We start from the raw sequence: 288,358 nt of genomic DNA on the forward strand, positions 1-288,358 counted from the left end.
TTATATCACTCCTTGAATTTCCTTCTATTTGAGGAATATTTATTTATTTTTAAATGTTTATTTGTTTTTGAGAGAGAGAGAGAGAGGGAGAACAGGGGAGGGGCAGAGAGAGAGGGAGACAGAGGGACCCAAACGGGCTCTGTGCTGGCAGCAATGAGCCCAGTGCAGGGCTCAAACTCATGAACTGTAAGATCATGACCTGAGCCAAGTCAGATGCTTAACTGGCTGAGCCACCTAGGTGCCCCAGGAGTCTTTATTTTTGAGCGCACACATCCCAGGGTCACTAGCAGCTTGTTCTAAACCTTAAATTTGTATGCCTTTTCTTATTCTTACTCCCTTAGCAGAGTATAGAGGGTCACCTTCCTTCCTCCTCTGCCTCAGTTTTCCTGTCTTTCTACCCATTGAAAAGGAAGAAAAGAGAACTCTTGAAAGTAGAACTATCCTTCCCTAGCAGTGAGGCCAATGTTTTCCCTGTCCTTAATTAGAAAAGTTATTTTCCAAATTACCCTTTTCATTTAATTTGGAGAATGTTTCATTTCAAATTCCTCATATTACATGTTGCTTCTTGGTCAACCAGCCCCAACACCTGGATTTGGCCCTTAACAACCTCCTAAGCTATATGCTGTTAAAGGCAACAAATCTCTATCCATGAGACTAATATTTAGGAGATTTAAAATAAACAAGTTAAAATAATTCGACTGGTTTTAAAACTAAAATGTTTGGTGGTTTTTATTAGTTTATTTTTTGTTTTTGTTTAATTCTACTGGGGATAATTATATTGGGATCACATACCTCCTCTATATAGGCCATTCTGTTTTCTGGATCCCCACATTCAGAAATATTTTGATTATTATTGAATAGTCAGATTTTCTAGCCTCTAAGCTTAGATTTCAATGAAAATTACAGGATTTTTTTTAAGAAACAACAAAGAATAACTAAGAGACTCTAAATAGTTTAAAATTAGGCTCTGAGCATATTGGTCAGTTTATTTTCATGGTTATGAGATCCTTGTCTTATTCAATGCAGTGAAAATTCAATACCTTAGGCAGTTGGCCCAAGTTTGATTTTTAGGCATTTTGATTTATAAATTGAATTCTATGTAACCTTTACAGGATTCCCAACTCCATTATCATGTTATTACTTTTGTAATGTGTTTTGAGCACTGCCAATGTGTTCAGAATTGAAAAGCATATTAAAGTGAGCCTATTCCCACAATGGTCTAAACATTTTAGCTGAACTTTTTATTTTTCCACCTCTGCACATTTTGAAAATGCTGCTGTATATTATTTTGCCCCAAATAGACAGAAGTTCCTTTCAAAGTAAGTGTTATTTGAGAGTTCTCATTTGCTAGTGTTGCTAGACTCCAGAGGACATTCTTTGGAGGTCCTTAATGGTAGCCTAAGGTGACAGCCATCATCCCATCATCCCTCACATCTTTCAGGATGTTTGGGCCTGTTATAAGAAATGAGCTTTGAAGTGTCCTTATTTTCTCCAGTATCTATGTATGGAAAATGGCCATTTTTACTTTCAAATCTCTAAATTTTCTTGTTGATCTAGGTCCATATTTTACTAATGAATGTGTCTACCTGAATATATCACAAATTTCTTAAGAGGCCAGGAACTCGAATAAATGTCTTTGTCTTTCAAGTGTTACTGTCTTTTAACTTTTCTAATCATTGTAGATGATGCTCCAGTTGTTCATTTCCCAGAGAAGCATCCAAAAGTCACTTTAAGGTGATTATCTTTTTATCTTCAGGCTCACTGAATCACTGAATCCTTGCTCTATTTCCAGGCCCACAAGACTATTATGCCTGAGATTTTGACTATATAATAATAGATTCAGGATATCCAGGGTTTAGTTATAATTTGCATGCCATTCACTTAACTAAAAGGCACGGAATTTTATACTGACTTTCAGTTTTCATTTTGTCATATTAGGCTTGTCAAATTTGGGAAAACTATTACTTAGGTTTCACCCAGAACCATTTAGGCTGATTTGAAAAATTGGTGTATTCAAACCGATTATGGCACATATTCATTCCTTATTTTTCACTCCAATGGCTCAGCCCTACATCCAGGTGCCAATAAATTTGGAAGCTGTTTATTAGTTTATTAAATTGCATAAGTGAGGATAAGATAAAAAAAAATTTTTTTTTGAGAGAAAGAGCACGAGCAGGGCAGAGGGGCAGAGGGAGAGAAAGAGAGAGAATCTTAAGCAGACTCCACACTCGGTGCAGAGCTGGACACGGGGCTCCATCCCACGACCCTGGGATCATGACTTGAAACAAAATCAAGAGTTGGATGCTCAATCAACTGAGCCACCCAGGTGCCCCAATAAAAACATAATGTTTCTAATCACTATTTGGTAACGTAAAAACTTGGTTGACAGTGATGTTTAGTTTACTTATTCAAAGATCAAACAGCAAGAATCGCTCTATCATTGTTTTTACATTGAAATAATCAACCACTGAGCCATGCTTGACCTTTGTAAAGCCATTAGTTGAACTAAGCGGAAAGCACATTCCAATTCTGAATTGGATGTTTAGAATGAGTGTTAGAGTAATGCCTGTGATTAATGAGGATGATCTTGACAATTATGGCTCACTATTTGTTCACATTCCAATTTTAAAATAAAACTTAAAAGCTTAATACTGCCTTCACTGGTACTCTTTAACCATTTCTTCATCCTTGTGGTATATTTTTAAACTGAAGAAAGCTTTATGGTAGCTGCTGAAATTTAAAGGAGATGTATTTAGCCTGGCTAAATAGTTGAAGAAATGATTTGCTGAAAAATAAATCATAGTACGTAACATTGCTAAAAACTGATAAATTTGGGGAGGAGGGAAATTAGCTTAGTATTCAAAAATACTATTTATTTAGTTATTAGAAGTATTCATTTGTGACCAATTAGTTTCTGAATGTTTCATTTAATAACAAAAGCAAATTATTTAAATTCTTTTTTAAAATAATTTTTTTAATGTTTATTTATTGTTGAGAGCAAGAGAGAGTGACCGAATAGGGGAGGGGCAGAGAGAGAGGGAGCCACAGAATCTGAAGCAGTCTCCAGTCTCTGAGCTATCAGTACAGAGCCCCATGTGGGGCTCAAACCCACGAACTGCAAGATCATGACCTGAGCCAAAGTCAGACACTTAGCCACTGAGCCACCCAGAAACAAAAATTTAACATTATTAAAATGTTGTCAAATAATTTGAAATGGCATAAATGACAAAAAATTAGTCTAAAAATTGAAAGCCCAAATATAATTAACAAAAATTTTAAAAATCCATAAAGGCTATAAAACTATTCCCAGATTTTGCTGAAATTATCCAGTCTCCTCAGCCCATTTATACTATTAGTATGTTTTGATAAATTGACAAAAATGCTCAAAGGCATATAAAATTTTTCCCTTCATCATCCCCATCATGCACCAACATTATCCTCTTTTTCACTCCTCCTGAAACACACCCAAAGATCATAGGTAACTATAAACACTGAACTTAGGCTTCAAAGCATAAATGTCTAGGAATTTCTAAGAATTCTGAAATACCAGACTTTGGAGTTGGGTGGAAGTAGGTAAGGATGACAGGATCTTGTTCATAAGAGATTTAAACAAACTGGCTTTCCCATATACTGAATAATAAAGGGGATGGGAGTCACCTAGTAGGTATAGACCCTACTACAGAGTAGGGAAGAGTTGTCCTGTAGGGTGGTGAAAGTATAGCATGGCTGGGGTGGAATTTTAGTCTCTTTATGTATTCCTCTGCTAGGGCCACTGTGATAAAGTACTACAAACTGGGTAGTTCAGACAACAGATTTATTTTCTCACAGTTCTGGAGGCTAGAAGATGAAGATCAGGCTGTCGGCAAGGATGGTTCCTTCTGAAGGCTTCCAGGAAGCCTCTGTTCTATGCCTCAATCCTCTGGTGGTTTGCTAGCAATCGTGGGCATTCCCCGGCTTCTAGAAGCATTACTCTGGCGATGTGCATGGGTAGCACAGCTCACAGCTGTGGACATGATATTCTACCGTATGGGTCTCTGTCAATATTGCTTCTGAAATTTGGATGTGTCTCCATGACACTCTACTATCCTTACAAGGACTGATTCTAGAATGCCCTTTTCTTCATTTCTCTCTCCTCTGAATCATAGTCTTATGCATGTGCAGCTCATTATACCAGGGCCTAGGTCATACAGTTGAATCCAGCTGAAAAGGATGCTGAGAAAAATTTCTAACTTCTTACTTGGAAAGATGAGACTCAGATGGTGACAAATTCCTTCAAACATAAGAAGAATAAATTAAATGAGCTAAGATATTAGAAACCTTGTGAAAATGTTCATGTCATATTCCATCATAGGCAACTACCATAACTTTCTGATTTATTTCCTTTAATAATGATCTTTTTGGTTGACTCCAACTCCCTTTTCCAGTAAATAACTTGGACAACCCAGTTCTTTAAGATATATTTGGGTTATAAGGTACTTATCATACATATCCCATTTTATGTGATACCGCTAAGCTTCTGAGAAGGTCGGCACCAGCAGTCAGGATACCAGTTTCTTCAAATGCTTGCCAAATATTTTTCATTATCTTATATAAAGTATTTTATGATTGCTTTGTTAATTGTATATCTAATTTTTAGTGAGGTTGAGCATCTCGTTATATACATTTTAGATATTCCCATTTCTCCTACATGTTTTATCTTCCGTCTTTTCTATCTTTCTTTTGTTAATTTACAGGAGTTCCTTGTAAATTTTAGATATCAATCTTTTGTTTTTCTAGGAATTTAAAAACATTTTCAGTCAGTATATCACAGTTTGTAACTTTGTGATCTTTTGCTAAAGAAAAATCTTTAATTTTGATGTTGTAAAATCATTTGATTTTTTTTACCTTATGCTTTGTAATTTGGGGGTCTTAGAAAAGAAGGTCACTGAACAAGTGTTCTACCTCTTTGCCTCTAGAAGTTTTACCTTTATTCCCTCTTCGAGTTTTACCTTTCACCTTTATTTATTTATTTAATCCATCAAGTGTTCCATTAGATATGGAGAAAGGAGTCCAGCCTAGTTTTTCTCCATATTGAGTCCGTTTTTTTCACTGCTATCTACTAAATCACCTCCCTCTGATTTGTAGTGCTACCTTTTAGTTTCTGTACTTGTGTGGATCTGTTTTCAAACTTTCTAGTATGAAAGTTTATGAGAACTTGCTTTTGGTGTGAACATTGTTATTATTTTTAAAAGTATCCTAGGATTCTGTATAATTTCTTGACTAGCTATTCCTGGATCTTTATTTTTCCATATAAATTTTAATAATTTGTTGATTTTATTAGACATTCCCTATGCAATTTAATTAGTATTGTACTATAGGTTAATGGAATTTTCATTTCATTCATGAATGTAATATCTCTATTTTTCTTTGCATCTTTTAAGTTTTATAAGTTTCATTCTAAAAGTCATGGGCATTTTCATTAGGATAATGCCTAGATATTTAATAATTTTGTTTATATTGTGAATAAAGTCTTATTTTTCTATTTGGTTATTGTTGAGGAATAATAGTTGAATTTTACTGAATTTTATCTGGCAACTACTACTTCTATAGCATTCTTCTAAGTAGATGAGCAGATTACCTGAAAATAATAATTTTGTCTCTTTAACCACACTTGAGAATTGAAAAAATTGCTATTTAAAATATTTATCTTGCTTTAATGTAAAGGGAGAAATTAAAATTTCTCTATTTTATATGCTGTTTGCTGTAAATTTTGGTAGGTAGTTTTCTTTCAAGTTAAATAAGTTCTTTTCTAGTGTACTATATTATAAATTCCTAGGATAACTATGTTTTGATATAGTTTGATACTTATTCTTAATTCTGTGACATCATCATGTAATTTTTTTCATCTTTTAGTTAATTTATGTGAGAAATTGTATTTTTATATTTGTTGATCTCAAACCATCCTTGAATTCTTAGAATAAGCCATACCTGCTCATGAGGTATAATTTCAATACATATTTTTAAGTTAGTATTCAATTCAGAGTTTTTCTAAGTTCGTAAGATAAATAAGACTATTACTTTATTTTATTTTATTATTTACACAATCTTGAAATTAAGCTTATATTAATCTTTTTAAAGTTTTCTAACTGTTTTCTATCTGGAACAAATGGTATAACACAGAGATTATTAATAGTATGGAAGAACTGTCTTCTAAGGCCATCTGAGCTGGGAGATTTTGAAGGTTTTTGATTAGCATTTTAATTATTTTGGAGGGGGAGGCATTATTCTTATTGAAATAATAAGAAAATGTGCTATGTTATATACTCATCCTTACCTCATATGTCTCTTGCATTTATTTTATTTTTGGACCAAGTATTTCTATCAAAATTTTCAAGGACATGTTAAGGGCAAATGTTCAGAGACCTTATATGGCGAAAATATCTTTAATTTTCAATTTTAAATAAAAGCTTAGCAAAACATTACATTTTAGGTTTCAAGTTCATTTCCTTTATTTATTTATTTATTTATTTATTTATTTATTTATTTTCAAATGTTTATTTACTTTGGGGGGGGGAGGAGGGAGAGCACAGTGGGGTAGGAGCAGAGAGAGAGAGAGAGAGAGAGAGAGAGAGAGAGAGAGAGAATCTGAAGGAGGCTCCAGCCTCTGAGCTGTCAGCACTGAGCCCAACACAGGGCTGGAACCCATGAACTGTGAGATATGACCTGAGCTTAAGTTGGATGCTTAAGGGACTGAGCCACCCAGGTGCCCCCAAACTGCTCTTCCTTTAATTTTGAAAACATTACTTGAATGTTTTTTGTGTTCAGTATTTCTGAAAGAAGCAAAAAAATTTTTTGATTCTTTTTCTTTCAAGGTCTTCTGCTCTTTCAGGAAGCTTTTTGTAATTTTTTCCTGTCTTTGAAATTATTAAATTTTACTGGACTGTGGTCAGAATATTTATTTACTTTTTCTATCTAGTTTTATTGCCACCCTGAGTCATTTCACTTGAGATCTTTCATTTTTCTTTAATTATGGAGATTTGCTAGTTATTTCTTCAAACACTTCCTTTCCATCACATATTTCTTTTCTTTAAAACACTGCTGTTGTATGTGTGTTGATACTTTCTCCTCTGCCTTTTATACTTCTCAAAACGTTTTTTTTTAATTTATTTTTCATTTTGGCTTCATTTCTGATGGCTTCTGAGAATGTTCTTTCACCTGTCTTATAGCTAACAAACATTTCATTCTTTGCATGTGACTTTTCTGCTTTTCAACCTACTTAGTAAGTTCTATCAGTTCTAGTGTTTCATATTGGTGTTTCTTTATAATTGCTTTTCATTCTTCATGTAACTACTATTATCCCTTATAGTTTTGAAAACATCTCATTAATTTGACATTCCTTTTTACTTTAGATTATTAATTCAGCTTCATCTAATGCAGTTTGTCAGTTAAATGTGTGTGTGTGTGTGTGTGTGTGTGTGTGTGTGTGTGTGTGTTTGATAGTGATTGGGCTTTCTCAGTGATTTTTATTGTCTGCAAAAGTTCTTTGTCTCTAGATGTGAGTAGTAACTTTGTCTGACTATATGTATTTTCTTTTGCAGATAGGGGTGAGGAATGCTAAAGACCAAACCTTTGCATGCTCTTCTACTTGTGAGTTTAGGAACAGAGGGGTAGGTGGGACCTGCCTTAAACAAAGAGCCTCTGCCTTCACAGCAGGGCTAGATCACTCTCCGTTTACCACACACCAGTAGACCTCTCTGGGCCTCAGGGAATTTCCTTGAACCTTCCTATTGATACTGTTATTTACTTGAACGACCTAGAAGTCAGAATATGAAGTGGGTGGGGCGCCTGGTGGCTCAGTCGGTTAAGCATCCGACTTCAGCTCAGGTCATGATCTCACAGTCCGTGAGTTCGAGCCCCGCCTTGGGCTCTGTGCTGACAGCTCAGAGCCTGGAACCTGCTTCAGTCTGTGTTTCCCCCTCTCTCTGCCCCTCCCCTGCTCATGCTCTGTCTCTGTCTCAAAAATAAATAAATAAATTTTAAAAAAACTAAAAAAAAAGAATATGAAGTGGGTGGAGAATGAGTGTCTGCTTGTAAATGTTATCTATCTCCTACCTTAGCCAGCTAGAGTCCCCACTGATATTGCCCTACGAGCTAGCCTGGGCGAGCCAGCTGACATTGCTGTGCACTTACTTTGCATGGGGAATGGGTAGACACTGATCCACCCTACTAATCTGAAAAGAAAAAAGAATTCAACTAAAAAGCTGCCCCTCATACCCACTTCCCAAAGCCCTCTTATGCTCTTGTACTTCAAAATCTTGTCTTCCTAGAGTTTTCCTGCCATTTAAAAATGTTATATTCTCAGAACTACCAATATCCCCCTTGATTTGGTTTGGGTACAAGGGAGGATGCCAGCTGCTTACCTTTGTTCATTATCTTGTCAAGGACCCTTGATTTCATTTTCTTCATTCAATTTTGGAGGGATGGTGATGATTCTCACTGGATATTGACTATTCTATTTCTTTCAACCTGCTTGTCTATCCCTCAGTTTTTCTTTTGGCAATACCATTACTATTTATAACCATTTTTCTTACTACATATTTGTATTCTTGTGTTGTTTGTTACATATTCCCCCAAACTCCCCAAAGAAAATCCTTTCTCAGATTTTAGATTGATTTTGTATTTCATGACAATGATTTCAGGGTTCATAGACTGAATCATAATTTCAGCTATTTCAAACTCATAAATCAGTATTACTAAGGTGTATCTGAAGAACTAAAACACTTTTATTGCAAATCTGAGTGATAATATGGGCCTCAGGATTGCCCTGGAATATGGATGAGAACCGACCATTTAGGAACAAATATTCTGGCTGATAACAGACAGCCAGCCAAACGCAGCCCCTGATAAAGATAAATAACCTGTACTCAGGGAAATTTTTTGCATCATTAAACATGGTGAGCATATTAGCTAGCAGGGGGTGGAGCCGAGTCCCCAAAGAGATAAATCTAAATTATGTGCGCTGCAGTGATCATAACAGTAATGCACCATCTTGGCTAACTAGCTGACATCAATGGGGAAGGGAATTTCAGATTTAAATGAACCAAACTAAAAGCATTTCAGTGCACATACAGATTAATTGGAGCATATTCATGAACTTTTCAGCCCTATTATGCCTCTTTTCAGTTTTCTTTTTCTTTTTTTCTTTCTTTCTTTTTTTTTTTTTGACTGGTGCCAAATACAAAGAGCTTAGAATTTTCCTGTCAAACCTTGCATCTTTGTTTCTTCTTTTCACTTTCTTATGCAGCTTGATTAATTACTCTCCAATTTGCTCTGCATTAATCTCCCTCCTACACAGTTGTATCAGTACTTGCCAAAATCTCTTTGTGTGTGTGTGTGTGTGTGCAACTAAGATGGATAATATAACTTCAGTGACATTTCTCTTAGATGAGTCAATAGTCATTTGTTAATACTGTACTTTTGAAACACAGAATATCCCAAATTCAAGGTGAAAAAGCACTGCTAATTGCTTCCGAAGACACATCTTGTTGATAATGCAACCAATTTGAAAAATCTGAGAAAGCTTTCTTATAACAAAATTTGATTTTGTTATTCATTGTTATTTGTGTTAGACAATCTCTTACTGGTAAGGTACCTACCTATACTGAAACATCACAATATCCGATTTTCTTTCACTCATCTCCCTTTGTACCTCTAGGAAGTTATAGTACTATACTGGTAAATGGAGAAGAAAAACATTACTGGGTTGTGGGAATAAGTTAGCCAATACTTAAAGATATGGTTTTTTTTCCATACTTCAGATAAAAATAATTAAGTGAGCTCCTGCTAGACTGTAAGATATACATGACCATGCCTGTCTTAATTCACAGTTGTCATGCCAGTGCACAGCACACTTATGTAATAGGTGCCAGGTAAAGATTTGTGGAATGAATGATTAATTTTCAAAACTGTTTCTATGATAGGAAACAATTGATGTAAAGTTGGGGCTGGTGAGAGGAGTAGCAGTGAAAGTTGACTTACAGTTTTAACCAGAGAGGAAACTACTTGGAATAGATACCACTAGGCCATTTTTCTATTTATTGATTTTTCACATGTTTGTGGATATGCCAGTCATTTTCCTTATGAAAGTTTATCTGTTAAAAGTGAACTCCCAAAATCGTCTATCATGGAAAGATACCTGGAGATACTGTGGGTTTCAATTACACTTCAACCACTTCGTGTGGAATAATCTGAGTCAATCCCTCAACCTCTTGCTTTCAACTTCTTCAGATGAGTGACAGGATACTTCTCACCAGGGGTCGTTGTGATGGTTAAATGAATAAAGCATGGCGTGTGATGGTACCTAGCACAATATGCAGAAGGTGAGTGCGACACATTGTCTACTTTCTTGCTGCTTCCCTGCTCTTCCTGGTGCAAGGACAACGTTTTCTAAATCACAGTCCTTTTATTTACAACAGTCAGAGTTCTCATAGATAATAAATATGCTTTTATATTTAATTGTTCTTAATTTGAAAAGATGCCAGAAACATGACTTATATAGATACTAAAGCATAATCCAGAAGCCTGTCATATTGAAAATAAATAAGATTTAAAACCTAACTTTTCTATCTAATCTTTTTTTCTGGAAATGACAACCTAATCTTATTTTCCCCTCATTACTGAGTAGACTGCTTCTTTCCAGTTCTCCTGGATTCTGTTACAAATCAATTCCTGATCCCACAGGCTTGGCCTCTGGCAGTTTCTCTTTTGCGTTTCTAGTCCTAGTAATTTTTGTATCTTCCAACAACAGTGAGCGCATTTACTTTGCTGGCCTGTATTGTAAGGTGGAGTTTTGCTCTCCTGCCCCCTTGTGTATGTCTACAAAATGCGGAATACTGACAACGCTGATGCCTTTTTTTCTTGACTTTCTTTTAATAAAGAAAATCCTATTTACTGCCCCCCTGCCCTTGACTCTGCTTTTTTTAATGCAAACACACACTTATAATGAAGGAAATGTACCAAGTTGCCTGCTTTCATAGCAAGACTTCTACTCTTTCTAACCTGCCATTCCTCTACTAGATTTCCCTCTAGGGTAATCAAATGGAATATTTTTCAATGCATTTATGTCTGTTTAGGGTGTTGAATAGAAAGTTAAAAGATATGCAAAAGGAAGGTTTTAGTTTGAGGAAAAAGGAATGAAAAGTTAGCAAATGGAATTATTGTGACTCAAATATTTTGCTTAGTTACTTTGCTTTATTCAGATATAATCTGGATAAAACATCTAGTCTGGCTATTTATCCAAAAAACGTTTGTAAAGTAGTTAGATTTATTAGAATAATTTTTTTTTGTTCCTTTAACTTTGGTATCAAGAGACTTAGCACAAGTGTAATAAGGCTTTAGGGATTCAGCGCAGGAAATGATTACTAGGGAGGCAAACTTCACAGGGGATGGGAATGGCATTTAGGTCATTCCCCTTAGTCTATCTTGGGGCAACCTACCTAATATCTAGCACAAAAGTCACATGAGCGAGATACCATCTTTCTTGGTTCAGAACCAAGTTCTTAGATTTGTTCATTGCATCTAATTATTACCACGTTGGAACATCTTTATTCCATACAGCTGTTCTTATCCTAGTCCCACCTTGAATGAAAGACTCCCCTTCAATGTCAATTGATGGCGATCTAGGTTCTTCTCCACTCCCTTGCCCACCCCTTAAGATCCCTGGGCATAAATATCTTCCTAGGGCTCAATTTGGGATTTATTTTAATTCTCTTGATTCAAGAATGAAAAGAATGTAGTGCCTGGATGACTCAGTCGGTTAAGTATCCTACTCTTAATTTTGGCTCAGGTTCACAGTTTGTACGTTAGAGCCCCACATCAGGCTCTGTGCTGACACACAGAACCTGTTTGTGATTCTCTGTCTCCCTCTCTCTTTGCCCCTCCACACACACACTCTCTCTCTCTCAAAAAATAAAAATAAAAGTAAAATAAAATAAAATAAAATAAACATTAAAAAAAGTGAATGAAAAGTAGACAGGTGATTCAGAAAGAGATTTGCTCTATCTCTATAGCAAGACTATGAGAAAGGCATGTAAAAATATCTTCTTTAGACAGAATGTCATTTATAGATTAGGAATTAGTGTGGTGTACTGGTGAGGTAGGGAGACATTTGGTCTCCTTATGCGTATTGTTTAATATCCTAGTTTTAAGTGATAACTTTCAAAATACATTTCCTGTAACTTTGTATGAAATCCTCTAATAGAACCAAAAAGTGCATTACATTCTATGAGGTAACACCTTACATATTAGAAATGATCTACTATTTTTGCTGTCATTACTTTGAATGTTCTTTGACAATTTTTTTGGTAATAATAGCAAGATTTATCAAGCTACTTTCATGTAGACAGAAATCTCTTTAATATAAAAATAATAATTATGAATGCAGCATTAGCAATTACTTTTTTATTTATTTTTTTAAAAATTTATATACAAGTTGGTTAACATACAGTGCAACAATGATTTCAGGAGTAGATTCCTTAATGCCCTTTACCCATTTAGCCCATTCCCCATCCCACAACCCCTCCAGTAACCCTCTGTTTGTTCTCCATCTTTAAAAGTCTCTTATATTTTGTCCCCCTCCCTGTTTTTATATTATTTTTGCTTCCCTTCTCTTATATTCATCTGTTTTGTATCTTAAAGTCCTCATATGAGTGAAGTCATATGGTATTTGTCTTCCTCTGACTAATTTCACATAGCATAATACACTCTAGTTCCATCCATGTAGTTGCAAATGGCAAAATTCCACTCTTTTTGATTGCCAAGTAATGCGCCATTGTATGTATGTATATATACATACACACACACACACACACACACACACACACACACCACATCTTCTTTATCCATTTGTCCATCAGTGGACATCTGGTCTCTTTCCTTACTTTGGCTATTGCTGATAGTATGGCTATAAACATTGGGGTGCATGTGTTCCTTTAGAACAGCATACCTGCATCCCTTGGATAAATACCTGGTAGTGCAATTGCTGTGTTGTAGGGTAGTTCTATTTTTAGATTTTTTTTAGGAACCTCCATACTATTTTCCAGAGTGGCTGCACCAATTTGCATTCCCACCAGCAGTACAAAAGAGATCCTCTTTCTCCGCATCCTCAGCAACATTTGTTGTTTCCTGAGTTGTTAATGTTAGCCATTCTGACAGGTGTGAGGTGATATCTCATTGTGGTTTTGAGTTGTATTTCCCTGATGATGAGTGATGTTGAGCATTTTTTCATGTGTCAGTTGGCCATCTAGATGTCTTCTTTGGAGAAGTATCTACTCATGTCTTTTGCCCATTTCTTCACCGGATTATTGTTTTTTGGGTGTTGAGTTTGATAAATTCTTGATTTTGGATACTAACCCTTTATCTTATATGTCGTTTGCAAATATCTTCTCCCATTCCATCAGTTGCCTTTTAGTTTTGCTGATTGTTTCCTTTGATGTGCAGCAGATTTTTATTTTGATGAGGTCCCAATACTTCATTTTTGCTTTTGTTTCCCTTGCCTCTGGAGACTTGTTGAGTAAGTAGTTGCAGAGGCCAAGGTCAAAGCGATTTTTTCTCCTCAAGAATTTTGATGGCTTCCTGTCTTACATTTAGGTCTTTCATCCATTTTGAGTTTATTTTTGTGTATGGTGTAAGAAAATGGTTCAGGTTCATTTTTCTGCATGTTGCTATCCAGTTTTCCCAGGACCACTTGCTGAAGAGACTGTCTTTATTCCATTGGATATTATTTCCTGATTTGTCAAAGATTAGTAGGCCATACGTTTGTGGGCCCATTTCTGGGTTTTCTATTCTGTTCCATTGATCTGAGTGTCTGTTTTTGTGCCAGTACCAGACTTGTCTTGATGATTACAGCTTTGTAATACAGCTTGAAGTCTGGGATTGTGATGCCTCCTGCTTTAGTTTTCTTTTTCAAGATTGCTTTGGCTATTTGGGGTCTTTTCTAGTTCCCTACAAATTTTAGGATTGTTTGTTCTAGCTCTGTGAAGAATGCTGGTGTTATTTTGATAGGGATTGCATTGAATATGTAGATTGCTTTGGGTAGTATTGACATTTTAACAATATTTGTTCTTCCTATCCAGGAGCATGGAATCTTTTTCCATTTTTTTGTGTCTTCTTAAATTTCTTTCATAAGCTTTCTATAGTTTTCAGTGTATAGATTTTTCACCTCTTTGGTTAGATTTATTCTTGGGTATTTTATGGTTTTTGGTGAAATTTTAAATGGCATCAATTCTTTGATTTCTCATTCTGTTGCTTCATTATTGATGTATAGGGATGCAACCAATTTCTGTGCATTGATTTTATATCCTGCAACTTTGCTGAATTCATGGATGAATTCTAGAAGTTTTTTTTGTGAAATCTTTAGGGTTTTCCATATAGAGTATCATGTCATCTGTGAAGAGTGAGAGTTTGACCTCCTCCTGGCCAATTTGGATGTGTTGTTTGATTGCTGAGGCTAAGATTTCCAATACTGTGTTGAATAACAGTGATGAGAGTGGACATCCCTGCTTATTCCTGACCTTAGGGGGAAAGCTCTCAGTTTTTCCCCATTGAGGATCATATTAGCATTGGGTCGTTCATATATGGCTTTTATGATCTTGACATATGATCCTTCTATCCCTGCTTTCTTGAGGGTTTTTAAGCAAGAAATGATGCTGTATTCTGTCGAATACTTTCTCTGCATCTATTGAGAAGATCATGTGGTTCTTGTCCTTTCTTTTCTTGATGTAATGAATCACACTGATTGTTTTGCAGATATTGAACCAGCCCTGCATCCCAGGTATAAATCCCACTTGGTCGTGGTGAACAATTTTTTTTTAATGTATTGTTGGATCCGGTTGGCTAGTATCTTGTTGAGGATTTTTGCATCCATGTTTGTCAGGGAAATTGGTCTATAGTTCTCCTTTTTAGTGGGTCTCTGTCTGGTTTTGGAATCAAGGTAATGCTGACTTCATAGAAAGGGTTTGGAAGTTTTCCTTCCGTTTCTATTTTTTGGAACAGCTTCAGGAGAATAGGTGATAATTCTTCCTTAAATGTTTGGTAGAATTCCCCTGGAAAGCCATCTGGCCCTGGACTCTTGTTTTTTGGGAGATATTTGATTACTAATTTGATTTCCTTACTGTTTATGGGTCTGTTCAAATTTTCTATTTCTTCCTGTTTCAGTTTTGGTAGTGTATATGTTTCTAGGAATTTTTCCATTTCTTCCAGATTACCGATTTTATTGGCATATAATTGCTCATAATATTCTCTTATTATTGTTTTTATTTCTGTTGTGTTGGTTGTGATCTCTCCTCTTTCATTCTTGATTTTATTTATTTGGGTCCTTTCCTTTTTCTTTTTGATCAAACTGGCTAGAGGTTTATCAATTTTGTTAATTCTTTCAAAGAACTAGCTTCTGGTTTCATTGATTTGTTCTACTGTTTGTTGTTGTTGTTGTTGTTGTTGGTGGTGGTGGTTTTGATAGCATTAATATCTGCTCTAATCTTTATTATTTCCTGTCTTCTGCTGGTTTTGGGTTTTAGTTGCTGTTCTTTTTCCAGCTCCTTAAGGCGTATGGTTAGGTTGTGTATCTGAGATCTTTCTTCCTTCTCTAGGAAGGCCTGGATTGCTATGTACTTTCCTCTTATAACCACCTTTGCTGCATCCCAGAAGTTTGGGGTTGTGGTGTTATCATTTTCATTGACTTCCATATACTTTTCAATTTCCTCTTTAACTTCTTGGTTAGCCCATTCATTCTTTAGTAGGATATTCTTCAGGCTCCAAGTATTTGTTACCTTCCCAATTTTTTTCTTGTGGTTGATTTCGAGTTTTATAACGTTGTGGTCTGAAAATATGCACGGTATGATCTTGATCTTTTTGTACTTACTTAGGGCTGATTTGTGTCCCAGTATGTGGTCTATTCTGGAGAACATTCCATGTGCACTGGAGAAGAATGCATATCTGTTAAGTCCATGTGGTCCAGTGTGTCATTCAAAGCCATGGTTTCCTTGTTGATTTTTTGATTAGATGATCTGTCCATTGTTGTAAGTGGGGTGTTGAAGTTCCCTATTATTATGGTATTATTATCAATGAGTTTCTTTTTGTTTATGATTAATTGTTTTATATATTTGGGTGCTTTCACATCTGGAAAATAAATGTTTACAATTGTTAGGTCCTCTTGGTGGATATACCCCCTTAATTATGATTTAGTGCCCTTCTTCATCTCTTGTTATAGTCTTTATTTTAAACTCTAGATTGTCTGTTATAAGTATGGCTACTCTGGCTTTCTTTTGTTGACCATTAGCATGATAGATGGCTCTCTGTCCCCTTACTTTCAGTCTGAAGGAGTATATGTCCAAAGTGTGTCTCTTGCAAACAGCATATAGATGGCTCTTGTTTTCTCATCCATTCTGTTACCCTATGTCTTTTGATTGGAGCATTTGGTCCATTGACATTTAGAATAAGTACGGAATGATATAAGTTTATTGCCATTATGTTGCTTGTAGAGTTGGAGTTTCTATTGGTGTTCTCTGGGCCTTTCAAGTCTTTGTTGCTTTTGGTCCTTTTTTTCCCCCCCTGTCTTTTCTCCCCTCAGAGAGTCCCCTTTAAAATTTCTTGCAGGGCTGGTTTAGTGGTCACAAACTCCTTTAATTTTTGTTTGTCTGGGAAACTTTTTATCTGTCCTTCTATTTTGAATGACAGCCTTGATAGATAAAGAATTCTTAGGTGCATATTTTTCTGATTCAGCCCATTGAATATATCCCGCCACTCCTTTCTGGCCTACCAAGTTTCTGTGGATAAGTCTGCTGCAAACATGATCTGTCTTCCCTTGTATGTTAAGGACATTTTTTTCCTTGCTGCTTTCATGATTCTTTCCTTTCCTCAGTATTTTGTGGATTTGACTATGATATGCCTTGTTGAAGGTTGGTTTTTGTTGAATCTAATGATAGTCTTCTGTGCTTTATGGATATTGATGCCTGTGTCTTTCCCAGGTTAGGAATGTTTCCCGCTATGATTTGCTCACATAACCCTTCTATCCCTTTTTCTCTCTCTTCCTCTTCTGGGACCCCTATAATTCTGATGTTATTTTTTAATGAGTCACTGATCTCTAATTCTTAAATTGTGCTCTTTTGCCTTAGTTTTCCTCTTTTTTTTTCTGCTTCATTATTCTCCATAAGTTTGTCCTCTGTATCACTGATTGGTTGCTCTGCCTCATCTAACTTTGCCACTGTGGCAGCCATTTGAGATTGCAGCTCAGTTATAGCATTTTTTAGTTCATCCTGACTAGCTTTTACTTCTTTTATCTCCACAGAAGGGATTCTAATCTATTTTTGACCCCAGCTAGTATTCTTACTATTGTGATTCTAAATTCTGGTTCAGACATCTTGCTTGCACCTGTGTTAAGTCCCTGGCTGTCATTTCTTCTTGCTCTTTCTTTTGGGGTGAATTCCTTTGTTTTGTCATTTTGACGGAAGAAAAGGAATTAATTAAGTAAAAAAAGTTAAAATTAAAAACAACACACACACACAAAATCAAATAAATGATGCTAGATCCTAGGATCTCCCTTTTTTGTTCTGGTTGTTGAAAGGAACTTGATAGATTAGAAGAAAGTGGGGGGAGGAAAACATTTGAAAATTTGAAAAAATGAATACAATCAAATAGAATAAAATGAAATGATGGAAAATAGAATTTGAAAAATTTACAAAAAAAGTAAAAAATATAGTAGAAAAAAATTAAAGAAAAATATTTTTAGTAAAAATTGAAAATAAAAACAAATTTTTTGTCTGTATTCAAGGAAAAAAAATGAAAAATAAAGAAAAAAAGAAAATTGAATAGCTGAACCAGTGAACAGACTGAAATACAATTGAAATTACACCTTTTTCCTGTAGAAATAAAACTATGAAGCACTTTATAGTCCGTAAACTAAGCAGGCAGAGAGACTGTGGTGTTCCTGAAGAGCGAGGTTGGCCCAGTTGAGTGGGGCTTATTGTTCGGCTCCATTCTTCACTAGATGGAGCTGCTTATCTTACTGAGGTGGATTGTTGTGGTACTTATAGGTGTGTATGTGCATGTGCCAGAGGGGTGAAAATGGTGTCACCCAGCTTCCTAGTCTCTAGTATCGGAACTCTACTCTCCCTGATCAGCAATCGTGCACCTGTCCTTTTTCTGCAGCTTCTGTCCACTTCCCCCTTATACACTGTGACCAAACCATCAGGCTGCCAAGTTTCACCTCCCTCCTGAGTTATATCTATGATATGGCTGTTTCCTGATCCCTCACTTCTGAGGGACTGTGGCTTTGACCCTCTCTGACCCTCTGTGGGAGGGTCTCACAGAGCAATGGCTGGGTTCTGGCCGCACCCAGGAACGTTTGAGGAATCGTGCTGCTGCCAATGCCCAGAGACTTCAGGTGAGTGCAAGCCTGCCCCAGAAAAAGTTCACGCGATCTTGTAGCAGCAGAGTTTCAGGGATTATGGAAAATCACAACACACATCTGGTGCCAGGATTCCCCTTTAACGTCCTTGTAACGGCACCAGTGAATGTGGTTTTTCTCTGGAGTCCACTGGGACTTTTGCCTGTGGGGAGGCCACACAGCCTCTACCAAATGTCCTGTCAGCAGGGCAACTGCCTCTCCCTGTGTGGCCCAAGGTCCTCCCCAGACCCTAGTCTGCTCCTGGGGATTCACCCTTCCCACCAGATCCCTACCAGGTATAGAGCTGCGGAGTTGCAGACTCTGCACTCTCCCTGTTTATAGAGTCTTAATGGAATTTAAACCCTCTCCTTTCTCCCTTTTTTGTTCAGTCCCTGCGGCTGTTTCCACTTTTCCACTTTCTGTCCAGCTGCTTTTGGGGAGGGTATGCTTTTCCCATACTCTTCCCCCCGTTTCTGTCATCTCTCTGCAAGCAAAAACAGCTCCCTGTCCTCCATGGCTTCTCTCTCCCCCAGTTCACCTGTCTGCGCTGTGTACCTGCTGATTTGTGTGGTTCAGGTTGTGCAGATTGTTGTGTTAATCCTCAAATCAGTTTTCTAGGTGTGCAGGATGGTTTAGTGTTGGTCTGGCTTTATTTCATGGACATGAGACACAAAAAACACTTCCGTATTCTTCTACCATCTTGTCTCCTTTGACAATTTTTTATAATACTTTTTTTTTAATTTGTTTTGTTTTGTTTACATCATCCTTAATTGGGCTCTTTGTTACATTATACTTTTTCCTCTTCTTTTCCAGTAAGAGCTACAAAAGAACTTTTTTTTTTATGTAATAGTTGACACGCAATGTTATATTAGTTTCAGGTGTACAACATAGTGATTTGACAGCTCTATACCTTATCCTATGCTCACCATCATTGTAGCTACCATCTGTCACCATACAACACCATATATTTCCTATGCTTTATCCCCCTGACTTACTCATTCTGTAACTGGAAGCCTGTATCTCTCAGTTCCCTTCACCCATTTTACCCATCCTCCCACCTTCTTCCTTCTGGTAACCATCACTTTGTTGTCTGTACTTATGGGTCTGTTTCTGCTTTTTTGTTTGTTCATTTGTTTTTTAGATTTCACATGTAGGTAAAATCATATGGTATTTGTCTTTCTGTCTTATTTCATTTATTATAATACACTCTAGGTCCATCCATGTTGTCACAAATGGCAAAATCTCATTCTTTTTATGGCTGAATAATATTCCATTGCTTGTGTGTGTGTGTGTGTGTGTGTGTGTGTGTGTGTGTGTGTATCTAGATGGACACTGTTTGTTTCCATACCTTTGCTATTGTAAATAATGCTGCAATAAACATAGGGGTACATATATCTTTTTGAATTAATGTTTGTGAAGAACATTTTTAAATGTTTATTTGTTTTTGAAAGAGAGAGAGTGTGAGCAGGAGAGGGTCAGATAGAGAGGGAGACACAGAATCTGAAGCAGGTTCCAGGCTCTGAGCTGTTAGCCCAGAGCCCGACACAGGGCTCAAACCCAAAAACCATGAGATCATGGCCTGAGTCAAAGTTGGACACTCAACTCACTGAGCCACCCAGGTGCTCTGTGAAGAACATTTTAAAAATCATATTACTTTAGGGGTGCCTGGGTGGCTCAGTCAGTTTAGCATATGAGTCTTGATCTCAGCTCAGGTCATGGTCTCATGGTTTTTGAGATCGAGCCCTGTGTTGGGCTCTGTGCTGACAGCACAGAACCTGCCTGGGATTCGCTCTTGCCCTCTCTCTCTGCCACTCCCCAGCTTTCTCCCTCTCTCAAAATAAATAAATAAAATTCAAAAATCAAATTACATAAAGAAAGTACAGAAAAATAGCAAACTTTTAGATGTTTACATGGTTTAAATATTGCATACCTCTGGTGCAAAATATGTATAGTTAATTTGGTTTCAGTTTAAATCTTGCCACATAAAGAGATTAAATAATATGATAATGATAGTTGATTTGCTTGAATTAGGTACCAAACATTATCCACGCATTGCATTTGATTTTAGTTTTCTCCTAAGATTTTTTCAATTTATAGTCTTTATAATCTGTAAGGGAATATAATCTATAAGGCAGTTCTGCCTTCCTCTTTTTAAAAAGTTATTTATAAAGGTAATCCATTAAGTATGATTAGTATAATATCTATTACAGAGTTAAGTATTCAATATGGTGCCTATTATTATGATTGTTACTGTTATTATGACATCTCATGATATCAACTCTCCTTGTAATTTGTTATTGTTCATAAATCTGTGTCTTTTTGCTCATTATGGAAAAATTCCAGCCATTATCTCTTCAAATATTACTTTGCCTTCATTCTTTCTATTGTTTTCTTCTAAAATTTTGATGGATGTATGTTAGACATTCTCATTTTATTTTTGATGAGTTTTAAGCCCTGTTTCATGTTTGCCAACTCAATCTTTTTGTGCTGCATCAAGTATACTTTCATCTGGTCTAGCTTCCAATGCACTGTTTATTTCTGTGTAATCTTCTACCATCCTATCTAGTAAGTGTATAATTTCAATAAAATTTCTAATTTTTAGAAGTTTTGTTTGTTCTTCAATTATTCTTTCTGGTAATTTTTGATAATATTTTATAATTATATTTTCAATTCTCTCTTAGTTTTTAAAATGCATTGATATACTTATTATATGGTTTATATTTGTTACTGCTATATTTATATATCTTTTGTACTTGGTTTAATGGATTGTTGTTTCTACTACTGTCTTGTGTAATCATATATTTGGTTGTTTATTTTCTGAGAGCTTCTGTTTACTGGAACTTTATCTGTGGAAATTATTTGAAAGCTATTTTTTATTACTTTTTGAGTGTGTTTTTACTTGTCAGTTGCTACTACCAAATTATGTCTGCTTTTAAGTAAAACATTAACTTGAATTTTATTTCTTTGGGAACTTATAAACAGAATAAATATGGATAAAGGTTGTTAATTTTCCTTGCTGTCTTTCTCTGCTGGTTAGAGTTTATGTTTCTTCCTCTTCTCCATGGCTTCCACGCTGATTGTGGGGAGATTTTCTTACCTTGCTCTTGCATGGCCCTCAGTACTGATACTCTAGATCAGTAGTTCTCAGCCAGGGGTGATTTTTCACCCACAGGGGACATTTGGCAGTCTTGAGATGTTTTTGGTTATTAGAACTGGGGGAAGGTACCACTGGCATCTAGTGGGTAGAGGCCAGGGATGCTTCTAAAAATCCTACAGTGCACAGGACACTTCCAACAAAGAATTATCTTGCTCAAAATGTCACTAGTTCCTAATTGGAAGCTGAGAAACTATGTTCTAGGTCATACAAGACCGGTAGGTGCCACAGGGCAGCCAGACTCTTCTGTCTTGTTCCAACCTTGGAGATTACTCTCTGGAAAGTTCATCCATGTACTTAAAATGACTTCAAAACTATTTTAATAACTTTAAAAATATTTAGCATTTAGTTTTTCTTGTCTTTTACTTTGCTTGATCTGGTTCTCTCCTTCAATGGCTGCAGAATGTTTTGTTGTCTGCCTTGATGATGCTTTGATTAGTCTTTAGTTACAGACCTTAAGGCAGTTTTTAATCATTTGCTATTACAAACAATGCTCTAATTGGTATTTGTATATATGAGACTATATCTATAAAATACACACCTAAGAGTGTAAATGCTGTGTATGTGCATTTTAAACTGTAATAAGTTTAAACCTAGGATTTTTGAGTTTACCCTCTGTCTATATTTTATTGGAATGATTTTTTCTTACGTAGGTTGAAATTCAAACTGCTAGATTAAAAAATGGATCTCATGATACACAGATATAGAAGGAATTCGGGTGACTGGGTGACTCAGTTAGTTAGTTAAGTGTCCGACTCTTGGTTTTGGCTCAGGTTATGATCTGACAGTACATGAGTTCGAGCCCCGCATCAGGTTCTGTGCTGACAGTGCAGAGCCTCCTTGTGATTCTCTGTCTCCCCCTCTCTCTCCCCCTCCAGTTTGTTCTCTCTCTCTCTCTCAAGATAAATAAAATAAAATTAAAAAAAAAGAAAGAATGAATATTCATGTGACAATCAGTCAAATTCTATAATTATCAGGATTTTGTCACATTTGTTTCAGTGATCTTCCGGCTATTTTTTTGCTTTTTCTTTTTTATTTCAGGTCTTTCTTTAAAAAAGATCCAGACATCATTTTCTTCCATCCTTATACTTTAACAGGCATCTCTAAAACATGTGGACATTTTATTGTATAACTACAATGCCATAATCATAATGACAATGTATTGCTTCATATCATCTATAAAAAGTAATAAGGAAATTTCTCCAAATGTGAGAAAAGATTGTCCTTTTATTATTGGTCTGCTTGGATCAAGATCTACATAAGGTCCACTCATTTGTTTTTTATACCTGCTAACCTTCCTTCAAATGTGAACAGTATCCTTTCCTTTTGACCCACTGACATTGGTGTATTGATACCAGATCAGTTATGCTTTGCAGAGTCCTACATTTGCATTTGTGTGCTTGTTTCCTTGTCCTGTGATTTAGCTTTCTCATCTATTCCCTGTAGAGAAAAATGGACGTCTGACACTTGATTAGATTTGGACTCAACATGTTGGAAATACTACATATGTATTACAGTTTCATATTGCATCAAAACAGGTGGCATTCAGGGGCGCCTCAGTGACTCAGTCGGTTAAGTGTCAGACTTCAGCTCAGGTCATAATCTCATGGTTCATGAGTTCAAGCCCCGTGACAGGTTCTGTGCTAACAGCTCAGAGCCTGGAACCTGCCTCAGATTCTGTGTCTCCCTCTCTTTTTGCCCCTCCTCTGCTCTCTCTCTCTCAAAAATAAATAAACATTAAAAAAACCCAGGAGATGCGGTGCCTGGGTGGCTCAGTCGGTTAAGTGGCTGACTTCAGCTCAGGTGGTGATCTCACAGTTCGTGAGTTTGAGCCCTGCATTGGGCTCTGTGCTAACAGCTCAGAGGCTTTCTGGAGCCTGCTTCAGATTCTGTGTCTCCCTCTCTCTCTTCCCCTTTCCTGCTCACGCTCTGTCTCTTTCTCACAAATAAATAAACATTAAATTTTTTTTTTAAAAATACAAAAAAAACCCCACAAAAAACCAGGAGGCATTCAATACCAGATTTTGCTACTGCTTTGCCATCAGATTGATGATCAGTAGATTCAGGTGGTCACAACCTGACCCCTCCATTTCAAAATCCCACATTTACATTTTATCAAATGTCTTCATCAATGTGATCATTGCTTGCATCATTAATTTTATGAGGGATTGCAGAAAGATGATTTTAAAAAATTCTACCTCTTCTCTCACAAGTTTTAGTTGGAATTCTTCAATAAAGAAGAACTTTTCCCCACCAATTAGGGCTTATTAATTTCCCTCAAGTATACTTCATAGAAGACAGGCAGAATCAATTATTTCCTTTTTAACTGCCTATTTTCGGAGTAAGAATTTAGGACTCTAGTTGTTTCCAGTGGTGTTCTATTAGTTTTGTTTAAATTTTAGGTTCTCTTTCTCCCCTTCTTTAATTGAGGGGCTGTCAATAAGCTCTTGAATTTATATATTTTATGTGCTTCATTTATTTGCATTCATTACACTCTTTCAAGTTCAAATTGTTACATGATAGTCAAAGGTAGTCCCTTCATATTTGCTTCTATGTCCCACTGACATGGCCCATTTAATCCTTGATGGTTATATTTCTTTTTGGCACAACCGGATATCCCAAGTACATCTTGTATATTTTCTGCCTTAGACTTAAAATCAGCTATTATTCATTGCAGTTTTTATTTCATTTTTCTTCATGAGAAGGATAGCACATTTTTAAAGATTTAAGAGTCGTTTGTATTTTTTTTCCTAAAGTGAATATTTGTCTATGTTTTCCCTTAAAGCGTTATTGGTCTTTTTAAAATTGATTAATAGGAGAAGATCCTGGGTGGCTCAGTCAGTTAAGCATCTGACTAGGGCTCAGGTCATGGTCTCACAATTCATGGGTTCCAGCCCCCTGTCAGGCTCTGTCCTGATAGTCCCAGCCTGGAGCCTGCTTCAGATTCTGTGTCTCCCTCTCTCTGCCCCTCCCCCACTTGCACTCTGTTTCTCTCTCTCAAAAATAAACATTAAAAAAAATTTTTAAAAATTATTTATAGGAATTATTTTTTTAGTAGAAAATTAGTCTTTGTCTATGATATGGATTACAAGTATCAGCCATATTTGCTGTTTGTCATTTGGACAATTTTGGTGTTTTTATACCTTGTATTTTTTAAATACGGTGAATTTTACCAATTTTTTGTTTTATGACGTCTGTTTTTCAGTCTTACTTAAAAAATCCTTTCTCAGGGCATCTGGGTGGTTCAGATGGTTGAGTGACCCAGTCTTGATTTCAGCTCAGGTGGTGATCTCGAGGTTTGTGAGATGGTGCCTCACGTCGGGCTGACAGCACAGAGCCTGCTTGAGATTCTCTCTCCCTCTCCCTCTGCCCCTCTTCTACATGCTTGCTGTCTCTCTCTGCCCCTCTTCTGCTCGCTCTCTCTCTCCCTGAAAATAAATAAATAAAAAATAAACATAAAAAATACTTTCCCGATTCTGGGTTATTAAAAAAAAAGTTTTCTGTAAATATTTTTGAGGCTATTAATATTTTAATAATCTTTGATCATCTGAACTTTATCTTTGTTTAAAACTAAAATATAGATAAAATTTAATTAATTTTTTTCATATGGCTAAAAGTTACATCTACACCATTTATATTCAATTTATTTTTGCCTCAATGATTTGAAATATCAAATTTATTAATGAAATTTGTTGTGGAATTTCTTTTTTTTTTTTTTTTATAAATGCTGACAAGCCAACGAACGCAAATTCCTCAAGTGGCATCTTTTTTTTTTTTTCAACGTTTATTTATTTTTGGGACAGAGAGAGACAGAGCATGAACAGGGGAGGGGCAGAGAGAGAGGGAGACACAGAATCGGAAACAGGCTCCAGGCTCCGAGCCATCAGCCCAGAGCCTGACGCGGGGCTCGAACTCACGGACCACGAGATCGTGACCTGGCTGAAGTCGGAGGCTTAACTGACTGCGCCACCCAGGCGACCCTGTTGTGGAATTTCTATTCCGACCCATTTACTTGTCCTATTCATGTAGCAGTAGTAGATTACTTTATGTTTTATTATCTAATAGGTCTACATTCCTTTCTATATCATTTTGTAGAATTTTCATGGATGATTTTATGTATTAAGTTTTCAATTGCATTATTCATATTTCTAAAGGAAATGTGTTGACAATTGTTGAGATTGTGTTAAATTTATAGATTAATTAGAGAAGAATTGATGTTTTTATGGTATTATGTTCTTATCTAAAACATCCTGTGACATTCCACTCCTTGGTTATTGAAGATTTCTGTCACTTAATAGTACAGTAGATCCTTGAATAAGGAATGCTTCAACCCCCATGCAGTCAAAAATACCTGTATAGCCTTTGACTCCCCAAAACTTAATAGCCTGTTAACTAGAAGCCTTACTGATAGCAAAAACAGCCAATGCCTATTTTGTATGTTATGTGTTTTATATAATATACATAAATATATGTCTTCTTAAAATAAACTAAGCCAAAAAATAAAATTTTATTAAGAAAAACATAAGAGAAAATATATTTACAGTACTATATTGTATTGAAAAAAAAATCTATGTATGGTTTGACCCACACAGTCCAAGCTCATGTTGTTCAAGGATATTTTAAAAGTTTCTCCATATGGAGCATGTAGAACTTTCACCTTTTTGGGGGATGTTAGTTTTGCTATGGACTCAGCTGCTCAAATGAATAAACAAACAAACAAAACAACTAGTGGCCATAATAAGATAGATTTATTTTTATGTAACATTTCAGAGGTCAGTTGTTCTGGGCTCAATCAATCATTCAGAGATCCAGATTGCTTCTCTCTTTCTTGCTCCACTATCCTATAGGGTGTTACTTTTATTCTAGTGGCAAATGTCACTTTACTGGCATTACATTCACCTTCCAGACCATTGGAAGAGGAAAGAAAGAGTATTTTTAAGGGGATGATCAGGAAGTTGCCCATATTATTTTGTTTACTTTTATTGGCCCCCCAAATAAGCATGTGGCACACCTAGCTGCAAAAAAGGTTTGAGCGTAGACTGCCCAAGTGGGCAAACATATATATACAACTAAAATTCAGGAAGTTCTATTATCAAAGTAGAGGGGAGAATAAATACTGGAGACTGCAAATAGTAGCCTTTGTAAATTTCAGCTTTTTAGTTGCTATTGAAAACAGGTTCTTTTATTACATCTTCTAAATAATTATTGTTTTATTTTATTTATTTATTTAAAAATTTTTTTAACATTTATTTATTTTTGAGAGAGTGTGCAAGTGGGGGAGGGGCAGAGAGAGAGGGAGAGATAGAATCTAAAACAGGCTCCAGGCTCTGAGCTGTCACCACAGAACCCGACATTGGGCTTGGACTCACAGACTGTGAGATCATGACCTGAGCTGAAGTTGGTCGCTTAACCAACTGAGCCACCCAGGCACCCCAATAATTGTTGTTTCAAATATTAAGGTAATATTCTGTCAATTATTTCTGTAATCATGCCACCCCATCATTGAATAATTTTATATTTTACAGAGTTGGTTTTATTGAATTATTCAAATTAAAAATATCTTTAATTATAATAAATAAATTTTAATAATTATTAATATAATTGTACTTTTTATAATTATAATTTAATATATCCTTTTATAATTCTTATCCTTCTTCTATGTTTGTATTATCTTTATATGATTACATTATATTGCTTTGGCTAATAACTGCATACCAATATTAAATAATAGTGGAAAATAGAAAGATATTGTGTTTCTGACTTCAGTGGAAAACTTTCAATATTTCCCTGTAAAACATGATATTTGTTTTTAGGCCACATCTGATATATAGATATATATATATAGATATATATATATATATACACACACACACACACACACACACACACACACATACACACACACAATCATAGTAAGATATAGTAAGATATATTATGGTATTAGGAAAAATATAAAAATAAAATATATTTATTAAGACTTTTGGTCTTATCAAGATGAAATGTTGAATTTTACTGGATGACACTGAGGCTTCTATAAAGATGAAATTTAACACTGAACTTCTTTGTGTTTCTAAAATAAACTGTATCTTGTCATAGAAAATTATTATATTTTTAATCTCGTGTTGTTTTACTTGTTCACCTTTTCTTTAGCATTTTTGCAACTACACTTAGAAGTGAGATTGATTTGAAATATTCTTTAAATATTTTCTTCTAAAAAGGTTTTAGAAGTTTCCATTGTTTTTCTATGCCCTGGATCATTTTAAATCACATTAGAATTATATGTTTTCCTGATCTTTTTTGTGAATCTGTCTGAACCCAGTACATTGAGGATGTTTTGAGCTTTAGTAATGTTTTCTATCTCTAGCAGATACTTTCTGCTTTGTGATGTTTTCCTAATTTATATTTTCCAGTGAATGATCCACTTTACCCCAGTCTTTAAATTTATTTACAACAACTAAGCACCTAGATATCATTAGATTCTTTTAATTTCTTAGTTCTGAGGTTATTTTTTGTATATTTTTCCCCTATTTTTTTTTAAATTTTTTTTTCAACGTTTATTTATTTTTGGGACAGAGAGAGACAGAGCATGAACGGGCGAGGGGCAGAGAGAGAGGGAGACACAGAATCGGAAACAGGCTCCAGGCTCTGAGCCATCAGCCCAGAGCCCGACGCGGGGCTCGAACTCACGGACCGCGAGATCGTGACCTGGCTGAAGTCAGACGCTTAACCGACTGCGCCACCCAGGCGCCCCTCCCCCTATTTTTTATGTTTGTGTTTTCTCACTTATTTTCTTGACCAGATATGTAGTGATGTATTAATTTACTGTGTGTGTGTGTGTGTGTGTGTGTTTATAGTTCTAGAATTTATTTATTAGTTTTATCATTTTTTTGAGTCACTTTCTTTGGGACATTTCTCTCAAAAACAGCATGTAATTGGTATTTGCTTTCTAGTCTGATTTGAGAGTCTATTTTAATAAGTAAATTTATCTCATTTGTATTTTTTAAATATTTATTTTTTGAGAGAGAAAGAGTGTGTGTGCATGCACAAGTGGGGGAGAGGCAGAGAGAGCAAGAGTGAGAGAGAGAGAGAGAGAGAGAGAGAGAGAGAGAGAGAATCCTAAAAGGGCTCTGCACTGCCAGCACAAGCCCTGATACAGGGCTCAATTCCGTGAACTGTGAGATCATGACCTGAGCTGAAATCAAGAGTCAGACGCTTACCAACTGAGCTACCCAGACACCCCTTATTTGCATTATTATATGAAGTATATACATTCTGCCTTAGGTTTGTTGCCATATTTTATGCCATGCTTTCTGTATAACGACAGGCTCATTTCTGTTCATTTCTTTCTTCTTCAACATTTACCTTCCTAAGTTCAAATAAACTTAAAGCTCTATTATTTGTCAGCTAAAACATCTTGACTTCCCCCTGTGCTAAAAGTCCTGCTTTCAACTTTCCCTTCCCATTCTGCTCTGCCAGCATATTTTATTTTCATTCTCTTCTTTCACCATAATCCTCTCATTTGTTTGATCTAGTCTTACTCTTAAGTGACTCAATGCTCTCTTCCAGACAATTTTGACTAAGTTGTTGCATTCATCACTTGGCTGAAATTTATTTTCTATTAATTCTGCTTTCAAAAGCATGTTTGTGAATGTGTCTTTTCATTTTATGTGAAAAAACTATCTGCCTAGAAATATAATTATAACCTAAACTTTCTTTGAATATTCTGCAGGAATTACCCACCACCATTATTACCCATCATCATTATTACACAGAAATTTATTACAACTCAGGTATTTTGTTTTTGTTTTTGTGTATTTTTGTTGTTTGTTTGTTTTGTTTATTTTTTTTGTTTTGTTTTTGTTTTTTGCTTTTTATACATGACTTTTCTGACAAAGAATTTTTGCATCTTTGAAATCTAGTAGCTTTATTAAGATGTACCTTTCATTTGATCTATATCAGTTTTTCTTTTCCTTTATAGTTTACAGATTCTGATACTTTTTATTTCTAAAAAGTTTCTTCAATTATATCTTTAAATAGTTATTCTGCTATTTTGGTTCTCTTATTTACAACATCTGTTTCTTGTATCTTAGTGGTCTTTGCTCATCTTCTAGATCTATAATTTTCTTTCCAGATCCCTTTGGACTCTTTGTTTTCACTTCACTTTGTTTGCTATCTCAGTCATGTCTTATTTTCCTTACAATGTTTCCACCAATTCTTTGTTTCCCTTGTGTTACCACTGGTCAGACACCTATTGTTACAATTGTTCACACTGCCTGCCTCCACCTTTCACTGGGCTTCATCTTCTACAGTATTGAAATTTTTTTCTCTGATTACTTATTTTCTTCTTTGTGCTCTTTTATGAAGCAACCTGTTTAATTAAGCTTTGAAAATTAAGGGAGATATGTTTTTCATTTGCTGGTTACTATATTTTTGTTTTATTTTTGTTTTTGTGGGCAGTTTTCATTTGCCATTTGTATTTTCAGTTCTCCTCTATATTTTTTTCTTTGTGGCATTGTCGCATAGGTCTTTTGCTTGTTCATTTTTAATTACTTCTTATTTAAAATTTTCTTTGACCATCTCTTGTGGAAAGTTCATGTTTGGGAGGGCCAGGGCTAGCAGGAATTCTACCTATGATTCTGTATATGTATGTGAAGGAGAAAGAGAGTGTAATAGAGAGAGAGAGAGTGAGGAGAGAAGAGAGGAGAGATTTGATATTCACTCCAGGTCTTTTCCCATTGCCAAATCTTTCCTCTTCTACCATTTTCATACTACCCCCAACTCCCTCCCAGATGTACCTCCACAGGCTGAGCTAACCCCACTCTTCACTTTCTCAAGACTTTATGCTATATGGAATCATTTGAACCACTGCCTCTAGACCCCTAAATTTGGCCCATTGCTGCAAATAAGTTATTGTTTTTTGTTTGCTTTGAATTATTTTAAACTTTAGGGTATGTCAGTCACTCCTTGAGAAGATCTGTATTTGGTTGTTTTTTGTTTTTTGTTTTTTTTGTTTGTTTGTTTGTTTTTCTGGTATCTGTAGCCACAAACATCCTTTTCCTGATTTTCTCACACTTGTTTTTGAACTTCACTGCTTTTGTTAGAGCCTCCCATTTTGTGATCCAGGGTTGCAAACATCTCAGTTTCATTGGAGACAGTGTTTCTATTTTCCTCTGTTCTTCCCCTTGCTGCTTTAAAATGAGTGCCCAAAGAAGAATAGAAGAAAACTAACTTGATGCATTTATTTTAAAATTATAATCCTATTTAAATTGTTTGCTTATTTTCTTATTGATATTTCCTTTTGTTTCCCTTAAGTGGGCATGAGAAATCCTTGACATTGTTGTTCTCTTAGCTTTTGCTTCTTTCTGCCACATAATTATAGTTCTTTTGGCCTCCTGTCATGGTGACAAATTAAGAATTCCATAGGTTTTGATTTTACTGTGGAAGCACTTATGAGAATATGGCACATAGTTTACTAATCTAAATCTCATTATAGTATCTGGTTCTTATTCCTAAAAAATAAAATAAACTAGAAGGTAAATTAAAGTTTAAAATTACTTTGTAATTACAAGCTATGTATTCTGAGATTTTGCACTGAAATCTACTGATAGAAACATGATGGATTATTTCTTTGTATTTGAAATATTATGCATTGACTGAAAGAGAGTGTGAACTACTGAAATATACCTAAAGTGAAAAATACATCTATAGTTCCCTACAGTAAATCATAAAAAAATATTATTTTTGAATTCTTTCATTTATTTAAAAAAGTATGTAGGGGCACCTGAGTGGCTCAGTCGATTAAGCAGCTGACTTTGGCTCAGGTCATGACCTCATGGTTCGTGGGTTCGAGCCTCGTGTCAGGCACAGAGCCTGGAGCCTAGTTTGGATTCTGTGTCTTCCTCTCTATCTGCCCCTCCCCTGCTGGTGCTATCTCTCTCTGTCTCTCAAAAATAAATAAAACATAAAAAAAATATGTATTGGGCCCCTACTAGCACTTGCTAAGTGTTGAAACAGAATCATGTGGCCCTATTATTTTCCTAACCACCCAAAACAGTTTAAATTGTGTAACTTTTATTTTGACTCATGCTTTAGTATGAAGCCGTAGGAAATAAAACATGCTATAGTAAAATAATGAGACTGCATTGTATGGAATAGATCAGATATATTTGATCATAACTTTATAGTCATATTTCATAGTAGTGCTATAATTGAGTTAATTAAAAAAAATCTTTTCTGCTAATTGCTACTTTTGTGTGTTCTCTACATGTCTTTCTTTTTACAAGTTTGCTCTTGAATAACTTTTTTTCTGTTTTAACCTGGGTTTGTCTTTGAGTGACATCTTAGATGTTAGATTCCCAGTAGACCAGAACCGTATTTATGTTGTACTTTGTCTGACATTGTGTTTAATATTTTGTGATGGTGATAATCTGTGCCTTCTTTTCCATTTTTTTTTCTCTTTTTAAAACTATGTGTAGTCTTTGGTAGACTTCATGCTGCCTGCTTTTGCTGTTCTATCTAGGTCTGCTGGTGGCAGTGGGATTTCTCTAAAGCAATAGTTCTATTTTCAGGGGGAAAAAAGGTTAGCAATTTCAGTTGATGCATTTTCAAACGGTATCTCTTTGGCTGCCTGGAGTAATCTTGAGAACTGTGAAAGTTTCAGCATCATTCAAATCTCTTAATTTGGAAAGTTACCATGATCATGTTATTCTGAGGGCAAATCAACTGCTTTCCTCCTAGTGTCCTTTGTGGAGGCAGGAGCCTTGGAGCTATCTGGGGCAGAGAGCTACCTCATTTATAATTTAGGTTCTGGAAAGTACTATCCACATCCATGGTACTATACAAATAAAAAATAAAGAATGCCACTAGACAGCACAAATAACCAACTGTTATCAACTGTGAAACTCTGAAGGAGTGAGGAGGAGGACGGGAAGTGAAATCTAATAAAAAATTATGTGTAAACTGTTCCATGAAAGTCATTTTTTATTACAAAAGCAGTAACAGCCTTCCATCAACTTTGTACAGCAATTTTAATAACCTTTAGTGAATGTTAGTAAATCATATTGACCCTTAAGGTCCCTGGATGGCTAGAAATAAACATGCACAGATTAACCATGTTGCTGTTCTTCAGCTCTGTTATGCAAACAGTTTTATACAAGGTCAGCCCAGGGCACCATTGATATTGTTTGCCAACCAATTTATTCCTAAGACCCTTGACCCCGTTTTAATGTGTGCATCCAGAAGCACACCCCATGTGGTGTTGCTTGTTGCGGCCACCAAAAATTGGGAAGTTGGCATTTTTTTTCCAACAGCAGGGACCTGGAAATTCTGTTAGAAACTCATTTAATGCAACTTAAAGTTCATGTATCATTTAAAAAATTCTGATTCAACCAGAATGCTTTTATTTGTCATGTAAATGTAGTATGTCAGATCTGGTATGAAACTGCATGAGAGAGCTAAAAGTGGACCTAGTAAATTGCTTCTTTCTTTCTTTCTTTCTTTCTTTCTTTCTTTCTTCTCTTTTCTCTTTCTTTCTTTCTTTCTTTCTTTCTTTCTCTTCTTTCTTTCTTTAATTTACAGTGACCTCAGCTAAACTTCCCCATTGCTTTCTACTCTGGTTGTTTAACAATGTGCCTTTTGTCAGATTTCAAATACTGTTGACGGCTTTTTCTAAGTATTACTTAATTTGAAAGTTTAATCTTTTCATTTTGAAACACAACATTTTAAATGGAAATGGGACATTTTAGAACTAGCTGGTTTAACGAAAATAAGCAAATTCATATGGTAGTTCATTTGAATTATGGATACCTTGTTCAGAAAGCAGGAAATGACCTGAAAGGTGAATACAAAGAAGGGAGAATGAATCATAGGAAAAATTTAATCTAATGTGCTTTAAAACCAATTATATTTTTAATACTGTCTATCCTCAGTGGGCCCTCAAGAGGCATACACATAGCACTAGAGCTGTCGTTAGGATTTCAAGAATGATTTTAAATCTTCCTGTAGCAAATATTTCCAATCATTTGTAAATTTAATTATCAAGTTAGCAAGCACCCTGATTTGATTAACATGTTTGCAAACATGATTGCAAGCCAGAAACAGCATTTATACTTCTTCCTTCAGATATCTCTTTAATCTCTTCATAGTGCAAGGCTTGTCTGGGCTCAAATTAAGAATCTGAATTGGAAGCCACGGATGCAATATCTGTGTATTACAGTACTAGAAAAGACGAGGTTTGTTCTCAATTCCCCTTGCTGTTATTTTCTACCTTTGTAAATTATTGAAGGCAACACATTCTTTCAACTTATATTTTATGTAAGTCTCAAATGGTATCATAAATAGTGTATGCAGAGACATATATTCCTGTATTAGCCAAAAAAATGATGCTGCTAGTAACGTTCAGTTTAATGAATTTCTGAAGCTCCCTGTTAATTCTATTTCATGGTAGCTTTGCATTTTTATGGAATTTGAAAGCACAAGTTGTAATTGCTAATATCTGAAATTAATATAAGTAAACTAGAGAGCTCAGCGGTGCTCTTTGCTTTATGATTCATTCATATAAAGACAGTATTGTCTACATTTTGTGTTTTCCTAGTATACCCTTCTTGGCACATTCGTGTTAATTAATTTGAGATACTGGGTTTCCAGTCCATTAATTTATTATTTTACAGTCGCTATTAATAATATAATCCTTAGTTCCTTTATTTGCTTACATGTTTTTCTAAACATGTATATATGCCAGATTATTGTATTCCATATCTTAGCCAATTCCATCATGTTCAATAATTTTTTCATCCTATGCCAGGCAGGGTAGATTTATTTTTCTTTCCAGATGGCTCCCTGGAGACTCCATCTGGACCTAACCTGCTACCTAGGGTGGTTTATGGGCCATCAGGGACTGTCTTAAGGGTGGAAGAGGCAAGATGCAGATACTTATCAGTGGTATGCTCTCTATTAAGAGGGTGCTTAGATCAAAAAGAAGTTCCAAGGGGACTATTAACGGGGATGTTTCCTTCTGTCACTAGTCCCTAAGCATTTTGAAAGGAACTTAAGGAAGAGATAGATACCTTAATCCCCTACCACCCCACCCCCCCACAAGCCTTAAGATCATAATGCTAAGAGCAGGGAGAAAAGGGTGATAAGAGTGAGTCTCCAAGTGTATGTGTCCGTAGGGGAGCGATTCTGAGAAGACTGACAACCATCCTTTGATGCATTACCCAGGGGTAAGTGTGTTGCTGAGGCAAAGAAAACTCACGTATACACCTGTCTTTCCAAGAGATCTGAATAAAGTAATCTAGGTCTCCTCTCTCACCTTGAAAATAAAGAAAATAGTCTGCTCCTTCACTGAATAATCTCACTCTTCAATTTTGTTCACTTAATTTTAATTTGACAAATAGTTACTAGCAGATAAAGTCTAGAAAGATACAACAAAGTAAATAGAACAAAACAAAACAAGGGGCAAAGTGCTTAGGAAAGTGACAGTGAAAGGAAGAGCCTCAAAAGTCTTGTAGAGAATTTCTACACAGGATGTTGCCACTAAGTTTCACCTTCCCTAATAAAAGCTGATTCTGGGGAAAGACAAAAGCCAGAGTTTAGAATTTCCAGCAGGAGTTTACTTAGAGAGGGGAGTAAAGGTGATTTTATACTGACATTTGTTTCACCAAGTAAAATCTTTGCCCCTTCCATTTTTAAAAAAATTGTCTATACATACCACCTCCTGGATCATCTTCCTTTATTTTATTTATCCCAGCTAGCAAGTAAGTCTTTGTCTATCTTGTTCCATTGCCACAGCTCACCTTGAGTTGAGCAGCCTAGATACTTGCTTTTCTTGAAGGGCCATTGGATATAATTCTTTGGAACTCTGGTTTTCTGGGACTTATCACTGCCAGGTATTACCAAATTACCAGGCAGATGCCTTCTGTAAGAATCCAGAGTACAAGTTATATGAAAGGATTCCACTGCTGAGAATCTCCTCAAAAGTTAGTACATCTCAGAAGCAGCTAGCCCAAGGGAGAAGATAAGCTCAAGAGGTTATTTATCAGTCTCCTCGTCTATAAAATGGGGATAATAACTCAACCCACCTCAGAGAGCTATTGTAATGTTAATACACTTGTGATGATAGAATGAGGCAAGGAATAGTGAGGCAACTGCAATTCTCACATAGGTGAGGAAACTTTCTAGATCTGTAGGTTACATACCCTCACCCTCAGCCCATCACCCACAGACTGATGCCTAGGCAGAGCACATCAGCCAGATAGATGAGAGGCACTGCTGCTGACATGATCCATCCCTCTATCTCGCTACAAGAGAATTTATATGTAAACACTCATTCTAACTCTCCAGGTAGGATATCATAGTTGGGAGCTTCTACTTCTCATACTGCCTCTGGTGCATTGATATTCTAACTTTATCAGTAATTGGGAAGTTTCAGGCCACTCCGATTGACTCAGGCCACCTGCCGGATCATCAGGAATTATGTAAGAATTGTACTCATTTGCATAAATCCTAGGGGGAGACACATGAATACAAAGTATTTTGGGCTTTCCTCTATCACCCTTTGCCCATACATACTAGAAATTTTTAAGGAATATTTCTTGGAATTCTTTCAGGCTATAGATATGTGAACCCTACAGTTTTCGGAGTCTAGCTGGCCCCCTTTATGCCTTTTCACTGATGCTTCCACTGCAGCAAGTCCGTCCAGTTCATTTCATCTCCACTCTGCTAACCTGGATTGCTCTGTGCAGGGAACAGAAATATTCATTCCTATCAACTTTTATCAACACTGTGACTAACGTCAATACTGAGTCCTCTGGTAAAATAGCATGCTTCAGAAACTACACTCTGCTTCCAAAATGAGTTACAATTATACACCAACCACACAAAGAAATCAGACTGTGAGGCCCGAATGATGGCCCTAAGAGAAGCAAAGATGCCCTGTGTATAATTATCTTTCACACCTTTGCAGATGTATTACCCAGATGGATGGTGTATAAGTCAGAATATTCTAATTTATGCTGCAGTCATAAATGATCCCAAACCTCAGAGACTTGACATCAGCAAAGGTTTATTTCCCGTTTGAACTGCGTGCCCATTGTAGGGTCTATGGCAGAGACTAAAGACGGACTATGGTAAGCTATGCCCACAGTCTTAAAGCTTCTACCTAAAAATGACACACGACACTTTTGATCACGTTTTATTTGCCAGAGTTTGTCACAAGGCCGAGTCTGACATCAAATAGGTGAAACTGCATCATCCTTCTGTAGGAGAGACAGCTAATATTTTGAAAATTAACATAATCAACTTATCACTAGCTTGTTTCTTTTTCTTTTTTTGCTTTAGGATTTTCTTTGGCAGGCTGACTATAATCGGGCACCCCATTTTCACATTCTCTGCCACAAAAGGCAGGTTTATATATATATATATATATATATATATATATATATATATATATTTTTTTTTTTTTTTTTTTTTTTTTTTTTTTTTACATTTTATGTATTTTAGATAGAGCGAGAGAGACAGAGCACAAGTGGGGAGGGGCAGAGAGAGATGGAGACACATTATCCGAAGCAGGCTCCAGACTCCGAGCTGTCAGCACAGAGCCTGACGCCGGGCTCAAACTCAACGAACTATGAGATCATGACCTGAGCCGAAGTTGGACACTTAACCGACAGCCACCCAGGTGCCCCCAAAAGCAGGTTTTAATGTATTGCAATTCTTGTTCTGGAACAAATACCCTCTACTAATCTGCTTGAGTGGCAGTAACAAAATACCATAAACTGAGTGGTTTAAACCGCATAAATTTATTTCCTCACATAGTTGGTGGGATTGGTTTCTGGTGAGGGCTCTGCCCTTGGGTTGCAGATGCTGCCTTCTCACATGACTCACATGGCTTCTTAGTGTGAACCTGGAGGGAGAGAGCAAGTGAGCAAGCTCTCTGGTGTCTCTTCTTATAAGGGCACTAACCCCATCATGAGGGCCCTACCCCCATGACGTTATCTAACCCTAATTCCCTCCTGAAGTCCCCATCTCAAAATGCTATCACTTTGGGAGTTAGGGTTTTAACATGTGGATTTGGGGGAAACACAAACATTAAGTCTGTAACATACCACTCCTACCTCCTACAGTCAACTTGGCCTCGAGGCAACAACATTTAATATTTTATTTCTTTTCTGGACATATAAACCATTGGGATATTCTAGTTCACTGCTCAGGTTCCCAATGTTTCCAGGGCATTGCTAAACATATGGACAACTATCCTTTCCCAGTCTGTGTTGGCTGTTCCTTCTTTGGGATGAACAGTACTTAGTTTATTCTTTCCCCAGAGCTGAGCCTCTCACACCAGTATACCTCAATGATAGACCTGAATGAAAATATTTTCTTATTTGTCCCTGAAAATTTCCTTTTTCTTGATCCCTGTTCATGTGCTCTGCAGTTATCAATTGCTTTCCCTGGTTCTTTCTTTTGTCTCCATATCACAAAACTGTTAATTCCACAGATGGGAATTAGTTCAATTATATTCACGGATGGCTGCCATACTTCTCTACTGTTTCCTACTGACTCTGTTATCTTCATTCATTCTTTTCCTCTTATGTCTAGACAGGAAAATCATTTACAGTTATTTATTTTCTCCAGTTCTCCTGCTGGGCCTCTGTTATTCTTTTCCTATTACACATTCCAATTATTTCATTCCTCTGCTTGAAGCTCATCAGAGCCATCCCAATACTCTTGGGATAAAATCCAAACTCCTCATCATAGACCACCGGGCTCTGCAGGATCTGGCTCTTGCCTTCCTCTCTGACTTTATCTTGTACACATTCTCACGCAACATATTCCACGTGAGCTACATGGGCCTCCTCTCTCTGTGCCTCGGACAAGCCAAGCTATTTATGCTTTGGGCCCTTTGTCGTTACTGTTCAGTCTTCCCTTAGCTCTTCACGTGGCTGGCTGATTCTATCCTTTTTTTGGTGAAAACTTCCCTGGCCTTCCTAATGAAGACAGACTTCTTTCATTACAGGTTCACACATCTCCCTGATCACATTCTTTATAACAATAGTAACTACCTATTATTTCTTCATTTGTTTATAAATGTGTTTGTTTCTCCCATCAGAATGTGCCATTAAGGCAGGAATTTTGTCTTGGGCATTGTTGTGTCCCAGCAGTTCCTATAATGCCTGACAGTGTGGTGCATCTTATAAGTGAATGATGAAATCACAACAAAACTGTTACATTAAAAAGTCAAAATGTATTTTATTATAACCTTTGCCTGGAAGATCTAGTTTAACACTCTGGGACGTTATAAAACACATCTAATCTTTTATTTGACAATTTACCAAATATTGTAGGAGTTTTTGGTCTCTGTGTACGCTCTTTCCCATAAGCTTAACATCTTCAGTTCCTTCAGTCATTGTTCAGGTAAAATGTGCTGGTGACCTTTCAGTGCCCTGTTCATTCTGTCTTGGATTTATGTTAATACGTATTTTTTTTCTTTTGACATTTGATCCATCACCAGTCTACCCATTTTACCATCCTCAGGGGGACAAAAGAGAACTGTAGATGTTAAGAAATGGCTTCAGTAAGTAGGATCTGGCGTGTCCCCAGACACACTCATGGGCTCCTTCTTGGAAATGATTAGCTATATATTTTTTAAAATCATAGACTTATTTACCATGTCAGGGAGCTAAGATAAGAGAGAAAAGTAAGAGATACTATAGGAAGAGGAATGCACTTTTCCCTCCTCTAGACCCACCTCTGATCACCCTCTTCAGGTCTTCTCTTGTTGGAGGGCGTAATTTTCATTCTTTTTGTTCATCACTAAGGCATTATTTAGTCTGTGGTTATTAATGGATACAGTCTCTGCTTTAAAAAGCACAAACCCAGATTTTACCTTCTCTTTTAAACCATTTTCTTCATCCATGTAGACTCCTCCTCTACATCTTTTCTTTCTTCTTTTTGACTGCACGTGGCTGTGTTAGTTGACTCAGATACATTCTTGGGGCCCAATGAACTCTTACTTTACGTTGGGCAGAGAGTCAGGTGGTCCCATGTGGATCCCAACTCCCCTTATCCTTCTCTTGGCCTCTGCAGTTGAGCAGAGGACACTTACATGGCCATCGGTAAGTCCCTCAAACAAAAATAGCCCATTAGCTCAATATGCTAAAATATTTTTTCTTGTTACTCCAGATTATTTTATCTAACATAGTAGCTGATATTCTGGTTATATATGTTTTTCAAATGTAATAATCAGATTATCAATATCCTTAACAAAACTTGTTCAACAGAACAGAATTGAGTACAGACCCTTTTGTTATATGCCGTTAGACTCCCCAGCATACCAATATTCCTCACACATACCTCTGTACCACATGTTTTGCTAACTCATATTTACTATATGGAGAGCATTTCTCATGTCTATTTATCTTCAGCCAACACTAAAACCTCTGTGTCGAATGAACCATTCACTGTGAACCTATTCATTTCAGTATTGATTCACCTTCTCACAAATCCATAATATATACATTGCATCAAATACATTATGCAACAATCTCTTAACTATTTGGAATCAATTTGAGAGACTTTGAGTAAATCGTCAAGCTCCTTTCTGATAATGATATCTATATCATCTTCTCTTGACTATTAGGTTAGGAAACTGTGAGATAAATTTGAGGTTAAGGCCCAATGTTTGTTCATTATTTGATGGGTAGTTTGTTTGGTTCCTCCTAATTTTGTTGTTCTATATTTTATTATTGATGAAGTGATGTTGTCAATGTCTCAAATCTATTTTGTAAAGAGAAATGGACAAATAATGTGCATATGTGAATGTGTGCATATCCAAAGAAATAACGATTAGCTTCAATTTGGCTAATTCTGGGAAATTTGGATATCAGTATGCTTCTGTTAATTCCTAATCTAAAATTAATCTGAATATACTATCTCTGTAGGGTATTCATTTCAACCAAATATTAAAACACCCTCTGAAATTACTTTGTCACTGCATTATTTGAGGACAAATGGCAATTTCATTAATAAACATAGAAGAAAATAGATATAGGTGTATACTTTGAACTGTGGTGCCAATATACTGACTATCTAATCATCAGTCTCTATAATCTTTATCTTTACCAACAGATTGTTAGTAAATCACATTTCTCACTGATACTTACTGTTATCTATTGTATAATTTCATTCCTGTAATGGGGATGTTTGGGGATATGAAGGAAAAGATTGAGCAGGAGTACCTCAAATTTTTATTGTCAGTTTATTGAGATCTGAGGAATGAAGTCATTTATGTTATCTTCTTTCTTCATTCTGTGCCAAACAACCAATTAACTTTACCAGTGCCTATCATGTGCTAGGCATGGTTTTAGGCCCTGAATATATGTAGGTGAGTAAGAGAGAATTGTAGATAGATGAAGTTAGCTTAGATTGTCCCTTATCTAAAGAAATGGATAAATCTTACATCAGCTGATGTCTCCATGCTATTTAAGAATGGCTGAGGCCCCCAGTACCACATCATGCAGCAGTTAAATAACTCTACATGTTTTCAGAAAATTCCCCAGTGAGTTTGTGTCTTCATGGTTACCACTACTGTTTCCATTGTATTTTTATGTTGCTCTTTATCTTGCATGTGAAATTCAGGCCCTCCCGCAATTTCCATATTTCCACTAACCATCCTCCTCATGCCAAACACACACACACAATATAAACAACCTCAAAGTGAACACTAAACATCTGTTCCTACTGACTACCTCAAAACTTAGTGGCTGACAAGATTTATTATTATTTCTCAGTTCTGTGAGTTGACTGGGGTCAGCTAGGAAGGTCTTGCATGTGGTTGCAAGTAGAGTCAGCTAAGGTGCAATTCTCTGAAGTCTCATGTACACTGGACATCCAAGGTGGTTCACTCACATGACAGGCAGTTAATGCTGGCTGTTGGGTGGGAGCTTAGCTGGGGCTCTCAACTGGAACATCTACAAGTAACCATCATGTAGCTTGGGCTTTCCACAGCAATGGTGACTAGGTTCTGAGAGGGAGTTTTCCAAGAGAGAAGACTCCAATAGAACCCTATAGAATCTGCTGATCCTCCTTAAAATCTAAGTCTAGATCTGTTGTCATGTCACTTTTGCCACAGTCTATCCATCAGAGAACTTCTGGTCAATCCATATTCAAAGGTGTAGAGGAATGGATATCTATATCTATATCTCAGGGGTTGAATGGATGGCACACACATTATTCTGTGGAGTATAGTCACTCTCCTAACTCGTGGAAATTTTCTCTGAACCCCCTCCTCCCCATAGTCTCCAACCATACCTGCCATTCCCTCTTCTGTTTTTCCTCTTTTTGGAGGTAAACAGATTTGCTCCTGTTCTCAAGCAGTAAGTAGTGTTCCCTCACATTGCTTGGGCCCCTGATAATATCTTTATGCTCAGTATTCATCTTCTACACCAGAGTCTTATCAAGGTCTTTTCTCTACACAGTTTCCACCTTAAGAAAAATTGAATACACTGAGGAAAGGCTATGTAGGGATCCAGCAAGAAGGAAACTTTCTGTAAACCAGCAAGAGAGATCACACCAGACCCTGACCAGGCTGACACCTTGATGTTGGACTTCAGCTTTCAAAACTGTAAGAAAATAAATTTCTGTAGTTTAAATCACCCAATTTATGGTATTTTGTCATGACACCACCCAAGCTAACACAAGCACTGATCTCTTTCCCTTGCTACACCGTTGGTTCAAATTAATTTCTTCATAATTCATATAAATTATGGTCAATCTCATTTATAAAAGTAAGATATTTTATTATCTCAGATGGATAGATCAATCACTTTATTAAGTATTGTTTAGGAATATATGCTACTTTTTCTCTCAATAGCCTAAATTGCATAGTTGGGGTTTCTCAAAATAGTCTTGTATAAAAAATGATTTACACTTAAACACAGTTATGGTGATCACAGAAGTTCACTTAAAGAGCAATTGATAAGACAGACAAAAGTGTGTCATATTGTAGAACTTCAAAATTTCAATGTTACATTTCAATGTGTCATATTGTAGAACTTAAACATTTCTATATATTTTATTATATATTAATCGTATATATGATATATATGTATTTCTAAACATGTCCCCAAATAGTGCTGCTATAATCAAAACAGGCAGAAATCATCTCATAAGATGTAATTTTAAATTATATCAAGCAGGCAGCATCTTAATGCTGTACTTTTAAGCCTTTTTTTTTTTTTTTAATAATGTAGTAAACAATTCAGAGAACTACTTGGATAGTTCTTGGATAATGATTTTGAAATTTAAAAATGAATATAGGGGCGCCTGGGTGGTGCAGTCGGTTAAGCATCCGACTTCAGCCAGGTCACGATCTCGCGGTCCGTGAGTTCAAGCCCCGCGTCGGGCTCTGGGCTGATGGCTCAGAGCCTGGAACCTGTTTCCGATTCTGTGTCTCCCTCTCTCTCTGCCCCTCCATTCATGCTCTGTCTCTCTCTGTCCCAAAAATAAATAAACGTTGAAAAAAATTTTTTTTAAATGAATATAAACTTACATCATGTTTTTGTACCAAATTAGAGCTACTTGAATCAAAATTTCTACCACACTTTGATGGTATAGGAACAAAAAGAAATTGAATGTATGAAGAATATTGGGTAGGTAAAACTGCATAGTTACTTTAAGGAAATTCCCCAAGGTTAATATTCTCTGACGGCATATTTTATGTTTTAAACTCAGACAGTTTTAGTCAACAAATAAATTTATTTAGCAATTTTGCAGGTAAAATATTTTGGTTGGCCCAGTGGCATGCTATGCTGAAAACACAGTCATAGCAAAGACTCACTGTTGTTCCTTTACTCCTTTGAAGGGAGGGGACATTTGGATTAAATGGATCTGAAACATTTTCAGGCTCAGGTTATATTGTTCTATGTTGTATAGTGTTGAATTTTGAGGTTATAATGAATCACTAGTAAGAAAGTGTGAGAGGGGCACCTGGGTGGTTCAGTTGGTGAAGCATCTGACGTCGGCCCAGGTCATGATCTCACGGTTTGTGAGTTTGAGCCCCGTGTCGGGCTCTGTGCTGACAGCTCAGAGCCTGGAGCCTGCTTTGGATTCTGTGTCTCTGTCTCCCTCTCTGCCCCTCCCCCACTTGTGCGTGCGTGCGTGTGTGTGTGTGTGTGCGCACGTGTGTGTGTGCGCGCGCGCGCGCTCTCTCTCTGTCTCTCAAAAATAAACAAATTTAAAAAAAAAATTAAAAAAAAAAGAAAGTGTGAGAAACTGTATTCTCTGCCTAAAAGCACATGTTTTCTGGTGTCAAGTGGATGGTGGTCATGGTATATTTATAATTAGGAAGAAAAGCAGATTGTAAAATGTGTGTATTACAATCTTATTTCAGTTAAAATATATAATATGTAATGAAGTAAATATATGGTAAATCATAATCTTGAGAGAGAGCTACAATTTTACTTTACATGTAGTTGACTCTGTGTGTGTGTGTGTGTGTGTGTGTGTGTGTGTGCATGTGTGTGTGTGTTTGGTTGATACGGAAATGTGTTACCAAAATAAGTTCTCTTGGAGTGGCAGGATATCAGCTGATTTGTGTGTGTACATTATTTTATTCCCAAATTTTAAATAAAGAGGTATTGCTTTTTCAGTATGAGAAAATTATTTTTAAAAAGTGTAAGCCATCTATGTGTTTAAATTAGTCTCTTAAACTTCTACAAGAGAATATTAATTTGCCTCCGTTCTTCTTTTAATCAACAAAGACCATCTTTCTCTGCATTGTTAGACTATCAAAAGCAGAGTGTCTATACTCTGTTTTATCAGACATTTACAAAAATGCCTTTTCTGAGTTGTGATAAAATGGTATGCCTTCTGTTGATGTGAGACCTGTCCTCTTGCCCACTTTATTTATGTCTTTGGTAAAAAAAATGTAATGTTTTGATATTATCCATTGTAAGACTCCCTGTACTTTATGCAAGGAAACTCTCCATAAATTCCTACATGAGAAGAGTTGCAAGAGCAGTTTTGACTCTGCAGATGAAAGTTTTAACCTTTTTTGTTGTTTAGGAAATAGAAACAATGTAATACACTGGTGTCCCACTTTACTTTATGAACCCAAAAACTTTATGAACCCAAAAATTGTAATTTCCTCAAATGTAACTACTGGAGGAATTAGCTCTGCTACTTTTGGGTGGATTCAATTTATTTGATATTCAATTGAGTTAGTTTGCACCATGCTTGAATATTTAAGTTATTTTCCATGCTTTTCAGATGCACATGAGGTAAAAACATATTACTGAAAAGAAGCACTACCTATATACTTCATTCACTCCTTTATTTATTCATGTTCCAGGCCATAGTCATTTAGAAATGTATCAGTGAGTGAAACTGAGAAGGCTCTTTGCCCTCATGGAGCTTCTAGTCTGGAGAGGGAGTTCTGACAGTAAGAATCATGAACAAATAAATTATATATACTTTAGAATATGAAATGTGTTATGAAAAGGATTAATGTAAGGTAAGAAGTATTAGACATCATTGAAAATGTTTTAAACCTTAGTAGCAATAGATAGAATATTCTTCAAGAATCTCAATTAACATCAAATAAAATCCTCATGTGAATACATGAATGTTTTAACTGGGCTTTTCTGTAAAATGACACTTTGTTATTTTGCAACATGTTTTTATTGAGCAACTATGTGTCCAACAATGTACCAGGTTCTGGAGATATAATGATAATAAGACAGATATTATCTCTGTTCTCATGGGGTTTAAATGTATAGTGAAAGAGACAGGCAGACATAGCTGTAGGATTATGTGAAAGAAGTTTCGATAGGGAAATGCAGGATGCTGTGGGAATGTGGAAGGAGGGCCCTTGATCTTGTTTGTGGGAATAGGAAAGGCTTCCTTTGAGGAAGCAATTGTAAAATGAGAGGCAGTATATGTGTTGGCCAGGAAATAGATTGGAGATACAGTTTCTGGAAGGTGGAACTTTGTATCCAAAGCCATGGGGGTGAGAGAGAGTAGGGACAAGCATTCAGGGAACTAAAAGGTGTTCTGTGTGGCTGGAGCAGAGTCTGGGGAAGAGTGGGGAAGTCTGGGGAAGACTTCCTGAGGGAGAGCCAGGAAGGTACCAGGTTCTCAAAAGGGGCTTATATCCATCCGCATTAAAGAGGTTGAGCATATGCTAACAACAAGGGAAATGACCAAAGAATTTAAAGGGTAAATTTTAAACAAGCAGAACTTGACTGGAACTCACAGAAAACTATTACATTTCTTACCACTGCCCTTTTTAATTCAGCTATGTGGACTCTTTCTCTGTCTTTGGAGAAAATCTCAGACAGTTTTTTTTTCTTTTTTAGGTTTATTTATTTACTTGTTTTTGAGAGGGAGAGAGTGCACAAGTGGGGGAAAGAGAAAGAGAGATACACACACAGAATCCGAGGCTCCAGACTCTGAGCTGTCAGCACAGCCCAACATAGGGCTTGAACCCACAAACCATGAGATCATGACCTGAGACAAAGTCGGATGCTTAACCAGTGGAGCCACCCAGGTGCCCCTGTCTCAGACAGTTTCTGTAGACTTTCCAGTCACTCTTAAATACTTAAAAAGTAGGTTTTTGAGAACTTTCTTCCACTTCTGCTTCCGCCTGTGAAAAGAGCCGCCTGTGAAAAAGTAGGTTTTTAAGTACTCAAGCCTCTATCTCAAGCCCATGCTTCCCTCCCAATAGTGCTTCTGACTCTACCTTCCTAGCCAAACTTCTTATCAGAAATTATTACACTCTTCCCCAATTTCTCACCTCCTTTTTACACTTAAACCTGATGGAATCTGGCATCCGCACCCACTTTCCCCGATTCCCACTTTTCCATGGTCATCAATGACATCTCTGTTTTTAAACCTGAAGACAAGTGTTTAGTATTTATTTGGTTAATCAGTAATGTTTGACATTTTTACCAACCCCTCCTTCTTGGAATAATCTCTTCACTTGTAACTGGCACCATATTTTCTTTGTTTTTCTCTTCCATTTTGGCCATTCCTGGTAATTTTCTTTTTCAAATCACTTCCAGACCCCCCCCCCCCCCCCCGCCTTTTGAACATGTGTCGCATTACTAGTGTTAGTTACTCAGGGTTCTTTCCTAGGCCCATTTCCTCTCATTCCTCAAATACTCTCTGGTAATTGCATCTACTCCCCTGGCTTCACTTACTGCCTATACACCAATCACCCCAACATCTATATCTCAGGCAAGTATTCTGTTCAGTTTCAGAATGTTTGAAACGGTGGAGGGCTGGAGAGAGTGCTAACCAGAGAAATATAGCGTAATAACTGGACAGTGTGCTGTGTGAGATTAGGGACTACTATTCAATGTTGGCAACGACCTGCATGGTTTGGCAGACAATGGATTTTCTAGATTTTGCCGGGTGGTACACAGAAAGGCAATAGGAAGAGGAAATGGATGATAGGGTGAACAGCATCTTGGGGGTGGTGAACTATCTTGGATAGGAAAATGAAACCTTGAGGGGATTAATAAAGACAGAGAAGGAAGGTTGGCCTGTGGTTTGGAGATCCTGAAGGACAGTTTATTTGTACTGTGCTTAAGAATGCTAGAAGGTTACATAGTTGTGGTAAGAGAGGGGGATGTCTAAAGTTATCATTCCAGAAGTGGAGAAGTCAGTGTCTATCATGGGCACAAAGTGCATGGCTGCATGCAAGTGAAAGAGAATGTCCCTGGAGATTAAGATGGCAAGGAAGCAAAAAGGCAAGTTACGGAATGAGCCCTTATATATTATATATTGCATCTTGCTTGTAGGATAATGCTGGACTTGGAGGTAGAGAATAAAATCCAGAGCTGGGGACAGAGACTTGAATGGATGATGAGTGACCTAGAGGTCCAGAGATGACAAAGATAATTTTTTTTTTGCATTTACTGATAAATAACAGCAGAAGTGTTGTGTTAGGCAATATACAGCCATCAGATTTTTCAACTTACACATGTTCCATCTTTTTGCTCTGTTTTATTGTGGTAAGAGGCTGAAGGCAGAAAACTATATTTTCTGACCATCTTAAAATAGCTGTCACATAATTAAATATTGCAATTTCAAGGGTCCTTGCACCACCCACAAGAAAGTGTGAACAGCTTACTCTGGAGCCTGTTTAGGGTCAGCCTTTAAGGGGCACCTGGGTGGCTCAGTGGGTTAAGCTTCTGACTTCAGTCTCGCTGCTGTCAGCACAGAGCCAGCTTCAGATCCTGTCTCCCTGTCTCACTGCCCTTCCCCCACTCTTGCATGCTCTCTCTCTCTTTCTTTCTTTCTTTCAAAAATAAACATTTAAAAACAATCTTAAAAAATACTAACAGCACAGTGTAGCTCACCTGTGTTTATGCTTCCCCAAACTTGTTTAGTGGCTATGGAATGATTTCTTTCTTTCTTTCTTTCTTTCTTTCTTTCTTTCTTTCTTTTTAATGTTTTTATTTTTCAGAGATCGACAGAGCATGAGCTGGGGAAGGGCACAGAGAGAGAGGGAGACACAGAATCTAAATTAGGCTCCAGGGTCTGAGCTGTCAGCATAGAGCCCGATAATGGGGTTCGAACTCATGAACTGCAAGATCATGACATGAGCTAAAGTCGGACGTTCAACCGACTGAACCACCCAGGCTCCCCAAATGATTTCTGTTTCATACTCTAACCACTGGGGTTAAAAAGTGACAATGTTGAGGAAGAGAAAAGGTTTTAGGGTATGTTGTAACAAGCCACTGAGATTTGAGTTTTTGAGAAATTTATTTAACAAGGCTGCCTCAAAAATTATATGTGTAACTTATGAGGTTCTGTGTGTATGGGGGAGGGGAGACAGGGCGTAAGGTACAGACCTCCATTTGAAAGACTGCTGAAGGAAACATCCAAGGTCGGTGTGTTTTTCCTATTGATTACATATTCCTGGGCATTCTGGCAAGGAGCCAAGCTCATTTTAAATTCCAGCCACTTGAGTCTTCTGTTTGTGGAGGAGAGAGCAGTGTGCCTGGGGAAGCAGGGCAGTATTTCCAGCAGGTGGTAATAGCAGGCATCACGTTATAATTTTAGGAAAATCCGATTCAACTGAGGCAACCACATTCACCACTGCAAGTACAGTGCTTTCAATAGACTACAGTGAGGTGTTATGATGTCTCATTCTCCTAGTAAAGGTTTTATGTGAACTGAAATGTCTTCCTGTGTATCCATTCACCTAACACTGCCAAGAGAGAGAAAAGGATTGAAACATAAATCTCATCTTATTACCAAACCTAAATTGTTCCTTCTGATTTTGTCTCGATGCCTGGCTCTTGCCTTCTTCCCCTGGCATAATGAATTTCTTAACCTAGAGTCTCGATAAAATCCTCCATAATTTATTTTTATCTTAGAAGTTGTCATAAAAATTCACTGACAAGGCACAGCCCAAGGTGGTGTGGAATAAGCTACCTTGATCTGTTTGTATAGATAGAGATACACTATTGCTCTCAGATGGAAACATAGTGACTTTCCTCTTTGTTCCCATAAAAGAACATCTATCAATTCCAGTGAAGGTCCAGAGTAGGAAAATAGGAGACAGTCCATCCACATACAGGAATTAGCTGAATGAAAACTACTTATCTCTGTTAATATAGTTGTTTATTACATTTCGTACAAGTCTGATTAACATTGAAACACCTAAGGAAATCTTGTAGAAATATGATCTTCACGTATATATTTGCTAAGATGGTGTAGCTAGCACACTATTTTTAGAATAATAAGCTTAGTGGTTAAAGTGTCATGTACTGAAGATTAAGTACTGGAAGGAAATTAATCGGGAGACAAGCATGGGGTTATGAGGAAGAAATCTCAGGCTCTCATTAGTGGAGTCAATCAAGAATTTTCAAGGCACAGATTTTATCCCTGGCATAATCTTGGGGTCCCTATCTTAAACTTCAGGGAATTCTTCTACATTTGTTATATTTATATCCTTTCTTAATTAAAGGTCTCAAGCCTTGAAGGATACAAGATTAGAAAGCATCTTTGAGGTTCTCAGCCCCCATGGGATGTTTCTATATTTCAACTGGGTCTATGTGCTTTCATTTCTGCACACCTCAACTCAACTCAGTGTCAAGAATCGTGTGAATACTATTGTTGAGTTAGATAATACCTTGAAAAGATGGCAAAAAAAAATAGAAAGAAAGAAACGAAAAACAAAGAACAAACAACAATCAAGCTAACATTTTTTTTCCTTTTATCTTGTGGATGTCAAGACAAAAAATTTAGGGAAGAACTAAGGCAGAAAGAACACTGATGAATTTAGGGGGAGAAAAGAGATTTCCATTTCTTTGTTTATAAGTCTAAATTAGTATGTTTCTCCCTGCCTCCCTCCTTTTTAAAATGAAGTACCTAGCAAGTTCTTGGGAGTTTCATTCGGGTTTCAAAGCCAATTACACTTTTTTGGCCCTGAGAAAGAAATGGGTAATTGTGAGGAAATTGCTGAATAAAACTGCTTAAGTTTCGTTGTCTGCAGTGTGGAAATGTGCAGCTCTTTTAGAACAAGTGCTTCCTTTCCAAAGTCATTGATGAAGCCCAGAGTGTGAAAACTGGGAAAGGAAGAAAAGAAATAAAGGTATGTAGCTTCACATGAGGGAGTGGGACAGGAGGAGAGCAGGACTATGGAGCAGGTGGCCAGCTCGCTGGCAGGGCCGCTGGGTACAGTACAGGGAGCTGAGGGAAGCCTGCTGCTTCCTCCTTTGGTTCCCAGGTGAGTTGGTGATGGTCCTCCTGGAGCTAAGCCATCCCATGCAGCAGAAAACTATTTCCTCTGTTGTCAAAGAGGGAAACAATGAGCAGAAAGAGAGCTAGTCAGGTGAGCATCCTCAGGAAACAATGTCTTCCCCCAACCTTTTATCACAGTCTTGGATCACTTTTCTTACTTCCGTTATCACCTCCTTGTCTTATAACCATATTAATCTCCTAACTGGTCTCCTTGTCTCTGTTCCCTTCTGCTTTAAATCCATTCTTCATCCTGCTCCCAGAGACTCAGGTAAACCATTATATTTCTCAGCTTAAAATCCTTGGCCTAGAGGGGCACCTGGGTGGCTCAGTCGGTTGAGCATCCGACTTTGACTCAGGTCATGATCTCCATGGTTTGTGAGTTCGAGCCCCACATCAGGCTCTGTGCTGGCAGCTCAGAGCCTGGAGCCTGCTTCAGATTCGGTGTCTCCCTCTCTCTCTGCCCCTCCCCCACTCATGCTCTGTCCCTCTCTCTCAAAAATAAACAAACATTAAAAAAATTAAAAAAAAAATCCTTGGCATACAAAATGAAGGAGTCTTCTCAGCAGAGCAGAGAAACCCCTAACTTCTTTGTCTCCCTCCTGATGGCTCCCTAACTTCATTTCTCATTGTCCACTTCACCCTTACTTCTTGCCCTCTGACAGAAGAGTCCAAAAACCCATGCATCTTCTCCCCACAGCACTCCCTTCCCTTCTCCATGGTCACTTTTGTGTTTCCTTCAAATCACAGCTCAAGGGCCAGTCACTTCCTCCAGGAAGCCTCTTTTAATCCCTTCATCTCTTTTCCCAAATGGAGCCCTTCACCTGTGCTTCCACAAGAGCTTGCTTCTTACAAGCAGGTTATTGCAGAAAAACTAAGCTTCCCCTCTGTCCAGGGAGCATCTGGGGGGCAGGCAAGGACTTTGTCTTTTTTTTATCTGAGCACTCCCTTTGTTCAGCACAGAGCAGGAAACCTGTGAAATAGTAAATGAAAATGGATTCATAAAGACAAACTTTTGGTTTATGGCTGTAGCTGTTATTTTCCAAGCCTAGAATTATTTGCAATTCTTCCTTTTAGGCAGACACTCTTGATTCCCTCACTGAAAATTAATAGCTACTATTCCTAATGCCTTCAGGCCATGTTTTCTCTGTACTGTAATTTCTCAACATTTCATAGCCAATTTCCCATTATTTGAAAATCCACAGCAATGTGTCTTTAAGTTTTCTTCTTTCTACACAAAGCAGCTACAATATAATGTCTTAAAAATTATCTGAAATGTAGAATGAGCAAAAGAAAATAGAGGGTGTTCTTTCAGAACAGAGCTGAGTTTGACCATTTATTTTGGGGGCTATTTGATAAATATGTTTCAGCAGAAGATAACATAGATTTCTGTAAGGTAGAGGTGTAAATGTTTTTGGTGTAACTAAAAAGATAGCCCCAAAAGTTTTGAGTTTTGGCCATGCTGGACGTTAACCGGTTTTATATCTAACTTGGAAACCTGTTAAATTGCCTTATACACCTAGCTTTTGGTGTGTGTATACACCAAAAGATGGTTTTAACATCTTACTGTTTACTTCATTAATTAATGAGTAATACTAAACCTTTGACGTGTGTTTATTTTCTATTTGCCTGAGGGTCATGATTTTACTCTTTTGAAAATCATTCTTTAACAAAACAAGGTAGAAAAGCACCTGTCTTTCTGGGAATCAAAAATTTAATCCTGAGTCTCCTATACCTGACTGTTTTATGTCAACCACACTGAAGAGCCTTAGTTTCTTTATCTGCAAAACAGGGATGCTTGCTTCTAAGGTTTGGGTAAGGATTAAATATCATGAGATAGAAATTTGTGAGCCATAAAGTGAAAAATAAATCATGCATTATTATTTGCTATCAAGCTACTATTTATATACACTGACATTGAGATTTTGGGTATTTTTAGCACAGTCAGACTGTGTCGCAGTGACAATCCCAGGAAACCAAACAAAATTAGAAGCGTCAAAATTAGAAGAATAACTGAACACAGTAATTGTCAATCACGGCTTAGTTTTCTCATTTTTACCTTTTACAGATATACGGTAACTGGTGTCTATTTTCATCATCATGGAAATATAGGAGTTATTTAAATAAACTAATTAGAGTGAATAAACTTTTCATGGTTGTTTGTTTTAGGTATAAATGTCTTTGACACTGGGTTTGATGTTTATTTACTGGAAGATTTTCTGAAAGCCTCATTTCTTATTGAGAATCAATTTGGTCTTTAGGATAACAGCTCTCAACCCCCCCACGTGCCCTAGCTGCAGCCTGGGGAAGTGGAGACATGAGGGCAATTTTTTGTTTTTAATGAACATGGTAAGATTTTGTATGAAGTAAAGGTTTTGAGGCTATATAAAATATTTGAAAAACAGTGACCTAGAGGATTTATAATCAGGTGGAGAGGGACTGGGAGCAAACTAATTTGTGACTATTTACAAGATGAGGCAGCACTATTTAATGTAATTTCATGTATAAACATTTTGTTTTTCTCTTTAAAAAAATCTAAGAGGAAGATTGTAAAACGAATGCCTAAGGAAATAGACCTGAAGCATGTTTTGATATGAGATAGAAATCCATACAAACATAGTGTGATAGTTTTCATTTTTGAAAATATATTACTAAGAACCTCCATTAGATGAAAATTCCTGATTTGTACAGTGAATCCTTTAATTTTTTTCCAGTCTATTTTCTCTCATATTTATCACTTGATTACCTTGCAATGTGATAAATTGCTTAAATGAGTTTCTTTCTTCCTCCCTCATTTCCTTCCTTCCTTCCTTCCCTCCTTCCTTCCTTTCTTTCTCTGGTCTCTGTCTCCTTGTCTCTCTCTACTGTTCTTTCTTCTTTAGCACATAGTAAGTGATCAATAAATATAGTCATTCACGTTGTTCTGACTCCCCCATAAATGTGAAAAGCCAGAATCACTGAGGCAAAGAAGAAGAGTCCCCCTAAGAATCTAGTAAAGGGGAGAAATCTATGATATTTTAGTCTATCAGAAGATCAAACTTGAAATAACTTGTCTATCACAAATAAAGACTATACAGTTGTTGTATCAATTGGTAGAAGTTCAACTTCTAACTCTCTTAGGATTCCCCTACAAAGATAAAATACAAGACAAAAACATTTATAATAAATAAATAATCAATAAATTATTTAGCATTGTTGATATGCGAGGTGTCCAGGCCATGAAGCAGTGTGTGTGCTCTGTAGGGTCTTGTAGGAAGAGGGAAAGACATAGACTAGAACCTCCATGCTTCACTGTGGTAAGTATGGTAAGTAAAAGAGAAATATATGTACACGGCTTCCTGGGAGCACAGAGGAGCAAATCATTCCATTAGGGTGGCGTGGAGGGTGATTTAAGCATCACAGTGAGAATGACATAGGCTTTAAACTAGGCTTTTATTTTTTTTTTTTTTGCAAGAGTGTTTGTTGTGTTCATTACTAGGTAAGGAACATTATGCCTTTCTGTTTTACTAGTTGTTTGTTGGCATGTAAGAGGGACCTCAATGGAGGGGAGGATTTAACAAAAATATTAGACATGCAGGTTGGGGTTTCGAACACTTACTTGGGAATATGGAACACATTTGGGGAAAATGTAATCCTTAAAGCCTGGAGAACATGGGGGTACATGGACTAAGGCCCCAAATCCCCCAGAGCCCTTATAAATGAGATTTTAAAGGTGTGCTAATTGCCCTTTTATTTAAAGAAAAAAAAAAGGCATCTATTACTTCTGTTATTGCTGTCTCAGGTCCTGAAAAATGGAGGATCTTCAGGAAAAAAAAAGAGCAGATAGATTAGATTTCCCCCCCTCTCGTTTGGCACTCTGAAGTCATGATATCAGATCATCTATTGGAATCCACTTAGTGAATATTTAGGGCTCTGATCTTCCTGCAGTAATCCTAAACACATGAATGTTCTATACAGCAAGGATTTAACATGGATTTGGAAGCTGGCAAGAGTGACAGAAATATCAGCTTATCCATGACAACAGCGGAAGCTTCCGTCTTTCCCAGCTGGGATCTGCCACAGCCGAAACTACCTGCTGTCTGTCTTTGACTTTCTAGAAGCTATATATTAGGGCCTGTGGCCAGATGATTCCAAACCAATAAGCTAATACCCCAGTCTTGTTTCTTGAGGCTTTCTGGTTGATTTATCTCAAAGATGTGACTGGAAACCTCGTACCGAAGACAGTTTTCTACTTTGGCTGCTAAGTGTTTTTAGTCTCACCGGAATGCCTGAGATATAACCAATGAACTTCTACTTCACTTGGTTAAAAAAAGTAATTAAGGAAGTCATACCATTGAAACGTTGCTTGCTTCATTTTAATTTTATAAGCAAGTCTCAAGTTTCTATAGAGTATTTACTCTCCACATATGAATAGGAAATACAAGTAATTTAGAAACCCCTTTAAACCCAAATTAGGATATTTTCAGCAGTTAAAAGGAAGTCATCCTGTGAGCGATTCAAGTTATCAGGATGACTGGCAGGGTAAGCAGGAAAATTTTAACAATAATAGAGATTGTATTTTCTTTACCCAACTATATGCTTTAAAGTTTTTCAGTTGGTTTTCTGAACTCATACAATAGTCTGGTTTTAAAATGTTGGGGTGGGGGGGCGGGGCGCCTGTGTGGCTCAGTTGGTTAAGTGTCTGACTTAAGCTTAGGTCATGATCTCATGGTTTGTGGGTTTGAGCCCCATGTTGAGCTCTGTGCTGACACCTCAGAGCCTGGAGCCTGATTCCGATTCTGTGTCTCCCTCTCTTTCTGCCCCTCCACCAGTCTCTTGCTCGCTCTCTCTCAAAAATGAATAAACGTTAAAAAAATTAAAGAAATGTTGTGGGACATTAGTAGATACTCCCAGAGATATAAAAATACAGAGGCTATGAACGTGGGAGGGAGATTGTCAAGTGAAACATGTAGAAGCCAGCCTTTTCTGTTACTTTAGAGATTCATGTCACAGGACAACAGTGGCCAGAGCTTCTGTGAAAAAAGACAAATGTATTCCACATTTCTGATACCCATCCCTTGAAGTGACACACCAACAAAATTTATCTGGCTGCTTCCATTTTTACCTTCTCTAAAAAACAGAATTCCCCACATGGGTTTGGTGATGATGTATCCTGAGGGACAAGGGCAAACCCACCAAATTTTATTTCTAGTTGTGAACTAGTAAACCAGTATTTCCAATCAATTAACACTGGAATGATTTGATTCAGACATGCAAGCTGAGTGAAAAATTGAATAAGGTAAAAGTCTCCATGGAGTTATATTTTTACTATCTCATAAAAAGTCTAAAGGGACAGAAAATTCATAACTCTGCTTTTAAGATAGGCAAAAATGCTGATAACGAGAAGTCTGAAAATAAATGAGAAACTGCTAATGTAATAAAAGGGGAAAGATACTAAGACACTCCTCTAACAAAGGAATTGGAAAATATTCCAAAGGAGATAAATGAAGAAAGTGAATAGGAAAAGATTTTTGTCTCTCTCATGTGTGGTCTCTTTTGTTTCTGAAACAGATTGCTTAAGAGAGACTGGGAATGAAGCTTTGCGTTTAACAAACCTTTTAAAATATCATGAACATTTTTTAGATCATGTAGGGCCTGGAAAGGTGGTAAGAGGAGAAAAGAAGGAGATTCTGAAAGGAGAAAAACATTTTTTGGGGGGGGTATAACTTATAGAAAATAATTAGTGTATAAATTAGAGATTTCCTGACTATAATTTCTATGGTGCCCACTCTGAAGCCTGAAGAGGCCCATCCTTTGGAAGAGGTGAGGGTGGGGGGAACGGCAGGGGGGAGAGGTGATCCAGTGGTGATGGAGATGCTCAGCACCAATGTACATGAATTTGGGTGCCTGGCAGACTGGATGTCCAATCTCCACACTGCCAGTCAACAGCTGTGGGGCCACTGCTGGTCTGATTAACCTCTTAAACCATATTGCCTATACCTTTTAGAGGGCGAAATAATACTTCTTACCTGAACATTTTGTTGAAGATTAATTAAGAAAATGTTTAAAATGCTATTAGCATAATGCCTAGTAAGCTCTCAACGAGTGGAAGGTGTTACTATTCCCACTGTACTTACTGCGATTACGACTGCAGAAAAGAAGGGACCTGCCCAAGTGAAATCCAATTCTTGTTGTTGCTTTAGCAATAACATTTAGCATTTGAGGTAAAATATTTGTAAATGTTTGATCAAAGAAATATCCCTGGACATGCAAGTTTAGATTTGGTATGTGTGGTGGCTATGGATACATGAGAGGGCAGATAAAGAGAATTTGTGGTGGATTGCAGATTTGCTCCCCTGAACTAAACTTCTTGCAAATCCTTTGCTTATCCCCACTCACTACTCTGGGCTGCTTGGTAAAATAATTACGTACCCGACAAAAGGCCCTTTCACTTCCTCCTGGCAGAGTTTATCTTCTTCCTAGCCGTCCTCAGCTTTCCACACTGGGGATATTGCCCTGTTTAGCCGCTTCATTCTAAAGACAGGTGTGGGGCCAACAGATCCAAGCTTTGCCCGAGTCAGGTTCTGCCACTCCTAGATGGATTATCTTTAGTAAGTCACATTGCCTTTGGAATACCAACTTCCCACACGTAAAATAGAAACTAACAGCAACTTGCCCAGGTTGCTTGACGATAAAATGTCATAAGGTTGGTGAAGTGTGTAGCCAGATAAAGTGCTCAGCAAGTGCTAGCTTCTGCTTTTCTTAATTCAGAAAAAAACCAAAAAAAAAAAAAAAAAAACACCCCAGAAAACAAAACAAAACAAAACAAAAAAAACCAGTAACAAAAGCTTTACAAACTCAGGCCAAGCAAATTCCTACAGAATAATATCATTTTACGAGCTGTCTGTACAAGTGGCTTAAGAGGGAGGTCATTGCTGTTTTCCCTCCAAAATTCATAACACTTGTAGGGCTTATGGGTAAATATCTTTTCTGATAATAAGACCCTGGTTCTGAGGATGAAAGATGCTTAGAACTCTGTGAAGAAATAATAGCAAACTGGGTTGGGGAATCTCTGTTTTATTATGATTGAATTGGAGTAAGAACCAGATTATTTTATTAAATGCTACTTTTAGAAGGAATGGAAAACATAAATCCTAAAAGCCATTTTATAGTTTTCATGGTGCTGACCATTTTCTTGGTTCTTTTTAGTTCACTTCATAGTGACAGTGGAAACACGGTTACTTGATTTGCAGTTGACAGGTTGGATGTTTTTAAGTGTATCTACTGCTTTGAAGGAATTCTTGACCTACTTCAAAATGCATGTTGTTTTCAGTAAATTCAACCTTTAATGATTATCTTTAGCCACGAATCTTTCTTCAGAGAACTTCTGAAAGATAAAATATATCTCAAGTATGCCTCATTTACTTTAGTTAATTGTCTGGTCTTTTCTTTTTAGAATTATATCAATTAAAGCAAACAAAAATGTAATTATTTTAAAAATGAAGGCAGCTTTTGTGTTCATGTTTTATCGTGTGTTTGTATTTTTAAGGAAGCAGATTATATTATCCCTCCATTGCTCTGTTGTTTTCTTCAGTTTAGATTTTTGTACTAAACAACCAAACTATGACAAACTGGAAAACATAAATAAATACCTTAATTTATGTATATATATGTAAGAACAAAAGTATGTCCATGACTGACAGAGACATGTTCCAGTATTTAACATTCTTTTCAAGGGCTTTGTTTATTTTGGGGGGTCTTTTTGAGGGCTTTAACATCAATACATCTCTACATTACAATCTGCCCAAGTGAGATTTGTGCTAAAAATTTTTGAACCCCAAATTTCTAGTACCTACTTTTCTATGCTATGAGTGCCAAACAACCCTATCCAAGGATAACATTCAGAAGCACAGAATCTTTCAAAGGTTATCTTGGAGAAAACTGGGTATTGACCAAATTTTCTATGGGAATACAGAATTTAATTGACAACAGAAAGGAGTGACCATTACTGACAACTTATTATGTTTTAGGTACTATAGTCTATGTTTTTTTTTCAAAGTTTAACTCAGTTAAATTCTCTTGCAAGTTTGGATTATACCCAATTTTACATTTTAAGGGTCAGCAAGATCAGTTCAGTCTCCTGAGTTCACGAAGTTATTAAGTGGTAAAACATATCAATCCAGAGCTATATGACATTATAGCTCATGGGTTTTGTTATGGTGGTGGTGGTTGTTTGTGTGCTTGTTTCATTAATATCATCTGTGGAAGATGAAGACACTGCTTTTAAGCTGTTTCTATGCTGTTGTAATCTATAAAAGAGTTTTGGTGAACTTGTGGTACCATTAACACATTTCACATGTAATTTTACATATGTACACATTCACCGATTCATTCTTTCAACAAATATTTATTGAGTGCTTACTATATTTCAAGAACTGTTTCATAACCCAGATTTAAGTGAAAAACATAGACAAAAATCCCTGACCTCATGGCACTTATGTTTTACTGTGGGTGTACATACCAATGTTATATCAAAGATTTAGTTTCTTACTCCCATATGTTTACTTTCCCTCTTAGGACCCCAAACTTTAAGATGATGCATAGCTTCCTGGAATGAAAACTACAACCCAGCATGCCTTGCAGTTGAATATGGCCCAGAGAGTAAGTGGAAGTCTAGTCTAGTGTGGCTGCTTCCAAGAAATTTCTGTCAAAGATAGCGTTGAGTTCCATTTCCACTATTCTCCCTTCCTCCTTCCTGTTTTTTGGAATATGGAAATATCAGCTAGGACTCCATTCTGAAAAATGAGGATTAATGCCACACTACAGCTATGGCAGAGCAGAAATCTAGAAATATCTCGGCTCCAAGATGATGGAGGAGGTTCCTAGACAGATCTGGATTGCCTACACCTGTATTGCTTAGAAAAGGGGAAATCAGTTTCTAGCTTATTTATATCCCTATTACTAGCAGCTGAACCTAACCCATATTAAAACATTTATGTTTGTTTATTTTAATGTTTATTTATTTTTTCTGAGAAAGAGAGAGCTAGCAGGGGAGGGGCAGAGAGAGAGGGAGACAGAGGATCCAAAGTGGGCTCTGTGCTGACAGCAGAGAGCCCTATGTGGGGCTCGAACCCATGAACCATGGGATCATGACCTGAGCCAAAAGCAGATGCTTAACTGACTGAGCCACCCAGGCACCCCAAAACATTCATGCTTAAATATTTTAACATTCATTTTATTTATGTATTTATGTATGTATGTATTTATGTCTTCCCCCTTTTCCAGCACTACCTCAATCCCACCCTAGCCCCTCTACCTATGCACAGAAATTTCTTAAGGAAACAGCATTTGAGCTTCTGTATCCAACTGTGTCTGAATTTACCCTTTAGATTTTTCAATTACAAGGGCTAATACATTCCCCTTTTTACTTAAACCAGTTCCAGTTTGCTAGGGAAAGAGTTCTGATTGAATAGTGTGCAGATATTTATTTACTAATGCATGCATGTATCACTTATATAATAACCATGTTATATGTTTATAAATATGTTACAAACATAGATCAGAGATTGCTTAGTATGTAGACATGCTGTATAGAGATTTCCCCTAGTACTCCCATTTTTTGCAGTTGAAATAGCTAAGACACAAAAAAAGCTAAATAATTTGCCTCGAGTCTCAGTAAGAACTCATGATTCCTTAAGATCCAGTCAATTGAAAAGTGTATCTATTTCTTTGATGTTTTTTACCCACTATACATTGAAAATTCCAATGCTATAATACAAGTTATATTTTTACTTTTATTAGTTATACTAGTATAGTTATTCTTGAGAGGGGGAAAAATCCTGTATATGTGAAGATAAAAAGAATTATGAATAACACCCCTCCCCATTCTTTAAAGTTTTATTGAACAGTAGAAAAGCGTAAGGATGAAATATGTCATGGAGTTCAGTTTCTTCCCCCTGCAGAACTGATTTCTTGAAAATCCTCCCTAATGTGTTCTCCAGTGTGAGTTTAAAAGTCCCAAATGCTGAGGCTTTTATCAATTCTCTTTGAAGATTGTATCTCACATAGTAGATTGGAGCATACCAAACAGTTCTAAAACCCAGTGTAAGCTCGTTTATTGCTGTCACTAGTTAGATTTCGCTGTCCAAACATAATTCTGCTCCTTTTTTCAGTAATGTCCTCAGTGACTCTTGGGTCTAACTCTTTGTCTTTGAACATTCTTTTGGTGGTATATTTGTATGGATTAAGTCCCTTCTTCCTTTGTAAGTCCATTCTATTTATACTGAATTCTGAACTCTTTCCAAATAACTGAAATATGTCATAGTGAAAATTATTTCACATTTTCGGGGTTAAAAACATTTGGCTTTCTTTGTCTAAGCTCAAATTTGACATAGATCGAATTCAACTAATAGCCGTTTATCTAACATAGGTAGGCTTAAAAATGTAGTTTTAAAATGTTGTGTTCAAACTTCAGTAAATTGAAATACAGTAAAACCTTGGTTTGCAAGCATAATTTGTTCCAGAAACATGCTTGTAATCCAAAGTACTTGTATGTCAAAGCGAATTTCCCCATAAGAAATAATGGAAACTCAGACAATTCATTCCACAACCCCAAAATATTCATGTAAAAATGATCACAATACTGTAATATAATACAAAATAAAAAATAAAATACAAAATATAAATAAAATAAAGAAATTAACCTGCATGTACCTTTGAAAACCTCCGTGGCTGGTGTGATGGAGACAAGAGAGAGGACAGCTATTATGCGGGATGACTTTCACTATCACTAACGGAATCACTGCTGTCTATTGGTTCAATGGAATAATTTTTTTTTTCATGCAACTTTAACAAGGAACCTATCCGTTGACACTTGCTTTTGCTCCTTTTGAGGATTTTGCGGAAATGTGACATTGCATTGTCGTTAAACAGGTTCATCACTCACACTGCTACAGCCTTATTTGGGTGGTTCTTTTCTACAAAATTTTGCACTGTTGCATTGTACACATCTCCCTAATCTCATTTGAAGTGAGAGATTCCTCTGCCTTTTTGTCTTCCTCCTCTGCAGACAAGATCTCCTCCATAATCTCTTGCTGTTGCTCACGATGCAGATCCATCGGTTAGTTGGTGGTCAGTGCCTGGCCATGTTCTTCCACAAGCTCTTGAGTGTTGTCCTCATTCACCTCCAGTCCCATGGTCTTCCCCAAGGACACAATTTCCTCGACAGCTGGCAGCTCCTGTTCATGAGTAAGCCCTCTAAGTCATGTCCAAGAATGCGGTCAGGCCACAGTTTTCACTTAGCAGAGTTGAGAGTTCTCTTGGTGACTCCATTCCAGGCTTTATCAATGATCTTGAGGTAGTTCACGATGTGGAAGTGATTTTCCCAAAACTCTCAGAGAGTAAGGTTTGTTCCTTTGGTCACCTCATAGCATCACTGAAATATGACTTTGGTGTAAAACTTTTTAAAGTTTAAAATGGCCTGATCTATGGGCTGTAGGATTGAAGTGGTGTTGGGAGGAAGGAACTTGACCTTCATAAACTCAAATTCCTCCAGTAAGTTATCCTCAAATCCTGGAGGATGAGCAGGAGCATTATCCATAACCAGCAAGGCTTGAGTCCATAATCAGCAGATTCTTTTCTAAAAGATATTTCTTTGCTGCAGGACTGAAGACTTTGTTGATCCAATCAACAAGATATAAGTGACCCAAGCCTTGGTGTTGGACCTCTGTGTAATGTTTAACTGGTTCTTCTGCACCTTACATTTCTTGAAGGTTTGTGGGTTCTCAGAATAATACATGAGCAGGGACTTGGGTTTGAAATTCCCACTTGCATTAGCACAAAACAAGAGGGTGAGACCTTCTTTCATGGGTTTGTGACCAGACATTGCATTCTCTTCTTCTGTAATGTAGGTCCTCTTTGGCATCTTTTCCCAAAAAAGTCCTGTCTCATTGCAGTTAATAACTTGCTCCAGCAGTTAATGCTCAGAAACCTTGAGCTTTTGGAACTCGGTAGTGAACTTCTCAACTGCCTTAGCACCTGAACTCACAGCCTCTCTGTGCCTCACTACACTATGGATGCCACTTCTCTTAAAGTTATCAAACCATCCCCTGCTTGCCTTGAAGACTTCTTCCTTTTCTGTTGATGTACCTGGCAGTTTACTCACCAGGTCGGTGTACACGGCCTTTGCCTTCTCACAGATAAAATTCTCCATCACAGTATCACCTGCTAGTGGCTTTTCATTTATCCAAACAAGAAGGAACTTTTCTACATCTTCCAGAGAACATGGCCATTGCTTTGATATTCTTGTGACTCCTTTTGGTGCATCTAGCACCCTTCTTTATTCTTTATTCTTTGATATTGTGCAAATGGTCAATGTAGACTTCTTATAAAATTTTGCAATTTTGGCCACTCGCATACCTCATTCATACTTCTTAATGATTTCCTTTGTAACTTACACCCTAATCATCTCCTTCTTCTTACTGTCTTTCTTTTCAACCTTTTTCTGCATGGGGCTATTGTATGCACTCACACAGATGCTGACTACAGTATAGTATTAATAAACTCTTGTCATATCCTGTACTTAATGTAACTGATAACAATGCCCCAGAGGAAAGGGTGTATATCGGCAGGCAGCCTGACCTAGAATGAAGCAAAGCATTCCTAAGCTTACTCTTGTACGGAAAAGCAAAGGACTACCCACAGGTGCTTTGAAGTGACAAAAAAATTCACTAGTGTCAGTAGTTGTGGGCACCTTCTAACGTTCTGAAAATCACTGATTTCTGCCAAACGCCATGGCCTGAGACTGTGCATCCGAGCATGGGAGATGATCACCCACAATCCCACAGCGAGAGAGAGAGAGAGAGAGAGAGAGAGAGAGAGAGAGAGAAGAACCATTGGCTCAGTTGTAATCATGTGATGTTCAGTATCGTGTATTACTACTCATATTGCAAGACATCACTTGTTTATGAAGTTAAAATTTATTAGAAATGTTTGCTTATCTTGTGGAACACTTGCAGAACAAAGTACTTGCAATCCAAGGTTTTACTGTATTTTCTATTCCTAGTGTTGCAGTTGAATAAAACTATTTTTATATTCTCCTTGGGAAGGCCAAAAATTAATTTTCTAGTTAGCAACCATTTATTAAAAGTCTGAAATAGGTCCCCATTTACTTCAGATAAGACTCAAACTCCTTATTATAAATTCTGAGGTCCAACTTGACCTAGCCCTGGCTGACTTTTCCAACCTCACCTTCTCTCAGTGACTCTGGCTACTCAAGGCTTAAATACACAACCACTTTCTTCTAGTCTCAGCTTATCAATTACCTCCTGCTCCAAGTCCATTTTATTCTCTTTTTATCCTCTTCATTTCCTACTTACCTCCATCTGTCACTGTTAATATTACTTTACGTTTCCCTCACTAGATTGTAAGTCACTTGGTATAGGAGCGGGGATCACATACTGCCTTCCATGTACCTTTTCTTGTTTTTGTTTGTTTTTTATTGCTTTTTTACACCACTGTATTCCTTTTCGGTCATACACTGCTTATGTCACAGTATGTGTTCTAATATTTGATAAATGAGCAAACGTATAAATAAATGTATGAGCTTGGAATAGAAGAAAATAATTATTTTGGAAAAGATCTATGTCATATATAATTAAATTCTATTATGACAGTTGATTATTCAAACAATTGATTATGGATTCAATGAATCATAAAATATTGTTGAAAAGAGATGAAGTTATCTAGTTTAATACCTTACTTTCTAGGTGAGGAAGTTGAGATTCAGAAGAATAAATAACTTGTCAAAGGTCATATAAGTAATGACTTAGCAGACTTAAGTCCAAATGTCATATTTCCTGAGTGCTTTTGAAAACAAGTATGTCTTGCTATACTTGTTTTTGAATCCTTAATATTTGTTATTGTGTTCTACTTTCACTAAAAGAATTGTTATAGAATTAACAAGAATAACTGATTCCCTCCACCACCCCCTCCCCTCTGCCACAGCTTTTCCTTATTATGCTTGGTACTCATAGAAAAATATAACAATATAGATACCATTTTCCTTCATTTTTATTAAATTTTATTTGTTGACAATATATTTTTTCTCATAATAGGGATCCGGTTGGATTTTTAAAATTGTTTTTGGTGCTGAAATAACTCTGGATTGTTATATACTACCCCTAGACCTCTCTCTATGTCTTATACTCCTATCTCCCTTAGCCTTGCTGTAGCTCCATTCATCAAACTGAAGAAGGAAATGAACCAAAAAGAGGGCCAGTGAAGCTTTGTGCATCTCTGAATGAAATGAAGCATTGCAGGGATAGCAAGTAAAAGAGGTGGCAGTCAGTACTGTGGGCTGTATAATGTCTGGAAACTGCTTGTAAGGGATATGTAACATTTAGTGTTGTAGACAACTTATGACACCATTTAGAGTTTAAAACCACTTTCAACCGGTGAGAGTAACTTGTAAAAATAAATAGTGATTGGATTTATTCTGTGAGGTGAAGAAAGGAGAGAGCTAAGGGAAAATTAGAGGGAGAGCTGGGATTGTACTCTTAAGGACACAGAACTCTATCCAATTTGTTGATTTAAAAGTTGGGTATAAGATGTATAAAATATTAAAATGTCTAGAGATGTTTAATGGCTTTTAAGGTAACTTTTAATAAGGTACATTCTAGTTTTATTTGATTACCAGTTAGGGAAGCCACTCTTGCTGAACCATTAGGACACAGACTAATAAAATAAAACACAAAGCTTCTTGGTGAATGTAGCAATATTGTAAAGCTTGATGAGAATGAAAAGAGTCTAAATTAAGCAATAACAATTGGGAAGCAGGACATTTCCTGGGGATTAATGACGGGCTGGGTGGGGTTGATGGACCATGGCTAGTCTGTGGGCCATTAACCTCAGTTGATCATTAATTCCCAAGAAATACCTGATGGTGAGGTCATTACTATAATTATCACCTTAAAGAGGGAGAAGGATGGTAGACTCCAGAGTAGTGAAGTTAAGAGAATGATGATGATTATTTCATATAAAGCACAGTGCCTCACAGGCCAAAGGACTATAAGTTTCTTTGAGCCATTTCTTGCTTGTCGCTTCTGTTTGTAAATGGGAACGAAACATAAAATTCTCCTCTTTTTAGAGAGGATTGCATGGAGGAGTAGGACAAAGATGCATGTTAAAATACCCATGGTAAATGATGTGACTTTTTCTCAAACTAGCTTCTTGAGAAATGACTGGTGGGACATTGAGAGCATTTCTGGTGATGGAAGATTTCTAACAATAATGGTGTTAGGTAGTGTTTAGGGTTTGATATTTATACTGCCTCATTTGAATTGGTTTTATTTGACTCTAAAAATGATGGGGGTGTTGAAGGGGACTAGGTGAGAAAGGAAAGACCTGGTTTCCCAGTAAATGTTATTTTGGGTACTTATATTCTCTAGATTTCAATTTCTTCATCTGTAAAAATGAAGGGGTACATCTAGGGATCTCTAAAGACCAGTCTAGCTCTCAAGATTCTCTGATGTGTATTTAAGGAGTCCAAAATCTTCCTGGAATAAGGCCTATATAACTTTGAAATAGTGAAGTAAACCACTGGGAAAGGAATCCATGAACTCCCAGAGGAATAAGAAGCTTTATGTGGGTGGGAGTGAAGTTTCCTAATTCAAATTATTGTTGGTATTTATTTGTTTTTGAGATTGACTCATTCCAGGTTTTGGGCTTCTAACAAAGCAAAAATTATTTAAATGGAAATTTCCTACTGCTTTAATTGAAAATTGAATTTGAAAAAAAATCCTACAGGCAGCTGGTTCCCTGCTCTCCTGTTGTGTGATCCAGTAGTGCCAGAGGGCAGCTTTACTGGTGGTAATATTTCAAAGCCAAAGACTTCCATACATAATGGAATTTGAATTGGGAGATTAAAGCTTAGACACAGGGGGTGGAATAAAGCTACATAGGTTGCCATTGACTCGCTGCCTTGACCTTAAAATTCCGCTCATTTCTTTTCTCGTATCCCCTAAAACTTTCTGACATGTTTATTAATCCAATCATCTGTTCTTTCAACATCTATTATGTACTTTCTATGTGCCAGGCACTGTGCTACATGTTGGGAAGCTAAAGGTAAGTAAGACCTAGCCCCTGACCTCTTAGGAATCACAATTTCATGAAAACTGATATAGTTAAAAGAAAAGAAGAAAGACATTAAGTTATAAAAGAAATAACTGCACAAAAGAGGAAGTGGTCTGTTCTTCCTAGAGATATCATGGAACTCAGGTAAGGTATTACAGAAAGTCTTTTATTTGAATCTTAAAGGATAAATGGAGATTGTACAATGACTCCAGTGGGGATGGTTTTCTCCACAAAAACACAAAAGAGGTGAGCATATGAAGAATCAGCCAGTAATCAAGATGATTGGAACAGAAGGAAGATGACTGGGTAGGGGTCTAAAGGGGTAAAGGAGTTCAGATTATGAAATGCTTTTTGTATATTTATGATAATGGGCTTGAACTTTATCCATTAAGGTAAGAGTAGAATCATTATATAAGTAACATATAGTGTGTGTGTATGTGTATATATATACACATACATACACATATACACCAGGTCTACCAGAATGTGTATGTGTGTGTGTGTGTGTGTGTGTGTGTGTGTAATGTATTTTATAGTGAAAGGAGGCATTATGCATTATTAATAATTATACCAGGACTACTGTAGCATGTAGTCAGTTAGCTATGCAGGAATAAAAGAATTTTAATCAGAAATATTGAATTTAGACTTCCATTCAAAAAAGATCACTTTGGAAGTTGAGTAGAGAATGGATAGAAGTCTTAATTACAGGAAGCACTAAACTGGTCTAAACTGGGTAGCAGTGTGCATAGCAGAAAGAAGGGAAGATGTGAAAAATATTTAACAGATGGAAAACAAAAGATGAAACAATAGCTTGAATATGTAAGGGTGAGAGAGATGGAGGTATCTAGGGCCGATCCTGGTTTGGGTAACTAGGTAGTGCTATTTGACAACATAGAAAATAGAGGAGAAGGAATTGGAAATTGGAGCGATGCTATAGATAGAATGTTTGCATTCTCCCAAAGCCATATGTTGAAACATAATCTTTAATGTGATGGTATTTGGAGATGAGGCCTTTGGAAGTGACTAGGAGTCATGAGGATGGAGCCCTTAAGAATGGGATTAGCGCCCTTACAAGAGACCCAGAAAACTTCCTCTCCTCACTTGCCATGTGAGGACACAGAAAGAAGATGACTATGAACCAGGAAGTGAAACTTGCCTGGAAACTGAATCTGTCAGAGCCTTGAACTTGGGATTCTCAGCTGCCAGAACTATGAGAAATAATGTTGTTTAAGCCACCCAACTATGATATTTTTGTTATAGCATCCTGAATAGACTAAGACAGGTGGGGAGGGGGCAAAGGAAAAAAGATAATAAATTTGGTTCTGGCCATATTGTTTCTCAGATTCAAGTCACTTAGAGGTATGCATATGGAGATATTTAATAGGAAGCTGGATATATGGGTCTGAATTTAAGGAAGGTATCTAAGCTAAAGTTAGAGATAAAGTATTTAAAGCAATGTGGTAGCTGAGATTGGAGAAATTTTACAGAATGAGAAAGAAAGAGAGTTAAGGACAGAATCCTTGGAGGTGCCAATGTTTAGAGGGTGACCAGAAGAAGAATCCCATCCTCACCCCCCCAAAAAATAAAGAGAGTTCAGAGAGGAAATGATAACAGAGCAGCAGCAAAGAGCTTGGAGCAGCAAGTGAATAAATGACAAGAGAGCAGAGTGGAAAATGTTCACTGCTTTTGGCAGTTAGGTGGTTACTGGTAACATTAGCAAGTAGATGGGTATAAAATATCAGTTGGGTCAAGGAAATTGTTAAGTACACACTGTTGGTTAATAATGGAAATATAATTCAAACCCAGTGTCTCTGACTCCAAATCCAGTGCTTTCCTGCTATACCAAAAATTTCCCCTTAGTTCATCCTTGCTGCTTGTGTTGCACATTCTGTATGCCATGGATGAGTTCTCATAACCCAATGAAGCCACTGGGTTATAGAATAAACTCTTACCTCTCCTGTTCCTGGATTTTTTGGCTCCATTTGCTGTACCAAATATTGAAGTTTCTTTTTGCCTGTATTTATACCTGCTAGATTAGACCTTTCTGCAAGTCTCAGTGTCTAGACGAACCAAGCTTGAGCTTGTCTTTATTTTGGACACCATGCACATCTCCCAGTAGAATGAACTGTATCTATCAGTCTCACTTTGTGAGTTCATTCAATAAGAATTTTTGAGCACTATTGTATGGTTGGTAATGTTCTAAGTGCCAGGTAATAGAGCAGTGAACAAAACAGGCATGGTCCTTGACTTCAGGGAACATACAATCTCATTTCTCATTTGGGAATAACTGTCTGCTCTTCTGTTGCTGTATTCCCAGAATGTCTAGACCAAATCAATTCCTGACATGGCATTTGCCTTATAATTAGAAATTAGTTAGAAATAGAAAAAACTAGGTGATAGAAGAGGATTATCTAAAATAGTCATGGATTTTCAGTTGTAAATGTAAAAGAACAGCAGTGGAGCTGGAATAAGTATGCCAGGGTAAATAATGTCTAATACATTATCTCAGATTTAAAATTTGCTTAATTTAAGTTCCTTGGAGATAGGTGATCTGGCCAGTGCTAGTTTGTTTTTAAACTCATATTAGAATAGAGTTCCCCTAATCAAAATTACTCCCCCAAACAATGCATTATTTCGGTGTTTCCAGGTATAATATATAATATATTACCTTAATGTTCATTAACAAGTTTGAAAAAGAGGCATGGTGAGTGGCTGAAATACTTAATGGGAGCCAAAGGATTTTGTTCTACCTCCTATTAGCTTTGGAAAAACCCCTGACTTTTCTATGTCTGTTTCTTCATCAATAAGATGATAGTGTTGAACTTTATAACCCTTAAAAATCTCTTCTGGCTTTAAGATGCTGTGATTCAATTGCAGGCTAATGTCCACAGTAAAGAATAGGAATCAATAAATGTATTTATTCTCCTACTGATTATATACTGTTAACCTTCATTGAAGGTAATTGTTCTTGCATGCTCCACAACACAGGTCTACCAGATCCTAAGTAAATATGTTTTTTTTTTTTTTTTTTTAATGAATGGATGGATGTGTCAAAACTGAGGAAACCATTTCAAATACGCTTTAAGAAGCAACCACATCCTGTTCCCTCTTGGCCTTTGGCTGCACTCACTGGCTAACCTTCCAATATTGGACAAAGTAACCACTTGTTTTCTTTGAATAAAGAAAATCATACCTCTTTGTTTAATGAGTCTATAGTAATTTGTGTGTTTTAAACTTGCTTGAGCCTTCAGAATTACTGTCAACATCTTACCTATCTCTTGGTGATCCTACAGCAACTATTCTAAATTTCCAGGCCTCCTCTAAAGCTCATAATATAACTTAACTAATCACCTTGACCTTCTTTTTCACTAAGAAGATAGGAACTATCATTATATAGACATGCCTCCTTAAAAATTCTTCTCCAACACATTTACCCAAGATTTCTACCCATATTTCTTATTTCTTCTTTCTCTTCTCAATGGGAAATAAGGGTTTCCTTTATACTGAAGTGTTCTGATCCACTCTTACTCTTAATTCCCAACCTGTCCACTTAGAACTTGGCTTTATCTGTTCCTTTCTTGCTTTGTTAAGGCTTCCAGTTTGCCTCTCCAGAGGCTCCTTCCCCTTCAGCCTCAAGCATACTGGAGTAGCCCCCCCCCCCCCCCCCCCGCAGAAGATACTTCCTGAGGCTCTATATCCCCCTTAATGTCCAGGAATCCCTGTTCCCTAATCTCATTCCTTCCATCCCTTATCAAAGTGTTCTGATTGCGTATGCTGGATGTATTACAGCATCCATTCCTTCAATGTTTTGAAACAACTTTCTTCTCGAGTATCTCTTTTCTTTTGGTGTCCTGGTGAAGGTCAGAAACTGACTTCTTGTCTAACCTTGGGATTAATTTCTCATCTATATTTTACCCTAACTTTTGAATTTGCGAACGCTTTTCTCTTTTTTATAACAGCTTTATTGAGGTACGACTGATATACAATAAACTACACATGCTTAAAATGTACAATTTGATAAATTTGACCATTTATAAACTTGTAAAATTATGACCACAATTAGATAATGAACATATTAATCCCCAGAAATTTCCACACCACCCCCTCCACCTTTCCCCTGCCCGTCTTCATTCTTAGACAATCACTGATCTGCTTTATGTCACTATAGGCTACATTGCATTTTCTAGAATTCTATGTAAATTCATACATACACAGTATGTACTATTTATTTTTTTGGTCTGGATCCTTTTACTCAGCTTAATTATTTTGAGTTTGTTTTATATTGTTCTGTGTATTAATAGTTCATTATCTTTTATTTTTGAGTAGTATTCCATTTTATGGATATATCACAATTTTCAAAAATACATTTACCTGTTAATAGACATTTGAATTGTTTTCAATTATTGGTTAATTACAAATAAAGCAGCTGTAAACAGTTGCATACAAGTCTTTATAGGGACATTTGCTTTTATTCCTTTTGGTAGATACTTAGAAGTGAAATGACTAGGTGTGTGATAAGTGTATGTATAACTCTTTAAAAAACTACCAAATCATTTTCCATAGTGGTTGTACAATTTTATATTCCCACTGGCAGTGTATGAGAGCTCCAGTTGCTTTACAATTTTTTAAAACACTTTTCATGTATTTTTCATCCATGTATCTTCTTTGGTGAAGTGCCTTTAAAAATTTTTTGCAGATTTTTAAAAAAAAAATTTAATTTAAATTCAAGTTAGCTAACATACAGTGTAGTATTGGTTTCTAGAGCAGAACCCAGTAACTCATCACTTACATATAACACCCAGTGCTCCTCCCAACAAGTGCTCTCTTTAGAGCCCAAATGTCCATTAACAGATGAATGGATAAAGATGTGATCAATTGATCAATCTATCTATCATCTATCTATCTATCTATCTATCTATCTATCTATCTAGATATAAAATGGAATACTACTTGGTGATCAAAAAGAATGAAGTCATGCCATTTGCAACAATGTAGATGGAACTAGAGTGTATTAGGCTAAGCGAAGTAAGTCAGGCAGAGAAACACACATATCATATGATTTCACTCATTTGCAGATATTTTTTAATGGGCTGTTTGTATGGTTGTTATTGAGTTTTGAGGGTTTGTATATTCTGAATGTAAGTCTTTTATCAGATATATGATTTGCAAATATTATCTTTCAATCTGATGTGGCTTGTATTTTCAGTCCCTTAACATTTTTTTTGAAAAGCGTAAGTTTTTTAATTTAAGTAAAGTACAATTTATCACTTTTAGTTTTTAAATGGAAGGTGCTTTTTGTATTTTATCTAAAAATCTTAATCTAATTCAAGGTCGCACAATTTTCTTCTTTGCTTTTTTTAAATTTTTTTTCAACGTTTTATTTATTTTTGGGACAGAGAGAGACAGAGCATGAACGGGGGAGGGGCAGAGAGAGAGGGAGACACAGAATCGGAAACAGGCTCCAGGCTCTGAGCCATCAGCCCAGAGCCTGACGCGGGGCTCGAACTCACGGACCGCGAGATCGTGACCTGGCTGAAGTCGGACGCTTAACCGACTGCGCCACCCAGGCGCCCCTGTGTTTTATATTTTAAACCAAAGCTTATAATGTGAAGTATGGATCAAAGTTCACCTTTTGCATATGGATATATGATTATCCTAGGATCATTTGTTGAATTGTTTGTCCTTCTCCCACTGAATTTTATTTGCCCCTTTAATGAAAATCAATTGATGATGTATATGTGGATCTATTTTTGTACTCTCTATTTCTGTTCCATTGATATATTTCTCTCTCATAATGTCAGTACTGTGCTATCTTGATTGCTATAGCTTTGTAATGCAGTCCTCCAGCTATGTTCTTTTCCAGATAGGTCTGGCTATTCTAAGTCCTTCACATTTCCATGTGAACTTTAGATTATTTTGTTTGTCATGGATGTGGTGTATCTCTCCATTTATTTAAGTCTTCTTTAATTTATCTCTGCAACATTTTATACTTTTCAGCATATATGTTTTGTTTACCTTTCTCAGGTTTATCTCTCAGTGTTTCAATTTTTTTTTTGCTATTATAAATGGCATTGTCTTTTTAATATCATCATCAGTTTGTTGTTAGTAGTATATAGAAAGACAGTAGTATATAGAAAGATTTTTGTATGTTGATCTTGTATTCTGCAAACTGTTAAAGTGACTTTTTCATTCTGTAGCTTTTTTATAGATTCCATAGGATTTTCCTGGTAAATGTCATGCCATCTGTGAATAAAGGCAGCTTTATTCTTCTTTTCCAATGTTGAAGGCTTCTATTTTCTTTTTCTGGCTTATCGGTTTGATCTTCCTTACAATGTTGAATAGAAATGGTGATAAAAGACATTGTTGTCTTATTCCTGATTTTAAAAGAAAAGCATTCAGTCTTTCACAATTAAGTATGCAATTAACTGTAGGTTTTTTACACATATCTTTAATCAGGCTAAGGAAGTTTCTTTATATTCTCAATTTTATGAGAGATTTTATTTTATTTTAAATCAGAAATAGATGTTGGATTTTGGATCTTGTCAAAACTTTTTTCTGATCTATAGAGATGACCATATTGGTTTTTCCTTTTTAGATTGTCAACATTGTGAATGACATTTATCAATTTTCAAATGAGAAACCAACCTTGCATACTGGGATAAACCCCACTTGGCCATTTTGTATTATTCTTTTTATATATTGTTGGATTTATTTGCTTAAATTTTTAAAGAATTTTTCATCTATTTATAGAAACATGCAGTTTTCTTGCAATATCTTTGTCTGGTTTTGGTATCAGATTAATGTTGGTCAGATAGAATGAGTTGGAATATTTTCTTGTCTTCAGTTTTTTGTAAGAGTTTGTATAATTGGTATTTTTTTCTTAAGTGTTTGGTATAACTCACTAGTGATACCATGTATACCTGGAGTTTCCTTTGTGGGAATATTTTTAATGAAGATGCCAATTTATTTAATAGATGTTGGGCTATTCACCTTATCTATTTCTTCTTGAGTGAGCTTTGATAGTTGCATTTTTCAAGGAGTACATTCATTTTATCTAATAGTCAAATTTATTGTCATAAAGTTGTTTATAACATTCCATTTTTATATTTTCAGTAAGAGTGGAATTCGTACTGATTTTACTTCTCTCATTTCTGATATTGGTAAATTGTGTCTCTTCTTTTTTTTATCAGTATGCCTATCAAAAATCAACCTTTTGTTTTATTCATTTTTTCTGTTGCTTTTCTGTTTTCCATTTCATTGATTTCTGCTCTTATCTTTATTATTTCTTTTATTCTCCTCACTCCGAATTTAATTTCTCTTGTTTTCTGATTTCTTAAGGTAGAACCTTAAGGTAGAGTTAAGTTCTACAAATTTGTTTCTAAGTTCTATTTTATCACAAATTTTGGTACTGCAAACTTGAAACAACTCTAAAAAATAAAGTATTAATTTTCAAAAAGGTCCTTAATTTATCTTTACTTTTGAAAAACTTTTATGTAAAATAGAGAATTGTAGGTTGATTTTTAAAAATACTTTAGAGATGTTGCTCTATTGTCTTCTTGCTTTCATTGCTTCCAATAAATCTGCTGTCATCCATATATTTGTGTTTCTGTGTGCAAGTTTTTTCTAACATTTCCTTCTTATCATTGGTTTTAAGTAATTGGCTTACATCTGTCATGGTATAGTTTTCTTTACATAGTTTTTTGTGCATAGCCTTTGTTAAGTTTCTTTGATATGTGTCTTCATAGTTTACATCAAATTTGGAAGTTTTTCAGCTACTATTAAAAAAAAAAGTGTTTTTCCCCCTTTCTATCAGGAACTCCAATTGCTCATATACTTGGTCATTTGAAATTGTCTTATATTTCATTGAGTTTCTGTTCATTTTTTGTTAGTCTTTTATCTCTGTGTGTTTCACTTTGGATAGTTGTGATTACTGTGTCTTCAAGTTTACTATCTTTTCTTCTGAAAATGTCATCTCTCATATTTCCAGCCTGTGTATTTTACAAAGCAGACATTGTAATTTTCACTTCTAGAAATTCAAATTAGGTCTTTTTTATATCTTCTATTTAAATGTTCAGTCATTCCCCTAGCCTCTTGAATACACATATTTCAGTTATAATAACTTTTTTAATGTCATCTATGTCATATCTGGGTTAGTTTTGATTGGTTGACATTTTTTCTTCTCATTATAGATTGTGTTTTCCTTCTTCTCTGCATAGTTGGTAATTTTTTATGGATGCCAGGCATTGTGACTGCTAGGTGTTGTATTTCTAAAAATATTCTTGAGCTTTATACTTGAATGTGGCTGAAGTACTTAGTAATAGTAAGTAATAGTACTTAGTAATAGTTTAATCCTTTGGGTCTTCCCTTAAGCTTTGTTATGTAGGACTAGAGCAGTGTTTATTTGCTCCTCCTCTTTTGTTATTTAACTTATGCAAATCAATTATGAGATTTCCATTTTGGTTATTGGGAATGGGCATTATTCCTTGCCCTGTGTGATCCCTGGGTATGGTCACCTTTAATACTCCTGGGTAGTTATTTTCCTGGCCTCAGGTGGTTTCCGAACATGAATACACTGCTTGCTACTTACTGAATACTCAGTAGGGATCATCTGCAGATCTCCGGAGTTCTCTTTCTGTGAATCTCTCTCCTCTTCAGTATTCTGTCCCACAAACACTGGTTATCTTGGCCTTCCTAAACTAGCCCTGTCTTCTCAACTGAGGATGTTCCCTGGGCTCAACCTGTATTTCCCCTTTGTCACCACCTAGAAATTTTCTTCAGAAAGTAAGCTGGGCAATGATAGGGATCCCCTCATTCTTGGAGAGCATTTCCTTTCATTTCCAATGTGTTGAAAATCATGGTTTTACATATTTTGTCTGGCATTTTAGTTATCTCAAACAGGGGGGTAAATTTAGTCCCTGTTACTACATTTTGTCCAGAATCTTGTTTTTATTCTTAATTTTTTGATGCCTACAACTTCTTTTTGTGTAGAGCAGTTCTCATGCAATTATAGTTATTGATACTGAAGTTTGCCTTCTTTCTTCAATCATTAACTTCTTAAGGGCAAAAAGTCTTTATTGTTTGTCTTTATATTCTCTGTACTAATATGGTGCCTAATGCATAGTAGGGATTCAATAAATTCTTGTTCAATGAATAAAACTAAAATAGGGGTAAACATGTGTTTCTGTGACAGTCTGTTACATATTTTACATGTTTCTGTGATGGTCTGTTACATATTTATATATACATATAATACATATATTATATATATGTAAGTGTGTATGTATGAATACATATCAGTGTATATGTGTATATACTTTGCATCACACTTATAGTTCTATAATTCTCTTTTTCTTATACAGCCAAGAGATGCTTAGTGAAAGCTTTTTTGCAGCAAAGAAAGGTTGATTAGGTTTTACTTCAGCAAAATGAACAACAAGATTGATGCTTAAAATGTAAAGGTGTTACCTGCCCAGCTTTTACTCACTCTGAATATTAATAAGTATGTAAGTATGATTGTTGAATATTTAAAAAGAAATACTATTTCCAAAGCCTAGAAAGGAAAAATCTATAACAAATGTTGAAGTTAAATATATCTTGTATGTCTCTTTATAATTTCATTGTAAAAATAAAATATTTTGCAATTACTTTGCAAAATAAATATGTAGAAACACATGCCTGTATCTGTTATCATCACAGTTGGAAAGAAGTCTTTAGAACAGTTACGTCTGCTCCTCCTAGCTTCATTCAGAGCTCCAAGGGAGTAAGGCCTGAGAGAGAACAGAACCTTCTCTAGTGAGCATGAAATTTGGTAACCTTAGCCCTGACCTTAAATCTGCTAAAGTGGTAAGACAGAGGCATTTCTCTGGGACACCTGAGAGGATACAAACCATTAAAGTTAACAGTGGATGAACTCATTCCATTACTTTTAATAACATTATATCTGTTTGTCTGCTTGATGTAATGATAACTTAGTGAAGGAGAATTAATTCCACATATTATCTACATAAAGGATAATGAGGGAAATCAGTTTCCTCTAAGGAAGTTGCATTAAATTTGGGTATAAGCCAATCTGTTTTAGATTGGTCCCTGGCTTTTGGATGACTTTCAAGCCTTGAGGCTCTGAGAGAACATGCAAGGCCATTTTTGAATCTCAGGGAAGCAGACGCAGAAGGTTTCAGAAGACCCTTGTCACTGAAATTCCCTTCCCTTCTGGAAAAGCAAACTGCTAGTTTGTTGACCATCAGGTGCAAAATATAATTTTTTCCTACATAACAAAATTGTGTCTGCTGAGATAGTTTCAATTCATATGATTTGTGCCTAAATTATTTGATCTGTGGATCTGATGGCTCCTTGAGGCATTTCAAGTAATGAAAAGAATAAACAAGCCAATAAATAGTGAATTTATAAATATTCAGTGTCAATAAGGAGAAATATTTTGCATTTTTTAACACAGGAAGGTTAAAACAATGTCTTCCAAGTTAGTTACCAGTTTTGAAAGTCTGTCCTCATTGAACTCACATTTAAGTATTGACATTATATGTAATGCTAATGATTCTTGCAGTGAAATATAGAATGTTTACAATAGAATATACAATATGTAGAACAGAATATTTCTATATCTATGTTTTTAGATAGGTATAGAATATTATTAATTTTATATTAACAAAATTAACTGGGCAAACAACTTGATGTCTCAAATACAACAAAGCAAATTCACTAAAATTTGCTTACTTTAGGGGCACCTGGGTGGCTCAGTCGGTTGAGCGTCCGACTTCAGCCCAGGTCATGATCTCGCGGTCCGTGGGTTCGAGCCCTGCATCGAGCTCTGTGCTGACAGCTCAGAGCCCGGAGCCTGTTTCAGATTCTGTGTCTCCCTCCCTCTCTGACCCTCCCCTGTTCATGCTCTGTCTCTCTCTGTCTCAAAAATAAATAAACATTAAAAAAAATTTTAAAAAAATGCTTACTTTAAGTTGAAAACAAAATTTCATGAAAGGTAAATTGCACCTGAATTGTCTTATACAAAAAATGTTAGTGATCCTTCAAATGTTTCCTAAATGTTTCCTGAGCTAAAACATTGCTCAGATTTGATGGGGAAGAACAAGTCTAAAATATCAAGCATGTTGAATTATGGGATTTTTTTAAATGGAAGTTCAGTTAGTTACTTTTAAACTACAGTGTAGTATGGGTTAAAGTGTTAGTGCCTAGTGAAAGTAATTATAGACTAAAATAACAAAATCAAAATAACAAAATAACAAAATCAAAGAGTTGAGGTAACCACTGAATCAGAGCTGAAAGGTTCCTGCTATTAGGTTGGATACTTTATTAAATGATACTTTATTTAATACTTTAATTCCTTTAATAAAGTATTAGAGGATACTTTATTAAATGCATAAGGCAAAAATCTTATTCTTATTTCTGAGAATTCTGCAAAATTGTTTATTCTCAAGTATTTTTTCTCTTTTATATTTGGTTACAAAATAATTAAACTAGTTAGGAAGAACATCATAATCAAAGATAACCTTCAGCTTTTACCTTCTCTGCCTTTCTTCAAATTCCAATTTGATGGAGCCCACATGAATAAAGTGATGCTATATTTACAATTCTAGAATAAATAACATAGCAATGGAATGTAAGTTTCTTTGGGGCCTTGAATTATTCACAAAATGAGTAATTGAGCTAATCCCACACATAGATTTTCAATTTACAATTACGTGCTTAATCGTTATGGTTATTTGGGATCATGAAGAATTTACTAATAGGGCTTTATGAAAATGAAGCTAACGTAGAGGATGACATAATATAGCCAGAAACTAGTTGTGGTCCAGTAAATCCTGAATAAGTAACTGTGGATAGATGGTATAATGTTTGTATTATCTCTCACATTGAGCTTGTATGGCAGAAAGCAGTCAAATAGGAGGCAGAACAGAGAGGATATTAACTGTTTTTTATATGCATGCTAAATTTTGTTAAGGATGATATAAAAAAAAATGCCATCATATTAGACAATTATATTTTAGGACCAAATATTTAGTTTCACTATTTTTAGGCCAGAGTAACTATTATAGATTATCTAAAGGAAGAAAAAAACCACATTTCTTATATATGCTGTTCAGTGTGTGATGCTGTATATATTTGCCTTAAAAATAATTATCATCATTATCATCATCATCATCATTCTCAATAACTATTAAGTGGATAGAAAGAGTTCTTCTGTTGCTAGAAAATTTACTCTGGACTGACTTCTCTATAAACCATGGGGTTATAAACCTAGGAACACATAGAAAGAGGCAGAAATTTATGTTTATCACCATGCATTCATGACATGTATACCATCAACAATGAACCACCATATACTTCTCCTGGGAAAGGCCCCAGGGTGTGGCTTTGGGAGACAGTGGTGATAATGATGGTGGCAACAATGAAAGTTATGGAGTAGTTGCTATTCATTCATTCAATAAACATTGACTGAGCATCTACTATGAACAAGGGATACTTCTAACCTCTGGGTATACAGAATCAAGGCCTCATAAAGTTTACATTTTAATGAGGAGAAACAGAAACCATAAGTATGTTAAGTATATCCTATGTCAGATAACTATAAAGGCTTTGGGGAAACGGGGATGGTGATGCAGAATGTCGAGGGGTATTTTTCATATGGGAGAATTAGCAAAGACCTCACTGGTCATGAGATAAATAAGATGGCCATTATTGATAAAGTGAGGAAGAAAACCATGAAGAAATCTGGGAGAAGACATTGTGAGGCAGAGAGAAAAGTGAGCACAAAGTTACCAAGGGAAGAATGTGCTAGGCTTTTCAGAACAGCAGGAGGGCCAGTGCAATTGAAAAGAGGTGAATAAGGTGACATGAGGTTGGAGAAACCTGGGCAATGGGTTTGTGGGGTCATATTATAGGGCCTCATGGAATATTGAAAGGATTTTGGCTTTCTGAACAGAGCCATGACAAGGTCAGATTTAGCTTTTAATAGGATCACCCTGCCTCCTGTGTAGAGAAGTGACTCTATGGAGGCCAGGGAGAAGCAGAGAAGCCATTTGGAAGGCTTTCCAACAACCTACAATAGAGTTGATGATAGGATGAGAAAGATCAAACTCAAGAGAAGCAAGATTCTGAAGTAAAAGTCACCAGGACTTGCTGATGAATTGGATATGGGGTGTGGGAGAAATAAATGTCAGGGATGATTCCAAGATCTCTTAGCCTGTGCAGCTGGAGAGATAGAGTTGCTGTGTCCTGACAGAAGGATAGGAAAGATGATGAAAAGTTTGACCTTTATGCATGCTAAATTTGAGATACTTACTAGGCATCCAAGAGAAGATGTGGAGGCAGATGGGAAAAATGAGCCTGGATTCAAGGGAGTAGTTGTGGCTGGAGATGCAAATTAGGGGGGCTTATCAGCATATCAATTTCTATTTGAGCAGAGGTGATGGGAGGGGATCACCTGGACAGGGAGTGAAAATAGGGGAGAGTTGTGAAGCCTGAACTCTGCCGCCCTATCATGTGACATGTAGGGAAATGAGGAAAAATCAGCGAAGGATCTGGAGAGAGTGGCCAGTGAGGTAGAAAGGAGGACAGTCTTAAATGCATGGTGACCCTGAAGCCAAGTGGATAGAGCATCTCAAGAAAGGACAAGTAAAAGTTGAGCCCTTAGAAGAAGAAAGTAGGATGGTGTTTACCAGGAATGGGGGCATGTGAGAAGTGGGGAAATGTTGGTTAAAGGGTTATGCAGGATGAATAAGCTTTGGAGACCTACTGCACATAATGGTGACTATTCTTACTAATACTGAATTGTGTACTAGAAATATTCTAAGAGAGTAGATCTGAATTATTCTCATCAAAAAAGGTAACTATGTGAAATGATAGATACAGTGACTAGCTTGATTTTGGTAATCATTTCACAAAGTATATGCTCATCAAAACATCACATTGTATACCTTAAATGTGAACAGTTTTTATTTGTCAATTATACTTCAGTGAAGCTAGGGGGAAAAAAAGAAATGGCAAGTGAACATCGATATAATGTGTTCTTGATATTCTATACTTCAGAATTGGATTGACAGTTAACTAGCATTGAGGACACCACTCTTGAGGAGAGCTATTTGTCAGAAGGGTAAAAAAGCCTGTTAGAATGGCCTCAAGATGAGGAGGTAAAGAGTTAGAGGCAGGAGTATAGATAACTCTGTTGCATATTTTGTTATCAATGAGAGCAGAAAAATGGAGCTTATCTGGAGTTGGATATGGAATCCAATGATTGTTTACGGTTATTATTCACTGGAATCAGAGATACAGCTTGGAAAAATTTCAGCATATTTATGACCTAGTGAGGAGGGAAGAAACTGATGATTAAGGAGGGGAGGTGGTGATTGCAGTGATGTACTTGTGTAGATGAGAGGTGATGGGTCTGGAGATCATGTGGAGGGGCTGGCACTAGATGGGAGCATAGACCCATCACTAGAGTAACAAGACTGAAGCCAGATGCTAGGTGTTCAGATGTCACTAGGGCAGTAGATGTGGTGGTTTTGTGGGCAAAAGTTGGTTTGTGCTACTCCTACTTTCTTAGTGGACAGGGAAGTGAGTCAAGAGTGAGGAGAGAGAGATACTGGAGATTGGGGGGCCAATGGGAAGGTGTAACATAGCCATCTAGGAGAAAGAGAGTGAACTCTACTGAATGAGTGCTGTTTAAACTTATTATCCACACAGTGTCTCTGAAAGGCAAGTATTTTTATCATTGTTTAAAGATAAGAAAATGCAGCAAACTGACCTAAGTCTATATGTGTATGCTGAATACTTGGATTCTTTTGGTGGATAATGGTACAAGATTAGTATGTAAAGCAGCAAAAGATCTGTCATGGATAAAGATACCGATAAGAGAGGGACATGAAGGGGCTACTTCTAAAATGTGGCCCTTTGGGTTACAATGGGAACTGACCACCCTTGGAACTATACATTTTTCAGAGCAAGTTAGCTGCCCAGGCTTTGAATTAAAACTTCATCTATTTGGCACTTAGAGTTTATCATGCTGATAACCTGGGGTGATTTAATGAAAATTACAGACATTATGATATTAAGCAGTGTCAGAGAAGTGCAAAGAAGTTTCCATGGCTATGAAGAGAGACACTGGGATTTGAATCTAGATATGGTACTTCAGAGTCCATGATTTCCATATGAGGCTATGTTGTTCCACCCATAAGATACAGCAAAGCCTACACTCAAAGCCTACACTTCAAAGCCTACACTCAAAATAGGTAGGCGAGCCAATGGACATGACTAACAATCACATGACGCATATCATGATCCATGTCTAGCCAATATTCCTGCCGTCCAAGTTTGAGGAAAAGAATATTCATTTCTGAATGGTGTGCAAAGAAGTCTTCAAGGCAGAGGAAGGGTAGTCATTGGATTCTGAGAGATGAATAAGATTTGAGAGAGAGGAGTTGCGTTTTAAAATTAGGGGAAAAAAAACCTCTTCACAGTGATATTACTCTGGGAAATGACACTGCATGAAGGCTTGAATTCTTTATTTACCATTCACCTCTGTACACTTTCCTGCAAAATTTGAATTTCTTCTGTGGGATTAGGGAGAGACTGTTAACATATCTCCTTCTTAATTAAGTATAGCATTGACCTCCCTCTATGAAGGAAGCACAGTGTCTCTTTCACTTGTTACCCCTGAGCTGTTGGGCAGAGCTCTGGGAATTGAGTTTCTTCATCTATAACACAGGGATATTAATGCATTTCTCACAGAGATACATTGAGTATTAACTAAAATAGTATGTGACAGTGTTTTGTAAAGTGTAAACACCATAAAAATATATCTTAGATGTCGTTATTCAATTTCATCAAGTACAACAAGGCTAGAGGAAAAGACAAAAACAACAATAAACAACATTTTTTTTTGATCTTTGGTTGTGGCGCTATGCCATAGTTTGGCTGAAGGATCTTTTGTATGTTAATATAATAGCTTTGAAAAGATTTGAATCCTATCATTCATGTTAGACATTTCTATCTATTTACAGAAGCAATGTGCTGTATCCAGCGTGGCCGCCAGCTGGCCTGATAGAATGGGAAATAGTGATAGGACCCTAGAGCTGTTCTTGATTGACCCAAGGACTTCAACAGTAAAATAAAATAAAATAAAATAATTCAGTTCTGTTATTTTTCATTTCCTGCAAAACATGAAAGCTAGTTCAAGACTTTCTTGCTATTATGAGGAAACGGGCTGAATAGCCCTTTTACCAATGATAGAACAATTCAGTACTTTCTGTTCCAGAAACCTGTCACTTAGTGATTAAAGACTCCTTCCTCAGCAAAGGGTTCTTCTTTTGGTGGGGAGGGCTTTCCAGAAACATCCTCTGCATGGTGCTGACCAATTTGATCTCCAGCATTCTGCACATGACACTCCACCTGGTTTTTAGGGGAAGCTGATAGGCAGCATGCTATTTACACTGGTTATTGGTCTTTTAAAATTGTCTAAAGAAGTCCCTTTGGCAGCTCAAAAATTTAATGTTCAATTCAATCAGTTAAAAGGCTCTCAAAGTCATAATTAATCTCTAAAGAGGACACACATGCTGACTGATCTTGCATTCTCTATAACCAGAAGCATTGTAAGTGCATCAGAAGTCAGAATCTAAATAACATTGTATTTCTTCTTCTTTTTTTGGTTTCTCTGTGCTTTAAATATATCATTAGCCTTTTGTATGTAATAACCTATTCTTTCAGTGTGGAAATTCTCTAAGAGAATAGAGAAGCCTTTTAGGAATGGATTGAATCATGGTAGATTAAAGTTGTGCATATCACAGGTGCACTTGAAAAGCCGATAGATTTTGAAGTAGGTAGAGTTCTGCTCTGCACACACCACACCCATTAAGCTGCTCTGGTCAATTTAAGGATTTTCGGCCTAATATTCTTTTCCCAGCTTCTCCGGATGCCTTATCTTCCTCTTTTGCATGACCCCACCGTGTGTTTACTGGATCACAAATAATTCGTGACCCACTCAAGCCGTTTCAGTTCTGGGTCTTAGACTGCTAGTCAATGCCAAAACACCATGGAAAGGATGCTAGAGGGAAGAGATGTAAAAATCCTGGTTACTTGGTGGCCAGGTCCCTTTCCCTTCTGTTGTTTCCTGGCTTCATTGTGTGACTGCAGCTTGCTCTAAGATGGAAGAGAGGAGTGCTTCTCAAGCTTTAGTGTGTATAGGGATACCTGGGGATCTGGTTAATATTCAGATTCTGCTTCAATAAATCTTTGTGGAACCTGAGATTCTGCATTTCTAACACGTTCCCTGGTGATGCTGATGCTGGGGTCAAGGGGCCACACTTTGAGTAGTAAGGAATTAGAGGATGTATTGGTCAAGGGAGGCTCTTAAACATTCCAGTTAGACTCAGGCTCCAGTAACAGTACAGAGCCTAATATGATATATAACAGAGAAATATTGTTTTTTAACAACATTTCCCTGGCCTGTCCCCTGGGATCTAGCATAAAATGATTTCATTATATTTATCAAATACTCTCTGCAAAACATATTGCTATAAAAATCAGTTAAGCCTTTGTGACCACATAAAATGACGAAAGTGCTGTAATTGTCTAAAGAGTGATATACGAGAAATTCACCAGAGCTATCTGGGTGCACAGGATCTCATAGCCTCTTTCATCCATCAAAGGTTTTCCTCCACAGATGTCAGCCAGGAGGTTATCTGTATCGTAAACACTATGCAAAGCTTTTTGGATCCTTTCTCTGGGACAGGTTGCCTCCATTGACTATGTTATCAATCAGGGCATAAACCACAGCCATAATGTTATCTGAGACTCAGAAGTTCACCCTAGCACACTAACTGCTGGGGAATTACGAGTCGTGGGATTGCTCTAACATAGAGAGTATTGTGCTGTGAAGATTATGAAATCTTATTAGAAAAAGCTCTGCCCCAGATTTGTAGCAGTTAAAATCAGTCTTTCTTTCAGATACCTTAGGGAAGAAGAAAAATGTTGGAACGTGTTTGTATTTACTCGTATGTACTCCCAAGATGCACAGCAGCAGCAGGAGCTGCTGCTGTCCTCCCTTATTAGTACGAATTTCCCCTTTGGGGGGTTATTTAAAAATATTTGTACATATTTCAAATCCCTCAATCTGGTTTGTGGCAAATGGTTGCTTAAGCAGCTTCTTAATTATTTCATTTGAGTTTTTGCAGAAAGACTGTTGCAGATATTTGGCACAAAGCTTAGGTTTTTGAGGCCTTTTACTACCTCCTGAATAGATTTCAGGAAGAGGAAAAAAAATCAAGGGGCGTTAAATTATTGCTCTCTTTGTGTTGTATGCACAAATAGGATTGATTGTGGACCTCAGGACAGGAAAGAAATACTTTCACAGCTGCATGGTAATAATTTTTATGTGTGTTAAAATTATGTTCTTGCTATTTTGTCATAATATTCCAGAGTGAAGCTTTGGAAGAATGACATGGTTATAATAATAGTAAATGGAGTCACTTTGTAGATATCAGGTAATAAATTATCTCATGAACTTGGGGATAAAATCATTTGAAATCCTTGGTAGATAAATAGAAACAAAAGCAAAGGTTATGTTGCAGGAATATCAGGTGGAATCATTCGGTGGAGGGGACAAATGAGTCAGGTGCCAAACATGGACTTAAGTAAATTTTCGTTAGCAAATCTATACGCAGTCTTTGTTCCTTCCTTTATACCACAAACAGCTAGAGAGGCATGCATTGGGTGTGGAGGCAAGCAGGCCGGTAGAATTATGGACTGAGGATGTTTGAGACCCTGGGTTATCCTGAATTGTCACGTGGCCAACTTATTCCTCTCAAGGCCATGGGGAAGATAAGATGGTGTCATTCCTTAACTGGTCCTATGACCACCAATTTGAAATAGCTGGGCTAGGTAGGTACCCAGAGACAACCTCAATTCTGCCTCCCTGCCTCTTGCTTTTCTAGTGATCTAATTATGTAGGCTGTTGCATTTCATTCTAAATATTTATGCATATCCATACGTTTTGTAAGTGTAGGCAAGACCCGTAATATGTGGTGAGAATGACATTCAGCATTGTGCAGCTGCCCTCCTATACCAGATTGTGCACAAAACAGCCAATTAGGAAATACAATAATACGAGCTTCACTCACGCTGTCTTCTTTCACTTCATGTTGTGTGTTTTGGGTAGATGTGGCTGGTCATGAAGTCACCTGAATATTAGGATTTAGGAAGAAATCCAAAGTCTGAGTGATTGCAGTGTCAGACTGGGGATCCTTCTGATTGTAATTATGTTGAGTGGTGCTCTCAACAGATCGATGGTGCTTTCTGGTAAATAAAGTTATCAGGGCAAAATAAGGTGAGATTACACATATATGTATAGGTGTGTTTGTGTGTATATATGTACATGTATATATATATGTGTGTGTGTGTGTGTGTGTGTGTGTGTCTGTGAATATATATATATATATATATATATATTATTTTTTAGTATCTACACCTATATCTATCTCACACCACATGAACACTTTGCAAAGTATCCTATTAAGAACGATGATCTGGAGCACCTGAGTGACTGAGTTAAGTGTCCAACTTTGGCTCAGGTCATGATCTCGTGGTTTGTGAGTTCGAGCCCTGCATCGGGCTCTGTGCTCACAGCTTAGAGCCTGGAGCCTGCTTCAGATTCTGTGTCTCCCTCTCTCTCTGCCCTTCCCCCACTCATGCTCTGTCTCTCTGTCTCTGTCTCTCTCTTTCTCAAAAATAAATAAAACATTAAAAAAATTAAAAAAAAAAGAATGATGATATATGATCCTGTTTCTGAGTTTGAGGAGAAAAGGAACATCAGGGAAGGCAAAGCTCCCAAATAACAACTTTTTGCAGAAACAAATCCATTATCTCCACCCTGTGAAGATCAGACTGTGGTCACTGCTTTGAAAATAAAAATAATAGTTATATGCCAAAACAGTTTCAAGGATCTCAATCCATAGATATCAGCTTTATACAGAGCATTGAATGGTCATTTAAAGCATAGTGCTTACCTACACTCATTTTAAAGGACTAAAATAAATTCCACAACTCTAAACCGTGGACAGAGAACTCTGTCCCGCCCGGCAAGAGATACAAGTTTATTCCAAGCAGACCATGTCTTCAGGTAGGTAGCCTACCATCTGGTTGAAAGTTAAACAAAAACAAAAACAAAAACAAATAGCAGAGCTTAGCGATCACAGGGTACAAATTGTTCATTTTCACAAAGAAGGGATCCGAAAAAGAGAGGTTGTGCACATTTCCCCAAATCACACAGTTGCTAAGTGGCAGAGCCGAGATGACAATCCAGGCGGTCTGTCTCCAGAGCTCGTGTTCCTGATCCTATGAAGTATCATCCTTCTGCAGAAGCTGTCACCTGAGGAAGGTTTCTTTTAAGTTTGTTTTAAGGTTCTGCTGTTTCTTCCTTCTTTCATTTCAGAATTTGACTGCCTTTATTTGCAATTATTTCTGCTTGTGTGGTGGGGGACAGTAGGCACAAATCAGCCAGTTACCCAATACATTAATTGCTTTTCCTTGTAAAAGGTACTAGAAGCAAAGGGGCTATGAAAATACATGGCAGGGGAGCAGAGTCCAATCGATGTCAGGGGTTGGAGGAGTCCTAGAGGAGGTGACGTTTGAGCTGAGCACTGATGAGTGAGTAGGCCTTCACTGGGTGAAAAGGGTCTGTGGGCAGTGGTAGAGGAGTAAGTGAATTCTAGGCAGAGGGAACAGCTGTGCAAAGACCTTGGGGCAGGAAGTAGCATGGTACCCGGGAGGGTCTGAAAGAGGATATGACACAAGGCTTGGGAGGCCAATAGGAAGTATAGGGTAATACAGGGCCCTGAAGAACACGTTAAAGAATTTGGTGTTTGTTTCTAAGAACAATGAGCTTTTGAAACTCATTGAAGGGTAGTTTATCTTTGTTCACATTATACCTATGATGATAGGAAAGAAAAAAATTGAGGTTGAAGTATCTAAATTTTCTTTTGGAATTTAGATGGGAGCTTTGTTCCCTGGGTAATTTAAGGCAGGATTCAGCATCCTTGCAAAGCAAGGTATAAAGCTGGCAATTGCTATTAACCTGATGTACAGAGGAAGGACCAAGCCTTATAAGGGGCAAGATTGTAGTTACTCAGGATGTCAGAGGTCAACTTCTGGCCTCTAATATGGGGTCTCTGCCACTTCTGGCCTGGGAACTGCAGTTTACCTCTCCTTTCCCCATCTCACGTTTGAAGTCTTCTATAACAAGGTTTCCTTTTAGGCAGTCCTTAATCTTTTATTTTCAATGGGTTTAGAGGATCATTCAATCAATGCCTAAATCACAAAAGTCTCCAACTCATAAACTTTCATTTCAAAAGTTTATCCATCAGAAGATAGAGTGACCCTTAGACTTCTCCCTTCAATCACTGAACAGGCGTACTTTCCCAGGGTGCCGGATTCCATGCTCCCGGCATTGCCATTTCTTCTAGAAGTGAGGTTATAAATGGTGGTTCTGTTCCTGGGTGAGCCCACAATTACATTAACAACCTGGTTTTCTGAGCCCAGGGGAAATGCACTATGCAGCTCAGAAGGGAGGAAAGGAAGAATAAAATTTCCTTCCTTCTCTCTTTCCTAGGTGGGACTTTGAAAGAGGCACATTTTTTTGTCAAATTAGCGTGAGAGAAGAAAATCTGTGTTGGTGGGGAGGAAAGCTGCAAAGATAAGCATAAACTCTGTTATTGAAAAGGGTCCCCAGAGCAGGCCTTGAAGATGGGCTTGGCTGCTGGCTGCTACGGGTATGGAAAGGCTGTGAGGGCACGGCCTCAGGCAGCCATCAGGAGGGCACCACAGCTGTCCTCCAAGTCTGTGCCAAGTCCCCTTGTGGAATAAGAGGACTGAGCGACAGCTCCTTAGTTTCCCCGTTTTCTGGAACTGAAGAGAAAACCAGGAGCGTGCAGGTGACTGGGGCCTCTGCCTCTTCTGTCTCTGTCTCTGGTGCCTGTTTCTGCAAAAGAGTAGAAAAGTAGAAGCAGTCTTTCCCATTAGCAAGGGGAGAGCAGCCGTGCTATCGGGATGCAAAAGAAAACACAAGCAAAAATCACCAGTGATGCTCCAGCAGTGGCCCCGGCCCAGCTCGGTGAAAAAGAAAGGGCAGAGGTGACAGTTGTGGGTGTGCTGGGAAACCATGGGAAAACCCAGGGCAGAGCTGCTGCAGGGCCCCTTGGGAGCTGCTGAGGGGGCTGAAGAACCTCACTAATGATCCACAGTCCTTAGAGTCAGACAACTAAGCCAGCAGCCGAACAGATACGAGCAATTCCAGAGATAAGAATTTAGGCTCCTCTCGAGCAGAGACTGTATGTTAGGTCTCCTTGAATTCCCAGAACCTCTGTCCACCAGACCACCAAATGGATCCTTCATTGCTGAAGGGAAGAATCAGACTTCAGGGACAGGAGGGCATCTCTAGAACTACAGAGGGGGCATAGAGCAATCCACTCAGAGATGTGTGCTAAGGAGGAGATGGAAAAAGACTGTTCTTTTTTGTCCATAAAGGCCCTAAAGGAGATCTCATTTCCCTGGACTTGTGTAACTAGCCAGTTAGAAGGAACTGCCTATAATTCTATTGGAAAATCACAATGGATATTTAGCTTTCCTCAGAGACATGTTATTTTGGGTATCTTAAATACTGGTTACTAAAGTTACCACACTGACCTGAACAGCCTGCTTGGGATTATTTTAAGATGTGAGCTAAGAGAGAAGGGTTTGTAAGAAGCACACCTCTCGCTCTAGGTTATGTTTCCTGTTGTGTGTTCTACTGATTGCCAGTCCCGCTGGGTACCATGCCAAAAAAGAGAGAAATGATCCTCGGCCAAATACCTGAGCAAATAGAGTGGACCAGACCCCTCCTTTGGAGATTTATCACCTGAGCAGCTACACAGCTCTGGATTATTCAACAGGCTTTTGGTTGTTTGTTTTGTAATCCAGTGCCTCCCAAACTTGAGGCAACATAGAACTCTATTACCATATAGCAAATATTTCCTATACTTTGGGTAGTGCTGCTGCTGTGGGTGGCTTGGAAAAGCAGATGTGAATTTTATCTGTTTGAGGCAGATCACAGAATCACAGGAAGTAGCAATTTTACCCGAAGAATCTGAACAACTTCTGGAGGGTACGCCAGAAGCAGTGGCTCCTTTTCTTGGTGGATCTGGATCTATAGCCAGATTGAACCCGGTAAAATGTGTCATTTTCATCTTCCTGACACTCAACAAACTAAGGCAAATTGCTTTCCTGCCCTGTGTTCCATTTCTCTATCTGCACTCTTATACTTCTTTTCTTAGAAGAGTGTGCCGAGAATGAAAGGTGTCTCATTCAATGAAGCCCGACTGGGGTTTGTTGTAGTTCAGCAGAATTAGCGTGTTCTATTTACAAGCATAGTCCTTCTTTACTATGTCTACAGTAAGACGCACAGAAGTCAGATGGCATTCTCTGCATTTACAGATTGGGAAAGCAGTGCACAGAGAGTTTGGGGGATAACAGGGTTCCTAGCTGGGCGTGTCCTTTCTTGTGTTCCTCCAAACGGGCTGTTGCACAGGCAGCTCACAGAATAGGGTCATGACCGAAGAGGAATACAACTGAGCTCTCTTCTTGAACCGACTCTCCGCTCCTAGCTGGGTTTGCTAGCTTTGTAGTGATTTGTCAGGAGTAGCTTCTATTTTCATTACTGTGCTCTTTGCACAACTGAAAGGCCTTTCTAAATAAGTGGGGACATTTATCCACTAGGTGGAGCTACATCCTTTTTTTCTCTGATGGATGCTTTTCCCTAAATTAAAGGGGAAAAGTGGTTTGTGTGGGAACTCAGCAAAGAGAGTACACGTCCTTCTTTTCTCTCACCTTGTTGTGGGGGCTGCAGTCCTTTTGCTGAAGAACTTATGGAGAATGGGCATGTTTTCAAACTGGGAATGAGAGCTCTGGTGCAGTAGGGTGTTTTGTGAAGTAGAAGCAGAGAGCTGAGTGGAATCTGACTGCCTCACTTTGAATTAGTTTCATGACCTGTTAGATGCATGGAAAATGGGATGTTATTTAACCTATACGTTATTTTACTCTCACCAGTTTCTTTATCTGTTAAATAGCTGCTTTAGGAGGTTGTCTTGTGGAGCAAATGGAACTGTGTAAGGTATGAAGCCAATAACTGGGGACATAGTAAGCTCTCTGTAAGTGTTAATTGTTATTTGTATTTCTTTCTTTCTTTCTTTTTTAGTTTATTCATTTTGAGAGAGAGAGAACACACACAAGCTGGGAAGGGACAGAAAAAGGGAGGGAGAGAGAGAATCCCAAATAGGCTCTGTGCTGTCAGTGCAGAGCTCCCTCCACTCAGGGGATCAAACTCACAAACCATGAGATCATGACCTTAGCTGAAATCAAGAGTTGGACCCTTAACCAACTGAGCCACCCAGGTGCCCCTTATTTGTTTTTCTATTTTTCATTGACTCGGTGCCCAGTGACAGGAGAACCTTCTGTTTTCATATGAAAGTGGGAAATGTAATAGGATTTGTGTTTCTGATTGGAGCCTTCTTTTACTCCCCTTTGGGTTCCTGTACTCCCTTAACCTTCTTAACCTCTGGCAGGAACTCTCACTTTTCTTTAAACGGCGTTCTTCAACCTGTCCTGTCAGCAGATCTCCTGCAGGGCTTGTAAAACACAGATTGCTGGGCCCCACCCGCAGAGTTTCTGATTCAGTAGGTCTGGGGTGGGACCAACACCCAGGTGATGTTAATGCTGCTGGTCCAAAGCCCACTTCCCACTGCCTTAGAAAGGATTGTTTCCCACTCCGGCTTTACCACCCCATCCCAAGACAGGTATTTTTTAGGCAGGGAAGCCTATGACTCCAAGGCTGGACTGGATGATCTTCTTTCAAGCTGTGCCTGCCCAGACTGGCCTCCCTTTCTCAGCTTGTCGTACTATCTAAAGTGCACGTTTGTTTTCTTGAAAGAACAGATAGATCTCATTATGAGGCCTGCACCTCCTCTTTGTCATTTCTTATCACCCTCCGTCCCCCCTTCAAGTCTGATCTGACTCTCGCCGGACAAACTCAGGCCTTTCCAATTGGTTGTTCTTGGGGGCCAACAGTTGCATGAAAAATAGCAAGTGATTCTTCCACATTAAACAACGACTTTCAGCACAATGCATGGTGCCTGGTAAATGTTCAAATATTGTATATTTGCTGAATGAATAAATGCTGAAGGGAAAGCATTCATGGTCTATTGAAAGGAGACTTTACCAGTCAGAAAACTTGCAATTTGCGTTGTATGACCATAGGAAAGTCACTGTATAACAAACACAACTGACACATATTAAGTAATGTGATTTACAGCTATATATTAATTAGTAGGACATCATTTGAGGCTGAACCATGTGAAATTGCCTCTATTTGACCATTTTTGGTTTATAAAAATGGTATTATTAATGGTTCAACCTAATAAAACTTCTGTATTTTAAATTAGGTGCATGCTTAATGGAACTATTTTTACAATATGCTTTTAATTCTGAGGAACCACATTCCTGCTCCTCTTTCTCTCGCTGCACATACAATTGTTGAGGGAATGTTTTAAAAATAAGCTTGATGTTGGCACTGTAAAAATTCAATTTTATTCCCAGTCCAAGATGATCCTTCATCACTATTTTCTCATTGGAAGAATGATTCTCCTTCATTTGGAAGCAACTGGCAGATGTTCCCCACTGAGCTGGCTCTTGGTTTCCGTGGAATGCTGTGGTGTTGAAATTCCAGTAGAATTGTGTTTCCTCACTCTTTCAACCTCCTGCCCCAGAAACTGCCTCTACTCCTAACCTCCCCTTCATATGGTACATTAACCTTTGTTTTAATTTTCTGCGATACTATCCATGTCCTTTTCCCATCTCTGTCTCTCTCTCTTATTACAACCAACTGAACATAGGCAAGTGTGATTAGCTTTGCAAACTGTACTACAAAGAGTAAAGTTACTTTTTCAGTTATGCAAGGACTAATGTGAAGGTTTTAAGCTCCTCTCTGCCAAGCCCTAGCACTTTTGGTGCCAGAAAGTCAGTAAGCTATTTTGGGGAGAGGAAATGCCTTACCACTATGGCCTACCATCAATAAGCACCAACTATATACGAGGAGACCATAGTCACTTCTTTCATTGGAACGTGTTTATTAAATCATTTTTACACCTGACAGCAAGTTTTGTTACAAGGGAAGGTTAAAAAAAAAAAATGAAGATTCTAGTTGCCAAGGGCTGTGGGAGGAGCTCTCTAAGGAGGGGCTGGTCTCAGAAGATTGACAGAGAAAAGTACAAAGTAGACAATTTTTACATGTTTCATAATTTTGCCTCATTTGGCCATGCAGAAGGGTAACAATTGCTGAAGGATGAATTAGCTGTATAATAACTTGATATTTTGAACCAAGATAATTATTCTGCACATCTGCACACAAGAATACTCATGCCATATTCCAGTGTGAATCTTCCCCCTGATCAGTTGCTGTGTGACTTTGGGCAACTTACTAAGCTTCTGGTGCCTCAGTTTTCTCATCTGGAAAAATGAACAAAATAATAGTAATTACTTCATAGAGTTATTGTGAGGATAATATAACTTCATATCCCTACAGTACTTAGGGCAATGACTGGCAAATTGTAAGACTGTGCAAATATCTTTAGTGTGAAAGAATATCCCAGAAGATGCTAAATTATAAAACGATGTGTATAATCAACAGCTACATTCTCCTTTAGGAGCTACTGGAGCCTTGGCCTTTTTTTAAGGGATCTGTATTTTTTTCACGAACATCTGGTTTTAAATAGTTTTTAGATGTTATGTCTTTTAAAATCATTTGGTACTCGAATCCAGTGGGTTTATTATCAGTAAGTTCTTTTCCCCCCTTGGTATTTAGGCAGAAACTTCTCTCTTCCGAATTCCAGTCTATTTTTCCTCATTAACATCCTTTTGCTATGTCGGTGACTTTTTTTCTTTCTTCGTGTTTACCTCTTCCTGGTATTTACAGAAGTACAGGAGAGAATCTGTGACCTTAGGCAAACTCTTGGAGAGATCCCCAGGGATCTTTCACAGGCATCACAGCTCTCTGGCTACACAGTCTGCAGGCAGTGCCCACAGAGTGCCATCAGTGTCTCTGGCAATTTCTCCTGACTAAAAGCAGAGAGAAAGCAAAAGTCACCCGTTTGTGAGTTTAGAAGAATGGGGCTCTAATCCTCCCTTTGAATTTCCTCAAGGGCTTAAATTATGAGGTAAACTCATGAAGCCCCATGCCAATCTTTAGCATGTATATTGTTGTGTTCAGAATCAGGGTGAAGGGTTCATTGCAGCCATGACTCACCAGGGTTTCCAGATATTCAACCCTCAGAGGATTCAAGCATGCTGGAACTGTGTTTCATGCTTTGACATTTCATGATTATTTCATTTAGTCATTGTATCACTCATATTTGTAACAAAACAAAAATACTTAAAAGGTTTATTTGTACTTTTCCTGCATTTTATACCATGATTGAATTCTGGAGTCTTTTAAACCACAAAAGGACATCCAGACCTCAGCATTGTACGATGGGACAAATAATTTTTACGTCTATGGAGTCTTTTATGTATCATATTGCTTGATTTATTTCAAGATGTCATGTCCTGAGTCTAGTTAGGTTAAGTTTCAGCATCTGTTAAGAAGTTATGTTTCAGCTAACTTTTCTTAAAAAAATAACCATTTTTTAAAATCTTTGATACCTTCAATGGGGAGAAAAAGCAGGACCATTTTTATTCTATTACACAATTGATCATTTTGGTAATAAGGATTTTTCAGAAATCCAGAATCTGAGAGATTATTCAAGAGTTGTGTAACTGGATACAAACAATACATGTTGATTTGTTCAGGCAAACAGAATAAGCAAAGGAATGGACTTCTCTGATGGTTCACAGAATTAATTCTAGATTCCCTCATTTTCTGCTCCAGCTTAGATTTAGGTGGGCATAGATAGGGACAAGGGAATTAAAACTAATGCAAAGAGGACACACAAAATGAATATCATCTTGGTCCCGGTAACACCTCTAAGCCAAGTATTACCAGCCTCTCTGCTCTTGACCTGAAGCATTGTGATCCATTAGACTCTTTATTTTTTATTATTTATTTATTTATTTAATTTTTTTGAAATTTATTGTCAAATTGGTTTCCATACAACACCCAGTGCTCATCCCAAAAGGTGCCCTCCTCAATACCCATCACCCACCCTCTCCTCCCTCCCACCCCCCATCAACCCTAAGTTTACTCTCAGTTTTTAAGATCCATTAGACTCTTTAAAGAGAGGGTCAGAATGATACTGAGTGTTGGGATTAGTGGCTGGTGGTGATAGCGGTGGGATAATGGACATAGGACCTGAGGACACAATGCCCACTGGGATTACTGATGAGGTGGTAGTTTATGGCAATGTCCTCTGTGAGAGTATGGGGCCCAGTAGACTTCAGATATTTTTCCTCAGCTATGCAAATCCACAGCTGGCACAGGTATTTGGAAAGCAGGTGGGCTGGTCACCTTTCAATTGTTCTGTCCTCCGTCGAAATCCTCCCGGTTCAAAGATGGTTCAATGAGATGCCAACTCAACTGATATATCCTGGTTGGTGGGATGTTTGGAGTATCCTAATAAATCTGAAAGCATGGAAAGAGATGTTTGGTCTTACTCAACTACCTCCAGGATCTTCTGGCCTAAAATATGGGATTGGGACATCAGGGAAATATAGGCAGATGGTTGATGAGGTTATTGTGGCCTTGGCCTAGTGATATGGTTTGTTGATTTAATTACCTTTTATAAAATACTAAACAACTTTTAATCAAGATTTAAATACTACTGAAACAAAGTAGACATGTCATTATTCCTGTACAAAGAAAAACTGACACCCAGAGAGCTTCAGCATATTGCTCAATGTCCCAAAGAGTAGAATGGACAAGATCAAACATAGAAATACATCTTGTCTTGTTTTATAATCTATTCTTTTGGGCTGCATATAGCCCTTTTAGTATACGGCCAAAAGAATAACCTGTTGTAGGAATTTACTGTAAGAGTGAAATACACTTGTCTAAACTATTTTTTCCTAGAAGATTTGCAACATTAGGACAAATGTTCAACACTTCTGAATTCTAATTGTGAGGTGCTAATGTTGTGCATTAGTGCTTAGCCTCGGGAAATTCTTACTTTGGGTGCCAAATTAAACTAATTTACACTTACTAACTAACTAAACATTTTCTTAGCATGGCACAATGCTCATATTTCTACCATAATATTATACTTTTCCTACTATTTTATAAAATTATACTTTTCCTACTATTTTACAAAATTGTGTGTGGAGTGAAATATTTTAAGCATTGAACCATGATTCTTCATGGCCTCCTGGAGGATTGTGATGCAGAGACCCTAAAGATACCAATGTTAACTGTCAGGTGGCATTATAAGCTGTCCCAATGGATGGCATAACCTGCTGTGTAGAATGTCATTACTATGAGGCATATCCTAAAACATGACAATACAATAGCAATTTTTCCTAAGCATTCTTCTATGTCGATTATTACTAATCCTCCAACCCAGCCAGATGCTCTATGCAATGCTCTTCAAACAGAAATGTCATAGAAAAATTAAGAACCTTATATATAATATGGGGAGAAGTCTTGTATAAGCTGGTTTGGGAAGACAACCCAAAGTCTATATTTAATTGCATTCTCATCTAGGTTCAGTATTCTACCCTATAACCTTATTTATTATCAGAATAAAGCACAGCCAGACTGCTTCTACTTGAATTTGAGCCCCTGAGGTTCAACTATATGCTTTAGGAGGAGGCCCAGATGGACTAGTAGATAATGACATTCATTCAATGAGCTGGTGTATGGCCATTCCCCTGGAAAGTCCAAATCTTGATGAAGATTCAGGAAAGAGTAGTCTTGATCATGAGTCAGGAAAGTGTTTTAGGATGACGATTTACCTGGCTAAGCATAAGTCATTCCATGCTGGACTTGGAACACAGGATATTTCATTAGCTGTGGGAAGTATAGCATGTTTTCTGACAAATATTTCCTAGAAATCAGATTCCAAAGTTCCCTTCATCCTTGGGTGGTTTACCACTCCACACATTCTCTGTGTTGCTTTGTTAGAGGCTGGACCCCTGCCATTCCTATGATAAAGGCAGTGGGGAATGTCTCACCTATCTTGGTAATTTGAGCCTTTGTCCCATTTTCCAGGCAAGATTTCAAACTTTTAATTACCCACTTAGTAAAACCCAGATGTCCCATTTCAAAGGCCTATTCCCATTAGGGAATTTTCATTTCCAAGCAATAGCTGGATGAAATCCTAGAGTTTTACTGCATCCCATTTCCAGTACCTTAGCTTCACTTTCTTTTTTCCCCGAGTAAATAGGACCCTAAACTTTAAATTCTGAAAACCTATTTTAGATAGAATTGGGCATATACTACAATCCACTATATTGAACCTTTCCGTCTAAGCCCTAACTTGTTCTTTTCAAAATATTTCTTAGCATGCATTTGGTTCATAAACCTTCTTGGGGTGCTAAGAGGATAAGTGACTTTCAATTTGAAAATACATTACAAAGTGTTCCATCTCTTAAAGTTTAAGGAATACCCTGGCCAAGGTCTTACAACATTTACCTGCCAGTGATTTTGATAAACGGATTCATCACTGAGTTGGAAAAGGGCCAGAGTAAGATGGCTCTTACACCAATTTACTGTGGCCATGTGTATTGGCAGAAGAGTATGGGTCTTGTGTGACCTTGTTTACACAGGATATTTCCACAGCTGTGCTAGATGAAAGTCTCAACTTCAATTGCTTATCTCCATCGACCAAATTGGCTGGTCTAATCACCTGTTGATGGTGTTCCATGAGAAATAGCCATTTTCCAATTTCAAGAGAAGATAATTGGGAATTTAAACTGGTTCTTTGTGTGTAGGTAATATAACAGTGAAAGGATTTAACTTTGATAATCACATTAAGACTTAAACTAAAGCACAGATGATTAAAACTCTACTTCAAGGTGGCCTTTATATGACCTAGGGATGAGATCCCATGCTTGATAAGGGCAATTTCAGGCTAGGATGTAAATTGTGACGCTTTCTGATTAAGAAGTGATATTTTGTTTACATTTTACACTCTTCAGAGTGCTTCTACAGTCATGTAGAATCACAGTAACTTTATTTGCAACAACTGGAAAATGCACAAATATGAAGTCCTCACAATGGCAGGCAGAATCACACATTTCTGAAGTCCGGGATCCTAATTCATATTGAATTGTGTGTGAGTGATGTCCTGAGAATTGCAAATGTGCAGAAGGCTGAAGTGATCATGTAGAGGCTTCTACAGCTTCAGAAGATTTGGTCCCTGTGCCCCCATTTCTGACTTCTTCACCTCTTTACCTGTTCCTCTCCCCTCACTTAGCTCCAGCCACGTGGATCTTCTTGCTGGTATCTGAATACACCAACATGCTCTGACCTCAGGGACTATACACTTGCTGTTTTCCTTGCCATTCTAGTTAACATCGTAACTCTTCCCACATTTTCTGCCGTTTGCCATTTAGTTTTCATTATTTGTCACCACTTCACATACTACCCAGGAAGTTCATCTTCTATATTGTCTGGTGTCTCCCTCAACTCTCCCAAAGTCAATGAGTATGGGGATTTTTCTTTTCCCCGCCATTGCTGTAGCCTCAACATCTAGACTAGTGTCTGGCACATAATAAGAACTTTGTGAATATTTCATGAATAAATGAATGAAATAGTTTTCAATATGTTATTGAAGATAGCTTAGAGTTACTAGCACGATAAGGATGTCTTGACCTTTGAATACACTACGTCTTAAAGAGTCAGAAAATGTGATGATTTTGCCCATTTCTGTGGTGAGACACGTAGTATGCTCCATGTATGGCTAGGTACATCTGTGATTTGAAATGGAAGATTCGATCTCTATAGAGCCTAAGAGACCCTTATGGGAACTTAAAAGTTCTACAGTTATTCCTCAAAGGACAAGAATTTTGATGTGGAGGCATGAAACAAAAGGAACCTCAGTTGGTAAGGCAGCCTCATAGTAAACAGCCTAATGTCATGGCTTTTATGAAAAATAAGATTTAACATTAGAGAGACAATATCAATTTCTCATTTATGTCTCAGATCTAGCCATCTTGATTCCTCTGATCCCAGGCTTTGCCTGCCTTCCTGCTACTGCACGTGGATTTATACCAACTCAATTTACAGAATTCATTTTCTCTCTCCTAGAATATTGCTTTTGTGCAAACAATGTCAGTTTTCCCATTCAGTCCATTTGATAATTTAGCATCATTTGGCCAGGTTTTAAAGGAATTCATGATTTGTAAAAACAAATGTAGTTATTCAGAAAGCATGTTTGCTTTCATGGCATTTTATTTGCAGTATGTTTTCTGTTAAGTATATTTCAAATAATTGATAACATATGTGGGAAATTATACATAACATTATATGAATCTTCTGTGCGTCTTAGTCGTGAATCCAAATGTTCCTTCTAAAGAAGTGAGTTTTTTATTGATAATTAGGCATCAGGGCCATATATGTGCTCTGAAATTGGTAAATGTATATGTATATCAAAAATTCAAGTAATGTTAACAGTCACTTTTGTTAGGATATACCAGTTTCTGGGCTTGATACCTGGCACCATTTATTTTATCTTGCTATAGAAATTGAACTATGTGTGTGATTAAGTATTATCATGATGGATGCTAATAAGGAGCATGGCATTTGATTCTGTCTGGCAGAGTCCCCCAACACACAGGCAGAGGGGATGGATCATTTTTTGGTAGCATGCGCTCTGGTCTTAATGCATATGAGTTTGTAGCATTTCTTTAATTGTCCAATTTGTTTTATATTACCAGGTGGTTTTGATTAATGAACCAAAACAAGTGAATTTGTGTACAGAAGACAGAAAGAATTATAACTCAGATGGTTGCTTTTAGGTCAGAACAAGTTACAATAGAAATACATAATCTTGTTACTGATGCAACATTAATTCCTTCCATATTGAGGGGGATGAAGTACCTAATTAAAATTCCAACATTTCCTTCCCCCATTTTAATCTTCCTGAAGACTAGCAAAAATCTACAGAACCATGAATGAAATATTTTAGCTTTCCAGACACTGTGGATATTTATCAAAAACAGCTTCCATGCTACTAAGTACTGAGAGCTACAAGGAATGGTCTTCAACTCCACTCATTCTTCTCCTGACTTTTTAGGAGTAGAAAACAACTGGCCCTGCCCTTCCCTGAAATTCAGGAATCTAAAATATGTGTTTCCCCATTTCTGTCGTTTAAGCATGAAAATAGTACATAGTATGTGACTAGAGCATTCTAAGTACTTTACAAGTATTTCCTCTTTTCTTTTCCTTCTCTTTTCTCTTATGTGTCCTTTTGTCTCTTTTTATCTCTCTGTTTCAATTACTCATGTATTACCAAATTCTGAACACAAATCTTTCTCTCATCATTAGCTAAATTCACATAGCATATGGATTTCTCTAAGGTGAATATAGGCTTCAAACAATCAAAGGGTATCTCTGTGTAAGGATGGTAGGAAGTTCTCTGGGGTATCTGGATGGCGAAAAGACACATTACTATCTGCACAAACTTTATATTTTGGTAAGATTGGGTTTTTTTCTTTTCCCAACTGCATTCTCAACTAATAGTTTCAAAAGGTTTCATAATCAAATAAAGTTGGATAACACTGCTTCTAGTAAGCTTTACTCCTGGAAAATCACAATACGTGCTTGTTTGTTAAAATATCCTACAATCAAGAAAGCTGTTTGTAGTGTAGTGGTACCTCAAAACTTTAAACATGGAATTGCCATATGATCTAGCAATCCACTTCTGGAAAAATACCAAAAAAAAAAAGGAAAATAAGGACTCAAGCAGATATTTATATACCAATTTTTATAGCAGTCTTATTTACAGTAACCAAAAGGCAGAAGCAACCTGAGTGTCCATTAGCAGATGAATGGATAAGGAAAATGTGGCATATACATACAATAGAATATTATTTAGCCTTAAAAAGGAAAGAAATCCTGATACATGCCACAAAATGAATGAAACTTGAAGATCTTAAATAAGCCAGTCACAAAAGAACAAGTAAAATACAATTTCGGTTTATACCTAGAATAGTCAAATTTATAGAGATGGAAAATAAAATGGTGGCTGCCAAGGACTGGAGAGAAGGGAGAATTGGGAATTATTGTTTTATGGGTACAGTTTGAGTTTCAGTTTGGGAAGATGAAAAACTTCTGGAGATGATTATTAGTGATAGTTGACAACAATGTGAATGTACTTAAGTGCCACTGAGCTGTAACTTAAAGTGGTTAAGATGGTACATTCTAGGTTATGTATATTTTACCACAATAAAAAAAAAAGAAGAAAGAAATATGTTTTTAACCTAGCATTTCCTAGTTTATTTGATCATAAAACACTGTTATCAAGGTACAATTACTAATATTTGGAGGAAAGATTAGAACTCAGTTATGCAAAACCTGGTTTATAAAATCCACACTGAATTCAGTGAATATGAGTGGCAGTAATTTTACTTCCATGCCTCACACTCTTCTGTGCCTCCCTTGTTCACATGATAGTTAAAACTCCTTGCTGCTATACAGCCTTCTTGATATTTGACCACTCCTGTGTAATTGAACTTGAACTTGAATGGTGGCCCAAATGAAGAGAAATGTGATAGTTAAATCTATAAAACTTGCAGATGGTGAGATAAGGGAAGGAAATAGGAAAAGATAATGTAGCAACTTTGATCTAGGTGGAACCATAAGAGAACAGGGGGTAATAACATAGGTTTCGGTGAAACTGATGAGCTCTAACTTTTTTAGTGATGCAAGAACTACAGAAGAAGGGCTATTATGGTCAGTCACAGAAGACAAGGAACTTTGGGATCAAGAGAAAAACTGAAGGAGTTTATTTTGGAAGAAGGTGGACAGGGTCTTCTTGTACAGTCTCCTTTTCTAAGGTGAATGTATACCTAATGAAATGAAGGATCTGGAAGTAGCAGAAAGAATAATACATTGAAATGATACATTGGTAAGGGTGCCTGGACTGTGTTCTCTTATTGTGATTCATTTTCTGTGTTTTGGGACCTTTTTTTTTTTTTATCACTTCTGAGAAATTCAGTTTAAAGAATACATTTTAAAGGCTTTAATTACATCTATTATAAAAGCAGTCAGAGAAATTAGGATGATGATTTAAAAAGAATTCTTCTGGCTTTCTGTTTTCCCATAATGAAGGCTTTACCTAATAATTAGTCTTTGTATGTTAGGAGTAAAGAATGCAGCCGTTTATAGTTGGGCAAGAGAACAAAAGGCATCTCTGACCTCTGGAATAAAATATTCAAAATGCCCTTGTCTCATACCACATAAATTAAAATTGTCTGGTTTTTGTTGAGATATTCAATTTGAGATATAATACTTGTTGTATGAAGACATTATCAAGTTTTAAGCAAAGGGAAAAAATTATATTCATACTGAGCCTGTTACCACGAGTGACGTGGCAGGCAACAGTAGTGGGTTTTGAATAGTGCAAATGAGGATAGATAACAGGCCTATGTCCCTTAGGTTCAGTGCTTAGCACAATGCTGAGTACACAGTAGGTGCTCAAAAAATGTTTGTTGAACAAACGGATCAATGATCCAATTGGTTTCTGAAGGTTAAGAACAGTTATCATCAAAGAGCTGAGCTGCACTGAAATGTGTATCTTGAGTCCACTTTAATATTTTCACTGACATCTAAGAGTTAGGGGAGGGATCACAGGGTGTAAAGAGTGTTAGCACTCAGGAGAAAAAGGGATGGTTTATTGTACTTCCAACAAAGGTCAGTCCTGGGGAGTATTAATTGTGAGTGGGACTAAAGAACATTTGGGCTGAATGTCAGGGGAAGTTTTTGAAGAGTAAAGTGTGTTAAACTACATAACAGAGCCAGAGGTAGAGACCCAAGGGAACGGATAGAGGTTTCAATGGCTGGACAATTTACAAAGGGTCTGGACCAAGGCTTAAAGAAATGGTAAGGGAATCTTGCACCGTGAAGGGGTATGCACTAGCAGAGTTTGAGGTTTTTATCTTGTTTCTCTGTTGTGCACAATTGCACTGGAGTCTCCTGAGACACAAAGAAAAATATGTACATGTGTGGTATGGTAGAAGGGCCTTTGCAACTTGGAGAATATCACAGTGATACAACACTAAAAGGAGTTTGTGTATTTGGAAAATGATGCTATGATTAGGTAAGATTCTGGGAGAGCAAGCAAGAAGCAAAGGATTTTAAAGTGGTATATTTATCAACTATTCATGTGTTTAAATATAAATGTCTACAACAAAGGAGTAGAGCCCAACTCAAATTAGAAAAAGTGAATTAATAAACTCCTTTTAGGTCTATGATTCTTGGTAAATTAAATTTGAGGACAGTGATGCCACATAGCTTAAATGTACTCAAAATCTCTAATGTCCCCTGGAGCTAAAAATCTTCTAAAATCAGCCAACATAATGAAGCCTTTGTTACAGTTCAAATTTGCTTATATTATATAGAGAGTGCTTTGTGCTGCATATTTTGTATGTTAATTTTAAAAGTTGAACTATTCTCATCTAGGAAGTGAAATTATAGGTCATTCATGGAACCCAATAAGAAATTTGGTTACACAATGAAAATAGTTCCAACTAAAAAAAGTTCAGTTCAACCTCAATACAAATCTGCTGCCTTCAATTTCCTAGTGCTACTATCTAAATTGACTTGTCTTTTTAAGGTCCACTTTAAAAGAAACTGTATCTGTCTTCCCAACTTAGTATTTTAACAATTTAATAAATAAGACATAAGGCACATGATTGATTTCATAGAATAATAGCACTTGTGAAAATAAATTTGGATGTTGTCAGTTATCTGTAGATAAATAGATATATGGATACATAGGTAAGAGAGAGAAAGGGAGCTAAGGAGGAGACAGAGGACTGAGATCCTCTAATGTAGATGTCTTAAAATTGTCATTGTGAATGCAATTGGACCTTTCTTCTCGTGATTAATGATTTAACTGTTTGTTTTTCCAGTGGTTGATAAATATATTACACGGAAATCTTTTTAAAAGACCAACTTTGCAATGATAAAATGTAAACAATGTTTAAGTTGAGCCATATGAAAAAAAGCAAAATGGATTTTCAGCAATTATAGGCTGTGTTTTAAGTGGTCTAACTTGAAGTATAGGGTACACGGAATGTTCAGAATTAACGTTACAGAATTTGTAACGTTTCTGGGGTAGGTCATGAGTGAAGAGCTGAAGAGAGAAGGCCTCTCAGAAGGAGAAATTATAGTGATATGAGGAGAATCAGGATGGCTTAACCTTTTGTGGTTCCAACTGCTTGCTGGGTATCACCGGATGGATGTCTCAATGGCAACCCCAAATCAATCATATCTCCTCTCTCTAATGTGCTGCTTCTCTTCTAGTCACTGTTGTAGTTAATGGTAACCCTACCCACCAGATGCCCAACTAAGAGCTTAAAAGATGTGTTCTGAGAGGTCTGTGTCCCAGACCACCGGGAGGGGCCGGCCACGTTTCTCTGTTAGATGCCAGAGAGAGGACACTGATTTCCAGTACGACCCCAGTGCGCAGTCACTTCAGTTTGTAGGTGTTGATCTGAATTTTTTTTTTTAATGTTTATTGATTTTTGAGACAGAGAGAGACAGAGCATGAACGGGGGAGGGTCAGAGAGAGGGAGACACAGAATCTGAAACAGGCTCCAGGCTCTGAGCTGTCAGCACAGAGCTCAACGCAGGGCTCGAACTCACAGACTGTGAGATCATGACTTGAGCCGAAGTCGGCCGCTTAACCGACTGAGCCACCCAGGCGCCCCAGTAGGTGTTGATTTGAACACAAACTACTTGGAGCAGTAATGAAATGGTGTTTACAAAGCTATCTACAGGATGCAAATAGCCACATTTTTACTGAACAAGTATACCTTATGTTGGGCAGTAAGGATTGTGATTATGAAAAGCCAGAAGTAAACGATATATATTTTTACTAATTTTCACTCTCCTTTTCCTTCTTTGCTATATCATGCTCAGTTAGAAAAAACATTTTATGAGTTGAGGAATGGCAATCCCTTTTGTTTTGACTGGCTTTGACTTTGTATGCCAAGCAAACTTCCTGAGAATGCAAGTGACAAGAGATTCTATGTTGAGATTCCCCCACAGGCCTGTCCGTGGCAGGGCCCTGACTCCTGTGATTTAATCATGCTCATCCTTAATTGCATCAATAGTTCTAACAATCATTCTTTAAATCATCAGATTAGAGATGATCAGCTATTTCAAACACTGCTTAGAATTGCACATTTTAAAGGATGGGTTGACCTGGTTTTCTTTTCTAGTCGTGACTCCATATTTTAGATACTTCTGTTTATGTGCTCAGAGATGGCCAAGTTCTTCTTTGAGATTGTTTGTATAGGATAAAATGGGGGCACTTATGTGTAAACAAATCTAAAAAGGTTGACTCCATTAGGAACACAAATTAGAATTGCCTAATCCCCATAATACTCCCATAATATGTAATAGTAATAATAATCAGAACACTTCATATAGGTTTTCTCATTGCATAAATGCAAAAAAGAAATAGGTCTCATGGTAGAGTTCACTTTCTAGCTTTTCTCCACAGAATAAATCAAGATGAGGCTAAAGGGGATATTCAATATCCAGTGACACTAATGATCTTTTGTGAACAAAAAGGGAAACATGTCTTTGATTTACATAAAATATTTGGACTGTAAGAATAAATAAACAAAAAGTGTAAAGATGGCTCTCAGGAGGCTTATCTTACTAAAGGTTGTGAAATGATAATGACATCCTTCCGAACTTGCTTGGCAACCTATTTCTTTACAGCAGAACCAATAGGCACGTCCTGAGGTAAGCCACCAATTCCTAACCCTACCTCCCCACCACCCGCCCACCCCCCCCTCACTGAAATTAATTTCATTGCTCAGAACAAGAGGAATAAGATAGAAAGAATGAAAATGTAACACAAATGTAAAATACAGACTGACTTTTTATTGCCTGGTTGTTGGACTGGATAAGATGTTTAGGAAGTTTATGTATAACCTGATTCTCGTCCAGAACATATGGATTTTCCACATCTACAGAACAGGAGCAAGAAGCAGCTCTCCCCTTGTGCAGGCTTGCTGTCCTATTGTGATGGGTGCCTGTACAACCTGGGAGCAGCCATCAGATCTTCCTTTAAAGCCAACACAAATCATTAGAGGAAAAACAAATTACATAATCCAGTTCAGAGACATCTGACAGTCATAAAGTCTCTGTTCCTGCTTTCATGCTCCCAGGAAGCTCTGGATTTCAGTACTGTATAGTATCCCATCTTACAGAGCTCACAAAAAGATGGTTTGGTCTTGAGAATGACAATGACAAGACCGCCCAGTGGCTGTTACTCCAGACCCGTCTTCACTCAAGGCCTCTCCTCTACTGTCCATCCACAATCAGCAGCTGGCGGCTCTATGGAATTTATCTCTCCAGATTTTCTAGGTGTAATTATAGTTTCTCATTTACAATGGAACATTACACTCTTTTTGGAGCTACTTCATATACTTGGCAGCTGACTAAGGTGATCATATGTCCTGTTTTTCTTTCTGTCTTTAAAAAAAAAAACAAAAAAAAAAAAACAGGACAGGTCTTTGTTTTTGCTGAAGTTTGCCGTTTCTCCTTGTTACTGATGTGCAGCCTCCTTTGTGCTGACGGCCAAGAAAATTCTGGACTGCTGCCCTGTTTGCCTCCAGAGACTGATGCAAAGTCTTCAAAGTAAAGTCAGTGGTTTTTTTTTTTTTTTAATAGAGTTTACCAGAAACAAGACATCTTCATGCTTATGAGGACCTTGCTGTCTACTGCAAAACATTCAAAGACCGACAGCCTGGACTTGGCCTCTCTGAGGTTTACAAATGCACTTGAAACCACTTGAAAAAAAATGGTTTTGCAAGGACAACAATGAAGTTAAGCCCCAATTTTACTTTATTTTATTTTTTTAGTTTATCATTTGGTACCAATAGAAAATGTTTAAAAATATTTTCAGTTGGATGTTCTTTGGGAAAATCCTGAAGAGGACTTTCTATCAGTTCTCAGTAAAAGTATAATCGTGAAACAATTTGTTTAACCCAAGTTCTCCTAAACCTATGTATTTTGCTACTGTCACGGAAAAGACTATCAAATTCTGTGTGATAGGCTTTAGTTAAGTGAAGCGTTACAGCCTTTATTTTATGTGCACTGCAAAGAATTTTCCTGAAGCCTACGCACCTACAACTCTCTTATTTACCTAAGACCTGATCTACCTAATTACTGAGATAGAAGCAAACATATCATCCATTCTTATCCTCCAGACCTTTTGAATACATTATCCACTTATTTGGTATTTTGCTCAGGTTTAAATGAGTCATTTAATAACCCCTGTTCACAGCAAGTTAAGTTGCAACCAGCTGGCGTCCACAACTCACAGGTTGTTAACCATTCCAACCAGCATTGGACCGCACACTCCAGAACTTCCTGAAGGGCATTATGCAGCTTTGCTCCAGCTATCATGGCAGGAGTTTCAAACAAATCTGTGCCTCAGGTAATGAAACGCCCGTGAGAACTATAAGGGTTTCAGAAAATAGATGTCAGCCTCTTTTCTAATGACTGGAAGGGCTATTGATAAAGCTGTTTGAGACTGATTGTTATCATAGACTGAGAGGCTCCATTCAACTCATGATGCCTTCAGGGGCTCAGCAAAAAGCACAACTGCCAGAATCCACAGAAAGGTCATTTTGTTTGAAAGGTCAGTGGCACTCAGGAATGGAGAATAGATGGCAGAGTGGTTGTGAAGGAGTACAGAAGACTTCCACATCAGTCCTGCACTCTCTATATTTTTAAGAATGCCTTTTATTTAATGATATCACTTCTCTACTAGTTTTTTTAAATGGAATTTACCGCTTTCTAACTTATATAAATGATTATTTACACGCTTATTTTTTATGATTTGTCTAGCACTTCACCTTCTGCCTAGAATTCCCAATCCTAATCTCTACCCTCACTAGTCTACTTGGCACATAGAAGGCACTAACACACATGGTTAAATGAATATATGTAGTGCGTGTTCATTTTGGAAAACTGAAAAATGTAGAAATATATAAAATAATATAAAGGAATGTATACGATTATAACAGTCATTCATTTATCTTAACCCACCAAACAACATCATTAACATTCTCAGAAGGCTCATACACTTACTTATGGATCTAGGCATCGATGTGAATACATCAAAGTTAGTATTTATCAAGCCTCCCTCCATTTATTTCTGAGACTCCCCGAAGGGGTACACACCCATTCCAATGTTTCAGGCTGAGTCTTAATCTACATCAATGGTTCTTAGCTGGGTTGGTTCTGTCCAAACCCACCCTCACTCACCTGGGGACACTTGATAGTGTCTGGAGACATTTTTGGCTGTCACTGTTGGGGTGGAGGGTGGCTGTGCTACTGGCATCTAACGTATAGAGGACAGGGATGTTGTTAAATTTTTGACAGTGCATGAGACAATCCCTGTAGCTCCTTTACCCCATCCAACCCCAAATATCAATGGTGCTGATGTTGGAAACCCGTATCTACATTTCTCCTTTCGTGCTCTGTCTTCTGGTAGTGTTCTCCTGGTTATGAAGTGTCCTGCATTGCTGCCTCTCCTCGATATAGAAAGAGCAGGTCTTGCCAAAGGTTCCATCTCCATTCCTGTCAGCGTTTCCAGATGGCCGGTGCTGAGAAGGCAGCTGTGCAAAGACTATGAGAAGTGCCTCCTCACCCCCTCTGTGCTATGCACACGGTCACCATGGTCCATAGGCATCTGTGTTGTGCCAGAGTCTCAAAGAGATTAACTTCTGACTGTCATTTAATGCTTGGATGTTCATGAAGTTGGTCCTGAAAAATAGTTTGGGGTCTCATTTCTCTAACTGTAAGAGTTCAAACTGAGTTCAAGGGGCCAGCTTGAAGAAACCATTATCTTCATCAACATTTTTCTTCTCCTGGCCCTGCTCAAACCTGAAACCCCTGCCCCTCCCTAGCTCCAATTTGTAACTATGAGTGTCCAGAGATACTGGGAGAGAAGGACAGAAGAAGATGGATAGTTATCTGCAAAGCAGCATTTGGCCTTGGACTCTCAAAAATGCCCTTTGTGTTTGTTTTACTTTTGCTCTCATTTCCCATTAAATTTTTCAAATATTCTTTTTCAGAAATATAGCAAAGCTATTATTTTTTAATTAACTCACATCCTCTTTCATGTTTTCAGTAGCCTTATACAATTTAATTTACTTAAGTTCCTTATGTTCTTTATTAAATATATTCCTGGGAATTCTGTGCTTTGGGTTGCTATTGTGAACTACTTTTTAAAAAATAATACATTTGAACATTTTGCTGACTATAATATAGATTTTTATATAAATGTGAATAGCTACATATCTTGTTTCCAATGACTTTTAAACTTATTTTATTAATGGCAATGCTTTTTCAATTAATTCTCTTGGATTTTCTGTGTACTCTATGTCATCTGAAACTAGTGAAAATTTGTTTTCTTATTTCCAGGACTGTTTTAGTCTATAAATAACCTTTGTGCAAAAATAGAATAAAAATGTGCCTTATATAGGCTGACATCTCTACATAGGTAGCTGGTTTAGTGTGTGGATAGAGCCTCTATGACAAGTAGTGCTTCTTCTTCAGGGCACAGGGAGCCCCACCCCAGAGGATGCAGTGCACTGAACAGAACAACAGCTATGTCTCAGCCACTCTTCACTTCTGTGTTGGAGCCCCAGATGGGGAATGACCTGTTCACGTGTAGGAGGGGGGTCCCACTCAGACCCCTTCATTTGAATTTTGCTTTCTCCCCCCATTCCATGTTTTATTGCTTTGGTCAGAACTGTAGAACAAAATTTAATAGTAATGGTGATAGTAGTTGCTAGTTGATTCTTTAATATTGTTAAGACTGCATCTAGTATTTTGCTATTAAGTGTGCTGACTTGAGATAGATATTCACTGATTTGAGATAGATACGGGTTAGTATTCATCTGCATAAATAAATCAGTGGTCTTAAAATTTTCCAATAGTGACCAATTAGAAAATGGCAAATAGAGGGGCGCCTGGGTGGCTCAGGTCATGATCTCGCAGTTCGTGAGTTCGAGCCCCATGTTGGACTCTGTGCTGACAGCTCTGAGCCTGTAGCCTGCTTCAGATTCTGTCTCTCTCTCTCTCTCTACCCCTTGCCCACTCACACTCTGTCTCTCTCTCTCCCTCAAAAATAAACATTAAAAAAATAAAAAAAAAAGAAAATGGAAAATAGATCCCATTAATGATAGCAAAGAAACATATTAACTAGAAAGAAACTTAACAAGAAATGTGCATAATATATATGAAGAGGATCAGAAAACTTTAGGGCAGGCCATTTTAAAAAGCTTAAATTAGTGGTAAGACATTCTAATTCCTAGTTGAAAGAACTCAAAAGTTGAAAAGATGATCAATTTCTCATAAATTAATATATAAATTCAATGCATCACAAAGAAAAATCCCAGGAGGACTTTTATGTAAACGGATAAGCTGATTCTGTGCGTCATTCGTCAGAGTAAATGACGTCTCCACTATATAGTTGAGACACTTTAAAGGTGGTGCTCGCCCTATGAAGGTTCAGTGTATATAAAACTATAATAATTTTGAAAGTGTAACACTGGTGCAAGAAAGGCAAATATATTAGTGTTACTGAAAAAAAGTCTAGAAATACGTGTGTGTTTATAAAAACTAATATATGTATATATGAATATATATATTAGCTCTCCAAGTCAACGACAATGTTAAAATAATTGTCTATAAATTTAACATAAAGTAGGCACCTCTATCTCATATCACACACATACTGAATACAGAATAGATTTAAGACCTCAATATAAACTAAAATATAAAAGAATTAGAATAAAACATGAGTGCTTTATATATATATAAAATGTAGGCTAGGCTAAAGTTTCTCAAGAAAGATATGAAATCCAGAAGCAATGTAGAACAAAACAAGAGCTTTATAAAAATGTTAAAATTTGTACTAGGTAAATGATATAAAATATAAAGATATATGACAAATTACAGATAGGGATTTAAAAAAGGAGCATACATAGTGGGGAAAGGGTTAACACCCTATATATATGAAGCTCTCCCACAAAGTAATTATTTAAAGCATGATGACAAGGAAATTTTAGGAATAATCTCTTAATCATTAATAATTATAACAGATGAGAAACTAGGGCACAGAGAGGTTAAGTAACTTGTTCAAGTTCACACAGCTCGGAAGTAGTGGAGACTGGATTTCAATCCAGGCAGTCTCTCTACAGCTATACCCTGAGACACCGCAATTTCCTGCTCCTAAGACTTAGGCTAACCAGTAGTGGTCAGTTTGGGGACAAAGGGATTTCTCATATACTGCCCATGGGAATCTAAATCGACACAAACATTTTATAGGGAGATTTGGTAAGAGTTCAAAACATTTACCATCTAAAACATGTTTTCCCTTCAAATCACCAGTCCTCCTTATTCTCATTAGTGCACAAGGACATATCTGTGCTGTGGCATTATTCATAATATATTTGGTGTGTGATTGGATAATTTTCTGTCTCTGTCACTCTGTACATATAAAGTTTTATTTATAAAAATGAATCATATTGCAGATATGATACACATATGTGCACATTAGCCCATTTATCTATTTCATTGGAGAGTTCTGGAAGGATGCACACCAACCTGTTGCTAGCGCTCTTCTCTTGGGAGCTGACAGATGGGAGATGCAGATTTGGTTAGGGATGGGAACTTGGACTTATTAATATATAGATTTCTGTGTTGTTAGATTTTTGGTGTGCGCCTGTGATAAATTAGAAAATAACAAAAGCTCTTCTTTTAGTCATAGATTTTTATTTTTATTTTATTTATTTATTTTTTAACGTTTATTTATTTTTGAGACAGAGAGAGACAGAGCATGAACAGGGGAGGGGCAGAGAGAGAGGGAGACACAGAATCTGAAACAGGCTCCAGGCTCTGAGCTGTCAGCCCAGAGCCTGACGCGGGGCTCGAACTCACGGACCGTGAGATCATGACCTGAGCCGAAGTCGGACGCTTAAACCGACTGAGCCACCCAGGCGCCCCAGTCATAGATTTTTAAAGAGTCTTTAAAAAAAATAGAGGAATGAATTTTGAATCTTACCTATTGTTTTATTTTTCCTTATTATGGAGATGACATGGTTTTTCTTGTTTGGCTGATTGATTTGAATGTAATATTAATAGATTGTCCTAATGCTATATAGTCCTTACATTCATAAGATAAAGTCATTTTTTTTCTTTTAAAGCTTGATGTTCCATCAATATATGCTTAAATTTTATGGCTAGTATTTATTTAGAATTTTCAGATCTATTTCCACATATAAGATAGGTCTATAATTATCTTTGTAATATTCCTGTTAGGTTGTTACAGCATTATGCTGGCTGTATAAAATGAAATTGGTACCTTTCCATTTTTTTTTCATATACTCTGCCAAATTTGTATGGTGATGAAATTAGATGTTAGTTTAAACTTTGAGGGAACTTACCGGTAAAATTAATTTTTATAATTCATTTTTCTTAAGGAAAAATAATTTTGACTTCCAGTTTTTAGTTCTGCATGTAAGGAGGTTGGAAGTTGTCACCTGTCCTAAGAACAAGTAAAAAGCTGAACAGACTAAAAAAATCCACAACTCTTTGCCTTCATATGAAGAGAGGGACATAGGGCAAACTACTGGCCCCAAGCTTGGAGACAATGACAGGGGAAATAGGGAGTTGTGGCTTACCAGAGCAAAGACATACGAGCAGACACTGTTGCAGGAATCAGTGCTGAGGAAGAAAAACCTAAGCTGTAATCGACAAATTGCTGAAAACTCAGGACAGGAAATCCTGAGTTAAAAACTCCAGGGAGATCCAGTCATAGCCCCCCACCCCCACCCCGCCTGCCCCAAGATTGTGAGTTTTATTTACCTCCAGGAACTCAGATACAGTAAATGTTGGAGAAATCCCCTCAGATTTCTGGCAGAGGGAGGAGAAAAAGAACCGTTTGAAAACTGCCAGAGTACTCTGTTCCTATTAAGGCCTGCCTTCATTGTAAACCAGTTAACCAGAGCTTAACCCACTGGAGTACTTCCAGAGCCTAACTGACCTAGGAAAGGAAAATATCCAACTCCATCCCACTCTAACCTTCTATGTTGGAGAAGGGAAAGAGCCAAATTTAGCCTACTCTGGCTATCCTGTTCCATCTGAAGGAGAAGAAAACAACAACAACAACAACAACAACAACCACCCAGGAAACACTTGTGAAGTTTACTGTCTAGAACCGTAGGCTCACTAAAAGATCGAGACCTAGTCATAGGACGATAGAATGCTTCCTCCGGTCCCATACCTCACCATCACATTACTAACAGACTATTGATGGCAGTCTTTTGCTCAGCTATTAAGAAAAAAAAATTACAAGGCATAACAAAAGGCAAACAACACAATTCAAAGAGACAGAATACGTATCAGAACCAGACAACCCAGAGATGTTGGAATATCAGACCAGAAATTTAAAATAGCAATGATTAATATGCTAAGGGCTCTAATGGTCAAAGTAGACATTATGAAGAACAGATGGGCAATGTAAGCAGAGATGTGGAAATCCTAAGAAAGAAGCAAAAATAAATACTGGAGATCAAAACACTGTAACAAGAAATGAAGAATGTTTTTGATGGGTTTATTAGTAGATTGGACACAACTGAGGAAAGAATCTCTGAGCCAGAACATATATCAGTAAAATCCTCAAAAACAGAAAAACAGAACAAATACTTAATAAAAAAAAAAAAAGAACATAGTATCTGAGGACTGTGTGGCAACCATGAAAGGTGCCTATGCTCTATAATTTCTTTCAGAGGACAGAAGCAAAAGGACTATTTCCTAATTCATTCTATGAGGCCAGCATTAGTTTAACACCAAAACCAGACAAAAACATTATAAGAAAACTACGGGCCATAAAAACCAATATCTCTCATGAACATAGCTGTAAAGATCCTCAACAAAATATTAGCAAAGCAAATTCCAAAGAGCAAAGAAAGAATTATACACCACAACCAAGTACGATTTATCCCAGGTATGTGAAACTGGTGAAACATTTGAAAACCAATTAATGTAATCCATCAGGGCAACAGGCTAAAAAAGAAGAACTGCATGATCATATCAATAGATACAGAAAAAAAAATTTGACAAAATCTAACAACATTCATGATAAAAATTAGGAATAAAAACGGGGGAAGTTTCTCACTCAACTTGATAAAGACTATTAAAAAAAAAGTCTAGAGCTAACATTATAGGTAGTGGTGAGAAACTAAAGGCTTTCCTACTAAGATCAAGTATAAAGCAAGGGTTGGCCCTTCTCAACACTTCTTTTCAACACTGTACTGGAAGTCCTTGCCAGTGTTAACAAGTCAAGAAAAGGAAATAAAAGGCATATAGATTGGGAATGAAGACATAAAGCTGTCTTTGTTCATAGATGACATATCGTTAATGTGGAAAATTTAAAGGAATCACCTGAAAACTCCTAGAACTAATAAACAATTAGAAAACTTGTAGGATACAAGGTTAATATATAAAAGTCGATTATGTTTCTGTATACCCAAAAGTAACAAGTGGAATTTGAAATTAAAAACATAATTAGCACACCAAAATAAAATACTTAGGTAAAAATCTCACAAAATATGTTCACAATCTCCATGAGAAAAACTATAAAACCCTAATAAATGAAATTAAAGAACTAAATAAAGAAAGAAATACACCATGTTCTTGGATAGGAAGATGAAATATTGTCAAGATGTCAGCTCTTCCCAAGGTGATCTGTAGATTCAATGCAATCCCAATCAAAATCTCCAGCAAGTTATTTTATGGATAATGACAAACTAATTCTAAAGTTTATATGGACAGACAGAAGACCCAGAACAACCAACACAGTATTGAATGGAAGTACAAAATCGGAGGACTGATACTACCCACCTTCAAGACTTATATAAAGCTACTTAATCAAGACAGTGTGAGATTAGTGAAAGAATAGAAAAAAGAGATCAATTGAACAGAACAGAGATACCAAAAGTAGATCCTGATAAATATAGTCAACTGATCTTTGACAAAGGAGAAAGGGCAATGAAATGAGAAAAGGTAGTCTCTTAAACAAATAGTACTGAAATAACTGGACATCTACATGAAAAAAAAATGAATCTAGGTACAAATTTTACACCCTTCACAAAAATGAACTCAAAATAGATCACAGATCTAAGTTCAAAAGTCAAAACTGTAAAAGTTCTAGAAGATAACAGAAGAAAACCTAGATCATCTTGGGTATGCTGATGCCTTTCTATGTACTATACCAAAGACATTACCCATGAAAGAAATACTTGATAGGTTGCATTTAATTAAAATTAAAAACCTCCTCTCTGTGAAATATAATATCAAGAAAATTAGAAGACAATCCACAGACTGGGAGAAAATATTTGCAAAAGACATATCTGAAAAAGGATTATTACCCAAAATATATAAAGAATTTTTAAAATTTAATTATAAGAAAACAACACGGTTAAAAATGGGTCAAAGGTCATAACAGACACCTGACTATGTATGTACACAGATGGCAAATAAGCATATCGAAGATGCTTCACATTATATGCTATCAGAGAAATGCAAATTCAAACAACAATGAGATACTACTACACACTTACTCTAATGGCCCGAAATCCACACTGACAGCATCAAATGTTGGCAGGAATTCTCATACATTGCTGGTGGAATGCACAGTGGGACAGCCGTTTTGCAAGACAGTTTGGAAGGTTCTTTAAAAAACTAAACATACTCTTACCACATGACCCAATAATCATGGTCCTTGATATTTACCCAGATGAGCTGAAAATATATGTCCACATACAAACTTATACATGGATGTATATAGCACCTTCATTCATAATTGCCAAAACTTGGAAGTAACCAAGATCTCTTCCAGTAGGAGAATGCATAAATAAACTGGTACATCAAGACAGTAAAATAGTATTCAATTCTAGAAAGAAATGAGCTATCAAGCCATGAAAAACACATGGAAGGGCATTAAATTTATATTACTAAGTAAAGGAAGCCAGTCTGAAAAACTATGATTTCAACTATATGACATTTTGGAAAAGGCAAAACTAGGGAGACAATAAAAAGATTAGTGGTTTCCAAGAGTAGTAAGGTAGAGAAATGAATAGGCAGAACAGAGGATTTTTAGGTCAGTGAAAATACTGTCTGAAAATATGATCTTATAATAATAAATTATACTTTTGTTCAAGCCCATAGAATGTAAAATACCAAGACTGAACCCTACAGTAAGCTTAGACTTTGGTGATTATAATGTGTCAGTGTAGGTTCATCATTGGTAAAAATGGTGACTGATATTGATAATGGGAGATGATTTGCATGTGTGGAGGCAGAGGGTGTATGGGTAGTCTTTGTACCTTCCTCTCAATTTTGTAAATCTAAAACTGCTCTTAAAACCAGTCTTCAGGTTTTTTGTTTTTTGTTTTTGTTTTTGTCTCTGAGTTCCTCTCTCTTCCTGAAGTATTGGTTTCATCTATTTTCCTAGACATTTCTATTTAATCCAATTTTTAAATTCTGTACATAGTAGTCTCTTATGATTTATCATTCTCTCCATATATCGTAGCCTTTAGTAATCTAATTGTTATTTCTATTGTTTTATTAATTAGATTGTTCTAGAAATTTGCCTTTGCCCTTTCTTTCTTCCTTAAGAACCAGATATTACTTTTTAGGATTCAAATGAGAATATTTGCTTTGATTTACATTTTTTGAATATTTACTTTTTGATGTTACTCATTAGTTTGTTTTCTTAAAGAAACTTTTTAAGGAAATATGCCTGTTTTATTTTCCTTCCTTAGATTTGCTGTACAGACTCAATGTTAATAATCTCATTTTGTTTATATAAAACTGGTCATCCACAAAGTTAAAATTATGCCATTAGCTACGGTCCCCATTTCATTTAGAGTGGCAATTCTAATGAATATGTAAATATGGTGATTACTTTTAGAACAAAATACATACATGTTTACAAATAAGTAGCTCACTTTTTTGTTGTTATTCTTACAGAATCATGGAGGCATTAAGTGGAACTGATTTATGGAGTTGGTTTATGAAATAAAATAGACAGTTTACTTAAGAAAAAAAAAAGCATGCCAGTATCTTAATAGAAAAGGCTAGAATGGGAGAAGGACTTTTTATCCCCAACTAACACCTATATAAGTGAGGAAGACAAAGGACGTGCATTCACACAGGGTAAAAAGGCACTTTCTGAGCTAGAAGTTGCATACTTCCTCATTTCTGAGGCACCTCCCTACTCATGGTGTTTGTTTCTCACATGGTGGCTGCCAAATCATTTCTGAGTATTCAGTTCTATTAAATAGCTGAAGTCCTCCATACGAGTCGTTCAGAACAACCATCCCAGGCTTTTAATTCGTTCATTTGTACAGTTAGGTGGAGAGATTTAAAGTATGGTTTGAAAGGTGCTGCGTTTTTGGAAACAGCCTGAATTCCAGATAAGAGAAATACCATGTGTTGCTACAAGAAAACACTGAATTGGCAAAGGGCTGTCAGAAGGTTCTCAGCTTGAGAGTCAGTCAGGATTTTGCTTTGTCTTGACTCCAGGACTCTAGGATTGTAACTATGGGATGTAGTTAATCTGAATTTCACCATCTTCAACTGATAATGAGAATGATACTACTTACCTTATAGAGTCCTTGTGAGGATTAAATGTAAACTATGTGTGTAACATTTTTAGCACTCTATATAAAACACTTTTTAAACACTGTTGAATAGTGATAAATCTATTTTTAGTATGATGATGTGACTATTATTTCAAAAAAGATCCAATATCTTTTGTGATTTTCAACTGAAGGCATCACTGACATTCCTCAGTCACATCCTTGGCACGTTTCTGTCATTCAGCACTGTAATTACTTTTACAACACAGGCAATTCTGTTCCACAAACATTTACCAAGTGTCTGTTCTGCTCAAGACTAGAGACTAGGTGGTGGAGATAAAAGAAAGAGAGAAATGAGGCTACTTTCTTAACAAAATGTAGAGTCTTATCCTTAGATCCACAACCTGATTATTTGACCCAAACAACTGTGATTAGCAAACACCCTATGTTCAACCCTGTCCTCTAAATTCAATTTGCCTGGGGCATTATTCCTCTGAGTAGTATGGAATTTTACTGCTCTCATCCATTTAACTTGTCTTACTTTTATGTGAAATCAGATGTGAGAACAGGAAGAACCTGGGAAGAACTTTTGGCCCTTCAATGGCCAAAGTGGAAACAGTGACATTTTATTAAAAATGAAGAAGTTTAGCAAAGTGTTTAAAAATAGAGTGATATGGGAGCTCAGCGGGTCATGGAAATACTTTCAGAGGAATTTGCAGGAGAACTCTCTTAGGGGGTAAAGATCAAAGATCAGCCATCCACAGCGTAAAGGGCACAGCGTTTTTCATCTTAGCCTGTTTGGTATCATAAATAAACAGGGTGTTGTGTGCATAGATCGTTGTGGCTCTCAGGATTTGAAAGGTAAGGAAACATACTATCTATATGTGAAAGGAACAGGATAAGAATGTAATAAACTTTCAGATTTCAGGGGTGTAGGAAGTGGGCTTCCATTCAATATTTACATATAATCCTCCAGGATTCAGTGAATTACTCTTTCCTTTCTGTTGTGACATGTTTGATTTAAAAGGAGTTCAAATTCATCCATTTGAAACAAAAATACCTCTGCTGTTTTTCTTTTCTTTGTCAGAAAATATGACAGTCAGCCTTTAAAATTAGTTTATAAAATCATGATTTTCACATATTCATTTAACAGCCTCTTAGAATACAACATACAGTGATAACACAAAATAAATGTGTAAAGGTCAGAATTTAGGTTAGAAAATTTCAATTTTCTTTTGTGAATGAGTAAGAAAGGACTAGATAAGGTATGTAAAATCTCTGGTACTCTTCATGAACTGTACATAGAAGATATCCTCCTGACAAATAAGGAAAATCTGGATTAGACTATTTTCAGTGATCTGTGGACCTGTGTCTGCTTGTATGATCTCAACAGAGGCAACAAATGGATGGGCACAAAGTTTTGAATATCTATTTACTCTGGTGTTTATGCAGTTAGGGAATGCCCCAGTGTTGTGCAGAGTTTTCTCTGAAACAGTATTTCTGAGATATTAATTGGTTTTAAATAACTCTAAAGGATCTAACTATTAAACAAGTTTTAATAATTTAAACGGTTTTGCTCTAAGCACTGTAATATGCAATAAATTTTATAAATTTCCAAAAATCAAATATGATATCCATTATTTCCTAAATTTTTTAATGGATTTGTGTGTGTATACGTTTTTTAGGTTGTTTCCCCCCCCCCGCCCAAGAATATGCTACTTCAACACACAATATGATAGATATAGTCCTCAAATTATTGACTTATTAGAATTTCTTCCTTTTTTTCTAAATGTTTGACCTTCTCAATTTTGTCCTTGATAAAATTACAGAGTAGAGTCACAGATAATCTGCTAGCATTACTTCATGTGACTGATTAAGTAAAATGTTAATGTGAATTCACTCTGCAATATTTGAAGTATAGTGTTTCTTAGAGGGAATATATGAGATTACTCTATGCTGGTCAGACAACTGCAGAATTGTATATGTCCTGAGGAATGGATTTTAGGAAATTTATGTCAAAAGAGTGCATTCATAGAAAACAACATGATCATGAAGGACATTCAAAGCCTTCTAATATGAAAAATATGGAAAGAATTGGAAACATTTAACTGGAATACAAGAAGATTACTTAAAAATGACTACTATTTTTGAACGTTTGAAAGGATGACATTTAGAAGAGTGATTACATATGTGTCACAACAGGTGAAACTCGATCTCATATAAAGGCATAACTAGGTTGCACATTGTTTTCACTCCACATGAAGAGTGATACTTTCTTGTAGTCAGAATTGTTCAAGAATGGCTATGAGGCAGTGGTGTTCAGACTTAAACTCAATAAGTGCCCAGCAGCACTTATTATAAAGTGCTTTATTTATAAAGCATTATAAAGGGACACAACTAGCCTTAGTTAATAAGTGCAGGATGAGATGACAAATGGAAGCTGAGGTGGTGTATGGCCAATCTAATGGGAAGCTCTTTTCTTAGTAGGTGTAAATATGAGACTCAAAGAGAAATAATCAGCAAACCCTAGAGCAACAGATGCTCAGGGACTCATAGAAGCAAAAAAGTAAGTGAAATCCTTAAGTGGACAAAAGGAGAATTGTGATAATATTGTTACACTATTAGAGAATACTACTTGTCCTTCCTTGTGTCCTCGTGTTATTTATATTTTAATACCCTGCCCATTTATCAAGTAGATTAGTTTTCTATTGCTGCTGTATTAAATTACGACAAACTTGGTGGTTCAAAACAATAAAAATTCATTATCTTATGGTTCTAAAGGTCAGAAGACTGAAATGGGTCTCACTGGGCTAAAGTCAATGTGTCAACAGGGCTGTGTTCCCATCTGGAGGCTTTGCATGAAATCCCAATCCCCCTCCCCACCTTCCACACACACACACACACACACACACACACACACACACACATTCACCCTCCCAGTTTCTAGAATTTTTCTGCATTCTTCGGCTTATAGTCCCCTTCCCTTTTCAAAGTCAGAAATGGCTAGTCAAATCTTTCTCATGATGCCATCTCACTGGCTCTGCTTCTTCTGCCTCCATTTAAGAAACCTTGTGATTACACTGGGCCTAGCAGGATAATCCAGATAATCTTTATTTTAAAGTCAGCTGATTAACAATCTTAATTCTCTCTGTCATTTAAGATAACATACTCACAGATCCTGAGGATTAGGATGCAGGCATCTTTGGCAGTCATTATTCTGTCTACCATATCAAATGTAACACAGGTGTTACTTTTTTGCAAATATTAAGTGTTGCAAATATTAAATGTTGTTCCCTTGCCACTTTTTACCACTTATAGTTAGTAATGAGGTTTAAGGCTCTATGATGGGGGTAGGCTAGTAGTTAACCTATTTAGCAAGCACAAATAGACCATAGTATTTAAATAAGGAGTTCTGAAGCAGGAAAAGAAAGTGGAACAATCCTCCACTATGGCTCCAATATGTTTCAAATTTGAGCATACTAAATGACAATGTATCTAGTACTCAAAACCATGGAGTGTCATAATAATCTCAACATAATTCATATCTAAGTGACAAATAGGGTGTTATAATCTTTTAGTAAATATTTTATATGCTGGTATTTGCAAGAAAGCAAACACAAATATGAGTATTCTAGTGCATACTCAGGAGCACATAGTTGTTTAACAGAATATCATAGTGAGAGTTTGAACTGATGACATAATTCTCTACTACAATTTCCCAAGTGAGGCACTTAAGACATGGCTAATTGAACATGTGCCTTTATCTCTGTTCCATTCCTAAAATGATAGAGACTGAAACAAACAAAAAAACAATCCACAAGGATACAAAAAATGAAGAAACAGTAGATAAGAGAGGAAACATAATTTTGGAAGATAAAAAATGAAAGGAGGAGTGGTAACTACTTAGCAGAAGAAACAGAAACATAAGTGCCTGTAGAAGGTGGTAAGGGTGAGAAATAAGGTGAAGAGCCCTACAGCACCCCAGAAAAGCACAGGACTAGATGATCTCTGGTATTATGGAAGGTGCATGAGTCTATCTCATAGTAGATAGATTGGCTGAAAGCAGTTAGACTTTCTTATGCTCATCCTGTGTTGGGTTTCTAGACTCAGTGACACCAACCATGATGGACTGTCCTGCTAATGGTCCGACCCAAAATTCTAGAGTCAACATGCTCTGGTTATGCACACAGAGCTTCTAGTCTGGTTTTTATTGTGTTATTCTTGATTATGAACAGACAGCTAAAAATTATATTTGAGGAAAGTCTCCAACATAAAACTTAGAGACCAAAATGAACAAAAGAATTGAGCACAGAAGAAAGAAAAATAATAGATCAGAAGAAAACAAAACTTAAAAAATACTGTTAATCCGGAAGAGAAAATAATGTATCCATTAAACAAGAAGGCAATCAAAGAATAGAAAAAGGCTAATGGAAATTATAAAAGAAATAAAACATTAATATTTTCCAGATGACAAGGACAGGACATGAGTCTTTGGATTGAAAGAGCTCACCAAATGCCCAGCATAGTGAATAAGAAATAAAAACACCCAAAACCCATATCTATAAACAAATAGCATTCAGAATATCAGGGCTAAAAAAGATGATCCTAGGATAAGAAAACAAGATCCATCTATATGCTGTTTACAAGAGACCCACTTTAGACCTAAAGACACCTTCAGATTGAAAATAAGGGGATGGAGAACCATCTATCATACTAATCGTCAACAAAAGAAAGCCGGAGTAGCCATACTTATATTAGACAGTCTAGACCTTAAAGTAAAGACTGTATCAAGAGATGCAGAAGGGCATTGTATCATAATCAAGGGGTCTATCCACCAAGAAGACCTAACAATTGTAAACATTTATGTGCCAAATGTGGAAGCTCCCAAATATATACATCAATTAATCACAAACATAAAGAAACTCATTGATAGTAATACCATAATAGTAGAAGACTTCAACATCCCACTCACAGCAATGGACAGATCATCTAATAAAAAAATCAACAAGGAAACAATGGCTTTGAGTGATACACTGGACCAGATGGACTTAACAGATATATTCAGAACATTTCATCCTAAAGCAGCAGAATATACATTCTTCTCCAGAGCACATGGAACGTCCTCCAGAATAGACCACATACTGGGACACAAATCAGCCCTAAGTACAAAAAGATCGAGATCATATCGTGCATATTTTCAGACCACAACGCTATGAAACTCGAAATCAACCACAGAAAAAATTTGGAAAGGTAACAAATACTTGGAGACTGAAGAACATCCTACTAAAGAATGAATGAATGGGCTAACCAAGCAGTTAAAGAGGAAATTAAAAAGTATATGGAAGCCAATGAAAATGATAACACCACAACCCCAAACCTCTGGGATGCAGCAAAGGCAATCATAAGAGTAAAGTATATAGCAATCCAGGCCTTCCTAAAGAACGAAGAAAGATCTCAGGGAGACAACCTAACCTTATGCCTTAAGGAGCTGGAAAAAGAACAGCAACTAAAACCCCAAACCAGCAGAAGACAGGAAATAATAAATATTAGAACTTAAATTAACGCTATCAAAACCAGAAAAACAGTAGAACAGATCAATGAAACCAGGAGCTGGTTCTTTGAAAGAATGAACAAAATTAATAAACCACTGGCCAATTTGATCAAAAAGAAAAAGGAAGGGACCCAAATAAATAAAATCAAGAATGAAAGAGGAGAGGTCACGACCAACACAGCAGAAATAAACACAATAATAAGAGAATATTATGAGGAATTATATGCCAATAAAATGGGCAATCTGGAAGAAATGGATAAATTCCTAGACACATATACACTACCAAAACTGAAACAGGAAGAAATACAAAATTTGAATAGACCCATAACCAGTAAGGAAATCAAATTAGTAATCAAAAATCTCCCAAAAACAAGAGCCCAGGACCAGATGGCTTTCCAGGGGAATTCTACCAAACATTTAAGGAAGAGTTAACACCTATTCTCTTGAAGCTGTTCCAAAAAATAGAAATGGAAGAAAAACTTCCAAACTCTTTCTATGAAGCCAGCATTACCTTGATTCCAAAACCAGACAGAGACCCCACTAAAAAGGAGAACTATAGACAAAGTTCCCTGATGAACATCGATGCAAAAATCCTCAACAAGATAGTAGCCAACCGGATCCAACAATACATTAAGAAAATTATTCACCACGACCAAGTGGGATTTATACCTGGGATGCAGAGCTGATTCAATATCCACCTAACAATTAACATGATTCATCACCTCAATAAAAGAAAGAACAAGAACCATCTGATCCTCTCAATAGATGCAGAGAAAGCATTCGACAAAATACAGCATCATTTTTGATAAAAACCCTCAAGAAAGTAGGGATAGAAGGAGCACACCTCAAGATCATAAAATCCATATATGAACAACCCAACACTAATATCATCCTCAATGGGGAAAAACTGAGAGCTTTCCCCCTAAGGTCAGGAACAAGACAGGAATGTCCACTCTTGCCACTGTTATTCAACATAGTATTGGAAGTCTTAGCCTCTGGAATCAGACAACACAAAGCAATAAAAGTCATCCAAAACCTCCAGGAATAGGTCAAACTTCTTCACAGATGACTTGATATTCTATGTAGAAAACCCTAAAGATTCCATCAGAAAAACTGCTAGAACTGTTTCATGAATTCAGCAAAGTTGCAGGATATAAAATCAATGCACAGAAATCGGTTGCATTCCTATACACCAACAATGAAGTGACAGAAAGAGAAATCAAGGAATTGATCTCATTTACCATGCACTGAAAACCATAAAATACCTAGGAATAAATCTTACCAAAGAGCTGAAAAATCTATATACAGAAAACTATAGAAAGCTTATGAAAGAAATTGAAGAAGACACACACACACACACACACAAATAAATGGAAAAAGATTCCATGTTTCTGGATAGGAAAAACAAATATTGTTAAAATGTCAATACTACCCAAAGTAATCTACATATTCAAGGGCATCCCTATCAAAATAACACCAGCATTCGTCACAGAGCTAGAACAAATAATCCTAAAATGTGTATGGAACCAGAAAAGACCCTGAATAGCAAAGCAATCTTGAAAAAGAAAACCAAAGCAGGAGGCATCACAATCCAGGACTTCAAACTATACTACAAACTATACTACAAACTATACTTCAAACTATACTATACTCATCAAGACAGTATGGTACTGGCACAAGAACAGACACTCAGATCAATGGAACAGAATAGAGAACCCAGAAATGGACCCACAAACATTGGCCAACTAATCTTTGACAAAGCAGGAAAGAATATTCGATGGAATAAAGACAGTCTCTTCAGCAAGTGGTGCTGGGAAAGCTGGACAGCGACATGCAAAAGAATGAGCCTGGACCACTTTCTTACACCATGCACAAAAATAAACTCAAAATGGATGAAAGACCTAAATGTAAGACAGAAAGCCATCACAATCCTCGAGCAGAAAGCAGGCAAAAGCCTCTTTGATCTTGGACACATCAACTTCTTATTCAACATGTCTCCAGAGGCAAGGGAAACAAAAGCAAAAATGAACTACTGGGACCTCATCAAAATAAAAATCTTCTACACAGTGAAGGAAACAATCAGCAAAACTAAAAGGCAACCAACAGAAAGGGAGAAGATATTTGCAAATGACATATCAGATAAAGGGTTAGCATACAAAATCTATAAAGAACTTATCAAACTCAACACCCAAAAAACAAATCCAGTGAAGAAATGGGCCAAAGACATGAATAGACACTTCTCCAAAGAAGACATCCAGATGGTCAACCAACACATGAAAAAATGCTCAACATCACTCAGCATCAGGGAAATACAAATCAAAACCACAAAGAGATATCACCTTACACCTGTCAAAATGGCTAGCATTAACAACTCAGGCAACAACAGATGTTGGCAAGGATGCAGAGAGAGAAAGAGGATCTCTTTTGCATTGTTGGTGGGAATGCAACCTGGTGCAGCCCTCTGGAAAACAGTATGGAGGTTCCTCAAAAAACTAAAAATAGAACTACCCTACGACCCAGCAATTGCACTACTAGGTATTTATCCAAGGGATACAGGTGTGCTGTTTCGAAGGGACAAATGCACCCCAATGTTTATAGCAGCACTATCAACAATAGCCAAAGTACAGAAAGAGCCCAAATGTCCACTGACAGATGAATGGATAAAGAAGATGTAGTGTATATATACATATATGTGTATACACACACACACACACACACACACACACACACACACACACTGGAGTATTACTCAGCAATCAAAAAGAATGAAATCTTGCCATTTTCAACTATGTGGATAGGACTGGAGGGTATTATACTACATGAAATTAGTCAGAGAAAGACAAATATCATATGACTTCACCCATATGAGGGCTTTAAGTGAAAAAACAGATGAACATAAGGGAACAGAAATAAAAATAAGATAAAAACAGGGAGGTGAACAATACATAAGAGACTCATAAATATGGAGAACAAACAAAGGGTTACTGGAGGGGTTGTGGGAGGGTGGATGGGCCAATGGGTAAGGGGCTCTAAGGAATCTACTCCTGAAATCATTGTTGCACTATGTGCTAACTAATTTGGATGTAAATTTAAAAAACAAACAAACAAAAAGATGATCCTAGGACCTTCCCAAGGAGGTGGGGAGGCCTGAAACAGTACAAATGCATGAAAATAGACATCAAAATTTAAGAGCAACACTGAGTATTAAGAGTGGAGTAATGTCTAAAAAGTTGTAAGTAAAAATTATTTTTAACCTAGAATTTGATACCTACTATAGGGGATAGACGGTATGACCACCATTATTCCCCTGACTCCCATCTTTGTGTGATGCTTTCCCTCAGAATGAGTAGGGCCTGGGACTTGCCTCAGCCAATAGAATATGACAAAAGATGACAGGATGCACACAATTGCCTGGTTCTGCAATACACAATTGTAAAGACCAACTTATTGGAGTCTCTTTCTCTTTTGCTAGTTTTGAGCAACCAAACAGCCATGTGGGGAAATCCAACATGACAAAGAAGTTCTTGGAGCTAAGGGTGGTCTCTGGCTATAGTGGCAAGGGAAGCTGTCAGTCTTATAACTATGAAACCCAAATCCACCAATAACCTATGTGAGCTGGGAAGCCAATCCTTCCCTAATTGGGCCTCAGATTAAACTGCAGCCCCAGTTGATACCTGGATTGCAGCTTTGGTGAGACCCAGCTAGTTTGTGCCCAGACTGGTGACCTACAGAAACTGTGTGTTGTTTTAAGCTGCTAAATTCATGGTAATATTGTTTTGCAGCAATAAATAACGAATACACCCAGCAAAATGATTTAACTGTGAAAGTAGAATGAAGATATTTTCAGACATATCAGAGTGTTCTAGACAATCTGAAACTTGACTGAACTTTAACTTCTTGGAGCTCTCTATTTGTCAAACATGGATGGATTTAAGAGAATCTAAGGTGTAAGAGAGTAGTGATTGACCAAACAGACAAAATTTTGGACTGGCAGGTGGTAATTATGGGGGGGTGGGTGGATACTTACTGTGAGAAATATCAGATATCTGAGGAGAGACTGAGAACCACGCATCTATTTCTTTGTAATATCACACTATTCAGAGTACTGTGCTATGCAAACAGTGTACGAATAAGTAGATGAGTGGGAGAATTGCTGAAATAGAACTATGAGAAACTCAAGTCAACCAAACACATACTGGGTGTGTAGTCAGATCTGTAACTGTAGTTAATGCTAGCAGGAACAGTGGTAACTTCAACTGCAAAGAAGAGTATGTGGGTATTTGTATAAATTCTATTTGCCCCACTCCCATCCTTATTCCCAAAGGATTAGTTACTGCCAGCAGCAGAGTGATGCTTCTTGGAATACATGGATTAGATCAAATCATTCCTCTGCTCTTAAACTTCCTAATGCCTTCCACATTCCTTTTAACTGGTGTGTGCCTTCCTTAGGCTTTTGCTCTTACTGTACCCTCTGCCTTGTGCAGATATGTCCACAGCTCACTCTTCCATGTCACTCAGCTTTGCTTAAGCATCACTACCTCAAAGAGCTCTCTCTTGTCCCATCTCAAGCAATAGCCACTTACTCTGATTTATTTTTCTTTTGTGCTCTAACCATTATGTATTGGTCTTATCTTCCCTGACCCTCACTGGACTGTAAGATTCTTGAGGGAGAGATGTTTTTACTTATTGTTTTATCACCAGACCCATTTTTTTTTGGTGATCAATTAATATTTAATAAATGAATGAATTAATTAAGTTTCAAAGTAAAACATTCAGGTTTCTCCAAGAATGAGCTATAATAAGACAATAATGTAAACCAGATTTCATTCTGTACTATTTAAAGTTTTTCTAAATGTGCACATTTGCTTCAAAAAATTAAATGCAAGAAAGCTGCTCATCAGTTATAGACAGATACAGTTCTGAAGAAATTCAAGATAATTACAATAGAATATATGCTTTCCATTATCTCCATAATTATGAATTTGTATTATTTTAATCATCAACATACTATGCCAAATATGTGATCTTAATTTTTTCATGTTTATTTATTTTTGAGAGAGGCAGAGACAGAGTGTGAGTGGGGGAGGGGCAGAGAGAAAGGGAGACAGCATCTGAAGCAGGCTTCAGGCTCCGAGCAAGCTGTCAGCACAGAGCCTGATGCGGGGCTCAAACTCACAAACTGCGAGATCATGACCTGAGCCGAAGTCGGATGCTTAACTGACTGAGCCACCCAGGTGCCCCCCAAATATGTGATCTTATAGTCACAAAACAAAAAGGAAAGAACAGGGATAAAGATTGCTATCATGTTATTTGTTTTTTGACATTCTGGGAATTAGTGACTCTAAAAGAGGTAATGTTCTTTTTTATCTACTGCAGTGCAGGGCAGAATGTAAGAAAGCATTTACCCCTATCCTGACCATCACAGTTAACTGAAGTGAAGGTATTACACTGTATATCAGGGGAAGTAGATGGAGTCTTGGAAATAATTCCATCCCCCTGCTAGCTAATTTTTGTTTTAAGTTAGATCTCTACTTCATTGCCTGGCCTTAATGACTTTTTAGTAATATAAAAGGCACATGAGAAATGAAGAACTAGCTTCTGAGTGAATTGAGAAGCCAGCAGGGCACTAAGAAGAGGCTAGTTTACATGCTCTTATCAATAGTTCTACTTAATAAGATGCAGCCAAGTGAGAGGAAGGCTGGCTTTTCAAGAGCCATTGTTACAGCAGTGTGGATTCTAGATGGACTCTGAGATAGGGGAGGCAGTGTTGCTGCCTCTGCTGGTAAAACTAGGTCCTTATTCATTTTTTCAACTCACCTATGTAGTTCTATAATTTATAAAATGTGAGCAATTATTTCTGACTCTCTTCAGTCTTCCAGTGGAGAAAATATTGAAGAAAGCATAATGATCAGTGTTATCATCACATTGTCACACACACACACACACACACACACACACACACACACGAGTTACCCAGACCACAGTCAAACTTTTGGAATCAGAATCTCTGAGTAGGAGGCTGTGAGTATGCATTGTTGGCATGGCTCTCTGATATTTGCGATGATTTTGATATTCACCCTACATTAACAACTGCTATTATAGCCTGGGATTCAGGTTCTTATTAAAACATAAATACCTTTGGAAAGGTAGGACTTTGAAACTTTAATATTAAGCATCTTAGTTAAATTGACTTTTGTCTATTCTTGAAGGCAGATTTTGAAGAAGATAGAAAGAAAGAACACGAAGAGCTTGGTACATGAAGGAGAATGGGGAGTGACTTAAAAAAAATAGCCATCAGAAGTAAATATTGGAGGTCCTAAAGATTGACTAACTGCCAACCTCATTATTCTGCATAGGCTAGCCCCTGGCACTGCAAGGGTGCTTTTACCAACTCCAAAAAATAATTAGGTGCTATTGGTGAGTAAAGTTTAAAAGTTAAATTGCTCACGTTTTAACAATAGCTGAATAGTCAATGCAGCAGAAAGCAGCCATTTCATTAGCACTTTTTTGCAAGACCAGTAAATGGTTCATTATCAATTATGCAGCACTTATGCAGATTTGCTTTAGACTTACACCTCCAAGGCCACACTTTCCACATTCCTTAATTTTCTCCTGGATTTAAATGGCTGGTCTTCAAATCTGTGCCTCTGATGTGTTCTCATTCCAGTAAGGTGGGTCAGTTCAGAAGGGAGAGGCGATTTCTGCCATAAAAACTATTTTTTTAATGGACTGCATTTTAACTTCTTACCTGCTATGTTCCAAAGCTAGCTCACTCTTTTGAAGTGTGAGGTGAGAAATAGGTAAGTTTTCTAATGCCTGAGGTGGAGGTCACAGGAGCTTTTCATCAGAGAATAATGGTTGCCTCAGAACTGGCCTGGTATCCCCCTTGAAGACTCCAGAAATGCTGCAGCAGCTCTCCATGTATGTCAGGGACAGAGAATCGTTTGGGCAGCTGTCATTTGTGCTGGGACTATTCTGTATTCAGAAACTTAATCCACTTTCTCCTCTTCAGTTTACCAAAGAATGGGGAGGAACATTTTTCTTACAGAGTTGTTATAAAATGGAGTCACTTCAATGTAAAAAAGACAGAGAAGGCTAATTATTCCATAGAATGTGTTCGTTCCTAAAAGGAGTTGGAGTAATGAGAATAGGAAAAGGTCAGTTGGAAAGATAGTGCATGATTAAGTAAAGAATTATTCAGTTCTATTCAAACTCTCCCCTTTCACCTTCCTGGTGTAGTGTGGGAAGTGACTTGTGTTAATGGAGGTAGTTAACAAAGGCAAGATCAGTGGAGAAAGTCAGACAATCATTAAGTAGAGCTATATCGGAGTTATTTTAAGAAGATTCAACCCTCACCTGAATAGATTTTGGTTATGCACGTATGTACCTGACCCTGAACAAAGGGGCATGTAGTCCAGGAAACCACACTTGAGCTATTCACATTGCAGGAGGCCCCTGCCTCCTGTCTTTTCTGAATAGCTAGCTGGAGTAGTCATGTCGGGGCACTCCATTGTGGTCTCTCTTTTCTGGGCTGGATCTACATACACCTACTCCACAAACACTACATAACCTGAATGTAGGCTCTAGATATGCATGTGTTGAATGAAAGAACAATTCTATTGAGACTTTTTGGGCAATCTGTGGGAGCCTAGCTCAAATAAACCACTTGTGAGAACCTAATATTTTCCTGGTGACTGACACAGTGGTCTAGAATTTTAGATCTAGAAAGGAACTTCTGTGTCTTTATGTCACTGGGATCATTTTATAGATGAGAAATCTGAGACCTGGCCTGAGACGTAAGGTTAATAATACCAACACAGAAAATTAAGGCACAACTTAAAATAGGATATACACTTGGCTGGAGAGTCACCCACATTATTTACTCACAGCTTCCTGAGTGGTGTAAGAAGATTATTGCCATTTTTGTTAATTAATAATTGGGGCTCAGAGAGGTTAAGTAATTTCTTAAAAGCAGTTAGGATGTGGCCATGCCAGAACTTGAACCTTAGTCTGTTTAGATCTGGAGTATTCTTTTCCTTATATCTAGGGGTTTCTCAAAGCTGGCTGATGTTCAAAAGCACCAAAGAGTATAAAGCTGGTTTTGGAAATACTATTCTCAACTGTACCTTCTCCCAGGATCCTGGCTGAGGTCTGGAGGCATTTAGGGAGCCAGACTGGGTTTGCATAAAGACATATCAGCTACTGGACCTACTCCATTTCACCAACACTTGGGTTTTATGCTGTGCATCTGAATTTATTTGACCTTAGACCCAAAGCCCTGAGTCTACCTTTCATTTCTAGTGCTATTTCCCATCAACATTACTGTGAACCCTAACCCTGGACAAACATTGATATGTTTCCTGTTCCTTGAGATTTGTCTTTTCTTGAAATTTCATAAAAATGGAATCACAGAATATACTGGACTCTTTCACTTAGTGTAATTTTTTGATGTTCATTCATATTGTGGCACATTTCAATGGTTGTCCCTGTTCATTGCTGCTGGTAGTTCGGTATGTCAGCGCACTTCAGGGAAGAAAGCCTAAACTCTTTAGCTCAACATAAAAACTTTTAATAACCTGGCTGCTACTTACATATCTGCCTCTTTCTATTGATGTCCTTCCCCCTGCTCCTGCCTGACATTTTACTCTGGCAATACTGAACTACTTGCAGCTTCTAAGCATAGTTTCGTCCTTTTCAATTGCCATTTGTAATATAATATGTAATTTTGTAATAATAGTAATATAAGTAGTAATGTTGTATCTTCTTTGAAAACCCTTATTGCTGCATATACCCAACCCTGATAATATCTTATGCCACATTTCTTTACTTGACTTATTTCTATTTTTTTTCCAAAAAACTCAGAAGCTGCCTGCTCTAAGAAAGCTCTCTGACACATAGCCATCACGCCCCCATCCTGGCTTAAGAAACAATTGGCAGGTGCACCAGTGGTCCACAGCTTCCTCTTCACATCACATCATATCACAAATGCCTTGTTCACTGGTTTGCTTCCCTAGGGATCAGATTATAAGGTCATTGAAGGGAGGAACCCAGGCCTTTCTATCTTTAGCATCTAGCATAATATGGCACATGGTAGGAAAGTATTATGTTTAAATATATAAAATTTGTATCCATTGCTTGTCTGTCTTGTAGTTAAACATTCTACATGCTCCTGAAGAATCTGAACACATCAGCAAGTGAAAAAGGGTAATTATTTCCAAGTACAGTTGTTTTGTGTAGTATTGGTGGGCTGGAGTTACTACAACCCATGTCACAAATTATTGGTAAGCACTTCAGGGATTAGATTTTTTTCCTGGGCTGTTTTTTTTGTTTTTGTTTTTGTTTTTAATTTTTAATGTTTAATTTTTGAGACAGAGAGTGAGAGAGCAAGAGAGAGCACATGTGATCAGAGGAGGGGCAGAAAGAGAGGGAGACACAGAATCCGAAGCAGGCTGCAGGTTCTGAGCTGTCAGCACAGAGCCTGATGCAGGGCTGGACCTCACCTCGAGATGATGACCTGAGCTGAAGTAGGGCACTTAACCAGTCGAGCCACCCAGGTGCCCCTCATGGACTGGTTCTTATTTTAGTTTTAGGGATTATGAAACAAAAAGGGATCTTAGGTATTACCTAAATCAATTGTTTTGTTTCGGTCATGGGTATTTCTGAGGTCCAGAGAATGAAATGACTTACTAAAATTCACACACTTTGTGTGGCTTAGCTGGTAATGGAAACTGGCTTCTGTGGACCCTTCGCGGCAGCGTGCTGAAACCCCTTCCAAAAGATGGAAACAATGGCCATGGCTCCAGGGATGAGGGAAGGAACTCTAGGGTCGGACTGCCTGTGGATCGTAGCGCTGCCACTATCCATGCTGTGAGAACTTTCATAAGGCACTTTACCTCAGTGTTACCTCAGCCTCCTCAGCCATCAAGTATGGAGAGTTCACCACACCTCCTGTGCTGGTGATTTCGCTATTAGCAGTTGGCCTCACACTTACCCTTCTTTATTCTGCTTTGAGATGTTGGGGCTGGGACATGTTGTCTTTGCAATCTGCCCCCATGTTAGGGTCAATTAGTAGGGGCCACTAGAAAGAATCTGAGTGACCAGAAATAAGAGAAGGGACTTTCCATTTTTATTAGCTTCACACCGACAATACTCTTCACCCTAAGTGCCAGTTCATCCTGGCCATTCATTCTCTCTATATGATTTTTTCCAGCATAAGCCCCACGGAGCCTTACCAGAAATACTAGCACTAACCACGCAGTGTCTTCCTCCTCAGAAGTCACCATTTTAGCTTCACAAGGTCCCTCCTTCAAGCTTCTAAATTTAAATAATTGTAAACTCATCCATCTGTTCCCCTAGCCTTTGTGGTGATAGCTGCTTTTGGTACTTACTACTTCCCTGTTTCCTTTCAGTCTTTTCAGGTCTTTAATCCCTAGTTAGCAATTCTTCTGATTGAATTCTCCCTGTTGAAATACATGATGTGGTTTCTGTCTCCTGATTAGACCCCGACTGATGTGACTTCCTCATAGGGTTATTGTGAACATTAAAACAGTTGTTTGTGAAAATGGCTTAAGAAAGCCTGGCATGGTTGAAAGGGCTCAAAAATGTATCATTTTACTAAGTAATCATTCCATTGCTTAAGAAGAACTGTGTATCTGTTACAAATATTTCCTTTTATTTACTTTGTTCCACAAGAACAATAAAGGGACGGCTAATGACACAGGCCTCTTGCTTTTGTTTTGGGTTTTTCTATATACATGCATTCTTTTGGAATTGTTTCAAGACCTGTGGGAGGCATAGGACTCTTAGTTCCCAGATCAGCTTTATGGGGGTTACTTAACCCTCAAAATCGAAACATTATTTACTGCAAAAAAACCCCCCAAAAAACAAAAAAACCTCTAGAGGAAGTGTTTCACCTGTGAGTCATCCACACTAATTTCCAAAATAGCCAACTGAAGAGAAAGTTTAACATATACGGAGAATTGACATATTCTCTTTGAGTTTAGCTTTTTACGAATTCATTCCCAAACAATATTATAGTTTCCATATGCTCCCTTCTTCTTGGGTTCTTTGTAGTTTCTATACCTCTCTCTTTTAAAAATGTTTATTTTACACAATTTCTGCTAAACATCCCAACATATTCCTCTGTTCATACATAGATGTTTTTTTCTCATTATTTCAGGTATTTCTCTGACTGAATGAAAACTACAGATTTTATCTCTTCATTCCGTGATCCCAGTGGATTCTCCCACAAATCTTTGCTGTGTTCAATGCTCTACTTAAACAAAACTGTAGGGAGAAAAAAAAAAGGGTAAATTTTGTTGATTACTAGTCTCCTGAAAAGTACTAGAAATTATCGTTTCTGTTATGGCACTGTGGGAAAATAGATATTGGGGGGCTTGCTTCTACTTCTAGGTGTCATTATATATGAGACTGATTTGGGTTAGTAAGATATGTAAGTTGGTTTTGCCTTATTTATTAGTTAACATATTAACATGTTAGCTAGCATCCAGGTCCAGGAGATAAAGATGCTGCACTGTGTGTGTGTGTGTGTGTGTGTGTGTGTGTGTGTCTGTGTATGTGTAAAAGAGAAAGAGAGAACATGTATATACAAGTTTGAAAGTAAAGGTGGGACTTGGGGGGAATAGCAATAATTCTCCTGTGCTTCATTCAGGTAATCGGCTTTGGTCATACTTACTAGCCCAAAGAGGCTGCTTTGGCACTGTGAGTAAACATGCCAGTGAGGCCCTTTGCAATGTTACACTTGAACAGTTTCATCATACTTTGTCTAGCCTTAAGAGGTCGACCTATAGCTATGAATGTAAGCAATTTCATTATGGAAGGAAATAGACTTTTTTTTTCTTGATCCTGTTTCAAATATGTCCCCATCATAACTGAATCTAAACTAAAAGAGTATTTAAAAAGTAGAACAACTTAAACCACCTCAAACCAACCAAAAGAAAACACTCTATCATTAAGGTTTCTATTCCATAAGGAATAGGAATATTTGAATAGAGATAGAGATAGAGAGAAAACTGTTGTGAAATGTTCTCCCTTTTCTTTTTTTGTTACAAAGTAAAATTTACCAATATTGGTTCTCACAGGGTCTTTCTTATACTCTTTATAAGAGAAAATATTTCATAGTCAGGGAAATGGGACACAGGCAAAAGATAATTCACATTCCTTAACATGTCTCCTTTTCTTTCCTGTCTTTCTTTTTTCTTTTTTTTTTTTTTTTTTTGGTTTCCTTTGGGAGAAAACCCTTCCCATGGGATTTTTCCCTTTTATTTTCTGTATGTTAAAGGGTCTTCCTTCATTGTCTAGCCATGTGCTGTTTTGGCTCTTTTTATAAGCTTGCCAATTTACTCCCACTGTCTGTTAGCATTTAATTATCCAACTATCTCATAATTAAAACTCATTCCAACTGCTGAAGAATTGCTATTTAGCACTTACTTAGCTCTTTCCATATGTATATACTACATATGATTAACCTCTAGGGCTTTCTTGATATGTATTTTTTAATTCCCTAGTTTCCCAATACTAATTGGTGACAGTGGAGAAAAAAATGTAGCTAAATCATTAGTGAATGATTTTTCAAGGGTTGAAAAAAGAATCAGGAAAGAAGGAAGATATTTAGGAAACTAAAACTTAAATAGTCCAGTAGCCATTCAGGGAGAACCCACTGTTAATTGTTAAACTTGTAAAACTTTAAGTGTCTCATTATTACATAGTGGAAGAATGAACTCTGGGGTCACAATTATTGAAAAGAGTGGGAACTTTAAGTTTTCTTGCTTTTTTTCTTGACAGTTGTGCTTGCACAGTTGAAGCCTGGTGACACTGCCCTTGAATCGGTTTACATCCTAGGTGTCTCCCAGGTATCATGGTGATAGCCACCTTCTATCCAAAAGCTTGATATTTTCTCTGGAACCCATCTGTAGACCATTGTAACATGAGCAACAAGTTAAATTAGATTTGTATAAAACATTTCATCTTCTCCACGTCAAGCTTGCCGTTTTTATTTGTTTTCATCTTATCTGTCCTGGTTTCAGCATCATTTCTATAGAATATCATTTGGTCACATCTGAGATGATGGCACTTCTTTAGATCTTCTGCTTCTGCTCCACCCAGAAAGTTGAGTGTTCCTCCCAAAGACTGTATTGTACCCTCAGAGCAGAGAGTTTTAAAGCAAAGAGTTCTCAGCCCCTCGTATCTTCCCTGGGGATAAAAAATCCCTGGTATTCCAAATATTTGATATTGAAGATCCAATCCTGGTTGACATTTAGCAGACTAGGGAGATAAAGTAGCCACCAGACAGTGTTCTCCTCCTAGGGGCTGGTGGAGAAGTCTGTTCTCCAGTCTTCACTGAGTCTCCAGATTGAGACACTTCAATGATTTTCTTCAAATTCAGATCCTTTTCCTTAGACTACTTCATGTTTCAAGAAGAGGACTGCTGTTCTCTAAGCTGAAGACAAACTGTTAAGTACTGTAAATTGTGAGGCTGAAATAAAAGCTCTGGTCTTCTTACTTATGTAAAACAGTGAGATTTAAATATTTCTCTAAATGGCATATAGATGATAGTCTAATGTATTTTTAGGATTGTCATTTGTTCTGTTGTAGTGACATTTTCTAATGATGACCACATTTTCAGTATACAGAAGTTGGAATAAATGTGCCTTTCTTTGGTCTTTTACTGTATGAAGATAATTTGTACTTTGTAGGAGATAAAATGAAGTGTCATGCAAGGGCAGTTCCACTCCTTTTTTTCTCATAGAAATTTTTTTGGTGGTGAAAAGTCAATGTTTTTAGTACCTAAAGGAGACATTGTAGACATGAGGAAGTATGAAGGATAGTTAAGTGAAATGATATTAAGTGAACTTGCAGCAGTATCCTTTGAATGTTGAGAGATCAGAGAGATAAGATACCAAGAAACACATAAGGAATTATATTTTGTCTATTATTGTAATGTATAGACACTAAAGCACTTTATAAAAAACTCAATTATTTATTTTCTTTTGCTCTTGAAGATATCATTTACTTTTTCTCCCCCGTTCCCATAGCCACAAAGCCAATGCTGATATGCATTAATTTGGTTTATTCAGTTTTATAAGACACATGCTAACACAATTTTTAAATAAAAATACCAAGTTTTCTGTCTTCTTTCTTTAACTAAATTGGCACTACTTGGTAGCTGTTCCACTGATGGTTTAGAAACCTCCTTCCCCAGCATGTGTATTTCTAATTCATCACCTCCATAATTGTTCTTCATATTTTATGTTATGGCTTTTGTGAACTAGTCATTCTTCTACTGAATACCTTTTTTTTTAAATTTTGGAGTCATTGAATAGTATTTTATGCATCCCAAGGTCACTTCTGCTTTCCTTTTGCAAGATTGTGCATAATGAGAAATCTTATTCAGATGTCAGCAATTTTTTGATTATTAATAGTAGCCACCCTTTAAATGATGATTCACCAAGTGGACGGACATTGAACCCTGGGATATAGTGTGGGGGAGAATCTGTGTGTGTGTATGTATGTGTGTGTGTGTGTGTGTGTGTGTGTACATGTAGCTGGGTGGGTTGCATATTTTGAAAAAAAAATCAATATACCTACTGTATTTTTTTCATAATATAATTTATAAAAGCAATGATAAATAAAATTTTATCAGGTAAAGATAGTCAAAGATAAGGTAGGAAACACTGGAGGGGATATAGGTAAAAAAGAAAAAGCAAATGGTTTAGGGACAAGAAATCAATTATTAGCTGAAATGGAGGTGATGGCTTAGGTGAGCTATGTATTTTTATTTTATGACAAATTGTTATGGTCATCACTGCTCTAAATAAGATGTATTTATAAGTATGTATCTGTAGGCATGTCATTGAGGAAGATGAAATATGATCCAAATGAGTTGGGCTGTCATATCTATCCTGTGACTATGGGGACAATTCATTCTCAGTATGCAGATTTTTGGTTTCTTTTGGCTGACATCATGTTTCTGGGTCATCTCAGACTAGCTACTGTGTATTCAGAGAATATAAATCAAGGTTATCAGGAAGAGTAGAGAAGTAAGATAAATCTTGAAGAAGTCAGAAAAAAGAACCATTTGGTCACTTACAAGTAAAAAAGAAAACATTATTTCAATTTATGTACTCACACTATTTTTCAAAAATATGAGAGAGAAGAATATACCATCAAATGTTAGTAGTTCTCTCTTCATCCTCTCTTTTATCTAAGAATTGACTATTCCAGCCCATCGTATCTCTTCCTTCCAAAAGCCCTCATTTAGGGTTTTTATACTTCTAAGCCTCATTAGTCAACACTGATCTGAGGTCATAGGGAGAAGTGATGAGATCTAAAGCTTAAATGGTTATTAGCAAGAAGCTATGGTAAACAAAGCAAAACAAACCCAAGAAAATGAAACAACTTTTTTGAAGGAAAAATTTGAAAGGATTTAAAAAGTTGCAATTCGTGAATGATCTTTGATTTCTGTTCACTATCCTACAATATTACCATAATGCACCAAATATTCAATTGATTTAATCTAAATGAAAGATTTTTTACAGATAATATTGTAGAGAAGTACAGTTGACCCTTGAACAACATGGGTTTGAGCTACATGGGTTCATTTGAAAGTGGATTTTTTTTGATAAATATAGTACAGTATTGTAAAGGTATTTTCTGTTCCTTAGGATTTTATTAATAACATTTTCTTTTCTTGAGCTCACTTTATTGTAAGAATATAGTATATAATACATGTCACATACAAAGTATGTGTTAGCTGTTTATGTTATTGGTCAGGCTTCCAATCAACAGAAGTTATTAGAAGTTAATGTTGGAGGAGTCAAAATTATATGTGGAATTTTGAGTGCATGAGGTGTTGGTATCCTTTTTTTTTAATGTTTATTTATTTTTAAGAGATGGAAAGACAGAGCAAGAGTGGGAAAGGGACAGAGAGAGAGGGAGACACAGAAGCAAGCTCCAGGCTCTGAGCTGTCAGCACAGAGCCCAAGAAGGGACCCAAACCCACGAACCATGAGATCATGACCTGAGTCGAAGTCAGACGCTTAATCTACTGAGCCACCCAGGCGCCCCTCTAGGTGTTGGTATCCTTAACCTTTCCACTGTTCGAGGGTCTAATGTATACTTTTATATAGAAATATATACAATACAATACATGTAAATATACTAAACATGTGTATTTAGATACATTTTATACACAATATATGTAAATATATTCTTGATATTTTGGCTTGATTTGGCATTTTCCAGAAATCTGTGTTTCTAAATTATCTGATTTAATGTTCACTTGATTGTCCCACTGGAAATTGATATAGATGTAATTTTAATATACATTTATTTAAAATCATGGTAAAAGAGTTTAGCAGGCACACATCTTTTGCAATAAGTTAATTTATTTGCTATCCTATCCTTTAGGGAGCTCTCTTAAAGAACATAAAGACTAATAAATGAGCAAATGGTGATCATTCGGTCATACCAACTTTGTTACTCAAATAGAAGTAATAGAAGGAATAATTGTTTTAAAAGATAAGATACACAGACCTCTATAATCAACACATTCTAATTTCTCACCATAGAGATTGATTAATTGCATGATCTTAAATATTTCCACAAAAGGAATTTATTAGTGTATCCTTGAATGAGAAAAAGGGAAGCAGGGAAGAAACTGACAGGCTGGCTTTTAGGTTTAGACAATGTCTCCTTTATGACCTCTCAAGGACATTTTTCTTCCACTCTAAATATTTTGAAAAATTAAAAATAAAAACGATAATTACGTACTCCTGAAACAAATCAACTCTCTCCCTTGAGAAGTGAATCAATGAGCCCAGATGTGGCTTAACTTCCCTGGAGGGGGCTGTGTTTTAGGTGATTTCAGTATTTTATGCTTCCTAAGGGCATTGAGACTGGAAGACGGACTTCTACTTCAATTTTATTTGAGAAACAAGCCAACCATTTGGGCACTGAAACCTGCAGCTTGCTCTCAGAGATGAGGCTGCCTCACAACTACATCTATGAGCTGCAGGGCTATTCTGGACATGTGAGCTCTTAGGAACCCTTGGCTTTCAGACTTTGTTCAAGGGAAGGAAGGGGTTGTAGATTAAACACCAATCTGTCTCTTCCTGAGATCTTATCTCAGTGAACACTGTTCTTTTCGAATTAAAGGAAGGGTAATCAATTAGACACATCTATGTTGGAGGCACAAAGCTAACAAGTTACTATTTTATTTATTTATTTTTTCTTAAAATTTTTTTAAAAAATGTTTTATTTATTTTTGAGAGAGAGACAGAGTACAAGAAGGGGAAGGGCAGAGAGAGACACACACACAAGGCTCCGGGCTCTAAGCTGTCAGCACAGAGCCTGACGTGGAGCTCGAACTCATGAATGATGAGATCATAACCTGAGCCAAAGTCAGATGCTTAACCAACTGAGCCACCTGGCACCCCAACAAGTTACTATTTTAAAGGAGAATTGCGTTACAGTGGAAATGCTCTGCCCTGCCTCAGCCCTTTGGACTTGCTCCATCCCCAGCTCCTGATGAAAGGGAACTAGTCAGGTTGCTATGTTTTTATATCACATGGCCTCAGCCTCTCAGCCACAGCTGAGGGATATGCATGATCATTCCACCCAAGCCCAGCCAATGCTTAGGCTGGATAGCCACTTGTGATGTTACCTTGTATACGCATGTACACAATAAACCAAATTAGTTGTAAAACAAAACGAAACAAAACAAAACGAAACAAAACAAAACAAACCTTGTGAATTTAAACCAAGGAATACCCAGGCTAAAAGCCCAGCAGCAGTAGAAACTTAGGCTAAACTATCTTTTATAAAGATGCGCAGATGAAAAACTACCCTGAGGATTAGTTCCCTATTGTTGCTGTAACAAACTGCAACACATTTAGTGGCTTAAAACAACACAAATTTATTCTCACTCACTCTGGAGGTCAGAAGTCCAAAATGAGTTTCACCGAGCTACAATCAAGTGCCCACAGGAATGTGTTGTCTTTGGAAGCTCTAGAGGAGAAGTGGTTCCCTTGCTTTTCCCAGATTCTAGAGCTCCATACCTGGCATTCCTTGGTTCATTGTCCTATCTTTGAGCCAGTGTCTTCAAATCTCTGTTTCCATTGTAAGGACATCTTCTGTCTCTCTGATCTCCTTTCTCTTATAAAGATCTCTATTATTACGTGGGGCCCACTTGAGTAATCTAAGACAATTTACCCATTGCCAAGTCTTCAACCTAATCACATCTGGAGGTCTCTTCTGCCATATAAAGTAATGTTTGTAGGTTCCTGGGATTAGGATGTAAGCATCCTGGGGGACCATTATGCAGTCTATTACCCTTGGTAATACGCACACACAAGTAATAAGGAAGGCAAAATTATGAGTTAGCCAAACATGTGAGATGTAAGACACACAGGGACTACAGAAGAAGGAGAGCAGCTGTGTCAAGGGGGAGGCAGGGCTGGCCCCTGTGGCTACGGTCCCAATAGCTATAGAAACACACTCTGGGGGCGCCTGGGTGGCACAGTCAGTTAAGCGTCCGACTTCAGCCAGGTCACGATCTTGCGGTCCGTGAGTTCGAGCCCCGCGTCAGGCTCTGGGCTGATGGCTGGGAGCCTGGAGCCTGTTTCCGATTCTGTGTCTCCCTCTCTCTCTGCCCCTCCCCCGTTCATGCTCTGTCTCTCTCCGTCTCAAAAATAAATAAAAAACGTTGAAAAAAAAATAATTTAGAAACACACTCTGGTTCTTACTTTTTCTGAGACCTGAAGTTCAGCTTTATCTCTGTGTGAATATCCTTGAAAATAGGCTGCTGCCCCTGGAGGTAACTTGAGGTTGTTTCTGGTACTTGTGAGTGAAAGGGCCTGAGTAGAGGGAGAACATATTTGTGATACTTTTCCCTAAAAGTGGTACCAGAAGAATAAATGTTTGTAAATTGTCTAGGCATATTGTTGAATAATTATTTTATCAGTTTTCCAAGAAAATTAATGATTTTGTTTTTCCTTTTGAATTGTAAATGGTAACAGCTATAACTTAATGAGGAGAGCTATGGCTCTGGTAAAGAAAGCTGGCCATCATCTGGATTTTGGCCCTTAGTGGCTGTGATACTTTGGAAAAGTCAACTGGCCCAAATCTGCTTCTTGTTTTCTTTGAAGGTATAAAGGCATAATGATATCTATCTTACTATGTTGCTGTGAGACTTACATGTTGATAAACATGAAAGTCCTTTGAAACCATAAAAAAAAACTGTTGCTCTTTATTATGATTGACAGAAACCTGACTGATGGATTTCTCATAATCTCAGAGAATGGCAAAATCTCCCAGAAGATTCCATACATTTTTGATAAATAAGAAGTAGGAGGCCCTATTGGGAAACTGCATTTTTACAAAAGTAGTAGGGTTTGTGGACAGACGAACTTCAAATCAGACAGAATAGGAGAGAAAATGAGAAACAGCATAAATGGCAAAGGTTAAAGTTTGATTTATGGTATGTGATCATTTGTTAGAAAACTGTATGTGGGACAGGTGTATGGGAAAGGCCTGTGTTCAGGTGACAGGCTTAAGGTTTTTTACTAGAGATTCACGTAATAGTTATTTCCAGTTGTCTCCTGTGAAAAAGTTGGAGGTTACTTACACTATGATTTTACATCAAATAAAATACCTAAATTTCCCATGGCTCTTATATGCCTATATTTTGAACTTGAAAAGAAAATGAGAAACATAAAGGAAATAAGATAAATGTGCCTTATCCAAACTGCAAAGGAGAGAAACACTTGGAAATGAATGGAACAATCCTGTTCTATTCTGAAAGAAATGGAAAGCATTTTGTCTTTCTCTGTTTGAGAGAATAGGCATCCAAGATTTTCTCTATGAGCATGAAGAACTATAGGCACCAGCCAAAATGAGCCTTAGCACATAAAATCTGTGATGAAAATTCCAGAATTTACATAAAAACTCCTGACATAAGCTTGGCATTGAGTAAAATGTCCAGCTGAGTGAAGGCAGAAGCAGGAGGCCTAGGAGTTCTCATGAAAGGTCTGATGAAAGCACAGCCTCCAATTCTCTTATTTTTAGAGCAGTCATGCCAGTCCAAAGTTATCTCTGAGAGAAGAATCTTCACTGTACTGATGCTAAGGTGATCTCAGGGTGGAAATCTATTTTGAAAGCAGTGGAGCTCTGGTTTATATAAATTGCTTATCTTTTGAAATATTAATAATGGAGTACTCACTGAAAAATCACTCCAATATCCTGTCTTTTTAGAAAAATTGTTGCTGTTTTCATAAAAAGGTATATGATATAAAGGATCTTAGAAAAAGATATTGCCCTCCCATTTGCACAGTGGGTGTAATGGACTGCATATGTGTCCCCCTAAATTCATATGTGGAAGTCCCAAGTTCCATGTTTATGTATTTGGAGATGGGACCAATAAGGAAGTATTTAAGGTTAAATGAGGTCATAAGGATGGGGCCCTAATCCCATAGGACTAGTGTCCTTAGAAGAAGAGACATTTTGGGGCACCTGAGAGGATCAGTTGGGTAAGTGTCTGACTCTTGATTTCAGCTCAATTCAGGATCTCATGGTTGTGCTGGGCATGGGGCCAGCTTAAGATTCTCTCTCTCCCTCTGCCCATACCCTGCTCATGCACTCTCAAGAAGAAGAAGAGGAGGAGGAGAAGGAGGAGGAAAAAGAGAAGTAGGAGGAAACAGAGGAGGAGAAGGAGGTATAGAGGAATAGAAGGAGGTAGAGGAGGAGGAGGAGGAGGCAGAGGAGGAGGAGGAGGAGGAGGAAGGGGAGAAGAGACACAAGAGAGCTCTCCCTGCACATGCACAGAGAAGAGGTTTTTTGAGCACACAGGGAGAAGGCAGCCATCTGCAACCCAAGGGGAGAGCTCTCACTGGATTCCAACCCTGATGACAACTTAATCTTGAGTTTTCAGCCTCAAGAATTTGAGAAAATACATGTCTGTTGTTTAAGCCCCGAGTCTGTGGTATTTTATTATGACACAGAGAGTGACCCAACTTGCTCTTTAGATGGTGGGACATAAAAGTATACAGTAAGTGACCTGGAAGCTAATTTTAAGTTTGAAATCTTAATCTATCCTGTTTCATTGTGGAGACTTGTGTTTATTAATAGTAGAATCTACAAAGGACTTCTTAACTTAAGATACATGAAAATACTGTGGTAAACATCAGAGACACTGAAAAATATAATTGTTATGGACTTGGATGGTTTTGTTTGCTTATGATTTATTTATGCTTAAAAAATTTACTTATTTTCTGACCCATTTTTCTCATCAAGTAAACAAAGAAGGAGGTACCTATGAAACATGTCAGACTTGCTACAGAAAATTTATGTGAAATTCTAAGAAATGAATGAGGGGTTGCTGGGAAATTCTATCTCAGGTGAGATCGTTCAGGGAACAGAGATACCATCACATGACTTCCAGTCAGCTAGGCAATGTTTGTGTATTGTACAGGAGGTAAGGAAGTGTGCAAAGGCTTGTAACAAAAAAGTCTCTTGAAGAACCGGCACGTTGTTCTGAATCCCTCAGCAACTCTCAGAGTCTGGTATTTCTGTGCCTGATATCTTCCTCTGCCTCTCACTCTCTTATGGCTCATGCATACCTCCTTCTATTTAAGAGTATTTCGGCTCTGGTCTTCTTCTTCCATGTGAATGTCTCTCTTTGCTTATATCCTAATTTCCCAAGGAAAGATCTGATTAGAAAGATTTGTCCCTTGTACACTTCTCCTTCTAGTTAGAGTGCTTGTGCTGGGTCATGTGACAGATGATTGGCCTCTCTCATGTCAAACTTTGGGAGGCTCATTCATTGTGGCCAGATTTGCATAGCTACGTGAGCCAAATCTTGGCTGTCTAATTGACATGGGTGAATATTCAAGATTTGCTATTACATGGATATGTATATATAGATAAGAAGAAAATAACAGAAGTATATACATACCAAGATTTGTCTTTTATATCTCAATAACAATCATGCCTATATCACTGTGTATCTGGCAGTTTTATACCCCGGACCATTGACTTTGGCTGTTACTATCATGAAGAAATATTTATTTCTTGTTATGTTTTCCACTTAATCCACTTCCCTCTTATCTCTGACACCATGACCAGGCATGGCCTAGTTCACTCTAGTTGGTCAAGCACATTGGAGAGGACTTGAGGCAGAAGCCAGGGTTGGGTCAAGGATAGGCATGGCAAAAGGAGAAAAAATGTGGTTGTGGGTGTGGGTGCCAAGAACAATCAGAAAATTTCTGGCAGGCTGAGCAAAGTTTCTTGGTCCCATACCAGAAAACAGTTGGTTGTTTAATATCTAAATCAAGCTCCATCTCAGATTTGCTATGCGACCTCAGGCAGTACCCAACCTCATAGAGCTAGGATGAAGAGTTTGGATTTTATTCTAAGCATACTTGGGAAGTCAAGGGAAGGTTTTAAGTAGAAGAGAAACATGAATTATGTTTAGAAAAATCTACCCAGGGTGGGAAGTGGATTGAAAGTAGAAAGGGTGGAAGCAGGGAGAATAGACAGGAGGCTAGTGTATCTGAGAGTAGGTCTGTCATGGCAACACAACACTTTGCACCCATCAGAGAGATGATGTCTTGGAACCCAGGTAGGTGACAGGTAGAGATGTGGCAATGTAGGTGGAGAGAAGAGAATAGATTTGACATAAGCTTTGGGGGTAGAAGCAAAGAGACCTTTTCATGGAATAGAGTAACAACAGCCACAAATCAGTAACAAGGGATCTGACAACTTCTTAAAATCCTAAGATGGCCCTGGGCTATTCGTGCTGTTGGAAAATTCTGTCTTTCCATTCGCTTTCCCTTTCTCTACTCCCTCTGCCGCCAGACCTCTATATAGTTCCTAGGGGCTAAGGAGCCCTCCAGCAGCACCTCGTGCTCGATTTCTTTCTGGATCCACTTCCTATAATCACTTATATCTTAAAAGTTTCCCTTGGCCCTATGAAGTGACTAAAACGTATTTTTTTGAAAAAGTGTTTTCCACTAAGTATGAATGATTTCACATACAACGTCCCCCAAGAAATAAACATCTGCATTTCATCATGGAATAATTCTTGTTGGAAGGCCAGTCCTGTGGCTAGGTCACTAGGATATTATATGAGTGCAGAAAGGACATTTTAAGGCCCCCAGAATGATACTACTTTATTTAAACTTCCAATTTTTACTCAAAGTAGTTCTAGGATGGCATTGGGTGTTTCTCTTGTGTGAATTTTGTACATCAGAATTTTTTTGTGGAGCTTTAAAAAATACACCCCCCAGAAAATCCTGCACACACACACTCATGTCTGCACCCCACTCCTGAATCAGGATCTCAGAAGGGGCCCAGGCAGTGGCATTTTCACAAGTTCCATAGGTGAGGAGTCAGAAAACTCCTTCATTAAAAGGCCACATAGTAAATATCTTAGGCTTTGTGGGTCAGCTACTCAACTCTGTGGTAATTCCTCAAAATAGGTAAACAAGTGAGTATAGCTGTGTTTCCATAAAACTTATTTTATAAACAAGGCAGTGGGCCAGATGCAGCCGTGACATGCGGAGTCCTGTTGTAGGTGATGGCTCCAGATGGTTCTCTGGCCTCACAGGTGTGACGGTGTAATGGTGGTGTAATCCTGGTTTGGGGCATTTGCATTAATCCTTGATCATTTGTTGAGGTAACAATTTATTTCTTAAGTGTTTACTATGTGCCAGACACATAGAATACAAATACTAGCTCCTGCCTTCAAGAAGTCACAGTTGTTGGAGAAGTAAGACAAAGATAGTGACAGATAAGGGTAAGGACCGATTTCTATAAGGGGAAGCAAGAGAATTCAAAGTGAATGCTGGTGGTAAAGGAGGCTTTTTCAGAGAAGGTGACTTGAATTCTTATTTGTAGGCTTGGCCCTGGCCCAAGGTCCCAAGACCAACCGTGGCCTGAAGTTAACAGGTTCCTTGGAAGTCCTGACCTCTGGCTATTGGGCTCCTGCCTCAGTGCCAGACTGTAGCCCTACTGTGTTCCCCATTCGTGGAGCTATACTCTCAGACTCCTTCCTTCTAGTATCAGTGGTTTTATATAATCCCACTTTTCCCTACCACGCTGCTCACTCTGATAATGCAACCTGCTGGGTCTGGCTCTCTATGGTTCCAGGGATTATTCTGGTACTTAGTTTCTAAAGACCAACGCCAGCCTTACTCATGCTAGCCTGCCAGGGTATGAATTGTTGCTGTCCCCTGACAGGCATCCTTCCAGATGCAGACTGTTTGGACATCACTTATTCGATATAATGTGTTTTATGTTCCTTCCAGCCTATATATGCACTGGCTTTTATTAACATTTTACCTGTCAGGGAGCCCCAGTGGCTTAGTTGGTTGAGCAACAGACTCTTGGTCTTGGCTCAGGCCATGATCTCACAGTTTCCTGAGTTTGAGCTCCACGTCAGGCCACACGGCAGAGCCTGCTTGCAATTCTCTCTCTGCCCCTCTCCCTCTGCCCCTCCCTGATGCTCTCTCGCGCTCTCTCTCTCTCTCTCTCTCTCTGTCTCTCACTCTCACACTCAAAATGAATAAACTTTAAAAAAAACACCAAAAAAATTTACCTTCCTTATTTTGTCCATTTTTCCTTTTTTCCCATCCAGCTAGTCCATTTTTAATAACTGTTCTATATTCCTGCTTTAAGCAGGGTTTTGTAGCAGTTGCTTCTTTCTAGAACTGCTCAGTGGAAAGCAGTTTACCTTCCAGAAGTAGTGGTGCCAGTATAGACCTAAATCCCAGTTCACATGCTTGGGAAATATATCCTTCAGTGATTATTTCTGCATTTTCTACTTGATTATGAATGTTTTAATACTCTTATAACTCAGTGGTGGCCAGTTGTTCTGTCCCCTGTGATGTCCCTTGGTGTCTTTAGGAAGCTTAGTAACACCACACACAGTACGGCCTCATTAGCTCTGGGTTGAAGCGCATCCAGGAGACAGGCCCCTTACTCACTCTCTTGGCCTGGGAGCCGTCATGGTGCACTGGCATAGTAAGCCTGGGGGTATTTCCTCTAAGGATATTCAGAGGTTGCCCGAGCTGAGTGAAACATGGCTTTGGTGCTGGCTAAGGCATCCTTCCTGACCAAAGTGTCAGTTAATTTCCAGAAAGATTAAACAACCCCTGCATACACAAATGTTCAAAAATCACAGGCCATCTGGGGTTCCCGTATCCTCACATGAGAGACCCCAGATGGATTGTAAATTCATCCCTGTGGGTAATATAGTGCGGTTGCTCCTCGGTCCTCCTGCTTTTCCCTGTGGCATCTGATACTGTGGCCATGATGAGGTTAATTTATGTGGCTTGATACACTTTATCATCTGTCACTTGTACAGCTCTTGCTGTGCCATCTGGTGTCTCAGAGGCGGTTTCGGGAAGCAGCATGCATAACAAGGTATCTGCATTTGTGAATTCTTTCAAGCATTTATAGGTAATAGCTAAAAGATATTTTGAGAAGCCAGTGCCCGTCTCTGCTGCAGATCAACGCTAACGTGGATAATCTGACATGAGGTTCAAACAAAGCCCTCTATATTTTGCAGGAAAACACATCTGAATTAGTCCACAATCACCAGTATTGATGGAACCTATTTATTTCAAGACCCTGAATATCTCTATCAGGCTGAGAATATCTTACGAGGCTCTTGTGCAAATCAGTAAAAGGCAGAGGCAATGGCTTACTTTCAAACATGATGGATGATGAGACAAAAAAGCACATACCAGCACAAAAAATTGTTTAAATCAAAAATCCTGCAGCAAAATGCCTAAGTGCCCCTATTATAATGATTTCATATCCATGTTTCATTTTCAGCAATGTGTTAGGACCTCAAGAGAGCACAACAAAACATTAAATAGATAAAACCATGAGAAGTAGATGGAAAAATATACTAGGGGGAAGTGGGAAAGGTAAATGATACAACATGGTCTATCCTGTCTGTCTGTCAGGCTGCAATTTGTGTGCCACTGTGAGGGGTGGGGGATTATGGATGTTAGGGATCTTGTTCTTTAGATATTATAATTTATTTTCAGAGAGTAAGATAATTATCTATCTATCTATCATCTATCTATATCTATATCATGTATATATATCTATATCTATCTATCTATATTACACACACACACACACACACACACACACACACACAGAATGAGAGAGAAAGTGGAACAATTGCAGAATACGGCAAAGTTTTTGAAAGTAGTTAGTATTAAGTTCTGTAGGAATGCACAATGGTCCTTTGGAGAGAAGCTGGAAAGTGCGTAGGACAATGCAAAGGTCAAGAGGTAGAGCTGAACCTCCTTACCCCGGGTATGGCTGGCTGTTGGCTTGAGCAAAGCACAGGAGTCCATGTGTGAGATGGAATCAGTGGAACAGGAGGGGGCCAATTAGTGCAGGTTATGATATGTCAGGCTAAGATTTTGAAATTTAATTGAATAAGCATCACAGATCCATCATATGTTTTCAGGAAGGTAGTGAATGAAAAGCAGTGAATGAACTTGAGGGGAAAATTATTCTAGTAGCAGTATGAGTTGATATTTCCCACATGGGTGAGAGAATGACAAAGATCCATTGAAGAACTTCTCTATTTGTTATAGCTGAATTGCAGTTAAAATAAAACAATAAGATAGCTCCAGTGCATGGAATATCAAAGGTAGCCTACTGTTTAAAAAGCAATTTTCAACCTAACAGTGAGTTTACCAATATCATGAAGGCTTATTCTTCCCTTCCCTCTCCATCCTCCGTCTTCCAACCTTTCATTATTTCTCTCTCTATTAAAAGGCTAAGAAAATACAAGGCAACAGATACTTCTCATAGAACCAAAGAGTGGCTAGAGAGCTGTCATATAAGGACAGGAATGAAATTAGTGAGTTCAGTTGAAAAGTCAACTGATTAAAAAAAACATCCATTTGAAACTTATTCTGTGTAGGATCATCTCTTGGCACTTACTGACTATAAATTTCCAGAAAGGAAGAGCTAGATTTCATGCTCAAGTGATACCTCTCATTGTGAAAGCCTAGTCGAGCCAAGACTATATTTCTGACAGTGGCAAGAAGAAAGTCTTGTGTCAGAATAAGGAGGGTTACACTTTGCATTAATATGTAAAAGTTTGGAGAAGTGGCCTGGCCAGGTTTATGTTCCATTTTATTTTATTTTATTTTATTTTTTTTTTATGAAATTTATTGACAAATTGGTTTCCATACAACACCCAGTGCTCATCCCAAAAGGTGCCCTCCTCAATACCCATCACCCACCCTCTCCTCCCTCCCACCCCCCATCAACCCTCAGTTTGTTCTCAGTTTTTAAGTCTCTTATGCTTTGGCTCTCTCCCATTCTAACCTCTTTTTTTTTTTTTTTTTCCTTCCCCTCCCCCATGGGTTCCTGTGAAGTTTCTCAGGATCCACATAAGAGTGAAACCATATGGTATCTGTCTTTCTCTGTATGGCTTATTTCACTTAGCATCACACTCTCCAGTTCCATCCACGTTGCTACGAAAGGCCATATTTCATTTTTTCTCATTGCCACGTAATATTCCATTGTGTATATAAACCACAATTTCTTTATCCATTCATCAGTTGATGGACATTTAGGCTCTTTCCATAATTTGGCTATTGTTGAGAGTGCTGCTATGAACATTGGGGTACAAGTGCCCCTATGCATCAGTGCTCCTGTATCCCTTGGATAAATTCCTAGCAGTGCTATTGCTGGGTCATAGGGTAGGTCTATTTTTAATTTTCTGAGGAACCTCCACACTGCTTTCCAGAGCGGCTGCACCAATTTGCATTCCCACCAACAGTGCAAGAGGGTTCCCGTTTCTCCACATCCTCTCCAGCATCTATAGTCTCCGGATTTGTTCATTTTGGCCACTCTGACTGGCGTGAGGTGATACCTGAGTGTGGTTTTGATTTGTATTTCCCTGATAAGGAGCGACGCTGAACATCTTTTCATGTGCCTGTTGGCCATCCGGATGTCTTCGTTAGAGAAGTGTCTATTCATGTTTTCTGCCCATTTCTTCACTGGGTTATTTGTTTTTCGGGTGTGGAGTTTGGTGAGCTCTTTATAGATTTTGGATACTAGCCCTTTGTCCGATATGTCATTTGCGAATATCTTTTCCCATTCCGTTGGTTGCCTTTTAGTTTTGTTGGTTGTTTCCTTGGCTGTGCAGAAGCTTTTTATCTTCATAAGGTCCCAGTAATTCACTTTTGCTTTTAATTCCCTTGCCTTTGGGGATGTGTCGAGTAAGAGATTGCTACGGCTGAGGTCAGAGAGGTCTTTTCCTGCTTTCTCCTCTAAGGTTTTGATGGTTTCCTGTCTCACATTTAGGTCCTTTATCCATTTTGAGTTTATTTTTGTGAATGGTGTGAGAAAGTGGTCTAGTTTCAACCTTCTGCATGTTGCTGTCCAGTTCTCCCAGCACCATTTGTTAAAGAGGCTGTCTTTTTTCCATTGGATGTTCTTTCCTGCTTTGTCAAAGATGAGTTGGCCATACGTTTGTGGGTCTAGTTCTGGGGTTTCTATTCTATTCCATTGGTCTATGTGTCTGTTTTGGTGCCAATACCATGCTGTCTTGATGATGACAGCTTTGTAGTAGAGGCTAAAGTCTGGGATTGTGATGCCTCCTGCTTTGGTCTTCTTCAAAATTCCTTTGGCTATTCGGGGCCTTTTGTGGTTCCATATGAATTTTAGGATTGCTTGTTCTAGTTTCGAGAAGAATGCTGGTGCAATTTTGATTGGGATTGCATTGAATGTGTAGATAGCTTTGGGTAGTATTGACATTTTGACAATATTTATTTTTCCAATCCATGAGCAGGGAATGTCTTTCCATTTCTTTAAATCTTCTTCAATTTCCTTCATAAGCTTTCTATAATTTTCAGCATACAGATCCTTTACATCTTTCGTTAGATTTATTCCTAGGTATTTTATCCCATTGTGAATGGGATCAGTTTCTTTATTTGTCTTTCTGTTGCTTCATTGTTAGTGTATAAGAATGCAACTGATTTCTGTACATTGATTTTGTATCCTGCAACTTTGCTGAATTCCTGTATCAGTTCTAGCAGACTTTTGGTGGAGTCTATCGGATTTTCCATGTATAATATCATGTAATCTGCAAAAAGCGAAAGCTTGACTTCATCTTTGCCAATTTGGATGCCTTTGATTTCCTTTTGTTGTCTGATTGCTGATGCTAGAACTTCCAGCACTATGTTAAACAGCAGCGGTGAGAGTGGGCATCCTTGTCGTGTTCCTGATCTCAGGGAAAAAGCTCTCAGTTTTTCCCCGTTGAGGATGATGTTAGCTGTGGGCTTTTCATAAATGGCTTTTATGATCTTTAAGTATGTTCCTTCTATCCCGACTTTCTCAAGGGTTTTTATTAAGAAAGGGTGCTGGATTTTGTCGAAGGCCTTTTCTGCATCGATTGACAGGATCATATGGTTCTTCTCTTTTTTTTTGTTAATGTGATGTATCACGTTGATTGATTTGCGAATGTTGAACCAGCCCTGCATCCCAGGAATGAATCCCACTTGATCATGGTGAATAATTCTTTTTATATGCCGTTGAATTCGATTTGCTAGTACCTTATTGAGAATTTTTGCATCCATATTCATCAGGGATATTGGCCTGTAGTTCTCTTTTTTTACTGGGTCTCTGTCTGGTTTAGGAATCAAAGTAATACTGGCTTCATAGAATGAGTCTGGAAGTTTTCCTTCCCTTTCTATTTCTTGGAATAGCTTGAGAAGGATAGGTATTATCTCTGCTTTAAACGTCTGGTAGAACTCCCCTGGGAAGCCATCTGGTCCTGGACTTTTATTTGTTGGGAGATTTTTGATAACCGATTCAATTTCTTCGCTGGTTATGGGTCTGTTCAAGCTTTCTATTTCCTCCTGATTGAGTTTTGGAAGAGTGTGGTTGTTCAGGAATTTGTCCATTTCTTCCAGGTTGTCCAGTTTGTTGGCATATAATTTTTCATAGTATTCCCTGATAATTGTTTGTATCTCTGAGGGATTGGTTGTAATAATTCCATTTTCATTCATGATTTTATCTATTTGGGTCATCTCCCTTTTCTTTTTGAGAAGCCTGGCTAGAGGTTTGTCAATTTTGTTTATTTTTTCAAAAAACCAACTCTTGGTTTCGTTGATCTGCTCTACAGTTTTTTTAGTTTCTATATTGTTTATTTCTGCCCTGATCTTTATTATTTCTCTTCTTCTGCTGGGCTTAGGCTGCCTTTGCTGTTCTGCTTCTAGTTCCTTTAGGTGTGCTGTTAGATTTTGTATTTGGGATTTTTCTTGTTTCTTGAGATAGGCCTGGATTGCAATGTATTTTCCTCTCAGGACTGCCTTTGCTGCGTCCCAAAGCGTTTGGATTGTTGTATTTTCATTTTCATTTGTTTACATATATTTTTTAATTTCTTCTCTAATTGCCTGGTTGACCCACTCATTCGTTAGTAGGGTGTTCTTTAACCTCCATGCTTTTGGAGGTTTTCCAGACTTTTTTCTGTGGTTGATTTCAAGCTTCATAGCATTGTGGTCTGAAAGTAAGCATGGTATAATTTCAATTCTTGTAAACTTATGAAGGGCTGTTTTGTGACCCAGTATATGATCTATCTTGGAGAATGTTCCATGTGCACTCGAGAAGAAAGTATATTCTGTTGCTTTGGGATGCAGAGTTCTAAATATATCTGTCAAGTCCATCTGATCCAATGTCTCATTCAGGGCCCTTGTTTCTTTATTGACCGTGTGTCTAGATGATCTATCCATTTCTGTAAGTGGGGTGTTAAAGTCCCCTGCAATGACCACATTCTTATCAATAAGGTTGCTTATGTTTATGAGTAATTGTTTTATATATTTGGGGGCTCCGGTATTCGGTGCATAGACATTTATAATTGTTAGCTCTTCCTGATGGATAGACCCTGTAACTATTATATAATGTCCTTCTTCATCTCTTGTTACAGCCTTTAATTTAAAGTCTAGTTTGTCTGATATAAGTATGGCTACTCCAGCTTTCTTTTGGCTTCCAGTCGCATGATAAATAGTTCTCCATCCCCTCACTCTCAATCTAAAGGTGTCCTCAGGTCTAAAATGAGTCTCTTGTAGACAGCAAATAGATGGGTCTTGTTTTTTTATCCATTCTGATACCCTATGTCTTTTGGTTGGCGCATTTAATCCATTTACATTCAGTGTTATTATAGAAAGATACGGGTTTAGAGTCATTGTGATGTCTGTGTGTTTTATGCTTATAGTGATGTCTCTGGGACTTTGTCTCACAGGGTTCCCCTTAGGATCTCTTGTAGGGCTGGTTTAGTGGTGACAAATTCCTTCAGTTTTTGTTTGTTTGGGAAGACCTTTATCTCTCCTTCTATTCTAAATGACAGACTTGCTGGATAAAGGATTCTCGGCTGCATATTTTTTCTGTCTAGCACCCTGAAAATCTCGTGCCAATTCTTTCTGGCCTGACAAGTTTCAAAAGAGAGATCAGTCACGAGTCTTATAGGTCTCCCTTTATATGTGAGGGCACGTTTACCCCTTGCTGCTTTCAGAATTTTCTCTTTATCCTTGTATTTTGCCAGTTTCACTATGATATGTCGTGCAGAAGATCGATTCAAGTTACGTCTGAAGGGAGTTCTCTGTGCCTCTTGGATTTCAATGCTTTTTTCCTTCCCCAGTTCAGGGAAGTTCTCAGTTATTATTTCTTCAAGTACCCCTTCAGCACCTTTCCCTCTCTCTTCCTCCTCTGGGATACCAATTATGCGTATATTATTTCTTTTTAGTGTATCGCTTAATTCTCTAATTTTCCCCTCATACTCCTGGATTTTTTTATCTCTCTTTTTCTCAGCTTCCTCTTTTTCCATAACTTTATCTTCTAGTTCACCTATTCTCTCCTCTGCCTCTTCAAGCCGAGCTGTGGTGGTTTCCATTTTGTTATGCATTTCGTTTAAAGCGTTTTTCAGCTCCTCGTGACTGTTCCTTAGTCCCTTGATCTCTGTAGCAAGAGATTCTCTGCTGTCCTGTATACTGTTTTCAAGCCCAGCGATTAATTTTATGACTATTATTCTAAATTCACTTTCTGTTATGTTATTTAAGTCCTTTTTGATCAGCTCATTAGCTGTTGTTATTTCCTGGAGATTCTTCTGAGGGGAATTCTTCCGCTTGGTCATTTTGGATAGTCCCTGGTGTGGTGAGGACCTGCAGGGCACTTCCCCTGTGCTGTGGTGTATAACTGGAGTTGGTGGGCGGGGCCGCAGTCAGACCTGATGTCTGCCCCCAGCCCACCGCTGGGGCCACAGTCAGACTGGTGTGTGCCTTCTCTTCCCCTCTCCTAGGGGCGGGATTCACTGTGGGGTGGTGTGGCTCGTCTGGGCTACTTGCACCGTGCCAGGCTTGTGATGCTGGGGATCTGGCGTATTAGCTGGGGTGGGTAGGCAAGGTGCACGGGGGCAGGAGGGGCAGGCTTAGATCGCTTCTCCTTAGGTGATCCACTTCAGGAGGGGCCCTGTGGCAGCGGGAGGGAGTCAGATCCGCTGCCAGAGGTTTGGCTCCGCAGAAGCGCAGAGTTGGGTGTTTGCGCGGAGCGAGCAAGTTCCCTGGCAGGAATGGGTTCTCTTTGGGATTTTGGTTGGGGGATGGGCGAGGGAGATGGCGCTGGCGAGCGCCTTTGTTCCCCACCAAACTGAGCTCTGTTGTCAGGGGGCTCAGCAGCTCTCCCTCCCTTTGTTCTCCAGCCTTCCCGCTTTCAGAGCAGAGCTGTTAACTTATGACCTCCCAGACGCTAAGTCGCGCTTGTTGTGGGAACACAGTCCGTCAGGCCCCTCCGCTTTTGCAAGCCAGATTCGGTGGCTGTGCTTGGCCGTGAGCCGCCCCTCCGCCCCGGCTCCCTCCCGCCAGTCCGTGGAGCGCGCACCGCCTCGCCGCCCTTCCTACCCTCTTCCGTGGGCCTCTCGTCTGCGTTTGGCTCCGGCGACTCCGTTCTGCTAATCCTCTGGCGGTTTTCTGGGTTCTTTAGGCAGATGTAGATGGAATCTAAGTGATCAGCAGGACGTGCGGTGAGCCCAGCGTCCTCCTAAGCCGCCATCTTGCCGCCGACCTCTATGTTCCATTTTAATCCACTCTGCAACTATTTCCCAGCTCTGTTGGATCAGAAATTTGTTATCATCATTCAGATCCCTCATGCCTACCCAGCCCAGGGCCTGGCAGGCAGTAGGGGCTCAGCAAATGTTTATGAATGAACTATATATTGTACTGTATGACTTCCTGGGAAAACCTTTTCTTTCCCATCTTGAAATGTCTTTATTCAAACTTTCGAGAGTGTAGCCTGGTAATCTTGGAGGGATTATTAGGGGAGATCTTCTTCCCTATCTAATGGTTCTAGTCTGTGTATTCTGCTTATTAGACATGGTGATTTTCTGGGGCCCCTGGGTGGCTCTGTCGGCTGAGTGTCCAACTCTGGCTCAGGTCATGATCTCATGGGTTCGTGAGTTCGAGCTCCACATTGGGTTCACTGCTGTCAGTCTGTCTGTTTCAGATTCTCTGTCCCCCTCTCTCTACCCCTCCCCCACTTGCACTCTCCCAAAAAGTAAATAAATATTGAGAAAAAAAAGTCATAGTATTTTTCCTTTTTGTCTTGTGGTTCTAGATGGAGTAACTGATTACTTTCTTTGGCAACCTTAGCCATTTATCCCTTTCAGTTCAGTCCAGGGGTCAGCACATTTTTCTGTAAGGTTACATAGCAAACATATTAGGCTTTGCAGGCTATAAGGTATCTCAGAACTATCCAGCTCTGCTGCTGTAGTGTGAATGAAGCCTTGGACAACACAGAAGCAAATGGGCATGGCTGCATTCCAGTACAACTTTATTTACAAAACAGGCAGTGGCTGCATTTGTCCTGTGGGCTGTAGTTTGTTTACCCAATTTAGTCTTTATGGCACACGGTCCATAATTCAGCGTTTGAGTATTCTGATATTTCTACTCTTCAACCTTTAGCTGGGATCTACTCTTTTCTTTCTTTTTTGTACCAGCCATCACTTTTATATCACTGTTTTGCCACCCAGCATCTTCATTGTCTCATTATCAAATAGTTGGAGTAGGTTTTTGCCAAACATTTTTGTCTACGTACTCTAGGCACTCAGTCCTTTCAGCACACCTCCTACTCTGTCCTGTGAAAGTCAGTGTTTCTACAAGAGCAGGTGATTCTGGCACATAACAATACAGAAATAGACAATGAAATTTGGCCACTTCCTCACTGAAGCTGTCACTGATCTTTTGAATTGTTTTAACAGAACATGATCTTGCATTTCTGTTACAGTCAGTAATTGAGCTTCACTTGGCTCTCCTGAGCCTCAAGGCATTTCCTTCATATTTTTGACCTTATCTCAAGAACTAAGGGTCGTAAGTGGCAATTTACCTTCTCTCAGTTGCCTTTGTCTGAGCTAGTTCCTATGTTTTATGCTTTCCAAGAGAAGAGAAAATTATGTAGAGTTAGTGGTCATTAAACCATCTTCCACGAGGTACCAAGTTTCTTTGAATCATCTGCAGGAGGGTCTTTGAATGCTAATTGCCTTATAGAAAAGCTGTTCCTGGGGTCCCTGGGAGGCTCAGTCGGTTAAGCGTCAGACTCTTGGTTTCTGCTCAGGTCATGATCTCACGGTTGGTTCCCGAGTTCGAGCCTCTGTGATTACAGCACAGAGCCCACTTGGAATTCCTGTCGCCTTTCTCTCTGCCCCTCCCTGGCTTGCTCTCTCTCTCTTTCTCTTTCTCTCTCTCTCTCTCTCTCTAAACAAACAAACAAACAAACAAACAAACATTTAAAAAAAGGAAAAGCTGTTCCTTTCATTACTATCAAGGAATGTCAGAATGAGGACCATAAATATACACTGTATAATGGAAACTTCACAGCCTAGAAGACAATTAGAGTATGGGATTCCTCCAGATTATATCAGCCCTACACATAGAATCATGACAGATGTTACCTCAGGAATCCTGTGTTTTCCAGCTTTCCTTTGGTCCTGCTTTCCTACTCTTACTTGTAAACGTAGAGTTGTTCCAGAAACCGATGTATACTTTGCCACAGGCTCCTGTTTAAATGTTATCTGTACTATTACTTTCTATTTTTCTCAGGCAGTCATGGTTGATCCACCTCCCCCAGGAATAAGAGGTCTATTTATAACACTGCCTAACCAATATGTTAAAAGAAAGCTTATTAAAATGCAAAATGCTGTTCCCAAAGTAATGGTAGTTTTATTGCTTTAGATATATAAAACAGGTTGATTAAAGAATAAAGAAATGAATTGTGAGGAGAAATTATAACCTGTCCTTCACAATGGAGAGGAAAAAAAACCCTTTTGCTTTTAATTGCTAGGATTATCAGTGAATGGTTGTTTTGGCTAAAACAAATTAACAAAAAAATTTAAAAAAAATCTTCATTGAATACAGTACTGTATATAAGTACTGTATAAGCTCTGTGGTCATTGAGCTAAACTCTGGACAAGGGATTTAGCCATGTGTATTTTGATTCCCAACTCAGTCACATGCATTTCTTGGCTCCCACCTTTTTGAACCCCTTGGCTTTCTCATTTGAAGCTTATTTATAAGCAATGGGAACCTCATACATTTGCTGTTGAAGGAATCAATAATTTGAGGTCCTAGGTCTTTCCAAATTTGGCCATGTTGTCTTGCAAAGCTGGCAAATTCTGCCAATTCTGAGAAACTAGTCTGAAATACTAGATTTAGAGATGGCTGAGGGCATTTCCCATTTCATTAACATTTAAAACACATTAAGGACTAGTAATAAATATAGCACAGTCAATGGATTTCTGTTCCAACTTGAGAGGGGAGGGGGGGTTGTGGGGGACTTCCTGCTCTTGAAGAGTGATAAGGTAAGAGAAGGATCCTACAAATCCCAGATCTCAAAATAGGAATGTTACACCCGGAAGAAAGTCGAAAAAAATCTTGTTAAAAAAATTGTCTTAGAGCTGATGTAGATGTTATTATGAAAAATTTAGAGCTGCCTTTTGGGCGTGGGAGAGTGGGGAGGGAGAAATGTAGTAATCCCCCTGCTGTTTCTCTTGGCCCTTGAGAGAATGGCAAAATAAACACACCAGGGTCTGTACACAGAGGCTGTCAGCAGTCTGGGCACTGTGCAGGCCACATGTGAAGGGAGTTTGTAGCACAGAGAAGTGAATGAGTCTTTGTTTCCATAATTCTTTCAAAGATGGAAAGAAAGGAGAAAAATTATATTCTTGCATCAGAGAACAAATATAAAAGCTAACAGTAGATACAGGAGTAGACTATGCGGAGACCATGATTAGGGTTTAAATTTAGTCTGATCTCCTTTTCTTAGCTACACTCTCCCATTTTTTTAAAACATTATGAGGCAAAGGGACAGAGCACATAAATTTAGTTGACGGAGGAAAAAAAACATTCTTGTGTTTTGTGTTAACATTAAATCCAGGGCAACAGCTCAACGAGTATCAAGTAATCTGTCTCTAAGGCAGTGTCAGGCTACGTGAACAAGGTGGCAGGGTCTGGTGGCTCAGTATTCTGAGTTGTACACAGCCTAAGGAGGAGGCTCTTCTCACAACAGCTACCATGAAGCGTGATTGGAAATGACAGGCAGCGAAATTCAGAGGACCTGAATTACATGGTCTGATCTGATTTGACTAAGCCCCTATTCCGTATACTCAGCAAGGATATGCATACTTCAGGGAAGAAATGCCTGGCTAATTAATGATAACTCACTCAACATGCATTTCCAATGACATTACTTTTGTTGAACCCTCACTATAGCGCGATGCTTCTTCCTGATCTCCTGTGATTAATAATAGCTATCAGAAATAAAACTTCAAACTTTATATATTCACGTAATGAAGTCCTTCAATGAATTTGATTCCATTTTTTTAATTGTATAGAGTAAGTTAGGTGACGTACCCAAGAGCACACACAGCTGTTAAATGCCGGAGGTGAAATTAGAGACCAAACCAACCGCTCTGCAATAGTGCCTCTCTTCTGAAATGCCACTTGCTCTTTTCTCCACCATATTTAAAATTGTGCTGAAGTTTCTACATAGTAGGCAAAAAAAAAAAAAAAGACAAGCTCTTTATATGTTCCTTGAAAAGTACCCCTCCTCGCTCAGTGTGCTTAAAAGTTGTCGATACCAGATGAGTGCAAGAATGAGCCCTGCTCTCGAATTTCCCCTTCCTCCCACAATAAGAGGTTTTTTTGTTTGTTTGTTTCTTTTTTTTCTTTCTTTTTTTTTTTTCCGACTCTGAAAACTGGAAAAGTGAGTTTGGTTAAATAGTGATTCCATTCTTGGGGGAGGGTGGTGAACAAGAATGAAAGGCAGATGCTTCCGTGCCTTAGGCAATGTCGTTACTGTAGTGATGCTGTCATTGTGGTTTCCATCAAAAACCTGAGGTTTTTGACTCCTAGTGCTCAAGAGCTTGATGTCACAGAAAATATACTGACATGTGAGAAGAGCCGTCTTTCCTTTCCCTTGCCTGCTTCTTACCCCCCTCCCCTTTTTGACAGTAAATTTGGGGAGGCTTGTGGTATATTGAAGACGTTGCTGCAGAGCTCTGGTTGCTGATAGAGAACCTTTGGCTTGTGGGCTCATTGCAGACTGTGTGAGCACAGCCTTTAGAGACCCGGGCCAACTGTAATCAAAAGGCCGTCTGAATGAGTTCCACTGATGCTTCCAACCACTTCTTGGACCAGTTGTAGAATGACTTAGACTTGGGAAGAATAAGGGAATTCCATAGCCCATGAGTGGTTGTATTGAGTTTACAACTTTCAGAAAGATAACCTGAGAGAAGAAGAAGAAGCAATAGAAAGTGATCTTTATTCCTATAGGTAGACAGTGAATAGGTCACTGGTTCAGGCAAGGCAGTAATTCTGGACAGAACTTACCCAATGTGTGATTTATCACTGTCAGAAATAAAAAATTGCCTTTGCATTTATCATTCTACCTCCTTATTCTATTACATCGGAAATTCACAACCTTTTTTTAATACTTCCCACTCCTGCTTTATAAAAACTGTAGTGGCTAAGCAATTTTCTCTATGCTAACCCCCAGTAAGTTGAGAATATACATGGCAGTTGGGATAGAAAAACACACAATTCCATAATGCTAGCAACATCTGCATATCTCAGCATCTTTGTGATGACATTGAGCTACCAAAGGACCTGTCTTTGTTCACCCAGCTGTTGATTTCTTGCCAGAAGGACATTTCACCACATTAATCCCACTGATGACCTGTCTGTGTAGATGGATTTTTAATCCATTGATTTAAAAAAAACAAAACAAAAACCAAAAACGACCAAATAGCTCTATTGATAGCCATTATATAACTCCATATTTCCTAGTTCTTAGCAACATAGTTCACATTCTTTAAGATCAACTAAAACTAGAAAACAAGTCTAATATTGTTTAGTATATTTTCCAATATATCTAGGTTCCTAATAATAATTCTATAAATTAAGAAAACTCATATATGTGTTAACAACTTTCAAGATCCAAACATATGAATTCAACAATAAAAGTGTTTGAGTTTAACAAAGTGTTCATGATAAGTATTTAGATCCATGAAACGCTCAGATTAACTGCTGAAACAAGCTTATGCCTTATCAAATAAGATTACAATTTAGCAGTACACTGTAACCGTCAGACATTATGAAACGTTTACTCCTAACTATGTCTGTTTGATGGATATTGCCTATGTCCGGTGTATGATTCTACATTACTAGACAGAAGAAACCCATGTACTCAAAGCCAAAATCTATAACGTGACTTTGACTTCTCTTAGTGAAAAGCTTTGAGGAATAAATAATAGTAATAGAAAATGCATTCTGAGTCTATGTTGTAAGTGTGAAGAACAAAGAGACTATTTTGAATGCAATCACATTTCCTTTCAGTTGTGGTAAAGAGTGTCACAGCTGGGTTGAAGTCTTGTTAGCTCTTGTGTCATACAGAAATAATGTTTCTATCAGAACATGTCTCATTTTTAAAAATATGTGTGTTAACTGTAAATGTTGGCAGACTCCTATCTTAAATTGAGCAACAAACTAGTTTTCACAACTAAAGAATTATAGGATTCTTTAGAAGCAAAATTTATTTACTTTAGTTTCTAGATCAGGTAAAATAAAGTTCCCATGAGTTCTTTTAATGGTTTGGGCTGTTTGTTTAGTTAATATTCCTATTTTTCAATTAACCGAGAAAAACAAATACTTTGACACATATCTGGCTCAAATTGATGATGGATGACCTAATAGGTGAGAAGTAAAGTATGTGACAAAAGGTGGCAAATAAGAATTATTTATTCTGCCACTAGCTCCATATGTAGCTATTAGAAATTCATTAGATTAAACTTTGATATAAAGACCAAAAATGAGAGTTATGAACTGATTTCTACTTTAAATGTTGGAAGAAGGTACATAAGGAGAAGAAAACCTGGACTTGTTAATTATTTACGAAGTACCATGAGATGTTCTGTAAGCCAAAGTCATGAGTATGATTTCTCTCTTAATAAATAAAGTATCATGTGATTGATCTATATGTTGTCATCAAACACAGACATACATGTTGGTGACAAACCAAATGCAAGCACATAACTCAATGAGTCACCATTAGCCCTCTTGCCAAACCTAAATTTTTTGTTGTATTAATTTTGTGTGAAACTGATCATTAAGTTTGGTTTTCCTTCTAGTTCTGGGTTGGTTTCCTCGATTTCTTTTTTTTTTAATGTTTATTTATTTTGAGAGAAAGAGAATCCCAAGCAGGCTCTGCACTGTCAGCATAGGGCCTGCTGGGAGTCTCAATCCCACAAACTGTGAGATCATGACCTAAGGTGAAACCAAGATGCCCAACCATCTGAGCCACTCAGGCGCCCCTGGTGTTGTTTTCTTTTTTAGTTGTGACTAACACCATGCCAATTTGAGTTTTTATAAAGGATATTCTTTTCTACTCAAAATAATAAAAATTTTCAAAATACTTTTGAACCTAAAATAACTTTTTAAACTCCGTATTTTGTGCTGTGTGGGCTGGTAATCAAGAATTCCCAGAGGACACAGGTATAGTTTTCTTCTACTGTTCCTGAGTTATCAGCAGAGAACAGCTTGGGAGTTATTTTCCTCAGCCCTTTTTCTAAGTTGAAAAAGATTTTATAGAGTGTTTAACTAGACCATGATCAGTTGATCCTGAATATAGTAGCTGTAGTGCCTTTCATTGCTTCTTCAAAATTCCTTTGCTTGGCTCTGTTGACCACAAAGCTGAGAATGCAACCCCCCTCTCCATTCCAGTAATGAGCAGGTGATGATGGCACATTGTGCTACCATGGCAATTGTTCACCATCTAGTTCATAAGGCTGTTTTCCCCTTCCTTCCTTTTTTCCCTCCTTCCTTCTTCTTCTTGTCTCTCTCATTCCTTCTCCCTTTTTCTCTCTCTCCCTTTCTTTCTTTCTCTTTCTTTCTTTTTCTTTTCTTTTCTTTTCTTTTCTTTTCTTTTCTTTTCTTGCCTTCCTGCCTTCCTGCCTTCCTGCCTTCCTTTTTCACGTTTTCTTCTCTTTTTTGGAAAATAACAAATTGTGAGAAATACAGATTTGGGTGCTCAAAGACCTAATTTCAATAGAAAGCCCAACGATTTATTATAATTTCTCTTAAAATTATATTCTAATGTTTTGAGCTGTTAACTCTGTGTCTTCTTTACCATATAAAATACCTGGTTACTTTATTTAGAAACATAAACTATGAGTTGATATTATGGAACTCGCCTTTTTTTCTTAGCTAAAAATATTTGATAGATTACTCTGAAATAAAAATGCTACCTGAGTGAAAAAGCTGAGGGTGCTGAGTTTTCATCTGACAATGAAGGTACTTTAAAAAAGTATTTAACTTTACATTTGCTTATCTGTATAAGTAGGGATAATACAGATGCCTAATGATTATAAAAAAGCTTTGATGGCTCACATGAAAGAAGATAGCTACATGCTTTAGAATTAAATACTTAAAATGGATATAATTCCATTACTCTTCATTATTTCTTTGTGAAGTAAATGTGTTTCAGGAAGTATGAGGCTGTCTTGCAGACAAATATAATAAAGCATAGAGTTGTTAATGGACTTGGGAAATTAATAAGAAGCCCAAACATAAACCCAGGTTTGCTGAGTTTTAATTCCTTTCATTAACTTCTTTCCACAATTTCTGATATTCCTTATTTTGTGCTTCACAAAGGAGAATAATGAGAATACATTTTTGCAAAAGTAAGGTGTGTTTATTGCACTGTTAGGTCAAAATCCTCTCATCATATCTGTCTACTTCTGTTTCAGAAATGCTTATGTAACTTATGAAAAATTCAAATCTCTTTGATCCTTGGTTTCCCCATCTGAGCACTTTTATGACTTACGAATAACACAGAGCTTTTATGTTATAATAATATCTACATCATAAGACATTTTATGAGTATTAGATTAAATAAGGTAATAGATGTAAAAATGCATTTCAAACTCCAAAGAGTTTTATAAATTGAAGACCTTATTTATGAAGGTACTCTGTGGCCAGAGTATAGGGGGCTTTAAACATTAGGTTTACAAGTGTTGACTTACTTTTTGGGCAGTGGGGAACCTTTAAAGTTTTTAGAAAAGGCAGTACAAAGTCCAAGGAGAGCTTGAGGAACATGGATATAGCAGTAGCCTTTGTGATGAATCAAGAGATGAAAAGACCAAATGAGGAGCGTGGGGTGGGGTGGTTAGAAGACTAGTTCAAGTGAGAGGTAAATAAGAGTCGAACCAGCATAATTACAAGAATAAGAATAAGAATAAGAAGAATAAGAATAAAAAATATAAAGAATAAAATATAAAAAATAAAAATAAAAAATAAAAAATAAAAAATATGGAATCAGCTAAAGAATGAAGAGGTGGGTTAAGAAAGAATAACATGGCGTTAAGGGTTGAATCTCAGCTTTAGGAGACAAAAATTAAGGAATTTAGGAGATGGGGCTGGGTATTTGTAAAAGATGGAATACCAATTTCAGTGTATGTTGACTTTGAGGACTTGTCAGAGCATCACGTTGGGTGCTAAGAAGCGTTAATGAAATCAGGAAAGCAGTCAGAGGATAAAGTGGTCACAAAGTAAGGAGTCATTTGCAAAGAAGTAATAATAAGAGCCCTGAGAATAAAGAACTTTGATGAGAAAGATACTATAGGTTCAGAGGGCTATATAGTCTCGTAATAAAAGGCGGTGAGAAACTGAGGCTCCAGAAAGAGGGTAGAAGGCAGGGTAAGAAAAATTAAAACAAAAACAAAAACAAAAACAAAAAACAAACAAAAAAACACTAAAAGAATATGGCAACATGGATGCCAGTGAATGGGAGAAGTTGAAATTTTCATAAAAATATGCTGTCCTATACTTTAAAATATTTTATTAGAGACCACTAAGGAAGGGACTGTGAATAATTAGGAATGGAAATTTTGAGAAGATACTTGGCAAGGCTTAGGCGGGTTGGAATTGTGTTTGTCATCTTCAGTGTATCACCCTCACCCGGTAGAGACCTCATATTTATGAAAAATTTAATAAATATTTCTGTGAATGAATGAAAGATGAAAACCAGATTTTGAGAGCTTAATAAGGGAACTGGTAACAGAGAATTTAAAAAATTAGAAAATATAGACTGCTTTTCTAAGATAATTGCAATGGTGCAAAAGGTTGTATCATGGGCACAGGTTACTACTGATAGCCAATATTTATTTGTAGCTTACTCCTTCTTAGCAATCTTTCTTAGGGAGGCATTATTTTTATCTCCATTCTAAAGTGGAGGAAACTGAGGCATCAAGAGATTAATGTTAAGCTGAAGGTCACAAAGCTGGTCGTGGAAGAAGCTAGGCTACATCTGATTATATCACTTCTCTACTTAAAATTCTTTGATAGCTTACATGTTGAATCATTAGCATCTGCCACAGTGTGTGGCACACTGAAGTATATATTACCTTTCTATTGATGGAGAGACCAAAACACAGAAATCAAGTCATTTGCCCAAGATCACACACATTAGTGTTGGAGACAGTTTAAATCCAGGCACTCTGATCCAGATCCCCTGATCCTATTCATTGTATAACACCATCTCAAATGACTATATTTGTTAATTTTTTTTTTTTTTTCAACGTTTTTTATTTATTTTTGGGACAGAGAGAGACAGAGCATGAATGGGGGAGGGGCAGAGAGAGAGGGAGACACAGAATCGGAAACAGGCTCCAGGCTCTGAGCCATCAGCCCAGAGCCCGACGCGGGGCTCGAACTCACGGACCGCGAGATCGTGACCTGGCTGAAGTCGGACGCTTAACCGACTGCGCCACCCAGGCGCCCCTCAAATGACTATATTTGACATGAGTCCTAGACATGAGACATCGAGCCTAGATGGGGTATTAACAAAAATCAGAATAAAAGCTGATAAATTGGGAGAGAATAGAACAAAGAATAAAAGCATTTCATTTTGAATAGTAAGTCTAGTAGGGATTGACAGAGGGAGAGCAGTGGTAGATTATCCACGTTCTTGGAGGAACAGTGGTTCTGAGTGATGCTGAGGTCTGGGGTGGGTTGTATTAGTGGGTGAGTGAAGATAAGTGGAAATGGAGATCACTAACATTGATTATTTGAAGACTTATGGGACTAAGGCTAAGAGGGCAAGTGAGAAGAACTTCATGAAACAAATCTAGGCGAACGAGACATCTTTTCCAGGCATGGTGTCTCAGAATTATGATATGTACATTATGTATCAATGATAGAGTATGCTCCTCTTGGAATTTATCTATGGATGTTAATCCTATGTTTACTTCTTCCAATTCTACAGCTGTGAGTTGAAAGAATTTCTAGATGGGAATTCATAGCATTTTCTTTTTAAAAAATCTACAAAACTTGGTCCCCAAACTTGCATGTGGTCAATATTCAGTATACGTATGCATAATGGAGATTGTGCCTAGAGCGAAGGCTCCCCTCTATTCTGAGAAAAACATTACATCACGTACCCTCCATTCATTCATCCTTTCTTAAGGGATGTTGAGGAATGATTTTCTTTTTTTTTTTTTTTTTTTAATTTTTTTTCAATGTTTATTTATTTTTGGGACAGAGAGAGACAGAGCATGAACGGGGGAGGGGCAGAGAGAGAGGGAGACACAGAATCGGAAACAGGCTCCAGGCTCTGAGCCATCAGCCCAGAGCCTGACGCGGGGCTCGAACTCATGGACCGCGAGATCGTGACCTGGCTGAAGTCGGATGCTTAACCGACTGCGTCACCCAGGCGCCCCGAGGAATGATTTTCTTAAGGGAAGTCATTTGAGGGACATATTTTCAGTTGAGCTGGAATGGATTTGGTTTGGAATTTTAACTGTCAAGGTTGAAGATCTCATGGGTAACAGAAGACACCATATGTTCTGGTACTCTATTCAAAATAGGACTCCGCTCGAGCTTATTATCATGCAACAGCACTACTTCAAGGCCTAAGCTAGAAAAAAGAGAAGTCCTTTCTATTGCTCTGAAGTTTCTTTCAATGTTTCCTTGATGAAACAACCCCATTTAACCTATAATTATGGCCATTGGAATTTGAACTTTGGTAAGAAATGTAGTAAGGATTAGTAGTAGCTGAAACTGAAAAGACATAGCCTCACTCTAAGGAGGGAACTGCATTTGAGATTCATTGTTCTCACAGGCTGGACGTTTCTCCTTTCAAATACACACATCTGCACACATGTACCTACATAACCTTTCCTCGATGAAATTTCTCCTTAAAAATTGACATTTTTCAAAGGCAGACTGCACATCAGGATACATATAGGACCCACTGAGAGATAAAACATAACTCCTCTCTAACAGGGGACATTTCTTTAGGTTCTGATTCATTACTGGTTCAGTAAGTTAGGGAAAGAGACAATAAAAGGCAAAAAAAAAATGAGCTATATTTTCACATAACAGTCAACTTCCATAGACGTTTGTGTCCTTCCTCAGAGATTTTTTTTTCCTCTTTGAAACTTTTGCAGATACAGTTTTTTAACTGTGCTGTATTAGCCTCAGTGATAACCCAGTGAGGGTCAGTCTACAACTGCCTCTTGGATTACAAGAGAACAGAAGTTAGAGTTGTACTAATAGCATGCAGGGAGTTCAGTGCTTTCGGCTTTGAAGCCTATCTGTCAATTTTTCTTAAAATACACACGTACATACACTGCCTTCGGTCCTTTCGCTCCCTGATTAATGTGGCTCTGTTCCTCTAAGGCTAACACATGCTGCACTTGCCTTGTTTCTAGCAGCACAGCCCCTCTGGTATTGCCCGAATTATACCTGGTTCTTTCCGACAAATTATTGTGATGATTAAGAAAGTTTGATGATATATCATTTTTTAGATTCCAGACCTCCTGTCAGATAATAGAGTCAGAAGTGTAGGGCTGCTGCAGTTATTCCATATCAATGCTCTGAGTTCAAATAAAGTGTCAGGATGACTAAGTACAAGGGATTTGTGGAATGCTTTAATGTTGCCTCATTTCAAATCACTTCATAAGCAGCCTGGTAATGAGCTCAATAAATTCTGTTGGAGGAGGAAAAAAAAAAAGCCCTGTATTCACTACAGAAAAAGTAGGTTGCTATTTTATAATTAGGCCTCTGGGCTGGTGGGAAGGAGTCTTATTTCCTGTTTGAAATCCACTTTGTTAGCTCTGTGATGTGGAGATGGCTAAATGAGTATGAAATATTATAATTAAGGACATCACAAGCTGTTTATCTTATCAGCAGTGTTTTTCCTTAAAGGCTGCCTCATTGACCACTTGTGTATTATAACCACTTTTTTTCTGTGCTTTGCCAGTTGTAACCAACAGAGGTTTATCTGGCACTAAGGGGCAAAAAAGGAGATATGAACAGCAGCCCAGCAACCAGAAGTTACGTGAGGGACCTAAATTGCTTTATTTCGCTCTGATCGGGCATTCTTTTCATTAACTGCAATAAGCTGTTTGTTTATGAAATAAACAAGTTTATGAGAACTTGGCTAAACCTGGTGACAGTGTGCTGCCCAGGGCCAGACTGTGAGGTGCTATCTTGGGCGTCCCGCTAAGCAGCATGTTTTTGTTTTGAAGCTAACACAGAAACCCAATCCCACTTTGGAAAATGAGAACTGGTTTATTATTGATTGGGTGGAAAGCAAGTGGCCACATCTGTAATCTCCACTGTGATTTGAAAGGCTCTATATTAGGATAATCTTTTGACCTGCCAACTTTCTTGTTTTCATTCAATAGTGGGAGGGTGAGTCCTGGTCCCCTATAATAGACTGAAATGACAATTCTCACCAGGTTCTGCTGCAAAGGTCTGGATAGTAGTTATTTGCCTGATAAGCCATTTGGCTGAGCTGAAAGATCAATTCATATATTCACAACACCTTGCCCTAGTGTTGATTTCTGAAAGGTCCCATTCTCAAAAAACATAGTAAAAGTCTAAGGTGTTCCTAAGGATAGACTCAGTATACCTGGACATTCAGCATTGGTTGGCCCTTGATGAAATTATGGACAAGGTTTTGGGTGACAAGTTTTCCTTCTGAATTTCATCCGCAAACCTGCCTTGACCCTAAAATCTGAAAGTCCCTTCCATATTCATGTTGTCTCTACAAATTCTCCATCAAAATCCTTTAAAGAAAGTATATAACAAAGAAGTTTACAAAGAAGTGGCAACTTAGTCACATTAGAAGTATTAAGACTGTCTGATACGATTTTATGTGATGCCCAAGGCCACTGCTTATCATTATGCTCTTTGTGAACTGCCCCAAACATCAAGCCAAGGGGTGAATGGAGAATGAAATATGGCATCACTCAATTTACCCATCCCCGCATCTTGGATAGGTTTGGATTATCCTGGAGGAATGGGTGACTTTCTATAATTCATGGCCCACAGAGGGTACCTGTGGCTAATGTGTCCAAAATTGCCTCATATATTGGACAGGGGCCCCATATTATTTCTCCAAAAGAAAAAAAGAAATGAATGTGTCATTATAGCCTTTTTGTTGTCATAGACATTATTTGAATACTAGGGGTCCTGAAATAACCTCATGTAGACAGAAGCTGGCTTTTCCTACACACAATTATTAAACAAACATTTGCATTGATTGTATGAAATGCCAACATTGAACTGCAGCCATGATCTAGAATGGGGGTTGACATTTTTGTAAAGTGTCAGACATTAAACATTTTAGGATTTGTAGGCCACAAGGTGCCTATCATGACTGCAACTCTGCTGTCATAGCAACAAAGCAACCATAGACAAACGTAAATGAATAAGTATGGCTTTGTTCCAATAAAACTTTATTTATGGATGCTGAAGTTTAAATGTCATGTAATTGTCATATGTCACCATTTAAAAATGTAAAAACCATTCTTAGGTTGAGGGCCATACAAAAATAGAATGTGTGGGCTGGATTTGGCCTGGGGCCAGTAGTTAGATGATCTCTATATCCCTATTGTAGAATAGATTTCAAGTAGGAATCTTCCTAACCTGGGGGCTGGGCTGGGGTGGGGGCAGGCTCCCTCTGCATGAGCATTTTAACCCCATCGACACACTGCTAGACACTGTTGGATGGTCAGAAAAGAGCATGACAAAAAGATGGCATTTCTAAAAGCCTTAATCTTGTAAATTTTAAACGCATTGAGTTGTTTTTAGCTAATAAAGCACATCAAATACCATTGAAAGGCAAGAGGGGGTAACCACGAATTGAGATCTACTCATTCAGAAGTCATACTAAGTGCAACAGAACTGCTGAGTTTTGTTTGGTATCAGCAGAATCCTTTCACTCGTTTATTCACAAATTGGTTCAGCTATTCAGTGCCTACTGTGTGAAGGGTCCATGAGGATCCTTAAAATGGGGGAAGGTGCCAATCAGGGGGGATGTGGATGAAATCTTGAAAATTCCCAGAAGGAAAGCATTCCAGAGTCAGAGTGGAGCAGCTGGAGAAGGTTGGCCAACGGCCGCCAGCAGATGACCTGGCTTCTGGGTTTGCCCTGTGAGCAAGTATGGCATGCACCTTAGGGGAGGAAGAGGCGGAGCCCTGAGTGACAGCAGAATGTAAACAGCAACTCAAAGCCACCCACCAACGCATAGCTTTCAAGGGTGCACATGGGGCTTTCAGCCACAGAAACAGATCTCAGCAGCTTCATCTTCTAGGAAGAAGGACAGTTACGCTTTGCATGCATATTTGGCGATGAGCATAGCAAATCTTATCCTGCTCCTCCTGAGATTTTTATATTTTTAACAAATACCTCTTTCCATCTGTAGTTGATTCATTGCTTTTTCCGCTATGCTTGATGTATTCATTATTTCCAGGACAGCTACTCTGAAGTAACACCCTATCAACACCCCCGCACCATCATTACCACCACCTCATACACAGATAAAATTCCTTGAAAGAGAAATCATAATTGCATCTTGGTTTTTCAATGGCAGCATTAATTGAACTGAAAAAGATAAGAATTAATGTGGCTTATTACAGTCATCCGGAATTCTGGCACTCCCAGCTGAAATGAAATGCTTCTGGAAGTAAAAAAAAAAAAATGATTCTGGCTCCAAAGTGCCAAAACATCTGGATGAAACCTGAAACATGAAAAATGAAGTCAGTTTCCCGATATTCTGTCTTCTAAGTGACAAGCATGTTATATTTACTGATTTAGCTGCCTTAAAACTTACATGAAAAGCTATCTAGAATTAAGGTAGTGACATAAATGTATTAACTCTAACATTGGTGGAGGTCTTCATATTTCCAAGATTTTTCACATGCCGTGTTTTACTAAAATTTCATAACTATACAGCATAGTATTAACATCAATTCCATTGTATAGGTGTGGTAGCTGAGGGTGAAGGTGTGAGGGGACCTGCTCCAGTTCAGGTGGCAGTAAGTCTCGGCAGGGACTGAGATTTCAGTGCATCTAAATCAGACATGCTTCTGGTTGTACAAAATTGCACTAAGCTCCCTACGTGAGTGTGGTTAGAGAAACTAAGCAGTATAAGTCAGAGTCTTTGATGGGTTGCTGTTATTTGCAGAGCCTTTTGTTGAGAACCTCACCTCAGTAGCCCACGATGTCTCTGTTACCCTTGCCCCCAAAATGTGAAAAACTGGACCAATATTTTGTACTTGCTGCCTTATGCTTCTCTTTCCCAAGAGCTTAAATGACGTGCATGTGGTTTAAAGTTTCTGAATATCAAAATGTTTAGCAAAGCCAATGTCTTCTATCGTATTAGGCAGACCTACCCTTTGCATTTGATGTAATAATTTATCATTATGGGCAGATGTATAATTATTATCATCCCTAATGAGACAAAGATGCAAATTTCATGTTTGATGTTAATCTGCCAAATAATTTAACGTTAGTTCAGTTTAAAAAATGGCATGGATCATACATCTGCTTAGTGGTCTGTGAGGGAAACCAAAGTGAATCTGATTGCAGCCCTGGCAGGATGGGCTACCCTATAGCCTCGTGGAAGAATGTTTATTTTTGAAAAAGGGAAAACGTGTTCATGAGAATGTGGTGCTGCTTAACTGCTTTCCAAACTTAGAATAAATATTTACATAGAGAAAAGTCTCCAAACATTAAGGCAACTGTTTCATAAGCCAGAGAAATATTGCAGAGAGAGAAGGGGACAGAGGAGCCAAAGCGGGTTCTCCACTGACAAGTTGAAAGCAGTGAGCCCAATGTGGGACTCAAACTCACAAACTGTGAGATCGTGACCTGAGCTCAAGTTGGACACTCAACCGACTGAGCCACCCAGGTGCCTCTATGCACCTTCTTGTATCTCTGCTGATACATGTTAATATCCTGCAGGCTCTCTTCTGTCCCCTTTACAGGCTTAGACAAAGAAGATAAAAATCTTAATTAAAACAAAAGTGTCAAATCATATCCAGGAAAGATGCAATGTAGGTTCCCCCCACCCCCAATCTTCTATTCCATTCCCACATCCTGAATTCCACTTTCTCCACTGAGAAGCCCAAAGACTCGTGGCTGGTAAAGATATGAAATTAGATGACCTACATGCCTGTGAAAGTGGAGATATTTTCTGAAGCAAGTTGAGGTTTTGTGTGTTAAGTCATCAATTCACTCAACAAACATCTATTAGACATAGTAGCTGTGCTAAGAGCAGGTGAGTCTATCCACCCCACGTACCACCCCTAAACTAAACAAGCAAATTGCAGCCCGGATGGCTATGTTAAACAATGGAGATATGTTAAACAACTAAGATAGAGTATGATGAGAGATGTGCTCGGCACTATTAAACAATATGGGAGGCAAATCTAACCCAGACAAAGGAGAGTAGGGAGAAGGAGGGAAAGGCATATACTATTAATGAGGACCTTCTAACTGCTTGTCTCCCGTCACTCTGGGGCTTCCCAGTGGGGGGCTCAAGTGCTGTTTCTCTTCTGCCCTGCCTTCTGCTGTCTGTGGTGCCCTCTGGTCCTATGAGCAGAGCAGCAAAGCCCCTGAACTGTCACTGCCCAAGTCGGTAGAAGGAGCTGTCACTTTGGCCGTGTCTCCTATACTAGTGCTTTTACTTCAGGGACAGACAGAAGCCACCATATCTGGTCTAGCAACTCCCTGATACTGATCCAGCACAGGCCTGGGCACTGAATAAAGACTGCTGAATTAAACCAATTGCTGTTCCTGAGTTCCTATCATTCTATTCCATGCTTAAACCTGGCTGCAACATTGACCTTGAATGAGGACTCCCACCCCTGCTCACACTGTGGTCTGTTGCCCATGCCACCATCAGAGAAGCTGCATGTTGGTACTTCTCCTCAAGGAAAACTGCCCTCCAACTTTTCCAGTTAGCTGTTTTCTCTTTGGAATCTAATGGGGTCTCTCCAGTAGGATCTCCCCCTCCTTGTAGTCAGGAGAAAAACCAAGCAAGGAAAGCCTCCCTTCTGATTGTGAAGCATTGTCTTTGGACACAATTTGTGTGGTTTGATGCTCCCTTTCCAAAGATGAATTCATTCTCAACACTGTGTCTTAGTCTTTCCTACAAATAAAACTACCAGCTTTGTGAGCTAGTCCTCCACATCTGCACAGACACATGGGAATCTTCCAGAGAACACACTTTAGAATCAAGGTGTAAGGGGGGGGAGGACAGAGAAGAAAAAGAAAAAGTGCAGGACCATGGGGTACAAAACATTGACATGGGCAACAGAGGGTCATCCCTACCTAACTTAACCCTCACACACCTAACATTCCAGCTTCCCTGACTCAGCTTCCAGACAACTCTTTGCCCAAAGGGAATGGATACTCAGGGGAATGTCTGGAGGACACCCAAAGGCTGTGGGCCTTTTTGCCCCTTGGGTCACTGTGAAAACTGATGTGAGGCTGCCCTTAACCATATGAACAACAACAAAAAAAGGGCACATGAGATCTGGCAAACTGTGCACCCTTCAGGGTGATAAGAAAGAACAAGTATGGCTGGATATGGGGATTTTTCCTCAGGAGGTTTAACTTTTTTGCTAGTGTGACATTTAGAAAATACCAATATTTATGAATAATTTTTAATTTGGTGCTGAAAGATGGCTTGTAATTAAATATCAATGATTGCCTCTTAATAGAGTATTTATTGATATATTTTTGTTCCCAATGGTTTCTGTTTCCAAATATCTAGAACCCCTGGCTTGGGTGACTCCTCTCATTTTAGAACTTATCCCTTTTAGGTTCCTCTGGAACACACAGTTTAGATGCACGATAGGTATTTGTCAAATTATATTGAATAAAATTTGGAATGATATCTGTTAACAGCTGAAACCCTTGGACATTTAAGGAACAGATCATAGTATCTCAGGGATATTTTAGCTGCCAAGTAGGAACATCCAGCTTGCACACAGTTGCTGTCTTTTTATTATTTCTCATTTTGTTGCTTTCTGTATGTTGTTGGCTACCTTATTAGTACCTCCTATTGGGAAATATTTTTCTTTAGCATAGTATCTTAATAACCATCAAGGTGGCTTACTCAGGGTTTCCTAATGCTCATCATGACCAGGAATTATAATGTGGTAAATATCATGTGGGCAAAGTGCCTGCATTTAAAAAAATCTATCACTAGCTGAATTTCTTTTACCTGTTATTTAGACACATTGATGACATATATAGTCTGTCTCCATTGAGAAATATGATTTCTGATAGATGGGAAAATCTTTTCTTATGGATTATAACTTGGCATAAGAAAATAAGACCCTTTAAAGAAATCCATACCTAAATTTGGAAGGCAGAGTTTCAAAATATTAAGACCATCAGTCAGTTTTCAGTAGTTCCTTGATGATGAAGTTCATTAGCCTGGATATATGGGTGAACATCATCATAATGAAATTAATATTGTCTAAAACAATTATTGTTTCTTAGCAGCTTCTCTTTCAATTTGTTCACCTAAGTGAATATCTCACTGTCAAGGAAGCAAATCCACAGTTCCCATCTGTTTGGGCAGTGTGCAGCATTACAGACTATATATTTTAGATTCTCTATTTTTGATTCTTTATTTACAATATGATTTTTATTTATGCAACCCTTATTTGAAAAATGTATAGTTATATTTATTTATTTTATCACCTTCATCTCACCCTTTGCACCCTTAAAAGCCTCAAAGCAGTTACAGCAATGCATACGATGTTATGTGATGCATACTTCATCACTTGGCAAAGCCATTAAGAATCTGCCAAATTAATTCAATGCTGATGAATTTTGGACAGATAGTAAATGCTTTTTATATTTGGGAACTTCTGCCGTTCATAATTTTGAGCTTTTAGGTCACTATGCCATTTTTTCCCACTAAGATAAGAAATCATCGTGGCAGGTAAGAGTTTGCAAATGGATGATTATAGTCACTTCCTGATGATACTTGGGGGAGTCATTGCTGATTATCTTCTGCAAATCTTGCTTTCAAATTCTATTGACATTCAAACAGAATAGGCTATAAAGTCATTTGTGGTTATTACTCAATACCTTTTGTCTAATTTCCCTTCCCCATGTAGCCTATCACCCAGCAGGAGATCTTTTATGCCAAAACACTTAATTACTTCCCCCAAATCAGTGAAGGTTAAAAACAAAACAAAAGAAAAACAAAACCAACAGAAGAAAACAAATATAGCATATTTATAGCCTTTCACCCTGATTCATGATTTGTTTTTATCTGTTTGACTTTAGGCTACTTGCAGAACAGAAAGGAAGCTGCAGCTGTTTTGAAGGTACAGCAAAAATTTCAGATATTACCTCCTGTTCTCTTCTTAGGGCCCCACCATATTGGGGCGGGGGTGGTTCATAAGACCATGATTTGGGGAAGAGAGATACTGTGCTTATCACATGTGCTACACAACCTTGATGTGTCTGAAAGGTGCTTCTGTGTATGTGTGTGTATGTAAGGATATAGATTGAAAGAGAGCAAGCATTTTTGTCTGTCTGTATGCGTGCATTATATGTAAATGTATATGCATATGTGAAAATAAATAGAATATAAATAAATAAAATAATTCAATTAAACCTGTGCCCTCTGTGTACAAATGATGAAGACCTCCATCCTATATTCCTATCCGCTATTGGAAGCTTGGGTTTTTGTAGGTCTAGAGCAGATAAAGCCCACGGGATAAATGTAAATCTTTATTCTCCAATATCAGAATATTTTTCCTCAAATGGATTCTGTTTTTTTCCTTGCAGCTGTGGAGCTTTTCTGGATAAAGTTCAGGGACAACCTCATGACTAAAAGGTAAGACTTTTATTTTTAAATGAATATTTGCACCACCAGGCCCACCCATTAACAAAACCAAACTGTTTTGTGTTTCTCTTCTTTGCGATATACATAAGGAATTCATATGAATATTTCTATGAAAGGGGGAAGTTCCCCCCTTCTTTGTCAAGGCTTTTGCTTATAGAATACATTGTTGGTTTGGATGCTGTTATTGCTGAGGACCTCCCCGCCCCCTGTTTTTGGAAACACCATGCAACCCTCAGAAGGCAATACTTTAAGTGTGTTTCTACTTCACCTGTTAGAAGCTCTAATGTATTTCATCATTAGACTCCTGTGGAAATATACAATGAAAGTAGGGGATCTGGTTAGTGCTGGAGGCAAAGTACTACTAACTCATCCCAAAAGATTGCTTTTTGATTAAGGGGCTCTTGCTGTAAGGTGCTCAGTCTTTCTTGCAGCTGATATGAACTGCTATTCTTGGCTATATAACCTAAGTTGAACATTTGATTTTTTTTTAAAGAAACAGCAATTATATTAAGGGGTCCTCATGTGAGATATAATTCCTTGAAAATTTCAAATAGAATTCAATAAGCAGACTCAACATCATACCATAGAGTTAGGCAGAAATTTGTAGAGAGAGAGGGTGGTGGGGAAAGATAGGGGTAATTCTGCCCAAAATATTTCATGGGTGAATGGGACCGTGTCAAATTCAATTCAGACTAGAAATCTTTCCTGCTGTAGGAAAATGAAGGGTAGTCAAATGAATAGCTGAGCTTAGAAAAACAGATAACTTTTTTCTTCCCTTTCACATAACCTGAAGAGTTAAAGGTTTTTTTTTTTTTTGGAGGAGGAGGAAGTAAAAGGGAGTAGGGGTAAACCCAGGGCAACTATATAATTTATTGTCCAAACTGGGACACTTTTAGAGTTAAAGGTACTCTATTAATAATTACACTGGATAAAAGGTAGAAATCGGGACTCTTGCAGGCAAACAGAGATGTTTGGTGACTCCTGGGAAGTACAATTAATAGGGCTTTATGTCCCTGGTCTTGTAGCCTTGCTGTGACCATGAGCTCACAGTAGAAACATTATTTCTATTGATGGCTTTTTTCCCCTAAGGTTTCTGATCATAAACTGTCTGTGGTGTAGGCAATCTCAATTACACTTTGTGGAGGGTAGGTTTTCTGTTCTTGACATTCTGTTATTAGATTAACAAGCATGTTATTGTTTCTTTTGTATATGGGCTTCTCCTATTTGGTACAATTGGAATGTGAAAAAAAGAAAAAGGATTTGATAGCATAGCTAAAGAAGAACATCAAAGTCCGCTGTTTGAATTATCTTGAACTGTTAGATATCTTTTGTTCTTCAGACCCCATCTATCTATGAATCCTGTCTCTTGTATTCCTCTAATAATACTGTTTTCTCCTTTTCCCCGAGAAAGGAAGAAAGCAGAATGAAATCTGTTGTGATTGTTTTATAAAAATCCTAGATTTCCCTCTCATAGTAGGGCTTTTTAAAGAATGAAATGCATGATGAGTACATAACCTTGGCTTAACATGATAGCCTTTGATGCTTCTCAGACAAAGTTTGAAACTGAAGGGATCAATTTTAAGCAAGAGCAATTATGTACTAACATTCCGAAAATGTACTTTGTTTCGTTCCATTCATCAGCTATCAGCTCTAAGAGCTTTGGATGGCAGCTTTCGCCTTGCATTTGTTAAAAATAAGATTGCCATGTAAATGACAAGAAAGTTTACTTGAGGAAAGGAAACTAGAAGTCAAACCAAGTTTGCTAATTTTAAAATACTGTATAGTCAGATTTCTTGCAGGCATTTTAGACATATTGTGTTTGTCACAGAACAAGCAGACCAGCCAATAAACCAAAGCAATTAGTCATGTCCACCAATTATTAAGAGCTCGTAAAATGCCAGACCTCTCGCTAAGGGTTTTATATACATTACCTCATTTAATCCTTATAGAAATCCTATTATAGGTATGATTTCTATGTAAGAGATGGAAAAGAAAAGCAAAACTCAAAGAGGGTAATTACTGGACCAAACTGACAGAGCTGAAAAGCAAGTCAAGGACTTTCAGACTCTGAGGTTGCATGAAACTAGTATAACTATTTACTGTTTATAAGTGACAGGATTTAGATAAAATTATCAAAAGGCCAAAGTATGCCTTTGGTAATTAATTGTCTACTTGTATTATTGAATACTGAATGTATATTTTCAACACCAGCATTTTACTACTTAAAAAAAAAAACTCATTATGGAAGCAAAAGCTAACAGGAGTATCAGTGTGCCCCTTCGTATTTCACTTTCCTATCCTTCCAAACTTGCTCGAACTTCTTTCTCGCCTTCCTTACGCATCATGTCTCCCTGAGGAAAAAAGAATGATCTCCCAAGGCTAGGAGTAGCAGCTCTTAACACATCTCAGTTCATTCTCTGCTCTGGCATGACAATTCACTATTCATCTTTCCAGTTATCTTTTTCCATAACGATCCTGAGAACCCCTCCTCCTTCAGAGGCCATCAGTTTGGTAACTCCCATCAATAAGTGAGTATTGAATTAAATTTACTAAACTGAATCACATCTCTCCAGACCCCAGTCTAGCAGCAGACTTCACCATGTCCTATATTTCTGGTCTGTTCTGCCCGGGAGAAAACTGGTTATCAGAAAGAAAAGAAAATGTTTGATAAATTCCTACATCCTGTTACAGAAGATAATAAAAATGTATTGATGGCCCTTGGGGCAATGGCGTTTACAAATGGTGACTTTAGTGTGGATTGCAAAAAGGTGCCTCCTGTGGTCAGGCTAATTGCAAAATGGAGCTTCCTCAGGCAGGAGGAGGCCCTGGTGTGTTTTGACCCCTCCCTTCGTCCCACAGAAGGCTCAGTACTGAGTTACAGGTGCCTTGGTGAGTGCTCTGGGGGTTGGGGGGAGGGGTGGCTTTGAAGACATTTTAATCTTTTACATATTAAGTAAGAAGACTACAGAAGTAAACATTTTCATAGGAGACCAAAGAATGTTAATTAGTGAAGCTACCTTTCACATTACTTATATTTTGGAGAAAGATAATGAATCAAATTAGTTATAGCATTGCTAATGACCATTAGCAATATAGTTTGGCATCAGTCAGACCTGTATTCGAATCCTGTCTGTGACACTATTTGCTATGTGACTTGAATATGTTACTTAACTTCTCTGGTCTCATTTTACTCACTGGGAAATGAGATAATAAAGTTCAACCCTGAGTGTTGGAGGGCAGGGTTAAATACACGAAGGTAAGCTTCTGGTATGAACAATGCATTCAGTTTTTGTTTGTTGATGTAGGATCTCAATATGCCCTGCTTTTGATTTTTAAAGATGTGTTTACATTCTTAGCATATCAATTAGTGCTATTAAAATAAATGAATAAATGAAAAAAGGAGTAGTGTATATAATAAGATGGCCAAAAAGAGTGCTAAATTGTAGTTTCAAAGTGGTAGCCTATGTCACTTCCTGATTTGTATTAATTTTTTTTATCTCATACAAACTGAAGAATATGAGCGCTAATATTTCTTTATGATGAATGTGGTTCATTGCCCTTCATCATGCTGAAGTAGAGATATTTAGGTAAAAACTGAATTTCACGTATCAGAGTTGAATCTAGCCTGTCAGTAATACTTACTCAATAAAAAGAACACTTTTAATAAATAACTTTAATGGACATCACCTTTTAAAATGCAAAGTTATTGGAATGCTTTTTATTTGTCCAATCTTTTTTTTATTTGTACAAGCTAAATTCTATCCATTTGTGATGAGCACTTTATTTGGTTTCTGTCACATCTTTCTTCCAGAAAAGCTTTACTTATGGAGCTAATGACACAACTGAATTACGCATGGACTTAAGTGATAGGAAATATTTCTAAAATACTGCCCTTATGAATCTGCTAATAAGTTGATGCCTGTTTTTCATTAATGACCTGAAAAACAAGTGAAGCTTGTGGCATTTCAGGCAAAACTGTGTTGATTACAGTGCTTCTTCTATGTTATGCAGGAAAGAGTTTTTTCCAGTTATCGCTCATCTTTATTAAAATATGTGCAGATCCATTTTGAGGCATACAAAATATCGTTAGAAATATCTGCCGGGCATTCTTTTGAAACTAAGAGATGGAATAATAATATAGTGAAATTATTTAAGGCAGATTATGAAGAATGTGTTCTATAAATGGCGAAATTCCCAGCTCTACTCCTCACTTAAACTAGCAATGCAATTTTTTTAAATTAGATAGTGGGGATACATTTTATGGTTTTGTCCTGTATGCTCGTTAACATCATTGTTTGCTTACTGCACGGTGATTCTAATATCATTTTATAAATACCATAGTATCGTTTTGCATTTGACATGAGAGAAAATGGGGTTGGGTTTTTAATATCCATGTCATTTCTCACCTTCTACACATACATTTTCCTACCTTTGTGGTTCCGATATAACTGGTGTGTGAATCTAGGAATAAAAGACAATGTCGGGTGTGCGGCGACAGAATTAGACTTGCCTGGATGACTGGCCTGGGGATGCAGCGCGGCTCTCTGGAGCTTGGCTTGCCACTCAGGGAAGCTCCATCATGGGATTATAGTGTTTTTTCAAGCTGTCTGATGAGAGACTTTTAACTCACAACATCTAGGTATTGCAATGCCTTCTTTCCGTCACGGTTGCTAGAAACACACAGCCTTTTGTCAGGCTACAGAATGTTTTAATTCCCAATGCAAATCTGGGTGACATGTTTGTTACGCTAGCGGATATACCTGACAGATCCTATTCTGAGTTTTCCAGGAAAAAACACACGGCAGCACGTTTGTGGGATATCAGTCCTTTTATGTGAGCATAGCATGCCTTTTAGTAATTGAAGAAACCATGTCAGACCGGAGCTGATTTGATATAAAAATAACTTGCAAGCTGTGTTTGTATATAATTCCTAGGGTAAGATCATTTTAACAGATCTGATTGTTAGTTTTAAGAACGGTTTTATGGTTTGCACGAAGCAGTAAATAATAGTAAGGGCAAATAAAAATAAAGCTTTCATCACACCTTTGTTAACCTTTAGAAATACATTCATTGAGTTTTTGAGTTACTTACACATATGTATACAGAATGTGTAAAGAATTATGGTGCGTGCACTCAAATAACCTATAAAACAGAACAATTACACACACATGTTTCTGAAACCATAAGTCATAGGTGTTCATAAAAGTATGCTGAAGTGTATTTAATATTCAGTGCAAACATAGATATTAAGAAAGCTTTCCTTGAGATTTAAACTCCATTCTTTATTTATAATGAGATACATTGCCTTTAGCCACCAAAACACAGGTTCAGATTCTGGTCACTTAGATGTGAGGAAAGTCCCTGAAATGAATTGTTGGTCACAGTGTTTAATAATGTTACTGGGTTGACTCTGGAAACAGAGTCTCCAGGTAATAAAGTTCCTTGGGCCCAAAAGCACATCACATTTTAGATCACATTACACTGTGTCCCAAGGTTATCCATTTCTGTTTTTAGAATTAAAGGAAGGGAAAATATGAGTAAAGCTGGTTTTGAAATTTTTTATTACTTTTGTTTAGTACCACTACAAAGATTTTAGAAACATGTTCTCTCAACTACAAGGTGTTAGTATTTCTAAGATTTCAGCAGCATCTCTCCTTCCCTTCTTCATCCATTACATCTTCAGCTTACTTTTGACTCCTTTTTATGTAAGGGTCTTTATTTTGAGTTTGTCGTCCTCAGTATGGGGTTTATTATTGGGGACTCTTCCATGTATGTCAATTTAGGAAGAACTAATAGTATAAAAGTAGGTGGGGCTGGATTAGAACTGAGCACGTGTCCTTTGAATCTTTTCATTAAATGCAAAAAGCACACTTGGATAATCGTGTTTTATTTATTATTTTTAAACTAATTTTTCCTTTTCTTTTCTTCTTTTCTATTTTTATTTTTAATTTTTTGACTTTAGAGAAAGAGAGAGAATTTAAGTGGGGGAGAGGGGCAGAGGGAGAATGAGAGAGAATCTTAAGCAGGTTCCACGCTCAGTGTGGAGCCCAATGGGGGCTTGATCCCATGACCCTAGGATTGTGACCTGAGCTGAAATCAAGAGCCAGATACTCAATCATCTGGGTCACCCAGGTGCCCCATGGAGCATTTCAATCTTATTTGAATAAACTGCTGTGTTGGTTCAATTAATATGTTCAAATTCCTTTACTCAGCAAAAGTATGATAAAGCATTTAAACTTTTAGTTGCATTTCTGAATGTGTGACATGCAAAGAAGAGCTTACCTTGTTTCAATTTGTAGGCCACCAGAATTTATTTTCCTCTTAATACAGGTTCAAGAAAGACTAAGCACCTTACCTTACTGCTATAGGAGAGAATATTCTTAGACTCTACAAACTTATTGAAAGAGGATGGTGAATTGGCTGGGGATGTACGGCTTTATTTTGAATATTTTCATTAGTTTGTAAGATATTAAGATCTATTGTATTATTCTATTGAATTATTTGCTATTGTAAAGATTTGGTGAGTCACTGAAGAAATGCCTTTTGAGTTTTTATTTTTTTTCTTTCATATTATAAAGTGCCTGCTGGAGGGCTCAGGTATATCTAGGTTAATGTGTTTCTATTTCAGTACCCAAAAAACAAATGTGAGATCTTGGAAGGGTCATATTCACATCCCGGTTGACAATAATTGCTTAGGAGTGAGCACCTGCTGAAGAGGTGTAGGCTCTGCGGTAGAGCAAGGAGAAGGGGGCAGGGGGAGGCTTTAAACAAAAACTTTAACTGTAAAAGAAACAAGTTTTCCTCTGGGAAATTACTCAGAGTGCAATACAAGCATATTTTTCTAATTAAATAGATTAGTTTATGCCTTTGGCATTTAAAGAAAGTCCTTAGATTCATAGCCTCCTGAGTTATAAGTATTTCCCAGGTTAATTCTCTGGAAATTAAATCTGGCCCTATTTCTTGCCATTTTGTTCCTTTTTTTTTTCCTATTCCCATTTCTCTTTTCACCTCCAGATCATTTCCTTCTCTCTCTTCATGATCTGTCCACCTTCTCTTTCTCTTCCTGAACTTCCACCAATGGAAATGGGACAAGCATTGACATTCTCCTTCCATCTTTGTCCTCTAAATAGAATGAATTACCACTAGCCTGTGATACCATTGGGCTCATTTCAGCCCATTTTTATGCACAGCCCTTAGCTGTCTGCCTTGAATAAGTTAGTTGCTTACATATCCATCCCTATGACTGCACTTTGTGCATCTTGAAGGCAAGGGTACCATTCGCTTTCTTCTATCCACCGATGTCATACGCTCTCGCACAGAGTAGGCACTCAAAAGAGATTGGATGGAGTGTGGTTAATCCTTATCAGTAAATAAACCCTTAAAAATCTGTGAAGAATCATCTTCCTTTTCTTTTTAAATTCACAGCCTTCCTCACTTACTTTATCTTTTTATACCAGCCTCCTCATTTCCTCTACACTCACTGAGGTACTGCAGAGAAGAGTAGAGACCCACACATTTGGAATATGTCTGCTGTGTATGTGCTGCGGACACAGAGGGATTCACTGGGCCCCAGAAGAGAGCTGAGGAGGGACCAGGACTGAGAAAGACATTGTATTGTACTAACAAGGAATCATTGGGAAATCATTTTAAGACTTTGACAATAATTTCCCAGTGGTTGGTTGTCTAGAAAAGGGAAGGGAAAAAGAGAGAAAGAAATAGTGTTTTCTACTGAATACCAAATAATTCCATACGACAATGCAAATCAAGTTTGAATGCCAGGAACGTAGAAATTAAAGCCCACTCAGCCATTAGGTTGTCTGTCTTGATCAGGAAGGCGTGGAGAGTCGTTCCCTTGGAAAAGCAAAGCAAAGGAAATGTAGAAAAGGAATTTGAAGGTGAGAGGCTTAAAATAAGAACGTTTTGCAGTTTGTTCCAAATGAAAGCCCCCGCAAGTCGGCAACACAGGGCTAATGCATCACTAAAATGGGATAAAGTAAACAGAATGTTAGATCAAGTCCTGCTCTTCAATACTGGGGAAATTATCTTATAAAAAGATTAAAAGAAAAAAGCATTAAGATCCAAAATAGCATGGCTTTACGAAATGTATCACTTAGAAGTATGGTTTGTGGCTTCATTCCGTATGACACATTGGCATACATACATAAAACAAATTGCTCTGAGTATTGTAACATGCAATTCCAAGGTCTCCTGCTTCGTGTTTGTGTTTTAGGTAAGTGGTTTCTATGTTTGTGCCTTTACTGATGGAAATTCATTTACAACCTGCTGCAGTGGACTTTTTGACTGTCTTTTTTGATGAACGGCTTTTCAGTATGTGACTGTTTTTTTTTTTTTGAGGTTTCTGTGTCATGAAACACTTCTTCAAATGCTGCATATTATAAGAAAATCGCATCAAGTAAGAAAGCTGGAGTCGAGGTTAGATGAAAAAAAAAAAACAAAACCAAAAACAAACCCAAAATCTTTCTACTTCTTCCTCCTCTGTTTCTTAAACCTTTTGGCACTGCCTTAATGGGCACTGGTTTATCTTGTAATATTGCAGAATTTGGGGCCAAAGGAAAACGTACTGCGAAGAGTAAATGGGAATTTTCAACTTCGAAAAAGTAATACCGTTTACTAAGAGATTTACATTGACTAGAGGTGAGAGATTGGCGAGGTGTCAAGGCCAGGGTCAGAGAACCACATCCAACGTTATCTGTTAGGCACTTTTTAGGAGTAATGTGGCCAAACGAAGTCACAGTTCAGTGTCACAGTCTTACCACAAGAGGTATGAGAGCTACGTGGAAAAAAGAATCAGAGCTCTTTCCTTCTCCACCACTGGGCATTAGGGGTGGAAGTTCCCAGCTTTTTGCAAATGACCCTGACATATTTTTTTTTTCTTCCATAGCTAATTTTATTTATTCTTCTGCTTCAGCTTATCTCTGAGTGAACTTTGTGGCCCTGCTCCTGCCTCTCAGTAAATCTGAGAGACTCTGCTAAAGTCAAAAATCTTTAATCATGGTAGACTTACTTTTTAATAGACCAACAAGGCAATATAACTTCTTTATAGAGATACATAGCTATTTACTTTACATAAACCTTACAAACAAGCCATTTACCATCAGTGCCGCACCAGATACCTGTGTACATCAACTGAAGTGGGGTGGGGTGATTCAAGTTTCACTTCTTTCCAGAAGCCTTCCCTGGTGGCCGGCCGATCCGTTTCATGAGGCTTTTCCCTGTACTGAAAGTCTATTGTGATGTCTTTGTTTTCCGTAACACACAATTAATTATAAATAACTATGTATTCTCCATTCAGAGGTTTGCCTCGAAGAGCTAAGGCAAATCTCCCAGCACTTTATTATGTGATTCCAGAGGAGAAATACATATTTGTGTAAAAATCCAGGCAGCATTTATTAGTGTGCAGACATTTATTGAGCACCTACTATATACCACACCATCAGTTCAGTGCTGGGCATGCAAAAATGGCTAAAAACTTCAAGGTGTTACAGTTTAGTAGAGAGAACAGATTTATAAATAAAGAAATTGCCTGCTATTCAATGTAATATAGCTAAAAATATACCCAGTGCTGGAGTTGTCCAGAAACAAGTCAGATGATTTATTACACTGGACTCAGGAAATGGTACTAAGAAGTCCCCCTAGAGATTCTTATTTCTGGGTTGGGTTCAAAGAATAACAAGGGTATTTGTTGTTGCTGTTGTTTATTTTTTTTTAAGTGGACAAGTAAAGGAAAAGGCATTGAAAGCATAACCATGGAAGTGTGAGACAGCATATATTTATGTTTAGAAACTAAACGGACTTCCATAAAGAATGGCATTAATCAGGGGAACTAGGAAATAACGCTGAATAAACAAGGCAGAGATGAAAGGCCTTGCATGTTATGCCAGCGAACAGCAAATTAGAATGAAGAAAGTCACAGTGAAAGTAGCAAGGAATGACGTCTTCCAGGGAGGAAGGATGCATGGGTAGAAAATCCTTAGAGGTCCTAAAGCCTGGGGCCACTTGGTGTCCAGGCAGATGGCTTTCTAGGACTCAGTAACTTCTGGAAGCACTGTGCTCCCACACCACAGTACAGTGATTGAAATGCAGAGTTACGATCCCAAGTCATCAAGGAATGGAAAAATTATGTGCAATAAGCTTTGTTTATGAAGTCAAAGAAGTGTGTAATAGAGTTTAGAATGCCATCAAACACTGAATATTAGAAACAAGGTTTTTGGTGCTTAAAGATGTGTTAGTTTATAAGTATATGAATCTTCTTATTCTCTGACAAGACCAACTATAATAGGCATTATTGTAGTCTATGCTACTTTTTCAGATCCGTGTTAGGGTAGTTTTACCTTTTATAATTTAAGTTCCTTGTTGTCAGATAACTCATCTCATACTTCCTTACATCTCTGAAGCCAATGCTGTAGGTCTTCAATAAATCTCTTATGATTGTTTCTAGACCATGGTCCAGCACGTCTGTCCTGCCTTCAGGTTCTTTGCTGAGTCATTTATGGGACATCTCAGGACAGTCACTGAAATTTTCTGTGGTTTGTCCTGTTAGAAATAAATACATTAACTGTATCTTATTTTGCAGAATAGTTTCCTTAAGAAGCTAACTGGTAGTTCAGAGGATGACATGATATAGGGGGGAAAAAAGAGTGTCAGTTTAGGACCCAGAGAACCTTTGGTTTGAATGCCAGCCACTATCCACTAGTGGCTCCATGAGCCTGTTTCCCTTTGTGTAAGCAGAAAACAGATACAAAGACTGCAAAACCCTTGTAAACAAGAGAAATTATTTTTGTAAAGCCCACAGCATACTGTTTAGCACAAAGCAGTCATTCAATAAATAGCTATTAGTATTTTAAAGTCATACTTAAAGACATTATTCTTTAATAACACGGCTAAAAGGTACACAATATAATTCTGAGAAAGGTGAGTAACATTGAAAGTAGTTCACCAAATATAAACCAGAGTAACCTCTATTAGTTTCCTTTTTTGCCCCTGGGATTTAATACTGATGGCACTTCACCTTGCCCTAGGTCAACAGTTCCTGCAATATTCTGAAATAAGATAATATAGAATGCATTTTACTTCTGTGGGTTTTTTTGGAATATTTAGATGTTTGAATATGATAAGACTGATATAAAGTGAAAGAAGAAAGAGAACTAACAGACTAGCAATTCAAAATATAACACTGGAAACCAAAGGAAAAGTAGATTTCCTTTTTTAAAAAATTTTTTTACATTTATTTATTTTTGAGAGACAGAGAGAGAGACACAGCACAAGTTGGGGAGGGGCAGAGAGAGAATGAGACACAGAATCCGAAGCGGGCTCCAGGTTCTGAGCTGACAGCACAGAGCCTGATGCGGGGCTCAAACTCATGAACCGTGAGATCATGACCTGAGACGAAGTGGGAAGCATAACCTACTGAGCCACGCAGGCACCCCAGAGAAGTAGATTTCTTAGAACACAGAGGCACTGAGAGGGACAAGGGAAGGTATTGACGGTAGAATCATTTCTCAGAACGCATATGCTGTAACAGCAAACTTATTCTAAACATGTTTCTTATTTATATTTTTAGGTTATTCTTATTGCAAATTCAAAATTTCACAATCACAAACCCTCTCTTTCGTTCTAACCCCTATTTTCCTATAAGATCACAGGACACTGTCAGCAAGATTTGTTCCTTTTTTCCTGGCCTCTTCAGCACAAATGCATTTTTATGTCTGCATTTCCAGAAGGTTGTTTTATTGGTTTTGTGTTTTGTTTTGTTTTGTTTTTGTTTGTCTTTGACGTTGATGATTAAGAAATGGCAATGACACCTAGGCTTCTTTTCCCTGGTTAAAAAGAGCAAAGTACATATTAGTAGTGACTACCTATTTTAAATCCCCTTTTTCTTTGTCTGTCGACCTGTCTGTAATCATCAGAGTGGAAAATAACTTTGAAAACTCAAGCTCAGGGGGAAATAAAAGGAGCTTTAGTGACTCAATATGGCAAAAGGACTGGTAGCCAGAGTTGTCTTTTTGAAATATAAGTTTTACCCAGTGTCTGCAAAGTTCTACAAAATGCACAACCACGTAGTGTAAATCCCAGATTGGTCTCCTTGACCTGTAGTTTTCCTGTGAATTTTGTCACATGGGTACCTAGGGAGAGAAGAGATGGCTAGTTGGTCATTAAGAGAGAGAAGGAAAGGAAAGGAAGAGAGGAAAGGAAGGAGAAGAGAGGAGCGGAGAGGGGAGGTGAGGGGAGGAAAAATTTACTCCAAACTGGAAAGTCTGAAATTTACTTCTGGCTATGTTGGACTCAAATTTCATTAATGACCCTTATCTGTTTGCCTCCCTCAGCAAATTCACCCTGGATATTTTGTGCGTGAGAAATGGTCCTTCATGTTTGCCCTGGTTTGTTTCTCGTCAGTTTCCCTTTCACAGTGTTCATTCTGTTGTCTGTGCCAGACTCTGTGAAAATACCTTAGCATTCTTTTCAGGCTTTGAAGACTTTTTTTTTTTTTTTTTAATGTGTTGAGCTTAATCTTTTCCAGCTTCATTTCTATTAAGGTTGTAGGAGGTTTCATTATTTTTCTTTCTATTTCTTTTCTCCTGCTGCTGCATTTGTAGACACATTGTCTCAATGGTCTCTATGATGTGATGTATTATGCATGCCCTTTCTAGTGGGATTGGCGTGGGAAGAGCAACAAAGGGATGGGGAGCTCTGAGAGGTCATATACCCTGAGGAACGCCCACTGATGACAATGCTGACCGACCGCAATGGATGGTCTGGCGGAGCTGGTGGGGGTGCGATTCCGAAAAGAACATTTGTTTTGTTTCATCCAGGAGCCTGAATGAAGAGCAATCTTTTTGTTTGTTACAGTGATGGGTAATTTGGAGCACTTCCCTTTGCATGAAGAAATTTGCTATTCTAATCAAAATCTCGTCCCTTTCTACAAACCATTATAAGATACTTATGAAAATAGGCAGATTCAGATTTCCTGTTTGAATCTTTGTCAGCTTTCACTTTTATGCTCATTTGCAGAATCACATAACTATGAAAGGCCAATTAGTTCTAAGTCCCCAGAAAGTGACAGAATAAATTGCTTTCTTCCTAGCAAATCAAGAATAATATTGCGGGTGCAGTGCAAAAGTGTCCACCCAGAGATTTCAGTTCATTTTATCAATCTAATAGAGTGCTTTCGGCCTGTCTTCTGTGACTGGTGGATGCTTCCAGTGTACATGTTCCTGTCAGAGCTCTTATATAACACTTCTCCCCTTCCTTGCCGAGATAGGATAAATCTGTAGCTTTGAGTCGTGCATTGGTCAAGACGCTTAGTATGGAATAGATCTCTCATGCCAGTCAACATTTAAGTTCAATCAAGGAATTCACAGAATTCTGTTCAGCAGTGTTGACCGTCACTCACTTCATATCCCTTAATGCAGTGTAGTGGGCAGTCGATTGTTTTTTCCCCCACAGAGGATGGCTGGGATAATGTTCCTGTTAATTGGGATTGCTATGCAAATAGGGTTGGAGACCATAACATAATTGTAATTTTCAAAATCAAGCTGTCTCAAAAGAGATTCAGCCGATTATGGCTTTTCTGAGATACTGCTCCTCCTGAACACACATATGTGAAAATTGCTTTCTGCCTCCATATTTCTCTCCGTGGCATTTCTCCATTTCTTCAACACTTTTATCTCAAGTTGACCTGAGCAACTCCACCATGCTGGGCAAGCTCATGGCACCCAAGCAAGAGAAATGCCATTTTTCAAGCTATAAGAGAACCATTGTTCTAGCTCCTCTGGAAAGAGGTCACACGCGGTCAGGAACATTTCTAGGAGTCAAGGTAAGTTTGATCACCAAAGAAGCAAGCCATCTCTCTTGTTCCACGCTCAGGATTTTCACTGAAGGAACCTTTGCTGCTTACTCATCATTGCCAGAATTATTATTCTTGGTGCCTTAGAAATGAGGGCATAATAACAAGGGACTTGACATAGAATTAGTGTTGAATTATTTTGTTCTCTTAAGTCCGTTAGCTCTTCCTGAAAAACAGTGAATTACTAATAGTTTCTTGCTCACATGTGGCATGTACTTTGATATAAATGAATTGTATTCAATCAGTGATGTTTTATAATGAGTAGCAGATTTATTCACAGTAACTGGATAACGAGGAGGCTACAGCCTATTTTTGTTGTTGTTGTTCAGGGGAATGGATACAGGATATTTGGAGGAATTTTGTTCCGGATTCCCGTGGAGTTACATACAACATTTCTATTAATACACAACGAGTTTGACATGATTAGTGTCATTACAACAAACTCCAAAGGGATTAATGAGGATTTGCTACTTGTACGGAAGTATTGCTGTGCAGAGACTGTCACTGTGTAATTCCAGGGTGGCCTCATTTCGTCAGAACTTTTGGATTAGAGATATTCAATAAAAACATCTGTAAACTGGTATAAGATTTACATTCTTCCCCCTGTTAGAGATGACATTGCTAACGCTACTGCACCACTGGGGCTCATTTAATCTAGCAGTCATTTCAGCAAGCACTTCATAAAAAACAATTATTGAATTAATTGTGATGTTTCCAGTCCAGTGTTCATTTATGATATCCTCTCCACCTGTAAACTTCTCTCCCAGTTGCCTTGTAGAAGTAAAACTGGATAATTTCACAGCCTATAAAATATGTGTTCTTTTTGTTAATATAAAATCTCTGACAAGAACTCTATTGGTAGAGAACATACAGTTCTAGTGTCATTTTGTCCTGCTCTAGGGAAATAAAACCTTGTCAATTTACCAAGAGATAAGTTCATTCAAACTCTGTGCCTACCTTTCAGCTGTCCTTCCTTGAAAGGGCTCCTTCACATACCCTCCCACAAAAATTCAAAAATTCACTGAATGTTTTCTTCCTTGAGTTATTTTTAACTATATCAGAAAAGAAAAAAAAAAAAGAAGAAGACTCTGAAGCTTGAACATATTTATAAAAAAGAAAAAAAAGTGTTTTATCTTCCCCAAATCTCACACTTTTTTTGACTGGAGGTTCTAAGTTATGTTTTTGTTTGGTTCATTTGCGTTGTTTCTCAAAACTTCGCAAGGTTGAGCTGGGCACCTTCATTTCTAAAGTTTACATTTAAGTAATTTTCTAAGATGTGTGCTACATAGGGTGATGAAAAGAGCCATGAAGATGAACCAGTCTGGTAAAGAGCAATTTGGAACCGAAACGTCTGAGACCAGAGCATAATAAGTTGGGGTGACACAAATAAGGGTCTTTGTTTGATTTCTATGCAATATGGAACCTTGAGTCACTAACACATCATCAGGCAGCTCAGTGTGTTCATATCTGAGCTTTTCTCTTGTACCTGCAGAGATCGGTGCTGTAGCTACAGTTACAGATACCTCTTACCCTACTTACCTGACAACTTAAGGTGTAGATTAAGCATCCACTCATCCTAAAGGAATGTGGTGCTTTTTTCGATAGTATGGGTTGAATCTAAATAAACTGTTCCAATGCAGAGGCTGTTTCTGAAGCCAAACAATACATACTTAGGGAGGTCTGATGGGGGAAGTTGTGTGTAAACAAACCTGGGAGTGAGAAGAATCACGCAAGATATTACACTTGAATAGAATTGCATTTGTATTTCAAATAAGTCAGTGGGGATCAATACTTGGAGTAACTTTTTGAAAAAATTCAGTTCGCGTTCAACCTTTGAAAAACTAATGGCATGGTGGACAGCAACCTTCAGAAAATGGGACCCACTACAACAAAGGAGTAGTGATCACATGCATCTTGACCAACAAGTTATTGATTCTAGTTGGAATCCACAGCCAGTTCTGTTACGCTGTGGAGGGATCGACGGAGGCAAGAAGGTAATGGATTCCTGGTGATGCTTAGCTAAAAATAATCACTGCATGGCGGAGATGGGGCGGGGGGGATGTTCTATATCTTCATTGTGGTCATGGTTGTACCAATTTCTACATGTGCTAAAACACATAGAATTGTAAACCAAAAGGAGTCAGTTCTACTCTGTGCAACTTTTAAAATAGCAGTAGAAAGAGTTACAGTGAAGTGACAGTTTAGACTAGTTCTGTGTGTCATAGAAGAATAAGGATGGGGACTTGATTGATGGATTAACACATTAATATAAAAGCTGAGAGAAAAAAAAATCATGTAATAAGATATAGTAGAAACAACAATTATATTTTCAAAAAAGACATTGAAAATGTCTAAAAATTGAACATGTGAAGTTATTTGTAAGGATGCCCCATCAGCTTCTGATGAAAGCTGACTCCCCAGCTAGGCATTCAAACCTCTTATAATATGCTCCCAACCAACTTTTCAGGCCGCATCTCCCTCTACGTACCCCCATGCACAATTTATCCACAATTCAGACATTTTAAACATTCCAAACACTGGATGTTCTTCTGTTATTCATTTGGTGGCAAACCCTGCTCTGAACTCACATGAGCCTATTTATGTCTTATGTATGTCACTTTGTGTGAATATTTGCATGTTTGATGTAGAAATACTACTTTGTTTGATTACTAGGTGTTGCCCAGAGCCTACAGGGTATGTTTTAATACATAGTATGTGAACTGCATTCCCCTTTTACAACCTGATAAAAAATCCAAATTCCAAAACATATCTGACCCCAAGGGTTTCTGATAAAGGATTACGGGCTGTGTTTTCAAAAGAAATAGTCGAAAGACTATTTCTGAACAAAACAGATGGTACCACCTACTACTTCAGACTGTTTCGTGTGTTTGTGCTTTAGCGCATTTGCTAATATTACTACCTGCATTCTGAATGCACAGTTCTCTTAACTCAGCCATATGAAAGTCAAGTTTAAATGCCACTGCCCCCAAGCGGACCACCCCAGCTGAGCTTGCCAACTCTTTATTCTCTGGTTGTAACTCCCTTACATATCCTTCTAGATTACAATTCTCATGAGGGCACAGACTACTCTCATTAGACATGGCAGTCTAGGATCTTAATAACAAGGTCTGGGATCAGAATGTCTCTGGAGAAATGGTTAAGATCATGGCCAAGGATAAGGGCCAAAGGATAGAGGCCAAAACTCCTGGTTCAAGGCTAGTATGAAATGTTGATTGAAGCTGAGGTCTTACCATGGGGCTTAGCCGGAATTGGTTGGTATAAACATGGTAGAGGCCCCTATACTAAAAAGACTAGTTACCATGCATTAACCACTGATTAAGAATCAGGACCTGTGAAGACACTTTAAAATCATTATTATTTTTTTTTAATCCTTAAATTTTTAAGTAGTTACTATTACCTCTATTTTACGGGTGAAGGACTAAAGCTTAGAAAGTGTAAGCCCTTGACTAACATCATATAATTAGTAACAAGCAAGCCATGATTTGAACTCTGTATCTCTAACACCCTAGTCCTTATTCATAACCCACTCTGTGACACTGCCTCTTCAACTGGGGCAAACAGAAGTGGTGAGAAATTAAAGTTAAGTGAGCTAGATCCTGGAGTTGGAACTTGGGACAGGATTTAGCATGATTTTCAATGCATGCCATTTTACCAATGGTATACAGTGGCTAATTTTGATCTTACATTTAGGAGCACTTGGGTTTTTCCTAATAAGCTCTGAAGTGTCACCTCTTTCTGTTCTTACAGTTCTGTTGTCTCTCAGGATGGGTTCTATACCCTAACTGAGGCAGCAAATACACCTAAGAATATTCACTGTATGAAACCACAGAAGATTAATGAGAAGACAGATTAAACCACACAATGGGAGATCAAGTGGAGATAGAATACTTTAAGGTCTTGAGATTTTCTCTGGGTATTCTTCAGGATATTACCTCTTTTTGACTTCTTGAACCTGACAAGAACCAGATCCTACTCATTCTTGCTCCTAGTATTAAACAATACAGTGCCTTGAGTATAAAAATAAATAAATAATTTTTTATGGAACAAATTCCTGCTAATAGAGACTGGAGCCCGGGGCACCTGGGTGGCTCAGTTGGTTAAGCATCTGACTTTGGCTCAGGTTATGATTCATGGTTTGTGAGTTTGAGCCCCACTTCGGGCTCTGTGCTGACAGCTCAGAGCCTGGAGCCTGCTTTGGATTCTGTGTCTCATTCTCTCTCTGCCCTTCCACTGCTTGTGCTGTGTCTCTCTCTGTCTCTCAAAAATAAATAAAATGTAATAGAGACTGGAGCTGGACAGCTTGATAAGAACATAGTGCTGTTGACAGCTATTTTGTGATATCAGGCAGTTTCCTTATGCTCTAAGTTTTGAAGATTTCAGAATAAAGTATAGATCTTTATAGACATTCAAAGAAGAACTAATAAACTTTATGTTTCTTTAGTTGGACACGATGTTGGAAACCACATTGATTTCTCCCAGCATTATTTTATGGTTTCTGTAGCCTAAAGGATTTTGAATGTATTGAATCCAATGGGAGAGCATCCCAGTAGTGTCAACAAAAAGCTGCCACTCCTTATTCTTCTCAGTTCAGCTTTTCATTCTGAATCCTATCTGTGCAATCAGCAACTTTCACTCCAGGAAAGGAGACTGTAGATGAATTAATGAGAACGGACTTAGCATAGGTCCCCCTCAACAATTTATAGCCAGTAAATTAAAATCACCTGTTGGTCCAATGCATTAGCATTGCTGGCTCTTTGCTCAAACCCTTCAGGATTAGTTTAAGCTCAGAGGGATAAATAGGCATAAATAAAAATGTATTTTTCCATCTCTCATTCCACAAAGTTGTAAAAATAGTTGAGAATTTTTTTCCTATTATATTTGGCTTTTACTGTTCTTGAGAAGCAGGGAAAAGGAAAACATAAGAGGATGTGACACTCCTACTACTTTTGCCCTGTAATATGTAGACATATACAAAAAATGGGGTTTTCCATTATTAATCAGTAAACATTGACAATGGCAATATTTTATTAAGTAACCATATATTTTTTACTCAGTGTTTAGGAGGTTGACTTTGGATGTCATCAGACTTCTACTCCAGGAGCCAGGTAGAAAAAAATTCTTAGGTTCTCCTCATTGATATACCAACAACTGAGCGAAGATTCTTTAGTGATCTCTGAAAATGGACTTGAGCAGTCAATTCTCCCAGGCTGTCTTTGGAGCACTGGAGGTTACACTAAGGACTCTCCTTGCTGCCTGCAGTGGTCTAATTTATGAACAGAGACATACATTTCAAGGATGGAAGATATTTTAAATGTACCTGTTGCCAAGTGGAACCATTAGAAATACTTTGGAACTCTTGTTAAAAGTACAAATGTTGGCACTTCAGTTCACACCTAAATTGTCAGGATCTCCATGGTTGAGGCCAGAGAACAAATTTTTAATATGTTTTATAGGTAATTCTGATGAGCAGCCAAGTTTAGGAGTCAATTGCTAGTCCAGACTATGATCCATTTATTCTGCAAATAGTGATTAAGTTTCTATGGCTAATGGTCAACCAGAGTATGGTTAGTCAAACAGTTTGCACATAACCTAGGGATCATTTGCCTGAGTCTCTAATCTACTCAAGAAACCTGGGTATTTAATATTTAAATAGAATACACTCAAACCCACAGCTTGCACATCTTTAGAAAATATTCCTCACAACATCTTTGAGGATTATGGAGGGAAATGTAGCTAGTTTGATTTGAGTTGTGCTGTGTATAAAAAATACACACCAGATCTAATGATTTTTTGAAACAAAAATGTTATATATATCATTAATAATATTTTATATCGATTATATGTCAAAGTGCATATTTTAGATTTATTGGGTTAAATATGTAATTAAAATAATTTCACCTGTTTCTTTTTTAATGTGGCCACTAGAACATTTAAAAGTACACGTGTACCTTGCCTTATATTTCTGCTGGACAGAACTGCCCTATATTTTAGAGGACTGAGCCACAGAAAATCAGATAGAGCATTCAATTTCATTTGATCACTCTTTAAAATCTTCCTTCTTCCATCTCCAAAGTATGATTTTTTTTTTACCATGTTTTTGAGAATCAACTGTTTGCCAGGGTATTTTATAAATGCTATTTCTAATTCTCATAACAAGCTTCACACAGGTATTTCACTGACTTTTCAGAGGAAAAAACTGCTGTTTCCAAAGAGTAACTATACATCATAACAACTGCTCTTTATGGCATACTTACAATCTGAGAGGCATTATACATATTATATCTAAAAATATGTATTATGCCAATTTTGCACATGAACAGAATGAGGTTTAAAGAGGGCAAGCTGTTCATCCAAGACCTGTGCTAGGTTCCAGCTGGGGCTGACTCCAGAGTCCTTGTTCGTTCCACCACCTCCACTAATAAGCAAGTCTATATTGTTTTTTGAGCATTATTATTTAATAAGCTGCAATACAAGGAGACACAGTGACTGGCTTTTATTTATCAAATATGTGTTATCTTTGGTTTGGCACTGTTGGAGGTGGAATTATATAGCCCCTTTTTCACTGCTTATCACATAGCATGTGCCGTTTGAGACCCCAAACAACTTTTTTGCCTTAGCATTCCCCTTGGCTGAAATAAATTCAGACGGAAGGCTCATTCTGGCCTCGCCCCCGTTCTTCACCGCAGGGCAGCTGTTGCAGGTGCTCAGCCGTCCTGGAACATGGTACTGCTGTGTGCTGGCAAGAGCAGCAGCCATGGGGGAAATGCACCTATTCGTAAACTAGCATGACTAACTAGCATCCTCTGGATGATGAGTAATCCAGGGCCAACCACTTGGACGACTGATGTACCCTGTGTGCCTCTGGGTAACGGCGGTGCTACGTACACCTGCACTCGTGCTTGCAGTGAGCGAAGACATCGGGAAAGTGGCCTTTCCCGCTGATCTGGATAGGCCAGTCAAGGAATCATAAAATCGATCAGTGGAAAAAATGCCTCTTTACTGTGGACCCAAGTGGATGCATCAAGACCTGTCATTCCATAATCATATACAGGATGCAAATAGAACGAGTAATAGCATATGCTACCTGAGTACCTTCCATGAGCTAGCCTTTGTGCCAGATGCTTTACAAGTTTTATCTCTAATCCTCACTGTAACCTGGAAATCTAAGTACTACTATCTCTAGGTGAAGAGAGTAGGATTTTTAGACTGAAAACACCGGAGAGCCTCAGAATGGAGTTTCCAGCCTATTTTGGCCTTATGGAACTGTTTTTGTTTTTTTATAGTGCAGTCAGTTTTACCAAAAAGGAAAATTTGGGAAGAGCAGCAATTTTAGTGTATGTTTATTGTTTTTACCTTTGCTTCTGGAAGCATAATGCCATTGTTATAATTGTCTGAAAGTCAGAGAGCAAGCTGCCTGAGATGCTTTGTAGATATGAAACAAACTTCAAAGAAAATCTAGTTTACTTCCCCTCCATATTAAAGTTTGATATTTATATTTCATGCATCTTAATGTCTACAAAGTGAAAAAGTTAAATCCCAGTGCCTCATTCCCATCCAGTTTTTTATACGCAACAATATACCCTACTTAAAGGGTGTTGGCTTTCACTAAATTTTGATTTTTTTTCCTAAATGGGAGGAAACTGGCAAGTAGAAGAGAAACTTGGTGGGCATTGCTTAGAATAAAATGTATATAAGGGGTTAAATAATAACATTCTTAAAATAGCATTGATAAGTAGCCACATGATAAATTGAAGACAGATTGTTATGTGTAAAATGGGAGGATATTCCACAGATAGCATCAAACTAAGCAACTTTAAAAGATATGAAACTCACAAATGTTGAAATACTGCAGTTAAATTACATTTGGGAATTCAAAATAAATCCTTTGGCAGATAGCTAAACCCCAAAAGTGGCAATTATAACATATGAAGAACAAATGTGGGCCTTGCTATGTTTTTAATACACCATAAATTAAATCATTTCTAATGTGAGTTGTTTAATACTATAAAATTTGCTTTTCCTAAGGGTTGGAAAATGTAGTTAGCATTGTACACATGTAAATATTATTTACTATAAAAGAGGAGACTTTAGAGCCAAGTTGCTGAGGTTTCTAGAGGGGTTATGTTATATCAGCAGAAATAAAATCTCCATTTACCCGCCACTGCAGAGACCAGTGTCACAGAGAAGGGCTTGGGAAATGGGCCTGGTTTTGGACCTTTCCCCTTCTACTTTCCAGCTATATCAGCAGTGACACATCACTTAACCTCTCTGAACCTTAATTGTTTGAAATGAAAAATGGGTATTGTGCAACGGCCTTGTTGTCAGGAGGATTAAGTTATAAAACTTAAATGACACTCCAGGCAAACAGTAGTAATCTGAAAATAAAAATATTAGTTTTTCTTTGCTTTTGATCAATTTACTTAGGAAAGTAAATTAATATGGAAGTTAAATCTTCTAAAGTGATCTTTGCATATTTCCCATTAGGAATAAATTCCTGGAATAGTGGAAGATATACAGCATGATTGGGATTATTCATTATTTAAAGACGTTCTAGAATGTTTCTCCTAAAAGTAATATTTAGGCGTGCTTGATGTTCTTGTCAACTGATTGTCACATCAGTTGTATAGTGATTTGTATCCGCTTTTTATTTTTAACACATGTTCTTTAATCAATCATGTATTTATAGCTTGTTCCATACCTAAATTATAAGCTACTTGAGGTCAGGGTTTTCTTCTACTTGTCTCTTGTAATGAGTGTCTGGTTTACGAGCAAACTCATTCATTGTTTCTGCTGGGAATATAAAGGTAAAAATATGTGTCTTGGACACATGTTTTAGACTATTTTCTAAAGAAAATCTTGAAACCTTTAGTCCTCTTTAATATCTCTCCACTGCTCATGAAACTGAGTACAAACCCAATTGAAGACCATCTGGGATATGGATCCATAGTGGTCGTTCACACATTCTTGTTCTACAGTTCTGATAAACATATCCTACACAGAAGACTGCATACTGCTCAAATACTATGCTCCACTACTACATGTCATTGAGTCTTTACTCAGACTGTTCCTTTTCAAGAAGTAGCCTATCCTATTGCTACCTGTTGAAACCCTACATCATTCTTCCAAGCATATCCCAAATTTGGATATTATCTTCTCTATTTCTCTCTCTTCTCTGAAACCTTTTCCCACGTTGGTTTTATCTCTCCTACAGAACTTGTAGATCACAGAGACCTATAACAGACCTTAGAGATAACTATTACACAACTATTATTATGGGTCATAATAGTCTATTAACCATACAAAAGGTGGGATTCTATTTTGCTTCTTGTCTCTCAAACTAGGGATAGTTCTGTTGGAACAGGATTCCTGCAATGTTGTCTAAGAACCCTTCCTTACTCCTTCAAACCTGGGTATGTGCATCCTTAGCTGTCTGCAGATACCTTTGTCATATTGCTTATCAGATGGCATTGAACCTCCTTGTTGGTTTTCCAGTGCATCTACTAGTCAAGGGGTTCCTGGATGTCTTTTATTGCTATACACACATAGCCTCACAAAGTGCCTGACAAATAGAAGACAATAAATGTCTGTGGAATGAATGAGTATATCGTCTGATTGTTGAATAACCCTCAAAATCAATTTATTGTGAATATGCCTCATTTGAATACAATTAAAAATGTAAAATGTCTCATAATCTGTGTGCTTCTTAGAACTGGAAAATATTCTCTCGTTGTTATCTGTTTTGTTTCTCTTAAAAATGTAAAGACAATTTAGCTAATTACCTCATAAACCTCCCTTTTTCCCTTAGTAATTTTTGCCCTCATGTCTATCAATGCATGCCAAAAAACCCCCCCAAAACCAAAAAGTATATTTGGGTGAATGGCTGGGATGAAGCTTACCTTTAGAAGAGCATCATCAGAATCAGTACAACCAGTCAAGCATCGTTGCTACACATGCCTGGAAAAGTAAAATAAGAAGAATAATATTTTCTTTGGGTGTTTGGACTTTTCTTGCTTTTTGTTTGTTTGTTTGTCTACAGAAACACAAAAAGTATTAATGTATATGCTCTCAATTTTCTAACAAAGGAGAGACTCTATTTTGTTGTAAGGAAATTGCAAGGCTTTTGTTTTGCTTTAAGAGGTAATTAGTAAGTAGAATTTGAAAGACTTGATGGTTGACTGGATATTAGGAGATAATGCAGCACACAGAAGAATCTAGAGTGAATCTCAGTAATTGTCAGTTGTCAGATTTATAGATTTTTATTTAATTATGTTTTCAGCTTCAGGTCAGATCTGATATTCAAATTTGGATATTTTACCTGTTTAAGAATGACTTCATTTTGAAGTTGTGTGCAATATTTTATTAATGTGAATTATATTCTTCTGGTGGTAATGATTACAACAAATTTAATGTTATACAATAGGTGTATTTCTGTGTTAAAATATTTTTACAAATAAAATCATTTTAATGTAACTGAGAACATTTTTTAATTCTGGGAAAGAAAACTTGTGGGATATTTTATAATATTAGTAATGAACACTTTTATTTATCTGTGAAGCAAATTTACGTTTTCATTGATTATAATTTATTCCAGGAGAAGACTCTATATCTGGCAAAATTAGATTCTATTTGAAATTATTTTATTTTGCTGATATTATTAATTATGAAAAAAACCATTTTGTATACAATCAACACTATTTTTAAAAGCTGAATTTTCAATATTTTGGTTAGTTTTTGATCCATTAATTCTGTCTTCTGGTCAGTTCTCTGCCTGCTACTATCTACGATTGCAATTTCTTGGTGTCTCTTCCCAATATCCACTCTTTTCAGAATTGTTGTCTAAGATGCAAAGGTATAAATTGTGAATTTCATCATAGAGCTTCCATCAAAGGTTTTTCGAATGTAGCGATTGTCATTGTCTCACATAGTTGACATGGAAACTAGAAATTAAGGAAAAAAGACAATAGCCCTTGCTTCTTGAGGGAATAAATTTAAAAAAAAGTCAGGTGGTGGAAATAAGTGCTGCAGTGAACTGGAAAGCAGGATAAAAGGTATGGAGCTTGCTGGTGAGGTTGAGGATTGATATTTATATACGGAGGTCAAAAAAGCCTCACTGATAAGGTGATGTTTGAGCAGAAACCTTAAAGAAATGAAGGAGCAAACCATGTAGGCATCTGGGGAGAAGAGTTCCATACTGAGGGATTAATAAGAGCAAATGCCTTCATGCAGAAGCATACTTGGAATGTACTTGTTCACAGATTTGGGTGTACAGCTGGAGTGCACTGAGTGGGAGAATGCGAGATGAGGTTAGCAAAGGTGAGCCACGTGGCCAGAACATGTAGGGCTTGACTGATTTATGTAATGACTGAGGTTATTTTTGTCATGGTCCCTGAGTATGAGCAGAGATGTGCCATGATCTTACTCACGTTTTAAATGGGTTGTGCTGCCTGCTTCTTTCAGAATGGATTGCTGGGGAGCAAGAATGGCAGTAGGGAAAGAAATTAAGCTATTTCAACAATACTGCTGAGTGAGAGATGATAGTGGTTCAGATCAAGGTGGGGGAAGTAGAAGTTGTAAGAAATACTCTACATACATTTTGAAGGTACGATCATACACTGATAAACAGAAGATGAGAAAACTCAGACTCCTCTTTGGCCTAAGAGATTGGAAGAATGGGCTTGCCATTGACTGAGAAGATTAGGGAAGAGGAAAGACTTGTTTGCCTGTTTGTTTGTGGGGATGATAAGAATCAGGCACTCATTTTTGGACATGTTAAGCTTGAGATTCCAATTAGATTTCCAGTTGGAAATGTCAAGCAAGCAATTAAATATATGGATTTGGAGTCTAGAGGGGAGATCTGAGCTGGAAGTATACATTTGAGAGATACCATCATGTAGATGGACTTAAAGGCACAAAACTAGAGCAGATTATTGAGGAGTGACCAGTTGATTGAAGAGAGATAAAAGAATGAAAATTTCAACATGGCTTTCTTTAATGGTTAGAAGGAAGACAAAGAGGAACAGTCAGGGGGGATGAGATTCTGGAAGTCAAGTGAAGAAAGTGTTTCAAGAAGGCAGTGGTAATCACATGTGTCAAGTATTGTTGAGTAGGATGAGAACTGAGTATTGATCATTGGGGATTAGTGGGATTAATTTTTGACTTTGACAAGAACTACTCTTGTAGAGTGGTAAGAATGATTGGAGTGAATTTCAAAGTGAATGGAAGGAATGGTGTTAGAGATGGGGAGTATAAGAACTCTTTTGAGCAAACTTCTATAGAATGAAGCAGAAAAATGAGACAGCAAATGGATATTTTTAGTGGGAGTGATTATTGTATGTTTGATTAATGATGTGAATGATCCCACAGAGAGAGGAACATCGATGAATCAGGAGTACAAAGAGAATTGTTGGAGTAATGTACTTGAGTAGGCAAGAAGTGATGATTGCACCATGAAAGAGGAACCTGAGGGTTTGCCTTAGACAGAGTGTTGGGAAATCATCCACAATAACAGGAGAGAAGACTGTGTGGGTACACAGGCTGGTCCATTGGCAGATATGACAGTAGGCGGTTATTAGATTGGAAACCAGGTTATCAGCACCAAATAAGACCTGAGAGGGAAGTCCTGGAGATTAAGGTGGGGAGAGGAACCTCTGTCATCTAGGAGGGAGTGAGGTAGAATGGGCTAGGGAAATGATTTAGGATTTCTAGGCAGCACTGAGGGCCTGCTAATTCATATCAATAATAGCTACCTGTTTACCAAAATCTATGTTCTCTCCTTCCAGGTCACACAAATGACATTTCCCAAGCTCCCTTAAAATTAAGTGTGGTTTGATGGCTAGAATGTGAGTGGAAGGGATGTGTTCTACTTCTAGGCCCAACTTCAACACATCTCCCATGAGCACTACATTCTATTTTCCCCTCTGGTTAGCAGAATGGAGATAAACCCCAGGGTGACCTTAGAAGGCTACAGATTAAAGAGAGGAAAACCTTTTTTTGTCAGCCTGGAACCTAAAAGGGGGGTAGGCTTGAACCACTGACCTGTTCACTTAACCAGTATTATTACATGAGCAAAAAAATCAACTTTTGCTGTGCTGGTGACATTATACATTTTGGGGGTGAGTGGCAGCTGGGCATAGGGAGGTTCATGTCCTAGAGCAGCTAGATAAGGAAAAGCTAATTGATCTTTATTACAGTTGATTCTTTCACTGTGCTTCCATGTTGTATTCACTGGTTTTTAATTTCTTCTTTTCTTTAGATTCCTTACTGACAAATTAATTTTTAAAACTATCTCAAACATTTATTGAAAGATGGTGGTGCAGTTGGTTAAGCGTCCAACTCTTGATTTCAGCTCAGGTCATGATCTCATGGTTTGTGGGTTCAAGCCCCATGATGGGTTCCACCATGTCAGTGCAGAGCCTACTTGGTATTCTCTCTCTCTCCCTCTCTCTCTGCCCCTCCCCCATCAAAATAAATAAATGAGCTTTAAAAAATTACTGAAATAAAAAATAATTGAAAGTGTTGTAAAAGTATTTGTAAATAAAAACACCTAGGGTGGCATCTGACTTTGGCTCAGGTCATGATATCACAGTCCGTGAGTTCCAGCCCAGCACTGGGCTCTGTGCTGATGGCTCAGAGCCTGGATCCTGTGTCTTTCTGTGTCTTTCTCCCTCTCTGCCCCTTCCCTGCTCACGCTCTGCCTCTCTCTGTCTCAAAAAATAAAAATAAAAACACCTAATGCAAAGAATATATTATATTACATTTTATTATTTTATATGTATTTATATCTTACATATTTATTTGTTTATATTCATGTATTAGTTTCCTAGGGCTGCCATAATTAAGAACTACAAACTGGGTTATTTAAGTAGCAGTTTTATCATCTTATAGTTTTAGAGGCTAGAAGTCTGAGATGAAGCTTTCAGCATGGTTGCTTCCTTCTGAGGGCCATGGAGAGAATATGTTTCATTTCTCTCTGCTTTCAGGGCTTTCCTGACAATCTTTGGCATTCCTTGGCTTACAGGTCCATCACCCCAGTCTTTGCCTTCATCTTCACATGGTGTTCTGCTTGTGTGAATTTCTCTATGTTCAAATTCCTCCATTTTATAAAGACACCAGTCATCCTGGATTAGGACCTGTGCTAACAGATTTCATCCTAACTTGATTACCTCCATAAAGACTCTGTCTTCAGACTCTAAGTTAACTAAGGGTTAGTATTCCAATGTATGTTCTTTGGGGAGATACAATTCAACCCATAACAATATTATGCTACAAGATCTGACAGCAGAAGGGAGGGAGCATGAATCTCATGGAATCAGTTTGCAATCCCAGCCCTGTCACTCACTTTCTTTGTTACTGAATCCTGGGTGTTTTGACTCTCTGAGCCACAGTTTCTTCTTTTGTAAGATCATGGTAGGGACACCAATCATATTAGATTTTTATAAGTATTTTTATGAAATGTTGGGCAATTATTAACCACTTGATAGCTATTACTCAGATAATTATTACTCAAAATAATTATGATACATCTCACAACAAATAATTGTTATGATCCAAGTGTACATTACAATATTCTTGCTATGGAAATATTAGGGTTAAGGAATGATCCTGCTATCTCATAAAAAAAAAATCCAAGTAACCTAAGCGCTCTTAATTTAATTACTATTAATGTCATCGTTTCAATGTAATCTTGACTGTGGGACTCACAATCTCAATGCATCCTTTATTAATTGACACCTGTACTTGAATGCTTGTCCTTAACTGAGTTTTATTTGATACGAAATGATATATCATGGGATTAGCTACTTACTTCAAAGTCATGTTCTTTCGTGATTTGTGTGTTGAAATGAATCAATTGTTTGCAGTTAAAAAGCTGATGAACTACTCACAGGACTGAAAAGCTCCCCAAAAGTTTAGGATTCTGAAAGTGCCTATGCATCTGAGGGGCACACAACCAGTTCCCTTTCAGGTGTCACATTGTCCTTGAAATGGAGCGCTACCAGATTTCACAGTATAAATGCACGATTCTTTGATACCCTACCATTCTCTATTCAATCTCTGCCCAGAACAGTAGCTCCAAAAGCACGTTCATTCTTTTCTTTTTGACTTCTTTATTTTATTTTTTTTAATAACTTGTAAGGTTTATTAGTTTTCCCACCAGGATGAACTGAGCAGGAGACAGCTGCTGGGCTAATAGGTGGAACAGCTGGCTGTATTATTTCTTCAGTTACTGCGTGTACCTCTATCTATTCACCTACAACCCAACAAATTTGATCCTTAGACACAAATGCTAAATCAGAAACCGAATCAATGGAAAAGCAAAAAGAAGTGAAAGGAAAAATGAAGTCTCTCCACTTGGATGTGGGTAAGAGGAAATGGTGAAGTTCAGAAAGCAATTGTAATATCAAATGAATCAGGATATGATTATCAAGAGAAGCAAAGAGAAAAATACCAGACAGTTGAAGGCAAACAGGAATGTTTTCAGACATCTTACAGTGCCTTTTGTCCAAGTGGATTAACACATTGGCATATGATAGCCCCTGGCAGCATTTTTTCCACTTACATTCTTCACCTGTCACTGTACAATTTGTTTCACACCTACCTTTTGGAACTTAAAATGGATTCTGGGGCTTCCAGTAAGGGACAAAAGAGGAAAGAAAAAAACCCAAAACAGTTGACATGAAAGTCATCACAAATCACTCACAGCTGTAACTGTACTGTCTATGTCCCATTTTCTATTTACCAACCTGAGTGCTAAGTAGGTCCATGTCTACTCTACAGATTTTCTTTATATGGACGATAAAACGCGTGTTGAGCTATTAGCACCTGCTACAACTAGGGTTTCATTAAGGAAAACAGATACAGTACCTGGAAACGTCAGTCATAAAACTCCATTCAGAGTACAAACAGTGCTTAAAAACAGCGGAAGGACAGCAAAAAGAGAAGATGCGGTATGGCCATTAGGCTGGAGTTGGAGGGGGAGAAGCAGAAAGGAACTGAAGCAGAAAATTAAATGGTCTGATGCTGACTTTGAATAATAGCTCTTGGGTGACCCTGAATCTTACAACTGGAAGTGTGCACATATTAAAATTCTCCAGTTGTGATCAGTTTTCAGTGTGCAAGATACTTCCCCCTCTAAATGTGCTGTTAGGTGAGTGGGAAGAAGCCAGTCATTTAAAAAACTCTTGGAGGCTCTGCATCCATTTTATATCCTTGTGAAAGCTGTTGATTTCCTCTCCTTTCATTAACTCCTCCAGAAACATTGGCCCTCATGTGGGTCCTTCACTCATCAGAATCTAATTATTGCCATCCATTTTGGTTCTGCTGCCCAGCCCTAGCGCTCCGAGATCACCACAAGGGATATCGGGTCTATGGAGGTATTTGTTAGCCCTGCCAGATACATCTCCACAGAGATGTTATTTCCCCCCTCCATTTTTATTAACTCTTCTTTTGTTTCAAAACTGCCCACCCTTTTCCATCCTCAGTTCTTTTCACCAATGATTTGCCACAAAGTGAACTCCATCTTAAGTGTTGAGCAGTAGTATTTAGGCTTTGATGTGTTATAATTACTCACAATTAGTTAATCCCACAGTGTCTCTGACTTTCTAATATTTTAGCTATAGGCATTATTCAGTTATTATTTTTCTATTTAGAGGGAAAATTTTCCTGTAATAATTTCTCTTTAAGATAATTTTTATTTCATTTTTTTAAATGTTTATTTGTGTGAGAGAGAGAGAGACAAAGTGTGAGTGGGAGAGGGGCAGAGAGAGAGGGCGACACAGAATCAGGGGCAGGCTCCAGGCTCTGAGCTGTCAGCACAAAGCCTAATGTGGGACTCGAACTCATGAACAGTGAGATCATGACCTGAGCCGAAATCAAACGCTCAACTGACTGAGCCACCCAGGAGCCCCTTTAAGATAATTTTTTAAAAAATAATATTCCTAAGGAGAGAATTATGGGGGAGGAAGACCTAAGGTGCATTTTCACTTTTAAGTTTTTGGGGCAATACAGTCCAGCATTGTACTCTTAACCACCAGTCCAAGTTATCTCTTTTGTTTTTTCAGTCCAAGTTATTTCTGATGAACTAAAGATGCTACATGCAAAACAACCAGCTTTAAAAATTGCTGTATCTTAGTAACTTCCAAATATCTATCTCTTCCTATTTGATTATTCAGAATGCAATGAAAGTGATATTTTCTTTATATTGATTATGATATAAATAAGAAAAGGCTAAACAAATTATTAAATTATAATCTCCAAAAGAAACAAAATATGTTTTTAACTCCCAAGAAGCCCTAATAATGTCTTTTCACTTCTATCTTCTTCCCTACATGAGGTCTAGAACCGCCACATGTATGCCATTCTCTCCTTCACAGATGAACTTCTGGGTCATGGAAAGAGTGAACAAGTCTCACAACCCCTTTACAGTGTCTGGTTCTTTTGTTCCTGAGTGGGTTTACTTAATACTCACTGTATTAGTTTTCTATTGCTGCTGTAACAAATTACCACAAACTTTTAGATTCTTAACACATACTATCTTACAGATTTAGAGTGTAAAAGTCCAGTGAGGATTTTTTTCTCCCTGAGCTAGAATCCAAGTGTCAAAAGGGCTGCATTCATTTTTGGAGTCTCTAGGGGAGAATCTGTTTCCTTGCCTTGTTTTAACTTCTAGAGACTGTTCACCTTCTTTGATTCATAAACCCCTTTCACTTTCAAAGCCAGCAATAGCCAGTCAAGTCTTTATCTTACTCTGACATTTCTGCCTCTGTTTTACCCATTTAAGGCCACTTGTGATTGTGCACACTCACATAATTCAGTATAATCTAAATATGGCCAGCTGATTAGCAAACATCCATAACCTTAACTTTTCCTTGCCAAAAACATATTTACAGGTTCTGAGAATTATGTTGTGGATGTTTGGGAAGGCCATTGTTCAGCCTACCACACCCACCCTCTTAGAAGCCTAAAGGAAAAGAGAGATGAGATTACTATGGAAATTTCCAGTTACATAAACCTGAGAACCATATTATTTGAAGTTAATTAACTGTTATTCAAAATTTATGTTCAATGCAATATAAATTTATAAGTAACTTCTGCTTTAGTTTCCTGTCTTTAATGATGTGTCATAATTTTGGACCAGAGACTCGATGTGATATAAGGGAAAGAATATGACCTTTGGGATCAAAAAGGCCAGTATTCAAATCCCAATGTCATGACTCAGTGAGCCTCTGTTTCCTTATTTTTACAATGGGGATAAAGATGTCTGTCTTGAGTGCAATGAGGAAGACACAACTGATGCACACAAAAATATGCAAAGTGTAATATTTGTATGAATAGTGATAGATGGTGTAACCCCTATGAGAAGTACCAGACACATGGTAGCTGTTTGGCAAAGGTCATCACTCTCCTTAGTGCTCATTGTATAATGAGTGACACTGAAGCATCACTACATTCTGGAGGCGAAATCTGATTGGGAAATCTCAGGATTCACACAACACAAATTTTGGATCTGAGTTCCTGCAAAAGCCTGAGGCCAATACTAGTCTTTGGTCTCAGTTGGTCTTGGTGAGATTGTCATGAAGCTCAGATTTGGCAAGTATAGTAAAGTTGTTATTTGTCCCAAATTGCATGACAGCTGGTTCAATCCCTGACAGCGATTTCAGTCAGGGAGCATTCAGCCCTTTGAAATTGATAATTTGCTGCTCCTACTTATATCTTTTTCTCTTATCCTCCTTTATATTCCACTGTTAAATATAGAATGGGGAGAAATTATTTTGGCTTGGATACATGAAATAAAGGAACATATAATGATGTATTTTTCAAATTAATATAGATTATATCATAAAGCATGGAATACATAATCCTATATGTTATATAACCCATATTTTAGATATATAAACAGTATAATAGACCTAGGATAATAATAATAAGCTATCACATCCTTCTAAAAATAATTATATACGGTGGTCAGCAAAATAATGATCCCCAGAAGATGTTCACATCCTAGTCTCTGGGACTTGTGAATATTGCTGTATATGGCAAAAGAGAGCTAGGTTGCTGATTCAATTAAGATGCCAGTCAGCTGACCTTTAGATGGGGAGATTATTATTTAGATGGGTTAGCTGGGTGGGCCCAATCTGATCCCATGACCTCTTAAAAGTGGAAAAGAGAGGGGCGCCTGGGTGGCGCAGTCGGTTAAAGTGTCCGACTTCAGCCAGGTCACGATCTCGCGGTCCGTGAGTTCTAGCCCCGCGTCAGGCTCTGGGCTGATGGCTCAGAGCCTGGAGCCTGTTTCCGATTCTGTGTCTCCCTCTCTCTCTGCCCCTCCCCCATTCATGCTCTGTCTCTCTCTGTCCCAAAAATAAATAAACGTTGAAAAAAAAAAAAATTTAAAAGTGGAAAAGAGAGAAAAATAAAATAAAAAGAGGTCATTCTTCAGGACTTAAATTGGTATCTGTTATTTTGTAAATTTCTTAACCATTCAGAAATAAATGTTGTAATATCCTTAGAAATGAAAACGGTACATATACTCCATAAGCTTCTTGAAAACACTTATAGTTTATTGTTTATTGTTTAAACTGTGGATATCTGGTACACATAAATTAACTCTCTATTTACCTGTGCTTGAAGGAGAAGATGAGGAGTGACTATTGTTAGTGTGAGGTTTTCCCCAAACTCCATCACTTCCTTTTTCCCCTCTGGGGCTCCCTTGCTGATAAAGTGGTATATACAGGGACTAAGCCAACCGGGGAAACAACGATAGGCTCATTTTTTAATAACCAGGAGAGTATCTGCTATTTTCAGGTCAAGACTATGGGAAAAACAGGGCACCTGGGTGGCTCAGTTGGTTGAGCATCTGACTCTTGATTTGGGCTCAGGTTATGATCTCAGGGTGGTGAGGTCGAGCCCCACGTTGAGCTCCAAGCAGAGTGTGGAGCCTGCTTAAGATTCTCTCTCTTTCTCTCCCTCTGCCCTTCTCCCTGCTCACATGCTCTCTCTATATTAAATTAAATTAAATTAAATTAAATTAAATTAAATTAAAGTAAGATAAAATAGTAAAGTAAAACAAAATAAAATAAAAGTGGAAAAAAGAGAACCAGAGAAATGATCATGTGAAAGGGACTGGCCCTCTGTTGCTAACTTTCAAAATGATCTTCTGTGAGTCCAAGAATACGGAGGGATTCTAGAAACTGGAAAAGGCAATAAAATATATTCTTCCCTAGAGCTTCCCAAAAGGAACACAACTCTGCCAGCACCTTGATCTTAGCCCAATGAGATCAGTCTTGCACTTCTAACCTACAGAACTGTAGAAGAAAACATTTTTATTGTTTTAAACCGCTATATTTGTGCTTGTTTGTTATTGGAACTATGGAAAACCAATACATATGCCATGTATCTAAATTGCTATAGTAATTTATCGGGTAAGTAAACTACTTACAACACGATAATAACTTTAAAAATATGTACCAAGTGAATATCTTGGTAAACACTGTGCCTATCATTTTATTTAATAAATTTCTTCCAAAATTCTACGCTTCATAGATAAGGTTTTCATTAAATCAAACATAACAGATTGAGATACTGTAGAAAATTTTAAAGGAGATTTCAAAGCAAATGCAAAAGTTCAGGGCATTGCCATTACATTACTGTATGCAAAGAATTTTATTTCCGGTGCTATGACAACTGAAAAATGACAACTGCATTTGACGAGGACAAATGATGTTCATGTTTTTTAGATGTGGGGATAACAGTATCAATTTATTTTTAAAAGCCATTTTCTGTTTGTATCTACCACACCTATAGTCTAAGATATTAAATTTTTTAAGTTTTAAAACTCTACAAGATTTCATGAAAGCCCAGAATACTGTCTCATATGTACTCCTATCATTATGAGGGAGGCAGATAGTGTTTTCTGACAATTACATCATTTCACTAATCATTCTGACAACTCTCCAAGTCGATGGCAAGTATTTTAGAAAAGTCAATGTACCCCTCTCCCATTGAAAGGGCAACAGAGCAGGATCAGGACTGTGTATATTGTTCCAGATCATTGTAGAAGGCTGGATAGGATGGAAGGCGAGCCTGTGTCTGCAAGCTCTCAGGCTCACATTTTCTGCTTTGTTTAACTGCAGTGTTTCTTCTGTGAAATGCATTCTTTCTCCAAGCTCTCATGTAACAGTCTGACTGTTGTCCCTTCCCTTTTACTTTCCACTTCAAAAAAGACAAATAAGGACATGAAGGAAACGTAAGTGAGAAATACTTCAAAGTCAGTTTTCTGCTTGTCATGGCCTACACTCATCTCTCCACTCCTGAGACAGACTTGCTGGAAGACTGAGGTTTGACTTAACACTTAAGAATGTTCCAGAAGTGTGCTTTGTAGCAATGCCCCTGAAGAAAATGAATGCTTACTCCGTGAGCTGCTGTGAAGCAAGGCAATACACACAGAGACACATCGTTCATCTTCTTCTGGCTCCAGGGGCCTCTCCCACCAGCCTGTTTGACATATAAAATTTCCACGTCACTTGGTGGTAAAGCCGCCTGCTGCTGTCTCTGTATAGAGAAAAGTGCTAGAGATCTGTAAAGGTATAGAAGTTGTTACTTTTGTAAACGAGAAGTACCAATTACGGAGTAGGAAGGGAAATAGGAAGAGGAGAGAAAGTAAAGTTGGAATGAATGCAAGATGGGAAAAGAACTGAAAGCTTACCACAAGAGGGATCATCATGTAACCTTATAGATTTTAGGGACCACACTTTAACATGTTTAAGGACTGAGTTACCTCATAACAACCATAACAAACAACAAATTTTTAAGTAAGATTTTTAATGTTAACATGTTTAAGGACTAAGTTACCTCCTAACAACCATAACAAACAACAAATTTTTGTTTCTACAAAAAAGCTATGCTACAAGTTCTGCTTGTACACAGGCAGAAAATACAGATGCCTGCCTGACTGGAGTGCTTTTCTTTATATACATACATGTATAAACATTTGTATTTGGCACAATTACTTTTTATTGTTATGATCGTTTAACACAGGTTCTCATGGAAAGTACTTACTGCTGCATAATTTAAAATTCCTCTTCCATGGGATCTTGAAATCTTCAAAGATAAATCTTGATGTTTTTCATCTGTAAAGATGGTGGTTTTATAATTGGTGGGGTTCCTGCAAGAATTAAATGAGATGACACATAGAAAAATGCCTAGCATAATCCCAGGATTTAGATGCTCTCTACATGTGAGTTTTATACGCTTTTACCTTTCTGCTTTGCTGATATTCTCCTTCTCTATTAGAATTATCTTCTTCTTCCCTTTGTTGTCTCTTCTTAGTTCTCCACACTTCATCCCCTACCCACAGCATTTTAACTTATAGCTTGATATCTGAAGGTCCTGATAAGCTTAAACTGGCAGGCTTCTGTTTGACACTATAGAGAACTTTGGATCTCTGGATCTTTCACTTGGAAACAGTTCACGTGATGGACATCATTGTAGTTCTAAATGTGGGTTACTATAGAATCACTCTAGTCTTTACTTATCTGTCTTTATCTGTGCATAATTGCCTGAAGTAGGGAAGCAGCAATAAACAGCCAGAAAGTTCTACCACTGTGTCTCTGAAAGGACTTGATGATAGTGAACTACTGGGTATGATAGTAAACCAACATTTTGTATTTAAGTACCAATGATAGCACATGATATAACTCAGAGGAGGGTTATATGGAGACACATTCAGTTATCAAATTAAATCATGATTATTTATTGACTGCTAATGTGTGCTAAAACTCAGAGATAAGATGATGAGTAAAATGGACACAATCTTAAAGTTTAGATAAGCCTGAAGGATTTATACCAAAAAATAATGTTGGTATATATCTTTTTGTGCTTTTAAAAAAATTAATTAAAAATATTTTTAATTGTAAATGATTATTTTAGGAGCCTCACATAAGTGAAATCATACTATATTTGTCCTTTAGAGATTTGCTTATTTCTCTTAGCATGATGTCTTCAAAATTCATCCATGTTGTAGCATGTGTCATAATTTCTTTAGTTTTTAAAGTTGAATAATATTCAATTGCACATATAAACCACATTTTATTTATTCATGCATCCACTGATGAACAGTTGGGTTGCTGCCACCTTTTAGTTATTGCAAATAATTCTTCCATGAACAGGGATATGCAGATACCTTTTACACACCCTGCTTTCAATACTTTTGGGTATATACACAGAAGTAGTAATGCTTAAATATGTTTATTCTACTTTTAATTAAAAAAATGACAAACTCTTTTCCTTAGCTGTAGCCATAGTTTACATTCCTTCTAACCATGCATATGGATTCCAATTTCTCCATATCTTTGCCAACATTTTTTATTTTATTTATTTTATTTTATATTTACTTTATATGTATTTTATTTTATCTTATCTCATCTTATTTTTTTAATTTATTTTCAAATTTTCTCATCTTATTTTTAATTTAATTTAATTTTTAATTCTTTTATAGTCACCCTAATAAGTGTGAGAGGACATCTGATTGCAATTTAGGTTTGCATTTGCCTCATGATTAGTAATGATGAACATCTTTTCATGTGCTTAGTCACCATTCGTACATCTTCCTTAGGGAAAAATGTATTCAAGTACTTGTCCTTTGCCTATTTTTTTAATAGGGCTGGGATTTTGTTGTTATTGTTGAGTTGTGATGTTGATATATTTTTTAAGGCTAAAAGTGCCTTTTATTTGCTGTTGTCTTAAACTTTCTAATGATCATAGAAATATTATATTCCAGAGAAATTCCACCTATTTTTTACATATTTTCTTTTATTTTTAGTAATATGATTTCAATAGTTAAGTCAAAACTAGGCCATCAGTGGGATTTGCCTCATATTACATTATCTGGTCCCAGAAGTTATCTCTTCAGAAAGAGGCCTTCCGAACCATTCCATTTTCACTTTCTCAGCTTTTTGTAAAGAAATACATCCTCTGGAGATAAAATTTCACATGCTTACTCATTGCATTAATGAAAAATAAAGTTCTGAAATGTTTTGAAGGTGGATTCAAAGGTTTTTTTTTTTTTTCTATTTATTGGAAGACTTGGAATAAATTGCAGACACAAAATCCTTTAGGCCACTGGGTCACTTTTAATCAACAGCCTTGTTTAGATGTATTAGTAAACTTTATTTTAATCTTCTATTTTACGATATGTTAACAGGAACTAAACCAAGTTTTCAATGTATCCCTGAGCATACAACAAACATGCGGATGATTTACATATTCTAAGACACCATTCTACCTTATATAAATATACTTGATGCTATTTTCTTGCTCACAGTAGAATAAAATGTTAATAATTTGGTGAGTCCCTGCAATTTTACTATCCATTTCTTCCTGGTTCTATATAACATTTAGTGAGCACTAAACCCTAAAAGACTCAGGCAATTCAGTTTGAATAACCACTTAAAAGTACATATGCTTACTCAAAATAACTGAGGTACTTGATTCTGCAAAATGAAGTTGAAAAATCCCTGAAGAACAGACTCTTATGAAATAGAAGATTGCAAACTGACTTTCATTTATATCCCTGGATATTTTTTCCAAGAAAATTACATTCACCTGCATATTTCTTTATACAAATATTTTCTATTTTTAAGAAATGGCTAGAAACTCACCTAGGGTAATTTAAGTGCCAATCCACCTAGATTCTAAGAGATTAACTTTTAGATTCTTTCCACTATTTGGTTGAATTCTGTCATTTGTCACGAATTCCCTTCTCTGCTCATATATACAATGTTAAATTAGTCTGAATATTTTATTGTAAATATGTAATATAATAAAATTATTTATATGGATGTACTTAGTATATAATTTAATCTATAGTAATATATAATGATTAGATATACTCCTTTCTAAAATATTTCTTGAGAGGCTCCTGGGTAGCTCAGTCAGTTAAGTGTCTGATTTCAGCTCAGGTCACGATCTCATAGGTTCGCGGGTTTGTGAGTTCAAGCCCCGCAACGGTCTCACTGCTGTCAGTGCAGAGCCCTCTAGGTATCCTCTTCCCCCTCTCTCTGCCCCTCCCCTCCTTGCACTCTCTCTCACAGATGAATAAACATTTAAAAATATATTAAAAATATTTATTGAATGAGTGGTATGCTGAGCATTGTCTTAAGTGCAGCATAGGCTCTGGTTAACAAGACCTAAATAGTCTGTGTCCTCATGAAGAGTTCAGTGGAGAGGAAAGGCCATAAATGAATGAAAAAGCAAACAAGCAAAGTACAACACAAATACATTTTGGTGAGTCTCACAAACAATATGCAGAGATGGAGAATAATGTTGGTAGAGAGAAAAGGTGGTTAGAAAAGGCATCTCTGTTTTTCAGCTGAGATGTGAAGAACCAGATAAGAAGGAACCAGACATATAAACTCATGGGGGGGGGGTGAGGGGTTGGATGGGTGGGTGTGTTGAGGGTAAATGTGTAGGCGATTGGTTGTAGTTTTTCAGAGAAAAAGCAAAGCATCAATGGAAAGTAAAAAAAGGGGAGCTTGAGATATGGGTCATGAACAGATGAGGCAAGTTTAGATAGACCATCATAAGGATTTCACATTTTATCTACTGAGGAATTTAAAGCAGTGCAAGGACATGATTTGATGTATGCTTTTTTAAAAGATTATTCTGACTACTCTTTGCAGATTAAATTAAGGAGTAGAAGTGGGAATTGCAGGTCAATATGGAGGCCATTTTTCATGGGTTGATTTGGGGATTGCAGTGGAACTACAGAGAAGTAGAAGAAAGTCTATTGTCCTTCATCTGGATGGTTATATTTTGTCAGTGTTTTTTCTAGTACAAGTTTGACTTCTATTTAGGATGTAAAAAACCACAGGGAATGCCACTTCCTCTCCAACAGTGAGAAAAAGCTATATAATGTGCAAAATTACCACTTTTAAACTCATCATAGTGTTGAGTTTTCAAGACCACCAGGTGACTGGAATTTCATAAGACCCTTGGAGGAGCAAATCAGTCAACATGATACCTCACACCAGTAAAAGAAAGGGTAAGAATCATATTATGATCATTTCAATGGATGCAAAAGGAACATTTGATAAAGTACAACATCCATTCATGATAAAAAACCGTCAACAAAGTAGGTTTGGGGGGAACATACCTCAACATAAAAAAGACCATATACAAATAACCTACAGCTAACATCATCCTCAATGGGGAAAACCCGAGATCGTTTATCCTAAGGTCAGGAACAAGAAAAGGATATCCACTCTCACCACTTTTATTCAACATAGTACTGGAAGTTGAAGCCACAGCAATCAGACAACAGAAAGCAATAATAAAAGGCATCCAAATCAGTAAGGAAGAAATACATCTTTTACTATTTGTAGATGACATGATAACTGTATGTAAAAAACCCAAAAGACTCCACCAAAAAAACTAGTAGAACTGATAAATGAATTCAGTAGAGTCACAGGATACAAAATCAGTGTACAGAAATCTGTTACATTTCTACACACCAATAATGAAGCAGCAGAAAGAGAACTTAAGAAAACAGTCCCATTTACACCAAAATAACAAGATACTGAGGATCTTGAATAAACCTGACCAAAAAAGTGAAAAACCTGTACTCTGAAACCTACAAAACACTGATGAAAGAAATTGAAAACAATACAAAGAAATGAAAAGACATTCCATGCTCATGGATTGGAAGAAACTGTATATATATAACTATAGTTATATAGTTATATATATAGTTATATATATAGTTATATATATATTATTAGTTATATTAGTAACTATATATAGTTATATATAATATTATATATTATAGTTATATTAGTTATATTATATAACTATATATATAGTTATATATATAGTTATATAGTTATATACATAGTTTATATATTTATATAGTTTATAAATATAGTTTATTTATATATATATATATATTTAATGTTTATTTACTTTTGAGAGAGAGACACAGCACAAGCAGGGAAGGGGCAGAGAGAGAGGGAGAAAGAATCTGAGACAGGCTCTGGGCTTTGAGCTGTCAGCACAGAGCCCAATGCAGGACTAGAACTCACGAACCGTGAGATCATGACCTGAGCTGATGTCAGAGGCTCAACCAACTGAGTCACCCAGGCTCCCCAAGGAAGAACAAATATTGTTAAAATGTCCATACTACTCAAAGCAATCAACACACTTAACACAATCCCTATCAAGATACCAACAGCATTTGTCAAAGAACTACAACAAAGAATTCTAAAATGTGAATAGAACCACAAAATCCCTTGGAGGAGAGTAGGACGGTCAAACTTTAGCCTTTGGCAGATTACAGGAGGAAGAGGTGGCAGCCATCCAGGTGTGAAGTTCAGAGGAAACAACTGAAATGTAAATGAATTTTTTTAAAGTTTGTTTTATTTATCTTGAGAGAGAGAGAGAGAGAGAGAGAGAGAGAGAGAGAGAAAGAGAATTAGCAGGGGAGGGGCAGAGAGAAAGGGAGACTGAGAATCCCAAGAAGCATGAGATCACGACCTGAGCCAAAATCAAGAGTCAGATGCTGAACCAACTGAGTCACCCAGGCACCCCTGTAAATGTATTTAAAATTAATTTTAAAAGGTTGGGTGTGGGGTAGCATGACAATTTGAATCTGTGGGAGTCCCAGACATAGAATTTATGCTTCTTCACCACTATTTTCCATGGACCTTCACTGGATACCTGAGAAGAACTGGGGACAGAGCAGTGAATATCAGAGAGGCCTCTCTGGTAATGCATGTGATAATACCACCTGCTAGTGGTTTAGCACTGGTGCACATGTGTGAGATCCACCTATATTGTGGACGCTTCTCCTTAGGTGAGGCAAAAGCTGTCTGCTGCTGGGTGCAAGGTAGGAGACTCTTTTGCTTCCCCCAGTAACACCCAGAAAAGACTGGGTGCTGCCAGGGGAAAGATGAAAGTAAAAGCATCTGTCACTGAAGGTGGGGAAGGAGACCCATACATGCCTGGGGTCTTACACAGAGAGAAACTATTGTTCCACTGCCTCTGGGAGAGGAAAAGGAAAGCTACTCATGCCAAAGATCCTCACCAACTGAAAGCATTTTGGCATAAATGAGGAGGGCCAGGAATGCTGAGAAAGTTCTATCCCTCAGGTGTACACGACATGTTTATGACTGAAGCTAATGCAGTAGAATTGAAAAATGCTCTCTGCCCACATCATAGCATTTGAACTGAAAAAAAGAAGAAAAGCAGTTGATGGCTAGAGAAGAGGCAAGAACATGAAAAGATACCCTTTTTGTTGTGCCGGTGTGCAGAGATTGCAAAAAGTAGAACAACACTCAGAGACTCTCTGCTTAGTCTAACTCCAAGACAGCAACAATCCATGTGTGGAGGAATTTGACATATGAGTTGCACAAAATGTAACTATGGCAACAACAAAATCCAAGCTTAATGCCACTATTCAACAGTTCGCCCCTTCCCACTCCCTAACCTCACCACCAAATTCACAACCTGACAGGAGAAAGACATACACCTTTGTGGGTGTAAATATTACTTACTTCAGGCTATAGTGTTCTTTTATATGGCATCCAATCCTAAATTTGAAGCATATAAAAAGAAAAAAAATAAATTAAGCCATTGTCAAGAAATACAGCAATCAACAGGATCAGACTCAAAGACAGCTCAGATATTATAATATTGAGAGAATTTAAAACAATTATGATAAATATTTTAAAGTATCTAGTAGAAAACATATGCATGAAGAAACGGGAAAATTTTGCAGGTACATGCAAAGTATAATGCAGTGTCAAGTAGAAATGCTAAAAATGAAAAATGCAATGTTGGAGATGAAGAGTCCTTTCCATGGGCTTAGCTGACTGAACATAAAAGAAGGAATAATCAGTAAATCTTAAGACATATCATTAGAAATTACCCAAAGTGAAACAAAAGGGGAAATAAGGAGTAAGTAAAGAGCATCCAAAAGCTGTTGGAAAACACAAAATGATATAGTAAAAAGGAAATTAGAGTCACAGAAAGAGAGACGAGAGAAATCAGGACAGAAGAAATATTAGAAAGAGACAAGAGCCAATCATTCATCCAAATAATGAAAGCCAAAGAATCACAGATTCAAAGAGCTTAGAGAAAAATGTATGTAGGCAAATCCTAGTCAGAATTCTTGTAATGAGCTAAATTATGTCCCACTCCCAAATTTATATGTTGAAGTCCTAAGCTCAGTACGTCAGAATGTGACCCTTTTGAGGGATAGGGTCTTTACAGAGGTAATTAAGGTAAAATGAGGTCATTAGAGTGGGCACTAATCCAATATGACTCATGTCTTTTTAAGAAAAGGATATCTGGACACAAAAATGTACAGAGGAAAGTCAGCGTGAAGACACAGAGGGAAGACAGCCATCTACAAGCCAAGAAGAGAGGCCTGAAAAAGATACTTCTCTCAAGGCCCTCAGAAGGAACCCAGCCCTGCTGAAACCTTGTTCTTGGACTTCAGCCTCCAAAACTGTGAGAAAATAAATTTCTGCTGTTTAAGTCACCCAGTCTGTGTTTCTTTGCTATGGTAGTCCTAGAAAGCTAATACAGTGCTGAAAAATAAAGATAGAGATAATCCTGAATCCAGCAAGAGGAAACAAGATAAATCATGTAAAAGAAATAGAAGAATGAGAGTAGATTGGTCATTAGAATTTTGCATGATGGAAAGCAATGGTGCAACATTTGTAAAGTACTAAGTAAATGAACAAAAACCCTATCCTTCCAGAATTCTGTATTCAGCAAAAATCTTTCAAAAGCTAAAGCAAACATTTAAAACAAAACCCAAAAGTTGAGATAATTCATGATCAGCAGACATATACTTTAAGGTATATTCAAGGAAATTTCTTCAGGTGAGGGAAAATGATACAGACAAAAATTTAGATCCATACAAAAAATAAAGAGCACGTAGGATGGTAAAAGCACATGGAATTTTTTAATTTTTTTAAATCTATTTAAAAGACTCAAAGGCTGATGAAAATAGTGGAGTTTAAACATATGTAGAAATAAAATGTATGAGATCAAAGGACAAAAGGATCAAAATGGAGAGATATTGTAGAGTTCTTATTTAAAGTAACATGTTATTTGAATAGAGACTAAGAAAAATTAAAGACACAAATCACTAATATTAGGAATGATAAAAGGTTGTCACTATAGATCCTATAGATATTAAAAACTGATAATAAATTCATATTTTGATAAAAATTATGCCCAGAAATTTGACAAATTATACATGATGAACACAATTATTGAAAAATACAAGCTATTAAAAGCTTGCTCTGAAAGAAATAAACTGAATATCCTTATACCTGTAAAGAAAATGGAATTTGTAGTCAAAAGCTTTCCTGCGAACAAACTTCAGGTCCAAATAAAATCATTAGAGAATTCTACCAAAATTTTAAGAAAGAAATAATACCAATTCTACACAAAATATATAGACAATTCCAAAGAATCTATGAAAAAGCTACCAGAACAAAGAAAGGAATTTACAAAGTTGAGGGATACAAGGGTAATATATACTAAACAAATCAATAATATTTCTGTATGCTAAATTTCTAACTGGTAAAAACAATTTTGAATTAGAATTTAAAAAAAAAGACACCATATCCAATAGCATTAAAAATATAAAGTACTTAGGGGCACCTTGGTGGCTCAGTCAGTGAGGTGTCCGACTTCAACTCATGTCATGATTTCATGACTCATGAGTTTGAGCCCTGCGTTGGGCTCTCTGCTGGCAGCTCAGAGACTGGAGCCTCCTTCAGATTCTGTCTCTGTCTCTCTCTGCCCCTCCCTTGCTCACACTCTGTCTCTCTCCTCTCAAATATAAATAAACATTAAAAAATTTTATTTAAAAAATATAAATTACTTAGGGATAAATTTAGCACAGTTTGTACAAAGCCTGTACGCTGAAAATTACAAAATACTGTTGAAAGAAATTAAAGAAGACTTAAGTAAATGAGTTCATGAATTGGAACTCAATATTATTAGTTGTCAATTTTCTCAAAATTGGTCTATCATAATCTCAATCAAGATCTCAGTAAGTCTTTTTGTTTTGGTTTGGTTTGGGGAGTTTTTTTTGCAGAAATTGGCAAGATGATTCTAAAATTTTTGTGGAAATACAAAGGACCTCTAATAGTCAAAATACTTTTGAAAAAGGTAAACAAAGTTGGGGAACTCATCAAAACAATGTGCTATTAGTATAAGGTAGACATACAGATCAATGGAACAGAATAGGGAGAATCAGGTACAGAAGTACCGAAGGTAAGTTTATGGTTTACTTTCACTGAAATTCTTCATTTCCTCTTAATGTATCATTAATCATCATTGCCTTTCACTATAGTTATTTCTATAAATATTTTATATCCTTAAGTGGATTGTGATAACATGAAAGAGATAGGATATTATTTTATGTTTCTTATATTTACGTACAATCTCATGCTTCACCATTAAAAATTCTGTCCCAAAAATTCTGTTCAAACTCCTTTCCAGTATTCTAATATATGCTCAGCCAATTTTATCTCTATCGTTTTTTCTTTGTTAACAGCATAACATCTGAAACATAATAGGAGATCAGTAAATATTTTTAAATTAATAAATGAATAATAAAAATTGAGTCTAATTTTTTGGCATAGTTTATTTACACTTTCTTATGTAAAAGGCACATGAACTAGCCATATTCTTAAAAAAAAAACATATGAACTACATAGCATTCTTACCTAACAAGAATTTATTGTTATCTAGACAATGTTTTGAATAGTTGGGGCAAAATCATTGCAACACTTCTCATTGTTGTCTTACATTGCTGAAACAATCCAATCACTGGTTTTACATTAATTTTGTTTTCTTAGTGTTTAAACATTATGCCACATGATTTAATGGATATATGCCCATGATTATTATATTACTCATCATGTGGGTCCCCTTTGGAGTTAAGCACAGCAAACATCCACGAAATCCACAAACAAATAAGTATATGTATATATATAAACACACACACACACACACACACACACACACACGTATGTATGTATGTATAACCTAGAAAATAAAAAAACAAAAAGTTTATTTATGTGTAAAAATTTTACAAACTAAGGTTACTGTAGGCCTGTGACTAAAATGTAAATACAATTTGCTTCTCTCTCTTTCTAAAATAAAATAAAACAATTTTAAAAATCAAAAATTAAAGAAAAGTTGGGGGCACCTGGGTGGCTCAGTCGGTAGAGCCTCCGACTCTTGATTCTGGCTGAGATCATGTCATGGTCCCAGTGTGTGGGATCTAGTTTCACGTCAGGCTCCAAGCTGAGTGTGAAGCCTACTTAACATTCTCTCTCTCCCTCTGCCTCCTACACTGCTCGTGTGCTCTCTCTCTCTCTCTCTAAAATACAATTTAAAAAATAAAATAAGTAAAATGTAAATAAAATTTGCTAAATCTATATCAATTATACCAATATAATACTTCTTTTAAAATGTAATTGCATTGTTAAAAGTTAATGAGAAGTTAGATAAAATATATGTTATCATATTTTTCAAATTATTCTTAAAACATTCTTATCCCCAAATTATCAGATATGGTTTATATTTACAAAAGTGACTTGAGGAATTTAAAGTAAAACAAAGGAAGCATTTGTATTTACCCAATTTTCATTTCCTAATAATTTTATCCAACTAATGCATTTTAAAATGACCACAATTACATTTACATGTTTTGCAAGAAAAAAGACAGAGAATGACATTAAATGTATTTGAAAACCAATTTAAAAATAGATGCTTGTGACTCCAGATTACACATATGAAAAAGTAAAATGATTTTTTTTATAAATTGGGGAAGTATACTATTCATCAATTTATCACAAAATGGATCTATAGTTAAAATTTACTTATTGGAAACTTTGGAGTATTTGATTCAATTCAACAAAGATTTACAGAGCATCTGTCCTGTACCTGGAATTGTTCCAGAGATTTGAGATACATCAGTGAAGAAAACAAAGATTCCAGTATGTTGGAAGCTTACGTCCTAGCAAGAGAGAGCCAAAATTAACAATAATTAAAGTGTGTGTGTGTGTGTGTGTGTGTGTGTGTGTGTGTATAGCTAAGTGTGTATATGTATATGTAAGTATGTATGTGTACATACATATACATGTTAGAAGGCTGAAGGGAACATGTGTGTAAGGAGTGCCAGGAGTCTTGGTTAGGAGACATGGATTGAGAAGGTGCAGAAAGTGGCCATGCCTATGTCTAGTGGAATAGTGGTCCAGGCAGAGTGAAATGGCCTAGGCAGAGCAAAGAGCTGTGCAGATGTCCTAAGGCAGCATATGCCTGAGTTTCTGGAGTGTTTGTGGATGAGGCCAGTGTGGCTGGAGCAGTATGAACAAAGGAGCAAGTAGTAAAAAATGAAGTGGGGGAAAAGGGAGAAGGAGGGGGTTTAAAAGGAGGAGGGGAGGAGTTGACCATGTAGGACTTTTTAGGCTATCAAAGATCTATAGCTTTTTCTTTGATGAAATGGGAGGAAACAATTCTTCCTTTTGTATTCAAGGAGAGGAATAAGTAAGGATCACCTAGGGAATGACCTCTCCCTGACTGAATGCTCAGCAAGGTCATCTGCCCCAACTTCATTAGGAAGCATCTCTGATCACTCCAATCCTCTGGACTCAATATTTCCTCTGGGTACCAGGTATCACTGTATTTGCTGGGCACTTACAGGGTTCCCACTACATCTTTGCTTCATATATTTATTCAGTATTTTCTTCAATCTCTACATACATTATATATTTCTTGAAAGTAGTGAGTTTGTTATCCTTCTCAGTATAGCTTCCTTCCACAAAGAATTCAATGAATGTTTTGTAAATGAATAGGGTCTCTGGACTTCATGGAAATGTCAATTTCTGCACTCTTCAAGAGGCATCTTACCTAGAATAGACAACAAATGTTCCATCATCTTGAAATGCATGCCCCCTAAAAAGTGATACTGCGCTTTTAGGGTTTTTTTTCTGTTATAAGCAAATGTTTTTTCATGTTGTTTCTAATTATTGAAATTTGGGGGGAATGAAAATCCTTTGCTAACCAGATTCCCTTTAATCACATTGCTTAATGGGCTGCTAAGTCTTACATTCTATATTGGTCCTAGTTCTTCCTTCAAATAAAATACTTGTCTTTTAAATAGTTATGCTTTTAGTTCAGATATAATGTAATATTCTGATACTATGTCTACTATATCTTTCATGGGAAGTTTCATATGTTTAACTATTCGATTTTTCTTAATCATATATCTTTTTGCAGAGTTTAATATTTTTGTTCTAATGAAAAACTGGTGAAAATCAAGTTACCAACATGATTTGTTGCTCTACTATGGGTACACTGTGTTAGAAAATTCAATTATATGTCAATTCTATGTCTTCATCATAGTTTTTCTTACACAACATCCTATATTTGGAGAGTCATTCATGGCCCATTGGGAAAGGTTAGAACTATAATTAGACCTTTTCTCTAGACACTTGAGCAATGGAATGCATGAAGGTTAGTAACAGCTTCCCATTAATTGCTCCCTTGTGGTTTTACAGTAAAGCCGTTAACTTATGTACTGGGGCTGCTACCCACGGCATCCTTGCACTGACATTTGAAACAGTGATTAGAATGTCATTGCTTTCCAATACTTCATTGCTATTCAGGGAACACATTCGATGTCTTTCCCCTCATACTGCAGGGATCACAAATTCAGACACAAAAAAAAATAGCATCTGTTTCTTTATCATCGGAATAGGGCTTTTGAAAGTGGGTTTGTTCTGAATACAGTGTTCATACTGGACTCTGTTCTGCACAGTGTCACTGTCTTGTCTTTCAAACTAATGGGAACAAAGCAGAATCATTCTTTATGTGCAAAGCAGTGCACCCCAAGGGCAAAACATCTATCAGTATGAAAAATAGTCAAGTAACAACCAAGAAATTGTGTTTTGTGGAAGCTCATGGGTTTGATTGTATGTTTGAGCCAGCACACTGCCATGTTAGTTTTCTCAAATCTTTGAACTTAATAGTGTCTTATTCAAATGTCTTCCTTATCATTTATACCGCCTGAATTCAACTATTCAGTTTGTCCTGTCAGTACTTGCCTGTAACTCAACTAAGACTGAGATTTACTGAACTAGAGAGCACAATTATCCTTCTGTCTCAGAAATAAATTACAACTCCAAAGCCCTGCTCTTTCTTCATCCCACTCATTCATTAAAAAAAAAATCCACACCATGGATAGCATGAGGATATTACGTTTTAGTGAAGAATTCAACCTAGCTCCCCTTATTTTTTCTTTCCTTACTCTCTCTTAATATATGTACATGAGTGTATGCATGTTTGTGTGTGTATGTACTTCATGTAGAATATGTATGATGTGATTTATTTTTTTTATTTAATACTTTTCACATTTAAGATTCTATAAAGTGAGATGCTTGATATCATTTCTGTTCTTATCATCAAGGCCATCCCAGACATTTTTCTTTATAAAAAAAAGAAAAAGACAAAAAAAGACTTTTGATATGCGCTGCACCTTAATGTAGATATCTGATATATTGCATTCTTGTAAAAAAAATTACTTTTCTGCCAGCAGAAGTGGCTGAAGAGTAGCTGCAAAATTGAAATGATCATGATGAAACTCTGAGGAGCAGGGTCAAGGGAAGTAAGAAGGATTATTAAACAGCTGAAAAACCAGACTGAAGGGGAAAGGTCCCAGAAGTGAGATTATTGAGGGCAGAGTAGAGAAGTTGGAATGGAGATGGTATTTGAGTGTCTGAAAAGTTAGGATTCTGATTTTTTTTTAAAGTTCACAGTCTTCATTGGGTACAGACAAGGAAAATGAGCATGGAGTTCTTAGACTGATATAAAATTTTTCCTATAGGTCAAGATTTCCTATAGGTCAAGATTTAAGGCATTGAAATTTTAAATGTAATTAATGATGTCTTGAAGAAAATTTCTTTGTTTAAATTACTTTAGAATCTTGCCTCATGCTTGTAAGATGAACAGAATTAATTCCTTCTGTCATGAAAGTCTCTATTATTAGCTGTCAGTGTTAGGGATGAGGAAAGACGATTGATTTTAGAGTTCTTAGGGACAAAAAGGGGTTGCGGATGACCCTTATTGGCATGGAAATATGGAGATATATGTTGCAAACTAGTCCCTTATAAAATAAAGGATGAAGGGGCCTCTCAGAGAAGTGTAAATAGTTGGGTGAAGGGGACAAGCCTGTCATCTAGAAGGTGTAAATCAAAGGGGATTGATTACTGGGGAAGGCTGGACCAGCAAGAGAACAAGGTGGAGGTGGGGGTCATGAGAATTTTAAAAGATGTGAAAAGAAAATGGGCAAAAGGGTCTAGGTCTTGGGAATCTTGGGGCATTTTGTTAATTTATGGTCAGTTCTCACAGTCTCTGCAAGCGATACAATAGAAGGATGGGGCCTTATGCACAAAAGCACTTTCTTAAGGAAAAATGCAAAGTGGATTGAGACTGAAACTGCAGACTCTTTGAACCAATGTTCCAAAATAAGGACTCAGTGAGTGTGAAACAGTCTAGAGACTAAGATGGTCACTGAAACCTTCAGGCCCCTTTGATCTTCAGAACTTGAGAGAACAGCTCTTATTTATTACATGAAAGGATATATTCTGAAGATAAAATTATATATAAGAAATATTTGAGATTAGATGTGAAATGTTAACATTCTTTCATTCATTGTGTATTTATTGAGCACCTTCTCTGAGTGCTGTTCTAGTTTGGAATTGTCAATGAATAAAGAAGACAAAGATCTCTGCCCACCTGGGGCTTATGTTTGAGTGTGGGGAGCATACAGTAATGGATAGGTAAATTGCATAGTATTTAGAAGGTAATGGGTGTTTTGAAAACAAGTAAGTAGAGCATGATGAGAAGGATCAGTAGTACCAGACTGTGGGTCAGATTGCTGTGTTCAAAGCTGGGGAGAATAGACTTCATGGACAAGGTGCTATCTGAACAAATGCTTACAGGAGGTGCAGGGGGTTAATTACATTGATATTTTTGGGAAGATGATTCCAAGCAAAAGGAACAGACAGCACAGAAGCTTTAAGGCAGGAGTCTTTTTAAAGAATCTCAAGGTATGTGTCGCTATTGCCAAATGAGTGAAAGCAAAAGAAATGGGAGACAATCCTAGTGATACATTCAGTTGTGACCCATATCAATCTAACAGCTATTGAATTAATTCTCAGAAAGGAACATTCCAAGAATTAAAAGTTTCAAAATTAAAAATATCACTGTTAAACTAGAGCACCAGTTTTAAAGAATCAGAAGTACCAAGCCAATGTTATGATACAGCTTATTCCAAAAAGGTGTGAGAATATATAATCTTTTTAAGATTCTACCAAAAAGTTGAATTAAGAGCTGAAACGTACTGTATTGCCTTTCGCTGGTTTATAAACATAGATACTTTTGACTTCTTCGTATTTAAATTCTGGATTTGACATTCAATATTCTAACATATCAAAACAAAAATTTTATATTGGTTATTCTCTCTCTATAGTCTTTAGCTTAGCTGTTTGTCACAACCCATTTTACTTCCATTTATAAAGTAGCATGGCTGTACTTTTCACTCTCAGATGAGTAGAAATGCAATCTTATTTTCTATAACTCAATTCAATTTGCTGTTGTATCACTAATTATTATTATTATTATTATTATTATTATTCCTGATGGCTGTAAAAAAGATAAAATTTTTAAAAACACCATAATCTTGAACCTTTAATATTTTTTCTGTAAATATTCGAATCCAGGCTTCTTCCCTCCCTTCTTTCTCCCAAATGGCAGGTGAGACTAACATGCTGTCTCTGTCCTCCCCATATCTAGTACTGTTGTCACCACTGCTGGTTTATCCTGTGGCCACTTATCTACTCTACAGAGCCTAGTTTATCTCCTGATGCTGACCAGGCCTCCATGTTGGCTCTTGTTGAAGGTGCTCCCCATTGAGGAGCAGTTGGAAAGAAGCCACCTCTCTCCCAGGATTTGGGTTTTATTTTCCACCCCACCACCATCCTGGAGTTTCAAATTCCAGAAGGAGGAGTAGGGTGAGGCCACATACTCAGATCACAAATCACAACTTTCTTGCTTCCTTCGTTCTCCCACTACCTTCTTTTATTTTTCCTACCATCTTCTTTTGCCAATTTTGTATCCAATCCATCCCCGAAAGGATTTTTTTTTACCTCCTCATGGGACAGATGAAATTATAAGCATTTTGTTTCTAGTACCTTCTCTAATTTATGTTATTAGGAAATCCTTGTTCTGTTGGGGTGACAGCCTCTGTTTTTGATATTTAAAGGGAAGTTTTGGGAATTTGTGTCTCTTAAATTTATCTCATGCCAATGAAAGTCTTGGTACTCACAACCATTAAAGCTGAAGTAATGTAATTTTTAATGTACACTTTGCCGTTTAACTCTGAAAGTGTAGTCACCCAGCCACTGAGTGCATCAACCTCAATGGGTGGAGGCCTATGAAGCAGCAGGGAAAAACATAACCAGTTGTCCATAAATTTTTAGCTGAATGCTTTGTTTATTGTCAGTACTTAATAATTAATCTTCGTTGCACTGAAATATATTTCTAAATGCTGTAAGGCAAACGACCTTACATTTAATCTAAGAACATTGAATATTCTGGTAAAAATAGGTTAGATTATCATTTTGCACCTCCACATCATTCTGAGATGGAAAATTTGCAAGGATATAACTCTCTACTGGAATATAAGTGTTTAATGAGGACAGGTAACATGGTTTTACCTTCTTTTGGATAACCTACCCAATGGTCAGAGTGGTGGGGTGGCTCAGTTGGTTGAGTGTCCGACTCTTGGTTTCAGCTCAGGTCATGATCTCATGGTTTCGTGAGTTTGAGCCCCGCATTGGTCTCTGCTGGCAGCTCAGAACCTGCTTAGGATTCTCTCTCTTCTTCTCTCTGCCCCTCCCCCATTCATACTGTCTTTGTCTCTCTCAAATAAGTAACAACTCAAAACAAAATTAAAAAAAAAAAAACAACTACCCAATGGCTGATACATGAGAGCATGAGAGTTGCAAAACAAGTTATTCCTTTCAAGCCCATGAAGTGAGAAAAGAAGCATGAGCTGGGAGCGAAGGGCAGAACTAGTTTAAAATTCTGTTTTCTCATTAAAATCTGTAGATTTCTAGAAAAGTGTTACACTCAATCTCAATTTCATCATTTTTAAAGTGAGGATATACTATCAATTCTATATGCTATATGTGGGATTACCTAAAATAATATATTTCAAAGTTTTTTGTGAACATTTTATAATGCACTATGCAGCCATAGGTTGCTATTATTAATAATAAAAGTAATGACCAGGAAGGGTAAAATACTTAAAGAAAAAATTTAGGAATTATGTCACTTAAATGTGAGCTACAAAACCTTGGGAATTGTCTGTTTTGAAGGGACTTCAATCCATTTTGATTGAGGATCTACTATGTCTTAATATGCTGAAGTATTTGCCAACTCAGCCACAAAAAATGTTCTTTTTCCTCTATAGAGGAATATTATTTTTAGACCATAATAACCAAAATGGGAAGAATGAACAATGGGCAATAGCCTAGTCTAGAAAAAAATGTTCATTTATTTGTACTTGAGCTATAGAAATTGTATATCATGAATAGGCAATAGTAATATTGATTTCTTTAAAAATCCTTTATAAGAATCTGATGGCTTTGGTAAAATGTGTGTCTGTTTTACATGCTGAATATATAAAGTATTTCAAAAGCTTGTCTAGAATGGGTTGCAGCAAGTACTATAAAATAATTGTAGTGTATGTTTTTTGGTTCAAGTTGAATAACAGTGTCATATTAACTTGATGAGTTAACAAAGAGAAGGTATGATGGTTAAATTCTGGCCTTTGCTTTCAAAAGAAAAGATTGATATAATATTGTGCATGACTTTACATCCTTTTTGCTACTTTATTGTACAGAATTGCTCATGACTTTTAATCACAAAGTTAGATAGCAGCTTTGAGAAATACTGTTTTAATAAAATAATTTTAAATGCAGCACATGACCATAGTTTAAAAGTAATTACACCTCACCAAATGTGCAAAATTAAAAGCAAAAATTTAGCTCCATTACCCCTTCCCAGGATCATTTTCCAGGGGTGACCATGTTTTTATTATGTATTTAGCTCTTCTGTTGAAAACAAACATAATTCTGAAGTGCTTATGCTTCTATTTCTTTTTTTTTTTTGATTGACATATAATTGACATATAGCATCGCATTAGTTTTGTACAGTAAAATGAATGATTTGATACATGCATATATTGGGAAATAATTACCACAGTAAGTTTAGTTCACATCCATCACCTGACATAGTTACACATTTTTTTTCTTGTGATGAGAACTTTTAAGATATACCAACCTAGCAAGTTTCAATGCAGGAAATTATTGTTAGTTATAGTCACCATGCTGTATATCATATCCCCCAAACTTATTTATCTTATAATTGGAAGTTTGTTCCTTTTGACTACATTCACCCACTTCATCCATCCCCCATTCCTGACCTTTGGAGGCCACCAGTTTGCTCTGTATCTATATGAGATCATTGTTATTGTTTTTTTAGTTTCCACATATAAGTGAGATCATACAGTATTTGTCTTTCTCTGTGTGGCTTACTTCACTTAGCATAATGCCTAAAGTTCCTTTCATGTTGTCAAAAATGGCAGGATTTCCTTTCTCATGGCTGAAAATATTGCAGAGAGAGAGAGAGGGAGGGAGGGAGGGATGGAAGGAGGAAGACTGTGTGTATGTGTGTGTGTATCACATTTTCTGTTTATCCATTAATAGACTCTTAAGTTGTTTCCATGTCTTGGCTACTGTAAATAATGCTGCTATGAACATGGGGGTGCAGATATCTTGCCTCTGTTTCTTGATTAATCAATTTTAGATTCTTTATCTATCTTTTACTACCTTTACTAACCAATCACTTAGATTTTCCTAATTAGCCCATTGCAGTTTTTTAAAGGCTTCTGGTAGTTATCTTCATAACTTTAAATAATGCACTTCAATTTCTGTTTCTTTATTTACATTAAGTAGACATCACTGGCTTTTGCCACGTTGAGTACATTGCTAAACTTATCCTCTGTCCATCATTTTTGTCTACCCTGCTCCCAAACCTCTGTCAGCCACACCATTCTTTTCTTTTACCTCATCAAGGTTTGTAACCTTTACATTTCATTCTGTATAATTAAGTCTCCCATGCTATTATTTCAATGGTTCTAAACCTTAGCTGTGTATTAATCATCTATGAATGTTAAAAAAAAATGTTGATGCCAAGTCTCATCCCAGACCAATTAGATCACGATCTCTGGTGTTGAGCCTATGAATTACTATTTTTCATAAGATACTTAAGCAATTTTAATGTGCCACCAACATTAAGTACTGCATATATATCAGTTAGTATAAAAATTGAAAACCAATAAACAGCATTGATAATATTATAATTATACAAATATTATTAAGTAGAATACCAAATGTGTGTGTGTGTGTGTGTGTGTGTGTGTGTGTGTGTGTGATTATACCCTAGAACAGGAGACATATTCCTATTTTAGTAATCTCATGTGGCATAAATCCAATGTGGCACACTTGATAATAGCGTCAAGTTCAAGTTCAAATGCCTTCTCTTCTGTTAAACATCAGTTATGTACAGTCTGGCCATAATATGTTATGAGTTATATTTATTCTCTTATTTATTATATCTTTTCATTTACAGAGTTTCTGATTCTTTCTTTTTGTATTGATAGAAGAGATATATATCTTTCAGTTTGAAAATTTTCCAAGTTCTAGTCATACAACCTATATACAATATATGTTACCTACTCTTGGATTAATATTTGTGCTCTTTTGTTTTCAGGAAGGATAAATGTGATGGGAACTTTTAACTTTTTTTTTCTTTGCTTTCACAAATACTTAGAGATTTCCATAGTTTTCTTTATTCAAATGATCTTTCTTTAGAAACGTAATCTTATTAAAATATTTGCACATACTGTTTCACCCCTAATTGGTCTAACACCTACTAGATACACTGCAATTCAATTCTGACACTAACTACCTGCAGTTAGCACAGACTCCATAGGTTAAATCCCCTACCCCTTTTTTACTTCAGACATCATCTACAGCTTTCAGGGTATCCCTATCTCACCCACATGTCTGAATGACTGGATGCAAATTTGGGGATTCTTATGACCCTCTCAGTTTCTATAATTTGCCAGTGTGACTCACAGAACTCAGGAAAGTACTGTATTTATGATTACAGTTTAATTATAAAGGATGCACATAGTGCATGGCCTGGAAACGATCACAGAACTTCTGTGCCCTCTTCTTGTGGAATCAGGTCATGTATCCCCCACCCCCCACCCTCCCTCTCCTGCACACTGATGTGCTCACCAACCAGGAAGCTATACCGAGCCTCATCCTCCAGAGTTTTTGGGATTTTATTATGTAAGCATGATTGAATCAATCTGTGGCCCCTCTCACCTTCCCACAGATCAGGCAGCTGAAAGTTCAGGCCCTCTACGCAGGTTGTTTGTTGGTTTTTCTGGTGACTAGCCCCTATCCTGAAGCTAACTAGCCTTAAAGTGAGTCACCTCATTAGCATAACAAGGACACTCATCATTCAAGAAATTCTAAGGGCTATTGATGCTCCCTATCAGGACTCAGGACAAAGACCAGACAAATTATTATACCATCTCATTTGACCTGGGGGATGGGTATGGTAAACAGGAGAGAGTATGTGCCTGGAAACAGGAATGCTGCCTGATTTTGTACTGTCAGAAATTCTGGTGGCCTTGTCCCAATAGAATTGGTTTTCCACTGTAGTGTGATTTTTTAGCAGTAAGGAATATAGAGTAAGAGGCTTATTGTCTAATATTTTTATCTTCTTATTATTCTTTAAAATTTTTTCTAGTCGTTTCTGCAGGCCTGGAGCCCAAGCCTACTTCAAAGAGAGGCTCCCTCTTTTCCTCACTAAGACTAGGTTATGAAAATTAACTGCATAATTCTGACTTTAGTAGGGAAAATTTTCTGGTATTCTAATATACATAATTTGTAACAAAGGAAATATAGTTTATATATATCTCAACCAGCTAATAACATTCTTATAATATATTCTATGATATGCTGACTACATTTTTCTTTGGTATTTGGGCTACCAGACAAAGTGAGGACTACAGATACTAACGCGTTCTGAAGACACTTAGAAGAATATATAAAACAGATTTTTTTTTCAGAATATTTCAGTGGATGGCACCGTTCTATCATTGTCTTGAAACAACTTCAGCGTATAATTATTGTTAGCTATTTGGTCTCTCATTTCAAAAAAAGAATAAATATGTCCATCATTTTTTTACATGTGCTATAAACTTTCTTTGATAACACCTTCAATGATGACTTTGGGGACATTTAGTAGTTGTTATGTTTATTATCTAGAATCCACATATCCTACATTTTTAAAAGTCAGTTGTGAGGATAGAGCAAGTGTGCAGCTAGTCAGAACAATTATTTGTGCTGCAGGCAATTTGTATATATCTAACTGGAGAGCTGTTATCATGAAATACCTTACTGAATTTGAAAAGGTTAGGGAGTTTTGGGGGGTTATCACACACAGCTTCTTCATTTTGCCTGAGGTCATGTAATTTGTGTCCGTATAGAACAAGGAATGGAATGGAGGGAAAATGGTTCCATGTGCTTGCTGGTTCACAATGGTGGGCATTTGATTTATTCAATCTTTGTACTTTTATTCAGTGGGGGGACATCTTATCAGAGTTCTGCCAACCATCTGTGTTTTAGAGGTGTTACAGTATCAGCCTGGGTCGCATTTTCTATATCTCTTTTATAATCTGCCCAGCTTCTGAGAAATTATTGCCATTTCCTTCTTCCTACAATCAAAATGTCAGTGCCTCCCACCAAATAGGTTTTGCTCCTTGACTATGAACACGTAGACCTATAAAAAAGCCCATGTGAATCAAGTTTATAGTGACAGTGCATGGCCTTATTTTACATAAAAATACAAGAACCATGTTTTTAATAGATAAAAACAATCTTTTTCACAAAGAAGAGCAGAGTGCTTTACTCCATCAGCACATCACTTACCACAACTCCGAGGTAGATACAGAATAATCATTGGTACAAAGTAGGAAAACCTCATAAGGAATATCAGGTTCAAAACAATTGTGTGCAGAGCCTTCAGAGCTTTAGTGAATTTCATCATCCAGCATAAATGTTATTTTATTAATCCTTTTTAGACACATCTCTGCTGCCGTTGTTTTCAATATTGTTTCCCCTTCTTCCGAATGAAACTTCACCTACTTGAGAGAGGCCGAGCCCAGGCTCTTCTTGGTTCTCCTGTCTGCCCATCTGCTCAGCCAGGATAGAGCCCTCACATAGTGATGAAGCTTGGGAATAGCTACACCACCTTGAAAGAAGAGGATTGTGAGAAACTGGCAGCCACCTATTCAAATATATTTGGGGCACTTGTAACCCAGTTAGAGTAATTGAAGCTAGGCAATTTAATGAAAAGATTAGATTCAGTCTGCTTGCTTTTCCAGTCATTAGATTTTAGTGAGCCTGCTTCTAAGACTTTTTATTTTATTTTGTTTTGAGGAGATGAACAACTGCTTCTTTTTCTGCTGCTGCCCACAAGGTGTTCAAAATGCCAAAAATAAAATCATTCCTGCACTTGGTAAGAGGGCATGATTGTCCCAGACCAGTAGGAAGACTTGGTATTCTTATCAAAGTGTCCTTGTAGAACAGATAAAATGCTCTTATATTTTCATGGTGGAAGGAAACTCACATGCAGGACAAGTTTAAAAGTAAGCATATTTCCTTCATTTACTGTAAATTTTTTACTTGAAAACAATTACTATTTTAAAGTTCTGAGTAGAATGTTATTCTCACTTCTTAATCTTGTCGATTAATCTCCAGGTGCTTTATGGTGCAAACGTTCATTTTTATGAATAATGTGAATGTAATACTCTGATGTATGAATTTTTAATGGTGTAAGTTAAAGACTGGCATATTCAGGAGCTAACAAACGCACATAATTTGTACAGGACAATCATTGTACTTCTAAGAGTGAGAATCTGATTGTGAAAATTAACAAAGAACTCAGAAATAAAAATAGCAAATTCCCAGGAGCTCACCTCCCGTATCATAAATGTCTGTCAATTGGTGATGGTGAATCCATCTCTTGATCTTGAGCTAAGTGGCTGCTTTACCCTGACTCCTAGAGCTGGTTGACTGTGTGTGTGTGTGGATGGAGGGAGGGTCTCCAATCTTAAACCTGAATTTACCCAGGTCCCCATCATTCCCTTATCCCCACTTATTTATATAAACAAAGACAATGTAGACTGGTCAAAACTAAATAATAAGCAAATTAATAAATTAGAACATCTTTAAACTTCTAACTAACAAAGTAAATCAGACAAGTAAGGGTGGGTAAAACAAGGGTATACCTCTGAGCTGGTCACCACTGTGGGCAACTGAAGCTTCATCCCACTGGGACACTCTGAGGAGTCATGTAGAGAACACTCTTGAGGGTTGGCAGGGGAGAGAATTTAAGACATTGACTTTTGTTCCTATTGGCTAAGATTTGTAGCACGGAGTGTCAGTGCCCTCACACTTCCAGGTTTGGTTGTGCATCAGAAAGGCTAACAGGGTCCACAAGTTCCAATGGTAGAGTACAAAAGTGGGCCCTGGAACCTTGATACTCACTGTGTGGTCCAGAGTCCTGCAGCATTTGTGTCACTCAGGAGCTTGTTAGAATGCAGAATCTCAGCCCCACCTCCTATAGAGTGAACCAGAATTTACTTTTTAATGAGCTCTCAGGCACCTGGGTGGCTTAGTCGGTTAAGCATCCAATTCTTGATTTCTGCTCAGGTAATGATCTCACGTTTGAGCCCCACGTCAGGCTCTGTGCTGACAGTGCAGAGCCTGCTTGAGATTCTCTCTCCCTCTCTCTGCCCACTCTGCTCTCTATCTCAAAATAAATAAATAAACTTAAAACAAATTTAACAAGATCTCCAGGTGATTTAATATGCATATAAAAGTTTGAGAAGCGCTGGCCCCAAGGGTGTTAGCTGGGGTTCTGGAGGAGTCTGTTATTTGCAGCCTACAAGGTCACCTGTGATCTGTCTCCTCTCTTCTCTGGGACTCTTTCTTGTGGCTTCTCATGGCAGTAGCTGTGCCCAGTCTTACTGATATTTCTCTGGCCCTACAGCCTGTCAAATTCTTCCCTTGCTCAAGGCCTATAGTTTCCCCTGCCTGCTATGTTTCCCCTGCCCTGCGCATGCCCAGGTCCTTTCTATCCTTTGAGTCTCCGTTTAAATAACACCTTATAGAGCCTTTCCCTGTATAGTTCATGTGAATTAGGATCTGCACAGTTATTTCCTACCTTAGCAATTGGTTTTAAATTTTCCCTTCACAGCACAGTTTTTAATTGACATTTTTTACCTGTTTATTATATATTTCTCACACTAGATTATAAACTTTTTATAAGGGTAGGAACTGTGAATGCGTGTTCCCCATTGCATTCTCAGAGTCTACCCATGTTTAACACATGGCAGAACCCAGTATACATTTGTTGAGTGAGTGATCAAAAACTGGAAAAGATAGGCTTTGAACTGAACAGACGTGAGTTGAAATTTTGGTTCTATTACTAAATGAATTGAGTAATCCATACAAATCTCTGATCATCTCAGACTGTTCCATCTATAAAATGGAGATAATATTATACACACTTAATGGAATGATTGTAAAGATGAGCACCCTTTAGAACTCTGTCCCCTGGCGTTGTCTTTGGTTTAGATAACCTTAGAATGTTTTAGATTCTGTAGGATATTTGCCAGCAACATAGGGCTAAGCAATATGATGTCTCAGGCAAAGTCCAAATGAGTAATTGTGAGAAATAATTTTATGGGTTAAAACACTTCTCCAATGACCCATTTTCCCAGATACATTTCCATATCAATCTTCTACTACCATGGCAACCCACAGTCCATCATAAAACTAGAATGTTATGGTTGGAAATAGAAGTGAGCCTAAAAGTAGAAAACTTGCATTTAGTTTGAAGGCCTAATCTGGTGATCTTGCCTTTGTATGCACTCTTGATGTATTTTGGTATATCACAGAGTACTTACCCGTTCCCCTGGGAGAGTCTTCAATCGCATCTCCTGGTATCTTGGCATCAAAGACATTTACTGGAGCCATGTATCCTCCCTAATGTTTAACATCAATAAATTAGACTGCTATCTAGGAAAAGTGAGCTTTGCCTGCTCTAATAATTTAACACAACTTAAATCACAGAAGAAGGGGTTTCAGTTTCTAGAAGGCCCTGTTCAGGCCCATCCAAGCAGACAAAAACATGTGTATGTATAAATATACATATATTATATTTATATACAAATAGAGAAGAGAGACAAATGTATAGTTTAAGGTGAATTTTGTTTTCACTCTGATTTCAAAAGTCTGTTAACATAAAGTAGCCTTTGTAGCCCACTTATTGTCTGGTTGGGTGATTCTTTTTCATGTCTCACCAATTGTACATAGCACAGTGACTGGTTCATGAGAAGTACTGAAATAATTTGAAACATTATTACATACACAAGGAGAAACAGTAAAGGGGATAAGTACAAAGTGCAATGTGCCCCGAAGAAGGGAGTAGGGGTCGAGTCTGCATTAAGTGTACAAGGGTTTTGAGAAAGTTTCATGAAAGAGAAGGTATAGTAATTGGCCTTAAGAGGCATCTAAGAATTTGTCAGTTGGAAAAGAAATTAAAGTTATTTCAGGCTGAGAGAACAGGAAAGAGCATGTGGGCACGTGGCACATTTAGGGATGACTTAAATTTGAGTGTACCTTCAGTCAACATTAGAATAATAAGACAAACAATGACTAAAAAGCCCTTGCCTTTGCCTTGGCAGGCTCACAGCCCAACTGGTGGCTACAGAGGGCGTTTTGCTCTGTGGACGAGTTTGAATGGTTTCCTGAAATCAGTGTGTGTGTGTGTGTGTGTGTGTGTGTGTGTGTGTATGTATAGGAGGTGGCAGATACTGGGGGTGGGGTGGACTCTCCATGGAGATAGGAAGTAAACACATTACTTGAGAGGCTCTTTTGGTCCAGGTAAAAGAATGTGGATTTGGTGCAGAAGGTTTCCTTTTGAGACATAATCTGTCATTCTTCACTTATTGACCTCCCCCCCCCAAAAATAAAAAATAAATGGATCTATATCTTCCTACTTGTTTTGTCATGGAAAAGGAGTGGGGGTAAAATATTCGTACACTTACACACACAAGATACAATCCATGCCAAGAGTTTCACACTTTGCACATAAAATTAATGATTTTATATCAATTTTCATAGTGACAACATTTCAATACAAATTAAAATGTTTACAAATTAGCTTGAGACTAGGACTGACCAGAGTTCATGCTGATGAAAAGTGATTCAATTCTGAATAAACTCTTTGATAAGCAAACATAAAAGCTACTGGACCACACTTTTCATGCTTCATTTTCCCCTGGTTACTAGAGAGTTATAGCTGTCTAAACTAGATTCTTTGCCAGATGTGAGTCTAATATAAATGTGAAGCCATCTCTTAAACAATAGTTAACATGTATTTACATTTTTGTTTGTATTTACTATATTTATCATAGACTTTTTTTTAACGTTTATTTATTTTTGAGACAGAGAGAGACAGACCATGAACAGGGGAGGGGCAGAGAGAGAGGGAGACACAGAATCCGAAACGGCCTCCAGGCTCTGAGCTGTCAGCACAGAGCCCGACGCGGGGCTCGAACTCAGACTGTGAGATCATGACCTGAGCTGAAGTCGGACGCTTAACCGACTGAGCCACCCAGGCGCCCCTATCATAGACTTTTTAAATTAAAATCTTATCACAGATTCAATAGAGAAGGGAGGATGAGCCCAGAGAAATGTTTTTCAAGCTGCTCACAAACTATTAACACATTACCCTTTAGGACAGAAAATTCAAACCCCTGACTGTGTTCACTGACAGTGGCTAATACCATAACTATGCTGGCTCCTTGTCAAATTCAACGACTCTATAGGATGCAGCAAGAGATTTTTGGATACTTGGACTAGTTCCTTCCTGGCAACTGTATGAACTAGCTATTGTCACTCCCATTTTATAGACAAGAAGACTGTGACAGTTTTTAAAACTTGCTTATAATAATACAAACGATGTCAGAGTGTGACTATGAAATGAGGGCTCTGAATCCAGTCCTCTTCCTCTGTATTTTCTCTGACCTTTCAAATCGAGGTCACTAATCACTAAAACTGTCCCTGTAAGCTCAGCATGCCCAGAAATATTATTAGGTTGGAGTAAAAAATGGGATAAGCGATCAATGCAAAGTTAAAACATTTTGAAATAGTTTGCTGCAAGAACTTAGACCTTATGTTAAAAGTGAATACTAAATCCATAAATAACACTACTAGTTTTTTCTAATTTGACTGTAGCTGTGAGTTTATATAGGACAATTACATTACTGTAGGTTCAACCTCTTAAGAAGTTATTTAGAGAACTTTTCATCTGTTCAAGCTTAGATCATCTGCTGGGATAAGGCTGGCAGTATTACTTTGAATCTCATGGTGAGGAAATAGATATTAGGAAAGTATACATTGCATGAAGAAGCCAGAGTATAACCTGAGTCACAGGCCATGAAAATGTGTTACCTCATGAAATGTACCTTATTTCTGGGTAAATTACTTCAGTCTTCACTTCTGTCCATCTGGGGTCTTTCATGAATAATATATCCAATTAAGTGACATGAAATACTAATCAAATTCTTCTCACTTGTCATGAAAGTTATTTTTGTTATTTGTAATTTTTCATTTTTTTTTCATTTTTTTTTCAACGTTTATTTATTTTTGGGACAGAGAGAGACAGAGCATGAACGGGGGAGGGGCAGAGAGAGAGGGAGACACAGAATCTGAAACAGGCTCCAGGCTCTGAGCCATCAGCCCAGAGCCCGACGCGGGGCTCGAACTCACGGACCGCGAGATCGTGACCTGGCTGAAGTCGGACGCTCAACCGACTACGCCACCCAGGCGCCCCATGTAATTTTTCATTTAAGTATTTTATCCATGACTATAAAACTTATTCTAACATATATTTCTTATTCTATGGTAGTCCCATTGATTTACTCATTCAAAAACTGATACAGCATGGAATTACATTTAACTATTAAAACAGATATAGTCCCTCTGTGTGAAAACACACACACACACACACGTGTGTGTGTGTGTGTGCGTGTGTATATATATATTTCCTGATGCATGTTCTATTGCTTAATCACTTTTAATGAAAAATATTTGGTTCCCTCTACATACTATCCACTATGGCTGCCTGAATGTTTCTTGTAATAAGTAAAAAAAGCAGACTTAGAGCTTTCTTGTTTCAATATTTCTCTATCTTCACATCTGTTTGTATTTTATATCCAGAAGAAAGTATAACTCTTTCCTCTCTTATTTACTTCCTTTCACTACCTCATTATTGGTATAAACATAGTTTCCACATTCTCATTTATTAGCATTATAATACCTAAGAGCAAAGGCCCAGGAAAGCTTTGTAGATGGGTAGCTTTTTTGTCTTCATATTTATCAAATGTTGCTGGCCCAGGCCCTGAGTCAGCAGACTAGACAGTAGGATTTGTAAAGATGTTAAGCTGGGTTTTTTTCAATAAATATCTAGTGAATTTTTACCCTTATGATTAATATACACTATTTTTCGAAGTTTCAGGAAAGTTAAAGTCAGCCTCTTGGAGCCTGTTATTTATTGTTTTAGAAATCACTCAGATGCTCAACTGTGCAATAGAGCAGAATTAATTCAGCTAGAAACAGAAAGAAACTGAGCAGTGTTGCAGATAATCTTATGATTTCCATAGGCATAGACTGTTAAACATGACCCCGAAGAGATTTACACTGAGTCTCATTATGGTTCGGGAAGATGTTTGCATTCATACAGATGAGACCTTTAGGGATGCAGTAATAACACCCTGCAGATAGATTCACTATCCATAATTTCTCAGTTTATGTCTTGGTTAGTTTTCAGTTCATAACCAGAAACTCCTGTGTAGATATAGAGCTATTTGGACTCACTATTTTCCTCTTAGAATAGGTGACTAAAGTTATCAAATAGTTGTAAACCAATAAAGTTAGCACCTCCTAAGAAAGATGTCATCAGAAAATAAATTTTATTATCTTGATATCGAGGTGATGCTAAATTTGAAATACTTTTGAAAAAAATGATTATTACTTGTGATTATAAATTACTTAAAATTAAAAAAATATTTTAAATAGAAAGGTGTTTTCAACTGTTCTGAAAAATGCTTGATCAGTGCCATAAAAAAACTTTTAAATGATTTATTGGTTCATGATAAAAATGGACAGCCCTTCAATTTTTAAAAAACGAATTCACAGTGCACTAGGTCAAGAGTTAACCTCCACTAGGATATTTCACTATTTGTAAGTGAATATAGCCTAAGGTAGTAATCTTGAGCTTTAAATGTAGGTAGAATGGTTTAGTTGTGGTAATATAATTTTATTTATGTTAATAATACTGAATAAAAATGCAAGCACAAGAATCTCCCTACTTGGGGAGAGCATTTGGAGTGGTGAATGTGAAGAGACTCCCCTATGGATAGAAAAGTTTATACTGTTACACTGGTATAAAATTCACGTCTGCTTTTTTTTTTTTTTTTTTTTTTTAATTTTTTTTTTTTCAACATTTATTTATTTTTGGGACAGAGAGAGACAGAGCATGAACGGGGGAGGGGCAGAGAGAGAGGGAGACAGAATCGGAAACAGGCTCCAGGCTCTGAGCCATCAGCCCACAGCCTGACGTGGGGCTCGAACTCACGGGCCGCGAGATCGTGACCTGGCTGAAGTCGGACGCTTAACCGACTGCGCCACCCAGGCGCCCCACGTCTGCTTTTTTAAAAATTATTATTACATATAGATACTGAGTGTATTGCAAAATTAAGAGTTCCTGGAAATTGTTTCACATAGGAATATGCTCAATAAACATTCTTTGAATAAGTGAGCAAGATAACCAAGAAAAAAAAAACACTGGATGTTAATTCAAATATATTGACCATATTGGGTAAAGAGTTCCCCTTGTCTATATTACCCATAATTGTCACAGTGCCAAGATGTCAACATGGAAATATTATACCCATAATTTCACCAAAATTATGTCTATATTTTATATCATGATTATAAAATGCTTTAAAATATCTGTGTTTAATGACATTTATTACTTTTGCTCTGAATTCTATCCAAGAAGCTTAAAAGTCAGCTGAATTATACTTCATTTAGGGCATGATCATTCACTCTATCTTAATACAAAGTGATTTCTCCATGAATTTACATAAACACAGAGTTTTATTAAAATTATAATTATATGTGCTACTTGAGACATGATTATAGATTTTGGTTGCTAGTTATTATTAGTCTCTAAGGATTCAAAACCTATAATTTAATATTTTCCACTATTGGCTTTCTTTACTGGTTGACAAGTTCACCATAACCAAAATGACCCATATGACTGGCTTATGCATCTACTTAGGTATGAATGGCAGCCCTCATCTACACAGTGGCTCTTCCTCCTCACTCCATTTCAATTCTTCCTTTCTTAGCCACAGTGGCAGAATTTTTTTGATGTCAACTGTAGCAGCTCCGTGGGAATTGGCTTCTCTTCCACTCCTCCTTCACCCCTCTCCCACCTCTTATATAGGCAGCTTTGGTTTTCCTGGATCCCGGCTGTCTATGTGATTATACTGCCATTAGGCATACTCCCTCTCAGCTACTTCACTGTCGCCATCCTCTCTAACTGTCATCTTAATGAAATGGCAGAGCCCTGCCTTTCTTTCTCAATAGCTAGCAGAGGCAGCCAGGATGTCATGCCATGAAGATGACATACAATCTCTAATGTGGAAGTCTGGCAGAGTACACAGGCCTAAAGAAAATGTGTGAGCAGTTATTAAACACATGGGATAGCACCAACTGTATGGCCATCTCCCAATATTAAGGAGGAGTCAGTTGAACCAGGGTCACATCCTACCTTGGACCTTTTTCCTAGTGATATGACTCTAGACAAATTACTTAACCTTTCTGAGATTCAATTTCCTACCTATAAAATAGGGCTAATCTTTCCTACCTTTAAAAGTTGTTGTAAGGATTAAAAGATAGCTCAATGCTGATACATATTTAAACGAAGGCGAATAGACTTTCTGAATAAAATTATATTCTTCATCCAGACAAAACTATTCCCAAATGAATACAATTAATTATTTTGTTTGAAATGGAAAAAATAATGAGTCGTAGCATGACCCATTCAAGGGTCCTTGTAAAAACAGCTGTAATTGAAGTCATCGGATAGCTCCTTATTTGTCATGTCAAGACTTTTCCAAATAGGAGTAATATTTCCATCTGGAGAATGGCTGCACATTTAAAACACACAATCAGAAAACCGGTGCCTGCTTGCAAATGATCTAGCATGAATTTTTCCTTCTTGCACGTGAAAAAGATACTCAAAGCAATTTTTATTTTTACAACCTAATTGTTTCCCTTACTTGCCCTCCCACCTGTGATGGATGCAGTGAATTGATTCACCAGTCTCGTCCCCACCCCTTGCAGCATGATTCTGTGTAGGCCAAAGGCTAAATAAAACAAGACTCTTCTGAATACAATCGAGCTTTCACTCAACAGAGGAGCCGTGATGACACGCGAGAGGGAGATATCCATGTCATGAGACAGAGGCCACACTTCTGCTGCTTCTGCTCACAAAGTGTCTCTGTGGAGGTTTTTGGTACCAGTCTCAGGGGAGGTCTGAAATGCCCACCCTCTAAATCCATGGGTGTCAGGTGGTGAGGACTCTGGCAATCACTTGGCTGTCTCTGAGCACACAGAGGGATGTGATCTGGGCTGTGGTGGGTTCTCATGAGCCCCTCTGTGTCAGAATCATGGCAGAGGCAACAGTTCTTCTGTGTTTTAGGAGTTGCTTATTGAAGCCCAGTATAGAATCTGGCCCCCTAACACTTCCAATTAGTTTGTCATTGAACTCTGACTAATACTCCATTGAAAGCCAAAAATCATACTAGAATACTTTAGCCCCTAAAGACTTTGTAAATGATTAAATATATTAGAGGTTGTATAGTCAAGCTTTTTTTTATACAGATGTAGTTGGCTTTACTTTGTCAAATTATTATGTTCTGAATAATGCTTTCCATTTTGCATGTTTCTCTTTCAATAATAGATTTTAAGGTATATTCCAAAGACAGCAAATAATTTGAAGAAACAATTGTCCTTATCAAAAAAATCCTCTTATTTACTTTTCACAGTGATTGTTTCTGTATTCCTTCAAATTTAATCAGTATATAAATATGCACATGTATTACATATATTGGAAATAAATACTGTACATATATATACAATGCATTTATTTGTGTCATTGATGTCACATTTTAAAAGGCAAATTAAAAGTGGCTAAAAGAGAAAAAAGTAAATATTTAAAGGGGGTAGCCAATAGGCAGTTTATCATAAGAGCCTGAAAACTTGAGTTTTGATTTCAGCTTCTCTTTGTACTGTTTTAATTAAGTTGAAATAAGCCACATAACTTTTCTGAGCCTAATACCTATGTCAAAGAACTATTGAAAGAATAAATGAGATGACAACTATAAACTGCAGGGTGCAGAATGGGTACTTATTAAATGATTGGGTGATAGAAAGTTGTAAGGATACACTTTGTCTCAGTTTCTACTGAGACTCACAATGCTGAGAAAAACAACAACATGGGTACAATAACATGAGGAACACAGCCCCTCTTCAGGGCATGCTATAAGGCACTATGAAATAATTTCTCCCAATCTTAATCACTGTTTTTCTTCCAGGGTATATAAGGAGGAGGCAAAAGATTCATGGGGAGCCTAGAGTTCTTGTAGATTGTGGAAAATATCATCAACTGTAGAGCAAAGTCTGTTCTTTCCTTCCATAGAGAGAGAGTTGTTGCTGGGCACATGGCTGATGGTTGCAGTGTGTTTCTCAGGCAAGTTGGTATGGCCAATGGGATGTGAGCAGAAGAGATGTGTGCCACTGCTAGGACAGGGCTTTTAACAGAGTGGATGTGTCACTCTATGTTCCCCTTCTTTCTCAGTCTGGGTGCAGATGGTGACGAGCCTGTAAGAACTCATGTAGCTGAAGATGGAAAAAGTCCCCAAATGATCATCTGAAGAGAGTTAGCCACTTACTTAATAGCCCCCCCCATCCCCCCACCACAGGACTATTATGGGAGAGCTAGGTAAACTTCTTTTTTAAGCTGTTGAAATATGGTGTTCCATTTGTTGTCATTTTCTAGACCAGCCTAACTAATACAGAGAGTCTAAATTCTCTTGGATAGAGTTGCTGTGGTACTACAGCATTTCCCCTTTCCAGCCACTCATGAAGCTAGGGGAAGGTACACCATCCCAAGCCAAAAATAGGGGCTGTATGAAACAAATCATTTGAAACACTTGCTTTATGTTCCCTGGAATATGGTCACATAAAGACACTAATAATTCTCTAAAACCTAGGGCAGACTAGATAGTGACAGAGGAAAGAGGGTGGGAGAGAGGAAAAAGAAATGTGTCATCTTTTCCAGAAGCAAATGTGCACTCCACCAAAGGGAGCAAGCCTGCAGCCATCTTGATAGGGAATCATACCAAAAAGGGATGAAGGGGTGAATAGATCCAGCACTGGACAGACTGCTGGAACCACACAGGCTCCTGAGACAGTGGTGAGCTAGATGCCATGTCTCCTGCCTCACAAGATCTGAGGTTAGAGGTCCATAGCAGGAGGATCTCAAAGGCATCCAACCAAAGGCCCAGAGAGAAAAAGCAGTTGCTTATCTGCTGCCCCTAGAGCCCTGTGGCCATGTGCTAACTATACAAGTCAGGCGGCATTTAAGAGTTTTTCTCCCTGACACTTCCCCTCTTCTTCACCACTTTGGAAGGGACAAGCAGCAATGGGAAGGGGAAGGCTGAAGAATTTAGACACCAAGTGTGCGTTCCTTGCTCTTTGCAGGATGCACAGCTGTGATGGGCCCCAGCTGGGGAAAGATAATTTAAATTGTATAATAGATTAAACTGTAATGTTAGATTTGATGAGATTTTTAAATTTTTGAAATGAGATTGCTATTCCTTCCGAAAGGGACCAGAAAAGCTTTGGGAACCACTTGAGATTTCATCAGGGGTGGGAAAGATCAATTACAAAAACCACTATTGAAAGGACACGGGAGGGAGGAGGATGGCTACTCTCAACAATCATGCAATTGTGTCCAACAAGTTCAATAAACTGATGAAGTAGCTTTTGTCATTGGTTAAAGAAAAAATAATTGGCATTTCAAACTACAACTGCTTGTGTTCACTTTTGGCTCTAAAAAAGTGGCAAAAAAATTTTCCTGAGGTAGATTACCTACCCCAGAAATGTTTAGCAAAAACAATTAACAAAATTTCTTGCTTACGATGCAAAGGCAAGGTCCTGGGCCTTAATCTAGAGCAATACTGTCTTACAGAATTATAATGCAAGCCACAAGTGAGCTATATTTGTTTTTTAAAAATTTTAGTAGCCATGTTAATTGGGTAAAATTATCTTAAGAATATATTTTATTTTACAGAATAATATCAAAATGCTATTATTTCAACATGTAGCCAATGTAAGAAATTGTTCATGAGGTCTTTTACATTTTTTAATACTAAGTCTTCAAAATTTAGTATGTATTTTGTACAGCAATCTCAACTTGAACTAGCCACATTTCCAGAGCTCAGTAGCTATTATATTAAAACAGCACAGAACTGGAGTTAATTATCTTTAAATCTGCCCAAGAAATGAGTAGAAATATTGCATTACAGAGAAAGTAGAAAAGAGCAAGGGGAAGGAGAAATAGTGAGAATGACAGAAGGAAAATGTTGGCCAAGAAGGAGTTCTGAGAAGGTGGAGAGAACAAATAATGTCTAAAACCAGGAGGGTTCAGACTAGTGCTTGGCCCATAGACAGTGCTCCATAAATGCTTGCCCACATTACCCGAAACCTCCTTTCACCCTGATATTGACAGATAGATAAATAGATATATGATATATAAATAGATAGATAGATAGATCGATAGATAGACCATATTACTATTTTACATCCAACCTGTCTTTTTCTACCTTTGTTCAAAGGTCTTCATCTAGACATACTAGAACCATCATCTATCTGAAAACTTATTGTCTACTAAGACTGGCGAAGAAAATAAACACATTTGGTCCAATGTAACTTTTGATTAATCAACCCATGTTGTTTTTCAGTGATAATTATTTTTTGTCTAAAAGTTTGCATCTTTATAGTAACCAAATACACTAAGGTCATTCAAAATATTTTATACTAGTATCATGGGATCAAATATCCTTAAACTCTTAAACCTCATAGCTGCTCTAATTTGCTTCATATGTTTGATAAAGTGTCTTAAATATGTAAGTATAAACTTGGCAGGGTAGATGAATGTTTCAGCACTCTGGAATGGCCTTTGCCACAACTAGAGTCAAATGTTCTATTCTTGACAACATCACAGGGATTAATACATATTATGTTAAATGAATATAAAATGTATTAATTTTCCATGACTACAGTAACAAATTACTACAAACATGGTGGCTTAAGACAAAAGATATTTACTGTCTCACAGTCCTAGCGTCCCAAATCTAAAATGAATATTATTGAGGCAAAACCAAGATGTTAGCAGAGCTGTGCCTCTTCCAGAGGCTCTAGGGAGAATAATCCTAGGGTTTGTTCCTAGGGTTGCAGGAATAAAATACCACAATCTGGGTGATTTCAAAACAGAAATTTATTGTCTCTCGGTTCTAGAGGTTCAGAGTCTGAGATTAAGGTCCAGCAGGGTTTGTTCATTCCGAGTGCTGTGTGGGAAAAGCCATCCCATGCCTGTCTCCCAGCTTCTGGCAGTTTGCTGGCAGTCTCTGGCATTCACTGCCTTGTGGTCCCATCACCCTGATCTCTGCCTTTATCTTCTCATGTTTCCCTTTTGTGTGTGTCTGTCTCGAACTTTGCCCTTTTATAAGGACACCAGTTAGACTAGGGGCTTACCCTACACCAGTATGATCTCTTCTTAACTAATAACATCTGCAACAACGTTTCCAAATAAGATCACATTCTGCCATATTGGTTCACACTTCAACACATGAATTGTGATGGGACACAATTCAACCCCTAACATTACTCATCTTAAGATCCATGGGGTGCCTGGGTGGCTCAGTCCATTAAGTATCTGACTGTTGATTTTAGCTCAGGTCATGATTTCGTGGTTTGTGAGTTCAAGACCCACATCGGGCTCTGAGCTGATCATGCAGACCCTGCTTGGGATTCTCTCTCTCTCTCCTTCTCTTTGCTCCTCCCCATCTCGTACGTGCAGTCTGTCTCTCTCTCTCTCTCTCAAAATAAATAAATAAATAAACTTAAAAAGATCCTTAATCACATCTGTAAATATCCTTTTCTTTTCAAATAAGGTAACATCCACAGTTTTCAGGATTAGGATCTGATATCTTTATGTGTCCATTATTCTGCCTACTCCAAATAAACATGGAAATTTCTTCAGCAAATTTAAAAAAAGAAGAAGAAAGAGGAAGACAGAAGAGGAAGAGGTGCAAAGTCAGAGTTTTAACAAATTCTTTATCGAACACTAATTCTCTTCTAAGCACCTAATTCGCCAAACTATCTCAAACTGCTGCCTTATGGCCTTAAGGCACTACTTGCCTTAATGAAGCACAATATTGGATGCCTCACCTATATCTGGGGCTATGACCGCTGTAACAGGGTCAGTTTTCAAGCAAAAGAATCCCGCTCAAACTTGACGCTGATCCTGACTTAACTCTGATTATTGTTGAGAGCTTATCTCTGGGCCAGTTTCTAAGAAGTTTGAGAAGGGTTTCATTCCTATACAGCTACCACTTTTTCATCGTAGGGAATCAGGGAGAAGGCAGTGCTCCCCTCTGATTTCAGTGCTTCTTCTAATTTCATATGTCCTGGGATGGCCCCGCTTTGTGGCTAGCACCCTTATTTCACAAACCAGCTTCTGGGAGAAACCTTTAAGTCTTTGGAATATCCTGCCTGAGAAGAGTGTATTTGTTTGCCTAGGGACTTTAGCCTTATGAGACAGTTCATACTCAGAATGTGGTTTACGGTGAATGCCTGTTTCTGTTTACCTGGGATCCTGGGCCATGCTCTATCAGCTTGATATTTGGAGGGGCTAGAGCCTGAGTAGCCAAGGGCAGTCTGTGCCTGCATAACTAACCTGCAATAAAAACTCTGGACACAATGTTTAGGCGAACTTCCCTCATTGATAATAACTGGCACATGTCCCACCTTGTTGCGGGGAGAATTAAAAGCTGTCCACGTGGAGTGACTGGAAGCTCATGCTTGGTTTCTCCTGGGCTCCAAACTCTGCATGTTGTTTTCTCTGCTGATTTATCCGTATCCTTTCTCTGTAATAAACCAGAACCATGAGTCTCACGGTTTTTTCTCAGTTCTGTGAGTACTTATACCAACTCACCAAACCTGAAGGTGGTCTTGGGGACCTTTGGCACATTAATACAAGCTGTTTACAGCAGTTTGTTACATAGATAGAACTTAAAACATTGTGACAATAACTAATATTCGTTGCGTACATCTTAAGCCAGGCCTTCTGCCAAATACTTTATGGGGAATGCCTTGTTTATTGTTTTGCATCAGCCCTCTAAGAATGGAAGAAGCTCATAGAAGTTAATTAACTTGTGCAGACTCACACAGCAAATGGCAGGGTTGCAAAGCAAACTGAGGCTAGACTGATTCCAAAGCCAGGCTCTCAATCACCGTGTTTTATACTCACATGGGCCAAATGATATGCTAACCTAACTTTAATAAGGTACACATTCACCTGGATGATCTAAGAACACTTTCCAACATAAAATAACAACTTCAGGGAAAGTTCAGGGGTTTAAGAAGTAGTATGTTAGCTAATTAAGTTTATATAATAGGAGATAAATAAGTGCCCTTTTGATAAGATCGAAATGAGAACTGCATCCTTTTTTGTCTTTTTCCTCTGCATGTGAGACTCTAAGATCCTCAAGGAAGGCTCCGGGAGGAAGTTTATTTCTACAGTCATAGTTGGGTTTCCTGTTCTAGTATGTAGCTTTCTGCCTTATGTTATCACTTGTTTTCATGATCTTGCGTAAATTTACTGGAAATGAATTTGTATGGATGCATATGGTTTGTAGAAAGCTGAAGCTATTCGTGGATTTAACATCGGTGCAAACAAGCACAAAGTTTGGCTTCCAATTTCTTGTAACCATTTCATTGTCTCAATTTCGTGGCAGTTTCCCTGGGTAGGGTTTTAGTAACTCCATTTTTTCCACTACATAATTCAGTAACTTTAATAAACTCGTCTACTGGCTGAGCACCATGTTAAAAATCCATGCACAGTGTCTTCAGTGCAGCACTTTATTACCGGTTTTACTGTAATGCAATATTCATATAAAATGATGACACTTGGACTGTGGAGGCACTATTGTGCATTTACAATAATATTTATACAAATAATTAAACTTTCATTTTATTGGCTAGGGCATGTCTATACAAGGGGATCTTTTGCACAAATTAACTGAAAAAAAATTAAAAAACCGTATTGGCCATCATGGGCCCTATCTGGATTTCCTCTGATTGGACTGCGGGAAAATCTAGTTTCAAATATTGCATCTGTCATCTGTACTTCATATCAAGGAATTAATCAAACTGACGGTGGAGAGAGTTTTTTGAATGTTCATTATTTCAGCTATTAATTTTTAAAAGCAGCAAATGTTGCAAGTCAATAGCATCCATAAAAATTGATTTATTGTGCAATTTCCTTCATACTCCTGGAAGCCAAGAGCTGATTCTGTGTATCTAATGCTTTCTATTTCTAAGCCACTCTCTTCACATCCATTTTTTTAAGATAAATTATTTAGATGAAAGAAATGTAATCCTGTTTGAATTCCACTGATTTGAATTCATAGGAACTGACCACATCAAGGAAATGTGAAATTTAGCATGAAAAAGAACTACACACAGAAGCAATTACATTGTGAAAAATCACAGAAATGTAACTTATATTAAAAGTGCAAAAGATTCTTGATCAATCACGTTACTTCTGTGATACAGGTAACCTCACACTACGCTCTGATAGAGTTCTGGGACAGCCAAGACCATGGATGCTGTTTCTACCACTGATGTCTCAGTTGAGACATACAGTTTCCTTTATACACAGACATCACCTGTCATCCTGGAATTGTTTACCACTGAATAGGTTTGCACTTCAATTTCAGAATGGAATCTAGAGATGGCCAGTCTGTGTTTAAATCCTGAGCCTGGTTCTGCTAATTTATAGCTATGTATTTTTTTTTCCCCTTGGACAACACTTAATCCTCTGAATTTCAGTTGACTTCTCTGTAATACATAGATTACAAAGTTTATTCAATAGATTTTTTTAAAGAATTAAACATGAATGAATAAGATAATGTTTGTAAAAGCATTTATCACAGTACTGTTCATTAAGTGTGATTATCCTTCCATCCAGAAATGTCCAGGTCTCAAATAATATAATTAGATTATGAAAAATAAGTATTGCTTAAAATGCCATTACTACTAACTGGTGTTATTTCCTCTTTAACCAACATAGATTATTACATTCTGAAATCCAAAGGAAAACTCATGGCTCTTTAAATAGTCCATTGTGGTACAAAGTGGTGATACAAAACCTTGATATTAATCAAACCTGGGGTCCCTTCTGTTCCTCCCATATGTTGCCTGCTCCTTACTGCAAAGAATGCTAGTCTCCATACCTAAAGTGCCCTCTCCCCAGTGCCTGCAAATCAAAATGGTAGCAGTTTCACCCAGTACCACTCATGGTGTTCAAAACTAAAGAGATGAGAGTGGTCTGTGTGTGGGAATTGAACAGGAGGGACAGACCTGGTTAGGTCCTGTCATATTGCATCTAGGGAGATATTCCACGTGCAGCTGGCTCTACTCTGCTAAGAGAGATAAAGGAATAAACTGGTTTTAAACAAGGATGAAACTCCAAACCTTCGGACACCTCCTACTGCTAATAACTCCATCTTTATCATGTAGGAAATATCAGTTACTATCCAGGCAAGGAAAAATCCAATATAACTTAAATATTTTTCTCCTTTTTAAGAATTTATTTTAGATGCCAAAATAACCATTATATCTACTTTCATAAGGATAATCAAGCAGAGAAAAATAACCAGGTATATTAAAAAAATTACCTGTTCAAAAGAGGGAAACCATTTGAGCATTCAAAACATATGTTTGCCAGGGTATCACAATTATTACAGGAAGTTAGGGATAATTTTTTAGAGCTAATGGTGATTCTAATTGGGGCTCAAGGAAATTTTGCAGTCACAAAAGATGTTGATATAGTGGTACAATTTTGGAAATGTAAATAATTGCTGAACTAAAAAATTTAATTGTTCCTAAGGAGAGCATTTTCAGTATCAGTCAAACAAAATGAGTACATTCGAAGACTGGAACTCAGATGAAGACAAATAATGATGGAATGGGATGAAAGAAATATGAATAATAAAGGATATATCTATATGATCCAATACATGTTTAAGTTTGAATTTTGAGAGGAGACAATGGAACTTGCAGAAGAAAAGCAGTAATAAAATAAATAATACAACAAACTTTCTGAGCTGACCAAAGTCCTGTGTATTAGTTTTCTATTGCTGCTAAAAGAAAATACCACAAACTTAGTGGCTTAAAACAACACAAATTCATTATCTTACAGCTCAGTATGTTAGAAATCTGACACAGATGTCCTTGGGATTAATCAAAGTGTTAGCAGTGTTGCATTTGTTTCTAGAGACTCTAGGGGAGAATCTGTTTCCTTACACTCTCCCACTTCTAGAGGCCACCCATATTCCTTGGCTCATGGCTCCTTCCTTCGCCTTCAAAGATAGCAACTTCATATCTCTCTGGCCAGGCTTCTCTTGGTGATATTTCTTCTGACCACAGCTGGGAAAATTTCCTCACTATCAAGGCCCCTTGTGATTAGGTTAGACCCCCTCGGAAAATCCCCCTTCTCAAGGTTCTTAATTTAGTCCCAGATGCAAAGTCCCTTTTGCTGTAATAGGTATCATATTCACAGGTTTTAGGAATCAGGAGGTGAACATTTTGAGAGGGCCATTATTCTGCCAACCACAACCTGTGCATCCATAAGGAAAGAGTTTACTGAGTGCAGGGCAGAATTAATAAAAAGACATTCATACCTACATGTAATGTAAATTACAAGGACAAAGAAAACATTTAACAAGCATCAGATTTTAAAAGATGGTTATCAGAAAAGGAAAGAATAACATTAGCATAAAACCTGTGAAACACTATGATCCAGAAAACTGTCTTAGATTGGTTATGGTGAATAACACAAGATACTGTTTCAAGACCCCATATGTCAGTGGCTTAATACAGTGAAATTACTTCTTGCTTATGTAAAACGCAGCTGGTGTTTCTGAGCAAGTGGCTTTCCTTGGATTCATTTAGAGACTTGAGTTCCTCTTTGGAGCTCCATTCAGAGACCTCTCCTTTAAAGGCAGTAGATGGGGAAAGAGAGACAGTGGGGAAGCTTGTGACGTTTTTATGGGACAAACATAAAGGTGACATCCGTTGCTTCCACCTAATGTTCCATTACCCACATAGCCATGGTTAACTTCCCAGAAAGCTTGTATAACAATGCCCAGGAGGAACCAAAGTGGGTTTTGATAAAACACAGCTCTGTCAGTGACAGGCGTCACAACTTGTTTTCTTAGGATGAAAGACCGATTTCCCATAATTCTAGTTCCTGCCCAATTAACATTCATTTGACACAAACACACACATGTCTTTAGATACACAAAAAATTATTTGTCATACCACTCATGAACTTATCCTGAAAAATTACCTATGGAATCAAATAGATGAATATCAGAATGTACAACCTATAATTAGAAATCACATAAATGAATTTTTCCTAAACAATCAAAAATTTCCCCAGAGTAGCAATTGATAACAAAACATGAACTACTTGGTAACTACAAAGTGGTAGAGTGTGAATCTAATCAAGGGGTTATTATTCTGTAAGGGGTCTGGGTGAAAATCTGATTCTATTTCTTACTAGCTGTGTGAACTTGGGCAAGTTACTTAGCCTCCAGGTACCTTTTTCCTTCAAGTAAAAAGGAAATAATATTAATTCCTATTTTATAAGATTGCCATAAGGACCCAATTAGGTAAATCATGTAAATAATGATAGCAAACATTAATAAAGCACAGTTGAAGTGTTAGACACTTTCCATATATTATCTAAGTACTTGCTATGCTGTGCTATTTTTATTAATTAACATGTCAAAGATAAAATAAATGTAAAAATTACAGAATATCTAGAAATCAAATATAATAAGAAAAATATAATTATAAGGAAATAGCTACATATATATTTACAAATTATTTATATCTTAAAATATATTAATTTATATCTTATTTTTTCTCTTTAGAAATGCCTATTTTGGTATTCAACCAATGCACTGAGCTTTTAGAGTCAATAGCTATCTTTTCCATTTGTAGAAACTATACACGGCTATTTTTTTTTAATGTTTATTTTTTAGAGAGAGAAAGAGAGAGAGACAGAGCATGAGTAGGGAGAGGGCAGAGAGAGAGAGAGACAGAATCTGAAGCAGGCTCCAGGCTCTGAGCTGTCAGCACAGAGCCTGATGTGGGGCTTGAACTCACAAACTGTGAGATCATGGCCTAAGCTGAAGTCGGCTGCTTAACTGACTGAGCCACCCAGGCACCCCTGTATATAGCTATTTACAAATCCACTTTTATTTTAACAGTGTCCTGTTTTTCCTAATAGTTTCAATTCTTTTGTTTTTCTAATTTTATCGTAATTATTTTTAATCTCCTCTGACTTTTTTGTAATCTGAAGTTTGCCCTATGCTAATTATCCTGTTTGTGGTATCTGCTGATTTTACCTTATAATTTGTTTCTAATATACTCTGTAGCATTTTTCTGTGAGCTCATGATCTTTAGATCTTTACTTTGATGTTGTTGATTTGCTTTTCTTGTGGGTCCTTAGGTGTGAAATGGTGCTTGAGAGCAGTGCTGAGCTTGGGCCTGCTCCAGGAGGGTGTGGCGGCCCTGGACCAGTTTAAAAATCTTAATTTCTTTACCTGCAGCCAAATTACAAAATTGTTTTACATTGAGACCTCACAGATGAGCTCAGTGAGACTGAGGTTTTGACTTTTTTTTCATTTCACCCAAGGCTGTAGATACAGGCAAACCTCCTCATCCCTTCCTTACTTCGGAACAGAAGGGAACCTCTTGAACTCCTGGCCTATACAGATGGATTGGTTTTGGATTCCTGTCTGTCCTGGCATTGGACTGAGGCCACATATCCTAATTCCATGGGTCAATAAGACCCAATCTCCAATCTCTTGGATATCTCCAAGACCCAATCTCTTGGATATCTATCTGTAATTCAAAGACCTGAAGTGGCCAGGTAATCTGTTCTCAGGTTTACTACATGGACTTTGCCTTTTCTTAATCATAGAACCAGAGATGTTCCTTCCTTTGTTCTTTGTTTGTTTGTTTTTTTAATTTTCTTAATGTTTATTTATTCTTGAGAGAGAGAGACAACATGAGTGAGTGAGTGAGTGGCAGAGAGAGAGAAGGAGACACACAATTTGAAGCAGGCTCCAGGCTCTGAGCTGTCAGCACAGAGTTGGATGTGGAGCTTGAACTCACAAACCATGAGATCATGACCTGAGCTGAGGTTGGACACTTAACCGACTGAGCCACCCAGGCACCCCTGTCCTTTGTTTTTTGTTTTTTTTTTTAATGAAATGGTATTTTTTAAATTATGTTTTATTTATCATTTTAAAAATATTTATAGCAGAGAGTAGGGGAGAGGGATCACCAATGTCAGTTTCACCTGCCATATTCAGGTTCATAATCCCTACATTGGAATGAGGTCATTTGCCAATGAGAGCAAACAACAAAAAGGCAATCTTATTTAAAGATATATAAGCATCTATTCATTAATAATAATTTATTATTTAATGTTACAAGTTACAGTAATTGGTGGTAGAGACACAATAGAAGATTTTAGTCCTCATAGGACTTATATGCTAGAAAATGAAAAAAAGTCCCCACAAAAATATAGCAAATTGAAGACAACAGGGGATTAAACAAATAAAACACTATAGACAATTGGATATATTCCTGAAATGTAAAGATATTAGGTTATACCTTAATGACATTAAAAGAATAATGTTGATATGGCTGATAATATGATAATATTATAATCTTTTCAAATGATGAGACTTTTAATACATATGTCTGAGGCAAATTCAGAGTATACTAACACAAAATGAGATTCATTAAGAAAGCAACAGTTTCTGTCATTTAAAGAACTGAAATATAAAAAGTATTACCCGTGAAATAACACAATAAGGATATCTGCTATCTGCTATTCAACATTGTTTAGGAAATTCTAGTCATGCACTTAAAGAAGAAAAATAAGGACCTGGGGAAGATGGTGGCCTAGGAGGACGCTGGGCTCACCGCGTCCTGCTGATCACTTAGATTCCACCTACACCTGCCTAAATAACCCAGAAAACTGCCAGAAGACTAGCAGAACGGAGTCTCTGGAGCCAAGCGCAGACGAGAGGCCCACGGAAGAGGGTAGGAGGGGCAGCGAGGCTGTGTGCGCTACACGGACTGGCGGGAGGGAGCTGGGGCGGAGGGGCAGCCTGACGGCCAAGCAGAGCCCCTGAGTCTGGCTTGCAAAAGCTGAGGGGCTGGACGGAGTGTGTTCCGACAGCAAGAGGGACTTGACATCTGGAAGGTTATAAGCTAACAGCTCTGCTCAGAGAAGGGAGGGCTGGAAGACAATGGGAGGGAGAGTTGTTGAGCCCCGGCCGACAGAGCGCAGCTTGGCGGGGAACAAAGGCACTTGCCAGCACCATCTACCTTGCCCATTCCCCAGCCAAAATCCCAAAGGGAACCAGTTCCTGCCAGGGAACTTGCATGCACCGCACAAACACCCAGTGCTATGCTACTGTGGATCCATCCCTCCGGCGGGTCTGACTCCCTCCTGGTGCTGCAGGGCCCCTCCCGGAGCGGATCTCCGAAGGAAAAGCGAGCTGAGCCTGCCCCTCCCGCCCCTGTGCACCTTGCGATCCACCCAGGCTAATACGCCAGATCACCAGCACCACAAGCCTGCCAGTGTGCAAATAGCCCAGACGGGCCACGCCACCCCCCAATGAATCCCGCCCCTAGGAGAGGGAAAGAGAAAGCACACACCAGTCTGACTGTGGCCCCAGCGGTGGGCTGGGGACAGACATCAGGTCTGACTGCGCCCCACCCACCAACACAAGTTATTCAAGACAGCACAGGGGAAGTGCCCCGCAGTTCCACACCACTCCAGGGACTATCCAAAATGACAAAACGGAAGAATTCCCCTCAAAAAAACCTCCAGGAAATAACAACAGCTAACGAACTGATCAAAAACGATTTAAACAATATAACAGAAAGTGAATTTAGATAATAGTTGTAAAATTAATCGCTGGGCTTGCAAACAGTATAAAGGACAGCAGAGAATCTATTGCTACAGAGATCAAGAGACTATGGGACAGCCAGGAGGAGCTAAAAAATGCTATTAATGAGCTGCAAAATAAAATGGAGATGACCACGGCTCGGATTGAAGAGGCAGAGGAGAGAATAGGTGAACTAGAAGATAAAATTATGGAAGAAGAAGAAGCTGAGAAAAAGAGAGATAAAAAAATCCTGGAGTATGAGGGGAAATTTAGAGAACTAAGTGAGGCACTAAAGAGAAATAATCTACGCATAATTGGTATTCCAGAGGAGGAAGAGAGAGGGAAAGGTGCTGAAGAGGTACTTGAAGAAATAATAGCTGAGAACTTCCCGGATCTGGGGAAGGAAAAAGGCATTGAAATCCAAGAGGCACAGAGAATTCCCTTCAGACATAACTTGAATCGATCTTCTGCATGACATATCATAGTGAAACTGGCAAAATACAAGGATAAAGAGAAAATTCTGAAAGCAGCTAAGGATAAACATGCTCTAACATATAAAGGGAGACCTATAAGACTCGTGACCGATCGCTCTACTGAAACTTGGCAGGCCAGAAAGGAATGGCAGGAGATCTTCAATGTGATGAACAGAAAAAAATATGCAACTGAGAATCCTTTATCCAGCAAGTCTGTCATTTAGAATAGAAGGAGAGATAAAGGTCTTCCCAAACAAACAAAAGCTGAAGGAATTCATCACCACTAAACCAGCCCTACGAGAGATCCTAAGGGGGATCCCGACAAAGTACCAGAGACATCGCTACAAGCATGAAACCTACGGGCATCACAATGACTCTAAACCCATATCTTTCTATAATAACACTGAATGTAAATGGACTAAGTGCGCCAACCAAAAGACATACAGTATCAGAATGGATAAAACCACAGGACCCATCTATTTGCTGTCTACAAGAGACTCATTTTAGACCTGACGACACCTTCAGATTGAGAGTGAGGGGATGGAGAACTATTTATCATGCCACTGGAAGTCAAAAAAGCTGTAGTAGCCATATTTATATCAGACAAACTAGACTTTAGATTAAAGGCTGTAACAAGAGATGAAGAAGGGCATTATATAATAATCACAGGGTCTATCCATCAGGAAGAGCTAACAATTATAAATGTCTATGCGCCAAATACAGGAGCCCCCAAATATATAAAACAATTACTCACAAACATAAGCAACCTTATTGATAAGAATGTGGTCATTGCAGGGGACTTTAACACCCCACTTACAGAAATGGATAGATCATCTAGACACACGGTCAATAAAGAAACAAGGGCCCTGAATGAGACATTGGATCAGATGGACTTGACAGATATATTTAGAACTCTGCATCCCAAAGCAACAGAATATACTTTCTTCTCGAGTGCACATGGAACATTCTCCAAGATAGATCACATACTGGGTCACAAAACATCCCTTCAGAAGTATACAAGAATTGAAGTCATACCATGCATACTTTCAGACCACAATGCTATGAAGCTTGAAATCAACCACAGGAAAAAGTCTGGAAAACCTCCAAAAGCATGGAGGTTAAAGAACACCCTACTAAAGAATGAATGGGTCAACCAGGCAATTAGAGAAGAAATTAAAAAATATATGGAAACAAACAAAAATGAAAATACAACAATCCAAATGCTTTGGGATGAAGTGAAGGCAGTCCTGAGGGGAAAATACATTGCAATCCAGGCCTATCTCAAGAAACAGGAAAAACCCCAAATACAAAATCTAATAGCACACCTAAAGGAAATAGAAGCAGAACAGCAAAGACAGCCTAAACCCAGCAGAAGAAGAGAAATAATAAAGATCAGAGCAGAAATAAACAATATAGAATCTAAAAAAAAACTGTAGAGCAGATCAACGAAACGAAGAGTTGATTTTTTGAAAAAATAAACAAAATGGATAAACCTCTAGCCAGGCTTCTCAAACAGAAAAGGGAGATGACCCAAATAGATAAAATCATGAATGAAAATGGAATTATTACAACCAATCCCTCAGAGATACAAGCAATTATCAGGGAATAGTATTAAAAATTATATGCCAACAAACTGGACAACCTGGAAGAAATGGACAAATTCCTAAACACCCACATGCATCCAAAACTCAATCAGGAGAAAATAGAAAGCTTTAACAGACCCGTAAACAGAGAAGAAATTGAATCAGTCATCAAAAATCTCCCAACAAATAAGAGTCCAGGACCAGATGGCTTCCTAGGGGAGTTCTACCAGACATTTAAAGCAGAGATAATACCTATCCTTCTCAAGCTATTCCAAAAAATAGAAAGGGAAGAAAAACTTCCAGACTCATTCTATGAAGCCAGTATTACTTTGATTCCTAAACCAGACAGGGACCCAGTAAAAAAAGAGAACTACAGGCCGATATCCCTGATGAATATGGATGCAAAATTCTCAATAAGATACTAACAAATCGAATTCAACAGCATATAAAAAGAATTAGTCACCATGATCAAGTGGGATTCATTCTTGGGATGCAGGGCTGATTCAACATTCGCAAATCAATCAACGTGATACATCACATTAATAAAAGAAAAGATAAGAACTATATGATCCTGTCAATCGATGCAGAAAAGGCATTTGACAAAATTCTGCAAACTTTCTTAATAGAAACCCTCGAGAAAGTCGGGATAGAAGGAACATACTTAAAGATCATAAAAGCCATTTATGAAAAGCCCACAGCTAACATCCTCCTCAATGGGGAAAAACTGAGAGCTTTTTCCCTGAGATCAGGAACACGACAGGGAAGTCCATTCTCACCACTGTTGTTTAACATAGTGTTGGAAGTTCTAGCATCAGCAATCAGACAACAAAAGGAAATCAAAGGCATCAAAATTGGCAAAGATGAAGTTAAGCTTTCACCTTTTGCAGATGACATGATATTATACATGGAAAATCCGACAGACTCCACCAAACGTCTGCTAGAACTGATACATGAATTCAGCAAAGTTGCAGGATACAAAATCAATGTACAGAAGTCAGTTGCATTCTTATACACTAACAATGAAGCAACAGAAAGACAAATGAAGAAACTGATCCCATTCACAATTGCATCAAGAAGCATAAAACACCTAGGGATAAATCTGACCAAAGATGTAAAAGATCTGTATGCTGAAAACTATAGAAAGCTTATGAAGGAAACTGAAGAAGATATAAAGAAATGGAAAAACATTCCATGCTCATGGGTTGGAAGAATAAATATTGTCAAAATGTCAATACCACCCAAAGCTATCTACACATTCAATGCAATCCCAATCAAAATTGCACAAGCATTCTTCTCGAAACTAGAACAAGCAATCCTAAAATTCATATGGAACCACAAAAGGCCCCGAATAGCCAAAGTGATTTTGAAGAAGACCAAAGCAGGAGGCATCACAATCCCCGACTTTAGCCTCTACTACAAAGCTGTCATCATCAAGACAGCATGGTATTGGCACAAAAACAGACACATAGACCAATGGAAAAGAATAGAAACCCTAGAACTAGACCCACAAACGTATGGCCCACTAATCTTTGACAAAGCAGGAAAGAACATCCAATGGAAAAAAGACAGTCTGTTTAACAAATGGTGCTGGGAGACCTGGACAGCAACATGCAGAAGACTGAAACTAGACCACTTTCTCACACCATTCACAAAAATAAACTCAAAATGGATAAAGGACCTGAATGTGAGACAGGAAACCATCAAAACACTAAAAGAGAAAGCAGGAAAAGACCTTTCTGACCTCAGCCACAGCAATTTCTTACTTGACACATCCCCAAAGGCAAGGGAATTAAAAGCAAAAATGAACTACTGGGACCTTATGAAGATAAAAAGCTTCTGCACAGCAAAGGAAACAATCAACAAAACTAAAAGGCAACCAACGGAATGGGAAAAGATATTTGCAAATGACATATCGGACAAAGGGCTAGTATCCAAAATCTATAAAGAGCTCACCAAACTCCACACCTGAAAAACAAATAACCCAGTGACAAAATGGGCAGAAAACATGAATAAACACTTCTCTAAAGAAGACATCTGGATGGCCAACAGGCACATGAAAAGAATTCAACGTTGCTCCTCATCAGGGAAATACAAATCAAAACCACACTCAGATATCACCTCACGCCAGTCAGAGTGGCCAAAATGAACAAATCAGGAGACTATAGATGCTGGAGAGGATGTGGAGAAACAGAAACCCTCTTGCACTATTGGTGGGAATGCAAATTGGTGCAGCCACTCTGGAAAACAGTGTGGAGGTTCCTCAAAAAATTAAAAATAGACCTACCCTATGACCCAGCAATAGCACTGCTAGGAATTTACCCAAGGGATACAGGAGTACTGATGCATAGGGGCACTTGTACCCCAATGTTTATAGCAGCACTTTCAACAGTAGCCAAATTGTGGAAAGAGCCTAACCGTCCATCTACTGATGAATGGATAAAGAAATGGTGGTTTATATACACAATGGAGTACTACGTGGCAATGAGAAAAAATGAAATATGGCCCTTTGTAGCAACGTGGATGGAACTGGAGAGTGTGATGCTAAGTGAAATAAGCCATACAGAGAAAGACAGATACCATATGTTTTCAATCTTATGTGGATTCTGAGAAACTTAACAGGAACCCATGGGGGAGGGGAAGAAAAAAAAAAGTTAGAGTGGGAGAGAGCCAAAGCATAAGGACTCTTAAAAACTGAGAACAAACTGAGGGTTGATGGGGGTGGGAGGGAGGGGACGGTGGGTGATGGGTATTGAGGAGAGCACCTTTTGGGATGAGCACTGGGTGTTGTATGGAAACCAATTTGACAATAAATTTCATATATTGAAAAAAATAAAGAAGAAAAATAATATATCAGTTTTATAAATTAATTTTTATTATCATTATATTATATATAATATATATAATTATATATTGTATATATGTATAATTATTTTATATATTATATATTATATTAATATTATAATTACATATAATTACCATATATAATTATATCTAATTATATCTAATTATTATATTATTATTATAATTATATATATAATTATTATATCACCTAATTGAAAAAAGATTTACTTGAAAAAATTTTAAAACATAGAAAATCTTAGTAAGCTGGCTATTAAAATATAATTTAAAATGGAGAAAATTATCTCATATGTAGTAACATGTTATAACTTTTTATAACTTTATAACATTTTATAACTTTCCATGGGCATGAAAAAAGACAACTCTACCAAAGAAGAAAATAAAAGATGACCTGAGTTAGTAAAGTGACATCCATCTAGCTTGACAAGAATCTCAATATTTGCAGGTGTCAATTCTTTCAATTAACCTATAAATTGTGTGGGAAGTTATTTTTTTGATGAATTTTGGAGAGAACTTGCCAAAACTAATATTAAGTTAATTTATAAGAGTGAATGAATAAGAATGGCCACTATAATAATGAAACACCAGAGTAATGATAGTCATGTTGAATAGGTCTGGCTTTACAAGATATAAAAATGTATATATATTTTATAGTTACTAAAATGTTGTGTATCTGAAAGACAGATTAAGTGGAATAGAACAGTAAATCTAGAAATGAACTGAAGTCTGGAGGCAGCATATGATAATGGTAGCCTTTCAAATCAGTGGGGAGGAGAAAAAATTATAAAATTTGATAACTGAATAACTGTATTAACATTCTATTTTTTCACTAGACTATTTCCTAGAAGAGTTGAAGACAAATACACTTTTTTAAATGACTATAAAATTTTAGGGGTAATATGTATAACTTTTATTTAAACTTGGGCAGTGAGGTAAAATTTATCTCTTCTATCTTTCTCTCTCTCTCTCTCTGTCTCACACACACACACACACACACACGCGGAGTGGAAAAACTGGAGAGACTGAATGACCTAAAAATAAAACATTGTTCTAGGCTACAATATCTATAAAAAATTTGACAACAAAATGGTACCAATATTTGTCATAGAAAACCATTACATATATGTTCATATATAAATACATATATAGGGGCGCCTAGGTGGCTCAGTTGGTTGAGCCACCGACTTTGACTCAGGTCATGATCTCTCAGTTTGTGATTTCGAGCCCTGCATTGGGCTCTGTGCTGACAGCTTGGAGCCTGGAGCCTGCTTTGGATTCTGTGTGTCCTCTTCTCTCTGCCCCTCCCCTGCTCATGCTCTGTGTCTCTCTCTGTCTCTCAATAATAAATAAACGTTAAAAAAATTAAAAAAAATAAATACATATATATATCAGTTAACAAAAACATATAATAAATTGAGTAAAGGTACTACATGTGTATTAATCAACATAGGCTAGGTCACATTGAAATAACAAACATCACATAACCTGGTTGGCTTACAACCATAAAGGCTTATTTCCCAGTTATGCTTCATGCCCATCATGAGGTAGCTACAGCCCTTCTCCACATTATCTTCCTGATGGGATCCATGCTAATGGAGCAGTCTTTTTCTGGAATCTTGTTGCTGTTGTGGCCAAGGAAAAGAGATTCTAAACCATAATCTCAGTTAAAATTGCCATTTAGAAGTGACATGTATTATTTACACTCATATTTCATTGATCAGACTAAGCCATACGGCCATCTCCAAATTTCAGAGGTTGGGAGTTTATAATCTGCCTGTGCAGAGGGGTACAGCATGGAGGAGTACAAATATGAGTGAATAGTAATTTAATCTGCCACTCCCATTGAGGAAGAAAACCCAAAACTCATTGGAGCAATGAGCTTAAACATCAGATCTCAGAAAGCTGCCACATTATCTCTATGTCAGGTTTGAATAAGGTTCCTTTTAAACTGAAAACATGTAAACTAAATACAAATTATGTGCCTCAATGTCCTACCATCTGTGTCCCACATTGTTGGAGCAGGAATGGATCACCCCACAGTACAATTCTCATTGAGAAATGAGACAAAAAGGACACAGCAGTCTCTGGTCTACAGAGCTGAAAACCTGTAAGACAGATGTTGTAATTTCCCCTATTTTGTGGATGAGGAATGTTCCTTGTATAAACCTTCATTATCTTCCCTGGGAACAGCTAGCTACCCAGGTCATTCTTCTCTGTGGCCCTTGTCTCTTTTCTCTACAAATTTCCTCCTTTTCGCTTTTCTTCTTCAACTATTTCTGAAATGACAGCAGAGGTTACAGAGAACCCTTTTTTTTTGTATTATGATTATTGTTTTATTGTGGTAAGAACTCTTAACATGAGACCCATCATCCTAGCAAAATTTAAGTGTACAATATATTATTGTTGATTATGGGTACTATACTGTACAGCAGATCTCTAGTGCTTGTTCATCTTATTTAACTGAAACCTTTTGCCTGTTTAGTTGATTAATAATTCCTGATTTCCCTCTCTTCCACCCAAAGGCCTGGTAACCATAATTCCAGTCTTGGATTTTATTTTTTTGACTCTGTTAGATATCTAATTTAAGTGGAATGATATAGTGCTTGTCTTCCTGTCTCTGGCTTATTATACTCATCATGACCCTAGGTCAATCCAGGTTGTCACATTTGTAGATGTGATAACTTCCTCCACTCTTTTTTAAGGCTGAATAGTATTTCCTTGTATGTATACATCACATTTTTTTTTTTTTTGAGAGGGAGAGGGAGAGAGAGAGAGCGCAAGCAAGGGAGAGGAGCAGAGGGAGAAGGAGAAAGAATCCCAAGCAGGTTACACACTCGGAGCAGAGCCCGACAAGGGGCTTGATCCCATGACTTTGGGATCATGACCTAAGCTGAAATCAAGAATCAGTCCCTTGACTGACTAAACCATCCAGGTGCCCCTAGATCACATTTTTCTTATCCATTCATCTGTTGATGGACATTTGTTTCCACTTCCTAGGTATTTTAAACAGTGCTGCAAAGAATGTGGGGTGCAGATATCTCTTTGAGATCCTGATTTCAGTTCTTTTATATCCAGAAGTGGGATTTCTGGATCATATGGTAGCTCTATTTTTAATTTGTTAACAAAACTCCACACTGTTTTCCATAGTAGCTACTCTATTTTGCATTTCCACCAACAGTGTGAAAGGGTTCCAATTTCTCCACACCTCGCAATACTTGTCTTTAGTGGAGTTTTTTTTTTTTTTTTTTTTTTTACTATTATCTATCTGGATAAGTATGAGGTGATATCTTACTGTAGTTATGGTTTGAATTCTCCCGATGGTTAGTGACAATGTACATTTTTTCATATGCTTATTGCCCATTTGTATGTCATCTTTGGAGAAATGTCTATTCAAGTACTAATAATCCTAACTGGTTTATTAGTTTGTTGTTGTTGTTAAATTGTATGAGTTCCTTACATATTTTAGAGATTAACCCCTTATCAAATACATGGTTTACAAATATTTTCTCCAATTCTGTGGGTTCTTTTCATTCTGCTGATTGATTCCTTTTCTGTACGGTACCTATTTTCCTTAAGCTTTCTCAAATATTAGGTGCACTAGGGTTATTTTATTTTATTTTATTTTATTTTATTTTCCTTTATTTTATTATCTTACACTAGGGTTAATTTAATTCTCAAATAGTCATAGTCTCATTGAGGCCAAGTCATTGGCAATTTTGATCATTCAATTCAAAAACATATTTAGCTTCTCACTTATTTGTTTGCAATTAACATTATGTGCTCACATGATCATTAACATCATCAGGACCCATATCCACAGTGTTTTTGACTTGAGTCTACACTTAATTCAACTTGAATTCATCAGGTTGGGATTTGGGAAAAACACCCTTCTGGTTTCTTTTACCTGAATTTGCTGGGTGCTAACAACCGGTTTAGTTTCAACATTCTTGATTGGTACCTTTTGGTGAGGCTGAGTTTTAACTATCCTTTGTCACTCAAAGGCTTTTTCAGTTTTGCCTTTCCCTAGTTGGTGATGAAAATTAGTTGCATCTTCCAACACTGTCATATCAGTATTTCTAGACTGTCTTTTCTCTGTGGCAAGCAGGTAAATTCTTTTAAAAATTCATTTCCTTTTTAAAGTATCTTGCTAAATGAACCAAATAGTAACCAAGGTATGCTATGAACATTCTGTTTCCCAGGTTCTTCACCAAGTAACACACTTCTTTGGTTCAAAATCTGACTTCCAAGTTAGGAATAGTTCACCACTCATGACATAAATCACCATCCACTGGGCTCTGATAATTTATTTGCTAATCACTCATCAGCCCTGAATTGAATGCCATCTATTTTGGTTTTTGTTTATTTGTTATTACTACTCACTTTTGGTTTAAGCATTTAAATTATTCACAGGGCTGCCTAGGTGGCTCAGTCGATTAAGCATCTGACTCTTGATTTGGTTCAGGTCAAGATCTCATGGTTTGTAAGATAGAGCCCTGCCTCAAGTTCTGCCCTGACAGCTCAGAGCCTGCTCTCTCCCTTTCTCCCTGCTCCTCCCCAACTTGCTCTCTCTCTCTGTGACTCACAATAAATAAATAAACATTAAAAAAATTTACAAAGACATTCACAAAAGTCTAGACTCTGTTAAGAAAACAAGTCACCCTGGGGCACCTGGGTGGCTCAGTTGGTTAAGCATCCAACACTGCTCAGGTCATAATCTTGCGGTTTGTGAGTTGGAGCCCCAAGTTGGGTTCTGTGCTGACAGCTCAGAGCCTGGAGCCTGCTTTGAATTCTGAGACCTCTCTGTCTGCCCCTCCTCTGCTCACATTCTGTCTCTCTCTCAAAAATGAACGTTAAAAAATTTAAAAAGAAAAAAGAAGAAAAAAAGTCACCCCAAACTGTCACTGACTCACAGCAATAAAAATTTAGTTCTCACTCACATTATGTGACCATTGTGTGACAATGGTTGTTGTTCTTAGGAAGAGCTTTCCCCCAACCCCTCCAGCTCCTCTCCCCAGGCACAGCTGTTCTTCAAGATCTATCTCATGGCAGAAGAAAAACATGTAAATGAAGAGCTAATTCTTAAAATTTCAGTGAAGAGGCATGTTGCTTTCTCTTCAATTTCTTTGACAGAGCAATTTGTGTAGCCATACCTGACTTCACAGTGGCGGGGTGCTTCCTCCTCCAGGGCAGAAGGACCTGACACTGAATATGGGAAAACTGAAATCCAGCCTCCTAATATGGGCAAATCACATGTAAATGCAAATGACCCCAAACATGCAAATGAAAATGACCTTCAGTGACCCAAAAATGACCCAAAATATGATCCAAATATACCTTTGAAAGCAGCAAAAGCTAATTAGAAATAAAATGCAGTTAAGGACAATATTAAATGGCACTTTTCACCCAAAATTTGGGAAATAATTTTGAAAAATGGTAATACTCAGTATTTAAAAGGTTGTGGCAAAATAGGCACTGCAGCGTCCTTCTGGGAGGTTTGTCATGAATAAATTGATATAATTTTCAGGAAGGCATTTGGCAAATACTGAAGAATAGCCTTTAAAGTGGACATACCCATTGGGCCGAAGTTTTCCCTTCTCAGTAATTATCTAAAACAACTATAAGAAAATGCAAAAATATATATGTTTGCATATAGAAAGTATTTCATGGACAGGATAATCACATTATTAATATTAATGAAAAATTGGAAACATTTAGAATGTTTAACAATAAGATAATTGTTAATTAAAGTATGATTTATTACTAGGATGGACTATAATGCAGCCATTAAAATAATATTATATTAACCCCTGATAGGAATAGATGTGTTTGCTATATTGTTAAATAAAACACATATATAAAACAGTATGCATTATAGAAATAGAAAATTATAAAGGCACAAATACTTTGATTCAGTGTTGATTAAAATTAGAGTTGAAACCATATGCCGTAATTTTCAAATGGTGCTTAGTGGAAAATTTTGGCTTTAATAATCTGTTTACATTGTGAGTCTCTGAGAATGCAAAGCAGTGACTTGGCTATTACCCTTTGTTTAGAAAGATAAGGAAGAAGGTTAAAGAATATTTGCATTCCATTACCATAAATATTAAGTTAAATCTATACTTTTCTTGTATCTTGTCATCATAAAGTTGAATTTCTTTCTGTTTACAAAAAGGACAAAGGGCTTTGTGTAAAATTCATAGTTCTGCTTTAATAGTTTTTTTTTTTCCTCAAGAATTGTTGGCTTATAACCTTGAGACAACATATGTTTGTTCTATGAAACCACAGTTGTAAGAATGTTTGTTGTAGAAGGCTTCTTTTCACTTGAAGTTGTAAACCACGTTTGTCCTAAGTGGTTGAATTTGCTTACCAACTTTGTGGTAATTAAGCAGATATTATCTTATTGATTTTTATTTAACCAACCAGGGCATAAAAACTGTCAAGTATTTGATTAACTTAGAAATGCATTTTAAAGCCCTCCTCCTACAGAGAGAGAGAGAGAGAGAGAGAGAGGAAAAATGTAGTTAATTTTAAAATACATCACAAATCTTATTCTACCACAGCATGTATGATTCGTTTTATGTGTTTACATGCATATATGTATAAATAACCAATTGAGTAATGTATGTTCACTTAACAGTAGGCCATGAACATATTTCCATGTCAATAACAACCATTCTATCAGTTCTAATGGTATAATGTTTTAAACTACATGTGTTAAACTATATATATATATATATATATATATATATATATATTATTGTGTATTTTTGAGAGCAAGAGAGAGAGAGAGAGCACGAGAGAGCAGAGGGAAAGAGGGAGGTACAGAATCCTAAGCTGGCTCTGGGCTCTGAACTGTCAGCACAGAGCTCTACACCAGACTCAAACCCATGAACTGTGAGATCATGACCTGAGCCAAAGTCAGACACTTAACCGACTCAGCCACCCAGGCTCCCTGTGTTAACTAAATTTTAATGTGTAACTAAGTTATTCTGACCACATACACCAAAACGTCAACACTGGCTATATTTGAATGTTAGAGTTTTGTTTCTTTTTTTGCCTATTTATATTCTTTAAAGTTCCTGCCATGAGTGTGTATTTTGTTGTTGTTGTTGTTGTTATGAGAAACTAAAAACAAAACAAAACACACACACACACATACACACAAATAAGCAAACAAAACCCTCTTAAACTCATGCTTTCCATCCAGATCACATGCCATTTCTTCCATTTGTTAGGCTTTTCTTGGTCTCTCCAGTTAAAGGAGACGACTCTTCAAACTCTTGTTTCTTTTGTTTTATACCATGGTTATACACTAATTTTTTCTTTTTCCAAGAAATTCTTCTAGTTCATTGGTTCCTTGGGGATAGGCACTACATTTTATTTTTCTTTATGATATGTACGACTTTTAGCACAGTCCAGCCACATCATGGCGCTTTTGAATGCAAGTCCCACAGGACTGAATGTGTACAATCAGATCCTTGCCCAGGTCACCTCCAATTTGTATCAAGTGCTTCGCCCAGGACTCCCTGTGACTCCCTGTGGAGAAGCAGGGCAGTGGCTTAGCTATCATTATAAAGCGAGCCATATCTCAAACAGCATAAATATTTTACTTGGAAATTAAAAAGCCTTGTCTTGTAAAAAGGTGGTTTTTGAAACCTCCTTCCTGTTGTCATCTGAAAATGGAATTTAAATGGGGAGAGCATTTGTTTTTCAACTCTCAGTTGATTAAATTTTCCACTTTGAGATTGCTATCTTAAACCCTCCTTGGCATCAATGAGGAGGAACGGGGGCCTTGCAGCATCTGGGTTAGACTCTCTCACCTCTTTGTTTTGATCTTAAAACCTATCTGCCTATCCGATATATATTTTTCTTTAACAAAAGCAGGTCTGGCAAGTCTGCATGATATTATGAGAAAAGGATTTTACGTTACTTTGCAGTTTAGAGACACCAAGTGCTGCTAAGAATATAAATGCCCTGCTCACATATACATTCGTGTTCTTACCATTGTTTTGCTTAGGGTGATGTTTAAGCCCTTTGGCCCTTTGTGCCTGGCATGCAGTCCTCATTATGACTTGAAGAGTGCTCAGCTGGACTTGTAGAATTTATGATGTCTGGAGATAGTTCTTCTTTTAAAACTCTTTCATTGTCCTTATCTAAACATTTCATTAAATGACAGTTTGAAGTATTTTCCTTGGTTCTCAGTCGAAATAAGAAAAATATTTTAGGAAGAGTTTTCAAAATACTTACAAGGGGTACTTAGTGGTGTGCACATTTTTTTCCCCTAATACTTGGGTTACTTTGGGCTTCTTGTTGTTAGTAAGATAACAATATCTCTAAAGCAAAAGCTTATGTTGCATAATAAGACCTTTTAAAAACTATTTATGTATTTTAGATTTAGGCTTTTTGTATAGCCCTTGGGTGGGCATTTGAAGACACCAAAATATACCCACAGGGGGTTTGTAGATTAAGTAATAAGTGGTAAGCCTCCAACTGAGGCTTTGTGTTTATCATTATCATCTTGGTACAGAAAATATTCAGACTGGTAATGATTCCAGGCTACCTGCTGTGGGGAATTTCAGCCTCAATGTAACATTTAATAAAACATTATCACTAGACTTCAGTGAGACTATGTTGATAAGAACTGCCTTTAGAAGATCTCAGAAGAGTGGGCTATTGAGGTAGAGAATGCAAACCCTAGAAATAATAAAATAAAAACAGGAGTCATAAAAGTAGAGATAAAATTTTGCCCAAACTAAATAAAAACCGTAAATGAAAAAAGAAAGAAAGAAAGAAAGAAAAGAAAAGAAAAAAACACGCAACAACCTATCTAAAGCCCAGGACTTAAATAGATAAAAGGAGTACATAAATTAAAGTCACACATTGCAAGCAAAGCAAGAAATGAATGGGGAAAACATATTAATAGCACAGAGCAAACCAAAATTCAATAGCTAGGGGACTGAAATATTGGCTTAGCTACATAATGGACTAGGTCCTTGGTCTTCGGAAGTTTTAGAATGGTGTAACTTTTCATGATGTCAAGTTTCCCACACTTGGGCTTCACTGATTCTGCACTGCATGGTTTTGTTAGCTAGCATCCATTACCTTTACACGATGTACATTTCTATGCTTTTTATTTGGATTCTGTACATTTGAAAGTTCAGAGTAATTATTACACTCGGGTCTTTGCCTTTAGATTATCCTGAAGTCTGCTCTAGTTGTTGGTTAGTATAATTCAGCCTAACCCTAGCTCATAAATCGTGTTGTAAAGAATCATAACTGCCTGAGAAGTGCTCTTCCAGGCTGGGTATTTCAGTGGGAAGTTGTTTTGGGGTCTCTGTTATGTGTTGGCATTGTTTAGAAATCATATGCTAACAATTCAGTGCTTAATATTGTTTTTAAAGGAAAGCTTCCTTCTCCTAGTTCAAATACATATTCACTGAATTAACCTTTAGTGCTTCAAGTAAAACACATATCTTTATAATTTTTGTGCTCTGCTAGCTATACATTATTAGGATTTTTTCTACCACTAACAGTGGTCTAAAGTGCTTGCTTAGGAAATGCATGAACTCTTATAGGTCAAGATATCATTTAGAACATCGTTTTTTTTCTAGTGGACTAAAAGCTGTGCCTTGACCTTTAAGCCTAAATGTCTACTAGAGACCTAACTGGCTAATGATGTCTCAACAATAAACAATTATTCTATTAATGTGTTATTTCTTTTAATTCCAAAGTTGATCATTGAATAAAAAGCCCATAGATCAGCTGATAGGTGTTTGCATTTCGTAAGTTGCTTGAATTTCAAAGTCGTATCTTACAGAATAAAAGCAAATGCCTCCCCTTACACTTTTAAATGCCGATTACAATTTGTAGTCTTAATAAAACAAAAAATAGAACTTTATAGTACCAGTGTAAACAAAAATAAGAATAATCAATTATTCTTCCTGTATGATATTCAGTAACCCTAGTTTGACCTTCAGGTATACCTCTACCTGATGTGTTTCTCAAAGGAAGAATGTATTTCTTTCTTACTTGCAGGCTCTAAAAATTTTAGGAATTATTATTTTAAGAATATTTAATTTTTTTTTTGTTTTTTGCTTTTTGTTTGTTTTAGATAAGCCTTAGCTTGTCCATAAATTATATCACAATCTGTGCTGAGTTCCTTGTACAAATTTTGACGAATTTAACTCTTTGAATGTATACTTGGCATACTTATTACATTTTTTCTTGTTTATATAATGAATATATATTTATTGGGACACTAATATGTATATGAACATATCCTAGATGATCTGATGGTGTCAAAAGAGGAAGATGCAGATTTGGGGGTTAAGGTACAAAGTAAATTACTGATACTCTAAACTGGGTATAAATGAAAATTCAAGTAAAAGTAGAAAGACATATTCCATAGCAGACATGAGCAAAGGCAAGTTTTGTCTTGATGGATAAACATAATTTCAACAGATTGTAAAGCGGGCCCAGGAAGGGTACACTCCAGACAGGATAGTTCAAGCAATGAATACGATGGGTGGATGATGAACAGATGATAGATGATAGCTAGCTAAATATCTAGTTAGCAATATCTTGATTAATGTCAACCATTTTGTACTTTATAATTTTTATAATCACCAGATCATCAAAAAAGATTTATGAAATATTTGTATACAACTTGTTCAAAGTCATAAAGCTATGATTTGAACCCAGTTCTGAAAGACTCAAAAAATAAAGCATTATTATTTTTTCCATTATGCTGCCTCTTTTGGACTCCAATTTCTCTTTAACACTATTTATTTTATCATGTCAACTATTATTTTCCTAAATTAAAAATACAGAAATATAATAGGATCAAGCAACATTGTTCTCTCTTTGTTGTATTTTGTTGTTGTTGTTGTTATTGCCTTTTTAAATTACAGTATTTACTCCTTTTCTTTCTTTCCCTCTTCCTTCCTTCCTTCCTTCCTTCCTTCCTTCCTTCCTATCTATGCTTTTTCCTCTATTTTATTAAGCACCTATTAGTTTCAAGAACTGTATTCATATAGAAGGAGAAGGAGCTGGTAAAGGAAACACTGGAATGATCTGTAGCTTGTTTCCAAGTTTAAATGCTTAGGAGGGAAAATTAAAACCATAAAAAAATTTTTAGTTTCCTTTATCGTTCTTTTGCATATTTTAGCTAATCTTAGGCTTAACCCTTTCTGGTTTAGTTTTATCTCTCTTTATTGTGTGATCCTCCTCTTGTCCTAATGCAATGTATGTTTTTTTAAAAATAATTTCATCACAGTTCTTTGTGACCCTACTTTGTTTCTGTCTTCATTTAATATATTTTATTCTTAATTGGGATTGTTATTATTCTGGGCTTTCAGTAAAAAAGAATACATTTATGTTTTTCCTGTATCAAAAAATTCTATTTAAAATATCTGATAGAAGACTGTATTTTTCCTTGTTTTCATATCTTCTACTTCAGCAAGAAGTTATCTCTTTTAAAATTTATTCAGAAATAAGCTAAGTTTAACAATTCCCTCATATTGTTTTATTCATCTCCTGAGAAATAAAATTTTCAACCAAGTAGATAAAAAGTAAATATACATGCTCTACTTTTTTCAGAACTCACCTTTGTCTTAGATTGGTTTTCCTGGGAAAACACTGAGAGGGAGAATTGCACACCAAAGGCTTACTGGAGAGTACTCTCTGGAGATACTCTTTTAAGTGAGTGAGGAAGGTAGAACTGCCCCATTCTACAATGTGACTGCAATTGAGACTCAGACAATATTCCAGAGGAAACTCTGGAGCTTGGATGACCTTAAAAATTGTCTTGATTTTAGACAGAGGGCTAGGCCTTTGTATCCTAGCATCTAATAGTCATAGGCCACTGACACACACACACACACACACACACACACACACACACCACCCCAGGGCAGGGCTCAGAACCCTGGGTGAGGAAGTCCCCTGCCTGTAGAGGGCAGCTCCCAGTGAGGGTCCAGCTGTGGGCCAGCAGCTGTGGATCTTCCCAGCAGCTGGGAGAGGGATACAAAGGCCTTGAAGAGGGGACCTGGTATACTATATACACCTCAACCTTCAGGTAGGTCTCCTAAGAGTTTAACTCACATACAACCACACAGTAATATCTGCATTAAGACAAAGACTAAACTTTAGTTTTCCAATTGATTTTAAACTCATTAGCTTATCAGCCAAGTCCTTCTTAAATGCAAAAAAAAATTTCTCAGGGTTCCTTAAATTACTATAACTTATTTCTCCAAATCTGAATGTTTCAGAGATACATTTTTAAAACTTTTTCTTACACATAGTGTCTTTCAACACTATGGACTAAATGGCTACTGGGTAAGCAACCTAGAGTGTCTGCCAAATGGGGTAAGAACAGATGTCCAGAAACACAGAACAGTCAACTAGCTTCAAAGAAGGAAGGATGTTCTCCTAAAAAAGTAGTGACCATTGGCTTCTGAAGGGGAGGGGAGGGTTCAGAGAAACGTGAGGGCAGCCTCCAGTGGAGGCTGAGAACTGAGCAAGGGTGAGTAGGGCAAGGATGGAAAAGATATCCAACATGGCCAGTGCACAGACCAGGTGTGGGCTCATCCAACTCCTCCAGGAGGTTTCTACGGCCTATGAAAGAAGGTTGACATGAGTCTAAGAGAAATGGAAAGCTCCAGAAAGAACATATACAGAGTATGTGTGTATGCCCTGTGATCAGATTATTTTCTCTAAGAAGCAGTATTTGTTATTGTTGATATTGTCATTTTGTTGTTGTTTTTTTACAACGAAGTAAAGGTTGGAAAGGGGAAGTAGAGTACCAGATGACAAGTGGTTATAACATAGATCAGGGTTGACAAACTATATCCTGCAAGCCAAATCCAGCCTTCTGCCTGTTTTTGGATGGCTCCCAAACTAAGAATAATTTTTACATTTTTAAATTTGAAAAAGAATCCAAGAAGAATAATATTTCATGATGTGAAAATAATGTGAAATCCAAATTTCAGCGTTCTTAAATAATGTTTTGTTGGAAAACAGCTATGCTTATTTGCTTATGTATTAGCTACGACTGCTCTCACCCTACAGGCAGAGCTGGGTAGTTGCAACAGAGTATCCATAGCCTGCAAAACCTCAATTATTTACTATCTGGCCCTTTACAGGAAATGTTTGACTTAGATGATGAATTCTCCAGGCATTGCTAAGGTTCACAATATAAAAACCCTTGGACAAAAGGCAGAAGCACCTACTCCTCTACTCAGAAGATCTGCTCCTAGGCTGACTAGTGAGTTTATTTTTGTAGATACTGAAGCAAAATGTAGTGTCTGTTCTTACACTTTGGTGGGAGAGGCAGACATTCCAGAGCTATCCACACACAAAAACATACATTCTAAAAGAGTCATAATAGAAGTAGAGGGTGTGATGTAGCATCATTTATTTTCTATTCAAAAGGATGGCCTCTTTGAGGATGTAACATTTAAGTTAAAGGATAGCATTTGAAAGTCCAGGCAAAACTTTCGGGCAGAAGGAAGAACAGGTGCAGGCAGAACTGAACTGGGCACCGGGTGTGTTCCAGGAATGTAAAGAAGGTCCATGTGGCGACAACATAGTAGGTGACTGAGAGTAGGTAGGGGCTGGAGCAGGCACCGCTTTGTAGATCAAATGCTAAAGATGTTGAGAATACAACAGGAAGCCTTGGAAGGGTTTTGAAAGAGAAACATGATGGGATGTACTTTTTAAAGAACTCTTTGATCGCCTCTTCCTGAAGAGTAGATAGGCATGGCAATAGCTAGAGGGGATGTGGGGACATGGGGGATGGAAAATGATACACTGGGTTTTGGCTTTTGAAGGGAGGGATCTGGTAGTCAAGGGGAGGTTGAAGGTTCACGAAATGGGCAACACATGGTGGACTGAGAAGTCTGAAAAGGAATGGAAAGGCCTTCCTGGAGGTTAGATGTGGTGATTCCTCTGCCACCAGAAGGAAGGGGAAGAAAGATCGCAGGAGTACAACTTTTAATTCCAAAGTGCATCCCCTTTTCTCTATTCAGTGCTGCTTAAAAATCTTTCTCTGGCTTTTTGTCTAATTATATTAAAGATCTAAGGAGGTCAGTGAGAAGCCCATTCTTTTTGTCTTTAATATTAAGACTTATTGTAGGGCATCTTAACCTTCATCATACATTTTATTTCTCTCTTCCTTATTCATGTTTGCTTTCTTCTGTGTTAGACTATGGTTTGTGCTTCAGGCATACAGAAAAATGCATTCATACAGTGGAGAGCTCTCTGGAAATTTTTTAAACTGCGTTCTGCCTCTTCTGTCTTCATTTTCCTCTTCCATCTTTTTATTGCCCTCTTTTTCACCCTTCCTCTACAGGATTCCTCTTTTTGTTTTGCCTTCTCATTCTCTTTCTTTGTCCCAATCTTCTCCGTTTACTCACTACTTCTGTTTCTCTTCTCTCCCACCTCATCGCTCTTTATCTCCATCTTTTGATGACACCTGCCACATCTTTGTCTCCCATTCTATTGACAGTTCTAGCTGTGTGACCCCAGAAGAAAACCAAATCCATGTTAAAGATATATATTCTATATTTATATATAAAGATATGAAATAGGTATATTCACTGCCAAGGCCACATATACAAATTTCTTGAACTCTAGGTGGAATTTTGATGACCTTCATTTTAATAAAAACCTCTTTTATATGTTTTCATATATTTTGTTTTCCATCTCTCCTGTCTACTCTCCTCCAAGAAATTCAAGGGATTCTGGATTTCTCATCCCATTTTCATAATGTAGTAATAAATTGTTCTTTAATGTATGTTTATATTGTTCATGTTTTACCATGTTATAACTTTCCCCATGGGAAGAGTGAAGGGCAGCATTATACTGATTTTTAAGTTTTCAAATATACTAACTTAGCCAAATGATATATATTTTTTAATTGATGACAAGTTAGAGTTAATTGCTTCCTTATTGGGATTATTATAGTATCCCTTGTTTGTCTCTGAGATTTCCACTAAGAATGCTTGCTCCCTCTTATCTAAGGAAGACCCGGGGTTAATGGTGAGCTTTTGGTTAGAACTCTATGAGAAAAAGAAGAAAAGAATTCCACAAGGGAATCAGGTGCGCCTGAAAGCCAGGTTTTACTTTGTAGCCAAACTCAGATGGAAAAAAGGATATATTTCTACCTCTTTCTTATCTGAGGAACACGTGGGGTTAGTGGTAAGCTGTTGATTAGAACTCTATAAGAAAAAAAAAAAAAGAAAAGAAAAGCATTCCACAAGGGAATCAGGTGGACCTGAAAGCCAGGTTTTACTTTGTAGCCAAACTGGATGGAAAAATGGATATATTCCTAGAGATAGCAAGGTTTCTGTGACCTTCAGGGACTAGTTTGTTGGCTGTGGAGAGGTTTCTGTATTCCTATGTATTTATTTCTGAGTTTGGTTTTATAGTATTACCATGTTGCTGTCATGCATTTTGTTTCCTTGGTCTACGTTTCCTGAGATTCAGATTTGACTTTCAACCCCACCCTGACAGCTGCTTGTTGTTATTCTGACTGCTTGTCCATTGGCTCTTCTAGAGGTCTTAGAAGTCTTCTAGACCGTAGTCTAAGCCCTGCCTTAGCATCACTCTATAATAGTGACTCAGTGTCACAAAACATTCCATGGCCACTTGCCATATAAAAATGAATATGCAGCTGCCATATCAGTACCTGAGATGTCAGTAGCTGGAGAGGACAACTATAGTTCCATATGTATCACTATTCAAATTCCAATGGTTCTAATTCCCCACATAACTGATTCCAGAATGTCTAGACTTTTAGAACCCCCACTCTGTCAAGTGTCTCCTTTATATCTCAGGTATGTTAACATATACTCATGAATCTATCATTATCCTTGTCCCTGAGGCTGAGTTCTTCAATCTCATCAGTTGGACAGAGGAACCATTCCAAAGCAAATCATTCCCTATTGCTGCTGCTTCTGCTGTTGCTACGATCATTTGTGTCTGAGCTGGAATCTAGTTAGTGGCAGCAGAACTGGAGCCATGTGGCTCTATCTCTTGGCATTAATATTGCAATGTTAGAAGGAAACATCCCTCTTATGGAAATGCTCAACAAAGTAAGTCCAAGAGAGATTTCCACTACTAAGCTGTTTGAGTTCCAAAGTGCTATAGCATTTGGCTATATAACTCTTCCATTTATATAATTACTAAATTCTCCCCAGGAAAAGACACACATTTACAGGGTTGATGGATCTAGACACATTTTTATATTAGCTCTGTGATGGCTTTTAGATGTTGGCAACTTGGCTAAGCTGAACTACAGTCCCCAGAACTCCATTCCTAGAATGTTTCTGGGTAGGATGGGCTACAGTCAGAGGGAGACAATGTCCATGTTGTAGCATAACACATCCCTTTGTTATTCAGTCAAGCTAGGTGCTGCTGTGAAGGTGCTGCTGTGAATCTGGTTATTTGCATGCATCAGTCATCAGCAAATCAAAAGGGAGATTTTCCTTGGTGGGTCTATTTTAATTAGTTGGAAGTCCTTCCCTGAGCCCAGAGACTCCAAATAGCATTTGAATCTGTAATGGGTCTTCTTTCCCCTTGGATCTTTCTTCCTAAGGGATACGTATGGTTGACAAGCATCAGCTTGTGTTCTTCAGGTTTCTGCCTGCCTGAGATCATTCTTTCCTAATTGCTATTCTGTATACTTTAGTCTTGGATTAGCCAGTCCCAAATTGCTCATCCCTTGCATAAATTCATATGCATCCTACTGTTTCTGCTTTTGCTCTGGATGAACTGTGATTGATACAAGCTCCTACAAAACCATCATCTAAATGCTGGTGCTGAACAGTGTTCAGGAGACTTCTCAAAACACACCTCAGTCCAACATAAATAGACATATGGTGGGGAGATGTTGCCTAACACTACCAGTATCAAGCATGTTTTGGTTGGAATTTCGCAGATTTGAACATTCAGACATCACAGGAAATTTTCTTTTTTATGATTCGATTATGAAGCAAAGTGAGAACATGATTTCTGTTTTCCATGGATTTGGTATCCAAATGGATAGGAAATGTTAATACAGAGGTTCCATGAATGGCTGCTTTGGAAGAAACCAAGAAACCTGGTAGAATGGTTAGAGGGTTAAGTGTATTTTTCCTGTGGCCAAATGGAATTTAAGGAAAATGAATGTAAATAGAGTTTGTCACTTGAAAATAGCTAACCTTTGTTATTTTCCTGAATTCCATTGAATTCCAACCAGATTGATTTGTGGGTCATTACTGTTAACCCAAACTGTGCCAAAGTCAATGTCATCAAGGTGTATTAAAATTATTCACTTGTTTTTGTGTAACCCTGACTTCATCAAAATGAATCCATGCCCTATTCAATTAATATCCTCATTACCATCCTCAGAAGTGAAGAGTTAAACTCACTGGGGAGCAGTAATGGTAATATGTCCAGAGAGAGATTCATCTGGCCCCAGCTGTCCATTTTATTCTAAGTGCTAAATGCGTTAATATACATAGACTATCATTTACATAGCAAGTGACTACGCAAGATGAATTATTTATTGTGTGACAACTACCTAATACCCAGTGTACTATCAAATGCAAAGCCATTTCTTATTTGACCTGTATATAAATTTGCATTATAGAATTCATTACCTTCATATATAAGTCACATTGAAGTTTTGCGCAGCTATCTCTTCGAGAAGCTGTAGGTTACCTTTGCTTTGATTTAATTGCCGCTCTCCTTGTATGGCAAAGCAGCCTGCTCTTGGAATGGAAGAATTTCAGGGACCCCAGCCAGGCTGCATGTGAAAAGCCTCTCCTTTGATGCAGAGTAAGGTGAGAGAGAAAGACAAGCCCAAATTTAATTAAAATGTTATGAGAGCTGGAAACCAGCACATGAGACAAAGTAAAGGGGAGCAGGGTTTGTGCCTCCTGAAGTGCGTATGCTGCCAGGGATCACCAAGGTAATAAAATTCAAGCTGCTTTCCCCAGGCAGTGGGTGACCCCATCCTCTGCAGAGAGCCGCATGTTTACATTTGGAGAGAACTGGGAGAAAGTCTTCTTGAATAAAAAATTGCCTCATTTCCAATTTATTCTTTAGTCTCTGGAATGTAATTTAATTCATCTTTGCAGTTTTCATGTGCTTTTGCACACTATTTGTCTCTGGATTATCTTTGCAACCTTAGTAATATGGTTCATCAGGGAGGTTTATGCGTCTGAACATAATAGTGTTAAGACTAGTTCCCTGACCAGGCAGATAGGAAGCTAATCACCCACCTTGTTGGAGAACCAGAGCAGTACGGACTGGAAATTTCTGGTATTGAAATGAATAATGGGTAGGCTTTAGAGGCCTAAAACTTTAGGGAGCCTCCCCATTAGATTCTTAGTCAGTCGCTCAGGGCTCTACCAAATTGGATGGCCTCAAGATTTGCTTTGCTTGTGAGATTTTTTGTTACTTCCCAATTCCAGCTGGACTGCAAATACTGTGAGAAAATCCTTTCTTATTATTGGTATTTTGGCCCTTCTATTTCCCATCTCACCTGGAAACAGGCAGGGCAGAGGAGTGAGAAAATGAAAAGAACAATGGGAAAGGTAATAGAATTGCACTGAACCCTCGAAGAGATTTGCTTTGAATTCCACACGAAGGTTGAGGCACCTACAAACTTCAGCTAAGTCAGTTCAGGTGTACTTGTCCTTCCAAACGTATTTTCAGACCTCTTTTTTTCTGGAGGAAAGCTTTTTTGGCTATGAGATCGGTTGGAATATCCCTAAGATTACAAAGCTTCTTTGGTCTCTTGTCATTTGATACCTATACTCCCACACTAGAAATATTTTTCTTTAGTAAATAAAAATGTGGACTTAAAGATTCAGTTGTAATCTAGTCTCTTACTATACATAGCACTATCAGGGGATAGGCAGTATCAGCATCACATAGGAGCTTCTTGGAAATACCCCATCCACTCTTTGCTGACAGTGCGGAGCCTACTTGGGATTCTCTCTCTCTCTCTCTCTCTCTCTCTCTCTCTCTCTTTCTGCCCTTCCCCTGCTCTTGATCTCTTGCTTGTCTTTCAAAAATAAATAAATAAACATTAAAAAAATAATCCAGACCTATTGCATCTGAATCTGAAGTTCAACAAGATCCTCAGTTGCTTTGTAAGCACGTTAAAGCTTGAACTCTCTGATATAGCCCACTGACCTCCAATCATTTACATTATTTCCTCCACTGGATCCTTTCTTCAAGTGACTCAAGTGAGGCTTAGACAAGGGAGGGGAGCTGGGCGGGTATAGATGTTGAGGCTCTCAAGCTGTCCATGCCTCCTATTCCTGCTGTAGGTCTATGTTACCCCAGGGCACCATGGCACACAGCACAAAAACACTAAGCCAATTTCTGCACTTATTGTGCATTAAGAGACCGAGGCTCTGAGAGGTTATATAGCTTCCTTTAGGTCACAGAGCTTGTTAGTGCTAATGCTGGGTCTGTATACCAGGTGGTCGGATGCCCAGTTCTGTTCTCTTTTCATCCTGCCTCGTTCTGACACCCAGGATTTGCGATAAGCCTTTGAACAAAAAAATAAGCTGTGTCTGAAACTGAAGTTATTACCCAGGCTTTGCCACTCCCTGGACAGTGAAAAGCATTTAAACACCTGTCCTTGTTGAAGAGTGAATTAGTGCATTATGTGTTTATGGCTCTGATAATTGCACCCTATGCATATGATTGTCTTTATAGAACAAATCTGAGGTTGAATGCAAGCTTTTAGTTTTGATTATAAATGTTTACTTAAAAGATGGCTCCAATTCAATGCTGTGGAATCAATTCCAGTCCACTAAAGACCTCACATCTAGGCTTTTTATCCTCTGGGCCTGAAAGATGAAAAGCTTTGGATGGTGTTAAGGACTGAGTTTGTGCACAGCCTCCTGCTTCCACCCCGATTCATAGATATTGAAGTCCTAGCCTCTATTGTGATTGTATTTGGAGATATAATGCCTTTGGTAGGTAGTTAGGGTTAGATGAGTTTGTGAGGGTGTGGCCCTCATGATGGGATTAGTGTCCTTATAAGAAGAGAGAGCAGGAAGTTTGCCTCTTTCTTTTCACACCCATACATAAAGAAGAGGTCATGTGATCACACAGTGAGATGGCATCTTTCTACAAGCCAGGAAAAGAGGCCTCAAAATGAAACCTGCCTTGCTGACACCTTGATCTTGTACTTATCAGCCTCCACACCTATGAAAAATAAATTTCTGTTGTTAAGGCACCCAGTCTATTGTATTTTCTTAGGGCAGCCTCAGGAGACTAATACAGGTGACATCGCTTTCAAATCCATTTACAATTGATATCTGGGCATTCATATGAAAATTCAGTAATAATGATTGCTCTTAATTATTGAGTGCCTACTACATGTCAGTTACTACCAGTCACTATACTAGACGTTTCATATATATTATCTATTTAGTCCTCACACTAATCCTTTACAATAAATATTACACTGGTTTTATAAATATTTTCTTTAGAGGAGGGGGCATGACTCAGTCTGTCTTAGTATGTCTGGATTTTATCACAGTGTTTGGGATACAATGACCCTTTAAATGTTGCTATTGTGGGGCATCTGGGTGGCTCGGCTGGTTAAGTGTCCGACTTTGTCTCGGGTCATGATCTCGCAGTTTGTGAGTTCGAACCCTGCATCAGACTCTCTGCTGTCAGCGGGGAGCCCACTTGGAATCCTCTGCCTCCCTCTATCTCTGCCCCTCCCCTGCTCATGCATAGGGTTGTGCTCTGTCTTTCTCTCAAAAATAAACATTTAAAGAAAAATAACTGCTGTTATCATACTGGAGGTTATGAGATTTGCCCAAGGTCATGCATTTGCAAATCTTCAGATCCACAGCTATCTTCCCAAAGCTGGTTATAATAGAGCTCTTGCCACTCTTCTGAATTTAGGCTGTCCCTGGGACTTGCTTTGACCAACAGAAAGTAGCAGAGCAACAATTGGGAGTTTTGAGCCTAGGTCTCAAGACAAAGGTCTCCTCCTCAGACTTCCATGGAAAGGAGCCTGAGATAGTTTCTATTAGGGTGCAACAGCTTGTGCTCACCGGTATCAACCACCATCCCTGGGACCGGGCCTGTCTTGGACCTGGACTGTGAAACCTACTAGGCTGCATGCTCCCACATGAGTGAGGAAAAGTAAGACAAGCAGAAGAATTGCCCATATGAGCTCAGCCAAAATTTATGACCCATATGATTATAAAGTAATAAATGATTGTTTGAAGCCATTATTTCAATTACTACATAATAGAAAACTGATATACTCATGCTCCTTCTACTACCTAGATGTTGATGAAGATGGTGGTGATGAAAAGGATATCAATAATATTATGTGACATTGTTGAAAGATTATGTGTGCAAACAACACTAAGAATTTCACATGCATTATATCATTTAATAGGTTAACCGTCCTATGAGGTGGTACTACATTATCTGCCACTTTTTTTTTTATTTAAAAAAAAATTAAACATGGGTTTTTGAGAGACAGAGAGAGGCAGAGCATGAGCAGGGGAGGGAGAGAGAGCGAGAGACACAGAATCCGAAGCAGGCTCTAGGCTCTGAGCTGTTTGTTAGCACAGAGCCCGACATGGGGCTCGAACTCCCCAACTGCAAGACCATGACCTGAGCTGAAGTCGGATGCTCAACCAACTGAGCCACCCAGGCACCCCTATTATCTCCCACTTTATTGGTGAGAAAACTAAATCAAACAACTTTCCTAGATCGCACAGCTAGTAAGTGTTGAAGAGGTTATATTCCAGAACCAACACTCTCAACCACTAAGCTACAGAATTGAAAGAAGAGGAGCCACAGTGCAATGTGTTATGTAGTAGTGAATGGAGGGAGCTATAGGGATACACTTATGGAGCTAATGGGCTAAAGGAGTGTAATAGGCAGAATAATGTTCCCTCTGCGTTGTCTATGTCCTAATCTTCAAAACCTGGGACCATGTTATATTACATGACAAAGGAGAATTAAGGTCGCGGTGGAGTTATGTTTGCTATATTAGTTTCTTATGGCTGCTATAGTAAGTTGCCATACACTTGGCAGCTTCAGAAAACAGAAATCGATGGTCTCACACATCTGAAGGCCAGAACTCTAAAATCAGCCTCACTGGGCCGAAATCCAGATGAGGACAGTCTTGAAATTCCCTCCAAGCTTTAGGGGCGAATCTTCTCCTTGCCTCTTCCAGCTTCTGGTGGCTGTTAGTATTCCTTGGCTTGTGGCTACATCACTCAGATCTCTGTCTCTGTGGTCACATTGTCTTCTCTCCTGTGCATATCATCTCCTTCTGCCTCCTTTATATAAAGACACTTGTGATGGCTTTTAAAGGCTACTCTGACAATCTCCCCATTTCATGACACATCATTGAATCATGTCTGTAAAGTCTTTTTTTAATTTTATTTTTTGCCCTAGAAGGTAACATTTATGGGTTCCACGGATTAGGACATGGATCTCTTTTAGGGGACATTATTCAGCCCACCACAGGTGATTACTGTGAGGTAGGATGAGTTGAGATGGAGACAGTATTGTGAATTATTCAGGAGGGCCCAATGTAATCCCAAAGGTACTTTAAAATGAAAGAGGAAGGCAGAAGAGAGTCAGAGGAGATGTGACTATAAAAGAAAGGCAGAGAGATGGAACATTATAATGGATTCTCTTACAGCCTCCAGAAAAGAGTTCACCCTTGTGGATACCTTGATTTTAGCCCAGAGAGACCTGTCGAACTGTTAGGTAGTAAATTTGTATTGTTTTAAGTCACTAAGTTTGTGTAATTGGCTAGATGGTACAAGCTAAAATGCTCTATTTTAAAGCTAACTTTTGTTCAATATTTCCTTTCCATCAGTTACTACATAGATTTTTATATATGTATTATTTCATATGATTTTCAGGGAAACAATGAAACAACAAACTTTTTGAAGTGATGTCTCCATATAATAGCTATGAATACAGTAGTCCCCCCTTATCCGTGTTTTCAGTTACCTGGCTGTCAACCATGTTACAGAAGCAAATGATACTCTTTCTGACAAATTGTCAGAAGGTCAATACTAGCCTAACACTACCACAATGCCTGTGTCATTCTCCTCATTTCATCTCATCATGTAGACATTGTGTCATCTCACATAATCACAAGAAGAAGGGTGAGTATTGTACAATAAGATATTTTGACAAAGAGACAGACAGAGGAGAGAGGGAGAGAGAGAGAGAGATCACAGTCATATACCTTTTACTATAGTATATTATTATAATTGTCCTATTTAATTATTGGCTATTGTTAATCTCTTATGGTGCCTAATTTATAAACTAAAGTTTATCACATATGTGCAAATAGGAAAGAAAAAAGAAAACAGTATACATAGGGTTTAGTAGTATCCACGGTTTATATAGACCTTCAGGTGTGATTCAGGAGTACTCACCAGAGCATGTTCTTCTCAACCAAGCATTAAAGACGCCTGAATGAAGATATCTCTATTTATGGATAAGGTTGTATCAGAGCTACAAATAGGAGTTCTTGTAGTCTTTGAGTGAAAGATGAACTAACTTATTTTTTTCTTCTGGTAATTCCTTCTTTTGGCCAATAGCACTGAAGAAAAAAAGAGTTGAATGGAAGAAAGAAACAAAAGGGCTAGATAGAGAGGAAGGGAGGTTTATATTTAAGCTTTTGTTAATTCAAGTTAACTTTAAGCTCCTTTTGAAATATTGCAACTATTCTTTAGAGATGAATTCAAGCATCCAGAGTTTTCTTGATTCCAATCTCTGCATTCCTATCAATGCATAGCTGATGTCCATCAAATGGCAATATGCCTACAGAAATAAGCTCTAGGAAATTAATTCAATTTTCAGCAACGTGCCACTTATTTGTCATTTCAGTTATGGATCTGCCTGCATTATTCTGCACCATGACTGAGTTTTGTCCAATCACTTTTAATTACGAGACCTTCCTTGGGTACTTCTTTCCTTTGATATGAGCTTTCCAGATCCAGGCTCTGGGCCTCATTTTTCTGAGCTCTGGCTTCAACACCAGGAACCCCTGAGGCCTGATGTTGCTTGGACACTGACTCCAATTATTTTCTGTGCAAATTGTTTGACCCTTCAGCTTTGATTCTCCCTTTCACAAACTGGGGATATAATCACTTCCTCTCTTATCTCACAAGATTCCTGAGGGAAGCATTAAAGAGCTTTGAATATGAAAAACACTATATACCTGTGAAGGAGTGTTATGTGCTTGTCATTTTCCATCTAGTTCCCAGATAATATGGGGCGCCATGTTCCCCAGGGAAGCTAGTTAAGACGCAACAATCCTTGGCCAGGTCCGTGGTTTCCTTTGCTGCTTCTGAGATGCCCTGCAGCAGACAGCAAGCATCAACCCATTCCCTCCTGCGTAATTTTTTTCATGGCTGTTTGCAAGTGAGATCCTAGCAGAACTGCTGAGCCTCTGTGTTAAACTTTTCCTTTCACTTAATCTACTTGCAAAAACCTTGCTGCATACATTTGTCCACATTACCACCCCAGAGGAGCACTGTGAAAATGCACTTCTGTTCATCTAGCCTGCTCAGGGAAAAGAAAAGCAAGTCATTTTCAGTGCTGTCTGAGTTCAGGAGGAGAACGGATATTTTCAAGATTAAAGTAAACTAGTGTTACAATTACAGTACTTAAGATACCCTCAAACTGAACATCATTTTTACTCTTCCTGCTGTAGATAAGGACATCATCAGACTTGACAGGTCCTCTCCTAATGCAATTGGTCCAACCAATTCATGGCAAAGTGACAACGAAGCATTTAATGGACCTGGGCCTTTCCCCCTCTGTCTGTTTCTTGGGATGAGAAAGACTGAGTATAAATGAGCCAGCATTTATTTCTTTTCCTAGATTCTTTTTTTTTTTTTCAACGTTTATTTATTTTTGGGACAGAGAGAGACAGAGCATGAACGGGGGAGGGGCAGAGAGAGAGGGAGACACAGAATCGGAAACAGGCTCCAGGCTCTGAGCCATCAGCCCAGAGCCCGACACGGGGCTCGAACTCACGGACCGCGAGATCGTGACCTGGCTGAAGTCGGACGCCCAACCGACTGTGCCACCCAGGCGCTCCACTTTTCCTAGATTCTTAATCCCATTCCATATCAGTTGACTTGGAATATCTGTAAGTAGCTCTTGTTCCTTAGTTCTTGCCCTTATCTACTCTTCCAGTACTCTGACAGGCTTCTTATAATTTTCA

Source organism: Prionailurus viverrinus, chromosome B2 (genome assembly GCF_022837055.1).
Source record: "Prionailurus viverrinus isolate Anna chromosome B2, UM_Priviv_1.0, whole genome shotgun sequence".
NCBI classification, from domain to species: Eukaryota; Metazoa; Chordata; class Mammalia; order Carnivora; family Felidae; genus Prionailurus; species Prionailurus viverrinus.